We start from the raw sequence: 288,358 nt of genomic DNA on the forward strand, positions 1-288,358 counted from the left end.
GAAATTATATCAGAATAGGTACCTGATATGCTTCAATTTCCTTATTCCATTAGAGCTCTAAATGCTGAATTTATAAACTTTTCATATTCTAAGAGCTAGCTAATATTCTCAGTTGTATAAAGTTAGCTTTGAATTTTCCATGACTTCATTTTTCTAGTTCTAGATCCTTCCTCTTTGCAAAATACCCTACATATTCAGTTGAAACAACTGTTATCTTTTCCCTTGCTATACAGTAATGTGATTATATTGTACACGGTACAATATTTCAGGACATACATAGGTGAAATATAAAATGTACATGAAATAAAAGATTCCAGGCTCAATTTAAAATCTAAATATGAAGACTACATTTAGAAAAGCCATCTGCAGAACAGATTTTAGGAATCACTTTAGGAATATCTAGACCCACATTTAGTCTGAGGATAAACAAAGGATTAGGAAAGGGCTAGCCAGGAAGTTGTTGGGGAAAAGCCCACAAATGGAACAGATTTGTCAAGTGAAGGATCAAGTAGTAAAAACGTAAGCCACAACTATAATGAAATATAGCAGTTGCTTTCACTGGCTTCTTACCAATAGCTTTCTATTATTTCACATAGTTATGGTCTAGCCAAAATAACAAAACCAAGTAAGACCTGGTGCACCCTTTAAGGTTTTTTGTTTGTTTGTTTTTTTAATATTTATTTATTCTTGAGAGACAGGGAGACAGAGCACAAGCAGGGAAGGACCAGAGAGAGAGGGAGACTCAGAATGCAAAGCAAGTTACGGGCTCTGAGCTGTCAGCACAGAGTCCAACGCAGGGATTTAACTCACGGACCGCAAGATCACGACCTGAGCTGAAGCCCGACGCTTAACCGACTGAGCCACCCAGGTGCCCCGTGGTGCACACTTTAAAGGGAATAAGCGAGTACTATACGGTTGAGCCTTGAACAATGCAGGGGTTAGGGGCACCAACTAACTGCACAGCAGAAAATCCACATGTAACTTCTGACTTCCTCAAAACGTAACTACTGATAGCTTAGTCTTGACCAAAAATCTCACTGAACAGTTGAGTAACACATATATGCTTTACGTATTATATATTGTATTCTTACAATGAAGTACGCTAGAGAAAAGAAAATGTTAAGAAAATCATAAGGAAAATACATTTAGAGTAGTGTACTGAAAAAAATACATGTGTAAGTGGACTTGAGTAGTTCAGACCCATTGTGTTTTAAGGTCAATTGTATCTTTCAAGTTGTAAGCCTTCTAATATGACCAAGAAATTTTCTGGCTCAAGAAATTGAAGAAAATGGAAGGGAGAATAAAAATTATGGGAAAATGAAAAAAAGTGTTTCTATAGTTTTTTTCAGATAAGACTCAGTTTTGACAAACTGTTTGGAAAGTAAGTTAGAAGTGATTTAAAATCCATTACCACCCAAGCCCATTAAAAAGTGCTGGAAATATTTGAAGCACATACTTCAAAGAAGAGTCACATTTTTGCCCAGGGTAACTTATTGGGTTGCCTTCATTTCTGCCTCTATGTGAACCAAATAATGACAAAACTATCATAAGCTAATAAAGGTAAGTGTTGAAGCTCCCTTCTGATATATGTGGTTCCCATTATGTGGATATATGAATGAATTAAAGATGAATTAAATTATTAATCAATATAACTGCATTTCATTAAACTATCAGAAACTTATCCTATACATATTAGTCAGGGTTCTTGAGAGAAACACAACCAATAATATGTGATAGAGAGAGAGAGAGAGAGAGAGAGAGAGAGAGAGACAGTAGGGGAGAGACAGAGATTTATTATGAGTCACATGATTGTGGAGGCTGAGAAGTCCTATAATCAGCTATCTGCAAGCTGGAGGCCCAGGAAAGCTCCTGGTGTAATTCCATCTAAATACCAAGAATGAGGGAAGCAGACTGTGTAAATCCTAGTTTGAGGGCAAAGAAAGATGAGATGCGCCAGCTCAAGTAATGAAGGCGGGGGGGGGGGGGGGGGGGGGGGGGTAGGGAGGGAAAGGCCAAGCTCCTCCTTTCTCTGTCTTTTGTTCTATTCAAGCCAAGTGATTGGACGATGCCCACCCACAATGAGGAGGAAAATTTACTAAATCCACCAATTTAACTGCTAATCTCATCTGGAAATACTCTCACAGACACACCCAGAAATGTCTAATCTGGGCACCAAGGCTAGTCAAGTTGACACATAAAATTAACCATCACACTTATATTCACACATTTGATAAAAGATACGTGCACATGAACAGTCATTGCAGCATTCAGCTTTTAATGTTTTCTTTTTAATTTTTTAATGTTTGTTTATTTTTGAGAAAGAGAGACAGATCATGAGTGGGGGAGGGGCAGAGAGCAAGGGAGACAGAATCTGAAGCAGGCTCCAGGCTCTGAGCTGTCAGCACAGAGCCGGATGCGGGACTGGAACCCACGAAACGTGAAATCATGACCTGAGCCGAAGTCAGACGCTTAACCAACTGAGTCACGCAGGCGCCCCCAGCTTTTAATGTTTAAAAGCTTGCAGAGTTCCGTATATTAGTAATTTAAGCTCATGGATCATAAACTTAAAGTATAATTATAAAAGTCATTGTACTACTTGGGTTTCAATAATAATGCCTTATTTTTTTGAAAGATAATACATACAAATGGTAAAAAATTTTAAATCCATCAATTTATGAATAAATAATTGTGATATATCAATACAATGAAATATTCAGCGGCAAAAAGAAATAAAGTACTGACGCATGCAACAAGGCAGATGAAGGTTGAAGGAGCTAGTCACAAACGATCACATATTGCATTATCCCATTTATACATAAAGTCCAGCATAGGCAAATCTACAGAGACTAATCTAAAGTAGACTAATAGTTGCCTAGAGCTGGGGGTGGTGGAAAATGGGAAGCATCTGGGTGAAAGGTAAGGGATACAGGGTTTCCTTTGAAGGTAATGAAATGTTCTAATATTGGTTGTGGTGATTGTTGTACAACCCTGAAAATATACTAAAAGCAACTGATTTGTGCACCTGAGTTATATCTCAATAAAGGTGTTAAAAATAGATAAGGGCATAGAGTGAAAGTTATCCCTCTATTCCTAGTGATCTTCTAGCCAATCACTTCTTTTATTGAATATTCTGGCAAATATATCAGTGCACACATAAGAATTTATTGATCTATCATTTATCTATACACTTGTCTAAGCTTCCTATTTCTTTTCTCTACCTCTGGCTTGTGTGTGGGGGTGGGGGTGGGGGGAGTGGGGGTGGGGGGTGGGTTTGCTTTTGGGGAGGAGGAATGTTGGCAGCAATAGGGGAAGGGCTGTAAATTAGTCTATTAACAGTATACATTAATATCAAACAGTATTTCATCACACAGTTGACTCAATATACCTCATAAGTAACAGGAAATTATGATCTGTCATCTAGAAAAAAGAAAAAAGGACCCATAGAAATACAGCCAAGATGACTTAGATGTGGAAAAAACAAATAAGGATTGTAAAACTTTTCGTATGTTCAAGAATGAAAAAGAAGTTCATGCTAAATACACATATGGGGAATCTCAGCTGAGACATGGCAGATACAAAAAAGAACCAAGCAGAAGAAGAGGTTCAAGATGCCAGCACAGGAAGATCCTGTACTCACTTCCTCTCATGGACAAAAAAAAAAATCTACAGCTACATATGGAACAATTTCCTCTGAAAAGAACCAAGAACTAGCTAAACAGCTTCTCCACAACAAAGGATAGAAGGGCCATATCAAGACAGATAGGAGAGGCAGACACATAATCTCCTGAAAACCCACAGTAGTCGTGGTGACCCACAAGCAAGAGGGACCTTACAAATATAGAATTTCTTCCTGAGGAATGGAGGGGTCTGTGCCCCACAGCAGGCACCCCAACACTTGGGACCTGCACTGGAGGGATCAGCCTCCAAAACGTCTAGTTTTGAGAACCAACAAGCTTGCACCCAAGAGAACCACAAGGGGTAAGGAATAGACATTCTGCTCATAAAGGGCTCATATGTAGAATCACTCATCCTGGCTCCCAGTGCAAAAGCAAGAGTTTGAAAAGTCTAGACCACATGTGAAGGAAATTCATTTGTTAATCTTAAAGCATTTACCAGAAGGGCAAAAGCCTATAGGGACTCTCTCCCAGGACAGAAGGGAGAGCACCCTGTCTCCATGCCCCCCAAGTCACAGGGCACATGCAGCCCACACAGGGGATACCTCCTGAGCACCATGTTTTGGTGGAAGGAAGGAATGCATTTCTGGAACTCAGGGGTCTGAAACAGAGAGACAACCTGAGAGATAACCAAGAACTAAGGCATGGTTAAAGAGTAAGATTTACCTCACACACAGGGTCATTCCTTCAAAACTGGAAAAGATAGTTGTTTTGCTTAACACATAGAATCAAACAGAGAGACAAGCAAAACGAAGAAACAGAGACATATATCTCAAATGAAAGAACAAGACAAAATCTCAGGGGGAAAAAATGAAATGAAGATAAGTAATTTACCTGACAAAGAGCTCAAAGTAATGGTCATAAGGATGTTAATCAAAGTCAGGAAACTGTATGAACACAGCAAGAACTTCAACAAAGAGAACAAAAATATAGGAGTATGAAACATAGATAACAGAACTGATGAATAAAATAATTAAACTGAAAAATACACTAAAGGGGTCCAACAGCTGACTAGATGAAGCAAGAGAAAGAATCAGTGATTTGGAAGACAGAGCAGTGGAATTTACCCAAAGACAGCAGCAAAAGGAAAAAGAATCTTAAAAAATGAATATATTATGAATGAATATTAAGGGACTTAGGGAAAGACACACAGAATAACATTTGTATCAAAGTTTTCCCAGAAATAAAAAGACAGAAAGGGGCAGAAAACATATTTGAAAACATAACGGGATGATAGTTTCCCAAACCTGGGGAAAGAAATGGACATATAGATCCAGGAATTCTAGAAAATTCCAAATAAGTGAACCCAAAGAGACCCACACCAAGACACATAATTAAAATATCAAAAGTTAAAGATAAAAAGAGAATCTTAAAACAGGAAGAGAAAAATAGCTTGTTACATATAAGGGAACTCCCATAAGGCCATCAACAGATTTCAAAGCAGAAACTTTTCAGGCCAGAAGGGAGTGGCATTCAAATACTGAAAGGAAAAAAAAATTCCAACCAAGAATATGCTGCCTGGCAAGATTACCATTACAGAACTGAAAAAAAAAAATTTTTTTTTCAGACAAATACAAACTAAAGGAGTTCACCATCATAAAACCAGCCCTACAAAAAAACATTAATGGGACTGCTTTAAGCTTAAAAGACAGGGTAGTAATGAGCAACAAGAAAATATATGTAAGTATATATATATATATATATATATATATATATATATACACACACACATATATATACACATATATGTATATGTATATATACATATATGTGAAAAAGATATATATATATACATATATATATATAAGACTCACTAGTAAATGTCAACGTATAGTAAAGGAATTACATTAGTCATTTTTAAAGCCAGACAAAAGTAGTAAAAATGACAATAACTACAATAATTAGTTAAGGCATACACCAAATAAAAATATGTAAAATGTGACATCAAAAACATAAAAATGGGAGGGAGGGAGTAAAATGCATTGTTTTAGAATGCATTCAAACTTAACTTGCTGTCAACTTAAAAAAGACGTATGTATGTGTGTACAGAGGCTGGAATATGGGAACCTCATCATAACCACAAAACAAACACCTATAAAAGATACAATAAGGATAGTGAGAAAAAGAGCCTAAGCATAATACCACTGAGTCATCAAACCATAAAGGAAAAAAGCAAGAGAAGAATAAAGAATCAGGGGCACCTGGGTGGCTTGGTTGGTTAAGCATCCAACTTCGGCTCAGGTCATGATCTCATGGTCCGGGAGTTCGAGCCCCGCATCGGGCTCTGTGCTGACAGCTCGGAGCCTGGAGCCTGTTTCAGATTCTGTGTCTCCCTCTCTTTCTGCCCCTCCCCTGTTCATGCTCTGTCTCTCTCTGTCTCAAAAATAAATAAATGTTAAAAAAATTTTTTTTAATAAAAAAAAGAATAAAGAATCAGAAAGAAAGTACAAAACAGCCAGAAAACAATTAAAATAATGTCAGTAAGTATATAGCTCTACAAAAATTAGGTGTGAATACACAAAATTTTACAGTCAAAAGATACAGAGTGGCTAAATGGATAAAAAACAAGACCCATCTACATTTTGTCTAAAAAGAGTCACTTCAGATGTAAGGACACACAGACTGAAAAAGAAGGGAAGGAAAAAGACATTTCATGCAAATGGAAATGAAAAGAAAGCTGGGGTAGATTCACTTAAGAAAAAACAAACTTTAAAACAAAGACTGTAATAAAAGACAAAGATGAGCATTACAGATTCATACAGGAGTCAATCCAATTAAGAAGATGAATGTTTGCTCCAATATTTAAGGTAGGAACAGGATGGCCATCAAGAAATCTTAATGAAGTTATTGCTTAAATGTTTAAAGACATTACCACAAAGCAGATTAATTTTTCATTAGCAGGTAGCTATTCTTTTGGCAATAACCTTCTTCCTAGCATTTAACTTATTAGTCTGTGCCCAAAGAACAATTTGTAGATACCTGGAGTATGGTTTTATTTATAAATTATTTTGTTAATTTTACTCTTTAATTCTACTAAGGCTTATTACCTTGATCAATGTTTATATATATTTAAAGAATTAACATCTTGGAACAAAAAACCATGACTCCACAAGCATACATGTCCAAAATTTGCTAAGAGATAAACAGTGTCCCCTGCACCATTTTAAAGAGAGAGGGAGGCAAATCACAAGAGACTCCCAAATACAGAGAACAAACTGAGGGCCACTGGAGGCGTGTTGAGCAGGGAGATGGGCCAAACGGGTGATGGGCACCAAGGAGAGTACTTGTTGGCAGGAACATCGGGTATTACATGTAAGTGATGAATGACTAAATTCTACTCCTGAAATCATTATTACACTACACGCCTACCAACCTGGTTTTAAATAAAATTTAAAAAAATTTTTAAAAGTGTTACACATTTTCTTCTTTAAAAACTCTATAGAGTTAGTACTATTAGATGTATGTTCTTAAATGAAATGACATCAGTGAGGTTTTAAGAATGTGCCAAAATTCACAGGGCTTTGAATTCTGTGAATTGAATTGATGACGGTGGGACTTGAAACTTCAGCTCTCTGACTTCTATTTTTTTTTTTTTTTGAAAACTAACATTGCCTCCCTAAAATTCTTAAATTAATGAGTGAAATGCAGATATTTTCACTAATTAACCAACACAAATACCCTTTGAATTGTAAATATAAAAAAGGGACATTCATATTTATTTCTTTTTTTCAGAGAGAATCAGAGTATTTTATTTTAGCTCAGTTGTATCTGTCTCTTGGCTTATCGACACTGTTTAATAATGACCAAATCTGTATATTATATCAATGTGATTGATATTATATCAATGTGATTAAGTTGTACAGAAGTTAAACTGTAGTTCCAAAATTTAGAAAGAAAAGCTTTTGCCTGTTACTTAATTCCTTCTCTTCAACTTAGAAAATCGCTCATTGCCAGCATATGTGTATATATTTTATATCAATACTTTTGCTAACATCTGTTCAAAGGAGTGGCTTAATTTAGATGTAAATAACAAATTATGATGTATATATCTGTGTGGGCACAAGCATGTAGTACCCTTACATTTATATTAAATGAGTTTCCTTTTGGAATAATGACATTGACTACAGTAATTGAATTATGTGATATCTCTTAAAATTTGGATAGAACCTTATCTATTAAATTACAGAAAATAACTTAAAGCTAAAAGTAAAATTAATTTTCAGTCATTTCATAGCTTTCAAAATTTAACAGTTTTTAATAATTAGAGATATACATTACTAGACAAATCATTTTTTAAAAGACTCTCAATAACCCCCCCCCCCCCACTTTATTTAATTCAATGATATAGACAAGAGGCTACAGCTAAATTCTTACTGCTTTCTGGGGTGGGGACAATATTTTGTTGCAATCATGGTAATTTGTCTTCTTTAATCTACTATGTGTTGGCAGTTCTTGCAAAATACTACAGTCATTAATGGTGCTTCTCAAAAATTCTGCATGTACACATTTTACATAAGTCATAATTTTCATTGTTTGTTTATTCCAGTATTTTATTTGCACAGATTCATTGTGCCAAATTTCTAGCCTCACCCAAAAGTATCTCTCAAGCTTTAAAAACTCCACTACTGTTAATTTTTTTAACATTTTTTTTTAATTTGAAAAAATACAAATCAGTTTATTAAGTCCCTGGGGTATTTTTTTGTTTGTTTGTTTATAATTTTATGTTTTTAAATTTACATCCAAATTAGTTAGCATATAGTGCAACAATGATTTCAGGAGTAGATTCCTTATTTGCAAATGGCAAGATTTCATTCTTTTTGATTGCCGAGTAATACTCCATTGTATATATATATATATATATATATATATATATATATACCACTTCTGAATCCATTCATCCATCAATGGACATTTGGGCTCTTTCCATACTTTGGCTATTGTTGATACTACTGCTATAAACATTGGGGTGCATATGTCCCTTCGAAACAGTACACCTGTATCCCTTGGATAAGTACCTAGTAGTGCAATTGTTGGGTCGTAGGGTAGTTTTATTTTTAATTTTTTGAGGAACCTCCATACTGTTTTCCAGACTGGCTGCACCAGCTTGCATTCCCATCGGATGGATCATATATTAAGCCACAAAACAAGTCTCGGTAAGTTTAAGAAGACTGCAGTCAATCAAATATCATTTCCAACCACAATGGTATAAATTTACAAATCAATTACAAGCAGAAAACTGAAAAAATTATCAATATGTGGAGATCAAACAAGCTACTGAAAACCAATGGGTCAAAAAAGAAATTAAAAAATATCATGAGACAAATGGAACATACCAAAGTGTATGGGATGCAGCAAACCAGTACAAGGAGCAAAGTGTATAGCAAGAAAAGCCTATCTCAAGAAACAAGAAAAATCTCACACAACCTAAGTTTATGCCTGAAGGAACCAGAGTAAGAATAAAAAACAAAGTCCCAAGTGAGTAGAAGGAAGGAAATAACAAAGATTAGAGCAGAAATAAATGAAATACTTTAGGAAGACAATAGACAAGATCAATGAGACTAAGACTGGTTATTTGAAAAGACAGACAAAATTGGTAAAACTTTAGCCAGACTTATGAAGAAAAAAGGAGAAAGGACCCAAGGAAATAAAATCAGAAATGAAAACTGAGAAGCTAGAACTGATGCCATAGAAATACAAAGAATCATAACAGACAGCTATGAACAATTATATGCCAACTAATTAGACAATCCGGAAGAAATGGTTAAATTCCTAGGAACATCCAACTTACCAACACTGAATCATAAAGAAATAGAAGATCTAAACAAACCAATAAAGAATAAAGAGGTTGAATCAGTAATGAAACCCTTCCAATACAGAAAAGCCTAGGACCAAACAGTTTTCCTGGTAAATTGAACCAAACATTTAAGAAAAACTAATGCCTATCTTTTTCAACTTTTGCAAAAAATTGAAGATAGAGGAACACTCCCAAACTCATTTTCTGAGGTCAGCATTAACTCGATACCCAAACCAATTAAGGGCAGTACAAGAAAAGAAAAAAGAAAGAAAGAAAATTACAGGCTGGTATCCTTGAGGAACACAGATATAGAACTCTTCAAGAAAATACTAGCAAACCAAATTCAATAATACATTTAATGTATTATACATCATGATCAAGTGGGATTTATTCCAGGGATGCTTGGATGGTTCAACATCTGCAAATCAATCAGTGTAACACATTGCATTAACAAAATGAAGGATAAAAATCATATGATCATCTCAATGGATATACAAAAAGCATTGGACGAAATTTGACATCCATTTATGATCTCAAAGTGAGTATGTATGGAACATACCCCAACATAATAAAGGCCATATATGACAAGCCCACAGCTAACATCATACTTCTTGGCAAAAACCTAAAAGCTTTCCCCTTAAGATCAGGAACAAAACGAGGATGCCCACTCTCGTCACTTTTATTTAACAGAGTAGTGGAAGTCCTTGACAGAGCAATTATACAAGAACAAAAATAAATGTCATCCATATTAGAAAGAAGAAGCAAACTATCACTATTTGTGGATGAATGATCATATATACAGGGAACCCTAAAAACTCCACCAAAAAAACCCCCGAGCTAAAAAAACAAATTCAGAAAAATTGCAGGGTATAAAATCAATAAACAAAAATCTATCGCATTTTTTTTAAATTTTTAACATTTATTTATTATTGAGAGACAGAGCATGAGCATGGGAGGGGAAGAGAGAGAGACACACACACAGAATCCGCAGCAGGGTCCAGGCTCCAGCCGTCACCACAGAGAGCCCGACGTGGGGCTCGAATTCGCAAACTGCGAGATCACGACGTGAGCTGAAGTCGGACGCTCAACCAACTGAGCAACGCAGGCACCCCAAAATCTATTGCATTTTTATACACTAACAACAAACTATCAGAAAGAGAAATTAAGGAAACAATCCCATTTATAGTTGCATCAAAAAGAATAGAATATCTTGTTATAAATCTAACCAAGAAGGTGAAAGATCTATAATCTGAAAACTATAAGATATTGATGAAAGAAACTGAAGACTCAAATCAATGAAAACATATACAGTACTCATGGATTGCAAGAATTAATACTGCTAAAATGTCCATACAACTATAAGCAGTATACAGGTTCAGTGCAATCCCTATCAAAATTCCAGTGTCATTTTTCATAGAAATAGAACAAACAATATTTGTTTGGAACCAAAAAAAAAAATTCCAAACAGCCAAAGCAATTTTGAGAAAGAAGACCACAGCTGGAGGCATCACATTTGCTGATGTAAATTATATTACAAAGCTATCTGTATTGACACAGACAAATACACCAGAAGAGAAAGTCCAGAAATCAACCCAAGTATAAATGGTCAATTAATTTAAAACAAAGAGGCAAGAATATACAATGGGAGAAGAGACAGTCTCTTCAAAAAATGATGTACAGAAAGCTGGGCATCCACATGCAAAAGAATGAAACTGGATCACTATCTTACACCATACACAAAAATTAACCTAAAATGGATTAAAGGATATAAAACCAGAAACCATGAAACTCCTGGAAGAAAATATCTCTTGACATCTCTCTTGGTGATTTATATATTTTGGCTCTGACATCAAAGGCAATGACAACAAAAGCAAAATAAACAAATGGGACTACATCAAACTCAAAAGCTTCTGCACAGCAAAGGAAACCATTGACAAATTTAAAAGGCAACTTACTAAACCGGAGAAGATATTTACAAATCATATAACTGTTAAGGTATTAATATCCAAAATATATAAAGAGCTTATACAACTCAGTAATAACAAAAACTCCAGTTAAAAAAAAATGGGCAGAGGATGTAAATAGACATTTTCCCACCAAAGAGGTACATGAAAAGATGCTCATCACTAATCATCATGAAAATAGCAAATCAACACCACAATGTAATATCACCTCACACCTGTCCGAATGGTGGTTATCAAAAAACAAAAAATGACAAATGTTGACAAGGATATAGAGAAAAGGGAACCCTTGCGCACTGCTGGTGGGAATGTAAATTGGTGCAGCCACTATGAAAAATAGTAACGAGGTTCCTCAAAAAATTAAAAATAGAACTACCATACAACCCAGCGATTCCACTTCTGGGCATCAATCTGAAGAAAGTGAAAACACTAATTTGAAAAGATATATGCACCCCATGTTCATTGCAGCATTACTTACAACCTAAGCATCCACTGATAGATGAACGGATAAAGATGTGGTCTATGTACACAATGGATTATTCAGTCACATAAAAAATGAATTTTTGCCATTTGTGACAACACGGATAGACCTTATGGGTATTATGCTAAATGAAATAGGTCAGAGAAAGACAAATACCACATGATTTCACTTATATGTGGAGTCTAAAGGAAGAAAACAAATGAACAAACAAAGCAAAGCAAAACATAGATACAAAAAAAAAAATAGGCTGGTGTTTGCCAGAGGGGAAGGGGTTGAGGGGTAGGCCAAATGGTGGGAAGTGATCAAGAGGTATAAACTTCTAGTTATAAAATAAATGAGTCCTGCAGGTGTAATGTAAAGCATGGCAACTACAGTCAATCAAACTGTATTACAAATTTGGGGGAGAAGATGACCAAATAGAAATACCAGAACTAAAAAATATAACATCTGAAATGGAAAAACCATGGGACAGGCTTAATAGTAGATTGATTTAAAGGTCAATAACTTGAAGACAGAACCATAGAAATTATCCAATTCTAACAAAAGAATAAAAGAATGAAAACATAAGCAAACCTCAGTGATCTGTTGGGCAATACCGAGAGTTCTAGCATACATACAGTTGGATTCCTTAGAAAGAAGGGAAAAAATGGAGAAGAAATTTAAAAGAAAAACGGTTGAAATATAAACAAATCCATGAATCTCAGAGAACCCCAGGCTAGAAAAATACAAAGGAAACCAAATAATATAGACTAACTGCACAAAACCAAACAGAAAAAGATATCTTAAGGCAGTGATATCCTACTGCCATCAGATAAAAATGGAGATAAAACGTATGATGTCTTTAACGTGGTAGGAATTAAAACAAAATATTGCCAATCTACAGTTCTATATTCAGTAAAGATGACCTTTAAAAATGAAGGCAAGGGGCACCTGGGTGGCTCCGTCGGTTAAGCTCTGATTTTTGGCTTTGGCCCAAGGAATTGATCTCATGGCTCCTGGGATTGAGCCCTAGTTCCTGCTCTGTGCTGGCAGCAAGGAGCCTGCTCAGGATTCTCTTTCTGGCCCTTCCCTGCTCATACTCACCCTCTCTCTCAAAATAAATAAATAAACATGTAAAAAAAAAAAGAAAAGAAAAATGAAGGCAAAATAAATATATTTTCAGATTAATAAAAGCTGAATCTATTGCCAGCAGACCTGCACTTTAAGATCTCCAAAAGGAAATTCTTCATCCCAAAGGGAGATGACACTATATAAAACTCAAATGTCCAAGAAAGAATGAAGCACACATGGAATTGTGCACATAGGGGTAAATATATTTTATTATTTTTCTTTATTTTTAATTTTAATTTATATCCAAATTGGTTAGCATATAGTACAACGATTTCAGGAATAGATTCCTTAATGCCCCTTACCCATTTAGCCTATACCCCCTCCCACAACCCTGTTTGTTCTCTATTTTTTTTTTAATTTGAAAAATAATTTTATTTATTTTTGAGAGAGCGTGTGAGCAGGGAAGGAGCAGAGAGAGACACACACAGAATGCGAAGCAGGCTCCAGGCTGTCAGCACAGAATCCTATTGGGGGCTCGAACCCACGAACTATGAGATCATGACCTAAGCCAAAGTAGGATACCCAACCCACTAAGCCACCCAGGTGCCCCTGTTTGTTCTCCATATTTAAGAGTCTCCTATGTTTTGTCCCCCTCCCTGTTTTTATATTATTTTTGTTTCCTTTCACATAGGGGTAAATATAAAAGCTATCCTTTTTTCCCCTTCCCTTAATATCTGTAAAAGACTACTCACTCTGAAAGCCAAATTTTAACAATGTACATGGAGTTTATTATAAATAAAATATGTGAACAGTGACACAAAGGATTGAAGAAATGAAATGCACTGTTGCAAATCTCTATTTTTTTTTACTAAGTGATATTAACTTTAAGTGGATTGTGGCAACATAAAAGCAACCAGTTAAAAATAACAACAAATATGAAAAGATGTACCTAAAAAGCATCAAGTAAAATAAAATAGTTTTTAAAAAGTAATGCAGTTATCACCTGACTTATTCAAGTAGGAACATCATCGTATCATGTCCTTAAGACTTGACGTTGGCTTGCCAAAGCTTTGGTGCTTATTTTTTAGTTTTATACATTAAGATGCCATCTCTACATTTGAGAAATGTCCTGTGCTAACGGCATATACAACAGGATTTTAAAAATTTATTCCCACACGCATACTAACAAATAGCATACATACAAAGGAAAATTCCAGAACTCCACTCCCATATATGCCTTCCCCTTTCCAAACTTCTCCCGTAGTGGAGCACCGCCAAGTACGCCTCAGTGCCTAATCTAATTTACTTCTGTCCAGTTCTGATTTTTTGTATAATGTCAGGGGCCGTTAGACTCCTCTAGCTCCAATCGGTGGATTGTGCTCCTCCCCAACGACCACCACAGACCTGAAACCCAGGAGTTAGAAAAAAGCATTTGTGCTGAACGGTGGTAATTAACCAACGGCATTCCCCAATCCCCCCTCCACCCCAGTGTCAGGAAACACTGGCAACCCTACCTCTTCCTTTTTCACCCACGGAGTCCCTCCCTTCCTGCCTCTCAAATCAAGTTGGCCTCCTCCAACCCTTTGGGGGAAGAAAACAAAATGCCTGGGCCCGCGCCAAGGGTCTGGTGGTGGGAACAGAGGCAAATTAACAGGGCTCGGGCGAAGTGGGTGTTGGTTTTTTTTTGTTTTTTTTTTTCTTTTTCCTTTCCGTGTTCTGTAATGTCGGTCAGCAAAACTCTTCCTCACAGGCTGTGGAACCTGGGTCTCTGATTAGATGCAACCGTCGACTTGCCCTTACCTTTCTCTTCCCCTCACACTAGAGCTGCGACAACCTTTCTCCCCGGGTCCCCCTCCCGCTCCTTTCTCATTCGGAAGCCCACGCCTCACGAGACCACCGACCCGAGGCGCCAGAGCGCGGAGCGCGGGGGGCGGGGTCGAAGGCCCGCGCGGCCGCGCGCCCCGGGGGAGGGTCCGGGCGAGGCGGGGCCACGCCCCCGAGCCCCGCACCGCCCCCTCCCCTCCAGGCTTTAGTTTGTTTTTAATTTGGAAAGCCCTCCTCTTCCTGCCCCCTTCCTCCGCTCCTCCTCTTTCCTCGGCTCCGCTAGGAAAGTTAGACCCCGGCCCGGCGTTGCGGATGCCGAGCGGACGGCGGGCCCGGCGGTGAGTGGGCCTGCAGGGCGGGCGAAGAGCGGGGTCCCGGCGGTGGGCGCCGAGTTGCGTGGCGAGGGAGGCGGGGGCCTGTGGGCGTCCTGGGCTGGCCTTCGGCGGCCAGCTGCGCGCGCGCTGCTCCCGCAGGTGGCGCGGGATTGCGAAGCGCGTCTTCCCCGAGAGGAGGCGGGACCGGCGGGGAGGTGTGCGCCCTGGGAGAACCGGTTGCGCTTCCCAGTGCTTTCGGCCCGGCTTTCTTGCGCCCCCAGTCGGAAGAAGTCGCGTGGCCAGGCTACTCTCGCCACCCCTGCGTCTCTGTCCCCTGGCAGGTTTCCACCTGACCGACTCCTCTTGCATGCCGTAATGAAAACTTAGCTCGATAGTTCTCATTCTTCAGGATGAGGGAACACGTGATAAGAACAAAAATACCTAAAATGTGACTGCATAAAATAAAAAAATGCATGGCAGATTCCAATAATAAAGGCCAATGAGACATTTCAAAAATATTTCAACGTATAGTAAAGTTCTCATAATCTTTCTATAAAGAACTCAAATCGAAAACAAGAAAAACTAAGATAAAAATGGACAAATGGCAGCTTGTAAAAAAGGAGATACAGATGACTTTCAAACAACAAAAATTAGTCAACCTCATTATTGTAAGAAACCGATCCAGCTATTCTGCTCCCAGGTATATGCCCAAAATTTCCATTAAATTATTAAATTTCCATTAAGTAGCCAGTTAATTGCAGTCATTAAGAACAAGGTTTGTATGAATTGAAATGTGATCAATATGAAGACTTTAGTAAGTTTAAAAACAAATAAACACACAAGACTGTCATGTGTATTATAAGGTACTATAAATATTTGTGTCCCTTCAGAATTGGTATATTGAGTCCTAATACCCAGTGTGATAGTGTAGAACCTTTGGGAAATGCTGAGTTTACAAGGATGCCACCCTCATGAATGGCCTCTTATAAAAATATGAGGCAAGGAAAGATCTCTCTCCCTTCCACTTTGTGAGGTTACAGTAAGTCTGCATCTGGGAAGAGGGACTTCACCAAATCAGGCTGGCCCCCTGATCTTGGACTTCCAGCCTCCAGAACTGTGGGAAAAAAAAAACAAAAAACATTTGTGGTTTATAAGCCTCCCAGTTTATGGTATTTTTGTTATAGCAGCACAGATGGACTAAGACGCAAGGTGTACATATTAGTTTGGTTCTTAGAATATCTCCCAAAAGACAAAGTATTTGGTATCTCTAAAGAGTAGCTTTAAAGATAAGAAATGGGGATTGGGGCAGAATGAATTTGTATTTTTCATGATGTAAGTACTCCATGACTGCTTGAATTTTATGTTGTGTTTGTCTACAGATGACACCTATTCCAAAGAGTCTATTTTTAAATATTTATTTAAATTTATTTATTTAAATTCAAGTTAGTTAACATACTGGTTTCAGGAGTAGAGCCCAGTGATTCATCATTTGCATATAACACCCAGTGCTCATGCCAACAAGTGCCCTCCTTCATGCCCATCACCCCCCACCCACCTCCCCTCCAGCAACCCTCAATTTTCTCTCTGTCTTTAAGAGTCTCTTATGGTTTGCCTCCGTTTTTATTTTTCCTTCCCTTCCCCTAAATTCATCTTTTGAGTTTCTCAAATGAGTTTCCACATATGAGTGAAATCATTTCTCTTTCTCAGACTTATTTTTCTTAACATAATACACTCTAGTTCCATCCACATTGTTGCAGATGGCAAGATTTCATTCTTTTGATCGCCAAGTAATATTCCATTGTGTATGTGTGTGTATGTATATAGATAATACACACACATGCACACACACACATATCTTTATCCATTCATTAGTTGATGGACTTTTGGGCTCTTTCTACAATTTGGCCAGAAGGAATCCTTATTTTTCATGATATGAGTACTCCATGACCGCTTGACTTTTTTGTTATTGTTTGTCTGCAGATAACACCTATTCAAAACGAGTCCATTTTTATAAATGTAAGATTTCTTGTCAAAGTGATTCAATCTCATAGGCCGCATGATCTCCTGCTTTGTTATAATTTTCGATACTAGAAGACTAGATGGGTAATAATACAATAAGACATTATCTGTTAATCCAGATATAATTAACATGGTAAGTCTATTATACATCTTATATAAACCTCATGAGAACACTGTTCTTCCAATATTTTTATACTTCGTAATGGCAAAAACTATTCCTTGAAAGCTAAGATTGAGAGAGACCTAATAGTCTCTAAAGCATTTAAACTAATTTAATATACTTAATAAAATTTATCCAGGAACTGTAGTTATAGGCTTGCTTCCATTCAGTCTCATGCTTTTATTTTAAAATAAAGCCACAAGCTGACCTTTACAATCCTTAACATTCACCAAAAAGAAAAGAAGGAAATATTCTATCATATACCGTTTGTTTGGGCAGTCATAGCATGAATAAAATAAGGAATATATTCATGTAGACTACAAAAATGGTAATACAAAATTGATTAGATTTTGCCAAATGTCATTTAGTCATAGTGAAAAAGCATTCACTTCTCAAGTTTTTTTTTAATGATCGATTCCATGATAATACATAATTAAATGAATACATTACATTTACAGTTCTAATAATAAAAGATACTGTGAAATTACGGATATCTGTATATTTATGTTATCTCATAGTAATAGATGTTTATTTATCTTATTAGTGCAAAGCCTGTGTAGTGACTTTTAGGTTAGTTTTTCTATTCCTAGCATATGTGACAGGAAACTAGTAAGGTGCCAACACCAACGTGCTGAATAGGAGTAACTGAATTCTTCATAGTCGTTGGATTTCACTTCTTATTGAGCCCACACAGCTATCTAGATCTTTCTCTTTTTTAATTTTTTTTTTAACATTTATTTATTTTTTGAGAGAGTATGAGCGGTAGGAGGGGCAGAGAGAGAGGGAGTCACAGATTTGGAAGCAAGCTCCAGGCTCTGAGCTGTCAGCACAGAGCCCGATGCAGGGCTCCAACTCAGGAACGTGAGATCATGACCTGAGCCAAAGTTGGATGCTTAACCAAATGAACCACCCAGGCGCCCCCCCCTTTTTTTTAATTTTTGATTTTTAATTTTTGTTTTTTTAACAACAGTTATCTAGATCTTAAGTAACCAAGAAACTGATGAAACTCATCAACACAGTATACTGCAAGAGCCAAGATTAAAAACCTATTAAGAGAATTGAACTTGAAAGAGTGTGCATAAACTATGCCTCTGGTGAACTCAGAAGGTCTTTTTACTTACAGATTCACTACAAGAGACTAGTTTGTCAGTTCTGGGGTTTTCAATAGATTAACTTTTATTTAATTTTTCAAGGTCATCACAACAAATACATGTTACTTTTATATTTTTAATTTAGTGGTATTGGGCGTTCTAAATGTAAATAGGAGTTTTTGCTGCTACTATAGATGACTTCAAATTACAGTGATTCTTGCCTTTTTTTCTTTGCTATAAAATATACATATAAAATTTGTTGTAAAATACATATACATATATAAAATGGACCATTTTAACCATTTTTAAGTGTATGGTGCAGTGGCAGTTCTATTTTTATTATTTTTTCCACTTATTCAGATTATTACAATCTATTATACATTGCTTACATTTTATTTCCTCTAGGTTTTTCAGACTTTTTAAAAACAAAATTATCCACATTATAATTACTCATATTATAAACATTTTATGATTTTTGCAAAAGGAACAGACCTTTTATAGTTGGCAATAAGATTGTATCAGGGGGTTTCACTATAATTTATTTACTTTACCATTATGAAATATGTGCATTATTTTTCTTGAGTTTCAACATGATGAAAAATATGCAGTGTTTACACTGTCCAGAACAAATTCAAGTATAACTGTTTAAAAATATATTTGGGGTGCCTGGGTGGCTCAGTCAGTTAAGCATCCGACTTTGGCTTAGGTCATGATCTCATGGTTTGTGAGTTCAAGCCCTGCGTCAGGCTCTGTGGTGACAGCTCGGAGCCTGGAGCCTGCTTCGGATTCTCTGTCTCCGTCTCTCTCTGCCCCTGCCCCACTTGTGCTGTCTCTCTCTATCAAAAATAAATAAAATAATAAAAAAATATATATTTAGCCATTTTCTTTTTCTGAAGCATTTTGGATAATATTTAAATGCTTGAGAAGGTAGGAAGATGACTAAACGTTTTGGAGATATTTTCATTAAATTGACAAAAAGTTTGGGAGATAAGCCAATTGTTTGTAGGAACAGTATATATCCTATTAATCACCCATTTTTAAAATATTTACTATTTTAGATACTCCAGAATAGTATTTTAACTGGTTTAATAAATGATTAATGTTACAATATAAGAATATATATTTACTTAAAAAAACTTCAGCAACTTGACCTAATACAAAAATAACAACAAAATGCCTCTTTTAAAGTTTGCTATAGAAGGTTTCAATTTGTATTTCAATTTTATTCTCAATTATTTTTGTATTATTTTAATATCAAAGGTTTATATAGTTGCAAGTTTTTCAGAAAGTACCCAAGAGAAAAGAAATAATCTGTAAATTTGATCATGTCTTAGGTTCTTGGGATCATTCCCCTAGGTCATAATTACTTAACCTTTAGTAATTCTATAATTTTGTAATTGAATAAGTACATGCATACAATAAAAAAGACACTAATTCCTTTTTTATTTTTATTTTTTTTTCAACGTTTATTTATTTTTGGGACAGAGAGAGACAGAGCATGAACGGGGGAGGGGCAGAGAGAGAGGGAGACACAGAATCGGAAACAGGCTCCAGGCTCTGAGCCATCAGCCCAGAGCCTGACGCGGGGCTTGAACTCACGGACCGCGAGATCGTGACCTGGCTGAAGTCGGACGCTTAACCGACTGCGCCACCCAGGCGCCCCTTCTAATTCCTTTTTTAAAAAGCAGAAGGTTTTTGTTTTTTTTTGTTTTTTTTTTTTTTATCTTGGATTGGATTTTGGTAGCAGAGACAGACCACTGTCCCAGGAATGAATAGTAATAGGTATGTTTGAACAAATGATGACTTGAGAGATGACAGAAGTGAAATCTGGGGTGCCCGCCATGGTTCATGACACAGTTTGTCATACCTGTGCACAGTCCTTCATTAAGACCCATCTATGTAGCGTTTTTTTGCAGCAAATTTCATCATCTTGAGATTGGATGCCAATACGACCTAATAGATGATCATTGCCCATAGCTAAATTTTATCCCAGCTAGCTATTCAGTCTTGAATTCGATAAATTTACAGCGGTGTAATCACATCTTTAAGAAGAAAAGGAAAGCTTCTGTTTATATTTTAAGGGTTCTCTAAATGTACATGAGAAATGTAAATCAGTCAGGTTGCAGGTAGAGAATAGAGTGTTATCAGTAAATATTTCAGTGGTACCAGGAAGTTATGCTTATTTGTAGACAATCCCAAGTTGTATTTGGGAGTAAACCCAGTATAATATGAGGTCAGTTTCAGGGATACTGCTGCATGATCGCCTTTGAGTTGAGCAGATCCTTGAAAAATAAACAGTCCCAGAGAGTTCACCATAGTTAAGACCTATTATTTTTATTAATTTAAAAACATTTTCTAATTTCCCATGGATTATTGAGAAATATTTCATTTCTAAGTTTTGGAGGTTTTTCTCTTATCCATGAGTTAGTGGTCCCTAGTTTAATTCCATTATGGTCAGAGAACAAACTTTATGTAATATAACATATATATTTAGTAATTAATATTCAAAAATTAAAACCCCATAAACTGATATTTCTGATCATTGGGGTCTTCAATTATCGGTATATAAATGCCGCATCTTTATACATCTAACCACTCCTTATAAACATACTTTAAACTTCTGAAAAAAAAATTTCAATCTTTCTCTTTAAAAAATTCTAATTTCTTTGTTCTTGTCATTGAAGTTAGTTTTAACTTTACATTTAACAAGAGTTATCTGTTCAGGAATTTTGAAATATGGCTATTTAACCTATCTTTTCCAGCCTTGTGGTTTGATATTGTAAATAATTTAACATAATAATCCTAGAAGAAAACAAAGGTAGTAAGCTTTTTGACATTAGTCTTAGTGATACTTTTGCATCTGTCTCATCAAACAAGTACAGCAAAAGCTAAAATAAGCAAGTGGGACTAAATCAAACTGAAAAACTTTTGCATAGTTGCAGAAACCATCATCAAAATGAAAAGGCAAACTACTGAATGAGAGAAGATATTTATAATGATACATCTGATAAGGGATGAATGTCCAAAACATATAAAGAGCTCCTATAACTCAATATGAAAAAAAAAAGTTCGGCTAAAAATGGGCAGAGAATATGAACAGTCATTTTTCTGAAGAAGACATACAGACTTCCAACCGGCCCACGAAAAGATGTACCGCCTCATTAACCATCATGAAAATGCAAATCAAAACCATAATGAGATATCACACTGTCAGAATGGCTGTTACCAAAAGACAAGAAATAACAAGTGTTGGTGAGGATGTGACAAAAAGGGAACCCTTGTGCACTGTTGGAAATATAAATTATTTCAGTCACTATTAAAATAGTATGGAGTTCTCAAAAAATTAAAAAATTACCATACAATCCAGCAGTCCGACTTCTAGGTAGGAGAATGGACTACATAGGTGAAGAGGATTAAGAAATACAGTTTTCCAGTTATAAAAAATAAATAAATATGATGGGGCTATAATGTACAACAAAGGGAACATAGTCAATGTTACAACTTTGTATGGTGACAAATGGGAACTAGACTTAATGTGACCTTTTAGCAATGTATGTAAATATTGAATAATTGTGCTGTACCCCTGAAACCAATACAATATTATATGCCAAATATTCTTCAAGAAAAAAGAAATTAACCAAATACCATCACTTCAAAATAGCTCAAAGACCAGGCCTACCTGATTATGAAATGAACTTCAAATTCAAAGAAACGTATGTTTGAACGGGTCATTTCCACTTTTGATTCTACCAAATCTGTCACCAGAACTGCTAGGTTTTGTAGAGACACTAAAAAGTGGCTCATTAAGATATATTTACTTTTCTAGTCAGTTTTCCCTCCCCGCCCTACCTCCGAGGCAAGTACCAAAGGGATCTGGTGTGGCTGTAAGGCAAGCACCTGCAGCCGTTGAGGCACGTGCGGAGCTGTGGCTTTGAGGGAGCTAGGTTGCCTGTGCTTGGGTCCTGGAGAGATGCCTTTGAGCTTCTCTGTGCTACTGTTTCCCTCTCTGTTATGCTACCTGTTCTCTAGAACTTTTTACAAAATGAAATGGATTGATATTTCTAAACTGTCTTCGAAGGTGCGGGGGAAGTGACAGTTTAAAGATAGAGATGGTCAATAATGATGGGATCAAATTCTGATTCAATAGATTGGCCATAAAAATAATAATCAGTTTTGGATATCTCAGGTATCTTAGCCTTCCCCATACGCTGATGTAAGCATAAGAAGTTTCAGAAATGTTCAGAAAAGAAGGTAAGCAAAAGAATGCTTATTAAGTTTAGGGAATTCACCACAAGAATCTAGTTACACCCTCAATGTGTAAGCTTGGGAAGGAGCAGAGTCCATATTTCTGGGTCTCCCTGCCAAATCTGATTTGAATCATTCCTTATTAACAATTTCACTGTGCCTGTACTGGAAAATATGTGTTAATTTTGGTTTATTCACTTATAGAATGCTAGCAACTCAACTATGTTGATGTTCAATACAGAATCCACAGGCAAGCTAAATGGAGATACGTTGCATTTGTTATTTTATTTTATTATTATTATTATTATTATTATTATTATTATTTTGCATTTGTTATTTTAAACTTCCTGTTGGGGAGGCTGCTTGCCTAAGTACCCATTACATTTGTATTTGTCCTTATCTTGCTTCATTTGAAGAAATTAATAAATTATATAGTTTTGAACTAGCAATAGATGATTTGAAGTGTCTCTTACAAAAGGAGGAATCAGATCCTTTTGAATGTGAGGTTAAAACTGCATAACAATACTGTATCTGCTATTCTGCACTATGTCTTGCATTTTTTAAAAATCTATTAAGCCAGTATAAGTTAAATTTTGTTTTGAGCAGTGCATTACTAGTATTTTCAAGTACTAGAAGGAATTAATTCTATTTAATGGTATTATAAAACAATAGCCATAATTTTCATGTAGTAATTTGACAACGATTAAAGGAAATGAATATTCAGTGCCAAGATGTTCATTCATATGTGATATGGGCTTAAACAGAAGGACCCTTACTAGAAAGAAAATATCTGGGCATAATGTTCCCAAATTCACCTATAGACCCAAAATCTTAACATAAATTATTTTATACCAAGGCAATAGACAATAACCATATATACATAAAAACATTTATGTGAAAGGCTATTTTATAGTATTAATCATAATACCAAGAAAAATTAAAGCAATAACAAAATAGTTTGAGTTAAGGTAAAGCCATTAATAGATTGCTTTGTAGTTACTAAAGTTGTGGTTTGAGAAATATTTGTTACATCCAAAATATATTCATTAATGTATGACTATAATTATAGCCTAATTTTATTGTAAGATGTATTGTAACGCACTCTGCATGCATACACACAGAAATTCACATACACACAAATGGATTATGCCAACATTTTAGGGATGATTACTTTGGGAAGGTGAGAACAATGATGTAGCTCATTTCTTCTTTATGACTTTGTGCGTTTCTTGATTTTCTGTAGATACTTGTTACTTTGATAATAAAAACAATGTTTTATTGTATGTGTATGTTATTGTAATAATTTTCTAAAATTTCCAGCATGCTGGGGTGCCTGGGTAGCTCAGTCCGTTAAGCACCCGACTTTGGCTCAGGTAATGGTCTCACAGTTAGTGAGTTCAAGCCCCGCAACAGGCTCTGTGGTGACAGCTCGGAGCCTGGAGCCTGCTTTGGATTCTGTGTTTCCCTCACTCCCTGCCCCTCCCTCACTCACACTCTGTCTCTCTCAGTCTGTCTCTCTCAAAAATAAAAAAATAAATAAACATTAAAAAAAAATTGAAATTTTCAGCATGCTAATGCTGGAGGAGGTCATCGAGAGGATGTGACCACCAATTGACCTGTGAGCTGGACCTGGGCATTTGTGACTCATCCCCTCTCCTGTCCTTGGAATGTTTACTCTACGTGCTTTTGCCAGCTGCCTCAGGACACAGCGTTGAGATAGTAATGTGGTGTTGAGACCTCGTGGATGGTGTACATGACAACCCAGGTAAGTCCTCCATATGAACTTATAAGATTCTGGTGGTGGGCGTAAAGATCTACTCACAGCCTGCAGCCACCCAAGACCAGCCTTGTGTGTAAGGTCCCTTGTTTATTAAACTTGCTACCTGCCAATCTGGAGTGGTCTGCCTTTTTGTCCCCCCCCCCCCCCAGCTGCCTGTGGAGACTGGTTTCAGATTACATGCCAGAAGCTACCAAGGTTGTGAACTAATCTTTAATCTACCTGTAACAATTAAATTGGAACAGCCGTCTATGGATATAGGAAAATAAATAACGTATTAACCTTTTACTGCAAAGACTACTAAATGATTCATTTTTAAGCACAGCATACTTACTTAGGATTATTGGCACATTAACATATATGAACCTAGCCTATATCCCTACTGTGAAATATGAGTTATGAAATTTGAACACTTTAAAAGTATTGTTCCTATTTACTAAGAGCTTTATCAAGGCTCTCACATAAACAAGCATAATTGTATAAATAGTCTCATTTTATATCGTAAAGCCTACTATAGTAACATAGAGTAAAAATACTCTTTTTCATATTGCAGGGTTGCAAAAAAAGACCTCTATGTTAAAGATTTAATGGATATTATATTTTCCTAATTTTCAGGTGTTTTTAACACTTTGTATCACCTGCTCTTTTAAGTCTATTGCTGTTGCTATCTAAATCCATTCATCTGAATGATACGACATGATGAAGCTATACTCAACTAACAGCAAACCCTGCAGACACTTAAGATGCACTCTCTTTTGTCTTCCAGTTAGCTAGGAATAGAAAAGACCCCTTCCACAATGTCTCCATTTTATTTTAGTCCATTCCAGTATTAATGCTTCGTGTAAAACAATGCTCCTGAAACTTTACCTGCTAGAATTATAAACAGTGGAGGTGAGGAAGAAGCTAGTGGAGACAGCAGGAAGCCCAGCATAAAATCTTATGCATGGGTGCTCAATACTTGTTAAAAGGCTAACAGCTTTTTTATAGGCTATTCTTGAATATAGATATTTATTCTTGGTCTTTTCATTAGTTTATATATATTATCTATTGAAATAATAGTAATAATGAAACTTTATTGAGGGCTTGCCTGTGCCAGGCACCGTTTTAAATGCTTTCTACACAGGGTAGTTTTCATCTTTACAACAAGAGTTCTGTACGTGGATCTAACTATGATCACACCATGTTATATAGGATAACCCCACAACAAGGAGATTGCCTGATTCACCCCCCATTAAGGACATCTCTGGAACTTGAACCCACACTCTGGACCACTGTCCACGCCATCTGAAGTGTGCCAGCAGTGGCTGTTAATCCCATGTATCCGTGTTAATCCCATAGAGGAAGATGGAGTGTAGTAGCTGCAGAAGATTTACAGAAACCATTTTCCCTGCTCCTGGTAAGTAAGAATCAGAAGGAATTGTCCAGACGGTGACCCCCTGGCTTTCTTTTCTCCCCACTCACAGTTGAAGGCACTGGAGACAGGCAGGACCCAGGGTTTCAGATTGCATGTGCAGGTTCCCACGTCTCATGCCTCAAGAATTGCAAGATGACGTATCCAGCAGCTCCTTTGCCTAGTGGATAGGACACATTCCAATATATACACGGCTGCAAAGGGCTGACCATTCTGGTTTTGTGATTGAGGTTTTAGATGTCCATGGTGTGGGCTTGAGAGTTTGTATTTTCATTGAGCTTTGTTAGCCCATCACTGTTGACAAAGTTGGAATTGAAAAGCAAGATACTGAGCAGCTGCAGTGTTGGATGCAGCAAGGGGTCCATGTTGATGCTCTCATAGAAGGGATGCCTTCTGTGCCATCAGAGCTGCCTTGCAAAAGCAGCAAACCATAACTTCACCAACCTCATCTTGTCCCGCCTCATGTTTCCTTCCTTCTTCCCTCCTGCTGTCACCACTAACTTCCTCCTCACCTCTGCTGTTTATAATTCTAGCAGGTAAATTTTCAGGAGCATTGTTTTACACTAAACATAATACTGGAATGGGCTAAAATAAAATGGAGACATTGTAGAAGTGGTCTTTTCTATTACTAACCCAGCTTGTATCCTTATGGTTGTTGCTTTAAATTCTGATTCAGGCATATTACTTATGTCTGTTTCAATTAGATTCCCAGCTGTGACCTCTTCTTGGTTTTTCTTTTGGCATCAATACCTCCTTCTTGGCATTTTCTCTAGCTCTCTTTTTCTATGTAGTAGGAAAGCCTTTTATATTTCCTGCTACTGAGAGTAATGGCTTTATGAAGCAGAGGTCATACACTGTCCAGGGCCTGGTGCCTTCAGGAAGTGTCTCCAGTGTATGCTATGTGCACTCTGCTGCTGTGTTTTGGCTACTCTTTCCCTTAGGTCACTCCTCTCTGGAATTTCCCCTTGCCTGCAGTGGGGAGTGTTTGGACCTTGGCCAGAGTGTGGCAGGTTTTAATTAGGTGTTCTCTGGTCCGCTTGCTCTTTCCACTAAAGCTGAAGCTTTGCAGCACTCTGTGGTCAGTGGACATGGAGCATGCAAGGGCTTGTATTGGTCTTCCGGGGGAGGGACCCATTGCTCTGTTTGTCAGACACATTTGCCCGAGAAAAGCAGCATGAGCAGAGCATAGGGGGCAGGGCTTGGTGTAGGTAGTTCAGACCACCATTGTTGACACTGTGCTGCTTACTGAAGTTAGTTTATGCTAAGGGGCGGCGAGGAAAATGGCTCCAGCCACCTCTCTAGTCCGCACAGAGGGGAGTGCACACCTGCTGCTGCCTGGGAAGCCTTCCCAGAAGAGCTAATAATCTCCCCTGTTTGTGTCCCAGGCGTTTCGTAGATCACTGCCTTCACCATGTCTGTCTGGGCCATCTGCCGGCCTGGTAGCACAGTGCACCTGTGTTCTATCCCAGGCAGGCCGACTGAGTTTTAAAATTCCAAACTAGAGATTTGGCATGGCAGGGACCCTCGCTTGGTTCTTTGGGGGAGGGTCTCATTACTCTGGGACTGATACAGGTTTGTCCCAGAAGGGCAGTCCCACCAAAGCACAGGGGCATGGAGTTTGGAGTAAAGCACAGCAAAGAGCCAGTGTCCCGGCTAGATTGGTTTCTTGGGTATTCAGAATGATTTGATATTTATCTAGCTGTGCTTGAGGTCTGGGGCAAGTCTAGGGTCCTCCTACTACTCTGCCATCTTAGCTCCCCCCCCCCCCCCTTTTCAACCTATGGCACTTTTTGCTCTTGCCGAGAGATGGAGAAGTCTGAAAACAATCTGCTGAATGTTAAGGAACGATTATGTTGACAATATGTATGCTTATGTCAACTGGAAATTATTCTGCCTCATGTAACATGCTAACTAAATAGAGACGTGTTGTTATAATAACAGATAGTATGCAAATTCTGAGATTGTAAAAGAAAGAAATATTGTATAAGGAGGAATTGAGAACACTAGGTGGTGGGGAAAAATCGGCATCTCGAAGGAGAGGGAAGGTTAAACAAACCATGAGCATTTGCAGCATACGAGGCAGTGTGCAGGTATATTTTATTTTGTTTAAATTCATTGATACTATTTGATTTTTAGAACATCTTTATAGATTGGTTTAGTTTTTACTTGAATCGGGTTTAAATTCTAATTTCTGACTGATTTAATTGTTAAAATCTGACTGATTAAATTGTTAATTTATGAGAACTATTAAATTTCTTTATCAATTCTAGGCATGCTTGATTATAAGAACTACATACTGTCTCTTGTTAAAAATACAGATTTTTACCCAAGAGAGTACAGAATTCTGCATTTTTTCTCAATAATACTTATTTTTTTAAAAAATTCAAATCTGTACTTTTATCTAGATTCATTGGTCATTAAAATTATGGTAAGTTACTGGATATATGAATGGATGGATGGATAGATAGAAATAGGCCCCTTAAAATCTATTCTAATAAATTTCATTATGAATCCCTAGAAGTTAGAAATTCCTAAACTTAACCTCGAAGGTAACAACAAACCTTTAGTTAGAAAAACATTACTCTCAACATGTAGCTGTCAAATGGTTCTTGTTTAATGTGAAGTAAAGTCATACATCTGAAAACATGTATTTAAACATATATGTATCTTTTACAGAATAACAACCCATCTTCCCTGTCCTTAAGAATGTGAACAATTCTTTTAATGTACTGTTGGATTCGATTTGCTAATATCTTGCTAAGAATTTTTGCAATCTTATTCATCAGGGATATTGGTCTGTAATTCTCCTTTGTAATAGGGTCTTTGTCTAGTTTGTCTAGTTTTGGAATCAAAGTAATGCTGGCCTCATAGAAGGATTTGTAAGTTTTCCTTCCCTTTCTATTTTTTGGAACAGTTTTAGAAGAATTGGTATTAACTCTTCTATAAATGTCCAGTAGAATTCCCCTGGGAAGCCATCTGGCCCTGGACTGTTACTTGTTTGGAGATTTTTGATTACTGATTCAATTTCTTGGGTGATTATGGGTCTATTCAATTTTCTATTTTTTCCTGGTTCAGTTTTCGTAGTTTATGTGTTTCTAGGAATTTATCCATTTCTTCCATATTGCCCAATTTGGTGGTATATCGTTGCTCATAATATTCTCTTATAATGATTTGTATTTCTGTGGTATTGGTTGTGAACTCTCTTCTTGCATTCTTGATTTTATTTATTTGGGTCCTTTCTCTTTTCTTTTTGGTAAGTCTGGCTAGTGGTTTATCAATTTTGTTACTTCTCTCAAAGATACAGCTCCTAGTTTCATTGATCTGTAATTTTTGGTTTCCGTATCATTTATTTCTGCTCTATATTATTTCCCTTCTGTGGATGGGACTACAGTGTATTATGCTAAGTGAAAAAAGTCAGTCAGAGAAAGACAAATACCATATGATTTCACTCACATGTGGAATTTAAGAAACAAAACAGATGAACATATGGGAAGGGAAGGAAAAATAAACTAAGATAAAAACAGAGAGGGAGGCAAGCCATAGAGGCTCCTTTAACTAGAGAGAACAAACTGAGGATTTCTGGAAGGGAGGGAGGTGGGGGATGTGCTAAATGGGTGATGGGCATTAAGGAGGGCACTTGTTGGGATGAGTACTGGGTGTTATATGTAAGTGATGAATCACTAAATTCTCCTGAAACCAATACTACACTATATGCTATATGTTAACTAACTTTAATTTAAATAAAATCTTGGAAGAAAAAAAAGTTTTTTAAAAACCAGTGTGTCAAAAAAAAAAATAAAAAAGATTTAGTACATTAGCAGGAAACTAGAGTCCCTTTTTCCTCATCACTTCCCTACAGGTAAGCATTGACTGGTTATTGTGTTATGTCACTAGCTTTTCTTTATAAAGTTTTACCTTCATGTATATATCTGGAAAACATATTTAGTTTTCTGCCTTTAAACATAAAAGTAAAATCATACATGCTGTTTAGTGCCTTACTTTTTTTGCTCAATGTTATATTTTTGAGATTCATCCATGATGATAGGTGTGGTTCTAATTTGTTTCCACTGCAGTGTAGTATTTACATGATTAGACTAAAACTTATTTTGTCTCTCATTGATGGACAATAAAAATGTTTTCAGTTTATCTTCATATGCACAGTGGTGTCAAGAACATTCTTATATATATCCTCTGTGTACCACATACAAGAGTTGCTCAAAGGTATGTACCTAGGGATGTCCAGGAATGAAGGTTCTAGAAGGGTATGATTGTTTTTCTAAATCCCAGGGATTCCTATCATTGGAGGGTAGGACCAATGTCCTGAATTCCTTTGGCTGGCCAACAGTTGCACACTTCATCTTTTTGGTGTGCTGCAGAATCCTTTTGTACCTCTTGAGACACCGTATTAGTAACTTAGGCTTAAGGGACAGTGGCGATGGTCCAAGCCTAGTGGGTCTCTTTGTTCCATACTTAGGGGACAACATTGGGACTGAGAATCTGTATACTAGCTTACCTCATGACAACATTCTTGAGTCAACTCAGTGTTCATAATGATCACTCACATGCTCTTCCTTGACCTGTTCTACATCAGTGACTTTCCACTTTGCTTGAACAGCACAAATGACCACATTCTAAATTCTGATCCACAAGATGCCATAGTGGAAAGAACATAGGCTTTGGATTCAGAAGGAATTGACTTTAGTGAGCTTGATCACTTAATAAGCACATCGTTAATTTGTTTCATTGCTCTGAGTCTGTTTTGTCATCTATAAAACTGGGATAATAGTTTGTACCTTACAGATATGTTATAGAGATAATATGCAAATTGCTTGGCCATTTACCTGACCCTTGCTGTGCATTCACTAAACTACAGCCTTGGTTAGTATTGTTCTAGTTATTTGTCATCATCTTCAGAAATCTGGAAATACTATTAATTCATTTTTTTGATGATAACCTCACTTTCTTTCCTTGCCTGATTGAATTAACTAAATCTGCACACTCCCCCTCTTAAAAATTTCATCTCAACTTCTAGTTTCCTACTCTGAGTTATTCTCATAATGTTCACTTATAAATATGTTTTGTGCTTTGGTCTTAATTTTTTTTTGGAGAACAGGATTATATATAGGCATACTTCATTTTATTGTGTTAGCAGATACTGTTTTTTTTCCCCCAACAAATTAAAGGTTTGTGGCAACCCTGTATTGTTGAGCAAGTTTATTTGTGCCATTTTCCCAACAGTATTTGCTCATTTTATGTCTCTGTGTCACATTTTGGTAATTCTCATAATGTTTCATTTTTTAAATTATTGTATTTGAATTATATTCAAATAAATTATTATATTTGAGTTAACATTCAAATAAATTATTGTATTTGAATTACATTATTATATTTGAATTTAAATTATTACTATATTTGAATTAAAATTTTAACACGAGTTACTTCTTATGAATGAGTTTCTTTGCTTTTTTGCTTGAGAAGGAATCTACTGGTGAAGATGCCATGAAACTGCCGAAATGACAAAGGATTTAAAATACTACGTAGGGGTGCCTGGCTGGCTCAGTGGACCATACAGTGTTTGGTTTCGGGGTCGTGAGTTTGAGCCCCATGTTGGATTTTTTAGATTTTTAGATTACTAAAAATAAATGAACTTAAAAAAATATATTACATAAACTTAGTTGGTAAAGCAGTGGCAGGATTTGAGAGGAATGACTAATTTTGAAAGAAGTTCTGCTGTGGGTAAAATGCTATCAAACAGCATCACATGTTGCAGAGAAATCATTCGTGAAAGAAAAAGTCAGTCGATGGGTCACACTTCATGATCTTAAGAAATTGCCACAGCCACCCCAACTTCAGCAGTGACCATCCTGATCAGTCAGCAGCCATCAACAGTGACACAAATGCTCCACCAGCAAAAAGATTATGTTCGTCTTAATTTATAAAGATGACTGACAACATAGGTTAATGCCTTTGAAAGAAAAGTAGTGGTGCAATTTCCTTAGAAATGAGAGGCATGGGACACAATGCAGAGCCACAGAAGGAACACCACTTGTGATCAGGAAGAAGCAGAAGAAGCTAGAAGAGCCAGCCTTTAGATTATGGCCTTTATTGGGGTTTGGCAGGACCATGGTGGAGGGGTGAGGGCAAGGCAATGCAGGGCAAACAACTGAGGAATGGCTGGTTTGAATAATTCTGGCAAACTCTAAGCCAAAGAATAGCTTCTAGTTACCTGGTCCTGGCCCCGGGAAGATTAAAGTGAGGGAATGTTATCTCCTGGGGTGGACGGGCCGGATAAAGGAAGTAGGTAGAGCTCTGGGGCAGTTAGCTTGTATCAAGGCATATTCCTGTCAGAGCCCTTTGCTATTTCTAAGAATTGGCTAGCCCTGAGAGGGTCAGTCTCTCCCCAGCCAGAACATTTCTATTTTTAAGATGTAAAAACACCTTTCATAATAGAAAAATAAGTACACTTGCAAACATACACAACATTTTCTGTTACTTATCTTCTTTTGGCCTTTTCTTAAGCATGTCTTAATTTAAACTTTTGATTCCAACCTCCCCAGTCCCCGCCATTTTCCCTACCATCTTCCTCTATAGTTCAGTTAATGGCATTGTCATCAACTCAGGTACCCTGGCCTGAACACCGACACCCAGTCTTGACTCCTCTTAGTGCATCAGAAACTCCTGCAGGTTCTGCTTCTGACCACGTTTCACCCTCTCCAGTGTTACCTGCCTGTCTAAGCCAGCATCGGGCTCACCTGGATTACTGCTGCCGTCCGTCTTCACTGCGTACTTCCACTCTTGCCCCCTCAAGATAAAGTGTAATCAGATCCCGTCACTCCACTGATGAAAGTCCTCCAAGGATTTCCCAGCTGCAGTTACAGCAAATCGCAGATGTTTTGCCTCAGCCTTCAGGTGTGATCAGGCTTGTCTCCATCTCTTCCCTCCGTTCTCCTCATTCCTTGTGTCCCAGTCATACCTGACCTCTTTGTCACCCTTGAGTATTCCGAACTCAGTGCCACCTCAGGGCCTTTGCACATATTTCCTGTTGTCCTACAACTCTTCCTACATTTTTAGTGTAATACCTCCTTTTGTAGTTCAAATAGTTCAAAGTTACCTCCTGGGAGAGGCTTTCCCTGAACCTCCTGGGACTGCCATCCATGTTTTTCTTAAACTGTTTACTTTGTTTCTTTATAACTATGCTACCTGAACTGAAATATTTGTTACTGTGTTTTTAATCTCATGGCACTAAATTAGAATCTCCAGCATGATGGGCAACTGTTTCTCAGGTTTATTACTGTATTTTCAACATCTATAGTAGTGCCTACACAATAGATGCCCAGTAAATATTTGTTGGATTAATGAAAAAATGTATGAAATGTAACTGGAGACAAAAAAAAAAATCATAAAACTTGTTACATGTATTACGAAATAATAGTATATACATAATATATAAATTTGTATAAATATCTTAGAGCATTAAAGCATTCTATTTTTTTAGTATTCATTAGAATTCTTCAAAAATATCAGCATGTCTTTTGTGAACAAACTTTATTATGCCTTGTTAAAAACTGTTTTTTGAATGCTTATTTATTTTTGAGAGAGACAGAGCAGGAACCAGGGAGGACAGGGAGAGAGGGAGACACAGAATCCAAAGCAGGCTCCAGGCTCTGAGCTGTCAGCACAGAGCCTGACACGGGGCTCAAACCCATGAACTGCGAGATCATGAGCCGCAGTCAGGCACTTGACAAACTGAGCCACCCAGGCACGCGTATTATGCCTTGTTTTAAATGTGAATTATAGGACTGTTTTCCTTAATAGCACTTTCAGTTTGTTTCATTTGGAAATTGCTTTTATTGTTTAACATTTGGATAATGTAAATGTGTCCATTCATTTATAAATATGAACATTCCTATCTTCCTATATTTGGCATAGAAAGGACTAAAGTAGACTTGTATTGGTTGGCGTCTAAAGAAAGATACTTAAAATACTTGAGAAAAATGAGGTAGGAAAATTAAGGGTAGGGAAAAAAGTCTAACACAAGAGGTGATAGTAATAAAAAGGCTTCCATGATGGAAGAGGTCTGAAAAGTGGGCCCTGAGTTTTCTAGCAAATGATGTAAGGTGAGAAATATTACATTTAGGGGACTTATGTTTTCTAGGAGTTAAAAGTCAACCAGTTCTTTCAGAGAAACTGAGCCGTCCCTCACACTGAGGTCAGGGAGCAGTGTCTCCAATCTCAATGAAAGGACAGGGTGTAACATGAAACGTGACCTCAACACCTTCCTTTCAGTAATTACAGTGACATAGGTTGTTTTAGGAAGAATAAGTCAAAATAGGAGTCACTGGGGAAGTGATCTAAATCACCTCTAAGTGAGTTATGAATGGCAAACCGCTTTTAAAACCATTAAGTATTTGTGTTGTTTTGTTTTGGATTTACTCTGACACAGCCACTTTTCAAAGAGGATGTGGGGAAAAAAATCAGATTCACTCCACATATGGCATGCTCTCAATACTACATCATAGGACAACAATTTCTGCTATGTTGGAAGGAATTTGTCTATGTAAATAAAAGTCAGTATCAGGGCAGCCGAACTGCCAGCCTGAGAGTTCATTGGTTTAATCACAAGCACAGTATAATTACTCAGCCATAGTTTTTTACTCTGTGTTCAGCCTAACAATTTACCATATATGTGAATTCACGCCTACTATATCATATGCATGTATCGTGTATGTTGTAAGAAATAGAGTAGTATATTTAACAATGATCACGTACACAGATGTTTTAGCAAACCACTAAGAAAAAAATAGTATTTTCAATAATACATCATTCCATTTCTCAGTTGGGCATGACCTCTTCCTCCAAGGCTGGTCTTCACAAACACTGATGAACCGATGGATGACACTGACAATAAAACAAAGTCCTTGGATCCAGTACCTCATGCTGCTCCTAACCACAGATGCCGTTTGAATTCACCAGTTACAATACCTGATGACCCTCCAGAATAGAATTCTCATTTTATACCTGGTAAGTTAAATCTCCAGAAAGAATCTCTTCACCCCTGTAGAAAATGACACTAAGAGTTAAGTTGCTCATTTAGCTAATTACTTTATTGTTTCAATAAATAAATATTGAGTACCTACTGGATACCAAATACTTTACTAGATGTCAAGTAGAACATTCCTGCCTTTACATCGCTTGGAGTAGGAAGTTGTACAAACATTAATGGTATTCCGCATGCTGTTATGGAAATGTGAAGAGAATGTTGTAGGGACCCAGAAGACAGAGTGACTGACTGTGGGGTTAAAGGGAAGGCCTAACTGAGGAAGTCAAGTTTTATTGGCATGGTAGGGAGTTTCTTAATCAAAAAATAGGTGGGGAAGGGAGAATGTCTGGGAGAAAGAAAAGCCTGTCCAAAAACACCAGGTCATGAAGGCCTAGTGGTGTGGTTGGGGCTTGAGGAAGGCTGGCTGGATCAAAAGGCAGAAGTGCGGAGGTGGGGGTGACCGGTTTCCAGTGCTGATTAAGTAGTTTGGATCTTATCCTGGAGCCTTTGAGAGCCTGTAGATGCTTTTTAACAGGACATCAAGACTTTTTTTTTTTTTTTGGTGGGGGGAGAGGGCACAAGTGAGTGAGGGGCAGAGAGAGAAAGAGAATCCCACAAGGAGCAGAGAGAGAGGGAGAAGCAGAGCTCACCCGAAGTGGGGCTTGTGTTCACCCAAAACGGGGCTCGAGCTCACCCAATGTGGGACTCAAACTCAGGAACTGTGAAATCACAGCCTGAGCTGAAGTAGGTGCTTAACTGAGCCACCGAAGTGGGACATCAAGATTTTAGGGGCGCCTGGGTGGCTCAGTCAGTGAAGTGTTGGACTTCTGCTCAGGTCATGATCTCTCGGTTTGTGGGATCGAGCCCTGCATCAGGCTCTGTGCTGACAGTGCGGATCCTACTTGGGATGTGCTCTCGCGCGCGTGCGCTCTCTCTCCCTCTCTCTCTCTCTCTCTCTCTCTCTGCCCCTTCTGTGCGCACACACTCTCTCAAAATAAATAAATAGACTTTTAAAAAAAATTGTTTTTCAACGTTTATTTATTTTTGGGACAGAGAGAGACAGAGCATGAACGGGGGAGGGTCAGAGAGAGAGGGAGACACAGAATCTGGAAACAGGCTCCAGGCTCTGAGCCATCAGCCCAGAGCCTGACGCGGGGCTCAAACCCACGGACCGGGAGATCGTGACCTGGCTGAGGTCGGATGCTCAACCGACTGCGCCCCATAAATAGACTTTTAAAAGAAGACTTTAAAGCAGATACTTGAGTTTGTTTTTTCATCATTTTCTTCCCAGCTTCTGGCACATGGTCTGGTGCCTAAAGGGCACTCAATAAATGTCCAGTGAGTAAGTGATTGGATGTTTGATAAGATAGCTCTTGGGGCCAGTGTGAAGGAAACACTGGAACAGAGAGAAAGCAAGAAAAGGGAAACTAGTTGAGAAGTTACTACAGTAAACCCAACTGGATGAGGCTTCGTACCAGTAAGTATAAAGAAGAGGCAAAAGTTCACAGTTTGAAAAAAAGAAAAAAACTACGAGATGATTGCAGAGATGTTATTTCATTCTAGAAATAAGATCCTTGTCACTGCTGGGCAGGAGATCAGCCTCCTTACTAGGCCTGCACTGATCCATCCTGGCTGAGGGAGGGGTGTGGTATTATTGCTTCTTTTAAGAGACATTTGATAAAAGCAGCAAAATCTAAAGTCCTACCTTGATGGTACCCTCCTGCCAATTCATGATTTCGAGTGCTTCTCTTCTTAAGTATTGTGACTCTTTAAAGAAATCTGGTTTCCTTGACTGTGACCTTACTTACATTGACCAAGTTAGAATTTAACAGACCCCCCGTTGGGAGGAAATCAGTGTGAGAACCAGATGGTGAGGATATAAAGAAGTGACGGGGTCAGCAGCAATGTAGCATAGTCTTCAGATCACCATTTTGAAGTCAAGATGTGATTTCAAATCGCAGTGTTACCACTTGCTTTATCTATATAAACTTAACAATAGTATGAAGAGTATAAAAATAGAACTTTGTGCAGAGCTCACTTTAAGCCACATCCTGTGCTAACCCTGCAGCAGCCTGATGAGATGGGCCTAGAGAGGCTATCAAATTACCTCCTCTCTTCAACCTTAGTTGTTGCTCTTGTGAAGTGAGCATGACTATCTCATAAAGCTTAAGAGGATTCAATGAGTTAGTAATCTGGAAATCCCCCTACTACGTTTTTGGGATGTGGTATTCCTTTCCCTCCGAAAATAGAAGCTCTGACTCTTTCTAGGAAGCCTCCATGTGACCCATGTAACATCCGTGTAAAAATTTATGCTAAGTTTCAGTATATTGTAGTTACAGTCATGTAATTTTTTCATTTGTTTTTGAACACAGGGCCCCCAGCACCTACTGTGCCTCCTCTCGCATACTACCCAGGAGGCTTGCTAATGGGATACTGGTGTCTACATCAGCGCAGTGCCTTCCCCTTGTACCAGCCAACTGGTGGCATCCATTCTATACAGCACCAGCCTGGCAGATGTCCAGTGTGAAATGAGTCTGCTCCAACAGCATGGGTGCCAGAGCCAGTTCCTGTGCCAAACTGCCCTCCTGGTCTGCAAGACTTAGTAGCTCAGGTACTCCACACAAATCCAAAATATCTTCCTGTGAAATATGACCTTGAGGATCCAACAGAAAAGAGACACAAGGCCGGATAGAGTGGACAAAGGTGGTGGGTCAGTGATGACAGAGGCCCAGTTTGTGAGGCTGTAGGAGCAGTGGTCCTGATTTCAGATTTGTGAAGGGGAAGCGTAAGTATAGGAATATTTTTCGTGGGAAGACTGTGTATGGTTTTCATAAAGGATTAATGTTGAGTGGTAAGATATTTGAGATGTCCTCTTGAAGGAAATTAGAAAAGTGGGAATAGAAAAAGTCGACATAGATCCTAACTGGAGTGTCATTTAATTGGAAGAGTAAACATCAAGAAAGGCAACATGAAGGAACAGAACATTTAGTGGCAAACTCATCAGGTGCCTTGGCCCCTTGCTTTCCCTCACCACCCATAATTTCATCATCTGCTCTAGCCCTCATAAAAATCTATTATTACCAAGTAAACATAAGGTGCCTACCAAGCATACATAGCTTCAAGCCAAGTCCATGAGGCCCTCTACTGTAAAGTGGTGATCCCCTAAACTCTGTTTAAAAATTGTGAACCCACTCTGAAACCCAGGTCCTAAAGTCAAGGGATAAGCAGATTTGGTTATAAACTCAAATAGCATAAACTCAAAAAATGTATCTAGTGAAACTGAGATACAGCTAGTATTAGAAACTCTTCTGTTTTCCTGGCTCTTTTTGTTTTGGAAACTGGAGGTATTGAAGTTCATTATAAGCAAGGAACTCTAATTCAGTGCTTCTCTTCCCACATGATCAATAAAATATTCCTTGAGGTTGACAAGTTCCTCTTTGCAGTTCTATATATTTAATCTTGTGCACTGAAAACTATTGATACAGTGCTATGGAGATGATGTGCGAAATGCAGTAAAATTGGATCGAGAAATTGGAATTTGTAGGAGCCAAGAATTTTATTAAACTATCCCTTTATAAAATAGCTATAAAATACACATGAAGTCATTAAAGTGCTAGAGTAAACCCCTTAACTATGTTAGAAGCTTATTGGATGCCTATAGTTAATAAATTTTAGAAAATCTTTTTTATGCTTGTACAATAACATAAGAATTTGACCTTGTAAGTCTGTGGTCTCCTAGACCATTTCCCCTTCTTTTAAAATTGCACAGCGTTAAAATTGTTTATTAAAGTTAAAAAAAGGTGTTCAGCTTCTTCCATTACCCTCACAAAGGTTAAATGATAGATATGATGGATTCACTTATCCCTTTCAGAAATGCGTGAGTTAAAAAACAAAACCAGAAACAAATAAAAAAGAAAACAAGGTTTAGGGCCAGATAATGTAGTGTTTGATTCTGTAGTTTTATCACCTCCTAGTTCTATAAACTTGAACAAATTTCATAACTAGTTGATGTTTCAGTTTCTTCTACAAAATACTACTAATTCTCCCTATTCTATTGGGTGGTTCTGGGAACTGTTAATGTGTGACAGAGTTCCTGGAACCACTGAATGGATGAGGCAGTAATGATGCTATTTAGTTGAAATACCTCCTTGGGTGTGAATGCAAGGTACATACCCAGTCATTTTGCTCTATTTTCCCTAGACTCTCGAGATCTCATGAAATTACCAGGACTCCTCACAGGAATTCTGTCTAACACAGCAGGATTACATGGTTTCTGAGCCTAGAATTTGCCAGTGACTCCACTCGTCCTAAAAGAATGGATCCTTAATAGCCACAGTGTTTTATTAGTAAACTTCTCCCATGTCAAAGGGCTTCATTTCATTACGCTTTTTTGCCTACCAGTGGACATTTTATTAAAGAGTGAATATTTTTTATCTTTTAGCCCTAGATTTTAAGATCCTGGAGTTTTTTTAAATAGGACTGTAAATCATTTTGGTGGCCACTGTTGAAAAATCATGAGACATGTTTGGATCCCCTCACCTGGCTGTGCTTTCATACAGGAAAAGTCTTGAATGAAAAATAGATTATTTTCTCTACTCTCTTGTAATTAAGTATACTATTAAACATTTATGTCCAGTTAAGTCACTTTCAATTTTGTTCATTTCAAAACCATTCATAACTCATTCAAAAAATATTTAAGGCAATAGGGCATTTCAGTCCATGTCCTGTGCCCAGAAGTTAGGAATGACAGAAAATTGTGTAAGATAGGATCAGTCTGTCCTCAAGGAGATTTCTTCTGCTAGAAGGATTCAAGAATCTTGGGAGTAATCCCTAAGTAAGACTAAGGTGAGAAATCTGTCTAATGATAGTCTGAATTTCCCTTTTCAGGAGAACACATTCCAGAAAGTTTCTTGTCCTGTCCTCTCATCCTGTTTATAAGCCTCTTGCCCTCCTGGACCCTCCTCTTATTACAAGGGAACACGTAGGGAAGAGCTTGGTGTGTAGTAACTCAAGTGAACAGAAAAATCAGAATGTTAATCTGTCAGAGGCACCTTGAAAATTTGGTACTCCTGTGTGAGGTTCACCCTGGCTGATTCCTCTCCCTAAGCCGCTGAGAAAATAGCCTCGTATGTGGCTGGTCTATGTTAAACCATCCTGAACTTCCTGAGCAACTTGTCTGTAGGTGACATGTTAATGAGACCAGTGAATAGGGACTGAGCTAGATACAATCTGCGTAAACACAGCTTTTTCTAGATGCTGTTAGTGTAGCAGGAAGATGATTTTCTGAAATTTTATTAGAAACATTATTAAATATTTTAGTCTTCTAGAGTAGAGCTGGAAGAAAGCGCCTTTCCTATCTAGACAGCTCTCCTTATATGTGGTCAGGTGCAAATAGGCTAATTTCACTTGACAAAATATATTTGTAAGTAATTAACATTGAAGATATGTTAAAAATTGATTGCTACATTGTAATATATCATCAGTTTTTTCTCTAAGCCTAATTGTTTTAATGCTATTGTTTCTAACTTTCCTAATTAATTTTTTTCTATCACATTAGTTGACAACATACCCATTCTTCCGCATTTTGAACACCTGGAAAATATGTATACTTCAGTGGTGATCAGCAATATTTGAATCAGCATTATTGAATATCCAGTTAATTCTTCATATTGGCCATTTCTTAGTGGTTCAAAGAGAAAAGACTGTCCTAGAAACTAAAAGGAATTTTTGTGTATAATTTTATTTATTTATAAATCATTTATTATTAGATCTAGATTGAAAAAGATCTTACATAGTATCTGGTCACCCCCACTACACTTGTTCCCTCTTTCTGCCCCCATCATAGATATTATAGACAAGGGGGGAAAAGAATAGAGAAACTAAGGAACTTAGTGAGGGACAAGTGAATCTAGATTCACTGGAAGGGGGAAGAAATGAGCACAATAAACATGAAATCTGTCCTCTATTCATCAGTAAAGTGTTCCTGATCCTTAAAGCAACAACTTTACACATTCATTTGGCTATGACATAAGGCCTTCTTGGTTCCTTTTTCTATCTGCAGTTTGTGGTGACCTTGATCATCTTACCACATTTCATGTGCTGAATGATTTGTGATGCAATGTATAATTTTATTAAAGTATTTTTAAATTTTATTTATTTAAATTCAAGTTAGTTGACATACAGGGTAGTAATAGTGGTTCATCACTTATTATTATAACAACCACTGCTCATCCCAACAAGTGCCTAATACCCATCAACCCATTTAGCCCATCCCTCCCATCTCCCCTCCAGCAAACCCCAGTATGTTCTGCTATAAAAACATTCAGGTGCATGTGCCTCTTCGAATCAGCACTCCTGTATCCTTTGCATAAATACCTGGCAGTACATTTGCTAGGTCATAGCATAGTTCTGTTTTTAGCTTTTGAGGAACCTCCATACTGTTTTGCAGAGTTTGCAATTGCCACCAACAGTGCAAAAGGGTTCTCCTTTCTCTGCATCTTTGCCAACATCTGTTGTTTCCTGAGGTGTTAATTTTAGCCATTCTGACAGGGGTGAGGTGGTATCTCATTGTGGTTTTGATTTGTATTTCCTGATGATGAATGATAGGGAGCATCTTTTTGTGTGTCTGTTAGCCATCCAGATGTCTTCTTTGGAAAGTGTCTATCATGTCTTTTGTCTATTTCTTTATTAGGTTATTCATTTTTTGGGTGTTGAGTTTGATAAGTTCTTTATAGATTTTGGATACTAACCCATTATAAGATATGTCATTTGCAAATGTCTTCTTCCATTCATTCAGTTGCCTTTTAGTTTTGCTGATTGTTTCCTTTGCTGTGCAGAAGGCGTTTATCTTGAAGAGGTCCTAATAGTTCATTTTTGCTCTTGTTTCCCTTGCCTCCGAGATGTGTCAAGTAAGAAGTTGCTGTGGCCAAGGTCAAAGAGGTTGTTGTCTGTTTTCTCCTCTAGGATTTTGATGGCTTCCTGACTTACATTTAAGTCTTGTATCCATTTTGAATTTATTTTTGTGAATGGTATGGGAAAGTTTTATTCTCCTGCATGTCTCTGTCCAGTTTTCCCAGCACAATTTACTAAAGAGATTGTCTTTATTCCATTGGATACTCTTTCCTGCTTTGTCGAAGATTAGTTGGCTATACATTTGTGAGTCCATTTCTGGGTTCTCTGTTCTGTTCCATTGATCTATGTGTCTGTTTTTGTGCCTGTATCATACTCTCTTGATTACAGCTTTGTACTACAGCTTACCGTCCAGATTTATGAAGCCTCTGTCTTTGCCTCTCTTTTTCTCATTACATTGACTATTAGGGGTCTTTTCTTGTTCTATACAAATTTCAGGATTGTTTGTTCTAGCTCTGTGAAGAATGCTGGTGTTATTTTGATAGGGATGGCTTTGAATGTATAGATTGTTTTGGGTAGTATCGACATTTTAACAATATTTTGTTCTTCCAATGTAGGAGCATGAAATGGTTTTCCATTTCTTTGTGTCTTCTTAGTTTTCAGCACACAGATATTTTACCTCTTTGGTTAGGTTTATTCCTGGGTATCTTATGGGTTTTGGTGCAGTTGTAAATGGGATTGATTCCTTGATTTCTCTTTCTGCTGCTTCATTATTGGTGTGTAGAAATGCAACTGATATCTGTACATTGATTTTATATTCTATAACTTCGCTGAATTCAGGTATCAGCAATAGCAATTTTTTGGTGGAGTCTCTTGGGTTTTCCATGTAGAGTACCATGTCACCTGCAAAGAGTAAAAGTTTGACTTCTTTGTCAATTTGTATGCCTTTTATTTCTTTTTGCTGTCTGATTGCTGAGGGTAGGACTTTTGGTACTATGTTGAACAACAGTGGTGACTGTGGACATCTCTGTCATATTCCTGACCTTACAGAGAAGCTCTCAGTTTTTCCCCATTGAGGATGATATTAGCTGTGGGCCTTTCATTTATGGCTTTTATGATGCTGAGGTATGTTTCTTCTATTCCTACTTTCTTCAGGATTTTTATCAAGGAAGGATGCTCTATTTTGTCAAATGCTTTTCCTGTATCTATTGAGAGGATCCTATGGTTCTTATCCTTTCTTTTATTAATGTAGTGTATCACATTGATTGATTTGCAAATATTGAACCAGGAATAAATCCCACTTGATCACGATGAATAATTCTTTTAATGTGCTTTTGTATTAAATTTGCTAGTATCTTGTTGAGAATTTTTGCATCCAGGTTCATCAGGGATATTGACCTGTAATTCTCCTTTTAATGGAGTCTCTGGCTTTGGAATCAAGGTAATGCTGGCTTAATAGAATGAGTTTGGAAGCTTTCCTTTCATTTCTATTTTTTTGCAACAGTTTGAGAAGAAGAGGTATTAATTCTTCTTTAAATGTCTGGTAGAATTCCCCTGGGAAGCCGTCTGGCCTAGGACTCTTATTTGTTGGAAGATTTTTGATAACTGATTCAATTTCTTTGCTGGTTATGAGTCTGTTCAATTTTTTCTTTTCTTCCTGGTTCAGGTTTGGTAGTAGGTGAGTGTCTAGGAATTTGTCCATTTCTTCCAGATTGCCCAGTTTGTTGCCATATAATTTTTCGTAGTATTATCTTAGAATTGTTTGTATTTCTGTGGTATTGGTTGTGATCTCTTCTCTTTCATTCGTGATTTTATCTATTTGGGTCATGTCTTCTTGTTGATAAGTCTGGCTAGGGGGTTATCAATTTTGTTTATTCCTTCAAAGAACCAGCTTTTAGTTTCATTGATCTGTTCTACTGTTTCTTTGTTTGTTTCTGTATTGTTTATTTCTGCTCTAATCTTTATTATTTCCCTTCTTCTGGCATTGGGCTTTATTTGCTTCTCCTTTTCTAGCTCCTTTAAGTGTAAGGTTAGGTTGAATATTTGGGACCTTTCTTAAAAGCTTCTTGAGATTAGGCCTGAACTGCAGTGTACTTTCCTCTTAGGACTGCCTTTGCTGCATCCCAAAAGGTTTGGACTGTCGTATTTTCATTTTCATTTGTGTCCATGTATTTTTTTATTGATTCTTTAATTTCCTGGTTAACCATTCATTCTTTACTAGGATGTCCAAATATTTTCATGTGGCCGAATTCAAGTTTCATAGCGTTGTGAGCTGAAAATATGCATGGTATGATTTCAGTCATTTTGTACCTATTGAGGGCTGACTTGTGACCCAGTTTGTGATCAGTTTTGGAGAATGTTCCATGTGCACTTGAGAAGAATATTATTCTGCTGCTTTAAGGTGAATGTTCTGAATATATCTGTTAAGTCCATCCAGTCCAGTGAGTCACTAAAAGCTGTTGTTTCCTTTTTTATTTTCTGCTTAGATGATCTGTCCATTGTTGTATGTGGAATATTAAATCTCCTACTATTAATGGTATTATTACCACTGAGTCTCTTTATGTTTGTGATTAATTGCTTTATATATTTGGGTGCTTCCAAGTTGGGGGCATAAATATTTACAATTGTTGGATCTTCTTGATGGATAGATCCCTTAATTATGATAATGCCCTTCCTTATCTCTTGGTATAGTCTTTGTTTTAAAATCTAGTTTATCTGATATAAATATGGCTAGTCTGGCTTTCCTTTGGCCTCTTTTAGCAAGATAGATGGTTCTCCATCTAGATAGATAGATAGATAGATAGATAGATAGAGGTTCTCCATCCCCCTACTTTCTTTTTTTTTTTTTCAACGTTTTTTATTTTTATTTTTTGGGACAGAGAGAGACAGAGCCTGAACGGGGGAGGGGCAGAGAGAGAGGGAGACACAGAATCGGAAACAGGCTCCAGGCTCCGAGCCATCAGCGCAGAGCCTGACGCAGGGCTCGAACTCCCGGACCGCGAGATCGTGACCTGGCTGAAGTCGGACGCTTAACCAACTGCGCCACCCAGGCACCCCTCCATCCCCCTACTTTCAATCTGCAGGTGTTCTTAGGTCTAAAATGAGTCTCTTGTATGCAGCGTATGGATGGATCTTGGTTTTTTAATCCATTCTGCTACCCTGTGTATTTTGATTGGAGCCTTTTGTCTGTTTGCATTCAGATTGATTATTGAAAGATAGGAATTTAGTGTCATTCTGTTATCTGTAGATCTGATGTTTCTGGTGATGTTCTCTGATCCTTTTTAGTCTTTGCTGCTTTGGTCTTTTTTTTTTTTTTTTTCTCCACTCAGAAAGTCCCCCTTAAAATTTCTTGTGGGACTGGTTTAGTGGTCATGAACTCCTTTAGTTTTTGCTTCTGTGGGAAAGTCTTTATCTCTTCTTCTATTCTGAATGACAGCCTTGCTGGATAAAGGATTCTTGGCTTCATATTTTTCCTATTCAGTACATTGAATATTTCCTGCCATTCCCTTCTGGGTTGCCAAGTTTCAGCGGATAGGTCTGCTACTACCCTTATGTGTCTATCCTTGTTAGTTAAGGATCCTTTGTCCCTAGATACTTTGAGAAATCTCCGTTTTTCCTTGTATTTTGTGAGTTTCATTATGATATGCTATGGTATTGACCTGTTTTTGTTGATTTTAAGGGAGTTTTCTGTGCCTCTTGTACTTGGATGTCTGTTTCCTTCCCCAGATTAGGGATGTTCTCAGCTATAATTTGTTCAAATAAACCTTCTGCTACTTTCCCCACTCTTCCTCTTCTGGTACTCCTATGATATGGACATTATTTCATTTCATGCAATTGCTTAGTTCTCTAAGTCTCCCCTCATGATTTGGTAACTTCCTTTCCCTCTTTTTTTCAGCTTCATTATTTTCCATAATTTTATCTTCTGTTTCACCTATTCCCTCCTCTGCTTCTTCATTTCATGCTGTCACTATATCTAGTTTATTTTGTATCTCAGTTACAACATTTTAAATTCATCCTGACATTAAAATATTTTTAAAACTAAAGTTTTCTGAATGCAAGTATTATAGAAAACATGAATATCTTATAAAAAATGATTTCAGTCTTTCCTGTTATGTGAATAAACATTTTAAAATGATCGTGCTCTGAGCTTAAATATTTTAAATCCCAAAGGATTTATTTTTTAATTTGTATTTATTTACGTAATCCTTTATCCAATGTGGGACTTGAACTCATGACCCTGAGATCAAGAGTCACGTGTTCCTCTAACTGAGCCAGCCAGATGCCCCTAAATCCCAAAGGATTTAAATTCTTACAAGGGTTATAAGATATTTTGATGTTCTGATGAATTGCATATGCTTCAATGAAATTTTGAAAAAGCTGTTTTTCTTTATACACTAAGAAATGCTAGACAAATACTTGAAGACCATTTTAACTGCTTCTAAGTTAAAAGTGGCTTTCTTGGGCACCTTGGTGGCTTAGTCGCTTAAGTGTCCGACTTTGGCACAGGTCCTGATCTCGCAGTTTGCAAGTTTGAGTCTCTCTTTGGGTTCTATGCTGACAGCCCAGAGTTTGGAGCCTGCTTGAGATTCTGTGTCTCCCTCTCTATCTGCCTTCCCCCCCCCCCCCCACACACACATACATACATACACACACTTTCTTTCTCTCAAAAAACGAATCAACATTAAAAAAATTTTTAAAAATAAAGTGGCTTTCTCATTTTATTTTTTAGTGATGACATCTTTTAAAACTAATAATAGATACAATATTAAAAACAATCTGGGCCAGATTATTCACATCATAACTGAAAACACAGAAGACTTTACCAAAACTGTGTATCAGACACTAAGGCCCTTTATCCTGCAGGTCATTGACTATATGGGGCGAGAAATCATGACCATGCAGAGGCCTTTCCGATGTACCTGCTGTTATTTCTGTTGTCCCTTCACTAGGCAAGAGGTCAGAGAACACAAGTCTAATTCCTTGTTTCTTTCTGATCTAACTCTTCACAGCATCGTTTTGCTCCTTCCAGAATGACATACAAGGGTGTTTTCACTGGCTCTGCTGGTCAGAATGAAAGAAGAGAGCAGGAAGGGGTGGGGGGGAGATGTCAAATTGTGTCACCTGAAGAAAATCACAGAGGGTTTTTTCTTGTGGCTTTTGTCTTCTGGTGCTAGTTGGAGGGTCAGACTCAGATAAGGGTGGTTTACTTGGTGACCAATTCTGTTGGTTGTGTCTACTGAATTAGAAATGTGTCTGTTACCCAGAACAGAAGTCACACACATTTGTCTAAATGTACCAACATAACCCCAGATAAGGTGTCCCTAGACATAATTGTATACCTTCAGAATTGGAAGAGACTTAAAAACTTCTTTTTTTAATGTTTATTTTTGAGAGAGAGAGAGACTGAGTGTGAGCAGGGGTGGGCTGAGAGAAAGGGAGACACAGAATCCACAGCAGGCTCCAGGCTCTAGGCTCTGAGCTGTCAGCACAGAGCCCGATGAGAGGCTCAAACTCACGAACCATGAGAACATGACCTGAGCTGAAGACTGACGCTTAACCGACTGAACCACCCAGGCGCCCCTAGAACTGGAAGAGACTTTAGATAACTGTACACTGTCCATCCCAATCCACACCTTGCCACAGATAAAGAAAGGGTGGCTCAGAAAATTAAGCACCTGATGAGCGTGTTACACTCCACCAAACACTGGAACTGGAAAGCAGATGTTCTGAGTTACAGCTGGGTTCCTCTTCTACAACCTGTGAGGCTCTAGGAAGGTTGTTTGCTGCAGGGAAAAGAAGCAGCTTTAGACAGAGGTCAACCAGAATTTTGAATTCTAGATACGCTTTCTATTTATGTTGGTATAATTTATTTAACTTCTTTGGGCCTCAGTACTTCCGTACATAACTATGCATAATATCCCATGGGATTACTGGGATATATAAAGACAGATTATGTTCAGTACCGGCACTTCCTGAATGTTAGTTTATTTACAAGCCTTTCTGTGTTTTGATGTCCTATAACATGGAGATAATAATGGTACCATCACGTAGGATTGCTTTGAGGATTAAATAGTAAATGAATGTTAACTGTCGTTACAGTACCTGGCAGGTAGTACAGCGCTCAGAGAATATTAGTTGTTGTTCCCAGGTATCTTCTCTCTCACTACTGTGTTTGTAGTAACAGCGTGAAATTTTTTTTTAACGTTTATTTATTTTTGAGAGAGAGAGAGACAGAGCATGAACGGGGGAGGGGCAGAGAGAGAGGGAGACACAGAATCTGAAACAGGCTCCAGGCTCTGAGCTGTCAGCACAGAGCCCGACACGGGGCTTGAACTCACGGACTGCGAGATCGTGACCTGAGCCGAAGTCGGCCGCTTAACCGACTGAGCCACCCAGGCGCCCTGTAATAACAGCCTTAAATTTGAGATGAATCTTCACCTTTAATCCTCAATCCTTTTGAAGATACAAGGAATTCTTCATATTTATGACTTTTTTCCTCAAATCCTATAATGCAGCCTTCCAAGATTACAGTAAGCCATGATGTGGCAAAGCTCATCAAAATTAGAAAATACTCAGTTTATGGAACATTTATCCAGTGATAGATTTGTTTTTTCTCATTTCTCCAGTTGTACTTGTATTCGTGTGTGTGTGTGTGTGTGTGTGTGTGTGTGTGCGCGCGCGTGTGTGCGCGCGCGCGTTTTTAGTCCTGGGAGGTTTGATCACCTTTGTAGATTCCTTTTTCTACCACCAAGATACAGATACCTGACAGTTCCTTCACCACAAAAATCCTCTTCATAACTACACCCACCATAGAATTAGAGAAGGAACTTTAGTCCTCCTTTGTGTCCTGAAGGAAGGTGTGACCTCATCCCTTAAGGTTGCTCCCTGCAAAGTCAGCCCTGACAAATGGCCAAGGGAAAGAGTGGTCAAGGCCTTGCGTTGTTGGCACGCACAGTGAGAAGGGGAGGAGTACGAGAGGCCCACGGAGGACTATCTTGCCCAGCAGTAATTTCCCTAGTCCTTGAAGGGCTTAGAGCACATCTAGGTGGTGTGCACATGTGTACATGTCTATGTCGTTTCCTCCCCTCTGCCCATTTGCAGCTGGAAATGCAGTGGCCTCTTGGTGTCACCACTGGCTTTGCTCTGGAGCACTGGAACCCGTGCAGGACGCTTTATAGCATGCAAAGCAAGAAGAAAGAAAAAGTGATGGGAGTGCGTGGGCCGCGTTCAACCCATGGCTGGGGTTCAGATTCTGCTTTTGAGGTAACCTAATATTAAAATGTTTTCAGAGTGTTTTCTACATGGACTAACCAACCTCAGAATGATCTTGTTTCAGTACACTTTTCCATGTAAGTGAAATGAGGTTTGCAAAATCACGTAGAAATACAGCAGTATGAAATACTTAAAATACTATGCTAGGTATTTAAGGAGACTCGAAGATATACAGCATAGTACTCTGTCCCAAATGTAAAATAAGCAAATACAGAATTAGAGTGTGAAACTCAAAAAGCATTGATACAAAATAATTGCAGATTCATCATGTTGCACATATGTACCACATCATGAGACAGGTATCTGCTAATCTCATTTTTCAGAGACAAAGCTGAAATTTATCAGGAGTTAATAGGAAGGGGATTGGGTGCTGAGGAATTTCTTCCCTCTGATGTAATTGCAATGCAGGGAGTCAGAAAGAAAGAGACATGAGAGCTCCTGGAAGAGGGAAGCAGAGCAGGTGGAATTAGCTGACACGAGAGCTGTCGAGCTAATGAGTCTCAAAAGTCCCCAACAGAAGCCTGGTGAGGCAGCCTGCTGTCCTATCCATGTTCTCCCAGTTTCCCGAGTAGTCTGGTGGTCAGTGGCCACTGGTGTGTGTGGTGGAGGCAGGAGACAGTGCTGGGTCTGGGATGACCTCGATGCATCCACTCTTGAGGTAAACACTACCTCCAATGTACTCAACCATGTGTATATCTTAGAGGATTTTTCTGTGTAACGTTTTCTGGATTCTAAGGAACCAAAATGCGTGTACGTTAATAGAATACACTTGCAACGCAAATGATTTGCACTGGAAATCTATATACAAGTATAGCTTAAAAAAGAAACAACAGATAAATAGCAAGTTCTAAACACATGTTCTGTAATTAGCTAGCTTCATGGTAGTCCCTTACATTTTCTTGCAGTTCTTAGTTCTGTTGCTTCTCAACAAAGGAGCCAGTCGCGCGAAGGCATATCATTTTGATATGTGTAGTTGCTAGGTTTACCTCAAGATTTAATTCCAGGCCAGAAGGATATGCATCTGGGCAAATTTAGAGAAGAAACATCCTAATCATGGAATAGTTGGAATAATGTAACCAGTGACCTATAGCAGCAGTGATGACTGAGGTGATGCTAATGATGATAAGAGCAACTGTCCTTTCCAGTGATCCTACCTTCTAGGCATGGTTCTGGTCCTAACTACTTTCCACATGTTAACTCATTTAATTCATATAACAAACCTATTAGATAGATACTATGATAATACCCCTTTTAGGAGTGGCTGGGTGGCTCAGTTGGTTAATCGTCCGACTCTTAATTTTGGCTCTGCTCACAGTGCTTGGTGTATTCTTTCTCTCTCTCTCTCTCTCTCTCTCTCTCTCTCTCTCTCTCTCTCTCTTTTTCTTTCTCTTTCTCTTTCTCTCAAAATAAATAAATTAATATTTAAAAAATATAATTCCCCTTTTAGAGATGAGAAAACTGAGGTTAGATATCTCGTGCAAAGTCACTCACAAAACCATTATGTGAAAGTGTCTCCAGAGGCTACACCCTAAACCACTATGCCTTGTGTCGTCTTTCATCTGTGGGGTATTTAGTTTCTTTCTCTGTAAACACAGGAGATCAGAAATGGAGTAAAATGGTGGCAGGTTACTTCACGCACTCTCAAGTTTAGAACCATGAGGCTGAGCCCATGAGGCTCCGAGGACGGCTTGTCTGCGGGTGTGCTCTCTCTGACAGGCTTGCTCTTGCTTCTGCTGGTGTCCCATGATGTAACCAATGGAAGACCATGTTTTATATTATTCTTCCAATTTGGAGATTCCCAAGTCGTGTGTGTGTTTTGAATATAAACCCCTAAATGATGAGTGCACATCTTGATGTATGAGTTCTCAGTGATCAAATTTTCCCTGCCAAAATCTCTAAGTATTGAAATCTCTGTGTAAGCTTTGAAAAGAAATAAAAAATAAATAGCAAGTTCTAAACACGTGTTCTGTAATTAGACAGTGTAATGGTTGTCCATTAAATTTCCTGCGGTTCTTCGATTTGGCCCTGCAGGCCAAAACAGTCGAGGTTTTTTTTAATCCTTGTTGTCTAGTCTACCCTTTATACTGGGTTGTCTCCCTTTGAGGGTTCCCACCTTATTGGAGATCAATGATAGAGTACACAACACCCACTGCTCAGGCCCAAGGCCCCACCACTGCCCTGCCATGATTGGAGAAATCAAATCCCCTGGCTAAAGGAGGATTGGCACCTCTCAGAAGCCAAAGACGTGTCAGCCTCTGTGTAATACGCAGGATTTTCAGATTTTTCCCTTTAGCTCTACAGATTACTAGAACTTTTCTAGGAGCTTGACTTTGCATGTCAATAGGTTTTAATTCTATTTTCATTAGCACTTTTAGGTTTGCACATTATCTACTTTGCAACCTTGCCAGAACTGGAAGTGATAAAATTGTTAAAAAGGTGCACAGATTTTAGTGTCAAGAACATAAGACAGAATGTTCAAACACCAGTGTAACAGTTAAAATAATTTTCTTCATGTGAATTATTAACGGCTGGCAATAGCTAAAAAGACACTTCCTCGTTTTCTATTTGAGATGACATATGTGATGTTTCTGCCCTGTGGAATTCGTATGGAATTCTGATCCTCTGGAGATGTTTGTTTCCGTTAATGTTTGATTAGGTAAAACCTCATTCAATAAATGTTATGGTAACTGTTTTATATTCCGAGGCACAGAAAAATTTATCTTGGAAAAAATGCCGAAACCATGTTTTTCCTGAAAGTTTCAAGAGTGTGTTTGCTAAGTTGTCGTAGCTAACACTCATCGAACGCTGTTTCTGTTTGGTTAAAAATAAAACAGATTTAGAAAATAAACAATGTTAGAGACTCTTATTTGTGCAAGGATAGGGAGATGAGGGATGCCATAGAGAATAATTAAAATGACAAAATACTTACATAGTTTTATAAATTTATTGCTGCTAGCTGCCTTTTGCCCTCCTCACCATAAAACTAAAACAAGCCTTAAAAGGGACAGAACTAGCTTATAGCTTCTTTATTAAAAAATACTTTTATTAAATTATACTCATTTTGATATATATCTGTATCTATATATCTATTCTCATGAATGTTACTGTGACCCTAAACTGCTCTGAAAAATAGTCTATTGAAAACAAAATTCTAGAGGCCTCATAAGGGATATAAATGAGCGAGGAAGAAATACCAGGAACTGCTGCAAACTGGAGACTACAGATGGTATTTAAAGAGGGACCCAGATATTTAGCATAAGCAAATTGACTCACCCAGAGTGAGGTTTACATGGACAGACTGCCTTTCTGGGGAGGCTAGGTTATGCTGTGATGCTGTGATGCTGTGATGTTGTTTTAAGACAAACAACACCGAAGTCTTAGTGACTTATAAGAAAACAAAAAGTTCTCTTCTTTTTTTCAACTTTTTCTTTCAATATTTACTTTAGAGAGAGAGAGAGAGAGAACACGCATGTGTGTGTGAGTGGGGGAGGGGCAGAGAGAGAGGGAGACACAGAATCTGAACAGGCTCCGGGCTCTGAGCTGTCAGCACAGAGCCCGACGCGGGGCTGGAACTCACGGACCAGGAGATCATGACCTGAGCCAAAGTAAGCACTTAACCGACTGAGCCACTCAGGCGTCCCTGTTTGTTCCTTTCTTACCCTGTGTGTCCAAGTGCAAGTTATCAGAACACCTCTGCTCATCACAGTCTCTCAAGGACTTGTGCTAGTACAGATTCTATCTTGACCTAATCTTACGTAAGTGCTAAGAAGACATGGGGAAGTGCACATGGCAACTTGCACACTGGTTCTTAAGTTTTCTGCCCGAAAGTGGAACATCTCACTTGGAGTCACAGTTCATTGGTCAGTGCAAGCCATGTAGAAACAACCAACTTCAAATGAGCAGAAAGATGCAATCTTAGAATATTTTTGGAAGGAAAGAAAAGAGTTTGTAAATAGCACTAATGACGACTTGGCAAATGTCCTGGTTTTTAATTTTTGTTTTATTTTTCTTCAAAACAACCTGCAATACACAATGTTATGTGAAATTGATGTATTAATGTGGGCAACTAGTTACATTTTTAAGACAGCATCTTCAGGGGCGCCTGGGTGGCTTGGTCAGTTGAGAGACTGACCTCGGCTCAGGTCATGATCTCACAGTTGGTGAGTTCGAGCTCCATGTCAGGCTCTGTGTTTACAGCTTGGAGCCTGGAGCCTGCTTCAGATTCTGTGTCTCCCTCTCTCTCTGCCCTTCCGTGCTCACACTCTGTCTCTCTCAAAAATAAATAAACATTAAAAAAATTAAAAAAAGAAACAGCATCTTTACATTAATGATGCTTGCTGGCTTCTAATTTGTCATTTTTATCAACTAACATCTTAAGTAGAAATTAGGGTAAATCTACCAGCTTCATAAAGGCAGTGGAAGGCCATAGGGATAAGGGAAATGGAAGACATACAGTGGAGTTGCTTAGTTGAACATAGGCAGGGGTATCAAAAATATATTTTTACTTACTTCACAATTTGTCCGCCCTGAATGGTTAAAATTAAAAAGACTGAAAAAACCAAGTGTTAGTGATAAGTGTGGAGCAACTGGAACTCTCACAAATTGTTTCAACCACTTTTGAAAGTCATTTGTAAGTATCTAATAAAACCAGACATATAAGTACTCTGTGATTCAGCTGCTTAACTTTTAGATAGATGCTTAAGATGTTTACCAAAGGTTGTATTCAGTGTTTCTAGCAACTGTATTCATAGCCCCAAATGCAGAGATCCCAAAATGTGCATCAATAGGAGAATAGATTTAAAAAAACATTTTTTTTAATGTTTATTCAGTTTTGAGAGACAGAGAGCAAGCAGGGGTGGGGCACAGAGAGAGGGAGACACAGAATCCGAAGCAGGCTCCAGGCTCCGAGCTGTCAGCACAGAGCCCAACTTGGAGCTCGAACTCACAAGCTATGAGATCATGACCTGAGCCGGAGTCAAACGCCTAACTGACTGAGCCACCCAGGCGCCCCTAGGAGAATAGATTTTTTTAAGAAGTGTATTCCCAGAATGAAATGCCATGCAGTGACAAAAAGGAGAAAGTACTGATATACAGTACAACCTGGATGATGGGTGAATCTCAGAAATTATCTTTATTAGGGTTCTCCAGAGAGACAAATACATGGAATTGGCTCACATGCTTATGAAGACAGAGAAGTCCCACAATCTGCAGTTGGCAAACTAGAGACCCAGAGGAGCTGATGGTACAGTCCAATTCAAGTCCAAGTCTGACTGCAGCAGAGGACTGGTGTCCCAGCTCAGAGAAGCGGACAGAGAAAATTTCCCCCTAACCTACCTTTTTTTTTTTTTTTTTTTTTTTTCTATTCAGACATCCAGCAGATTGGATGAAGACCAACCACATTGAGAAGGGCAATACTCTGCTTTCCTCAGTCTATCAATTCGAATATTAATCTCATCCAGAAACACCCTCACAGACACACCCAGAATGTGTATCCAAATATCTGGGCATCCCGTGGCCCTGTCAAGTTGACACATAAAATTAACCATCACAAGTCCACTCCTGTCAACTTGACACCCACACACATCTCCTTAAACCATACTTAATTTCCAAATATAGACAATAACAAGGTCATGTCACCTAACATGATACAACTATACTACCTACCATTGAAAATGCACTAACCCATTCCAGAAGAAAAGGTAAAGTCCTTAAGTGATGTTTACTTTTGCCCTGATATCCTGTAACTTAAATACCATGATATAAAATTAATAATATTTAAATATCATGGTAGTAAGTCAATGCCTGTTACGGTATAAGGGAACAAATATATTTCCTATTCACATACACATAACATATAACAAAGTAAGAAGGAACTCTCATAACAATTACAGTTCTTGTCTCTTCTGTGGTCATAGCTGACATCTGTAATTACCTTCTTCTACTACCTATTCTGTATTACTTTTGCCTTCGGCAAGCACCTCAGTTGGTCGTGGTTCTTTACCTAGTGGAATTACACAAACATTCATTCCTAAAAGGTGTGGGACGTTAGTAGTCATGTCTGGATTGGGTCATTTTAGTTTTCCATTGACTTTAGTATACAGTCACAGTAATATGAAGAGATGCCCTAACGGATCTTCTGTATTACAGAGATACTCTTCCTTCCCTCCGTTGAATATCAGTCCAATTTCCCCTAGGTAGCCAGGATTATTCACTTCAACTGACACACTAATTCTTTTCTTTGCCTGTTGATTTAAAGGCATGAAGAGTCCAAATGCCAGAGTGGCAGTCTTAACTTTTAGTTCAATTGAATCATTACTTTGTTTCCTGGTATAACCATTCCTCATTCTGGTACTAAGGCTTCTAGGCCAGCAGAGCATAAGGTTGCAAAACCGAAGTAGAAATTTTGCTAATGGGTCACTGTGGGTAATAGTGAGTGGTGCCATTCCCATTTCCACCCCTTGATTCCTGGACTCAAGAATCCTGATGGTAGGAAAAACAGAACCATATATTAGATGCTGATTCTAAGTATATACAGCCTCCTGGAGAAGCTTACCCTAGAGTTGCAGGGCATTGCCACTTAGTGCTATAACCAAGTATTCAAAAGGCCACTCCATCATTTGATCAAGCCAGCTGCTTCAGGATGGTGAGGAACATGGCAGTGGTGGTGAATTCCATGAGCACGGGCCCACTGCATATACTACTTCCATTTGATGATAGTGTGCTGCAGGGCACATCCAACTTTATGGCTTGGTAAGTCAGGTGACGTCTAATTCATGATGGGTAGTTTATGTCCCATGGTGACTGGGTGCCTCTACTCAATCTCATAGCAAGCCAAGAGCTGTTTTTCAAAGGGAGAGTATTTCTCTGCAAGGGATGGCAGGATTCTAAGGGCCTGCAGAGAAATTCACTTATAGGTGAATTCTGCCAGTGATTCCAAACAGCATTCCTATCTACCACTGACAGTTCAAGTTCCATTGGATGTGCTGGATCATATGACCCAAGTGGCAGAGTAACTTTTATGGCAGCCTGGACCTGTTGCAGAGCCTTCTCTTGTTCCAGGTCCTCCTCAAAACTAGCAGCCTTTCAGGTCACTCAGTAAATGGACTGGAGTAACACTTCCAAATAAGGAATATGTTGCCTCTAAAATCCCGAGTCCCATTAGGCATTGTGCACATATTTTGTTGTTGTAGGAGGGGCCAGAGGCGACAGGTTATCCTTCACCTTTGAAAGGATATCTCAATATGCCCTATAGCACTGACCCACTAGAAATTTCACTGAGTTAAAAGACCCAATTTTTGTTGGATTTATTTCCTATCCTCTGATAAGCAAATGTCTTACTAGTAAGTCTAGAATAGTTGCTACTTCTTGCTTACTAGGTCCAATCAGCATGATGTCCTCAATGTAATGGACTGGTGTGATGTCTTATGGAAGGAAAGAGCTTAGATAAAGATCCCTGTAAATTCAATTATGACACAGGGCTAGAAAGTTGATATACCCCTGAGGTAGTACAGTGAAGGTGTATTGCTGGCCTTGCCAACTGAAAGCAAACTGCTTTTCTGGTGGACCTTATGGACAGGGATAGAGAAAAAGACATTTGCCATATCAATAGCTGCATCCCAAAAGATGGGTTGATTTCCTCAAGCAATGAAACCATACCTGGTACAGCGGCTGCAATTGGAGTCAGCATCTGGCTAAAGTTATGATAATCCACTGACCTTCTCCAAGATCCATCTGTCTTCTACACAAGCCACATAGGTGAGTCGAATGGAGATGTGGTGGGAATCACCACTCTTACTCTTTTTCAAGTCCTTGATGGTGGCACTAATCTCTGTGATACCTCCAGGAATGGAATAATGCTTTTGGCTTACTATTTTGCTGAGTAGAGGAGGCCATAGTAGCTCCAACTTGGCTTTTTCCACCATAGTAGCCTTCGTTCCACATGTCAGGGAACCAATTTGGAAATTGTGCCAGCTGCTGAATATATCTTCCAACTGTGCGTTCTGGAGCTGGGGAATAACCACAGGATGGGCTCCCATTGAGAGACAGACTGAGTTAAAACTCCATCGACCACCTGACCTTTTAAGCCTCTGCTCTGACTGATGGCCACAGTGGCGTTTTGGGTCTTGTGGAATTAGTTCAGAGACAGTGACAAGTAGTCCCCAAATGGTCGGATTATTTCCTTTTCCTCAATGCACACAGTTAGTTATGCTGGTAAAAGGCCATAGGTCCCTTTGGGGAAGTCTGAAAGAAATATTAACAGTAAGACAAAAAAAACCTCTTTCTTTTTTTTGAGAGAGAGAGAGTGCACATACGAGCAGGAGAGGGGCAGAGAGAGAGGGAGAGAGAGAATCTGAGGCAGTCTCCAAGCTCAGTGTGGAGCCCAGTGCAGAGGCCTGATCTTATGACCTTGACATCATGACCTGAGCTGATACCAAGAGTCAGCCGCTTAATGAACCGAGGCACCCAGCACCCCTAATAGTAAATATTTTTAGTAATATCTCAGGGTCCTTCCTCAACAGGAAGGGGTTTTGAGTATATAAACTGGCTTAAGTCTGGCAGTTGATTGAGGGGCTGTGACCATCCTTATGATTCAGATTTGGCTTTTGTTTACTTGAACCAGAATTTTTTGTGCTGCAAATATAGGACATCAGAGACGGAGGGAGGGAGTGCAGCCCAATCTAATGCCTCAAATACAAATAAATAAGCAAACTACTTTGCTGGCCAAATCCTAACAGTTGGATTGTTCTGATTAGGCCCAAAGTTCTCCATTTTCACTCATCTACAAATAGTATTTTTATACCTATGCACTACTTTTCAGAAACAAAGAAACAAATGGTCTATTAATAAAAATTAAGTACTTAAAATAATTTTTTATAAGCTTATAATAAATTTCCTCATAATTAAGATTAGGGACGACGGAAATATCCAATTAGAATTAGCATCCCAGAGGTGCCTGGGTGGTCCAGTCGGTTAAGGGTCTGCCTTCGACTCAGGTGGTGATCTCACGGTTCGCGAGTTTGAGCCCCATATTGGACTGTCTCCTGTCAGCACAGAGCCTGCTTCAGATCCTCTGTCCCTCTCTCTCTCTGCCCCTTCCCTGTGCCTGCACTCTCTCTCAAAAATAAATAAACATTAAAAAATAGAATTAGGGGCGCCTGGGTGGCTCAGTCGGTTAAGCGTCCGACTTCAGCCAGGTCACGATCTCGCGGTCCGTGAGTTCGAGCCCCGCGTCGGGCTCTGTGCTGATGGCTCAGAGCCTGGAGCCTGTTTCCGATTCTGTGTCTCCCTCTCTCTCTGCCCCTCCCCCGTTCATGCTCTGTCTCTCTCTCTGTCCCAAAAATAAATAAACTTTGGAAAAAAAATAAATAAATAAACATTAAAAAAATAGAATTAGCATCCCAGCTCTGCCACTTGTTACTCTGTGCCTCACTTTTCCTCTTACCAAGTGCATGCTTTGGACAGTCACAGCGAACCTCTCCATGCCTTAGTTTTCCCATCTGTAAAATGAGCAGGATAACAGTACGAAGCTATATGAGTTGTTTTGAGGATTAAATATCTTATAAATAAAGTGCTTAGGACCATGTCTGGCACCCAGACAGCAAACAATGCGAAGGCATTAGCTCTTATTATGTTTCTTTTACTTTTGAAAGGATACTCTATATTATTAGCCTGATATCTGAGATTTCTATCACACCTGCATAGTTCAGTTTTTTAGCTTATTTAATTGCTATCCCATTCTAAAAAATACTTAAAAATATTTTTTTCTATTCAATTTTGGATCAACAGAAGAAATGCTTTCATTACAACTAACCCTTAAGCTAAAGATCTCTTAGAGCAGTGGTTCTCCACCTCAACAGCACCTCAGAATCACCTGGAGGCCTTGATAAATTACAGAGTGCTGGGCCCATCTCCACAGTTTCTCATTCAGTAGGTTTAGAGGAGAGTCTGAGGTTGTGCACATCTCAATATTTTCAATGTAATGCTGATACTGCTGGTCTGGGGACCACACTTGAGAACTGTTGTCTTAGTGAACAAAATCTAATGATTGTTGGAAAAAGAATTTTGAAAATTTAAGTAGTAAATTTATTTTCTTTGTGTGTATATATGCATATGTGAATATAAATATAGTAATTATGTAAAAGATGGATGAAATTGTTAATGTGCCATTTTCTATATAATTAAAAAGGTAAGTCTTACCAAACAAAAATCATGTAAGTACAAGTACTTAGGAAGGTTATGTAACATTTCTTTTGTTTTTTGTTTTAAGTTTATGTAACATTGATAATTAAGTTGACATTATTTGGAATATTTTCTTGAATTCCATAACAATGGCATTTTTCTTGATAAGAATTCATGTTTTTCAAAATAACTAGTTAACTAATCCTTTTATTGTCTAAGAAATTTCTGTAGGATTACTGCTTATTTAAGGCAAAAAGACTTCTTGCATGTTCTTTATGCCACCAACCTCAAGGTAAAGCGCTGCTAAAAAAGAAGCAAACAGATCTTTTCTTGCATCTGATTTGTGTATGTGTGTGTGTATGTATGTATGGGATTACTTTGATGAGATGTAATCATTTTGCAAAAGTATTATGAAGTTATTTAAAAGCTATGTAGTATTGAATTTGTAGTGAGCATTAGTTGCCCAATACTGGGAAATAATTTAAAGATGAGGAAGGCCAATCCAAACAGTAGTGAGCTTATATTTTGTATTTTGAGTTTTTCTAAGTTGTGCATACATGAAATTGCAGGACAGTATACACCAGATTCCTTTGTTCTTTGCTGTGTTATAAAATTGCTACTCATATCCAGGGACTGACTCTCTAGTTTTACCATACGTGGCATTTTTATGAGCAATATTTAACACATGTTTAACAATGTAGGAAGGAACTAGGATTGGCAGAATGAAAAAATATGAGCTTCATGCAATGGAAACACAGATTTGAACTAATAATAATTTATTACATTTTCTTACTGAAAATGTGGTTGAGTAATAGTTAAGCACTTCCTTAAGAGAAAGAATAGACTTTTCATACTCCTCATTAATGTGTATAGTATCCCAGAACTTCTCATTTCGTCAAATTGTGGAAAAAATCGTCTAGAATTCTGCCAAGTGATCAGGCAGATAGTGTTCCAGTACAGGTGAGTGAGACACCTGAATGTTGATAACATGTGAGACCACAGGGTCTCTGGCTTCAAGGAACATAGATCCATGAAACCAACTTATCAATGGGTAGGTCCATTTTTGTTTCTTGGTTTCTAGCATTGTCCTGTTTTATTGTACAGTTCACATACTGCCACATGTGAAGTATGGAACTGATGTGTCTTTTTCAACTGAAGAAAGAAGTGCAAAGTTTATGTTCATGCCCCAATGTGTTATGGGAATCAGTATTTTGAGAATCAACAGCAAAATCTTTCTTCTAGTAGTGGTTTGATTTCATCCATTCTTTGGGAATTAGGAATAAATGTAAATAGTTGAATATAATCATATTATTATATGTAAGAAATATGTAAAATGATACTATTTTTGCTTCGGAAATCCAAATATGACCTGGGTTTGATAATCTGGCCCTGTCCTTTTGGTACAAAACCCTTAATGAAGCCTCCCTAAGCATCGGTGAGTAAGGGTAATAATTCCCTCTCTTTAGGGTTTTCATAATGATTAAATGAATATGTTTTACTGTTATTACTGTTATTTATATTATTAATGTATCTGTGATTCTCAACTCTATTTAGATAAATGAAACTACACTATAAACATTGTTTACAGCTTTCAGATAATGCATAAGTGCTCTAAGTGGGAAATAAATGTCTTAGAAAAATAACGAGAAAGTAAAGTTTTATTACTTCTGGATATTGGGTATATATCTAATCTAGCATTTTCCATACTGAGCAAATAGATGCTGTCCTACAGTACTGGTGAATATTTGTGATGTATTTCTAGTTGTCAATATTTAATTCAAATAATAACTAAAATTCTTTCTGTGGGTACTTACATAAACAAACCGCATATTCTTCAGGTTAATTTTCCAACATTATTTTCCCCAATATTAGTTTTCTTGAGGACTTGTTCTAAGTTGAAAGTCCATAATTCAGTTTTTTCTACATCTCAAATATGTGACAAACTTTCTTCAGAGTACAATAAGGAATATTTGAGAGCTTTTACACAATCAGAGAACTTGACCATTAGGAGAAACTTTTGTATTACTTCATAGATAAAATATTGTTTACAGATAATAATATTTTATTTATTTTGTACATAAGAAAACTGAAGTTCCAGTATTAGGTAATGTTTATTAACATGATGGACAGGTATGACATTCTCTTTTTTATACCCACAGTCTTCCACAGGATTCCCTGGTCATTTCCCTTTGTTCAGGGGGACTTAAAAATATTCAGGAATGTTGTGTTATTCATAGGCCCGTGCGTGAAGTTGGCAGAGGGCTTCCGCATGAGGGCAGCTCATCCATGGAATCCTTACCTCTTGTGTATTCATGGTTTCTCTGTCTCTTTTATATTTTCATATCATTTTCACTCCTGTTTTGAATCACTACAGTCTTTCTTTTTCTTTTACCCAAAGCCTGGCACAAAATAGGATGCTCTGGTTCACGTTCCAGGTAGTTTGAGTCTCTCTCTCTCATATATATGCTTCAGGCTGATACCTCTCAATAACTTGCCCTCACACAAAGAGCAAACAAGTACAGCAGACAAGAGCATACAAGGTTCTTATGGGCCATGATGTGATGTCTAATACATAATCTTGCCATTAACCTAGGTAATTGCATAATTTTACTGAATAATTTCCAGCACATTGCAGTTACATCAGTTTATGACACCACTTATCACAGCTTGGAAGTAGGCAGGGCCCAAGACTTGCTCTAAAACAATAGGATGTTAAAATGAGATGGGGTATCTCCTTCTTCATTAGGTTACAGTATAGAACAAAGGTATGGGATGTCATTCTTACCTTAGCTGAAAAGTCTTAGAGAAAGATTTTTCTCTGTTGTTGACCTGAAGAAGTAAGCTACCACACTGTACGTGAACCTAGGGAGAGGTCCAGGTGGCAAAGAACTGCAGATAGCCTTCAGCTGACAGCAAGCAATCCGACACCTCAGTCACACAGCAGCCAAGAAGTGAATTATGCCAACAAACCGAAAAGGCTTGTGTACACATTCACCCAGCCCAGCCTCCAGAGGATAATGCAGCCTAACACCTTAATTGTAGCCTTGTAAGACCCTAAGCAAGGGCCCCAGCTAGGCTGTGCCCAGACTCCTGACTCACAGAAATTATGAGATAATAACTGTATGTTGTTTTAAGCTGTTATATTTGCAATAATGAATTACATAGTAATGGAAAAGTTATAAAATCAGCCAAGTCAAGTTGCAATCATTTGAGCTGCTTTACCATTTTCTATGTTGTTTGTTCATAAACAGTTGCAATTTGATTTGTGAATTTTGTAATGAATAAAAATATTTCTGGATTGGAGGATGATTGTGGCATTCGTCAGGTTTTTTTAATTTTCAATTTCTAAAATTTGTGATTTCTTTTATAAATCTAAAGCAATACTCACTTTCACACATAATTCTGTAGTATGTTTCTTAATGAGGGCTTGCAAAATTTTATCTGCTTTGGCCCTTCAAATTTTAGATTCACTCCAAAACAGTAGTCACACTTTCTGGTTCTCGAACAGTTTTATACAGTGGACTGTGAGGTCCTTGAGCATCTGATCAAACCCAAAACCTAGCAGCATTGAGTTCAGGGCCATGCACAGAAATGTCAGGACTGTTTGTTAACATGGTCTAGCCCATAGTTTGTAACCATTTCTGCGAGAGGGAATCGCCTATAGTACTTTTCTAGAAACAGCTTTATTAAGATTTTATTTCTATGTAATAAGTTTCACCCATTTAAAGTATACAATTCAGTGGTATTTAGTATCTTTTCAGAGTTGTGCAACTGGTATAGTTTGCTAGGGCTCCCATAACAAAATACCTCAGACTGGGTGACCTTAACAATAAAAATGTAATTCGTCACAATTCTGGGAGCTAGAGGTTCAAGGTCAACTGTTGGCAGGTTTGGTTTCTTCTGAGGCCTTTCCCCTTGGCTTACAGATGGCCGCCACCTTGTCACTGTGTTCACATGGTCATCTGTGCAGGCGTGAATCTGGTGTCTCTATGTCCTAATCTCCTCTTCTTGGTGTTCACAAGAACACCATGTGAATTTTGTTACCGTTTTTCCCATTTCCCTGTTGACTGCCTTCCTTCCCTTATCTCTCATGGATCTTCCTCACATAAGCTTTCCACTGAGCTCTTTGTTATTTTTTTAGGCCTCCAACTTACTTCCTATCTTCTTCCTCTGACTTTTTTTTTTTCTCCTTCACCTCCTTGTCTCATCTTCTTTCCTTTTTCTTTGTCCTTAACCTCAGTTCAGAGTATCTTCCAAAGAAATGATGAAATGTTGGACTACAGAAGTTAGAAGACCTTTAAATTTTCTGTGTAACTCAAATATAACACATGCTTCATAAAAGTCTGGCTCCTCGTTGATAAAAAGCACATTATTTTTGAAGTGCTCTTGGAATTGAAAATATGTTTTCTTTGAATGCAACCCTGTTCAAAGATAGGATACATCAAGACTTCACTTTATGTGTTAATTGCATATCTTTATAATTTAGTACTATGCAGTCATAAAAATGATGCTAGAAAAGTTAAATGTAACTTCTGGTCTGTACAGGATGGCATAGATTTGTCTCCTCATGCTCTTCCCTACTACATACCATTATAAACTCTGGAGGAAACTGAAGAGACAGCAAACGATAACTGAAAGTTGGTAAAGAATGGGGAACTTGTTTGGGACCCCAGCATGGGCGTGGGGGGGAACAATACAGCAGCCGGTATCTTACAGTCCCCACCCAATATAAGAAGATTTCCAGCTCTGGCATTTCTTGATGGCAGCCTAGAACAGAGTGTGGCCCAGGTAGGGAAACTTCTCTTCCTGACTGATCAGGAGTCCCATCCTCAGTGCTGGGGGACACTGATTGAATCACAAGGGACAGATTGGGAAGAGCCCCTGACTTTAAATAGCCAGAGGAAGTGCTCTTCTTCCCTCTCAGGCCTGAGACTGTGCTCTTCCTCCCAGAGACATCAGGTAGTTATAGGACGTCAACCAGGGGGATCCCACCACACGTGTCTGGACCATGAAGTGCTCTTATCTCCCACAGGGCATGAGACTCTTCTCCCGAGCCCGGAAACGTCATTTAGCTGGCAACACTGGCAAAAGGTATCATAATAAGACAAACACCCAACCTGGGAAATGTTCACTGTCCCATGTGCTAGAGCATCTCTTCTCTATAGGCAAGAGGCACTCAGCCTGGGGAAGCTCCTTCAACTTCTTGAAACAGCTACAGCTGGGACCAGTGACGACTGCAGGTCACAAATTAAGACAAGCAGCAGATAGCAAAATAGCACTGTATTGGTTCTGAAAATAATAGGGTTATTGGAACCATGGCCTATAGAGTTAGGCCAAAGATAGACAGGGTACTGCCTCCTAAAAAAAATTAAAAAGAACCCAGGGCCTCCTTATAAAGAAGCCAAAATGTCCAGGATACAATTTTTTAAAAGTCACTCATTACAGGAAAATCACAACTTGAATGAGGATAGAAAATTAATTGATAACTAACACCAAGATGAATCATATATTGGAATGATCTCACAAAGATGTCAAAACAATCATCATAAAAATTATTCCATGAACAATTACAAATTCTCTTCAAGGAGATGGAAAAATAGAAAATCTCAGCACAGAAACAGAAGGACCAAAATGGAAATGGTAGAGCTGAATACAGTAACAGAAATTTAAAAACAAACAAACAAAAAACATGCTACATGGGTTCAGTAGTAGAGTGGAAATGAGAAAGGATAGAATCTATGAACTTTATGTAACTGACCCAATCCAAACAACAAAGAGGAAATTGATGAAAAGAAAATGAACAGAACCTCAAGGACCCATGGGACCATAACAAAGAACCCAAAATATTTGTTATCAGAGAGGACAAAGGGATAGAGATTGAAAGAGTATTAAAAAAAAAAAAAAACAATGACTAAAAACTTCCCAAGTTTTGACGAAATACGTGAATCCACAGTTTCAAGAAGCTGGCATGTGTGTCTGCAAGAAAAATCCCAATATAAGTCTACATACCAATTAAAACTCCTAGGACTAATGAATGAGTTCAGAAAGGTCATGGGATGCAGATCAAGCTATAGAAATCAATAGCATTTGTATGTACTAAAAATGAGCATGTAGGAAACAAAATTAGAAATATGATACCATTTACAATGACTCCAAGGAGGGTAAGACTTAGGTAGTCTTTTCCAGGCCTTGATTTTAGGCAGAATGATAACTCACAGTTTATTCGTAAATTTCATAAACATGCACAAGATCTGTATGCTGAGAGTTACCAAAGATATAAATAAATAGATGGGTATACTGTTACATTGTATTGGAAGAGTCAACATAGTAAAGGCATTCTCCCCATATAGATGTATAATTTTAATGTAATGCCTCTTAAGTTTCCAAAAAACTTGTTTTGTATACAGGCTTATTCTAAAATTTGTATATAAAGGCAGAGGTCCTAGAAGAGCTAAGAAAAGAAAATTATGAAAAAGAACAAAGAGGTAGAACTCCCTCTACCCAGTGTTAAGGCCTAATATGTGGCTATACTAATGAGGACTGTGTGGTATTGGTGGAGGCAGTCACATAGATGAATGGAACAGAATATGCAATCCCAAAATAGATCCACACAAATTTATTCAACTGATATTTTTACAAAGGTTAAAAAAAAAAAGTTCAATTGAGGAAGGATAGCTTTTTTTTTTTTTTTAATATTTATTTTTGAGACAGAGAGTGTGAGCAGGGGAGAGGCAGAAAGAGAGGGAGACACAGAATCTGAAGCAGGCTCCAGGTTCTGAGCTGTCAGCACAGGGCCCAACGTGGGGGCCAGACTCACAGACGGAGATCATGACCTGAGCCAAAGTTAGATGCTTAACCGACTGAGCCACCCAGGCGCCCCTAGCTTTTTCAATAAATGTTGCTGGAGCAGTTGGACATCCACAGACAAAAATATAAATCTCAGCATAAACCTCATACTTTGCACAAAAATACCTCAAAATGCATCAGATATTTTAATGTAAAAATGTAAAACTATAAAATTTTTAGGAAAATGGAGAAAGTTTTAAGATCTAGGACTAGGCAAAGAGTTCTTAGACTTGACAACAATATCACAATACATAAAGAAAGAATTGATAAATTGGACCTCATCAAAACTGAAACATGCTGGTTTGCAAAAGTGTCTGTAAAGGAAGTAAGAAGATAAGCTAAGATTGGGAGAAAAATTTGCTAATTACATATCCCAAAACGGGCAACTATCTAGAACAGAAAAAGAACTCACAAAACTCAGTAGTGAAGGATAAACTGTTGTCTAGTATTCTATGTTGAGTGAAAATATGCTTTAGAAATAAAGATGGCATTAAGATATTTTAAGGTAAAGTGGAAATTGTCACTACTATACCTGGACAAGAAATGCTAAGGAAAGTCTTTCAGGCTGAAGGGAAATTATGCCAGCTGAAAACTTGTATATCGATGAGGAATAAAGATCATTGAAATGACACATGGAAAGACCTTTTTCTCTTAAGTCCTTTAAATTCTTATGAATAATTACACCAAAAATTATAACCCCAGAGGAATTTGTAACATATAGAAGAAATTCTACATATGACAGTTGTCACAAAAATGATTAAATGGACCCACATATTTTTAGTGTTTCTACATTAATATGAAGTACTATAATATTAGCTCTAATAGGCTGTGAAAAGTTAAGGATATGTACTGTTATCCCAGAAAAAAAAACACTAAAAATTAGATATGAATATAACTAAACATTCGATAGATTTATTAAAAGCCAGAAATTTTCAGTATGGATAAAAAAAAAAGAACTGACTATATACTACGTATAGATGTTACACTTTAAAACAAAGATACAAGGGCCTCTTGGGTGGTTCCGTTGGTTAAGCGTCCAACTTCAGCTCAAATCATGATCTCATGGCACCTGGGTTCGATCCCCATGTCAGTCTCTGTGCCGACAGCTTGGAGCCTGGAAGCTGCTTTGGATTCTGTTGTCTCCCCCCCTCTCTGCTCCTCCCCACACACTCTCTGTCTCTTTCTAAAAAATAAATAAATGTTAAAAAAATTTTTTTTAATTCCTTATAAAAAAATAAAGATACAAAAACCACCAAAGACCTTGAATAGCCAAAGCAACCTTGAAAAAGCAAAGCAAAGCTGGAGTCATCACAATTCCAGATTTCAAGTTATATTACAAAGCTGTAGTAATCAAAATATTATGGTACTGTCACATAAATAGACATATAGATCAGTGGAACAGAATAGAAAACCCCAAATGAACCCACAACTATATGGTTCATTGATCTTCAACAAGGCAAGGAAGAACATCCAACGGGAAAAAGAATGTCTCTTCAACAAATGTTGGGTGTTGGGAAAACTGGACACCAACATGCAAAAGAAAGAAACTGGAGCACTTTCTTACACCACAAACAAAAATAAATTTAAAATGGATTGAAGACCTAAATTTAAGACCTGAAACCATAAAAATCCTAGAAGAGAACGTGGGGAATAACTTCTTTGACATCGACCATAGCAACTTCCTTCTGGATATGTCTCCTGAGGCAAGGGAAACAAAAGCAAAAATAAACTGTTGGAACTTCATCAAAATAAAACCTTCTGCACAGTGAAGGAAACAATCAATAAAACTAAAGGGCAACCTATGGAATCGAGAAAAGATTTGCAAATGACATATCTGATAAAGAGTATCCAAAATATATAAAGAACTTATAACAACACCCAAAAAATGAATAACCCAATTAAAACATGAGCAGAAGACATAAACAGACATTTTTTCCAAAGAAGACATCCAGATGGCCAACAGACACATGAAAAGATTCTCAGCATCACTGATCATCAGGATCATGCAAGTCATGCAAGTCAAAACCACAATGATATATCACCTCACACCTGTCAGAATGGCTAACATCAACAACAAAGGAAACAGTAGGTTTTGGCAAGGATGTGAAGAAAGGGGAACCTTCCTGCACTGCTGGTGGGAATGCAAACTGGTACAGCCATGCTGAAAAACAATATGGAGGTTCCTCAAAAAGTTAGAAATACCCTAGGATCCAGCAATTGCAGTACTAGGTATTTACCCAAAGAATACAAAAAGTCAGAGGGATACATGCACCCTGGTGTTTATAGCAGCATTATCTACAATTGCCAAATTATGAAGCCAGCCTAAATGTTTATTAATGGATGAGTGGATAAAGAAGATGTTGTGTAAATATACAATGGAATATTACTCAGCCATAAAAAGAACGAAATCTTGCCATTTGCAGCAACAAGGATGGAGCTAGAGAGTATTATGCTAAGTGAAATAAGTCAAAGAAAGGCAAATACCATGTGATTTCACTCCTGTATGGAATTTAATAAAACAAATGAGCAAAGGGGAAAAACAGAGAGGCAAGCCAAGAAACAGACTCTTACAGTGAACAAACTGATGGTTACCAGAAGAGAGGTTAGTGGGGGGATGGGTCAAATAGTTGTTGAGTATTAAGGAGTGCACTTGTGATCAGTACTGGTTGTTGTATGGAAGTGTTGAATCACTATATTGTGCACCTGAAACTAACATTGCACTATATGTTAACTGTAATTTAAATAAAAATTTAAAGATACAGAAAGACTGAAATTTATGAATGGAAAAATGTACCAAGAAAACAGTAAGCATAAGAAGGCTGGAGAAATGATATCAATATCACAAAAAGTTGTATTTAAGTAAAAGATATTATCAAAGATAAATAAGGTCATGTCATAATAATAAAATATTCTATATCTTGAATAAAGATATAATATAGAAAGATACAGCAATCTTCAGTATACCTGAAAACAGCCTTATGATTCAGGAAAAAATTTGAAAGAATTAAAAGAAGAAATGGACATTTCCACAATCATAGTTGGAGATTAAAAAACCTCTCTCTCAGTAATTGATAGAACAATGAGAACGATAGATAGATAGATAGATAGATAGATAGATAGATAGATAGATAGATAGATAACCAAGATCTGAATAGCACTATTAACTAACTTAGCCTAATTGATATTTCCCAAGAACTACAGAATACATGTTCTTTTCAATTATAAATGATATATTCACTATGATATATCATATGCAGGGCTATAAAACAAGTCTCAGTAAACCTAAAAGAATTGAAATCCTAGAGTATACCCTCTGGCATTATTGGATTAAAGTATAAATTATTAATAAAATATCTTTAAACTGGCAATATTTGAAAATTTAAACACCATATTTCTTTTTTTTTAATTTTTTTTCAACGTTTATTTATTTTTGGGACACAGAGAGACAGAGCATGAACGGGGGAGGGGCAGAGAGAGAGGGAGACACAGAATGGGAAACAGGCTCCAGGCTCTGAGCCATCAGCCCAAAGCCGGACGCGGGGCTCAAACTCACGGACCGCGAGATCGTGACCTGGCTGAAGTCGGACGCTTAACCGACTGCGCCACCCAGGCGCCCCTAAACACCATATTTCTAATCTATGGAAGAAAGAAGAAATCAAAAGAGGAAGGATAATGAGTTATAATAATACAACATATCAAAATTTGTGTGGTACAGCTAAAATAGTACTTTCAGGAAAATTTGTATCTTAAACTATTTATATTAGAAAAATTTCTTTAGAGGGAACCATTTAAGACCCCACCTAAGGAAGTAAAAACTCAAAGTACACATAACGAAGAAAATAAATATATCCGAACTCAATGAAATTTAAATATAAATGGAAAACCTCAACAAAATAAACCTACCTAGACTTACCATGAAGAAAAAGAAATTATGATTATCAGTAATTGAATAAACAAGATAAAGTATATAAATATCTTGAAAATATAACTATGCAACTTCACAAAACTAATGCAGGATATAGTAGAAAATGTATATGGCCTGTGTCTAATACTGGAATTGAATTTCTTATTGAAATCTTTCCACAAGGAAATCTCCAGGTTAAGATGGTTCGCTGATTAATTCTATCAAATACTTAAGAAATAATACCAATATTACAAAACTCTTTGAGAAAATACGGAGAAGAGAAACACTTTACAATTGGTTTTATAAAGCCAGTATAACTTTAGATTTGAAACCTGACAAAAATATTACCAAAAAAGGAACACTCTAAACCAATATCTCTCATAAACTAAGTCACAAAAGATTTTTAACAAGATACTAAGAAATCAAGTCGAGTGATTTAGAGAGCAGAAGAATACATCTTGATCAGAGAAGTTCATTCTAAGAAGGCAGGGCTGGTTTGACATTCATAAGTCAACCAATATAATTCACCATATTAACAATAAAAGACAAAGTCACTATGATCATTTCAATAGATTGAAAAAAGCATTTGACAAAATTCAAAGTTTATTCACGATAACTCTCAGCAAAGTAGGAATAGTAAAACTTTCTCAACCTGACAAGTGGCATCAAAGAAGCTACTTAATGCTGAAATATTTAGTGCTTTTCCACCATGATCTGTAAAAAGCCAGGATGCCCACTCCCACCATTTCTACTGAACCTTATGCTGGAAGTCCTAACTGATTCCTCTAAGGCAATAAAATATTTAAAAGGCCTAAAACTCAAAAACAAATAAACTTGTCTCGATCTGTATATGACATAATTTTTAACATAGAAAAAACTTAGGAAAATACAATTAAGATACCAAAAATAATAAATGAGCTAGCAAGGTCACAGTATACAACTAAAAGTCAATTGCATTTATATATACTAATAACAAAAAAAAAGTTGGAAAATAAAATTAAAGAAATAATTCTATTATGTTGGCATCAAAAATCATAAAATATTTGGAAATAATCTCTCAAAAGATATAAAGGACATTTGCACTGAAAACTGTAATACAATGATGAAAGTTGATAAAGGAGACCTAAATAATTAGAGTCCACATAATGAAGTTTATTGATTTTGAAGACCTAAGGTCATTAAGATATCAGTTCACTCCAAATTGGTCTATAGATTGAGTTCAATTCCAACACAATCCCAGCAGGTGCTTTGGTAGAAATTGATTCTAATGTTTATGCAGGAGCACAAATGGCCTAGAATATCTAAAGTGATCTTTATAAAGAACAAATCTGGAGGGCTTACATTTGCTAACCTCAAGACTTACTGTAAAGCTATGGTAAACAAGACAACATGGAACTAGCATAGGGCTGATACACAGATCAGTCCAACAGAATAGAGAATCAAGAAATACAGTCATGTATTGGTAGTAAATTAAGTTTTGACAAGGTGCCAAACGAATCCAAAGAGGATAGAAAAATCTTTTCAGCAAATGGCTGGAACAACTACATATCCATATGGGAATAATTAACCTCAACGACTAATACCAAACACAAAAATTAACTCAAGCTAAAATATATTAGCTAAATCTATAAAGCCTAAAACCTAAGCATAGTTTAGTATCTTTGTAATTTTGACCTAAGTAAAGATATTGCAGCAATAACTGTAAAAGCAAGAAAGTAAATTAGACTTCATGAAAAACAAAAACTTCTGTCATTAAAAGACATTTTTTAAAATGTATAGGTTACTCAGAGAGAAAAAATATTAACAAACATGTATCTGATAGAAGACTGGTAGTCATGATATATTTTAAAAAGCTCTTAAAACTTAATAATTAAATGACAAAAAATGGATCAAAGTAAGCAAAATATTTCAACAGACATTTGGCCAAGAAGTACAAGTGTCCAATAAGCACATAAAAATGTTCAGTATTGCTTATGGCAGGAAAATGTCAATTAAAATCATGAAAAGATACCCAGACATCTCATCAGAATGGTTAAAACAAAAAAGAATGGGTTAACTAATGACCTAACTGTTGGAGAGAATGTAGAGTAGTTATGCCTCTCATACATTATTGATGGGAATATAATACGATACAACCACACTGGAAAAAGCTCTGGCAATTTTTTTATGAAACTAAACATGTTTATTTTTTGACACAGTAATTCAATTCCTAAGAGAAATGAAAACATATGTCTGCAGAAACACTTGTACAAAAATGTTTAGAGAGTTTTATTCATAACAGCTAAAGCCTGGAAAGAGCTTGAGTTTCCGTGAGAAGACAATGGATAAAGAATTGTACTGTATTCAAACAATGAAACACTTCATAGTAATAAAAAGAATGAACTATTGGTACATACAACAGCATGGACTAATCTCGAAAATACTCTGCTGAATGAAAGAAAAAAAGCTCCATATCTAGAGTCCATAGTGTATGATTCCATGTATAGAATCAATAATTTGATAGGCAACAAATTTCTATGGTAAGAAAAAAATCAAAACAGTTGTTGCCAGTAAAAGGTGGGGCAGGACTCTACTTGGAAGGAGCATGAGGAAGCTTTCAGTGCCGAGGCTAACATTCAGTATCTTGATAACGGTGTAGGTTACGCAAGTGAATATATTTGTAAGAACTCAACATGTGGTACACTTAAGATTTATACATTTTACCATATAGAAATTTTACCTTTCAAGAAACAAAGGAACCCAATACAAATATTGGATAATAGTTAATCACAGGCATGCTGCAGTATCTAGTAGAAGTGTATTGGTGTTTTCAACTTACTGTGATATACATAAAAAAAAAATTAAGCTTTAATTGATGGGTGAAGGAATAGATGGATGATGAAGCAACTATAGTAAAATGATCATTGTAAAATCCAGATCATGGATATATGAGTGTTTGATGTAATGTATTTCAACTTTTCTGTGTATTTGAAAATTTTTACAATTAAATATTGGGAAAAATCAATGCATCTGTTGTTTTATTAATAAAATCCATTTCATTAGTCAAGTGGAACACAATACTCAAAGTAAATTTAGTCAGAGAGAATGCATATAAGATTTTATTTGTTTTGCAATTTCCAAATGTTTGGTGTTTCGCTAATACCTATACACGCAACGTTTGTTGGCATTATTTAGTTTTGTTGTTATACAATGGTGATTGTTATATATGATTATGCATTCAGTGATAATGTATCTTAAATGATGTTGAATGGTAGTGGTTGATGGTTTTGATAGTGTCAATACTCCTACTTAAGCAGATTTTAAGTCACTGAGTGCAGAGTTAGGAAGAGATGCTCACAGTTGGTTCTTGTGAGCCTGTGGAAGCTGACCCCAACCTACCTCTGTTCTGACTTCATCAAACCAGTTAGGGATTGTTATGGACCAAACTGTGCCCCTGCAAAATTCATATGTTGAAGTCCTAACCCCCCATGTGACTGTATTTGAGAAAGGGTCTTTATTTTTTTATTTTTTTAACATTTATTTATCTATTTTGAGAGAGAGCTTGTGTGCACATGGGGGAGAGGCAGAGAGTGAAGGAGAGAGAATACCTAGCAGGCTCTGTGCTAACAGCACATGGGGCTTGTTCTTAGGAACCATGAGGTCATCACCTGAGCCAATATCAAGAGTTGGACACCTAACCTAACAACAGCCACCCAGGTGCCCCAGAGATAGGGCCTTTAGAGAGGTAATTATGGTTAATGAGGTTATAAGGGTGGAGCCCTAATCCAATAGGACTGGTGTGTTATAAAAAGAAAGAGATACATGAGAGTTCTTTCTCTCCACATGTGCACAGAAGAAAACCCAGGTGAGGACACAGAGAGAAGGCAGCCATCTGTAAGCCAGGAAGAAAGTTCTCATCAGAAACCAACTTTGAGGGGGGAGCCTGAGTGGCTCAGTTGGTTAAGTGTCTGACTGCTCAGGTCATGATCTCACCATTCCCAAGTTCAAGCCCTATGTCAGGCCCTATGCTGACAACTCAGAGCCTGGAGCCTGTTTCAGATTCTCTGCCTTCCTCTCTATCTCTGCCCCATCCCCATTCATGCTCTGCCTCCTCAAAAACAAATAAACATTAAAAAATAATAACAAGGGGGGGGGGAAGAAACCAACTCTGAGGACACCTTGATCTTGAAACTTGAGCTTCCAGAGCTATAAGAAAATGAGTTTCTGTTGCTTAAACCATCCAGTCTGTGGCATTTTATTATGGCCGCCCTAGCAGAGCAGTATGCTAATCATGCTTTATTTCCTGAAAGAACACTGTCAGATTAGCATTGCTATTTCCTCTTAAATGTTTTAAAGATTCACAGTATTTTGATTGGCGAGTTTGGACCCTGATCCTATCAATTTTGAAAATTACGTGTTGTGATGCACAAAAATCTTCCTCTTCTACAAGAAAGGTGACCTCAATCACACTTTCAAAGGATACTCTTGTTTAATGTGAGTGCCATATTCCAACTCTAGTTAGAATATGTCCATATCTAGCATTGGCTAGATAACTAGCAGTACTTTTTGTCAAATGCTGTTGAAGAAGGATTTATGCTAATAGTAATTCACTTTGTCTTATGATAAGACATTAACTTAATCAGTGGCCCATTTTTCTCTTCAGCTAAAGCTTTAGGTAAATCATGTTGGGAAAATAAAACCCGGAGGCAGCAGAGGCAGAAACTAATTGGAAACATTGCTTTTAGGTAATGAAGCACTTACACATCAACTTTGGGGATTCATTAAGTTTTTGGAGGGGACAATTTTTCACGTAAACTCATATGAAAAACAAACAATTGGGATTGAAATATGTAATTGCCAAAGTCATGAAATATGGGGAGAAATTTGGCAATTCATTTAATTTCACCAAACACTTCACTAAAATATTGTTAAATATTGGTGCTCCAAAGATTTAAAAAATGAACAAAAATATGTTCTACTTAAAGTAGTCTCCTAGAGGAGAAACACATTTAAACCTGTCCCAGGTGATAAAGGCGATTAACAAGGTATATATCAGGTGCTGTAGGAACACAATGAGATTAATACACTCTTTCTAGGTAGAAGACAGTCCAGAAACAGTGTTATAGTTTCTCTCTCTTCCTATCTCTCAGCTTTTGTATTTTGAAGATAACTGCTGAGAAGGGTCAACATATCCCTTCAGGAAACTAGAGGAAGTTACATTTGTCTCAAGTCCTGTGGTTTGCTCAAGCCAAAAGACCATTCTAGATAACTATAGAAAAAAACGGTGGGGTGCCTTTCTTTGGAGAATTCCAGAAAAGAAAAAGAGAAAACTGATGTCTGAGAGGTGAAGCTGTTTTACCAAAATGAAAAGAAATGAGTCACTCCCAAAGATGTTCAGGAACAATTATGCTAGTTGATACGTCTAGATTTTGTGACACTCATTGCAAACATGAAGACTCTTTAAAAAGCTGTGCAGGACTTCTCCAGAAGCAGGACCAGCTACATAATTCTGGGCCCAGGGCAAACTGAAAGTGCTAGGTCCCTTGATTAAAATTATTAAGAATTTCAAGGAGGCAACAGTAGGCTTTAAATCACATGTGGTGCCCTGGGCAATTGCACTTGCTCTGGGGTCCTGGAAGCCAGTCCTGGCTAGAGGACAGTATCACTCTAAATATTGAAGCAAGCGAAGTATTCCCCATTTCTGTCTGGTGTAGGCAATTACAGGCTTCGGAATGTAATAAATGTAGATCTGAGTCCTGGCTCCATCACTTATCAGCTCCTGGGTTTGGGGCAAGTTATTTTCAGTTTCCTCACTGAAGTGTACTGCAAATTAAGCTTCTATTGCAAGTTCCAGCATCACGTAAATTACACGTGTGAATTTTATTCTGGTGACTCTACAAATGACTACGTGTATTACTAAATAAGAATTATGAAAATTAATGATTTAGAAATGTTGCTGTTAGTTTCAGAACAAGAATTACACTAATTGAAACACTTTTTTTTTCTCTTCTTTATTTTTCCCCTCTTGGCCATCAGTTTCATTCCTCATCTCAGTTGTGACCTGCCAAGCACAAGTTTGATTAACCATAAAAACCGTTTTAAGATCAGAAATACTTCTTGTTTAAACAAAAGTTATGGATTTGGGATTAAAGAACATAATGTCATGGACATTATATATTCCACATATAGTATTCTTCATGGTAATCTTTCACCATTACTTTTTGATATTCATAGATACATTTAACGTACATAGTGCTTAACAGTTGTAAAAATCTATCTACATTTTATCTGTCACTGCTGTACAGAAAAATAGGAGTACTGGTTCCTGCCTGTGGACCTCTCTCTCTCTGGGTAGTATGGCAACTTCCTTCACTGTCTCCAGGTCCTAGAAAGCTGGATTTTCTGGTACATCATTAAAAAACTGGCACCAAGGTTCAAGGTTTCTATTCCCTGAGCAAGATCACTGTTACGTTCTCTCCATTAAAAAGAGACAGCAGCAAAGGGCGAGTACTTCTGCCAGTACCCAGCCCCGCTGTCCAAGCACACTCCTCTAGGAAATTGCAAAAACAGGAGACTCATGCTCCTGCTGACACTCTGAGTTCCCATGTGCATTATGCGATGCTTGCTGCTGTGTGCCCCCAGCCTTTACAAGATAGACCTTAAGTCATTGTTGGATAACAGGGGCATGAATTATTCATCTCGTTTTACCAATGAGAAACACAAAGTCAGATGGCTGAAATGAAATGCCCAAAGTCACAAATCTAATGATGAGAATTGACGTGGCATTTGACCTTCCTATTCCAGGATAATTCATCAGTGATATAGGTTCCTGAATAACAATAGTTGACATACTACTTTGTACTAGATGCTCTCACAGGCAGTTTGTATTTACTGACATTTAATCCTGCAACACACCTCTAGAACAGGTACCAATATTGCCTATTCTTTACAGAGAAAGCAACTGAGGAAAGAGGAAGTTTTGTGATTTCCTCAAGGTCTGTTTGTAAGTTGCAAAGCTGGAGTTCAAAAGTAGCAGATCTGGGTCCAGAGTCCCTGCTTCTACTCTCTAGCTGTACTTAAACTCACTTGCTAGCTCAGGAGGTGCTGGGACAACTGTCTGACCATAGCTCTTCCTGGGCCACATAACCAGTTTATTCTGAGGGAAAGGTAAAGAGGGATCTCCCCATCAGGACTCAGGCTGATGTTCAGGGCATTGCCAGGAGGGGAGGGCAGGGCAGGGTTTGTGACCGAAGTCACTTGTTAGTGCAGGTTGTAAGGCCAAAGGTAGTAGAACTGCAGACAGTTAATGGTTTAAGTCTGTAGTCTTCAACCTATCAGACTGATGAAATACTTGATACACTCGATAATTAAACACATATTGTTTTCATGCCCCCCACTAGGCATTCAAAGTCATTCAGGATACCAACAAACATTCTTTGTGCAGGATTGTCCTATGCATTGCAGGAGGTCTAGCATCTCTGGCCCCTGTCCTTTCAATATCAGCAATGTCCCTGTGAAAGTGACAACTACAAGGGCTCCCTAAAGACCCCCTCTCATCTCCAATATGAACTCTGAGATATGATTCATTCCATGCTAAGAATCAGCAGTATATATCCATGCAAAGCCTTGAGGGGTAATCTAGAATTAGGATCCACAGGCAATTCATCTGTGCCTCACCGGGTTGTACCTCATATCTTTATGTGCCTGGTTTTGAAGCAATTCCCAGTTTCTGAAGGCATGCCCTAAATTTCTCCTAAACAAGATCCCTATTTTCTTTCAGCTCTTGATTCACAAGCCATATGAGAGATTCTGAGCTCATTCATGTTGCTATAGCTTCATCAAGAGCTGAATCCCAAGAAACAAAACTTGGAAGCAAAATGTTTGAATGACCCTCTTCTGGGAAACAGCTAACTGGCTGGAGTGGTTGGGGTGGGTTGTATGCATGGATAGATTTGTAAAGAACAGCTAAAGCAAGAGAAGTCCCAGAAGTAACTGGTGAGAGAGAGCTGGCGAGCAATTCTAAGTCAAAGTCCTTAATGACTGTCAGAAATCAGAGACAAAATACAAATGCCAGGTCTCCAGGGTAGAAGCAAGTGTTAAATGAGAAAAAGGATCAAAGGTCAGGAAACAGATGGAGATGGAATTTAAGAGTTAGCTGTCCAGGAACATAAGAGTAGGGATGGGCTGGGATGACAGCCAGAATGTTGTGTGTTTGGGGCTTATTATCTCTACTCAGTGGTGATGGTTGCACAACTCTCTGAATATACCAAGAACCACCGAACAGCACACTTTGAAAGAGTGGCTTTCACGGTATGAAAAATCTACCGAAATAAGTCTTTTAAAAAGTATATGTTGGGCCAGATAGAAAATCAAAGAGAAAGAACGTGACAGGAATCTGTGTACCTAGTAATCCTAAGATTTTTAGTGGTAACACAAAATTTTTGTGGATATCAGAACTAAAAGTGAAATTGCATCTCTCAGCTATGGCATCCAGCATTATCATCCAGTTATTATTAAGACATCGTAGATCTAAGAGAGCAGCAGAGGGATTACACCGGTTTTCTTGATCTGAAAAGCATGATGATGTTAGCACCCACCTGCTGGTATGAGAAAGTGAAGAGTTTATTTTCCAGTCCGGGGTATTCAGAGTCATCAGGAATATCAAAAGCATATCCCCCCAAATCATATTTTTCTGAATTTAATGATATGATTCATATAAAAATGTTTTCTTTAAATCATTACCTAAACTAATTTTTTGTTCTAAAATTATTTTTAAAGACATATGAAATGTAGTTGTTAATACATCTCCTTTTTTTTTTCTTGACCAGTATGAAGCTCAGGCATGACTCAATTTACTCAAGCCAATCATTTAAGCAGATTATTTAAGACTTGGCTCAGGTCTGGCAGAACACAAATAAGTATTACAATGTAAAATAAACATATAATGGATATTATTAGATCATGTCCAGCCATGGCTAATTTTGTGGTAGATTGTATCATAGTTGCTCCTATGTCCAAGAACGTTCTAAGTTTGTTGAAAACTTCTACATGGTAAAGGAACAGGAATGTGTAAACATGGTTAAATAAAACAATGGTTTTAACCTCCTCTTTGGATGTGTACCAAAGTAATGGAGGAAGCAATTACCACACCAGCTGACACACAAACATTGTTTAACAAATATGTACTCAGTGGATTGTTAGTTTTCAGTGTATTGTTAATTCATTTTCAAAACATTTTCAAATGTTCTTGGATCTTAATCAAAAAGAGGTGAAAATTAGAAAAATGGAACAAACAGTATGTCCTTGGTGACGATAATGCCTGTGATAACTTTCCATTTAGTTGGCACTCACTAAGTGACTATTCAAGAAATCTAGTAAAAGATACCGTACATCTGTCCATCCAAGATATGTATTGAATCCAACCATGTGCCTGCCACTGTGCTAAGAACTGGGATTACACAGGTGCCACCTTGGACACAGTCTACCCGTGAGCCCACAAAGCTAATTGTAACATACGGTGTGAGGATGATAATAGGGAGAGGTGCCGGAGGATCCATAAAAAGAGGGTTTAACCCAATGGGATGAAGGAAGAATAGCAGAGAGGAGTTGGAAAGGTTTGGGGAGTAAGGCCTGAACCAAGATTTGTATAGGAGTTACCCAGGTAAAGGGCAGAAATAGAAGAGGGATGGAAGTAGAAGAAAATTCCAGAATAAGGGGATGATATGAAAAGAGGAACAGTCTGTTCAGTCTGGCTCAGTCTGTTAAACGTCCGACTTTGTTTCAGGTCATCATGATCTCACGGTTCATGGGTTCGAGCCCCGCGTTGGGTTCTGTGCTGACAGCTCAGAGCCTGGAGCCTGATTCAGATTCTGTGTCTCCCTCTGTCTCTGCCCCTCCCCCACTCACGCTCTGTGTGTGTGTCTCTCTCTTTCTAAGAAAGAAAGAAAGAAAGAAAGAAAGAAAGAAAGAAAGAAAGAAAGAAAGAAAAAGAAGAGTCAGAAGCTCAACTGACTGTGTCACCCAGGTGCCCCAAGGCAATGAAGGATTTAAACAGGGGACTAATGTGGTTTGAATTGTATTTTGGTGACATCATTAAGACAATGATTAAGACAATCATTAAGACAGTTTGCATACCTTTGTGGTATTAAAGAAGGAAAAGAGGACAATTATTTGAGAGGCAAGATCTACACACATATAGCAATTGATTAGATGTTAGTTAGTGGAAGGTGAGTTTCAAGGAAAACTCCTGATTTCTAGCTAAGTGCATTATAGTACCACCGATCAAAACAGGAAACATAGAAAAACATGCCTGGGATAAAATCAATTTTATTTTGAATCTGTTGAATTTGGGATGCCATTGCCAGGCCCCGATGGGAATGTCTAGTAAGCAATTGGATATATGAGTCTATAGCTGAGGACGAGCTCTCTGTGGAATCAAGAGGTTTGGGAATTTCAATACAAGGGTAGTCACTGAAAACATTTGAAAAGGTGAGATTACCCAACAAAGATTTGTCAAGTAATGTATCCTAGGGAAATGGACATTTAGAGGTTATGTGGTGGGGCGGGGGGGGGGGGGAAGTTGTGAAAGAGGCAAAGAACTGTAAAAGTATGAGAACCAGGAGGGTGTGATGTCAAGGAGCAGAGAGCCATGAAGGGTCAGTAAATAAAGACTTAATTGTTTCCATTGAATTTGGAAATACAGAGGTCATTCATGAACTATGCCAGAATCATTTCCATGGAGAATTAAGAAAGCAAGCCAGATTGCAAGCAGTTGAGAAATGAATGGAAAATAAGATAGAAATGCTTTTCAGTCGAGAAGAAGAGAAAAGTCTCCATGGTGTATAGGGAGAAATGGAGACAACAGGGTACTTTTTTCAGATCAGGGGCAAAGCCTAAATTTTGCCTAAGCAGAAGAAAGAAAAAAGAAAGAGTTGAAGATATTGGAGGTGGACACTTCAAAAGGCTAGGTGGTTTCTGGTGCATGTTCTCAATCCAGAAAGAAATATCTATATATCTGGAAATAGCTGTCTGTCTGTATCTATCTGTATCTATCTATCTATCTATCTATCTATCTATCTATCTATCTATATGGCCTAAGGTCCAAAGGTTGGCACAGTATATTGGCACGTCGGCTAATTGAGATCGAGTCAACGGGACCAGGCTACCACATCTGAATTTCACATGTCTCCAGACTGGACTTGTTTGTTTTGTATGTGGTGAATATATTCTTGAAATTAAGAATGCTTTGGGCCCTTTCTTCTATCCTGCATTTGTGTGTGTTTGAGTGTGTTTCCATCTGACACATTAGCTCCCTCTCTTCTTTGTTGTTTCAATCTTTATAATATGTCTGGATCATTTTCACAACCAGAAAAATATTGAAAATATTTCCATTACGAACCTAACAAGAATCAATGGCCTGGAGAAGTTGACTGACTTCTGACTAAAATATCTGACTAAATTCAGTGGGTGGGGAACAACGGACAGTTTCTTTCTTGTCATAATAACATGGAAGGCACCAAATCCACAGGTAACATACACTTAAAGAAGAAAAATATAGGGGCTCTTGGGTGACTCAGTCGGTTGAGCATCCAACTCTTGATTTCAGCTCAGGTCATGATCTCACAGTTCATGAGTTTGAGCCCTGTATCAGGCTCTGGGCTGACAGCACCGTGCCCCTGTGTCTCTCAAAATAAATAAATAAACTTAAAAAAAAAAAAACAGGAAAAATATATACAAACATTGAAAGCAAACAACTTATATGTATTCACTGGAAGTAGCCATTTTCAAATGTTCTATTATTTTGCATTATTTATTTTTAGAGCCTATAAACAAACCTGTTTCTGGTAGTCTTATGTCCCCCAAATTTAAAACTCATCACAGTATAATTATGATAGGAAGAAACATATTATGAGAATTGAACAAGAGCAGAGTAGAAAATAGGTTAACAAGGGGCACCCGGGTGGCTCAGTCGGTTGAGCATCCGACTTCAGCTCTGGTCATGATTTCACACTCCATGAGTTTGAGCCCCGCGTCGGGCTCTGTGATGACAGCTCAGAGCCTGGACCCTGCTTCAGATTCTGTGTCTCCCTCTCTCTCTGCCCCTCCCCTGCTCATGCTCTGTCTCTCTCTGTCTCAAAAATAAATAAAAATATTTTTAAAAAAATTTTTTAAAGAAATAGGTTAGCAAACTTAACAACTGTCATATATTTGTGAGTATATATAATTGCTTACAAAGAAATCTGCTATTGAAAGCTAAGAGACATTGTTTTCAAAATCATTTGAATCATTGTAAAAAAATATTCAATAGCTCAATTACTGTGAACTATATATTAAACTACATTTCCAGTGTTTTCTTGGGCTATTCTTGGGCATTTAGTTTTTTTCTTCATGTAATTGAAGATCATTTTAGCAATTTTTTAAAAGTTAAGTGTTTTTTGTATTAAATTAATATATTAACTTTAAATGTATTGATTTTTGAAATCTTGAGTCTTCCCATTGAAAAGCATTGCTTACATTTCCTATATTTTACAACAAGCATTGAAATTTCAGTCTTCTTCATGAAGGTTCTATCCATTTCTTGTTAAACGTATTACTTTTTTTAAGATTTTATTTAAATCCAAGTAGGTTAACATATAGTGTAATAAAGGTTTCAGGAATAGAATTTAGTGATTCCAAAGTTGTCTCTATTGTGCATGGAATTTTTTTAAAAAATTTTAAATGTTTTTTTTAATTTTTTTATATAATGTTTATTTTATTTTTGAGAGAGAGAGAGAGAACATGAGCAGGAGAGGGGCGGAGAGAGGAGACACAGAATCTGAAGCAGGCTCTAGGCTCTGAGCTGTCAGCACAGAGCCCAACACGGGGCTCGAACCCATGAATCGCGAGATCATGAGTGGAGCCAAAGTCAGACACTTAACTGACTGAGCCACCCAGGTGCCCCTATTGTGCATAAAATTTTATTTATGTTTTTTACTCTTTTCTTTTCTAGGACTAATGAAGATAATATGGGAGAAAAGAGGGAGAGGCAGAAAATAAATTTAATAAATGCATTCATAAATATAAGAATTTAAAATAAGTATACTACATAATATTTGAGAAAGACAGAGGGTGTAATGATTGTAAAGTTCCTGGGGTGGGAGTGTGATTCTGGCATTAAGCATCAGAAAGAGGCTAGTGTGACTGGAGCAGAAGCAAGTAAGTGAGAGAGGAATAGGGGAGGAGATCAGAGTTGCTAGGGCATATGGGTCACTATGGGGTCTGTGGCTTCTCCTCTGAGACTGGTAGAATAAAAGCAAGCAAGTCAACCTTTCTTTACTGTAGCGCCTCAAGAAAACCTCTTTTTTTTTTTATGTTTATTTTTGAGAGAGAGAGAGAGAGAGAGAGAGCGAGCGAGCAGAGGAGGGGCAGAGAAAAAGGGAAACACAGAATCTGAAACAGGTTCCAGGCTCTGAACTGTCAGCACAGAGACCGATGTGTGGCTCAAACTCATGAACTGCGAGATCATGATCTGAGCCAAAGTCTGACACTTAACTGACTGAGCCACCCAGGTGCCCCTCAAGAAAACCTCTTGATGACCCATTCTATTCTTATTCTCCTGCACACAAGGCAGGAGGGATCTGCCCATGATTCAGTTTCTTCTTGGCTTTAGTATAGGAACCCTGGCTTCAGAGACTGATGCGGCCCAAGAGTTCATGGTTGTGCATTAGCTTCCACACCAAGGCCACTATGGAACACACTGCCTCAGTGGCCCACAGACTCCCATAAACGTCAGCTTCCATCTGACTCAGGAAGAACAGACACATAGGATTCGGTGGCAGAGGGAAGGGAGCTAATTCCAGTCATCACCCTCCCAGAAGCTCCTGCTTCAGAACCCAAAACTATATTTATCTTGGTCCAGTTGCACAATGTCTCTTTATTCTCACCTTCCCATATTTCAAAGAAATTGATAAAATAAAAAGCCACAAGTTAACACGAAGCAATTTCTATATCCCGATACGTAGCATTTATTGTAAGTATTTATTTGATATTTTACGATGACTTTTGTATAACAGATCATATTGTTCAACAAACCTTACTTTATTGTAAGCAATAGGCAAAAAGGCTTAGCTGTTTACAACAAAACTGTAGTTGGACTCTTCGCAGAACTATCTAAGGTTGTGGAATCACTCTTGCTTGAAACAATGAGTATGAATGTGATTAAAACAATGAATACCTTTTCGGCACTTATTTGTTATATATCATGCTAAATCCTTTATGCGTGTGATTACCTCAGTCCTTCAAACAAGCCAGTGCGGTAAGCATTACTGACATTTTACTATTGCAAGGGAGGACATCTAGGGGCACACACATGTCGAGTGGCAGGACTGATCTTGTCTGCCTCTAACCCAGGGGACCTAACATCCAGTCACTGTTTACAAAACCACCCAACAAAGGCAGAAGCACTCAAAGGCCACAGAACCTTTGCAAAGATATAAAGCTGTATTACAAAATCCTCGGTTCCAGGAGACCTGTTGAGACAGCGGAGCAGAGCAGTTCAAGACTTGTTTCAGTGAGCATCACACAGCTTTGTTTCAATGGAGAGCAGCATACAGGAGCAGCTGTCTGCTCTAATCTCTGCCAGGATACTCCAAGCCAAGAATTACATTTTTAGCTCAAGGGCACTGTCTCTCTTAGAGATGTAGTTCTAAATTGAGGGCATTAACTGAGCCTCTGCTTTTCAGTCTGTCTCCTGAACATCCAAGGGTATTATTTTGAAAAAAAAAAAAAAAAAAAAAGAATGATAAAGAACCAGAGAATCAATGTGCTATACTCAGCTTCTCAAATGACTGGTATGATTTCCTATCTTCATTATCAGCAGCAGCAGCAAGTAGCATTATTATAATCATTATTATAAGTATTTGTAGGCAAACTCTTTCTATGGTCAAAGTGTTAGGTATGATCTCTTGCACTAACAAGTGAACCTCTCTAGTCTTTCCTTCTTGGGTTAAACTGTTGGGAGCTGGCTGGAGGTGGGCAGGTCTGGAATCTTCTGTACAATGTACTGGCCAGGCACCCTTTGAACCCTGTTCGTGAGGTGGTCCTTTGAAACTTCTGGAGAGCTGTAATGATTGGAAAGTGGTATACTGAAGGAACATCATTCGTCCTCCTCTGAAAATTCTATTCCTTGTTTTTAGCACCAACACATTGCAATGCAGTTACTTCTATGTAATTCAAATACTTCAAAACAACTGGCCCATTCTTCCTTCTTCCTAAATCTTTATTTTTCCAGTGTAAATATTTCTGGCTTTAGCTGCTTTTCAAATGAAGCTATATCCAGATGCACTCTCACTGTACTGACTCTTTAAGACACTTTACGTTCTGTAGCTCTATTTGAGATGAGGCCCTGGGAACTAAATGATATTTCAAACACGTTCTTTGCATTGCAGAGGACGGGTGAACTGCCTGGGACCTTCCTTGCTTGGACACTGGACATCTATCTGCTAATGTAGATTAAGTTTGCATCCACCCACGTGAGATGACTGAATCATACTGAGCGTGGAGTGTATGGAATCAGTTGGAATTTTGTTTATTTTGCGTGGATTTTGGCAGTTTACTAATTAGGGTTTTGTTTCTTCGTTTTTCAGTGGATGTCACGTGACATAGTGAAAAGGGGACCGGACTTGAAGTGAGAGTATTTGGATTGAATTCTTACAACAACATTCACGAACTCATTCAACAACATACAACAAGCTCATAAATTTTTTTCATTTTACCTCTCTGTTTTCTCATATTTAAGTTAAGCTTGATAAAAATTGAAGATAAAGTATACAAAAGGAGTTTCTGAAGACCTGTGTAATCATTAAGTATTGTTTTTTGAAAACTTAAAGTGAGAGTCTTTTCATTAACTCCTTTTGATTCCATCATGTGATTGTTGCCCAATATTTCATTGCTAAAAGGCTTTTGCCAAGAGATAGGGTTAGCAATTATATTATTTTAAAAATATACAAAAAATATGGTTGGGCTATTTGAGAAGTAACTGGTGTTTTGTTCATGAAGAAGTAAAATTGCTTTTTTGCAAACTGTAGTGATATCATTTATTTCAATCTCAGTTGGGGAAGTGAACAATTATCCTGGTGTTCCGGGAAAGATGAGTGCCTGACTTTTTAAACAGAAATACTTCAGGGGCGCCTGGGTGGCGCAGTCGGTTAAGCGTCCGACTTCAGCCAGGTCACGATCTCGCGGTCCGTGAGTTCGAGCCCCTCGTCGGGCTATGGGCTGATGGCTCAGAGCCTGGAGCCTGTTTCCGATTCTGTGTCTCCCTCTCTCTCTGCCCCTCCCCCGTTCATGCTCTGTCTCTCTCTGTCCCAAAAATAAATAAACGTTGAAAAAAAAAATTTTAAAAAGATTAGCAGATCTACTTAGAACTTAGAAAAGCTTTGGGTTTGTTTCTACTAGGTAGTCAAAAAAAGAAAAATCTTGTCCCTCTCTCACACTCTCACATTCCTTATTCCCCATCCCTCCACCTTGTCACCAGCCCCCTCGGTGGGGCTAACAAGCAAACTGAGATCCAGGAACATGATGGCGCACAATGAGGGGTGCTATGTCTGCACAGCAGAAGAAATATGTCTCTTCATGAAAACTGCTAAAGAATTACTCCTAAAGGAAACAATTATTTTATTAGTAAAATTTCAGTGTACCTACGAATTTTAATACTTTTTTCAAAAATATTATAAGCAAATATAAGTACAGAAGTTGTGTTGAAACGGCCTATTTCACATGTCAGCATAGGAAGGAGAGTTAGAGATCCAAGATAATTTCTCTATAACTGAACAGTATTATATTACCTGCTTTATTTGGGCTTTTTTTTTTTTTTTTTTTTTTAAAGCCAGCCACCTACCATTCTCTACATCTTTATCTATACATACTAGAAAAGCATCCATACTTTCCTAAGATGACCAGCATTTCTATCACAGATGATCGACTCAGGGACTGTTTTCTGTCATATGAATACAGAAGCAGAGAAAGCCAGACCTTAATAAAATAAATAAATAAAACAAAAAGAACAATAGAAAATACAGAGAGACAAGAGATGGAGAGAGCATTGACTTGTTTCCCCAAAATATTAGAGGTAGACCTAGTCGTTAGTTTCTGGGGTCCACACCATAATAATTCAATCAGAATCTTTGTGGATAGAGAGCCCAAACACTGATATTTTTACAAATCTTGCCAGGTAAGTCTACAGGGAAGCCAGCTTTGAGAACCATGGTTTTAGACAATTGCTGAGGCCCAAATGCATCTACAGTGAGGGCTTGAAAGATACCCCTGTATCTGTTCAATAAATAATTCTTAGTTGATGTACTCCACCAGAATTTTAAAATATATCGTAGGTGCCATATTTCATTAAAATATGTTTTAATGCTGGGGTGCCTGGGTGGCTCAGTCAGTTAAGCAACTGGTTCTTGGTTTTGGCCCTGCCATGATCTCAAGGTTTAGTGAGTTCAAGCCCTGCATTGGGCTCTGCGCTGGCAGCACAGAGCCTGCTCGAGATTCCCTTTCTCCCTCTCTCTCTCTCTGCCCCTCCCCCACACATGCTGTCTCTGTCTCTCTCAAAATAAATAAATAAACTTTATGGAAAATTAAAAAAAATTGTTTTAATGCTATGTTACATTTTGATCAGTTGTCTCGGAGAGAAATTTACAGCACATTTCTGAATTGTCATTCCTTTGACCAGAGGTTTTTGTTTGTTTGTTTTGTTTTGTTTGCCTTTTTTTTTTCAAAGGTAAACACCTTCAGTTTCAGGGTTATAAACAAAATATACGTAATTGTATTAGTTTAGCAGGAGTCTCAGTTTCATGGTTTTCAACACTGAGCATAAGAAACTGCAGAATTTCCCAGGTTCCATTGTCCAGAGATCAATGACTACAGTTACTTCCTAAGTGTTACCAGTTTCTGCAGATGTTCAGGAACATGATGTTTCTACCACCTCTATCTGCCTTTTAAGTAGGGAACATGTAAGTTTATAGAAAGGTGGACACCAAAAATTAATGAAATTTTTATTTTTTTTACATGAAAAGTACAATCTTCCAAGTGTTGATTTTGTCAGATTTTCTTAAAAACTTCTTTTGACTCCTTTTCCCCCCTTTGAAACCTTGAGCCAAATCTTTATTGTTTTTCTCATTCTTTGATGAGCTTTTCACGTATTTCTTCTGGTATTTGCTATAGATTCTTGATATACACTTCATGCAATGCAAGATTCAATCTGGTTTGGACATAATTTCTTTTTAATTTCGTTTCTATAAACCCCTTTCTCTTTAACTTGGTAACTTACTCGCTATATCCAAATTAAGAAGAAGAAATGTTCACATCACTCAGCTTTCTTACCTTAATGTCTTTCTTAATCTATCACTAAAAGAGATAGATATTTATGTTTGCAAAGAGCATCTTCACATAATTTAGATTCTGCCTGTTAACATCCAGCAGTTTGCTTAGTCATAAAGTAAATGTAAGTATTGTAAATCCAAATATTTCCCTTGATTCAAATAATAAAAACAATCATAATGCCTTCATTCTGAGATGATGATGTTCACTTTTCTTACATTCATACCCAGGGGTCGGTTACTGTATTTCCTTCAAGACTCGATGCGAGTGTGTATCTGGCCATCTGCATGGTTGACCAACATTCTCTAGAATTCAGAGTGGTTTCCATCACAATCAATGGATCTCTTCTTGAAGTACTGATTTTGTACACTGTATTAGTTTATTTGATTGGTTAATCATTTTTGTATAGCATATTTCAATTCTCTGGAATCTGTCATAAAACAGAACAATCAAAATTTGTTTACTAAATTTTTAATATATATATTTTTAGAACTCAACAAATGGGGCCATACCAAATTTTACTTCTTTTACCAAAATGGTCGTTTAGCAGCCCTACATTTTGGTTTTGCTATCATTGCTTTTAATGGATTCATTGGAGTCCATTGGAGTGGACTTAATGGAGTAATTGCTAGCACTCCAGAATTAATCTCATTTCCTCTTCCCTCTGTTTTAACGGTGTCTTCCTCTTTCATTGACTGAAATTTCTCTTTTGGTGCCGTTCAATGAGTCAAACATTTATGGATATCTGCAAACCTTTCATTTTTTTGTTTATTTTTTTAGGAGATCAAGAATCCTTTGATTACAAGGTGGGGAATTCTTTTGTTTTCTTATAGGTGGACAGATTCACTGCTTCCAAACAGCCGAGAAGAGGAATGTATCCAAAGTAAGGAATGTTTTAATGTACTCTCACACAGGGAGGAAATATTGTTTTGTAAATTTGACAGACATTTGCAATTCTATCAGCTCAGAAATGATGGCCAGGTAATCTGAAAAAGTATAACACAGAATTAATCAACCAGGAGCTAGAAAGATTCAAAAGAGAAGTTTTCAATGTTGCTGAAAAGTTTCATTTGAATTACTATTCAGTTGTGAAATCTTCAACAGGTACTTATTAATTGGCTAAAGTGCCAGGATTATACTAATTCATGGAGATTCAGATGTGAAGAAACTGGGCTGGGGTGCCTGGCTGACTCAGTAGGCAGAGCATGAGACTTTTGACCTCAGGGTTGTAAGTTCCAGTCCCATGTTGGGAGTAGAGATTACTTAAAAATAATAATTAAAAAAAAAAATCTTATAAATAAATAAATAAATAAATAAATGAAACTATGCTGATGGCAGCTTCAGTCTTAAATCATCAAAAGTTTCTTTGAAAGAGGAGCATTGGCATTAGGTCAATGACAAATAAGAATAAAGATTTAAAGGTTTGTCACAGATCAAACTGGAACTTAAATATCTGTATTCTTTTTTTGCTGTTTTTTTCCAAAACATAAAGATGTAATTTTGTTGTAATTTACAAAAATCTATTGTCAAGACTGTAAATGAAATTTAAAGCAGGGAAGAAAGAATAATTTTTTTGATGTTTATTTATTTCTGAGAGAGAGAGACACACACACAGTGTAAGCAGGGGAGAGGCAGAGAGAGAGGGAGACACAGAATCCGAAGCAGGCTCCAGGCTCTGAGCTGTCAGCACAGAGCCTGATGCGGGGCTTGAACTCACAGACCGCAAAATCATGACCCGAGCTGAAGTTGGATGCCCAACCGACTGAGCCACCCAGGTGCCTCAGGAAAGATAAATTTTCAACTGATACTATTCAGATTCTATTCTCTTTAGCTTAAATAATTTATAGTTTGAATTAATGTAACTTGGTTGCTTATTTCATAAACTTCCCCAAGCAAGTAACAGTCATTTTAACTAGGGTTGCTCCTCTTTACTTCCTTACTTTGATTCATTCTTTTGTTGTGCAAATAATTTAGTGCTAGTTATGTGTCAAGTGCTGTGCTTGGCTTAGCTCAGACTTCTTCCAAATGAATGAAAGAATCAGCACAGATTTTCTGCAGCCCAACTGGATAGTCTCTCCACTGGTCTCTCCACGAAACTTCTGCACTTGTTTTCATCTTCTGGTACATCTGACAGGTACACTCCATACAAATTAAACTGAAAGTCAGGAGGTCTGTTGGATGTACTCTTATGAAGCTACAGTGTTCCTCCTCTTGTGATGTTGTTCAGTACACTTTTCATGCATTCAGAAATCTTAATTCTTTGGTCCAATAGGCATGTATTATCTCCCCTCCACTGTAAAATGATGGACTACTCTTTCCAAAGTCTTTCTCATACAATTCAATGAACACATCAATGTACTAACCTTTTTTCTTTATTTATTTGGAGAGGGAGAAAGAGCACACTTGGATTGGGCATGGTATAGAGGAGAGAGAGAGACAGAGAGAGACAGAGAGAGAGACTCAAGCAGGCTCTGTGCTGTCAGCGCAGAGCCTGACACAGGGCTCGATCTCACAAAGTGTGAGGGCATAACCTCAGCCGAAATCAAGAGTTGGTTGCTCAACTGACTGTGGCCACCCAGGCGCCCCATCAATGTACTAATTTAATGAGACTTGTTTTCTTCAAATTGTCTTGTAGATTTACATTTTTATTGAAATATGAGCCTTAAAGACACTTTACAACTGTCTACTGCTGGACAAACTATTTAGGCTACCTCTCTGTGTCACATAGCCTCTCTGTTCCCTGTCCTTCCTCTGCCCTTCTCTACCAGAAAGTGTAGCAAGACTGAGGTATTTTTGAAAAGTGGAAGATAACAATAATCCCATTTTTTTTTCTTTACAGGTCAAGGATTTCGATTTCTTTTTGCTTTTCTTTGTAGATATGGTATATTCACCTAACCCCTGGAGCTTAGTAGAGGTGGAAAAGTATTAATGTGGAAGAGATGTGAAACTAAGAACTGATAATGAGAGTGAATAGCATCCCATAACACAGAGGTGCAGTGGGAGCAAGTGGAGGCTAGTTGGGAAGCAGGCAGGAATTATTGCATCATTAAGGCCACGAGGGAAATTTCTATCACCTATATGCAACCCAGAGTCTCTTTTACCCATGGCTTCCTACATGTAAGACAGAGAACACATATTTCTGAATCAGGTTTGTTATTTCTGTTTTTTTATACATTAAAAAAATGGTTTTTTTTTCAATTTAAGTTTAGTGCTTTCAAATGGAGGCATTACCCCACTATTTGTCCCTTAGTTTGATTTCCAAGGAACCCAAAGAGATGGCTCAGGATACTTTTAAAATATCTGTTGAATGAAATGATAACAGAATACCAATTTGATGTGTGCTTCAACTCTCTTGTTTTATTAGAACTCCAAAGGTTGAATTTATTAGCTTTCCAAATTATGTAGGAGTATGAGCTTATATTCCTCACTGTGTAAATTCAACTCCAAATCTTCTGTAACTTTTTTAGTTTTCTGGCTCTAGATTCTCTCTTCCTGCAAAACACCTTGTGGACTTGTTTGTTTATAGAGAAATATAAATATTTTTAATATTTATTTTAATGTTTATTTATTTATTTGCAAGTGAGTGAACGGGGGAGGGACAGAGAGAGAGGGAGAGAGGGAGAATCCTAAGTGGGCTCCGTGCTGAACTTGATCAGTGCAGGGCTTGATCTCAGGAATCAGGAGATCATGACTTGAGCTGAAATCAAGAGTTGGAGGCTTAACGAACTGAGCCACCCAGGTTCCTTGAGATATATTTTTTAAAAATCACCCCATGCTTTTTAGTATAATTTTACTTCAATAAGATTGAAATTCTCTTTCTTCTTGATAAATCATTTTTATTTGTGCTTCCTTGAGGTGATATTGAAATCATTTTGATTAGGGTTTCATGTGTTCCCCCAAACACTTCAGTCATTCTTTTCCATTCTTTATTGCTGTATTCTTGAAGATGCAACCCACTTTCCACTTCATGTATCAAAGAAAATTTGAATAGATGGTATAAATGACTTCAAGCTTTTTTAAGATTTTTTTTTAATGTTCATTTTATTTTTGAAAGAGAGACAGAGTGCAAGTGGGGAAGGGGCAGAGAGAGAGGGACACACAGGATCCAAAGCAGGTTCAGGCTCTGAGCTGTCAGCACAGTGCCTGATGCGGGGCTTGAACTCAAAAACCGCAGGATATGACCTGAGCCATGCTCAGGTTGGCGAAGTTGGTGCTCAACCAACTGAGCCATGCAAGCACCTTGAATACAAGCTTTTAAAATCATATAAACTACATCCATGGGCACAAAATAACATGTAAATGTTTCTTTGAAACCACTGTCAATTATATTTTCAACATCATAGAACATGTGAACATTCAGAAAACTAGTGAAAGGCAAACTCTCCCAATTTCCACAGAGAAAAAAAGTGCAATATTGACTTATAGCAATCTTATACACACACACACACACACACACACACACACACACACACACACGTTCTATTTTAATTTTCTCTGGTTGCTTTAACAAATTGCCACAAACCAGATCACATTAAATAACAGAATTCTATTCTGTCACAGTTCTGGAGGCTAGAAATTTGAAGAAAAAGTGTTATCAAGGTTGATTCATTCTTGCAGACTCAGAGGAAGAAACACTTCTATACCTCTCTCCTGGCTTCTGGAGGTTGCTAGCAATCCTTGGTGCTCCTTGGCTTTATAGACACATCACTCCGATCTCTGCCTGCATTGTCACATGGTGCTTTCGTTCGTCTGTCTCTGTGTTCCAATTTCTCTCTTCTTATGAGGCACTAGTCATTGGGTTAGGACCACTCCAATTTAGTATGGTTGCATTTAAATTTTTCTGTCAATGTTTATTTTTGAGAGACAGAGAGGGACAGGCGTGAGCAGGGGAGGGGCAGAGAGAGAGGGAGACACAGAATGTGAAGCAGGTGCCAGGCTCTGAGCTGTTAGCACAGAGCCCAATGCAGGACTTGAAGTCATGAACCGTGAGATCATGACCTGAGCCAAAGTCAGATGTTTAACCGACTTAGCCACCCAGGCGCCCATAGTATGGTCTCACTTTAGTTTGATTACATTCATAAAGGCCCTATGTCCAAGTAAGATCACGGGCACAAGTACCAAAAATTAGGGCATTAAGATCTTTTAGGGGGATACAATTCAATGCACAATACACTACAATATCAATTTCAGGCAAATTTATAGTATTATTTTTTAAATAATAGAATGTGAGCATTTAGCAAAAGGAGTAGTAAACAATATTAACAATTTTGTGTTCTCAAATATCAAACTTATGAAGTGGACACATTTTCCTTTCCTGCTTGTTACTATAGAGAGATCATGGGACCACCATGATGAACATTGTTTTTAACATACATGTAGCACAAATGTTCATTTTAATTGCTTTGGGCAAGAAAGAAAAAAGTGGCTATATAACAGGACAGTCTAAGTGGATTTTTAGCTGGTTGAACAATTATCAAAAGTATTAATTACCGAATTTCTTTCATCCTGAAATTAGCCTCTAGTGGTAACTTAGCAAATTCTTTATTTATCCCAGCAGTTGTATCAGTGACATAAATGTAGACGTTAAAAAAGTAGACATAAAAAAGTCAATGTATATGACAAAAATCTAAGAAAAAAGCTAACACAAAAGGTTAACAAAATACAGATTCAAATTAACCTTAATAGGCTACCTCTAATTTTAGTCATAAAGCTGTGGACCTAAATGGATTTAATGAAGAAAATGAAATTATATAGGCAAAATACAAGTTTCTCTTTCTAAAATAAAAAAGTCAGTTGCCCGTACAGACTCTATATCTATAGCTTTAAAGAGCTGGTTTGATGATACTGTCTATAAATGGCTAACCACATTGTGTTCTTAAATTGCCATTAAATGAGTTTCTGGGTGAGACCCCCCCTAAATTAGCCCTAAGTCAGCAGGTAAGATTCCAAAGAGAGCAAAAAAACTTCCATTATGTGCACTCTGGAGAGAAACAATTTCATTACAAGGATTTCTGTTTTTACTGACTTTTCCTGGTTAATGTGCCAGAGAAGTCAGTTTGAAACACAACATTTGTAACAAGTCCATCCATAAGGAGAAATCTGACAATGAGAAACTTTACCCTGAAGCATATTGTTGCTGGCATCCTGTTCGTATCTAATGCTGCACACGAACAGAAATATTTCCAGTTGTACAAGTACTCTCTTTACACTGATTAGTTGGAAGGAAAGTTCATTTTCATGGTCAATGTTATAATGTATGAACACTGTAGGGGCCATGGAGTACTCTGACTCCAAAATTTTTGAGAGTAGCTAGGAGGATGATCATTGAAATCTGGGCAATTCACCTAATATTATTTGCTGGTAAAAAAAAAAAAAAAAGGAATACTTTAGTTGCTGGGAAAAGCCTTTCTCCACCATGCTCATATCCTTCCACCCCCAAATTCAGCCTACTCTCATTTTTTAAAAAATGTTTATTTGTTATTGAGAGACAGAAAGAGATAGAACGTGAGTGGGGGAGGGGCAGAGAGAGAGGGAGACGCAGAATCCGAAGCAGCCCCAGGTCTGAGATGTCAGCATAGAGCCTGACTTGGGGATAGAACCCACGAACCGTGAGATCATGACCTGAGTCGAAGTCCGACACTTAAGTGACTGAGCCACTCAGGCACCCCAGCCTACTCTCATTTCTTATGATTTTTGTTTACTCTTTTGTTAAAATTCTTTGGGTTCCATTTCCCTTATATCTTATGCATAGACCTTACTGGACTAAAGAACGGAGGTCAGGAAATAAAAGATCATCTACCAAATACTAATAAGTAAAATTTCTGTCGTATACAATGTCGTATACAATGAAAAGACAGACTCCAGGGTCACTAATGTTGGGGTTTAATCACCACAAATATACTAGAAATGGTTACTATGCCCATAAAGCTAACATAATTGGGCCTCAATAATAGGGTCCTATTGATATTTCGTTGTGTTACACAGTATCAGACCAACTATTAAAAAGTAATTAATAATTCTAAGGAAGCTAATCTCAATGTAAGGAATCTGCAATCATGAAAAAATAGAAGTAGCAAAAAGAAAGAGCGTTCAGTCTTCAGAAGAAAATATTTAAGGAACAGTGGATAGCAATTTACAAAAACTTAAAAGGCTATTGAATTAAAGGAAGAAATATCTTTTGGAACAAAAAGTAGAAGCAAGCAAAAACAAAGAATGTCTTGTGGATATAGATTTTAATAAAAAGAACTTTATAACAGTTTGGTTTCTCTAGCAATGAAATACTTGAAAATGTTATGAGTCTGTGAGAGTTAGAATTTCAGCAATGATAAGTTAGCTTGGAGGCACCTGGGTGGCTCAGTCAGTTGAATGTCTGACTTTGGCTCAGGCCATGATCTCGCAGTTCATGAGTTCAAGCCCTACATCGGGCTTGCTGCTGTCAGCACAGAGCCTCCTTAGGATCCTCTGTCCTCCTCTCTCTACCCCTCCCCCACTTGGCGCTCTCTCTCTCTCTCTCTCTCTCTCTCTCTCTCTCTCTCTCTCAAAAAAAAAAAAACAAAAGATAAGTTAGCTTGTACTGGAATAACTATCCCATGGATAATAATGAACCTGAAACAATTACTTGAAGACATTGGAGAGCTGTCAAAAGCAGTCCAAAACTGTAGAGGATTTGACCAGTAAAAGAAGAGAATTATAATAACTGAGTGAGATCCATGTTTATTCAGCCATTTCCCTGTGGACAGTCCCCAGTCCTCAGGTGCAGGGCAGCTACAACTCAAGTAGAATCTTCAGTTTTATTGACTTGTGATGTCAGTGAAGAGATTTCAGGCTGCGCATTGAGGGTAATATCAGAAAGTAAAGTGATACAGAGGGAAAAACATTAACATTTGCCTGTGAAAAACCCTATAATTCTTGACTGACCATTGAACTATACATGTGCTGGGGAGTCCCCAGTGATGACAGCAGAAAGTAACAGCTGAAAGGACTGGACAGAGGTTTCTTTTCCTGTTCCGTGCCAGGAAATAGAGTTTGGAATATGAGGACTGCCAAGGATAGTGGGGCTTGGTAAAACCTTCAGGCATTTGATAGACTGGCCTTAACACAGTATAAACCAAAGGTCCAGGAGTTAAAGATGATCTGCCTTCAGCTACATGTCTGAGAACAATTAATCCTTTTCAGAGAAAGAAGACAAAAATCAGAAATTCTACAATAATTATCCACAATATCCTATACACAATAAAAAATTAATACACATCCTAAGAAACAGAAAATTGTGGCTATGTCAAAAAAAAAGCCACCCAAGCAAATAGATCCCAAGGTGAAACAAATATTGGAAGAGTAGTAAACAGGTATTATAAATATGTTCAATAATTTAAAGAAAATGATGGTCAAAATGAATGAACAGGTGTGCAATCTCAGCAGGTACATAGAAGCTGTGAAAAAGAACCAAATAGGAATATAAGAACTGAAAAATGTAATATCTGTAATGAGCTTAACAACAGATTGAAATAAGGCCGGTAAATTATGAAAAGCAAACCATAGAAATTATTCAATTTAGAGAGAAAAAAATTGGGGGGGGGGTGCCTGAGTAGCTCAGTCGGTTAAGCGTTGGATTCTTGATTTCGGCTCAGATCGTGATCTCATGGTTCGTGAGATAGAGCCCTGCATTGGGCTCCGTGCTGACAGCCCAGAGCCTGCTTGGGATTCTCCCTCTCCTCTCTCTCTGCCCCTCTTCCCATGCTCTCTCTGTGTCTCTCAAAAAAAATAAACATTTAGAAGGAGAGAGAAAAAAAAATTGGAAAAAAGTAAATAAAGTCTTGGTGACCAATGAAGTAACAGTAAGTAGTCTAATATACATTTAATTGAATTCACAGGGGGAAAGGAAAGAACAAGAATCAGTTTGGGAAGTAATTTAAAGGAATCATGGTTGAAAGTTTAACTACTATCAACCTACCTATCTATGACACTCAGAGGAAACTAAGTAGGATAAATACAAAGAAAGCCACACATCATAAACTGCAGAAAACCAAAGCTGACACATTTCATCTCAAAAACCAGTAATACGAATCCCATCAGATAAAATGGAGGTTAAAACTGTAAATTGTAGGGGAAGAAAAAAAAATCTGTTCACCCAAAATTCTATATCCAGTGAAGATACCATTAAAATGTATATAAAATAAAAATATTTTTAACGTTTATTTTTGGGACAGAGAGAAACAGAGCATGAACGGGGGAGGGGCAGAGAAAGAGGGAGACACAGAATCGGAAGCAGGCTCCAGGCTCTGAGCCATCAGCCCAGAGCCTGACACGGGGCTTGAACTCACGGACCATGAGATCGTGACCTCAGCTGAAGTCAGGTGCTTAACCGACTGAGCCACCCAGGCGCCCCAAAATAAAAATATTTTTAGATTAAAAAAGTTGAGCGAATTTGTCTGGAGTTGTCCTATACTACAAGAAATACCAAAAGAAATTCTCCAGCCCAAAGGGAAATGAGGTAAGTCTCTATCTACAAGAAAAAATGAAAAGCAAAAATTATACATATGTGAGTAAATATAAAAGTTACCTTTTTCTTTTCTCAATCTCTGTAAAAGACAACTGACTACTTTATCAAAACATAACATTTTATTCTGAGGTCTATAATCTGTGTGCAGGTTAAGCAGGAGGGCATTGGCACATAGTGTTGAGGAACCAAAGAGCCTGGTTGCAAATTTCTTAATTTCATATGAAGATGTACAATATTACCTCTAAGATGGTGGTGATTTAAGAACAAACGGTACAAACAAAATAATACAAAGAGGTGTAGCAAAGGAGCAGAGCAACTATAATAGGATTAGTACAAAAGAATAATGAATTTGTCATCCCTCGAAGTATTCAAGTAGAGATATCATCAGATTAGGAATTTCAGAAAGACAAGGGTTTGAATCATTTTTATTCCCCTCAAAACTTCTGATTTGGGCACAAGACACACTTTCCATTATTTCTCCCTCCCTCCACCTCAAATCAGTGTGTTTCACAAGACGTGTCTTGCTTTTGAATTGTTTGTCATCTTTCATGTGGCCACTGTGGATATTTGCATTCATAAGCTCAATTTCTTGACCACTCTTGTGAATTTAGAACAGAGCTAATAAATAGTGTTATATTTTGCTGTAGTTTGGGCACTAGTTTCTTTTATGCTTTCCATGTGGCTTTCTTTCTTTATTTATGTAATGCCTTGTGCAATGATTACTGAGAAATACAATATGAACTTTTAAAATCTATTCTTACATGCATAGTAACAAAATAGCATACATACAAAAGAAAATGGAAAATTCCAGAACTCCCCTCCCATAATGCCTTCCCCTTTCCAAACTTCTCCCATAGTGGAGCACTGCCAAGTACTTCTCAGTGCTTAATGTAATTTACTTCTGCCCAGTTCTGAATTTTTTTTTATAACGTTAGGGGCCTTTAGACTCCCCTAGCTCCAGTCAGTGACTTGTTCTCCCCAGGGACCACCACAAACCTGAACCCTGGGAGTTTCAAAAAAAAAAAAAAAAAGCAAAAGCATTGTGCCTAACAATGGTAATTAACAAATGGCATTTTTCTCCAAAGGTCAGAAAACTAGGCAACCCTACTCCCCTCCCCTCATTCCCGGACTCCCTCCCTCCAACATCAAGTTGGCCTCCTCCAAACCTGTGGAAAAGAAAACAAAATGCCTGGGACGGCACAGTGTTTCCAGCTAGCATTGCATTGCCAAGGCCAATTCTCCAAGCCAAGGGTCTGGGGTGGGAGCAGATGCAAATTAACAGGCTCTTGCGAAAGAGCCTTTCCATGCTCTGTAATCTCGGTCAGCAAAACTCTTCCTCACAGGCTGTGGAACCTGCGTCTCTGATTAGATGCAACCGTCGACTTGCCCTTACCTTTCTCTTCCCCTCACACTAGAGCTGCGACAACCTTTCTCCCCGGGTCCCCCTCCCGCTCCTTTCTCGTTCGGAAGCCCACGCCTCCCGGGACCACCGACCCGAGGCGCCAGAGCGCGGAGCGCGGGGGGCGGGGTCGGAGGCCCGCGCGGCCGCGCGCCCCGGGGGAGGGTCCGGGCGAGGCGGGGCCACGCCCCCGAGCCCCGCGCCGCCCCCTCCCCTCCAGGCTTTAGTTTGTTTTTAATTTGGAAAGCCCTCCTCTTCCTGCCCCCTTCCTCCGCTCCTCCTCTTTCCTCGGCTCCGCTAGGAAAGTTAGACCCCGGCCCGGCGTCGCGGGTGCAGAGCGGACGGCGGGCCCGGCGGTAAGTGGACCTGCAGGGCGGGCGAAGAGCGGGGTCCGGGCGGTGGGCGCCGAGCTGCGTGGCGGGGGGAGGCGGGGGCCTGCGGGCGTCCTGGGCTGGCCCTCGGCGGCCCGCTGCGCGGCGCGCTGCTCCCGCAGGTGGCGCGGGATTGCGAAGCGCCTCTGCCGCCGCGAGAGGAGGCGGGACAAGCAGAGACCTCTTTCCAACCCTGAGTTGGGGGTCGGGACCCCTGGACCTTAACGTCTGCCGCATTGGTCCCGGGGTGAAAGCTTTCGAGTGGGGAGACCGTTGTGCCGCAGCAATAACGCGCTCTGGGAGAGCTGGCTGCGCTTCCCGGCCCTCCCTGGCCCCTTTCTAGCTGCCCCTGCGGGAAGAAGGTGCGTTGCCCGGGTCGCTCTCGCCACCCGCGGGTCTCTGTACCTCAGGCCGGGTCCTGCCGGATCAGGCTCCCGTTTTCGCTCTCGCAGGCATTCCCTTGGCGCAGCGCTCACGGAGGCTAGGCTGGTTCGCAGGTGAAGGGTTTTGTAGTAACTTCGCGCGTTTGGCGGGCAGAGTGGCGGGGGTTGCAAAAGAGGACCCTTCTCTCATTCTAAAAATGCGGGCTCGCTGGGGAGATGTAATTTATTTCGGGGTGTACTTGCGTTGTTTCTGTAAAGTGAAACGTTTATGTTTTAGGACAGATTTTTCTTTCATTTATTTTCTGGTGTGTTTATCTTCCTTAGAATCAACAACTTGAGTTTTTAATTTTATATTGCATATTTAAAAATGTAGTTGCCATGGGGCGCCTGGGTGGCTCAGGTCGTGATCTGGCAGTTGCTGAGTGAGTTCCAACCCTGCGTCGGGCTCTGTGCTGACAGCTCGGAGCCTGGAGCCTGCTTAGGATTCTGTGGCTTCCTCTCTCTGTTCCTCCCCTGCTCGTTCTCTGTCTCTCTCTGTCTCTCTTTCTCTCTCAAAAATAAACATTTAAAAAAAGTATAATTTCTCTGAGAGAATATATAAATTAAATAGATTCCTGATTTTTTTTTTTTTTGGTTTCTAAATCAGCTGTTCAGTTCATGTGGAAAAACAGTATGTATACCCTACTGTATGATAAAAGGGATAATCAAAGCTATAGTGCAATGGAATAGGGAATAGACCAGAGAAATCGCTGAAACTACAGAGACAGATTTAAGCGTAAAGGAGTGCTGCCATTTTATAAAACATACATTTCAAATCTGGTGGTGGGGAAGAAATGACATGTAATTAATTGATCATGCTTAAATAATCAGGTATTGGGGAAAACTAATAATAAAACTGGAACATTCTCTCATTCTTTGCACACACATGTCATCTGGATGACTCACTAATTTGAATCTGAATGTGTGAAACCTGAAAGTAAAAGAAGAAAACCTGAAGGAATATTTGTAAGCATAGCATTTGGGGAAAACATTTTTTGAGGTTGATACACAAACCTACAGCCTGTTTAGGAACATGATTCTTTTTACGAACATTTGCACGCAGAAAACATACAAATTGGGGCGTTGTTAACAGAAAAAGAACTAATTATGCTAATATGCCTAGAACTCTCATTAATGACTTTTAAAATCAACAACTCAATTTGACTATACAGAGTCCTTCAAAGCAAGAGAAATGCAAATGAGAAGCTATATGGAGACTCAGCCAGCCTAATTATCAGAAAAAATGCAATTAAAGTAAGACAGTTTTTGCACATTTTACTGATTTTGAAAGTCTGATAATACTCAGTATTGTTGATAATGTGCTGAGAGAAATACACTCTAACAAACTCTTAGTGGAAATATATTGATAAAACTTTTTAATGGTGATAGCTATTAAATTTTTCTCTTTTTTTATTAAAATTGTTTTTAATGTTTGTTTATTTTTGATAGAGACAGACAGAGCATGAGTGTGGGGAGGAGGGTCAGAGAGAAAGGGAGACACAGAATCTAAAGCAGGCTCCGGGCTCCGAGCTGTCAGCCCAGAGCCTGACGTGGAGCTTGAACTCACAGATTGTGAGATCCTTACCTGAGCCGACGTTGGACACTTTACCGACTGAGCCAACCGGGTGCCCCTATTAAATTTTTCAAATATTCATTCACTTCTTGGAATTTATCATGCTGTTCAGTGTACAAATAAATGTCAAAGATGTTCAGAGTAGTGTTTCTAATAACAGAAAACCTGGAAACAATTTCATAACTGTTGATTGGGATTTGGTTACATAATTTATGGTATATCCAAAGGTGGGATAATGTGTAAACTAGAAATATGTCCAAAGTATATTATACTTTGGAACACAAAAAACAATTGGAAACACAGTATGTATGTGTGTGTATATATTTGTGTGTGTGTGTATACACATATATATATAGTATACATATACAGTAACATTTTTCTAAGTAATAATTTATATTTTGCATATTCATGTTTTCTTTTTCTTTTTTTTTTTTTTTTTTTTTTTTGAGAGAGAGAGAGAGAGACCCTGCAGGTGCGTGTGCCCCTGCTTGTGTGGGGTGGGGTGGGGAGAGAAGAAGAGGGAAGAGGGAGGAGCAGAGGGAGAGGGAGAGAGAGTTTTTAAGCAGGCTCCATACCCAGGCTAGATCTCAGGACCATGATTTCAAGACCTGAGCCAAAATCAAGAGGCGGCCACTTAACCGATTGAGCCACCTAGGTGCCCCCTCTTAGTTCTATAATGTATACATGTCTAAAGAAAAATGATACTGTAGTAGGAAAAATCACAAAATAATAAAGATCCTGAAAGTGTAATTAGTAGTTTATATAGAATCATTCCTTTGTGGATATATTGGTTGTCATTCAGTGTAGAAAAAACATATTTTCCTTCACAGAGTTTTCTATATTGTTCTCTTCATTTACTTCATTTTTGAATGCCCCTTTTCAGCTTCTTCCTTTGAAAGTGCCTTCTTTTATCTCCATCCTTAATGTTGAGTGCTATGATGTTTCCTAGAGGCATATAACTAAAAACTTTTGCCCGAGGGATTTCACAGCCTGTTAACTTTTTTATAAACAAAAATGCAGAAATGTTCCTGTTCTGTCTGTGTCAGCATTGTATTAAAATTAAAATTATCCTTTATAGTACTTCAGGATGAGAGAGATGATTAAAAAGAAAAATAAAATTGGAGTATAAAAAGTAAAAACGTATGGCAAAAATACAGAAAAAACAAATGACAAATTTGGGAAGAAAATTCATAAAGTTCTAATACTATTCATATAAATAGCAAAAAGATCTTTAAAAAATAGCAAACAGAAAAATGGACAAATGACCATTGGACAATTCACAGAAATGGAGATGAAAATTACTTTTAAACATAAAAACTTCTCAACTTCCTCATAAGATTTGTAAAATAAAATGTTTTTACCTTTCAGATTGGCAATAACAAAAATATTGTTAAAACATCATACTAGGGGGGTGCCTGGGTGGCTCAGTTTGTTAAGTGACCGACTTTGGCTCAGGTCATAATCTCACAGTTCATGCATTTGAGCCCCGCGTCGGGCTCTGTGCTGACAGCTCAGAGCCTGGAGCCTGTTTTGGATTCTGTGTCTCCCTCTCTCTCTGCCCGTCCCTTGTTCACGCTCTGTCTCAAGAATAAATAAACATTAAAAAAAAATATCCTGGTAGGAATCTAACACATTTTTGTCTCGCATATGAACGGATTCAAATTCTTTGGAGTACTGTTTGACAATGCATGTCAAAATAAAATGCACAAAATTTGAGCCAGCAGCTGTGCTTCCAGGAATTTAATACACAGGTATACAAAGAAGTATATATTAGCATGTTTTTAATCACATATATTTGGAAACAATTTAAATTTTCATCATTAATAGGCCAATTAAAATGGTTACCAGAATGGAAGCGTATGGGGGTGGGGCCTGAAACAGATAATGGGGATTAAGGAGTCTACTTATGATGGGCGCTGGGTGCTGTTTGGAAGTGTTGAATCAGTGTATTGTATATCTGAAACTAACATAACACTGTATGTTAACTAACTGGAATTTTATTTATTTATTTATTTATTTATTTATTTATTTATTTATTTATTTATTTTTTAATGTTTATTTATTTTGTAAAGAGAGACAGAGTGTGAGTGTGGGAGGAGCAGAGAGAGAGGGAGACACAGAATCCGAAGCTGGCTCCAGGTTCCAAGCCATCAGCACAGAGCCCAATGCGGGGCTCGAACTCACGAACCGCGAGATCATGACCTGAGCTGAAGTCGGATGCTTACCGACTGAGCCACCCAGGAGCCCCATGGAATTTAAACAAAAACTTGAAAAAAATGGGCCAATTAAGTAAACTGTTGTTGGGCTCCTGGGTAGCTCAGTCGGTTAAGCATCTGACTTCAGCTCAGATCATGATGTCATCGTTCATGACTTGGAGCCCCGCATTGGGCTCTGTGCTGACAGCTCAGAGCCTGGATGGAGCCTCCTTCAGATTCTGGGTCTCTCTCTCTCTCTCTCTCTCTCAAAAATAAATAAACTGTTGTCTAGCTATTGAAAAGAATAAGGTTATATGAACTGTAGTCAACATGAAGACACTTTAACAAATGAAGAAACAAAATACAGAAAGGTATATAGAAGGCTCATTTGTATTAAAAGGCATATTATTAGTTTGTGTATACTTAGATAATCTATTGGAAGACAAACTTGTTGCCTTTTGAAACGGAAAATGGGGATCTAGGTAGGAGGGATTTTTACTTTTTTGTGGTATAAATACATGTACCCCTTGGTGCTTGATTAATTCCAATTCCAGTGTTTGCAGATAATACCTATTTTCAAATATGTTTTTATAAATGTAAGGTTTCTTATCGAAATGATTTCATTGTAGGTCACATGCTATCCTGTTTTGTTAGTTTTTAATACTAGAAGACTAGCCAGAAAATGAGGCAATAAGGCATTCTCTGGTAATCTTTCAGGTATCGTAACTGGCATGGTAATGTTTTCTTAAATGCGTTGTATAAATAGTATGCTAATATTACTCTTCTGATATTTTTTGTACTCTAAGTAAAAAAACATTTTACCCTTGAAAGCCAAAATGGAGAGGCCTAATTTTTAAATGATTTAAACTAATTTAATATGTTTAATTAAAGATATTTATGAACTGTGGCTATCACTTTGCTTCCATTTAATCTCATTCTTTTATTTTAAAATAAAGCCAAATAACCAGCCTCCAAGATTCTTATCTGCTAAAAAGAAGGAAATATCCCGCCATAAACCCTTTGTTTAGGAGGAACCATGTGGCTGAAATAAGAAATATGTTTATATAAGTTCTCAAAACATAATATAAATAGATTAGATTTTGCCACCATTTGTATTTGTTCCCAGTGGAAATTAATCACATTTTCTCCATAGGGCTGATGTAATTAAATAAATAGATGTTCTACAAATAGTCTTAATGAGGGACTCTGTGCACCTTTGGGACATTTCTACTGGGGACAAATACAAAAATTTCTACTGCATATTTTATTCCCAAATAACAGACCTCGGTTTATCTTGTTAGTGCAAGCCTCTGTAATTGCTTTGCGAGTAGGATAGTTTTCTTCATTCTAGCTATGTGACAGCAGCTTATTAAGTTGCCAAGGTGTGGAACAGGAAATGACTGAAATCTTCATAATCATTGGACTTTAATCCATTCATATTGAACCCACTCATCTGTCCAGTTCCCTAGTAACCAAGAAACCCATAAAGCGAATCAACATAATTATACATACTTACAAGAGCCAAAATTTTGGCTGAAAGTCTACAAAGAGAATTGTAACTTGGAAGGGTGAGTAAAACATTTCATCTTTGGTGAACCTGAGATCTCCATAGTTATAGATACACTACAAGAGAGTATTTTCTATTTCAGTTCTATTTCTTTTTATTTTCTTTTCAATTTGGAGTATAAAATCTATTAGATTATATTCCTTCTATGAGAGTGAAATGTATCACTTAAAAATTTTACAGCAAGGGACACCTGGGTCTGTCAGTTAAGCATCTGACTTTGGCTCAGGTCATGGGCTCGTGGTTCATGAGTTTGAGCCCCACACCGGGCTTCACATTGACACTGCAGAGCCTGCTGGGATCCTCCCTCCCTCTCTTTCTGCCCCCCCTTCACAAAATAAATAAACCTAAAAACATTTTATAGCGTATTTTGGATTTCTTTTGAACTTTAGAAGAAATTTACTTGGGTGTACAAATGAGGTTTGAGGAAAAATTTAGATAGGTATTACATTAGTGAATTGAAGATTTAATTGAGTATTAAGATAATGATTCCCTTTGAAGGTGAATTTTTACTGACGAAAGAGATGCCGTAGATCTGTAACTTTGGGTGGGTGGGTGTGTGGTGAGGGGTATATCAAATCACTTGGGAAATGGTTTCAAACCTCATACACTGGAAGAAGTCCCCTCGATTGGTGGTTCTCAAAGTGTGATCCTGAATCAGCAGCATCAGCATCACCTGGTCTGATATGCTCTATGGCATATTTGGAATAGTTTCGGATTTCTTTTATACACCCACTCCCTCTTCCTTGAGAATTATTGTACCTGATTGCTGAGGTACAGAATTTTTGTGTGGGGAGGAACTTTGGAAATCAATTTGTTCAAACGTTCATACTTGTCTGTGTGTGTTCTGTGTGTGACTGAAGTTCTCTTTATGAAATTTTTGCATTTTTTTTTCCATTTCATTGTGATGAAAACTGCCTAATTTTAACAGTCACAAGAACAAACTGGACCATATTAGTTAATAACGTGTTTAGCCAATTTGACTTTCTTAAATAACCTTAACAGTATTGGTTTAAGAAGGCAGATAAATGTCTACATTTACTTTGGAAATGTTAACATCTGGTGAGTTAATATTTTGAAAATTCTTGTAGGAAAGTTGCATATTCTATTAATAAATCTTTTAAAAGTTTCTATGTCAAGTGCTTTGAATACCATGTTAATACAAGTTTTTTAAAACCTACTTGATTTAATGTTGTAATCGAAGAATATTTACTTTAAAAATATCCTTAGTAACTGGATCCAGCTAAATAATCTACACAAAACACCTCTATTACATTTGGTTGGAGAAAGTGTTAATTTTTATTTCAATTTCATTTTCTCAGTTGTATTTGTATTATAATTTTGGAGGCTTATGTACTTATAAAAGTTTTGAAAAGTTTTCCCAAAGTAAAAAAGAATAAAGGACCCGCAAATTTGATTGTGTCCCAGATTTTTGGTATCACTTTCTTCGTTGTTTATAATATGTACATACACATGTTTCTGTATTTGAATAATTAAATATTCACAGTAGAAAAGTATTTCATTGTTTTACTTTTTTTTTTTTCTTTCCTTTCCCAAATGGTAAGTGTTAGGTCCTTATCCAAGGAAGGATAGTTAGGTATATTTAAACAGGTGATAACTTTATTGAGGCATGATGAGGTGGATTTTCCTGGGTTCATGGTGCTATTTGCTTTGTGATACATGTGAAAAGTCCTTAACCTAAACTAGGTATGCAGTGTTTTTGCAGAATATTTTATTGTGAGAATTGACCCCACACAGTTGGACTCTAATATATAATCATTGCAATAGCTAAATCTCAGAAAGCGATTGACCTTGATAAACTTGCCATGGTGCAATCACATTTTTAAGGGGAGAAGGAAATTGTCTATTAATGTTTTAAAGTGGTTCTCCAAATTTAAATGGACAGCATAAATCAATTAGTTTACAAGTAGAGAATAAAAAATAGTAGTATACTGGAGCTATACTAGGAAGTTACATTAACTGTAGTTGGAATCCACATGAGGTCAGTCTTGGGGGAACTTGCTATATGAATAACTTTAAGTTTATAAAATCCTTAAAAAATACACATACTTCTCAAGAGTTCACATTCATGAACTATTGTTTTCATTCAGTTCAAAATATTATTTCCCTTGAGATCCTTTTTGACTCTGGATTATTTAGAAGCGAGTTGTTTTTATTTCTACGTGGTTAGAGATTTTCCTGTTACTCTTCAGTGATTTCCAGCTACATTACAGTATGATCAGAAAACACACTTTGCTTGATTTTAATCCTTGGTAATTAAGAAAAAAATTCTTTGTGATTTTTAAAGGTTTGTTTTATGACCCAGAGAGAATGGTCTGTGTGGATGAAGGTCCCATGTGTTGAAAAGAGTGGGCATTCTGATGTTGAGTGGAGTTCCCTACAAATGTCAGTGTAGGTTGAGGATGATTCTCTAGTTCTTTAGTATCATTATTGACTTTCTCCCCACTTGGTGCTGTAGATTACCTGAGCAGGAAGTGTTCAAGTCTGCCAACTACAGTTGGGACTTTGTTTCTCCTTTCAGTGCTGTCAGTTTTAGCTTCATGGATTTTGAAGTCCTCTTTTTAGGCGCAGTCACATTTAGGATTGCTGTGTGTTGTTGGTATATTGACTTCCACTTGTGAGTGATGGTCCTCTATCTCTGATAATTTTTTTTTGCTATGAAATCTAGTGGAATATTAATATCCAGCTTTCTTTTAATAACTTTATTGAGATATAATTCACGTCATAGAATTCGTGCATCTGAAGTTTATTGATTTTTATTGTATTCACAGATTTTTGCAGCCATGAATTTATCCATTTATCAGTTGGTAGACATTTGAGATTTTTCTGTTCTTTGGCTATTTTTAATAATACTGCTATGATGATGTTTTTGTGAAAGTGTTTTTTTTTTATTTTAGTATGTACCTAGGAATAAAATTGCTGGGTCATATGTTTACTGTATTAACTGTATTCATCTCTGTGTTTAATTTTTCAAGGAACTGCCGGACTTTTTTCTAGAGTGGCTGCACCATTTTACATTTCCACCAGCAGTGAATAAGGGTTTCCAGTATCTTCATATAATTGCTAACACTTGTTTGTCGTCTCTTTTTGATTATAGCTATCTTAGTAGATGTGAAAAGTAATTGTAATTTTGATCTGCATGCCTCTGATGACTAATGATGTTGAAAATCTTTTTACATCCTTATTAGCATTCATATATCTTCCTTGGAGAAGTGTCCAAATCCTTTTGGCTGTTTTTCAGTTGGGGTATTTGTCTTTATTATTGAGTTATGAGAGTTCTTTCTGTATTCTGGATAAAAGTCCCTCACCACATATATGATATATAAATATTTTATCTCATTGTGTGGATTATTTTTTTATTTTCTTGATGGTATTTTTTGAACTACAAACTTTTACAATTTTGATAAAGTCCAATTTCTTTCTTTCTCTTTTGTGGTCACTTATTCTGTTGGTGTCATATCTATGAAACCATTGCCTAACCCAAGGTGATGACAATTTACTCCCATTTTTGTCTTTTTAAAAAAAAATTTTTTTAACATTTATTTATTTTTGAGAGACACAAAGAGACAGAGCATGAGTGGGGGAGGAGCAGAGAGAGAAGGAGACACAGAATTTGAAGCAGGCTCAAGGCTCCCAGTGGTCAGCATAGAGCCCGACCCAGGACTTGAACTGTGAGATCATGACCTGAGCCAAAGTTGGATGCTAAACCAACTGAGCCACCCAAGTGCCCCCTAAAATTTCTTAGTTTTACCTTTTACATTTACATTTATGGTCCATTTTGAATTATTTTGTATCAGATGTCGTAAGGGTCTATATTCATTCTTTTGTATATAGATGTACAGTTTTTACAACACTATTTGTTGAACAGACTATTCCTTCCTCATTGTATGGTCTTGGCACCCAGTTTTGTTTGTTTGGTCTTTGCCTGTCATTGGCCAGTACCACACTACTTGAATTACCGTGGTCTTGTAGTAAGGGTTAAAATCGGGAAGTATGAGGTCTCCATCTTAGTTCTTCGTTTTCAAGATTATTTTGGCTGTTACGGTTTTCTTTTGTTTCCATATGAACTTTATGTATAGCATGTCAGTTCCTAAAAAAAGGCAACTTGAATTTTGAATGAGATTATGTTAAATCTATAGATCAATTTGGGGAGTATTGCCACCTTAACTGTATCATGTTGACTGATCCATGAGCTTGGGATATCTGCATTTTTATTTAAATCTTATTTGATTTATTTCAACATTATTTTTTAGTTTTCAATGCACAAGTCTTGCACTTTTTTTGTCAGATTTATTCTATGTATTTTATTCGTTTTGATGCTATTGTAAATGGAATTGGTTTCTTTATATTGTTCATTGCCAGTGTATAGAACACATTGGACTTTTGTGTATTGATTTTATGTTCTGCCACATTGTTGAACTTATTTATTAGTTCTAATAGTTTTTAGCGGATTTCCTAGGAGCATCTTAATGCAAGACTTGTCACATTTCTTCATTCCCAGTCTGGATGGATACCTTCCATTATTATATTTTTTCTAGCCTAATTGCCCTGTATACAAGTTGTAGTACAATCGAATAAAAGTGGTGAAAGTGGATGTTCTAGTCTTGTTATTTGGTCTTGGGAAAGCATTCAGTCTTTCTCCGTTGAGCGTAATGTTAGCAGTGGGGCACTGTATAGATGCTTTTTATCAGATTAAAGAAGTTTCATATCATTTCTAGGTTGTTGACTGGACTTTTTTAAAAATCAGATAAGGTTTTGAATTCTGTCAGATACATTTCTTCATATATTGAGCTGACTGTGGTGCTTTTGACTTTTCTTATATTAAATCATTCCTCGATTTTTGTGTGTTAGACCAGTATCTTTTTTTAATATAATTTATTGTCAAATCGGCTTCCATACAACACCCAGTGCTCATCCCAACAAATGCCCTCCTCAATTCCCATCACCCACTTTCCTCTCTTCCCCACCCCTCATCAACTTTTAGTTTGTTCTCTGTATCCAAGAGTCTCTTGTGGCTTGTCTCCCTCCCTCTCTGTAACTTTTTCCCCCCTTCCCTTCCCCCATGGTCTTCTGTTAAGTTTCTCAGGATCCACCTATGAGTGAAAACATATGGTATCTGTCTTTCTCTGCCTTATTTCACTTATCATAATACTTATTTCACTTATCATATTATTTCACTTATCATAATACCTTCACTTATCATAATACCTTCCAGCTCCATCCACGTTGCTGCAAATGGCCAGATTTCATTCTTTCTCATTGCCAAGTAGTATTCTATTGTATATATAAACCACATCTTCTTTATCCATTTGTTAGTTGATAGACATTTAGGCTCTTTCCATAATTTGGCTCTTGTTGAAAGTGCTGCTGTAAACACTGGGGTACATGCGCCCCTATGCATCAGCACTCCTGTATTCCTTAGGTAAATTCCTAGCAGTGCTATTGCTGGGTCATAGGATAGTTCTATTTTTAATTTTTTTGAGAAACCTGCACACTGTTTTCCAGAGCGGCTGCACCAGTTTGCATTCCCACCAACAGGGCAAGAGGGCTCCCGCTTTTCTACATCCTCACCAGCATCTGTATTTTCCTGATATGGTCATTTTAGCCACTCTGACCGGTGTGAGGTGGTATCTCAGTGTGGCTTTGATTTGTATTTCCCTGATGATGAGTGACGTTGAGCATGGTTTCATGTGTCTTTTTACCATCTAGATTAGACCAGTATCTTATCACTGGTATAAATCCTACTTGGTCATGGTGTATAAACCTTTTTATGTGTTGCTGGATTCAGTTTCTTAGTGTTGAGGATTTTTGTGTCTATATTCATAAGGGGTATTAGTGTAGCTTTCTTTTTTGTGATGTCTTTTGTTTTTATATCATGGTCACAGTGACTCTTAGAATTAGCTGGGGTATGTTCACTTTTATTTTTTAGAAGAGTTTATGAAGGATTAGTATTTATTATTAAGCATTTGGTAGAATTCACCAAAGAAGTCATCTGTGCCTGGGCTCTCTGTGGGAAGTTTTTTGATTACTAATTCAATTTTTTGTTATGATTCTATTCAGATTTTTTTCTTGTTCTTCAGTTTTGGTAGAGTATATCTTTCTAGTAATTTGGCCATTTTATCTAGTGTATCTAATTTGTTGATATATAGTAGCTCATATTCATAATTTTTTTTGTTTTTCATTGTAAGGTCAATAGCAGTATGCCTCCTTTTGTTAATGCTTTTAGTAATTTGAGTCTTCTCTCTTTATTCATTAGTTCAGCTAAAAGTTTGTCACTTTTGTTGATCTTCTCAAAGCAAAAACTTTTGGTTTTGTTAATTTTTTTTCTGTTTTGTATTTTATTTCTTTCTACTTTAATCTTTACTGTTTCTTTCCTTCTGCTTGCTTTGGTTTTAATCTGCTCTTAAGGTGGAAGCTTGGGTTATTGATTTGAGAGCCATCTTTTTAAAAACATGTGCATTGACTAGTATAAATTTGCTTCTAAGCATGGTGCTAGCTGCATTTCATGTTTTTTGGCATTTTGTCTTTTTATTTTCATTCATTTCAAAGCATTTTCTAATTTTCCTTGTGAATTTTTTGCTAATTTGTTGCTTATGTAGAAGCGTATTGTTTAATTTCCACATATTATAAATTTCCAAAATTCTGTTCTGTTTTTGATTTCTAAATTTAATTCTGTAATTTTCAGAGCACTTTTTATTTATATGATTTCAGTCTTTTAAGGCTTTTTGAGGTTTGTTTCATGGACTGATGAGTGATCTATCTTGGAGTATGTTCCATATATACATTGAGAAAAATCTAGTCTGTTATAGTTGGGTGCAGTGTTGTGTAAATGAGTAGTAGGTTTAGTTGGTTCATAGAAGTGTTCAAATCCTTTATTTTCTCATTGATCTTCTGCCTGGTTGGTCTATTTATTATTGAAAATAGAGTATTGCAGTCTCAAACTGTTGCTGTTGAATTGCCTGTTTCTTCTCTCAATTCTGTCTAGTTTTGCTTGTATGTATTTTGTGACTTTCTTGTTATGTGTATGATTGTTTTATTTTCCTGGTGGATTGACCCTTTTATTATTGTAAGATATCCTTCCTTATCTCCAAAAATAGTTTTTGTCTTAAAGTATATAGCCACTGCCCTTTTTGGTTAGCACTTGCTTGCATGGTATGTACTTTTGATTTTTTTTTTACTTTCAACCTATTTGTTTTTAAATCTAAATGATGTCTCTTGCATGCAGTGTGTAGTTGGATCATGTTTTTTTTTTCTTTGATACCTATTTTGCTAAATCTCTGCCTTTGATTGGATTGTTTAATACATGCCCATTAAGGTAGGATTTATGTCCAATATTTTCTTTAAATTTTTTACTTTGAGTATGGGTGACACACAATGTTACATTAGTTTCAGGTGTACGACATAGTGATTCAGCATCTCTATACGTTTTGCTATGCTCACCACAAGTGTACCTACCATCTATCACCATATACTGCTATTACGGTATCATTGACTGTATATTTCCTATGCTGTGCCTTTTATTTCTGTGACTTACGTATTCCATAACTGAAAACCTCTATCTTCCACTCCCCTTCACCCATTTTGCCCATCTCCTGCCCCCGCCCTCCCCTCTGACAGCTACCAGTTCTCTGTACTTATGGGTCTGTTTCTGCCTTTTGTTAGTTCATTTGTTTTTTTAGATTCCACATATGAGTGAAATCATATGGTATTTGTCTTTAAGTCTCATTTCACTTAGCATAATATCTTCTAGGTCTATCCATGTTGCAAATAGCAAGATCTCATCTTTTTTTATGGCTGCATAATATTCCAACATGCACGTGCACACATACGGTTTATATATATATCATGTCTTTATCCATTCATCTGTTGATGACACTCAGCTGCTACTTGTTTTTGATTTGTTTTATGTTCCATCTTTCTTGCACATGTTTGCTTGGTATATCTTTCCTATCTTCTTTCCTTTAGTCTACTTTATCATTACATGTGAAGTGAATTCTTTCAGAAAGCATGTAATTGGATCATTATAAGAACATATCCATTTATCTATTTTGATAATCTATGTCTTTTCATTGATAGGCTTAGTACATTATATTTAATGTAACTATTGACATATTTATAATTTATACCTGCTTGTTTTCTTTTTCATTCCTCTGTGTCTCATTTCCTGTCTTTTTCAGCATTATTTCCATCTTTTTGTAGTATTTAATCTGTTACTGCGTTCTGGACTATATCTTGTGAATAGTGTTTTTAGTGGTGGCTCTCAACCCACATGAGTTTAGACTTTTCTGGTTCTATGTACACATGTACTCTATCCTGGATACTGTGTTTTGAATATTATGTTTAAAAAAGTTCTGAGTCTGATTTAGATGCTGTGGAGGAAATCGATTTTCTTCTTGTTCTGGCAGGCTGTTGACCCGTTTAGGTTCAGGCCACAGGTTCTACCAACCTTCTGTGCGTTGCGATGTGAGTGTCGGTTTTGATCTTCAGAGTCTTGGCCCTGCTATTTAGATTTCTTCTGCAGTGCAGTGGCCAGCCTGAGACCTGGGCTGTGGTCTCCCTTCAGTTCTCAAAGTTTTTGTTAGGATCAGATCCATGTGTGCATCACTCAGGGATGAATGCAGAAGTTTATAAATAACTTTACTGGGACACTTTCTGAAGCTTCTCCTCTACCATCTCCTTACCAGTTTTCTCGGCCTCCTTTTCAGTTATTGAACCCGAAAAATGAAATTTTATTTACCTTTCTCTGCTGTGTACTTCCCACAAATTAACTTGTGTACAAGGCCAAGTTAAAGGGCACAGAGAGAAAAGAAACCAAGGGGGAAGTTTCACCGCATCCTCTTGGGACCCCAGGTCCTTATATCCAGGGGAAGATTTCCCTCTCTTAGTATTCCAGGCACCTGTGAGCCTCCTTGGATGCAATCACACCTTTCTCCACAGTAGGATTGTCAAGATCTGGGGGCATGAGCAAGTGGAGAAAAAGAAAAAGTATTGGGAAACTCTCCAACTCTTTCTGAGCTTTAGGAGTTCCCCTTCCTGCTGCTCAAGCCAGGAGCAGAGGGCTTGTCCTGGAGCTGTCTCTGCGCCTGGTGCCTCCTGCCGTGCTTTGGGCTGCCTTGAAATATATCAGGTTAGGGATACCAGAGACAGATCAGGAGCCTGATTCCAGTTTATGGTCTTTCCAATTCTGGCCTTCTTCTCCCATGCTCTTGCTACTATTTGGTTTCCCGAGTCTTCAAATCGCTGCCAAATCATTCTGTCTAGGTTAGTTAATTGTATTCAGTGGGAGAGAGAGGGTGATGTAGGTTTACTAGATCTTACCCAGAACTGGAACATGTAACCTATCATTTTTTCAAAATATATTTTAAATATATTCAAAATACATTTCAAATATTTTTCAAAATATATTTCAACAACCTTACAAAATGGAAGTCGACAGGGAGCTCAGTAGAAGGGCCTAATTTTCATATTATAGGGGATAGTAGGAGAGCTGGATAATTTGAAAGCAATGTGAGGGGGGTGGCATAGGAGAGAGAGGGCAACAAGGAGACAGAAGGCAATTTTCAGTGGTGTTTAGAATAGTAGTCTGGCCTCTGATGAGGGTGTTTTAAACCGTAGTTTCCCCAGTTTGTAAAACTGACCTTCTCTTTCCTTATCTGTGTAATGAAAACCATAATACCCACCTCACTCAAAATACACAGAGTTCCTGGCACCTCCTAGATAATTAGTAACTGATATCTAAAATTGAAACCCGGTGAAACTGAGTGTTTTAAACATATTATGCCATTTTATTAGGGGTCTTAATCAGTACATAACCTCACAATTCTCTATAGCTAACTGCTAATTTAAAGAGTACTTTAAATTTTCTCTAAAAAGTGTTAAAATTTTTTACTTGAAAAGAATCATGTTTTCTGTTTGGCCTCATTCCAGTTAGTTTTAAATAGGAATGTAATGATGATTTCTGTTTGAGAATTTAAAAACATGACTGGTTTGCTTACTCTTTTCAGCACTGTGGCTTAGTATTCTGGTGTATTTCAATATGTAACATATAAATAGTATATAAATATAGGTAAGTGTGCAATATATAAAATATAGGTAAGTAGTATGTTGTGTATAAATAGATTAACATTTTCAGTAGCTTCTACATAGCAGGGTTGTAGAAGTCATATGTGGTCAAGAGAATTTCATTTTATAATTTATATTGTGAGCAGAACAATGTAATAATATAGACTAGTGCAAAAGTGACAAAAATGAGCAAATTAGGGAAAATATCTCCATGTGAGTCAACTAACATTCAAAAAAGCCTTCACATAAAGAAATTTAATTTGGGGCACCTGGGTGGCTCAGTCGGTTAAGCGTCTGACTTTGGCTCAGGTCATGATCTCACAGCTCGAATTTGAGCCCCACATTGGGCTCTGTGCTGACAGTTCAGAGCCTGCCTTGGATTCTGTGTTTCCCTCTCTCTGTCCCTCCCCTGCTTGTGCTTTGTCTGTCTGTCTCTCTCTCTCTCTCTCTCTCTCTCTCTCTCTCTCAAGTAAATATTTAAAAAAATTTAAAAAAAAGGAAATTTAATTTAATTCTAAATTTATTTAGAATATACAGCACTTTTTTTTTTAATGCAGGGAAACTGATGCCTGTAAAATGCATAAATCCTGTGCTCTGTCATGATCCAGAATGTGTAAGGAGTTATATAAGTAAAAATCTCTTCCTTTAGGAGACTTACGTTCTAGTAGGGCTTCCACCAAAATTTAATCCCCTTTAAGGCCCCTACTTTTTCAAAACTGTTTCTGCTTGTAGCTGCTGCTAATTTTCTTTCCCCCATTCCCTTTAGGATTCCTTACCAGGAGGCCACTCTTCAGTCCTCTACACTCTCTCCACCACATGATACCATCTCCAAGACAGAAAAGTGTTTTCATTTTGGTCCAGCAGATCTGTTGGGCAATAGCAGAGTAGGTGAGACCCTAGTACTCCCTTTTATAAACATGATCTCCTCTTGGACCATTTTCCCAGGGAGGAAGGGTGAGGAGGCCCTTGAAAAGCACTTTCTTCCTGAGCTCTGTTTATATCATGAGAAATCTTACTGTAGAATTTTTTTGTGAAATGAATTCTTCAGGGGCGATTGGGTGCCTCGGTTGGTTGAGCATCTGACTCTTGATTTCAGCTCAGGTCATGATCCCAGGATTGTGGGATCAAGCCCCACGTCAGGCTCCATGCTCATCATGGAGCCTGCTTAAGATGGATTCCCTCCCTCTCTCTCTCTCTTCCTCCCTCCCTCCCCCTGTGCCCCTCTCCCCCACTTGTGCTCTCTCTCTACAATTTAAAAAAAAAGTATTTAAAAGTAGTATTTAAAGGAATGAGTTCTTCACATACTCATTGTATTCAGTAAAATAAATAAACTGACTGAATTTAACATTTACAGCTAACATTATCCATGGTAATATCACATATGAATTAGTGTATTTGTAATCCACAAAACTTGTCCTGAGCCAAAATAGATGGATTAATATAAATGTATCCCCATTACCGTAGGAATGATTCAAAGACCAGACCTACTTGGTTATGAAATGAATTTCATATTCAAAAAGAAGCATACTTGAACTAGTTGTGTCTGCCTTTTGATTCTACCAAGGCTATCACCAGAAACAAGGAAAAGTGGCTTGTTAAATTGTATTTGTTTTTTTCTTATTTTTCCACTCCACCCTACCTCAGAGGTAAATACAGAAGAGTTCTGGTGTGGCTGCGGTAGATAAGAGGAAGGCACAGGTGGATAGCAACGCATTGTAGTCTGGCAGTGGGGGGACTGGATTGTTGGTCACATGCTGGCAGTACTTCAGTGGCTGTACAACCTTGGGGAAAAGCCTTTAAATAACTTCTCTGGGCCTCTGTTTCCACCTCTGTCATAGTACCCAAAGCTTTTTATGAAATTAGTATCTGTGTACTGCCTATTGAATACAATTTAAAGATAAAAAAGGATCATTATTAATAGATCAGATTCTGATTTGAAACATTGGCTGTAAAAATAATGATCAGTTCTGAAAGACCTCAATGTGAGACAGGGAGCCATCATAATCCTCGAGGAGAAAGCAGGCAAAAACCTCTTTGATCTTGGCCGCAGCAACTTCTTGCTCAACACGTCTGTGGAGGCAAGGGAAACAAAAGCAAAAATGAACTACTGGGACCTCATCAAAATAAAAAGCTTCTGCACAGCGAAGGAAACAATCAGCAAAACTAAAAGGCAACCGGCAGAATGGGAGAAGATATTTGCAAACGATTTATCAGATAAAGGGTTAGTATCCAAAACATACAAAGAACCGGTCAAACTCAACACCCAAAAAACAAATAATCCAGTGAAGAAATGGGCAAAAGACAGGAATAGACACTTCTCCAAAGAAGACATCCAGATGGCCCACTGACACATGAAAAAATGCTCAACTTAACTCATCATCAGGGAAATACAAATCAAAACCACAATGAGATACCACCTTACACCTGTCAGAGTGGCTAACATTAACAACTCAGGCAACAACAGACATTGGTGAGGATGTGGAGAAAGAGGATCTCTTTTGCATTGTTGGTGGGAATGCAAGCTGGTGCAGCCACTCTGGAAAATAGTATGGAGGTTCCTCAAAAAATTAAAACTAGAACTACCCTATAACCCAGCAGTTGCACTACTAGGTATTTCTCCAAGGGACACAGATATGCTGTTTCAAAGGGACATATGCCCCCCAATGTTTATAACAGCGCTGTCAACAATAGCCAAAGTATGGTAAGAGCCCAAATGTCCATCGATGGATGAAAGGATAGAGAAGAGGTGGTATATATATATATATATATATATATATATATATATATATATATATATATATATATATATACAACGGAGCTTTACTTGTCAATCAAAAAGAATGAAATCTTGCCATTTGCAACAACGTGGATGGAACTGGAGGGTATTATGCTAAGCGAAATTAGAGGAAGACAAAAATCACATGGCTTCACTCATATGAGGACTTTAAGAGACAAAACAGATGAAAATAAGGGAAGAGAAGCAAAAATAATATAAAAACAGGGAGGGGGACAAAACCTAAGAGACTCTTAAATATGGAGAACAAACAGAGGGTTACTGGAGGGGTTGTGGGAGGGAGGATGGGCTAAATGGGTAAGGGGCATTAAGGAATCTGCTGAAATCATTGTTGCACTATAAGCTAACTAATTTGGATGTAAATTTAAAAAAAATAAAATTAAAAAAACATGATCAGTTCTTGGGTAGCCCAACCTTTTTCATCTCTTAATGTAAGATAAAAAAAAATGTAAAAAAAAAAAAAAAAAGAGGCGGGGGGCAAAAGAACAGATAACAAGTCTAGTGAATTTACTGCAGAAAACCTAGTTAAACCCTAAATGTATAAGATTTAAGGAGGCTGAGAGGCCATATTTTTGGGTATTCCTGTCAAATCTGATTGGAAGTAATTTCTTCTTTAGCAGTGATTTCACAGAGGGTACCTTTAACATGTGTTAATTTGGATTTTCTCTCTTTCAGAAAGGTAATCGCATTAGTTATATTAATATTCAATCTAGAATCCATGGGCAAGCTAAATAGAAACAATGCATCTGTTGCTTTTAAACCTCCAATTTTGGGAGCTCTTTCTGTAGGCGTGCATTAAATGTCCATTTGTCTTTGTCTTCTTCAAAGAAGTGAATACAAACTTTATATGTTTAATTAGCAATAGGTATTTAAAGGGTCACTTAAAAAGGAAGAATGAACTGTCCTTTTGAATGTGTAAATAAAAGTTCCTTCCATATGGTACTTGGGTACCTGCTATTTTGTAATATTTTTGCATTAGTGATTATTTAAAATCTATAAGACACCATACCAGTTAAAATTTCTCTTTCAAAGGGTGCCTGTGTGGCTCAGTGGGTTAAGTATCGACTCTTGAATTTGTCTCAGGTCATGATCTCAAGGTTGTGAGATCGAGCCACGTGTCAGGCTCCACCTGAGGGCAGAGCTGTCTTAAGATTCTCTCTCTCCCTCCCTCTCTCTCTCTCTGTCTCTCAAGAAATTCAGGAAACAAATTATTTTTAAAATTTATTGAATTAAGAATTATGTTTAATGGCAGGTAATACAAAATAAATTTTTCACTTAGCAAATTGGTAAAATTTAAAGGAAAATGATATTTATTAACACTGAGATATGGTCACTCACATGATTTGGGTTTAAACTGAAGGAGCCTTGCTAAAAAGAAGATAACTTGGCAAAATGTTTCCTAAGTTGTAAAAACATTGACCTGTAGAATACATATCCTTCTTAAATTATTTAATTATAAGGGAATAGTCAGAAGTTTGTGCCAATATTTATGCAAATGGATATCATGTAACATTACTCATAATACCAGAAAAGTGTGAACAATAAAAATTGAATAGTTTGAATAAGTTAAGGTAGTTTATTGGTACCTTCTACTTAAACACATATTTGTTCACAGTATTTCTAATAATATTTATTATAAAACCCCTCCCATGCATACACACAGAAACAAAGACATACATGCATGCATACACACACAAGACGTTCACCCACGTTTTAAGAATAGTTATTTTTGGAAGGCTGCCTTAAGAGTTCTGTTCATCTCTTTATACTTTCTGATGTTTTACAAATGATGATGTTTTATTTTTGTAATCAGAAATATATATATATATATATATGTGTATGTGTGTGTGTGTGTGTGTGTGCTTCTATTTGTAATAGTTTAGCAACTTTTCAAAACCTCTTTTAAGTATAGGTCAGTTCTGAAACTAACCACCCAGAGTTAACACAGACTGCCTGAATATAAAGGTACAATACCCAATAAAATTGCCACCCCATAAGATACCCATTAGTTCAGAGATCCCCAGGTCACCCACACTTCTGAACAACTGGCTACAAATTTAGGGGTTCTCAGCACCGCAGGTTTGATCATTCACTGTAATGACTCACAGAATTCTAAGTGTTACATTTACAATGTGGGTTTTATTATGAAGCATAAAAATCAAGACCAAATGAAGAGACACATAAGGTGAGGTCTTTTAGGGTTTCAAATTGAAATTTTCATGCCTCTTTCTTGTGGAGTCAGAATGCGTCCCCTCCCAACATAACAGTTGTGTTTACCAACCAGAAGCTTGCTCAAGCCTCGATGGCTAGAGTTTTTATTGGGGTTTCATTACATAGCCATGGTTACTTGAATCATTGGCAAGTGATTGAACTAAATCTAGAGCCCCGTCCATCTCCCCAGAGGTCATGAGATCAATAGAATACCACCCTCTTAATCACATGGTGATCTTTCTGGTATGATCAGTCCCCATTCAGTGACATCTCCTTAGCATAATCCTGAGTGTGATCCAAGGGCCTACCATGATTAATAAAGATATTTCCTAGGGTGCCTGGATGGCTCAGCCTGTTAGGCGTCAGACTTTGGCTCAGGTCATGATCTCAGTTCCGTGAGTTTGAGCCCCTCATCGGGCTCTGTGCTGGCAGTTAAGACCCCAGATCCTGCTTCGGATTCTGTGTCTCCCTTTCTCTGCCCCTCCCCTGCTGGCACTCTGTCTCTCTATCGCAAAAGTAAATAAACATTAAAAAAAAAAAAAAAAAAAAAAAAACAAAACTCCTATCACGCAGGAGATCCCAAGGGTTTGGAAGTTTCTCCCAGATCCGGTCAAAAGCCAGACAAAATCTTTCATATATATCACTAAGTTATATGTAACAACCGAAAGTGAGTAGTCATCACTTCCTGTGGAAATGGAAAAAAATGGTTAATGCATGAGAGATTAATCAAAGCCTAATAGATATTTCTTTTTAAAGCAAACCATATATACATTCCTAGGATTATTAGCATATTATTTTATATCTACCCAGCATGGATTATTGTGAAATAAGAGGTTTACAAAGTATGAATGTTTGAAAAAAAAACCAAAAACCAACATTTACATTTGTTAAGTTTTATCAAGACTTTCAAATCAAATGTAATATTACTTCTAACCACGTACACATATATTATCTCAAATATATACCATGAAGTATTACACTAATATAGACATAAAATACTCAGTTTTTCATAATGCAGGATAATTAAAAATAACTTCAATACTTATATCTTGGAGCTGTAATGAATATTGTAATTTTTAGAAGATGTCTTTAACATAACTTTGTCTTCTATTTTTAAAGTCAATTACTGGACAAATCCATTCATCTGAATAATATAATTAATGTCACTACCTTACTAAAAAGTAAAAGCAAATCCTGTGGAACATGTAAGATGTACTCTAACTCATTTGTCTTTCATTTAGCTACAAATAGAAAAAGCCCTCTAGCAATGCCTCCATTTTCTCCTAGTCCTTTCCAGTTTGAAACTCATTACAGTGCTCGTAAAATCATGTCTGCTAGAACCATACTCACTGGTGGCAGAAGATGGGGAGTTATTGGTGTCAGCTTGAAACCCAGTATAAAGTCTTCACCAGGGATGCTTAGTAATGCATATTAAATGGCTGAATGGCAGACAGCTCTTTTTTTGTACTACATTTGAATGCTGAAACTTATTCTTGGTCTCTTCACCAGCTGGTTTATTTTACTTAGTGAAATTATAGTAATAATGCATGTTTGTTGAGGATTTGCTATGTACCAGGCACTGTTTTAAGTGCTGAGTGTACCATTTCATTCTTGGAGGTGGATCCAACTGCCATGCTGCCCATGACACAACAGATAACCCACCAGCAGAGTAGTCATTCAAAGTCACGTAGCCGGTAGGGATACCTGGGATCTGTCTCTATCTGAACCACTGTTCATACTATCTGAAGTGTGCTGGTGTGCACCAGTCTCTCCTTCAAGTATTCTTACCTTGAATACGAAGGATGTCATCTAGAAGTTCCATGTTAAACCCAAATGGACAATTGTGGTAGATGGACTACGACTTTGCAGGAACCAGCTGTTTTTCCTGCCCTTCCAGGAAGAAACAGAGGAATTGCACAGACAGTGACCTCCTGCTTTGCTCTTCTCTCCTCTCATGGTTGAAGGCACTGGAAACGGGCAGAGCCCGAGGTCTTAGTCTGCATTAGCAAATTTCCAAGACTTCTGCCTAGAAAATTGCAAGATTATCACATGTCCAGAGGCTCCCTTGCCAAGACGCCAGGACAGATTCCAGTAAACATTCAAACATTCAACTGTAAAAAGCTGACCATTATTCTCATTATTCTCAGTTTTATGATTGAAGTTTCAAATAACCATGTTATGGCTCTGGAGCTTGTGGTTTCATTGAGCTTTCCTAGTATGTCACTGTTCACAAAGGTGGAACTGACGAGCAAGATACAGCACAGCTGCAATGTTCTACACAGCAAGAGGAACCCATGTAAATGCTCTCTTGCTGTAGGATTCCATTTACGCTATCAGGGCTGCCTTGCAAAACAGCATACCACCTTGTCCTATCCAGCCCACGTCTCCTTTCCCTCTTTATTACGTGCCAGTTGGCTTAGATTCCCCCGTATGCAGCCCAAGCCCTGAAAATGCAAAAGACCTTTGGAATTCATAACTCTTGGGACCACGTCACGCTGACTTGTTATGGAGACACAGATCAGTTTTTTAATCTGAATTCCATCTGATGTAAAGCCAAAACTCAGCCTCCTGTCAACCTATGGCACTTTTTGTCCTTGCTCGGTGATTGGGAAATCTGAAAACAATCCATTGAATGTTAAGGGAGGATTAAGTTACAACATTCATGCTCGTACCAACTGGAAATTATCCTGCCTTATGTAACATTCTGGATAAAGCCATATAGTAAAATTTTATAACAGCGGGAAGAGTATTTGGGGTGAAAAAGGAAAAGAAATGAGCATCTCAAAGGAGAGGAGAGGTAAACGAATTCTGTGAACACCTGCAGCTTGTGAGGTAGTATGTACATACATTTGATTTTGATGTTTGTTGCTTTGTAAAGGATTTTAATAAATTTTTTAAAATTTAAAGATTTTTTTTTTTCAAGTTGCTACTCAATCACTTAAATCAGATTTGAATTCTAAGTTCTGCCTGGCATGGTTGAGAGCTATTATTTTTCTTTGCACAAGATCAGCCTCAAACAAGCCTGAACACAAGGATCCCTTGGGGCTGTATTAAAAGTACAGATTTCCTGACCTGGACCCCAGAGGTACTGCTTCATATTTGGGGTCCAGAATTCTGTTTCTTCTTTCAAGTTTTTATCTTGAACATAAAAAATATTCAAATCTCTATCTTGACTTAAATTCAGCAGTTGTTAAAATTTTCTACTTTTGCATTCTACCGTTTGCCACTATAGATAGTTTGGATGGATGGATGGATGGATGGATGGATAATTTACTCCTTTTCATTAAGGCACTTAATAATCTGTTCTAATTTGTCTCCATCACTGTTTCTTCATGGTGTACAGTTCCCAGGATTAAGGTAGAAAGGAAAAGCATATGTTTAGTTAGAAGGTTATTCCCACATATAACTGTCAAATAGTTCTTTTTTATTGTGAAATCATGTCAGACACATGCCTATTTAAACAAATATGTACCTTCTAAAGACTAGTATGAACCCATCACTCCTGTTTCCACCACCCTGTTAGAACTAGATTAGGAGGAATATCAAGCCCCTGTAGGCCACTACTGAGCACTTGCCCCACACTGGATCTCCATATGAAACCATTTTCCTGAATTTTGTGCATTCCTTAACATTTCCTTAAAGTTTTCCCCATATATGTATCAGAGAAAAAATATTGTGTTTCATTTTTCCACTGTTGAACATTCTTAAATGATATATATGTGTTCTCCAGTGGCCTTTTTTTTTTTTTTTTTTTGGTTAGTGTCGTAGTAGTGTTGAGATTCATCTCTCTTGATGTGTATGGCTATAGTTTGTTTTCACTACAGTAGGCTCTTGTATCATATGAATGTAGCAGAATTTATTCAATGTATCATGGATGGACATTAGGGATGTTTTGAATTTATTTTAATATGAACAGTGTTGTCAACATTTTTGTATATACCTTCTCTGTAAATGTATAAGAGTCACTTGAGGGTATATTCCTAGGAGTGCCCAGAATTTAAGATTCTAGAAAGTGTGGTCATTTTCTAAATACCAGAAGTTACCATCACTGAAGGTATAGGATCCATTCCGTGTCCTCCTTGGTTGGTCTGCAATTGGGTCTGGCTTTTTGATGTGCCCCAGAATACTTTTTTAGCCTTTAAGACACATAGGACTTTGTACAACTAGCTGAAGTTCCAGATGTGAGTGGAAATGGTACAAGGTTGATGGTATTTGACCCATGCTTGGCAAGACAGTCACGTGACCTGGAAATCTACACACTGGCTTATGCCATGGTGGTATTTAGTGAGTTGACTCAGTATCCATATTGACTACTGTCTTATATGGTGATCTGATGTTTCTTCGACATACCTACTCTGCATTGATGACTTGGCTACTCAGTTCGAACTACACAAATGACCACATTTTGTGATCTAATGAATAGGTCGAAACGTTGGAAAGAAAATCCGAAAGAAACTTTGAATTAAGAAGTACTTGATTTTAGCAAGGTTGACCATTTATGAGCGAGATAATATGATTAAAAATAATATATGGAAAGTGCTCACCCTGTTGTCTGACATTAGATAAGCATTCAGTAAATAATAGCCTTTGTTGATGTTCTCCTTGTTAATTGTTACCATCCGGAACTCAAATATCTTAAAATTCCTTTCCCTGATAATACTATTTTTTTTTATTATCTTGAATGAATTCCTGAAATCTCTCCCCACCCCTTGTTTCAAATCCCATCTCAACTTCTGGTTTATTTCTCTTGAGTTATTCTCATAATGTTTACATATATCTACTGTTTATTTAAATGAAATAAGCTTATTTTGGTCTCTTAAAACATGCCTAGTTTGAACTTAAAAAAATTATTTTTTAATGTTTGTTTATTTTTGAGACAGAGCATGAGCGGAGGAGGGGTAGAGAGAGGGAGACACAGAATCTGAAGCAGGCTCTAGGCTCCGAGCTGTCAGCACAGAGCCCAACACGGGGCTGGAACTCACGAGCATGAGGTCATGACCTGAGCCGAAGTCGGACACTCAACCGACTGAGCCACCCAGGCGCCCCTGAACTTTTGATTCCAACCTCCCCAGTCCCCACCATTTTCCCTACCATCTTCCTCTATAGTTCAGTTAATGGCATTGTCATCAACTCAGGTACCCTGGCCTGAACACCGACACCCAGTCTTGACTCCTCTTAGTGCATCAGAAACTCCTGCAGGTTCTGCTTCTGACCACGTTTCACCCTCTCCAGTGTTACCTGCCTGTCTAAGCCAGCATCGGGCTCACCTGGATTACTGCTGCCGTCCGTCTTCACTGCGTACTTCCACTCTTGCCCCCTCAAGATAAAGTGTAATCAGATCCCGTCACTCCACTGATGAAAGTCCTCCAAGGATTTCCCAGCTGCAGTTACAGCAAATCGCAGATGTTTTGCCTCAGCCTTCAGGTGTGATCAGGCTTGTCTCCATCTCTTCCCTCCGTTCTCCTCATTCCTTGTGTCCCAGTCATACCTGACCTCTTTGTCACCCTTGAGTATTCCGAACTCAGTGCCACCTCAGGGCCTTTGCACATATTTCCTGTTGTCCTACAACTCTTCCTACATTTTTAGTGTAATACCTCCTTTTGTAGTTCAAATAGTTCAAAGTTACCTCCTGGGAGAGGCTTTCCCTGAACCTCCTGGGACTGCCATCCATGTTTTTCCTGAACTGTTTACTTTGTTTCTTTATAACTGTACTACCTCAGTTTAATCTGAAATATTTGTTAATGTGTTTTTAATCTCATGGCACTAAATTAGGATCTCCGGCATGATGGGCAACTGTTTCTCTGGTTTATTACTGTATTTTCAACAGCTATAGTAGTGCCTACACAATAGGTGCCCAGTAAATATTTGTTGAATTAATTCAAAACTTAGTGAAATGTAATTCACTTTACAAATGTAATTACAAATGTAATTGAATTTGTAATTGAAAAATACAAATGAATTACAAATGTAATTCAAATTACAAAATGTAATTTTTGTAGACAAAAATCACAAAATGGAGCATCCGGGTGGCTTAGTTGGTTAAGTATCTGATGATCTCACGGTTGTGAGACTGAGACCCGCATCAAGCTCCACATTGAGCATGAAGTCTGCTTGGGACTCTCTCTGCCCCTCCCTCGCTTGCTGACATGTGTGTGCTCTCTCAAATTAAATAAATAAACTTAAAAAACCCACAAAACCTGTTACTTGTATTACTAAGTAATAATGTATATATAAGTTGGTGTAAATATATTAGAGCTTTAAAACATTTTATTTTTAGTACTCATTAGAACTCTTCAAAAATGTCAGCCAGGTATATAGGTCTTTTGTGAACACATTATTATGATTTATCTCAAATGTAAATTATGTGACTATCTAAAACTAAATTTAAATTTACTATCTGTATCTAAATTTAAACTTATGTATTTGACATGTTTTTAGGTCTCACTCCACTAGAATATAAGCTTCAGGAGTGCCCATCTGGTTTGCCGCTATACTTTCTTTATTTTCCTCTATTTTAATTCCAATATGGTTCACATACAGTGTTATATTAGTTTCATACTGCTATATTTTCAACATCCATAATAGTGCCTGATACATAATAGGTGCTCAGTAAGTATTTGTTGAATTGATGAAGGAATGAATGAAAGGTAACTGACAGCTAAAAAAATTACAGATCTTTACATGTATCACTAAGTCGTAATAGTAACCATACATATATCTTAAAGTATTAAAATGTTTTATTTTGGGGTTGCCTGGGTTGGCTCAGTCGGTTAAACGTCCAACTTTGGCTCAGGTCTTGATCTCACAGTTCGTGAATTTGAGCCCCACTTCGGGCTCTCTGCTGTCAGCACCGAGCCTGCTTCAGAGCCTGCTTCAGATCCTCTGTCCCCTTCTCTCTGCCTCTCCCCTGCTCATCCTCTCTCTCTCTCTCTCTCTCTCTCTCTCTCAAAATAAATAAACTTAAAAAAATGTTTTATTTTTCAGGACTAATTGGAATTCTTCAAAATGTCAGGTAAATTTTTATGAGTAAATTTTAATATGCTTTATTTTCAAATGTGAATTGTGTGATTTTTTTCCTAAAAAATTGGAGTTTATTTCCTTTTGAGGTTTATTTATTTATTTATTTATTGTTAGCATTTGGAGAAAACATGTATATGTTCATTTATACATGTGAACATTTCTATCTACCTTTGGCAGAAAAGGATTAAAAGGGAGTTATGTGGGCACATATGTACTGAAAGATCTCTCAAATATGTGGGGAAAATAAAGTAAAAGAAACAAAAGTAAGGAAGTAAGTCTGCAAAGAGGAGTATAATCCTAATTAACCTGTGATGACAGTCTGCCCGCATAGAGGAGGGCTCAAAAGCAGGCCTGCATTTCCCAGCAATGCAGGAGATGACAGAAGGCAAGAAACACCACATTTATGGGACTTGGGCTTTTCTTGCAATAAAAGTCAGTTGGTGAAGAGATTCAGAATTTTTCCTTGTAGGGAATACAAGGAGACATTTCTCTGATTGCAACAAGAGGACAAGATAGCGTCATGGAAAGTGAGTTCAGTTCCTCCCTTGCAGTATTTACAGCAAGCAAGGTTGCTTTTACTGGAGAGGTAGATTAAACCACCTCTAAATGAGTTATGTGTGGTACCACTGCATTGTAAGCCATTACGTATTTATCATGTTTTGAATTTATTTAAACACAGTCATTTTCCAAAAGAGGTTAGGGAAAAAATAAGATTCACTCTATATATGTCTGTGTTCTCCATAACATACAGTGGGGAAAACAGTTTTTGCAAATGTGCAAGGAGTTCAAGTAGGTGGGAATCAGCATGAAGTCAGCTAGACCACTAACGTAAAAGTGTGTTGCTTTGATCATAGCACAATGTGAATAATCGCTTAGTTTTTTTTTTTAATCTATAGTCAGCCTGAAAATTCATCAATACATATTAAGAGGTTAAAAGCTAATATACATAAAGAAACATGTGTCTTTAAAATATAGTAGTGTGTTTCATAGTTAGATTCATGGATAAGAAAAAATGAATATATTCTGTTATTACATTATCACTTCCATTGTAAATCATGTCCCCTCTCCCTTTCCCAAGGTGTGATCCCCACAGCCCCTGAGCAACCTGCAGATGAGAAGGACAATCAGATAAAGTCTCCTGATCAAAGGCCTGATGCACCTCCTGACTATAATTCCCATTTTGTACCAGGTGAGTTAAATATTCAGAAAGGTTCTTTTCACCTCTCCAGAAAACGGTAATAGTTAAGATTGCTTTTAAGAGTAATTAATTGAGTGATTCAGTAAATAAGTATTGGAAGCTTCCAGGGTGCCTAGTTTACCAGATGTCAATTAGAATATATTTGTAGGCTACTGAGGAAGGAGGTTGTACAAATCCTGATGGCATTCTCTTTGCTCCGTAATGAAAACATGAAGAAGATGTTGTAGGGCCAAGATGACAGTAACTGGCTCTAACAAGGATTTGAGGGAAGACCTAACTGAGGAAGTCAATTTTTCTGGCTTGCTGAGGAGTTTCTCACTCAAAAGGAGGAAGGAACCATGCCTGGCAGAAAGAATTATCTGTACATGGCTAACAGGCACATGAAAAAATGCTCCACATCACTCATCATCAGGGAAATACAAATCAAAACCACAAGGAGATACCACCTCACACCTATCAGAATGGCTAACACGAACAACTCAGGCAATTATAGATGTTGGCGAGGATGTGGAGAAAGGGGATCTCTTTTGCACTGCTGGTGGGAATGGAGACTGGTGCAGCCACTCTGGAAAATAGTATGGAGGTTCCTCAAAAAGGTAAAAATAGAACTATCCTACGACCCAGCAATTGCACTACTAGGTATATATCCCAGGGATACAGGTGTGCTGTTTTGAAGGGACACATGCACCCCTGTGTTTATAGCAGCACTATCAACAGTAGCCAAAGTATGGAAAGAGCCCAAATGTCCATTGACGGATGAATGGATAAAGAAGATGTGGTGTATATATACAATGGAGTATTACTCGGCAATCAAAAAGAATTAAATCTTGCCATTGGCAACTACGTGGATGGAACTGGAGGGTATTATGCTAAGTGAAATAAGTCAGAGGAAAACAAATATATGACTTCACTCATACGGGGACTTTAAGATACAAAACAGATGAACATAAGGGAAGGGAAGCAAAAATAATATAAAAACAGGGTGGGGGACAAAAACATAAGAGACTCTTAAATACAGAGAACAAACAGGGTTGCTGGAGGGGCTATGGGGGGGGTGGGCTAAATGGGCAAGGGACGTTAAGGAAGACACTTGTTGGGATGAGCATTGGGTGTTATACATAGGGGATGAATCACTGGAATCTACTCCTGAAAACATTATTGTATTATATGCTAACTAAGCTAACTAACTTGGATGTAAATTAAAAAAAAAAAAAAAAAAAAAAAAAAGAACTATTTGTACAAAAGCATGAGGTTATGAAGGTCCGGTATGAGACATGCATGGGACAAATGCAAGAGAAATGGAGGTAAATGGCCTTGGGTGCTAAGGAGTTATACTAATATCTTTAGAAGTCTGAATTTACTTGTTGGTGACTCAATGAAATGGATGCTCATAATGTTAGTAGAAATTTGAGTTATTATAGTCTTTTTAGAAAATGGGGCACCTGGGTGGCTCATTTGGTTAAGCATCAAACTGACTGGTTTCAGGTCAGGTCTTGATCTCGTGGTTTGTGAGTTCGAGCTGTGCACCAGGCTCTGTGCTAACAGCATGGGGCCTGCTTGGGATTCTCTGTCTCTGCCCCTCCCCTGCTTGTACTCGGGCTCTGTGCTAACAGCATGGGGCCTGCTTGGGATTCTCTGTCTCTGCCCCTCCCCTGCTTGTACTCTATCAGTCTGTCTCAAAAATAAATAAACTTTAAAAAAGAAAGTAATTGGGCAATGTGTAAAATTTTTAAAATTAGAAATACACTTACTTTTGAAGTAAGGAAGGAAATAGGATTCTACATAAATACATTTTAATGACTTAGAAAATGATGAAGTGTAGCAATATTTCTTTTTAAAAATTTTTTAAAATCTTTAGTTTTGAGAAAGAGAGAGAAGGGGAGAGGCAGAGAGAGAGGGAGACACAGAATCTGAAGCAGGCCCTAGGCTCTGAGCTGTCAGCAGGGAACCTGATGTGGGGCTCGAACTCACAGACTGTGAGATCATGACCTGAGACAAAGTAGGACACTTAACCGACAGAGCCACCCAGGCACCCTGCAATATTTCTCTAAATATATATTTAAGTGTATATTTAGAGGTGGAAACCATTGAGTTAGTCTGTGAGAGAGGAGAAGAAACTTCACTACCCACAGGATCATGATAAAAATGTTGTTTTGGCTCTAGACACAAGATCCATGGAGCTCAGTTAACCTGTGCCCTTGAGGTGTTTTCTGAAAACAGCAGGGTTTCCTTTTCCCCTTTCCCTCATAAATATGCATGATGTGTAGATCTGCTCCAATATAACCCCTCATCACTAGCTCAACTCCTAAGTCCACAATGTTGACAGTCCTAAATTATAATCATGCTATATCTGACCATTTCTCTAAATTTACTTCAGTGACTGTCAACATGATCTACATAATCTATCTTTGAGAGAGCTTGAGCAGGGGAGAGGCAGAGAGAGAGAGGGAGAGAGAAAATCCCAAGTAGGCTCTGCATTGTCAGCTCAGAGCCTGATGTGGGGCTGGAATCCACAAACTGTGAGACCATGACTTGAGCTGAAACCAAAAGTCGGACGCTTAACTGACTGAGCCACCCAGGCATCCCTCTACCATTTTTAAGTAACATTGATTGTAACCATGTTCTGCTCATCTGGGAAAGTGTCTTTTCCTCTGTATCAAAAAAAAATTATCAAGAGAGTATGATATGTCATTTAAATCAAATGACTAGATAAATTGAAAAACATCTAGTAGAGCATACAACTGAATTTTCAGTTATGAAATATAGTAACAAAAATTCATTGTGATCGCCACCTAGTGGCTGAATTATGTACTTAATCTATGATGACAGATGCAAATTAGATCCCTGTAATTAACATGAAGGAACTTGAACTACTATAAAGTATTTGTCTTTAATGCCCTTAATTCCTTTGACTTTAAGCCTCCCTTAGCCCCCACCCATATCAGTCTCCTGTGGTCTGAACTTGCATTTCCACCTGCCTGTAGACCACTTCCCCTGGAAGGACCCCAGATCTCAAGCTAAGTGATCTGCAATAAAGCTTGGGCGTCTTGCTCCGGAACACATTCCCTGTATTCTTTCTCTCTTCTGGAGGCCACAGGGACCCATGTCAGAATGTGAGAATCTTTCCTCATATCCAGTCTGTTACTGAGATGGGACTGTCCATTCAGTGTTGCTTGTTAGACTTCCTACATTGCCTTCTTTCGGCCCTCCCGCAGCAGGCACCTCCTGCCTAACCTAACCTCATCCACAAAGGGTCCAAGTGTAAGTCTGATCACTTCACTTTCTCTTTTATTGGCGTACGGTTTAGGTTCTTTGAACAGCGTATAGATCCTTCATAATCATCACTCCCTCCTTCCTTTCTAACCTTGTCTGCTCAGTCTCCATACATAACCTTGCTCCCCTGCAATTATGGGTTTCCCCTGTGCAGCTGTTCATTTTGCACCTACTCCCTGCATAAAACCTTTCCCCATTGTGGAGGTGCTGGTTGGGTCTAACCTGTCAGCACTAGCCCCACAGGGTACCTCCTCTGCCTAGGCTAGGCACTGCTCCTCTATAATCTCTTCACACACCGTGAATCCACGTCTGATCGCACAAGTTACTTGCTTCATGATAACCATTCACTTTTTATTTTTTAATCTGTGTATTTAACACAGAACTGAACGTCCTTGAAGACAGATGTGTCTTTCTACCTCTTTCTGTTTCTAGCAGCAGGCACAGCAGCACATCCTTGAAATGGGCTTGTGGCATGTTTCCCAAATAAAGGAATGCTTGATTTATTTCATAGCCTTGTTCTCAGTGAGTATTGGAAGAAATAGTTCTACAATTCATGATGCTCATGAGTGGGGTTTTTGTGAGTAACTAAAATGTCCCAGACTTCATGAGCTTCAGAAGCCGCTCTCCCCTTTAATGCCCAGCTCACCAGAATCTGACCCTCTGTCCAATTTGCCTTGCTCAGAAAGTGTCATCTTTCTTTATTTCTCATCCCAAACAACTTCTGGAAGTTTGGGGGAGTGTCCCTTCCCGGTAGTGGTTGGTCTCATCAGCATTGGCAGACCCCAGACCACTGCTTTGCCTCTATGCTGGTCGCCTCTTACTCTTTCTGAAGCCAGCTTTCTGCTAGCTAAGCTGTTTTTTCCTGTACCATGACATCCCACAGGAGGGGTGTATGTGTGTGTGTGTGTGTGTGTGTGTGTGTGTGTGTGTACAGAACTTAAGGCCTAAAAAAAACAGCCGCCAGCTAGAGTTGCTCTTCCAGTCTATAGTGCCAAGGCCATCCATAGAGTCCTGTTTTGGATGTTCCCAGCCTCTACCTAGCCTTTGATCTAAAGGGAGTATTTTAATTAAGGAGGCATCTGCAGTCAGAATGCTTGAGTTTTAATTCTGACTCTGTCACATATTGACACCATTGATTCTTTAGGAAGTTACTTAACCTCCTTATGCCTCAATTTCTTCCTCTGTAAATTCAGGATCATAATAGTTCCTACCATAGAAGGGTGATGTCAAGTAGTTAGAACAGTGCCTGGAACATAATAAAGCTCAGTAAGTATTAACTATTCTCCCTCTTATAAAAATAGTAAACATAGTTTCCTCTAACAGGAGTTGCTTCCTAGGGTGCATGGTGTTCAGTACCTGGTTCTCTGGGCTCTCTGAGAGAGAGTACTCTCCACCTTAACCTGATCTTTCAAATCTTTTAATTCTGTAAGAGTGACCTTTTCAAAGAACAGCTACTAAGGGACTGTTTCCATTTTTCAGGAAATATCAGTCCCTGCCCTACACAGCTGTGTGGCATTGCTTTTTGTTAACAAAAAGATACCGATTCCCCAGTCTGTAGACCCACCGTGCCCAACGCCTGGGTTACTTTGGGAAATAGGACACCATCAGTGGGGCTTCAACATCACAGCCCAAGCTTAACTATCTTCATCTTGTTCCCTTTAGCATACTTACTTAGACATGAGGTGAATCCTGCCTTCTAACACTGCTTGCTGTCTTTTGTACCAACATCTAGTAATTTTTGAGCACATGTATAAGAAAACACAGGTACATGCATGTATGCACATTATAAGCAGTAATTTAATAAATAACAATTTTCAGAGAGACAGTTTAACCTATGTGTAGATAAGATTTGTTTTTTGCCTTTGAGGAGAGTATCCACAAAACTATTTCTAACCATGGTGAAAACAAACTTCTATGCATCATAGTTTTGTAACGTCTCCATCTTTTCCATTCTAGAATAGAATCTTTTCTTTCTTTACATTAGTTAAACAAAAGGGTCTTTGAATCACTGGCTTTCGAACATTCTTTTTTTTTCATTTCTTTTCTTTCTTTTTAAAGTAATGTCTACACCCAATGTGGGGCTCAAACTCACAACCCCAAAATCAAGAGTCCTATGCTGTACTGACCGAACCATCCAAGTGCTCCCTCAAGCATTCTGGATGACAACCTACTATGACCCACAGTAAATATATATAAATATATATGCAAATATATAAATATATAAATATATATATAAATAAATATACACACACATATATGTATATACGTATATATGTAACAATATTTATATAATATTTATTATATATATGGTATATATAACATTTCACCAAGCAGCACTCAGTTCAGTGAGTATACAGCATACAGGCAATACAGTTTGATTTTTTTCTTTTTTACTTTATTCTAATGTAGTAAATCTTATTTTAAAAATTGCAATTGTGAATCATTAAATTGATTTTACAGCCCAGTAATGTACGTACAGATTGTAAAATGCTGTATTAAAACAATGTTTCTCAGTTGTTAAGAATTAATGAAATAGCTATGCCTACATAAGAGAAAATCTACCTTAAGGCAATAATTGTTAATAGAGTTTAAGAACATTTTATAACGGAAGTGTCAGTCCATCAAGAAGACGTAACGATTGTATACATCTAAAAACAGAGCTCCAGAATATATGAAGCAAAAATTGACATAATTAAATGGCAAAATAGACAATTCAATAAATACCAGTTGGAGACTGCAGTACCCCACTTACAGTCATGGATAGAACAACTAAGCAGCAGATGAAAGAAGAACTGGACGCTGTAAACAATATTATAAAGCGAACTAAACATAGACATATATAGAACTGTCTACCCAACAGCAATAGAATATACATTCTTCTCAAGTGCACATAGGACATTCTCTAGGATAGAGCTACTGAGTAAGCCATAAGACAAATCCCAATAAATTTAAAACAACTGAAATCATACAGATTTCACAATGGACTGAAGTTAGTAATCAATAAAAATAGAAGGAAATTTGGGAAATCTGAGGAAATTGACACACCCTTAAATAACCAAGAGCAAAAAAAAAAAAAAAATCACAGGAGAAATTGGAAGATACTTTGAGATAAATGAAACCACAATATACCAAAGCTTATGGGATATAACTAAAACAGCTTAGAAATTTGTAGCTATCAACATCTACATTAAAAAGGAGGAGGGGCACCTAGGTGGCTCACTTGGTTAAGCTTTCGACTTTGGCTCAGGTCATGATCTCACAGTTCATGAGTTCCAGCCCTGCATCCGGCTCTGTGCTGACAGCTCAGAGCCTGGATCCTGCTTCAGATTCTGTGTATCCCTCTCTCTCTGCCCCTCACCCACTCATACTTTATCTCTTTCTCTTTCAAAAATAAATAAACATTAGAAAACTTTTTTTAAAAAAAAGATCTCAAATCACCAACCCAACTTTCCACCTTAGAAAGAAGCCAAACCTTAAGTAGGAGGCAATAATAGAATTTAAAGTAGAGGCAAATAAAATAGTGAAAAAGAAAAGCAGTGGGCCACATGGACAAAACCAAAAGTTGGATCTTTGAAAATATCAACAAATAGAAATCTTAAGCCAGACTGACCAAGAAAAAACATAGATTCAAAATACTAAAACCAAGAATGAAAATGGAGACATTACTAAAAAGCTTACAAAAATGTAAATGTATTGTAAAAGAATACTATGAACAATTGTATACCAACAAACTAGAAAACCTGAAGAAATAGATTCCTAGAAATATACGAACAACTGAAAGTGGCTCCAAGAAGAAATAGAAAACCTGAATGGAGCTATATAGCAAGTAAAGAGATTGAATTAGTCATTTAAAAATTTCTGATAGGGGCGCCTGGGTGGCTCTGTCACTTAAGCAACAGACTCTTGATCACAGCTCAGGTCATGATCTTACTGTTCATGAGTTCAAGCCCCACATAGGGCTCTCTGCTGACAGTGTGGAGCCTGCTTGGGACACTCACTCACTCTCTCTCTCTCTCTCTCTCCTGCTCTCTGTGCCCTTCCTCCCCCTTGCACATGTGCACGCATGTATACTCTCTTTCTCTCTCTCTCTCAAAATAAATATTAAAAAAAAAAAATTCGGACAAAGCCTAGGCCTGGACAGCTTCGTTAGTGAATTCTACCAAATGCTTAATGAAGATTTTAATACCAGTCCTTTACAAGACACAAAACGGTGAACACTTCCCAATTCATTCTGTGAGGCCAGTATTGCCCTATTAGCAAAATCAGAAGAAGACTATAGAAAACCATAGACTAATATTCCTTATAAATATAGATGTAAAAATGCTCCACAAAATACTAACAATATAGTAACCAAATCTAACAATATGTAGTAGGGATTATTACCATGACCAAGTGCAGTTTATCCCAAATATGAGATAAAGTTGGTTTGTCATATGAAAATCAGCCCATGTATGTACCATATTAATGGAATGTTACTACAAGAATCATATGATCATATCGGTAGATAGAGAAAAAGCATTTGACAAAATGAAACATCCCGCATGATAAAAAGCACTCAACAAACTAGGGATAGGAGGGAACTTCCTCAACCTAATAAAAGTCATCTATGAAAAACCCACAGCTTAACATCATGCTTAATAGCAAAAGCTGAAAGTGTTTCTCCTAAGGTCAAGAGCAAGACGATATCTCTTCATGCCACTTCTATTCAACATTGTATGGAGGTTTTAGCCAGGACAGTTTGGCAAGGAAAAGTAATAAAAGTCATGCACATTGGAAAGGAAGAAGCAAACCTATTTCTGTTTGCAGATGACATGATCTTATATATAGAAAATCATAAGGAATACACACACACACGTACACACGCACACACAATTAGCACTAATAAATGAGTTCAGCAGTAGGAGTATTAACCAGTGAATTTCCACTTTGGAAAACAGGGTGGCCGTTTCTTCTAAAAGTTAAGGCTAGTTTCTTGCTCCTAGGTATATACTCAAGAATTGAAAACTTAGGTTCACACCAAAACTTGTACACTAATTTCACAGCAGCGTTATTTACAAAAGCCAAAAAGTAGAAATGACCCAAATGTCCATTGGCTAATTAATGGATACATAAAATGTGCTATGTCCATGCAATGGAATATTACTCGGTGATAAAAGGAATCAAGTACTAGTACATGCTACAACATGGTCACTTGAACCTTGAAAACATTATGCGAAGTGAAGGAGACCTGACACACAGGCTATATGTTACATTATTTCATTTATATGACATGTCCAGATTAGGCAAATCTGTAGTGACAGTGGTTTCCGCAGGCTGGGACACAAGATAGGGAATGACTGCTAATGGGTATAGATTTTCTTTGTGGGGTGATGAAACTTCTGGAATGATAGAGCCATCATTAAAAGCACCCCTTTGAGTTACTATGTCAGTGACCTTAATAACATCAGTGTACCGTGCCAGTAATGTGCTAGGTCTTGGGCTAAGCCCACTATAACCTAATGAAGTAGGTATATTATTGATGTCTCCAAAGGAGGAACGTAATACAGAGAGAGGCCAACACGTTACTTGGTGTTTCAGATCTTTTTTCTGTACCTTTGTGTAGCATAATTGTCTTCTAAGGTTTAAGAGGATTAAATGAGGTAATATGTGAAGCCCCTGAGTACATTGTTGGTACATGGTACACATTCAGAAAATGGATCATGTTTTATTCTTAAGTGGATCTTGTGGGATACCTATCTTTGTTATGGAAAAGTCATTCTAACTTCTGCTGTGTTACAGTGTTAATAGTGTGTAACACTTCCATTTGTTTTTGGATACAGGACCCCCTGGACCGGCTGTCCCTGCACCTGCAGGCTACGCAGGAGGCTTGCCTATGGGATACAACAGTCCGCAGCAGCCCGGTACCTTCTTCTCATACCAGCCAGCTGGTGGTGCCCATCCTATCCAGTACCAGCCTGGCAAATACCATATGTCAAATCAGCCTGTTTCAGTAACATGGATGCCAGGGCCTCCTCCTATACCAAACTGTCCTCCTGGTCTGGAATACTTAACCCAGGTAGTCCTCACAAATCCAAATGATCTTCTTATGAAGTATGATCGGGGATCCGACAAGAAGAGATACAAAGCTAAATAGAGTAGATGAAAGTGACAGGTCAGTGATGACAGAGGTCCAGTTTGTGAGACCATGGGAGTTGTGGTACTCATTTTAGAAATATGAAGGGGAAATGAGGAATACAGGAATGTATTTGGTGGGATCGGCACGGTTTTCTGAAGGATGTATGTTGAATTTTAAGATTTGCAAGGTGTCCTGTTGAAGGCGGTTTCAAAAACAGGACTAGAGGAAAAACTATCAAAGATGCCAATTCTCATTTGCATAGAAGTGAAGAGCTAACACCAGGAAAAACAACATCAGAGAGAACAGAACAGACCGTGAGTGAATCACTGGGGGTCTCTGCCCATCCTTTTTTCTCATTACCCCTGATTGTCATTGGCCACTCCCTGCCACCCTCCAAACATAGAATGTAAATCAAAAGAAGAGATCTACCAAGGGTTTTGCTTCAGGCCAAGTTCCAGAGAATCTCTTCCCACAACACAGTGAATTCTTCTTTTCCACCTCTATGCACATTCTGGAGGCACCGGGGTATCCAGATCAGAAACTGGGGCAGTACGTCAAATCAGTGTTCCAAATGGTGTTTTTAAAACCACATGTCAGAAACTCAAAAATATTGCTTAATGAAAATAAGATAAAGCTAGTATTGGAAATAACTTAGAACCTATTGAATCATGTTTGATTTTAGAAAAAGGAAGGGCGCCTGGCCGCTCAGTCTGTTAAGCATCTGACTCTTGATCTCAGCTCAGGTCATGTTCTCCTGGTACATGGGTTCGAGCCCCACATCAGGTTCTGCACTGACAATGCGGAACCTGCTTAGGATTCTCTCTTTCTCTGTCTCTCTCTGCCCTTCCCTCACTTGTGCACTCTCTCTCTGTCTCTCTCTCAAAAATAAATAAATAAACTTAAAAAAAAAGACATATAACTTCACTCATATGTGGAATTTAAGATACAAAAAAGATGAGCATAAGGGAAGGGAAGCAAAAATAATACAAAAACAGGGAGGGGAACAAAACAGAAGAGGCTCTTAAACACAGAGAACAAACAGTGTTGCTGGAGGGGCTGTGGGTGGGAAGATGCGCTAAATGGGGAGGGGGCATTAAGGAAGACACTTGTTGGGATGAGAACTGGGTGTTATATGTAGGGGATGAATCCCTGTAATCTACTCCTGAAATCATTAATACACTATGTGCTAACTTGGATGCAAATTAAAAATAAATAAGTAAATAAAGACATTATGAAATACTTTATAAGCAAGGGACTTGCCAGTTCAACACATGTCTCCCCACATAACCAGCCAAATACTCCTTGGAGTTGATGTGTTTCTCTTTTCCATTTTATATATTGACAGGGACCTTCTGAATCCTGTGCATTGAGAACCATAGGTACAGTGTTATAGTGTTGATATTTCAAAGTCAAAACAGTTGGATCACAAAAACAGATTTCACATGAGCCAAAAATTTTATTCAGTTTTTGTTTTGGCAAAATATTGACAAACTGCAGCACCAGTCATTCAAGTACAGTGGTAGAGTAAACCCCTACATTATTTCAAAAGCTTAAAAAATGCTTTATAGTTAATCACGTTTTAAAAGTTCCTTTTTTATACTAGATGATAAGTATAGAAATTGTCCTTAGAAATCCAAGATCTGCAGTAATTTCTCTTTTCTAAATGTATAACTTTAATTTTGTTCATCTAAATATTAAAAAACAGTTTCTTAATTTCTTCTATTCTGACAGAAGTTAACACATTTTATGAATTCTGTTTCTTTGTTCAGCTTTGTTTTGAATAAAAAAAAATAAGTGAGAAAGGAAACAAAACAGGTTTAGAGACAGACCAACCTGGTTTTAAATTCTAGCTGTCGTCCCTCCTCACTCTACAGCCTTCAATAACTTCTGTAACCTGTTGGTGCTTGAATTTCATCATCAATAAAATAGTACTAGCAATACATACCTTACTGGGTTGTTAGGAGAATTTTTAAGAAGGAAAGCTTTATACTGTGCTTATTATTTTTGGCACACAGGGTCCATCCAACAGGTGGTAGCTGTGTGGATGTTATTAGTGGAAACACTTTGTATGCAAACAGCCCTTCATTGTTTTATCATTTTCCTTATCCTATCCTTTTTGCAGTCTCCTGTGCAGATTCCATGAATCATTATCGGGACTCTCAATACTCTGGAGCATCCAAAGTAGCAGGATTATATTCTTTCTAGAGGGTTGGCCTGGCCGAGACTGCACCAATTTGTTAGAGAACTGCTCCTTAACAGCCATAGTGTCTTCTGGACAAACTTCTTTTATATTAACAGGCATTATTTCTTTAGAATATTGTACTCAGCAGTGGATGCTTTTTATCAACAGTATTTTGACTTTTAATTCTGGATTTTTAAAGGAACTATAAACCATCTTAGTGACCACTTTTGGTATTTTATAAGATGTGTTTACACCCCCTCACCGGATTGTGTTTTTATATCAGAAAAATTTTTTAATGAAGGAAGGGTTGTATCCTCTCCGTACCCTCTGTAATCAGTTAAACACCACAAAACATTTATGTCTGGTTATTTTTAACTTTCTTTATTACCACATTCACGTATTCTTTTATTAGCCATTGTATTCAATGAATATTTGGTGAAATATGACATTTCAGGCGATATTCTGGTCTCAGGGATTAGGAATGATCTATATATCTAAAATTATATAGAGGGGGGTCTGGGTGGCTCAGTCAAAGTCCCAACTTTGGCTCAGGTCATGATCTCACAGTGAGTTCAAGCCCTGCATTGGGCTCTGCATTGAAAATGCTTCGGATCCTCTGTCTCCCTCTCTCTTCCCCTCCCCAGCTCACGTGCGCGCGCACACACACACACACACACACACACACACACACAAGCTCTCTCTCTTGCTCTCTCTCAAAAATAAATAAACATTAAAAAATTAAAAATAAAATTATATAGATGTGATTACTCTGTCCTCAAAGAAGCTTCTTCTTTTCTGCTAGAATATTCTCAACTCTATTAGGTAATGAGCCCAACAAACTGTCTGACTTTAGGGTGATTCCTAAGTGATATTAAGGTAGAAGTTTATCTAGTTGTTTTCCCAGCTCCCTTTTCAAGAGATCCCATCCCAGAACGTTTCCTCCCCTTTGCCCTAATCCTAATCACATGCTTCCAGCCCTTGTGGACCCTCTCCTTTAATTAAAGCCTGCACCTAGTGAAGACCCTGGCATTAGTAGGTCAAATGATTGGAAGTCAGTGTGTGAACATCTTCCAGAGGTACCTGTGAAAATAAGATAAAACTAGATACTCCTGTGTGAGGTCCCTGGCTGAGTTGCTCTCTGTAAGCCGCTGAGAAAATAGCCTACTGTGTGGTTGGTCTACATTAAACTGTCTTGAACTTCCCCAGCAACTCCAGTCTGTGAGTGACGTGTCGATAAGACCAGTGAGTTGGGACTGAGCTAGAAACAATCTACATCCACACAGCTTTTTCTGGATGCTGTGACTGCAGCAGGAAAATGATTTTCTGATATACCAGGCAACTGTTTGTCTTTTAATAGAACTGGAGAACACTGGTTTTCCTGTGTTCCTCTGCGGAACAGGTGCAGACAGGCTACTTTCACTAATTTTTTTTTTTATTCCATTCAATGCTGAAAAGATATTTTGGTATCAATTGATAACCTTTTCATACCCATCTCATCAGTTCCTTTTCTAACATTGATTTAATTTTGTGATTATTTTTTCCTAATTGCTTTGTTCTATCCCAACAGCTGGACACCATTCACGTCCTTCAGCATTTTGAGCCTCTGGAAAGTATGTATAATTTTGTTAGTGTTCAGCAGGTGGAAATTTGAATCAGGTGGAAATTTTCATTACCCAATATCTTGTTCTTTATTTATATTGGTCATTTCTTAGTGGTTCGAAGTGAAAAGACTGTCTTCTTTTACCCTTTCAAAAAAGTAAGAAAGGGAATTATTTTGTATAATTTTATCTATTTATACATGATACATACATTCGTAGACTTGAAAAAGACTTACACTTTATCTGGTCAACCCCCATACCATATTCTACGTATTCATCTTTAATGGAAGAGGAAAAGAAGGAGCCAGGACACTAAATGAGTTCTCCAGAGGCACCACAGTCAGCTAATGAGTGGTAGCGCTGGACATAGAATCTAAATCTGCGAAGTTCTAGTCCAGTGCCCTTGCTTTGGAAGAAAAATGAATCACAGTCAACATAATGCCTGGTCTCAGTTCATCCTCACTTGATTATTAACCTTCACTTTATCCCCAGTTCCACACATTCATTTGACCACCACATACAGTCTCTGACTTTCTTTATTGCAATTGGTAATGACCCTGGTCATCTCAGTATATTTCATGAGCAGATTCATTTATGGTAAAAAGTATACTTTTATTTAAATGCCTTTTTAATGAAAGCTTTCTGTATTCAGATATACCAGGAGTATAGTTTCAGTCTTTGCTTTTATGTGGAAAAATTTTTTAAATCGTTTTATACAGACCTTCATTTAAAATTTTCAAAATTACTGAGTACTTTTTGGGCAAGTGAATTATTTGGTGTCCTAATCAATTGAATATAGTTCACTTCAAAATTTTAAAAAGCTATTTTGCTTTAAGCACCTAAGGAATACTACAAAAGGACTTCTTGAGGCCCATTTTAACTGCTTCTAATTTAAAGTGGCTTTCTCATTCTATTTTTTAGTGATCACATCTTTTGAAACTAATAATGGATATGATATTAAAAACAACCTGGACCAGATGGTTTACATCGTAAATGAAGACACAGACGACTTTACCAGAAATGCTTATCGGACACTAAGGCCCTTCGTCCTCCGGGTCACTGACTGTATGGGCCGAGAAATCATGACCATGCAGAGGCCTTTCAGATGCACCTGCTGTTGCTTCTGTTGTCCCTCCACCAGGCAAGAGGTCAGAGAACACAAGTCTAATTCCTTGTCTCTTCCTGATCCAACTCTTGACAGCATCGCTGTGCTCCTTCCAGAATGACACATGAGGGGGTTTTCACTGGCTCTGCTGGTCAGACTGAAAGACGAGAGCTGAGGGGGTGAAGGGGGATGGGGAGGAGGGCCGCCAAATTGTCTCACCTGAGGAAAATCACAGAGGGTTTTTTTCTTGTGGGTTCTTGTCTTCTGGTGCTAGTTGGGGCTCAGGCTCAAATCAGGATTATTCGGTGACCACAGTTCTGTCGGTTGTGTCTACTGAGTTAGAAATGTATCTGTTACCTAGAACAGAAGTCACACACATTTGTCTAAATGCACCTACCTATCCCCAGATAAGTTGTCCCTAGACATAATTGTATACCTTCAGAATTGGAAGAGACTTAAAAACTTCTTTTTTTTAATGTTTATTTTTGAAAGAGAGAGAGACTGAGTGTGAGCATTGGTGGGCTGAGAGAAAGGGAGACACAGAATCCACAGCAGGCTCCAGGCTCTGAGCTGTCAGTACAGAGCCCGATGAGAGGCTCAAACTCACGAACCATGAGAACATGACCTGAGGTGAAGACTGACGCTTAACCGACTGAACCACCCAGGCGCCCCTAGAATTGGAAGAGACTTTAGATAACTGTACACTGTCCATCCCAATCCACATCTTGCCACAGATAAAGAAAGGGTGGCTCAGGAAATTAAGCACCTGTTGAGCGTGTTACACTCCACCAAGCACTGGAACTGGAAAGCAGATGTTCTGAGTTAACAGCTGGGTTCCTCTTCTACAACCTGTGAGGCTCTAGGAAGGTTGTTTGCTGCAGGGAAAAGAAGCAGCTTTAGACAGAGGTCAACCAGAATTTTGAATTCTAGATACGCTTTCTATTTATGTTGGTATAATTTATTTAACTTCTTTGGGCCTCAGTACTTCCATACATAACTATGCATAATATCCCATGGGATTACTAGGATATATAAAGACAGATTATGTTCAGTACCAGCACTTCCTGAATGTTAGTTTTTTTACAAGCCTTTCTGTGTTTTGATGTCCTATAACATGGAGATAATAATGGTACCATCACGTAGGATTGCTTTGAGGATGAAATAGTAAATGAATGTTAACTGTCGTTACAGTACCTGGCAGGTAGTACAGCGCTCAGAGAATGTTAGTTGTTGTTCCCAGGTATCTTCTCTCTCACTACTGTGTTTGTAATAACAGCCTTAAATTTTTTTTTTAACGTTTATTTATTTTTGAGAGAGAGAGAGAGAGTATGAACAGGGAAGGGTCAGAGAGAGGGAGACACAGAATCTGAAACAGGGTCCAGGCTCTGAGCTGTCAGCACAGAGCCCAATGCAGGGCTCGAATTCATGGACCGCGAGATCTTGACCTGAGCCAAAGTCGGCCGCTTAACCGACTGAGCCACCCAGGCACCCTATAATAACAGCCTTAAATTTGAGATGAATCTTCACCTTTAATCCTCAGTCCTTTTGATGATACAAGGAATTCTTTGTATTCATGAGTTGGTTTTTTTCTTCTCAAATGATTTTTTTTTAAGTAATTTACCTATTTACAGTTTTTTTCCCCCTTAGTCTTAAACTTATATGAGATCTTAATCCTAGGAAGTTATCAAATTTATATGCTTATGTATATGTTTGAATGTATATATGTTAACAATAATTTTTTTTTTAAATAATGCCTTGATTTGGCAGTGTGTGAAGCTATGTACTCCTGCCCTTGAGACCCAGTGGACTCAAAACTGTTAGAAAAGTATAAATGACACCAGAAGAGCCATCAACTCTGAGCTTTTACTAAATAATTTAATTTTATGGCTCATGTTATTATTAAATATGAAGATCTTAGTTCTTCACAAAGGAATATTATAAAGATGATTAGTTAAAACAGGGTACAATTTTAAATTTTAAAACTTGGAAAAACGGCTTTATATATTCATACACACATCCTTTGTTTCCACAGTATACAGTTTACAGAATGCCTCTTTTCTCTTTCTCTTTTCTATTACAATTGTCATGTCTGGGATTTAAGTCTAGGAAGTTACCTTGTTACTTTGTCATGGACCGTGCCAGAAGACATGAGGCACCTAGAGCAGAGACAGAGAACCTTATTACAGCACAGGAAGCAGTACCAGCGTCAGGAGCCGGATGTTGGTATAGACCCCTTGCCCCCAAGTTCTCTGGGGTTAACTCAGAGGAGCGGGCGGGTGTGCATACAGCTGAGAAACACTGAGCTTGGAGAAACGATCATTGTATAACAAGCAGTAAGTCTGTCCCAAAGGGAAATGTGTCCTCACCTCTCAAGGCCTCTCACTGACATAACACCCCTAAGAAATAGCCTGGGGTACAATGGAGGAGTCTGTACCATTAACATTTTTTCCAGTCCTTGCATGAGGGAAGAACGTACGGTGTATGTGCTTACGGGTATATATGTAGCCTCCTTCCCTCTGTCACTGCTTCTTTGCAGCTGGAGGTGCAGTGTCCTCCTGGTGTCACCATTGGCTTTGTTGCAGAACACTGGAACCTGTGCAGGGCAGTTTACAGCATCCAGAATGAGAAGAAAGAAAATGTGATGCGAGTACGTGGGCCATGTTCAACCTATGGCTGTGGTTCAGATTCTGTTTTTGAGGTAAATGTAAAAATAACATTTTTAGTATTTTTTCAACATTTACAGACAGACCTTAGAATTGTTTGGTTTTAGATTATTTTTTCACATGAATGAATAAAGTAGAAGGAAGAAAGAGTTATCGGTTGACATCAGATCATTTGCAAATTATTGTTGGTGGATTGCTTAATGTTTCCCAAAATGTGAGCTACTTCGTTTATGATTTCAGTGTTTGATGAAGATGAGAAGGACCCATGTAAAACACTAAACCTGAAAGAAAATAGCCCAATAGATTCCGTTTATTTTGTTCTTGGTTGTATTTAATTAACCATTTTTACCAAAGATTTGCAGGATTGGGATACAGGTCCTGAGCAATGAAAGTGCCCAACAGATCACAGAACATATGGATCACCCCGAGATTGTGCAAATCGTCTATCTGCATGGTGGAAGTCTGTCTGTGTCCTCAAGAGACAGGATAACACTGATAACATAGATAAAACTCATAATAGATTATAACATTTTCTCAGAAAAATGAAAAATCCTCCTGTTTTGCCTTTATTTCACTGACTACAAAATGATTCTTATTATCCTATGAATTTGACAAAGGAGATTCTTAGAAATATTTCCTGAGCTTCTTAGAAGATGTCTTGCAATTCAGCAAGGCTCTTTATCTAAAGTTGCTCATTCAGGTATTTTCTATGACACCCAATAAACCTTTTTAGTTCTTCAGGCATTGCTTATTTGTTAAAAGACCACTGTAGAGAAATAGAAAATGTAGCCACATTTCAGGGGCAGAGTATATAGGATCATTCTGATCGCCAAAAGTTAGCAAGTGCCCGAGTCTCCCTTTGAGAAGCCAAAGCTCTTCGGAATTCTGACATACAACAGGGTGGATTTGACCCACAAAAACTTGACTGATTATATGAAGTTTGTGAAATATGTAGAATTATGCTTCCTTACTTTTGTTCATGTGTTTCTCTGGACTGTAGAGACTCCCTCCCAATCCCCAATTCCCACCCTTTACTGTATGAAGAAGAATTTCAAAATCAATTCAAATCATACCTCATTTGCTCTTGAAAACAAGAGCATTGGCCTGAGAACTGTCAGATATGCCCCAGTTCTGTTTTTTGGGTTTTTTGTTTGTTTGTTTTAATTCAAGTCAGTTAACATACAGTGTAGGCTTGGTTTCAGGAGTAGAACCCAGTGAGTTCTCTCTTACATATGATGTTCAGTGCTCATCCTAAAAAGTACGCTTCTTAATGCCTATCACCCATTTAATCCATCCCTGACCCACCTCCCCTCCAGCAACCCTCAGTTCTCTGTCTTTAAAAGTTTCTTATGGTTTGCCTCCCTCTCTGTTTTTATCTTATTTTTCCTTCCCTTCCCCTATATTCATCTGTTGAGTTTCTCAAATTCTACACGAGTGAAATCATATATCTGTCTTTCTCTAACTGACTTGTTTCACTTAGCCTAATACCATCTAGTTCCATCCATGTTGTTGCAAATGGCAAGATTTCATCCTTTTTCAATGCTGAGTAGTATTCCATTGTGTGTGTGTGTGTGTGTGTGTGTGTGTGTGTGTGTGTGTGTACGTACCACATCTTTATCCTTTCATCAGTTGATGGACAGGTGGGCTCCCTGGCTAACCTGGCTATTGTTGATCCCAGCTCAGTTATTAACCAGTTGCAAGGCACCTAACCCATCTTGGCCATAATTCCCTATTTGAAATTATGTTATTACTGTTATTAATTTCCTGTACTGTATTTATGCTTATCTCAGTGTAAAGTGCTTCTAAGTAGAAGAATGAAATGTATAGTACTTTTTAATCATCATTAAGTCACATGCTTCTCTTTCTAGGTCAAATCCCTTGATGGTGTATCCAACATCGGCAGTATTATTAGGAAGTGGAACGGTCTGTTATCAGCAATGGGCGATGCTGACCAGTTTGAAATTCACTTCCCATTAGATATGGATGTGAAGATGAAAGCCATGATTTTTGGAGCCTGCTTCCTCATTGTAAGCCTTTTACTTTTGACTTGTCTTGAGTGAGTTATTCTTTCCAATGAGATGCAGTGTAGTATAATAGAAAGGCAATAACGTTTGCAACTAGGCCAGTGTCTGTCTCTACCATTTACTAGTGACATGTTTTGCAAAGTGTCGAACACTTCCCGGCCTCATTCTTTTTATCTGTAAAATGGAGATAAAAATACTGAGATTTTTTCAGGGTGATGCACATTAGCTATCATCTGAGTACAGGGGCCAGAAGAGTGCTTGGAGAATATTAGACATCCAGTGGGTGTGATTGTCATCACAGCATGTTATTTGTCTTTCTCATTACTTAAAGATGCCTGTCCTTTGACTTCTTGAGAAAATAAAATAACTCTAGAGCTGATTTCCTTTCCCTCCACCTTATTGCCTCTCTGTCATTGTACTCCTTGGTGTTGTATCTTCCTTAGATTTAGTAGGCACAGTTCCCTTGCTGTATTACTGGCTGATTAATGGCTAATATTCATAAGTAAAGCATAGAAATGAAATGGAAAATATTTACCTTAAAAATGTAGTTAACGTACTGCAATTGGTATATTTAACATTTAATTTTGATTGTCAAGTTTTTCGTCTTTTTAACAATGAAAATTTAGTTAACTGGTACCCCCAAATGGAAAGGTTGTTGGCTACCAATAGTTCCAAGTTTTTAATGGCTGCTCTTCATATTAGGTCCTCTTCATAAAGATTTTATTAGATTTATTTATTCTTAACTAGAAAGAGGATCGCCTGATAAATTATAAAGGATAATATTTTATGCATTGCATCTAATTATGTATCCATCTGTATACATACAGTTGTCTCTTTTTTTCTAATATATATATGTATATATTACATGTATATATATATATATATGTATATTTTTTTTCTAATTTCAGGACTTCATGTATTTTGAAAGATCACCACGACGTTCATCAAGATAGATGGACACAGCAAATCAACAATTATGGTTAATTAAAAAAAATTAGAGAAGTTGGATTGGGTTTATAATCCCCTGAATTATTTGCAAATATATGTATCTGCTTTTGCAGATTATTTTTACTGGGTATTAGCTCTGACAGGTAGGCTGAGTGTAAGGGCAAGAACACGTGTTTTAATTGATTGAACCATGTGTTTTAATTGATTGTCTCTCTGTCTACATGGTAGACTAGGAGTTCACCTTGAAAAAGCTATAACTCATTAACCAAGTAGACATAATACAATGAGCTTGAAAACACTTTACTTACCCTGAGATAAGGGAAAATGAATCCCAGGGCTCTCACATTAATGGGTCATGAAATGGCAAGCTTTTTAGAGCAGTCTTTGAGATAGAATAAAACAGCTTTTATCCCCAACCCTCTCCAACCTGTCCTCTCCATCAACTTGTCCTGTTACTGAAGATAAATTTGATTCTAAGTGAAAAGAATAATACTCTTGACCTTTAAAACAAAAAGGAAGGTAGGCAGAAATACTGTGTGTTATTGTACAAGGAAAAATTTACTTGTGCATATGTATCAAACCTTGTTCTGAAAGTTTATAAGTTTCAATGGAAAATTTGATTTTATTACCAAACAAAACATTTTTTAAAAAATCATAAGGTTCTATTTTCCATACCTATTCCCTCATTCACTAGCGTGGTCTATCAGGACCTGCCTGGACATGGAGTCAGGGTCATCCTATCAGGAAAAGAGGTGACAAGGGCCACAGCTTGTCTAGATCTCTGAGCAACTCAGAGACATCAGTGTCCTTATGAGGAGCTTGCGTTTAATCTATTTAATCTCTCTTGGCCACAGATGCCTTACATATGAAATATTTTGGCCAAATCTCAAAGATTGCCTGTTGAACTTCCGTATCTCATGGGGTGTGACACAGAGGAGATAGTTTTTATTTTTCTTTCTTTCAAGATCACTGATAATCACCATGTTTTTCTAACTGCAGGAATTGAAATTGGGTTTCTAAATTTTGAAATGTGGCATTCTGTGTAGCACTTTGTAAAAGCAAAACTACGAATTTTGACGTTTTTAAATATTTCTTAGCTGCTTTTTATTTAGATGATAGATAAATCTGCCTGTGCAAAGAAGATAATAAAACTTCTCTGTGAACTATAGCTTTACAGTAAAATTCTGTAGGATCGACATAGTTACAGTATAAGCATACTTGTTATTAGCTAGTTAAGAGCACAGTGTATTGGTGAATAGTTGCTGATGAATCAGCCTGTGTCTTTTGTACTCTACCTTCCTATCTGGACATGGACTGTGTTTTTTCAACACAGCCAGTATGTAGAATGAAATGTATTCTTCTCCTTGTTAAATAAAGCAACTAAGTGTTCTCTGATGGGATTACTCGGAGATGACAGCCTTTGCCCACAATTCCTGTTGAAGTCAAAGAAAGGTGCTTCATTTTACAATTATATTTATCTTTTCATGGTAAAGTTGTTTCATTCAGTTTCTTGTAATTTCTATATTTAGGTGCTACTGCTAGCTTTTTTTTTAAGTGTTAAACTGCTGCTTTTCTAAAAAGTACAACTACCTTATATTTGAAAATACGATTGCAGTCTTAGACATATATATTATTTCTTATAATAATATCTGACATTTTATGTAGGAAATGAGACAATAATATTGAGAAAGTTTATCTGTACAAACTTCATTTTTACTTGCCCGCATCCCTACATCCCAAGACCTGCTGCATAATGCTAAGAAAAGATTATTTAACATATGACATTTTAAGTTTCTGTTCAAAGTTTTCATGGCATTAAGTTGTCTCTTACAGTTATTATCCCTCTGTCTTTAAAAGTAATACCATGTGTCTTATTTTTTTATACTATGGTTCATATTATAGTTTCTATATTTCTTAATGGTATTTCATTGTGTAAAATTGATCAGAGTCACTAAAAAAAAGCTACTCTCTTTGTATTTTAATGCTTCATCATACTGTTTTTGGCTTTTAAATAAATATAATATGGTTTATAGTGAAATACTGTTTTATTTTTTGACTTGTGATTGAGTCTTTGCTATAGACTGAATGCTTGTATTTCCCCCCAGATTTATGAATTACCCCAATGTGATGGTGTTTGGAGATGGAGACTTTAGGAGGTGATAGGACATGCTGGTGGAGCCCTCATGAATGGGATTAGTGTCCTTGTAATCTGTCAGTACCTTGATCTTGGGTTTCCCAGCTTCCAGAATGTGAAAGATAAATATTTGTTTTGTAAGCCACCTGGTCTCCAGTACTATACAGTTGCCCAAATGGATTATGACGGAAATTGGTACTGAGAAGTGAGCGTGCTGCTATAACACACAAATGTGGAAGCAGCATTGGAACTGGGTAATAGGCAGAAGCTGGATTTTGAGATGCATTCTAGAAAAAGCCTAGATATTTTAACAGAACTTTAAAGGCGATGCTGATGGGAGCTTGGAAAGAAAAGATAGATATAGAGAAAGCCTCAGTATTCTTAGAGAGTAGCTAACTAATCCTGAACAGAATGTTGGTAGAAACATGAATTGGTAAAGAGCATTCTGATGAGGTCTCAGATGGAAATGAGGAACATGTTGTTGGAAACTTGAGGAGAGGCCCTGTTTATTACAAAGGGGCAAAGAACTTGGCAGAATTGTGTTCATGTTCTAGTGTTTTGTGGAACATAGAACTTGCAAGTGATAAAACTAGAGGTTTAACTGAAGAGAGTTCTAAGCAGAGTGTTGAAGGTGCAGTTAGGGTTCCCCTGACTTCTTACAGTCAAATGCAAGCAGAGAGAAGTAACCTAAAAGCAGAATTGTTAAACAAAAGGAAGCAGAACTTAAAGACTTAGAAGATTTGCAGCCTATCCATATAGCAAAAAATGAGAACATTGAGGATGTGGCCAAGGTACTGATAAAGAAATTAATATGGTTGAGCCTTCTGAACAGAAGCTAGCAAACTATTCTCCAAGACAATGTAAGAAGGACCCTGAAGGCGATTCAGTGATCCACAGAGCTGCTGCTGTCATTACAGACCCCGATGACAAGGGCCGAGGAGGCTGAGTGATCCAAAGGAGGGGCCTTCAGCACCTGTGGGACCTTTCTGCACACTACCTGACAGTACCTTACATGGGGGGCTCTGCTCTCTGCACTCTCTCACCATGCTTCTCCGCCACCCCAGATGTGGCTCTGCTGGGCCCTGGTATGGCATGAGATTCAGTGGCCATGTGTCCAGAGGGTGTAGGCAGAAGGTGTGGGCGCATATGGCCCCATTTCTGTTTATGCTCATAGTGTACAAGCCAAGGGAGCATGGCTACCTTCAGCTAGATTTCTAGGGACAGGGCCATCTGGGAGAGCCTTGGGCTTGGTACCCCAGCCCTGGAGATCCACAGGGCCCAGGCAGTGAGTCTTTGCAGGGAAGGCCATTCTGCCGATCCCTGTGGGTACCACGGCCACCCCAAAGGGCCCAGAAGACAAAGCACTCTGTCAAAGATTCTTCTTGAGCCTTAAGGTTTAATGTTGTTTGTGCTGTTTGGTCTCAGACTTACCTGGGGCCTGTCACTCCTTTCTTCTTTCCTATTTCTCTCTTTGGGAATGAGAATGTCTATCCTATGCCTGTCCCACCATTGTATCTTGGAAGCACTTAATTGTTTGTTTTTGCAGGTTCACAGAAGAAGAGGACTTTGCCTCAGGATAAGTCATACTTGAGTCTCATCCATATCTTATTTAGATGCGACTTTGGACTTTCAGACTTTTGAGTTGATGCTGGAGCAAGTTAAGACTTTTTGGCTGTTTAGATGAAATGAATGTATTTTGCATGTGAGAAGGAAATGAAATTTTGTCCTGACCTGGATGGAATCCTATAGACTGAATGTTTGTGTCCCCCAAAATTCATATGTTGAAATTTAATCCCCTAATGAGATGTATTTGGAGGTGAGACTTTGGGGGATGATTAGAACGTGAGGGTGGAGGGTGGAACCCTTATGAATGGACTAGTACCTTTATATACTTTTTTAAAAGTTTATTTGAGAGAGTGTGTGTGAGCAGGGGAAGGGGCAAAAGGAGAGAGAGAGAGAATCTCAAAAGCAGGCTCCACATTCAACATGGAGCCTAACAGGGGGCTTGATTCCACGACCCTGGGATCATGACCTAAGCTGAAATCAAGAGCCGAAAGCCTAACCAACAGGTCCACCCAGGTGCCCCATGGATTAGTACCTTTATAAAAGAAAGGCAAGGAGCTCCTTTGCCCCTCTACCACGTGGGGGCACAGTGAAAAGACCACCATCATGAACTGGGAAGTGGACTCTTACCAGATACAGCATCTGGTAAGCATTTATAAATGCTGGATAAGCATTTATAAATGCTTATTTCTTATACCTTACTCAAGGCATATTTAAATTTTAAGTATGATATCAATAGGAGTATATCATGCGGGAAAGCTGCTAGAATTTATCACTGTCAGTGAAGGATGCATTTTAAAACAGTTTTTTTTTTTAATTTTTTTTTCAACGTTTTTTTATTTATTTTTGGGACAGAGACAGAGCGTGAACGGGGGAGGGGCAGAGAGAGAGGGAGACAAAGAATCGGAAACAGGCTCCAGGCTCCGAGCCATCAGCCCAGAGCCTGATGTGGGGCTCGAACTCACGGACCGCGAGATCGTGACCTGGCTGAAGTTGGATGCTTAACCGACTGCGCCACCCAGGCGCCCCTTAAAACAGTTTTAACGATCAGATTTACCAGAAATTACACAAGAACTGGTTACCAGACTAATTTACTAGCTGAGTTTTTCAACCAACTAGATATTAAATTAAGTTCAAGTCTAGAGTAAACAGTGATTTCAGAGAATGGCATCCTGGTGCTGGAACAACTGGCTACTTTTCAGTACCTGCCATATAAGTTTAACTTATATTGAAAGATGCAAACTCGGAAAACCCATAGGTCTGGATTTAATAAACTAATACCAAATTCAACTCTTCGGCTAGTGATAACTAATATTGAACATGGATCTTTTCCCATAATTTGGTTGACCTTCAGAGTCTGTTTCCCATTTACTTGCCTCTAGGCATCTTAAATTGTAAATCCCAGAATAGAGAAAAACAAAATGATACATTTCAAGTGTAGTCAAATGAGGCAGCATAGAATGCTACGTGATAACATTTAGCATGGTTAATAATAGCACGTGATAGGCATTCACTCAGGATCTGCCTAATGAATAACAACACAATCAGTGGATTTATTTTTGGAATATTTACTATAGTAGCCAGTAAAAAGGTTGACCATTCAAAATGTATACCCTCCTCTCCAGTATTTCATTGCACTAATACTTAACCTTAGTGAGCATCTACTAAATCCAGGCACTGGGTTATTCCTGAAGGCAGAGGGAAATGCAAAGATAAAAAATAGATAATTACCACCCTCAGGGTTCACAGGCTAACTGAGGAGACAGACTTTTCAAAACTACATACACATCTTTGAGGACCATGGACCTGTGTTCAATGGGATGTTGGCACATTCAGTAGAGGCCATGTCACTAGTAACATCTCAGGTGCCATTTAATTCTTTCTGTCCCATTTAATCAGATAGTTTAGATGGGTGGGTTGTGTCATTTGCCAAAGTACCCTTCCTGGCCCTGCTGGAGGTAAGATTTTACATTTTACGGTCTTGTCTGCCAGCTGAGTACACAGTAAATACAATCGAAAAGGTCAGTTTAGCACATTTTCATCACACAAAACCAGGGTTGATTTTTTTTATTACAGTAAACACAGAGCCCAAGAGAGTGGTACATCTGTGATGCTCAACAAATATTTGTTGAGTGAGTGAAAATAGTTCTAATGTGTGTATGGCACTGTTAGGCGTTCAAGGAGACAGAAATGCAAAGGTAGTCCTCTATCCCTCAGCAAGGATAAAGCAAGGAAGTATGCAATTGCAGCACACGTTTAAAGAATTATTGCATAAAATAATTTTTTTCTGAAAATGTATATTCCTTGATTCTCACAACCGCATCATGAGATAAACATCCAATACCCCTTTTTCAGAGGAAGAAACAAACTTCGTCAAGAGGTAATAGAAAGAGATTGGACGCCAATGAATCTCCATGCTCTCCAGTTGTAATTGTAATGAAGGAAAATTGAATGTATAAAAGGTGAGAAACATAACAGCCCCTGGAAGGGGGAGAGCACAGCAGGTGGTATTCAATGCAAGGGCTTGTAGAGCTGCCCAGTCTTGAGGTCCAACTAGAAATTTGGTCAGGCAGCCTTCTCTCCTCATCCTCCTTCCCAGTTGTCCAGAATGGGTGGGTGGTGAGTGTTCACTGGGGGGGTTGGGGTGGTGGTGGTGACAGAGGTGGGGTGGGTGCTAAGGTTGGGGTGGTGGTGGTGCCTCTTCACGTAATAACTAAAAAAGGAGGGGCACCTGGGTGGCTCAGTCAGTTAAGCATCAGACTTCAGCTCAGGTCATGATATCATGGTTCGTGGGTTCAAGCCCCACATCAGGCTGTGTGCTGGCAGCTTGGAGCCTGGGGCCTGCTTTGGATCCTGTGTCTCCCTCTGTCTTGCCCCTCTTCTGCTCCCGTTCTCTCTCTTTCTCAAAAATAAACATTTAAAAAACATTAAACAAAGTAAATAGTGTATTCTATAAACATTCTGAATCAGCTAGCTTCATGATGACCCATTAAATTTTCTTGCAATTCTTAGTTCTGCTGCTTCTCAATAAGAGAGCCAGTCATATGAACTCATATACTGTTGAGATGTGTAGTTGCTGGGTTCACCTCAAGATATAATCACAGGGTAGATGAATATGCATCTGGGCACACATAGAGGAAAACCAGCCCAATCACGAGACGGGTGGTGTAATGTAACCAACTAATGACTGATGGTGATGATAATAGCATCTCTTTCTAGTTCTTCCATATTCCAGACAGCACTCTGGTTGTACGGGCTTTCTATATACTAACTCATTCAATTCAAACCCTCTAAAATAGGGTACTATAATAATCCCCATTTTACAGATCAGAAAATGGAGATTTGGGTATCTTGCATAAGGTGACCCAGCTAGCTTATGTGCGTAGAATGATTATTTGCAGGTGACTCCAGAGGCTACATGCAATATACTGTCCCCGATGCTTCTTTCCTCTGTGTGCGATGTGTGGTTTCTTTATATGTTAACTCAGAAATACAGGGAAACAGAAATAGAGGAAAATGGTTCTCTCAAGTTTAGGATGATGGAGGGAAAGCCCATGAGGCTCTGAGGGGTTTTGTCTGGTTCTCTCCTAGAGATGTGCTTTTGATTCTGCTGGTATGCCGGTGGTGTGTCCAACCAAAGACCACTTTTATGTTATTCTGTTAGTTTAGTGCTTCCCAACTCATGTATTTATTTTACATATGAAAACCAAAACAGTGAGCATAAATCTTGGTTACAAATTCTTAGGGAACAATTTTTTCTATACCTATGGTGTACAAGCCAAAACAGCCAAGCTTTCCCTGATCTCTGTTTGCCAGTAGGTGAATTTTTTTCTAGTTCCTTTACAATGTAATGTGTCTCTTTGAAAGTTCCCATTTTAGTGGTAGTCTCTGTTTTCTGCCACACCTTCGCTTTAAGCCCATGGCTCGTCTCCTGTCTCGTCTTGAGAGATGAAATCTAAGCCCCTGGCCAATAAACACTGGTAACTGTTTTCTCTGGGCTACAGAGAAAGTATCAGTCTGCGTTTAATAGTCAGACATTTCAGATTGTTCATGATTTTGACCTCTACTAAATCCTCTTACTCTCTTAGGAGTTACACTTTGCATTGACATAGCTTTGGGTTATACTTTAGGCTTTCTAGGCATTCTATGGCAAAAGGGTTTTAAGATGATCTTTGCAACATTGGCAGCAATGGAACTGATCTATTTTTCTTTTTTCTTTTTTGCCTTTTTTCTGAAGCTTATTTATTTTTGAGAGAGAGTGGAGTGTGCGTGTGTATATGCACAAGCAAGGGAGGGGCAGAGAAGGGGAGAGAGAATCTGTGCTGTCAGTGCAGAGCCCTACTTGGGGCTCCATCTAACCAACCCCGAGATCGTAGCCTGAGCCGCAATTGAGAGGTGGTCGCATAACCAGCTGAGCCACTCAGGCACCCCAGTGATCTATTTTTCTTTTTTAACAACACACAATTTTATTATAAAGTACTCATGGGATAATGCTTTAACACAAAGACAAAACTTAAAATAATTTTGAACTTCTATATTACTACTATGTGTTAGGCTTAATTTACAACTAATTTTTTTATTTTCTATTTGAAGTGTATTATCTATCATCATAGGATTGCATTCCAGATTCTCTTCACATTCTCTTCACATTCAACATTATGTTGAATGTCTCTAATAATGTTAGATCAAAAAGGTTCGTCTAAAATGGAACCAGCTCTTCTGTAATCCAGGCTTAGATATATGAATTTTGGAAAATTATGGAAAGAGTCCGTTCCTTGAGTAGTTTTAACGACATGTTTACTCAAATTATCTTAGCTAATAGCTATTAAACATACCTTATGTGGGTTTTAATTATTTTCATTATAACTGATAAAAACAAATTCATTTTTAAAACTCTTGATTATGCAAGAATACGCCCATGGAGAGTGACTGAGAGAGCAATTGGAATGATGAAATGCTGATCTAGCTAGCAGCCCCCCCCCCCCCCTTGTCAGTCCACTGCAGGGGGCAGCACTGACCCATGGGCTTCTCAGTAAACTAGGCTCATTTTTTTTTTTTTTTCTTCTTCAGCCAAGAGGATATTGGTACTAATCTAGAAGTTTTAATGAAAGAATCCAAGGCTGCTAGAGTTAGAAGGGGCACTAAGGACTATGTGCTCTACATCCTACTATAGAAATGAGGGAACAGAGAGAGGCTCATGTACTCCCCACAGTTACATCAGGAATTAGGAGTAGAACCAGAAGTAAAAGCACACATCTCCATTTGTTATTCCAGTGTCCTTCCACCCCCCCCCCCCCAAATTTAACAGCGAGTTAAAACATTGTGATGCAACATCTTTCATAACATTGGAATTGTAAGCAACAAAAAACAGAACAAAAAAACACGCTGCTGTTCTAAATCTAGTCTTTTTTTTTAAGTAAAAGACTATTTTATTAATAAATTTTCTCTTCTCTCCACACTTTCTCCCCAAAATAAAGAAATACCCGCTCGTTTGAGGGTCGGGGAGCAGTGTCTTGGGGCCAGCCCCCTAGTGTTAGGAACAGGTTCGTAACCTCCCAGGCTGAGTACATCTGGCGGGTGGGACCTGGTGTTGTGTTTGTCCCTTAGGTCAGCCTGGTCCCCGGGGCCACGGGGGAGGAGGGGGGGAGTTAGAGTGGGCGGCCTGTGTAAATGCCGAGGTTCCTTAGTGTCACCTGTCTGGTGTGAGCCCGCACGGGTGTCCTTTTCTATCCCGGCGCCAGAGTCGGGGTGATCAGACACCTTGTGAGGCTCCTCTGATGCCGAGGCCCAGGCCTGGAGAGGTGCTTCGTTCCTCCCTTCTCCGTCCATACCTCTGTGTTTGGTAGCATCTGGCTCTGGCTGTCTGTGGGTCTATCTGTGGGGGTGGTGAGTTCGGGGGAGAGGGGCTGGCTCCAGATGAATGGATTAATGAATGAATGAATGAATGAATGAATGATGAGTGGGTGGGGCCTCCTGCTGGCAGGTGAGTGGGCTGTCCCTAGATCAGCGTCATTTAAGGACAGTACTTCCCTCCAGACCCCTCCACGGGAGTCGTCAACTTCTCTACCCTGCAGCACGGGCTCCAGTCCAGGAACCCAGAAAGCAGTCCCGGCACAAGGGCTCGGCTCAGGCGCCCCTTAGGATGGGCCGCAGCAAGGGGCGGGAGGCTGGGGGATCTGGGGAGCAGCCCACACAGAAGCCACTGTGAAGTCGCTGGGGGCACAACGTGCAGTCCCTGCACTTGTCGAGGTCCACATCGCGGGAGCGTCCCCGAGGCTGGTGCCTCGCACCTGCTCCCGACGCCCAGCAGACGCGCCCCAGGCCCAGCGCCAGGAGCCCTCGCAGCAGGGGGAGCGGCGGACTCGGAGTCGTGGTCCGCGTCTGGCGGCGCCGCCTTCTGTGTTCCAATGTTTTAAATCATTTTAAGCGCATACTTACAGAGTCTACCTCAGGAAAGCAGAGTAATTTCTCAGAGGTCTCCTAACTAGAAAGAAGAAACTGGATTAGTATGTTACAACAGCAAAAACATTTCAAATGTTTATCTCATGAGTCCCATAAAAGTTTTTATAGTCATCCATTCATCCACTGATACAAAATCTTCTGTAGTCACCAATTACATCTGAGTTCAGTTTCTTTATATTTATATACACTATACTTACATATATATAGTGTGTATATATATAGTGTGTATGTATATATACATATATATAGTGTGTATATATATATATATATATAGTTTATATATACTTATATATACTATATACTTATATATATAGTATATATAAGTATGCTTATTATATATTTTTATACATTATATATAAATATATGCTGATTTGCTGTTTGTTACAAACCAACAATGTAATTGTTGGTTTAAAAGGAGTTATCAGTCGAGTAAAGACAATCAGGCCATTACCTTAAGTCGGGAAAGGTAATAAAGCTAATAAGCAACTGAGCACACTCTTGCCTAGATGTGACCTAGTCTGCCCGTTGGCCTGGCAGGTGACATACAGATGACATAGCTGGATGGGGAATATTTTATTCAAGAATCAGGCTTATGGGATGACAGTCAGCCATATTCCTGGTAGTGCTCAGTGTCTATTTTATCCCCTTCAATTGCTTCGCTATTATTTTCTCTACCAGTAAAAAAAAAAAAAAAAAAAAAAAAAAAAAAAAAAAAAAAAAAATTCTATTTTCCTCCGTGTTTCGTGTCTTTGTGTATCTCTCCCCATTCTATATGGCTTTGTGATTTTCTGTTTATGACATATTCATGCACTTGTTTGAGATTTGCTCACAGGACCTGCCTTGACATGGAAATCAGGGAAAACTTACGCTATTTTGTTCACTGATAGCTCTAGAACTTTCAAAGGGAAACTATATTTATATTACTGGTGTTTTGAGAGATTACTTTGTGAATGAATTCATTTGTGAGGTGGACACAGGAAGGAAACAAATTACTTTTATTCTGATAAGGCTGTTTTAAGGACACGTGGTGTTCTCTGGCAACAATAGGTTTACAGAATGGTGTAGAATCACAATTGCCCTCTCTGTCTCAGGTAGAGTGGAAAACCAGAAGGCTCCCTGGTGGAGGCTTGCCCCTGTAAACTTACCCACAGAGGAGCGAGGAATGTGTGCCTTCTGCAGACAAGCTGCCCCCCCCCCCCCCACGGGGACACAAAAAGGATGGATTGAGCCACTTATGCCCAGTTCCTTTTCCAAACTTGCTAGCTGGGTAACTCATCCCTGCTCCCCAAGGCAAGTACGTGAGGGGGCAGAGGACGGCCAGGAATGCTCCCAAATATCAGGAGTGGAAAATGATTGTGGTAGAGGTTGTTTTGTCTCCTCAAGACTCCCCTCCCTCTCCCCTTCTATAGCTCCTGATTTCACTGGTTCACAGTGAAGCCTGGAATAAACACACTATTTCCTTGAAGTGGTGACACGACAAAGTTCTGGTACATTAAAAGTGAAGTGTGGCAACTTTGGGGGGCTCCCGGGTGGCTCAGTCGGCTGAGCATCCAATTTTGGCTCAGGGCACGGTCTTGGGGTTCATGAGTTCAAGCCCCGCATCAGGCTCTGTGCTGACTGCTGGGAGCCTAGAGCCTGCTTCAGATTCTGTGTCTCCCTCTCTCTCTGCCCCTCCCCTGCTCACACTCTTTCTCTCTCTCAAAAATAAACATTTAAAAAGTTAAAAAAAATGAAGTGTGGCAACATCTGCAAAAGATAACTAACACATATCATGTGCCTCTCATTGATTCTCTCCTCCTCCCTATATGCCTGGCGTAAGAAAAACAGATCAAGATTTTGAGGGTGGAGACCTCTGGAAAGTAGAATTGGGAGACTCATCTTTATTTTAGATACTTTTTTTATGGCTTGAATTGATTACAATAAATATTTCATAGTTTAGATTTATTTATTTTTGATAGAGACACAGCACATGTGGGGGAAGGGCAGAGATAGAAACACAGAACAGAAACAGGCTCCAGGCTCTGAGCTGTCAGCACAGAGCCCGACGCAGGGCTCAGACTCACAAACCACAAGATCATGACCTAAGCTGAAGTCGGACACTTAGCCAACTGAGCCACCCAGGTGCCCCTAGGTACTTTTCTATGGCTTGAATTGATTATAATAAATATTAATTTCTTAGTTTAAAATATTAATGATAAACGTTTTTTATTTTATTTTTAAAAATTTTTTTAAATGTTTATTTTTGAGAGAGAGAGAGAGAGGCAAAGTGTGAGTGGGGGAGGGGCAGAGAGAGAGAGAGAGATGGAGGGAGACACACAATCTGAAACAGTCTCTAGGCTCTGAGCTGTCAGCGCGGAGCCTCAAGCGGGGCTTGAACCTGGGAACGGTGAGATCATGATCTAGGCCAAAGATGGACACTTAGCTGACTGAACCAGCCAGGTGCCCTGAAAGATAAACTTTTAAAAGTTTCCTATAGATAGCCCTCCTTAGGATGCCATAGTTTAAGCTATAATTTAGGGCTTCCAGCTTTTAAAGGAACATCAGCATTTACTGGGAGCTTTTCCTAAATTGCAATGTAAGGGGCCTGCTCCTCCCCCTCTCCCATACACACACTGATTTATTTGCTCTGGGGTGGGATCTGGCTATGCGTACTTTTAAAAAAATCCTTAGGTCTGTTTTGTGTTGTGCAGGATGAGAACCATGGACATCAGTCACCAGCTCCTCACTGTGGCACATTAGTGTCCCCTGGAATGCTTGGAAAAATTCCATGTCCTGGCTGAATCTCAGAGCAACACCACCAGAATCTGAAGTTCCTCAGATGGTTCCAACAGACAGCCAAGTTTGGGAACAGCTGTTACTTCCCGAAAACCTCTGGAAAACTTTCCTCCAATTTGCAAGTAATCCGAGAAAATAAACTTTTTGTTTTATCTATGTCTTAGCCAGATGGATATGGTTGCTAGATGAAATACAGGATGCCTGGTTAAATTCAAATTGAGGACATCCATTTTTAGTAAAAGATTGTCCCAGCCAATATCTGACACTTACACACAGAAAAAAAAAATTTCACTGCTTGTATGAAAAGCACATTTAACTGGGCTTCCTGTATTTTCATTTGTGAAACAAAATACTCCAAAATGGTACTCCAGAACTCACTGAGCAATATAGATCTTCTCTGTATGTAAAGGAGTTTTAAAAAGGTTGAATACTTGAGGAAGAAGTGAAGAGAGATCACCTTGCTAATGCTCAGGAAATTGATCTAAAAGTTTACAGTGCTTATCTCTCTTCCCCAATAGTCCTAAATTTTATAACAACTGGCTCGATTCCTTTGCTGATTTCCCCTACTCAACTCAATAAATAAGCAAATAACTCGTCCACCCCTCTCCACCCTTAATCCTTCCTCCTTTCAGCCAACTAAACCAACCTACTTTAAGATTTGCTTATCTTTTTTTTTTTTTTCTGAACTACACAGAAAAGATTCTAAACAAAGAAAATGTGCAGTTGTATTGGCTTGTGTGTGTGTGTGTGTGTGTGTGTGTGTGCACTTTTAAGACTTTTTGTTAAGGTATCATCCTGCTCTTTTTTTAGTATTTCAAGTTTTTATTTAAATTTTAGTGTAGTTAACATATAGTGTAATATTAGTTTCAGGAGTTATTATTTAGTGATTTATCATATGCATATAACATCCAGTGCTCATCACAACAAGTGCCCTCCTGACTACCCATCACCATTTGGCCCAAGCTCCCACCAACATACCCTGCAGCATGTTCGCTATAGTTAAGAGTCTCTTATGGTTGGCCTCCCTCTCTTTTTTTTTCCTTTACCTATGTTCATGTTTTGTTTCTTAAATTGCACGTATGAGTGAAATCCTATGGTATTTGTCTTTCTCTGAGTGACTTATTTTGCTCAGTATAATACACTCTAGCTCCATCCACATTCTCACGAATGGCAAGATTTCATTCTTTTAATGGCCTAGTGATGTTCCATTGTATATATACACCAGATCTTCTTTATCCATTCATCCATAGATGGACATTTAGGCTCTTTCCATAATTTAGCTGTTGTTAATAGAGCTGCTATAAATATTGGGGTGCATGTGCCCTCTTGAATCAGCATTTTTGTATCCTTTGGATAAATACCTAGTAGTGCAATTGCTCAGTACTATTTTTAACTTTCTGAGGAACCTCCATACTCTTTTCCGGAGTCGCTACACCACTTCGCATTTTCACCACAGTGTAAGAGGGTCCCCCTTTCTCCGCATCCTTGCCAACATCTATTGTTTCTTGTGTTGTTAATTTTAGCTGTTTGGATAGGTGTGAGGTCACATTTCATCATGGTTTTGATATGTATTTCCCTGATGATGAATGATATTGATAATCTTTTCACATGTCTGTTAGCCATCTGGATGTCTTTTTTTGGAAAAATGTCTATTCATGTCTTTTGCCCATTTCTTTACTGGATTATTTGTTTTTTGGGTGTGGAGTTTGATGAGTTCTTTATAGATTTTGGATACTAACCTTTACCAGATATTTCACTTACAAATATCTTCTCCCATTCCATAGGTTGCCTTTTAGATTTGTTGATTGTTTCCTTCACTGTGCAGAAGGTTTTAATCTTGATGAGGTTCCCACAGTTCAGTTTTTGCTTTTATTTCCCTTGGCCCTGGCGGTGTATCTGGTAAGAAGTGGCTCCAGTTGAGGTCAGAGAGGTTTCTGCCTGTGTTTTTCTCTAGGATTTTGATTGTTTCCTGTATCACATTTAGGTCTTTTATCCATTTTGAATTTATTTTTGGGTATGGTGCAAGAGAACGGTCCAGTTTCATTCTTCTACATGTTGCTGTCCGGTTTTCCCAACACCATTTGTTGAAGACACTGTCTTTTTTCCATAGGATATTCTTCCTGCTTTGTTGAAGATTGGTTGGCCATCTAGTTGTGGGTTCATTTCTGGGTTTTCTATGCTGTTGCATTGATCTATGTGTCTGTTTTTGTGCCAGTACCATACTGTCTTCATGATTACAGGTTTGTAGTATAGCTTGAAGTCTGCGATTGTGATGCCTCCTGCTTTGGTTTTCTTTTTCAAGATTGCTTTGGCTATCTGGGGTCTTTTCTGGTTCCATACAAATTTTAGAATTGTTTGTCCTAGTTCTGTGAAAAATTCTGGTGGTATTTTGATAGGGGTTGCATTAAATGTGCAGATTGTTTTAGATAGCATAGGCATTTTAACAATATTTGTTCTTCTAATCCATGAGCATGGAATGTTTTTCCATTTCTTTGTGTCTTCTTCAATTTCTTTCATAGGTATTCTATACTTTTCAGAGTATAGATCTTTTATCTTTTTGGTTAGATTTATTCCCAGGTATCTTATGGGTTTTGATGAAATTGTAAATGGGATCAATTCCTTGATTTCTCTTTCTGCTGCTTCATTATTGATGTGTATAAATGCAACAGATTTCTGTACATTGATTTTGTATCCTGTGACTTCGCTGAATTTGTGTATCAGTTCGAGCAGTTTTTTTGGTGGAGTCCTCCAGGTTTTCTACATAAAGCATCATGTCATCTCCAAATAGTGAAAGTTTGACTTCTCTGCTGATTTGGTTGGCTTTTATTTCTTTTTGTTGTCTGATTGCTAAGGTTAGAACTTACTGCGCTGAACAACAGTGGTGAGAGTGGACATCTCTGTTGTGTTCCTGACCTTAGGAGGAAAGCTCCCAGTTTTTCCCCATTGAGGATGATATTAGCTATGGGTCCCTTTATGATGTTGTGCTATGTTCCTCCTATACCTACTTTGATTTTTATCCAGAACGAATGCTGTGTTTTGTCAAATGCTTTTTCTACATCTATTGACAGGATCATATGGTTCTTACACTTTCTTTTATTAATGTAGTCAATCTCGATTGAGTTGCAAAATTGAATCACCCGTGCAGCCCAAGAATAAATCCCACTTGATTAAGGTGAATAAGTCTTTTGATGTACTATTGGATCAGATCTGCTAGTAATTTGTTGAGAACTTTTGCATCCATTTTTGTCAGGGATATTGGCCTGTGATTCTCCTTTTTGGTGGGGTGTTAGTCTTATTTTGGAATCAAGGTAATGCTGGCCTCATAGAAGGAGTTTGGAAGTTTTCCATCCATATCTATTTTTGGAATTGTTTAAAAAGAATAAGTATTAACTCTTCTTTGAATATCTGGTAGAATTCCCCTTGGAAGCCATCTGGCCATGGACTCTGATTCAATTTCTTGGCTGGTTATGGGTCTGTTAAAATTTTTCATTTCTACCTGTTTCAATTTTGGTAGTTTATATGTTTCTAGGAATTTATCCCTTTCTTCCAGATTGCTCAGTTAGTTGGAATATAACTTTTCATAATATTCTCTTATAATTGTTTGTGTTTCTGTGGTGTTGGTTGTGATCTCTCCTCTTTCATTCGTGATTTTATTTATTTGGGTCCTTTCTCTTTTCTCTCTGATAAGTCTGGCTAGAGGTTTATCAATTTTATTAATTTTTTGAAAACTCAGCTCCTGGTTTCATTGATCTGTTCTGCTGTTTTTTTTTGTTTGTTTGTTTTGTTTTGTTTCTATATCATTTATTTCTCCTCTAATCTTTATTATTTCCCTTCTGCTGCTGGCTTTAGGTTTTATTTGCTGTTCCTTTTCTAGGTCCCTTAGGTGTAAGGTTAGGTTGTGTATTTGAGACTTTTTTTGCTTCTTGAGGTAGGCCTGTAATTGTATATGCTTCCTTTTTATGACTGCTTTTGCTGCATCCCAAAAGTCTTGGACTGTTGTGTTTTCCTTTTCATTTGTTTCCATGTATTTCTTCATTTATCCATTACTTTCCTGGTTAATCCATTCATTACTTAGTAGGATGTTCTTTAACCTCCATGTATTTGTGGTCTTTTCAATTTTTTTCTTGTGGTTGACTTCAAATTTCATAGCATCATAATCTGAAAATATGCATGATATGATCTCAGTCTTTTTGTACCTGTTGACGGCTGATTTGTGACCCAGTATGTGATCTATTCCAGAGAATGTTCTGTGTGCACTCAAAAAGAATGTGTATTTTGCTGCTTTAGGATGAAATGTTTTGAATATATTTGTTAAGTCCATCTGATCCAGTGTGTCATTCAAAGTCATTACTTCTTTGTTGATTTTCTGTTTAGATTATCTGTTCATTTATGTAAGTGCGGTGTTAAAGTCCCCTACATTTTATTGTATTATTATCAATGAGTTTCTTTATGTTTGTTATCTATTGATTTATATATTTGGGTATTTCAAGTTGGGGCCATAAATATTTGCAATTGTTAGATCTTGTTTGATAGACTCCTTTATATTGATATAGTGCCCTTCTTCGTCTCTTTTTACAAACTTTGGTTTAAAATCTAGTTTGTCTGGTATAAGTATGGCTACTCCAGCTTTCATTTGACATCCATTATTAGCATGATAAAGTTTCCCCATCCTTTCACTTTCATTCTGTAGGTGCCTTTAGGTTTAAAGTCTCTTGCAGGCAGCGTATAGATGGGTCTTGTTTTTTACCCATCTTGATACTCTATTTATTTTGATTGGAGCATTTAGTCCATTGACATTCAGAGTGATTATTGAAAGATATGAATTTAATGCCATTGTATTACCTGTAAAGTTGTTTCTGAAGGTTTTCTCTGTTCCTTTCTCCTCTTTATTGCTTTTGGCCTTACTTTCCCACTCAAAGAGTCCCCTTTAGTATTTCTTGCAGGGCTGGTTTAGTAATCAGAACTCCTTTCATTTTTGTTTATCTGGGAAACTCTTTATCTCTTTCTATTCTGAATGACAGCCTTACTAGATAAAGTATTCTTGGTTGCATATGTTTCCCTTCATCAAGTTGAATATATCATACCACTCCCTTCTGGCCTGCCAAGTTTCTGTTGATAAGTCTGCTGCTCACCTGATTTGTCTTCTCTTGTAAGTTAGGAATTTCTTTTACCTTGCTGCTCTCAGGATGTTTTCCTTATCTCTGTATTTGGCAAATGTTACTACAATATGACTCAGTTGGACTCCTTTTGTTGATTAGTGCAGTTCTGTGTGCCTCCTGGATTTGGATATCTGTTTCCTTTCCCAGATTGGGGATGCTTTCAGCTATAATTTGCTCAAATAAATCTTCTGCCTCCTTTTCCCTCTCTTCTTTTTGTGAGACTCCTATGATATGAATGTTATTATACTTTATGGAGTTGCTCAGTTCCTAAGTCTACCCTTGTGATCCAATATTTTTCTTTCCCATTCTTTTCAGCTTCATTATTTTCTATATTTTATCTCCTATAGCACTTATTCTTCTGCTTCTTCCATCCCTGTGGTCATTACATCTAAGTGGTTTTACATCTCAGTTATAGCATATTTTTATGGCCTGGCTACTTTTAGGTTTTTTATCTCTACATTAAGGGACTCCCTGGTGTCATCTATGCTTCTCTGAAGCCCAGCTAGTATCCTTATGTTTGCTGTTTTAAATTGTGGTACAGGCCTATTACTTGTATCTATTTTGAATAGATCCCTGGCCATGACCTTTTCTTGTTCTTTCTTTTGGGATGAATTCCTCCATTTTGGCATTTTGCCTAGGTCTCTCTCTTCTTTGTGTTAGGAGCCTATTATGTTTCCTGCTTTTGAGAGTAATGGCTATATTAAGAAGAGGTCATATACTGACCAGGGCCTGACACTTTAGTAAGTGTCTCTGGTTTATGTTGTGTGCACTCTGCTGTTGTGTTGGACTGCTTTTTCCCTCAGGTCAGTCCTCTTCAGAGTTTCTCCTTGACTGCAGTGGGGAGTATTTTGACCTTGTCCAGTGTGTGACAAGTTGTAACTTGCTGTGTTTTGTCTGCTTGTTAAAAGAGGCTAGACCCAATTTACACTAGAGTTGAACTTTTGCAGCACTCTATGGTCAGTGGACTTGGTGTGTGCGGGGGTGGGGGGTTTGTACTGGTCTCTGGGGGAGTGACCCACTGCTGCTCTGGCTCTCAGGCAACTTGCTTTGGTGCAGAAGCACCTGCAGAATACAGTGGTGTGGGGCTTCGTGTAAGCAGCTCAGACTTCCACTCTGGGCTCTGCGATGCCCACTGAAGCCCCTCCATGTTGATGGATGGGAGGAAAAATGGTGTCAGACCACTCTTGTCCCTAGAGAGGGAAGTTTGCACCTGCCATTGTTCAGGAAGCCCTCACAGAAAAGCGACCAATCTCCGCTTGTGTATTCCAGGGATCCCTCGGTTCCCCGCCCTCACCCTGTCTATCTGAACCATCTGTCCACCCAGCTGCACAGTGCTCCTGTGTTTTAATTTCAGGAGTACCATCTGGTATCAAAACTCCAAATTTTAGGGACCCGGCACGGAGAAGATCTATGGTGATCCTTTGGGGGAGGGTCTTGTTGCACTGTGGCTGGTGCTGCTTTGTCCCAGAAGGGCAGTTGCATGAATGTACAAGGGCTCGGAGTTTGGAGTAAAATGCAGCAAAAAGCCAGTGTCCTGGCTAAGTGCCCTCAGCACATGCCTCTGCCCCTGTGCGAATGAACCAGGCAGCTTAGTGGCACCCACAAGCTTTTTTGTCCCAAGAACCAGTGCTATATCTCCCAAATGCACTCCAGGAAAGGGAACTGTCTCTCCCAGTGTGACCCAGAGGATCCTCAGAGCATCCTGTACACTCCTGTCCTCGGTCTTCACAGGAGCACTGCTGTGCCTGCCAAGCTCCACCCCAGTGATGGCGAAGACTTCTAAAACTTCAGACTATGCGCACTGCTGCTTATAAAAACTTGTGATAATCAGCCCCCTGGTTTTGTAGTCAATGGTTTGGGGAGGGGTTTTCGTGTGCAATCCTCTGCACAATGCTCTGTCTCCCTCTCTCTCTTCTCTCCGTGACCGAGTTTCCCCTCCCCTCCCGCACGCTTGTGATTCCTTTCTCCCCAAATCACATTTCCTCACCTCCTACCTTCCATGATGTGCCCTCTTTTCTCGCTATCGTTGTGCAGTTTGTCCTCTCAATCCTCAGATCAATTTATTGGGTGTTCAGAATGATGTGATATTCATCTAGCTGTGGGTTTGAGGGATGAGGCAAGCATTGGGTCCCTCTACTACTCTGCCATCTTTTGGTAACATCCTGCTTTTATTCATGTGGATATGTAACTTTCAGGGAATAGCATGCCACTATTAAACTAGGAATTTAGATAAATTTATCTCCTAACTGCTGCTTTCTGTGTTGGTTTCAAACATAAACCACAGAGTCTCCTTCAGTAAATGGTCTATCAAAAAGACAGAAGTACCAGCATCTGTGCGAACTTGAAAACTATTGCCTAGAATTCTTTATTAACCACACAAATCACCACTACAGATAACAAATGTATGGTAAGAGAACAATGAATGCTTATACTATAAGTGTCTACTATTCAGTTGAAGGTGGGGAAGCACGTATTTGGTAAGTATTGGATGTTTTCTGGAGAGACAAGTGATGTATCAGAAAGACTGAACAAGACTTTTTTGGGGCCCAGACTTTGCTTTGAGTCCAGCTGCTGCCCTTGCTCATTAGGCGGCCTTAGATGAGAAATGAAGCTCTTGTGTTTCTCCACTTTTGCATCTGTAAACCTAAAACCATAATGCCTGACTTGTCTTGATAAGTGTTATTGGGGGAATTCCAGTGAGATAATTATGTGGATAGGGCTGGACTCTTCCAAACATTAGCATTTTTACGAAGTGAAAGGAAGAAGGAAGAGTAGGAACAAGGTTTGTTTTGCTCTGTACAAAGAAATTTAGCTGGGCTCTTGTATAGTCTTTTATGCACTATCAAAGCATACTGACCCAGAAATACCCTCAAGGGATAAAAGAAATGCCAGTTAGCAGGCCAACTGTAAGCACTGATTTTTCTAAGGAAAAAGAAAAGATGGAGAGTGCCAAGCCACAAGATTAGCCCCCTTAGAGGCTCCTGGCATCCTGAGTGGGGATCGTGGATTTCTTAAATAATCATGTTCCCTTCCCTCGGTTAGATGGAAGTATTAAGTCATCTGACCCAAGGGTGAGTCATAGACAAACTTACGGGAAGGTTCCAAGAGTCTGAGTGGTAAAGTAAATTAAATGGAAACAACGTGTATGGATGCCATGTTTCCATATGTCTACATAGATTAGCTAGTTTAAGTTCCCCTTATAAAACATTACACATTTCTGTTTTTAGGGTTCAGGGAAACTGCATTGTGTTGGGCGCCTCTAAGTTTGAATGTGTGTTCATTCAGACAAGCTCTAAATTCAAGTGTTCTATCACACTATTCATGAAAAATTAAAGATCAGACAGCATATTTAACCCCCCTTAAAAAGAAAAGCAACATAAGAAACCATAGTATCTACCTGTATATAATTCATATGTTTAATTATTAGACACATTCAATTCGTTACAAACTTAATTTCCCTCATATAAGTCCATTGTTAATAAGATATTTACTCTTCATTAAGACTTAGGGCAAGGCCACTGTGGAGAATCTTCTAAGGTCTCTGCTGCTAAAACAGTTTGGGAAATCATCTTTTAAAAATGACTCTCCAAACTACAAAAGTTAGTCTGTACCATAAATTCTATGACTCAGTTGAATCGCTCACCGCATTCACCCACTTATCTCAAATCCATTCTCAAAGATTAACCAAATTAAGTTACACCCTTCTGAAAATCCTCCAGTAACTTTCCATTTACCCATATGTTATAAACTAAACTTGGTTTCCTCTCAGGGCTTTAGATCATTCTTCCCAGATCTTAAGGTAGCTTATTTCTTTTCTTCACAGTTTACCTGCTCAGAAAGGCAGGCCCTGAGCCCTCTAAAGTATTTCCAGTCTCTCAAATCACTCTCTCCTTGTCGGCACTTAACACGATCAGAAATATTGTTTGTTTGTTTATTTTTTTATAATAGTTTCCGAGAAGGCAGGGATTTTGTGTTTCATATTTACCACTATGTACTCACTGCCTACAACAGCGACTAGCAAGAAGCAGAGGCTAAATAGATATTGACTGAATGCCATTGAAGACAGATAGGCAAGATAACATGGCCTCTCTGAAGAAAATTTCAAAAGAGGCATTTAAAAAAGGTATGGTAAGAATAGCATCATTAAAATAGTTCTGTCCCTGGCCATGATGGCTACTCTGAAGGAAGCACTACTTACTTAGAAATATCCATTGACCATAAGAAAAAAAAAAAAGAAAATTTTAAGAATACAACACATTGTATATATTCAGCTTGACTCCCTGCTCTTATGGTCTTTAAAGCCTTTTGGCAAGAGATATTTAACTTCTGGCTATTGGTTTTTCCTGGAATACAAATCCAGGAATAATTTTCTCCTCATCAGTTTGTTTTGCAGAGAGCCTTTCTGGCTAGGCCCTATGTGGTGGGGAAGGTTAGGAACCCAACAGATGTCTCAGAGGTAGACGGAAGCCTGGGAGATGTTAGCCGGACTCTTTACTATCCCAGAAAGACCGGTTGCTAGGAGGTGAAGCTACCAGTTGAGGAGACGGGAGTTTACTGCCTTGTTTTGGACACTTGTTACAAGGAGAAAACAAGCACACCCCAAGTGGTCAAACGGTGAACCTGGGGCCATGTCTATAGTTTCTGGAAGGGAGGAGTGATGGTTACTGGTAGCAACTTTTTCTTATCTTCTTTGTTGTTGTACCGGGAATGGCACATTCATGAAAGATGGCAGGGTCTTGTTTAAAGGGCAGAAGCTTTCTTGTATTTGAGCCTTGGCCTTTACCCTTACAGACAGGATTAATTAGTGACTTTACTCATTTCTAGGATGGGAAGACTTCTTCAAATTAGTAAATACTTACAAAAACAACAATAACAACAAAAACTCAGTGCCAGGCTATTGGCACCGGGCACAGAAAACTGGGCATAAGGGAACTCTGTCAAGACTAATTTAGCTGACTTAGCAGAAGTGAATAAAGTTGAAAAAGAAATCTGTTCAGAGCAGGATGCCAATGAGAAGCAAACCTTGGGTTGAAAGCCTGTATTCAAGAGGAAAGGACAGAGACCTCACCCAATCAAAAAAAAAAGTGTCAAAGAATTTTGTGGTCATGTTTTAAACTGCCTAAGTTCCAGACAAGGAAACTATTCTCTGGAGCTTAAGGTAAAGAACAGTCCAACCCCATGAGCTTAGACCCAGTGATAAGAAGGAATAGGAGAAACAACAAAGGCTTTAGAGCCAGTGAGTCAGAAGTAGACTTGGACAGTTTGGAGCTTGGCTGGATTGAGCTTGAGAAAGATCAAAGTTTCTTTGGTAGCGGAGCTGGGCATGAAAAGATTGAATGAGAAAGCTTGGGAAAGAAAATGGGAAAATAAAGTAGAAGTATAGAAAATAAAGTCACTCATAATCCAACCACCCAGAAGTAACCAATGTTTACAGTTTGATGTGTTTTGTTTCAGTGTTGTGTCTGTAGGTATGGGAGTGAGAATTGCATAATTTAAATGACTGTGCGTGTGTGTGTGTGTGTGTGTGTGTACATGTGCATATCCGTGTGTGTGAGCATGCATGTGAAACAATATTTTGGTCATGCCATGTGTATCTTAAGACAGACTGTTTCAACCAATTCAGTATGGTGGGAATGATACTCTGTGACTTATAAAGTTGGGTCGTGAAAGGCAATGCAGATTCTAACTTGTTTTCTGCCATACTCAGCCTGGGAGCCCTACATCGGCATGTGCCTACCTTAATGCTGTCATGTAATGAGTTAGCCTCAGCCCCATGGATAGATAGCCCACGTGTAGGTGGTGAGGCCAACAGTGAGAGGGAATGAGCCATTAGATGATTCCAGTTTTGTAGGGTTTCCCCTAGCTTTCACATCTTCCCAGCTGAGGCCTCAGACGTGGAGAAGCAGGGTCATGCTGTTCATACTGTGCCCTGTCTGAATTACTGATGGCAGAATCCGTGAACTTAATAAAACGGTTATTTTAAATGACATTGACATTTGGGGTAATTTGTTACACAGCAATAGCAACCAAAACAGAAAACTTGAACCCAACCTGAGTCAGAATTCTGACAAAGGGCTGAGGTCAGCTATTTTTTCCATGACCCAGGAGCCAAATGCTACCATTCTTGTTAGGTTGACATAATGCATTTCCCAAATGTTTCATCAGCTCAACCAGCAGGAGGGAGAGGCTCTGCTTCCTAGTACAGAGATGTCCCAGGAGGCCCTCGGAATAGTTAGAGACTCATCTTAATAAACCATAGCTTTTCCTTAATAAGGAAACATCCTTTTGGATCCTTAGGATTTAAGGACTCATTTTCTTTGCCTCTTAAATTCTAGAAATCTCTCCTCCTAAAAAGCATGCGTTCACCTGTCTCCTTGCCTTCCAATTTGGATTTAGCTGAAGATTGTGATCTCTGAAATTTTTGTTCAGGTTTGAGCTGGGTCACGTATACCTTGAATATCAGAGATTAGAAGAGGAAACAAAGTCAAAGTAGAGAACACAGATATAAACTAGAGGCACAGGATCAAATTAGGAAGTGAAAGAAATGAAAAAAAGAGAAGTCATTTCTGGTTATTGACTGTGCACCAGTCGTAACATATGTTATGTCATTTCAACATAAAACAGCAGTCCTAATGATGAAAGTACTTTTATTAGTCCTAAAACAAATGGGTATGCAGATTTTTCCCAATAGGGCTGACAATCATACCCAGGACTGTGACACCAGATTCTGTTCTCTTAGCCACTAGACGGTACTGTTTAGAAATAGTCTAAATGATTTTCATAATAATATTAGAGGTTATTTGACTTCTTTTCACTCTTATTATATCATGTGTGTGTCTTTGGAAGATTTGCATGACTCAATGAGCCAATATATTTCAAATTTTTAATTCACAATGTTACAACATAATACATCAGTAAAAGATCCATTCAAAGTGCAAAATAGACCAATGAATTTTAATGTAACAGAATACCAAACGTTCATTGACATGATTCACTAATATTTATTTCTCTCAGCTTTGAAGGCTGGGAAGTCCAAGATCAAGATTCAGCAATGGGGATAGGGAGGGAGGGTAGTTCAAACCATTTACACTGATGGCTTCTACAAACCATTACAAGAATAGGAGAGAAAGCTTTGCAGGAGCATTTAGTCTCATGCTGGCAAATGATCACAGATGAGTTGTTGAATTCCTGAAACTTTCCGTGGAAGAACTTAACAAAATTTTTGTTGTTATTGGATATTGTTCATTCATATTGTGCTTAGCTCATCTGAAGAATGAAAAATGAAGAAAGGTTTGTCTTATAAAAGAGACAATAATAACAACTTGGAGTTAGATATGTTAGGTAACTGTTACGAAACTGAACAGCAAGTTAAATGAAAGGTTTTCACTTCTCTCTTTTAGAAAAGCCACTCTGCATATTTGTTTTGCACGTCCACTATAGATTAAAAGCAATGTGACTATTTCAGATTTAGTTTGTGGCTTTAAAGGGTAGAGCAAGAGTTATACCGTTTGTGAGGTTGGAAATGCACACGAGATAAAAAAAAAAAAATTCTTCCTGAAACCACCATCCAAAGTTCCCTAACACAGAATTGCATTGATACAATGTTTAAAATATGTGGTGGGCTGTATACCTCGTTTCTTTCACAACCAGGGATGACATGTCTACCTCTCAAGCAAAATGATGAAAGTATTAAGAAATGCTACCTCAACTTAATTCATATTTCCGAATAATGAAATATGTTTTCATGGGGGAAGGCTGTTGTTCAGGCTTCAAGGCAAGTGGAAAGCCTTGGTGTAACTCTGGGCCTGGCATATGTCAGGGCCTGGGGGGTGAGAGAAGGCAACTGTGGTGAGAGCTCACTCCAGAAGCAAAAGATCTTAAGGTATAAAAGGCACATCATTATGAAGCATTATCCTCCTTTTTATAATCCCTCTGAGAAGCAAATGTTTTATTGCTTCACTGCACAAAGAGCTTAGTGACACCATCAATGATGTGAAATTGCATTAACAGAACCTTGAGATGGCTCAGGGAAATGTGAAACCTACGTCTCAAATTCAGTGACAATCTCTTCATGCTGTCACGTGACCAAAACCAAACTTTCCTCAAACGATGCAGTAAAAACACACACAGATTCCCTTTGTAGATGGACATGTGAAGGCCTCAGCCACAATTGACAAGAAGGAGACAGTATCAGTTTGGATGGTCTAGACAGGGACCAAAGACCAAAGGCCAAATCTTCACCTCAGCCTTCAATGTTCGGCCTTTCTTGTCCCACCACCAGCATGACACAGCAATGCCAGCCTCAGGCTTTGGAGACATGCACATGGGAAACAGTTATTTACAAAGTACAAGAAATATTGTGAATTTAACAATTATTTCTCCAAACGTGTTTTATTCTTTAAAATTTCATCCAACAGACTGTACTGTACGGATTATTTGGAATTTCTAGCCCTATGATTACAATTAATTGGATTATCATATATGTAAAGGTTGGTAGAGACCCACTTGTCTCCACAACAGGAGACCAAGCACATGTTTAAATAAATTTCCATGGCCTCAATTAAACTCAGATTAGTCCCTCATAGCGCTTATTATAAGTCCTTTAAAAATTCCATAATTAAACACCTTGGAGAAATGACAAATACCTTATAGTAAACAGCTGAAACAGAAATGAATGTTTTCTGAAGAAATCAATATGACATCATGTTATTAGTGATGTGCAGTCAAGACTGACTGACTTTACAAAATATTGGTATATCTATATTTTATTAACATCAGAAAAGGTTTTATCAACCAGTCACAGTTTTCTTATGTTGACTGTAAGTTGCCTCATTTTCCTTTCCTTTTGACTTCTATTATCAGATGGGAGAGGTACTCCTCTAGAAAACATTTTGTTCTCGTCACATACTATTATTTCAAACTGACAATACATCACACTTGTTTTAAAATCATGTTTAAATGCCAGTTTCAGGTAAATGCTAATGAGATTTACAGTAAGCCACAATTATGACAGCAAACTAACATTGTTTTTCATTTATAATGAAACTTTAGAATTTTGCAGGGAAAAAAATATGGCTCAGCTGAACATCCCTCAGTAGACTGAAAAGGTACGATGTTCAATAGTCACCCTTCCCAAACTGATAGCACGTGATGGTAAGCTTAACATCAGCTTCCTAACATCTGAATCAAAAAAAAAAAAAAAAAAAAAAAAGTAGAGAGGTGGAGATTCTGGCATAATGATGCAAAAGAGTGAAGCAATTAAAAACAGGGAAGTATAATTATAATAGCTTGTAGAGCAGGTGCAGGTGGGTATAAAATTACATAAGAGGAGTCAATAGCCTGTTTTATTGATCTCGGTATAGTAAGTAAAATAGGTATATATCAATTACTAAAATACTGGTTAGAAAAAGAAACCAATGAATGGGGGTCTTTATCTATGATAGAGAGGGGGGGAAAGTAAATGCACTTATTCATTCATCAGATATTTATGGCACGCCTGCAATTTTCAAGGCTTTGGGGAATAGAAACATGAATCAGGTATAGCTTTGCCGCAAGGGGAAATACAATCCAGGTGTGAGGAAGGAAGTACACTCTGAGATGGCAAGTGTGACAAAGGGATACAGATGAAATGCCAGGTAGGGCAGAGAAGGAGGGGACGCTGGCAGCTGTAGGGATCACGAAAACCCTATAGTGATAAAATGATAAACGGCTTCTTTTTTTTACAGTATGTTCAGGCACCATTAAACTTATTTTTTAATGACTAGGTCCATCCTGATGATACAGTATGTTTGTTTGTTTATTTAATGTTTATTTTTGAGAGAGAGAGAAAGCAGGGGAGGGGCAGAGGGAGAGGGAGACAGAGGATCCAAAGCGGGCTCATCACTGATAGCAGAGAGCTGGAAATGGGCCAAACCCACCAACCGTGACATCATGACCTCAGCCAAAACCAAGAGTCAGATGCTTAACTGACTGAGCCACCCAGGCGACAGTTTTTGAACAATATGCCTTTCATATGTTGATCATTGGACTTTATGTAGAATGTAGTGATGATGGTTTCTATCAGGGAACACTATGGATGTCCTCAGTTTTTGATAAATCAAAGTTTGTCAGAAATGTTAGAAATATTTATAAATCCATTTTTAAGTCTCACTCTGCCCCTTCTACCTTAAATTGTCTTATTAAAACCAATAGTTTCTCCATAGGAAATGATTATAAAAATATAATTATTTATAGCCACAGCAAAGAGATAATTATTTGCTGGCATGAGGGAGAGGCAGGTCATCGATATTTACCGATGACAACAAGGGTCTCAGAGTTTCCATTTTGATGATTTCAGCCCGGTAGGCCCACATGTCTTCATCTGTGAAATGCATCTTCTCATTTCAAAGATGTTTCTTTATTTAATTAGTCGGCTCTTATAATGCAAGTATGAAAAATTCAATTCAATTTAATTAGAAAAATCTGCATTAATCAATAATAGGCAGCACAGGGAACGTTTCTATTCTTTTGGGATTTTTAATATAAAATAGAATTAAACAATTTTTTAAAATTCTAACATATTTTATGTATGTGTATTATTTGCTGCATACAAATGTTTTATGTATATTTGTTTTATAACCATAATAATATGGTTAATATACATAACATATAATATATATTATTATATATTATTTTTTATGTGTATTTGTTTTATGTATATGTTTTATAACCATAATAATATGGTTAGTATATATAATATATTATTATATTACATTATTATATAATATATATTATTATATATAATATATATTATATATAAAATATAACCATATTATAAATATAAATATAACCCATATAAATATTAGGTTGCTGCTTACTATGTGTTAGGCAATGTACTAACAATTTTAATACTTTGCTCCTTTAATTCATCAACCATACCATGAGATAGGTACTGTTCACATTCTCATTTTTTGATGGAAAAATTAAGGCTTAATGTAGTTAAAAACAGATACCTAGCTAAATATAGCAGATTAAACACATATTTTGCATTTCTGTCTTTCTCCAAAAATCCAGCTAAAATATAAGTAAAGGAATAAAAACTAATTGGGTTAACCCAAAAGGTAACATGAATAGGATGAAAATAAATGATTTATGAGACTCAATTATGGGAAAATGTAAAACAGATCCGTAGCAACTCTTTTTTTTTTTTAATTTTTTTTTCAACGTTTATTTATTTTTGGGACAGAGAGAGACAGAGCATGAACGGGTGAGGGGCAGAGAGAGAGGGAGACACAGAATTGGAAACAGGCTCCAGGCTCTGAGCCATCAGCCCAGAGCCCGACGCGGGGCTCGAACTCACGGACCGCGAGATCATGACCTGGCTGAAGTCGGACACTTAACCGACTGCGCCACCCAGGCGCCCCCCGTAGCAACTCTTTTAGCAGAGTGGAGAAAGCTGAAAACTGAGGGCCAGCAGACAAGAAACAAAAGAGTTCTTACTGGACAAAATGGTCATAATTTGGGCTGTCGAATACCCTTGGAATGTGAGTTTGATTGGTACAAACAAAAGGATTGGTTAAAGGTCTGTTATAGAAAGTCTGTATGCCTCAGATCCCCTGTTGCACCTGTACGGCCAGAGAACTACTCTTTCCTTGATATCCTCCTTCCTTTCCCCACATGGAGATTTATTCTTTGCAAAACATGGAACAGAGGGCATGGATTCAGGGACTCCCATTAGATGAATATAGGACCCACACTGAAAACAAGGCACTCACGGTTTTAAAAATGTGATTATTAACTAGAGGAAAAACAGAAAACATACAAGAAAGGAAATGAAACCATAGAAAATTATCTACCTTAACAGTGAATATTCTTTACACAATCATAATCATGCAAACCTTAGATGGTAATCCAGCTAAAATCATGACATATTTTGGAAGGTTTGGAGAGGGTGTGTGTGTGTGTGTGTGTGTGAGAGAGAGAGAGAGAGAGAGAGAGAGAGAGATAAGTACTGAATCCTCAACTTACTTGGTAGCCAGTCAATAAATAGATAATGGGCTATGTTGGCTGTCAACCATTTATTCATTCTTCCTAACAGAACCTTAATTTTGTTTAAGGTTTCAAAACAACAACAACAACAACAACAACAAAAACCCAAAAGAACAAGCAAAAAAAAAAATCCTCTCTTCCATGTGACTCGGAGAAAGATGACCCTATTCACAACTCTAGGGAAAGATCCTCACCAGCTAAATGTGAATGGCAATCCCTTTCTCCCACCATGATTGGCTTCATAATGACAACGTAATCTAAGTCTGACTGAGGACACCAGAGGAAGTTTTTTGACATGTTTGTGGGGGCTGTTGCTGTGCAAAGACATGAAAAATGGCAGTTCCTTTTCTTTTTCAGGCTACCTGCCTGTTGATGTAATACCTAGAATTCCTGCACACATGTTCTTATGGGTCCAAGAGCAAGAGTAGGGCAGGCCAAGAGCACTAGAAGGAATCGGAACCTAAGACCCAACCTACTATGCCTGGGGACCTCCTTACTTCTGGACACGGTCGGTTGTACAATAGTAGATTTTCTTTACTTTCAGCCAGTTCAAGAGGTTAAGAAACCAAGTTAAGATTTCACAGGTGCTAAGTGGTAGAATTAGGATCAGAACCCAGGTTGACCTGAGTCATAGATTTGAGATAAACATAATGCCATGTTGCCATTGCTGAAATACTTTATTTTATACTTTAAAAAGGGAAACTGGCTTGGGGTGCCTGGGTGGCTCGTTGGTTGAGCGTCTGACTTCAGCTCAGGTCATGATCTTACGGCTCGTGAGTTCGAGCCCCGCATAGGGCTCTGTGCTGACAGCTCAGAGCCTGGAGCCTGCTTCGGATTCTATGTCTCCTTCTCCCTCTCTGTCCCTCCCCCCAGTCACGCTCTGTCTCTCTCTGTCTCTCAAACATATATAAACATTAGAAACAATTAAAAAAAAATAAAAATGGAAACTGGTTTCGTGACAGAGAAAACAATGAGCATATAAAGTTAGGTGACATGCCATATTGGTCATAAGTATAGACTACCTTAAAACTTCAGTAACTTGCCTTTCACTGCTTTATTTTTGCAATAAAAATGACATTTTTGGGAACTGTTATTTTTTATGTACCTGAAGTATTAAAACTAATTATTTCTTCGGTCTGTACTACACTTTCCAAAAACAAAAAACAAAAAACAAAAAACCTGATACTGAGAATTGACATGGACAAGAACAAAAAGATATGGAAGTACATAGCATTACTCACTTCTGATATGTAACTACATGCCAAAATCAGTAAGCCTTATAAACAGCATATGCTATTCTTCTTAAAATTTTTTTTATTTTTTTTTACATTTATTTATTTTTGAGAGACAGAGTACAAGTGGGAGAGGGGAAGAGAGAGAGAGGGAGACACAGAATCCAAAGCAGGCTCCAGGCTTGGAGCTGTCAGCACAGAGCCCGGCGCGGGGCTCGAACTCACAGACCAGGAGATCATGACCTGAGCCGAAGTCGGACGCTTAATGGACTGAGCCACCCAGGTGCCCCACAACATATGCTATTCTTATCCTTACAACCAAGAAATGACAAAAAATATTATCTTGAGAGGATAATTCGAATTATTATTAAATCTGTGACATTAAGGTATTTCCCCAATATTCTGTCACCCAAAATTCAAAATACTTTTTCTTTAATAAATTTTTATTTAGGTATATTGTAGACTAAAGAAATACATAATATGATTGAATTTACTATTTAGCACCCTGATTTAAACATGCATGAAGATATTCAAAGTGAGAGAAGGGTCTAATTCATTTTGAAATCCTGAGGAAGTAGTGTCTGAAATACGGTGCCAGCACAGTAACTATTTGTTGACTGATTAATCAATAATTGTGAACCTACTTTAAGGAAAATGTGGGTGGAACAAAGAGAAAAGGGGGTTTTCCACTTTTGTGGTTGATTTGGGGCAATTTTGCTATGTGGATACGAGTTGTAACATTTATTTGTTTTGATTTAGGTAATAAATAATAATTATTGAAAAACTGAAAAATTCAAAGGGTGCCATTAATGTAACTGACCTGTTAATATTTTTCATTTTGAAAGATTTTTAAATTTTTAAGAAAAAATATTCTTGTTTAAAAATTTGTTCTTTAAATGATTATTTGCCTTGTATAGTCTATACCTGACACATTTAAAAAAAAAATACTGATAATCCTTCGCATCTCAGTAGTGTTTCCTTCCACTTTAGGTAAAAATTGTGGTTTTTAAGCATCGTATTCGGGCGCCTGGGTGGCTCAGTCCGTTGAGCGTCCGACTTTGGCTCAGGTCATGATCTCGCGGTCTGTGAGTTCGAGCCCCACGTGGGGCTCTGGGCTGACAGCTCAGAGCCTGGAGTCTGCTTTGGATTCTGTGTCTCCCTCTCTCTCTGCCCCTCCCCCACTCATGCTCTGTCTCTCTCTCTCTCTCTCTCTGTCAAAAATAAATAAACATTTAAAAAAAAAGAATCATATTAATAGCTGGAAAAAAATCAGGGCCACACATTAACAAAGTAACATGAGAGTGGTTATTGAGAAAAACTCTGTGGTTGAAGTGAAAGATAAAGTAGAGGGCAGGCACCAAATGGCTACCTTCAGATACCAGAATCGTGTCAGAGATAATGTCAGGGTACTCTGCAAAATATGATGCCTGCGGGGGGTTCACCCAACATTTCACATATAATGCAAAGGGCTCACAAGCAGTCTGCAAGGGGGCTGCATTTCCTTACGTCTTCAAAAAGCATGCAGGTACTTTGTGAAGTGTGATCTGAGCCTATAATACAGAAAATTATATCTGATGCCAACCATCTCTTTTGGAAACCTGTAATGGAAAATGCTCTGAAGAAGGCAACACTTATAATTCAGGGTGTTGCACTCAGAATGGGCATGGCATGCTGACCAACGCTGTGCTTTTCTCTCCTAATACGCCTTTTAAGCAAATCTTTCTTTCAGTTCTACTGTGAAAACGTTTCCTTTAATGTATGTCTCAAAATTAATTTTCCAGATCTTAGGAATGATGAATTAAAAATAGTACTAGCACTTTCATGGCATATTTCTAAACGATATCCATTTCTCTGGGGCCAAAGCTTTATAGTATTCAATAATTTTATTCTCTCTGTTCTTTTTATAGCATCTGATATTAGAGTTATTTATATCTGTTTTATTGCATTATGGATCTGTGTATGTCTTAGGCTCTGTTTCATTTGCAATGAACATCATTGGAGATCTCACTAAGTGAAATTATATCGTAATTATTTTACTCATAGTATTCTGGCTGAATCAAACACTCATAATCGATGTATGCTAAGTTCAGTTCTGCCTTACTCAGTTCTGCCAGAACAGGGATGGCCAGAATCAGACCAACCAGTCATGGGGCAGAGCACATAAGGAACCAACCAATGGCACGTAGTTAAGATAGTGCCCGCAGGAGGCCTTGGGGAGGTTTGAGGTTGGCTAAGCTAAAAACTCTTCTCCAGAGATTTATGAGGAGACCAGGAAAGATCTCAGTCTGAGATGAAGTAGGCTATCAGACAGGGATCCAAGATAATAACTAAATACTTGAGCTAATGCATACGAAGAAGAACTTAGTCACAGAGGAAAAAAGCAACAATATCAGTTTTGGAAACAGTATACGATCAGAGTTGACTTAGGAAGGTCCAACTCCAAGCTGATCAGGAAATGTTGATTATAGACTCCTGATAGTCTCAATACTTATGGAAGGGATTGGGTCTAGATTTAGGGGTAGGTCAAGGAGTAAATCAAGGTTTAATGGGGCCCAAAGTTTGTATCATTTTAGGCATTTTAAAGAAGAAAGACACTATAGACTTACAAATATAAAATAAGTTAAAGGAGTGAATACTTATTTAGGTTAAGAAAAGTAAACCTAACAATTTATGAAACGCTTAGAGGTCAGATCTCTACTTTTTTTCCTAAGATCTCGTTAGGTAGTTGCTGAGAAATGCTTTTTTAGTAATCATTCCTGATTACAACCTTCTTCCTTTTCAACACAGGACATTATACAACTCCCAGACACTCCCAATACACAGAGACTCTCGAAAGGGAGGGCACTGAGGCTTACACACTCGATTAGCTTCAGGACGAAAGGAGTTAAATGGTCCTGAGAAGAAGCGGGTCCAGGGGCATGAGGGACCAGAAGAGCTACCATAAGGAGTCTCATTAGAAACTATTGTTGAACAAGACGTTTTTGAACTATATTGTAGTGTATCATCATTAATGTCATTCTGATGTCACTTATGTCAGCAAATAATGTCATAGCTTTGGTATGGAACTTTGGTAAAATTGTTTGGAAGACAGAATGCAGAAGCCACAGATTGCTGCTGCTGACCTTATAGGGTGACTCACGGCCCAGATAGCTCTGTCTCAATCGGTGCAAAAAGTCACAAAACATCTGCTAGGATCATCTTTGGAGTATTTGTGTGCTCTCTGGCTCTCTTTACTCTCCTGGCCTGCTCCTCTTACTTTAATCTGGCTGAGTTTAGCTTTATGTCTGACATCATTTTGCTAGGTATGAGGGTTTCACAATTCATATGGGGGAGATTCTATACAGTCATGCTCAGATGCCTAAATCATATAATGAAAGTTAAAAAAGTGGCTGGAAGTGCTGAATGAGAACTAGAATTTATAAAGGGCTCCTATCTTTTCCTGAGGATAAAAAAGAAACCAGAGAAGTAAAAAACTTCAGAAAATAATCCACGCACATTTCCCCTGTGATAGATCAATATTTTTGCTCAGCGAAGAAAAGATTTTGCTTACCATATGTCAGGCATATGTTTGTTTTTCTCATACGGGTTTTTCTTGGATCTCCAACTCTTGAAAAGTCATCTTGGAAATCATTCCCCTCAAATTGCAGCTTAAAGAATTTAAAAAGACAATGGCTGGGGTCCACAGAGTATGCTACGAGCCTCTCATTTGTAGAAGGTACTTTAGCTTGGTGGCAACTTGCTCCCCCTAAATTTAGAAAGGTCACCCCCTGACATCTGCAGAAGAGGCTGATTTAGACTAAAGACTTACAGCATGAAAGTCCTGCTTCACTGTGTCCTTCGTTCCCTCATCTCTGGTTTATATCTTGCAATCATTGTGGTTTCTGCTCCCATCTAAGGTTTTGATCTTAAACTCATGGCCACAGTGCTAAAAGCACTCACTTTCCCCAGGCTTTCTTCTATTCCCCAGGTCTCTCTTCTGTATAATTTGTGCTATTTTTCTGACTTTATCAATCAACTTTGCTGACTCCCTCACTTCCTCTCAAAGTGTATGTCTTCTCCAAGTTTCAGCTCTTGGCTATCTGGTTGTTTTTCCTTCTCATCGATTTCATTTAATCTGTCCCTCCCCCCCCCACCCCAAAGGCTATTTCTTGTGTTCCCAAGGTTAAACTTCTCATTCATTTAATGAATACTCGTTGAATAAATATCCTTGTCTCCTTTTTTTTCCTCTTACATGTACATTGAAACCATCAAATTTTGTTGGCTCTACGTTCAAAGTCTATTTAGAAACTGACTTGCTTTTATTGCTACCAACCAGGCTGAAAGCACCATTATCTTCTGGACCACTGCATTAACTTCCAAACTGGTCTCCAGGCTTTGCAATTCATTTTCCCCACTCATGCCACTTGGTCTAACCACGCATCTAGATTCTGTGATCCTTCTCAAACCCTTCACCAGACCATGTCACTGCTATGTGTACAACAATCCAAATGATGCGATCTCTCTCTTTTTTCCCTTGTGGTGAGAACACTTAACCTGAGATCGACCCTCTTAACAGACTTTTAAACGTAGAGGAGATTATTGTTATCTCTGGATGCAATGTTGTACAGCAGATCTCTAGAACTTATCGATCCTATACAACTAACATGTTACGGCCATTGATTAGCAGCTCCCCCTTTCCCCTCCCCCAGCCCCTGGCAACCACCGTTCTATTCTTTGCTTCCATGAGTTTGACTGTTTCAGATGTAAGTGGCTTATCTCACTTGGCTTAGGACCAAAGATGTTACCAGGCTCTATGACTTCACGCCGCCCCCATATCTGCTTACCTTTGCCCTCGTTGTTTCCTCTCAGGCTACATCTCCTACTAGTCTCATCCACAGTCACTGAACTCCTGCTCATTGCTATCTTGCCTTCTTTTACCCCTCTGGATATGTTCTAGCCTCAGAATCTTTAAGCTGCCTGTCTCTTCTTCCCAGGACACAGTTTCCCCATGCAGCACAATCACCTCTTTTCCTCATCACTTTTGGATCTTTGCTCAAGCATCATGTTCTCCGTGAGGACTTCCTAGGACCTCCTATACAAAAATTCAGCATACCCTCCCCTCCTTGGTCCTTCCTAGTTACCTTTCCTCTACCTCTATTTTCTCTCTACCACTTATCACCATTATATATGTATTATCTCTTTCTTTTTTTAAACGTTTATTTATTTTTGAGAGACAGAGAGAAAGAGAGAGAGAGACAGTGTGAGTGGGGGAGGGGCAGAGAGAGAGACAGAGGGAGAGACAGAACCTGAAACAGACTCCGGTCTCTGAGCTGTCCGCACAGAGTCCAAAGCAGGGCTCGAACTCTGAATGGCAAGATCATGACCTGAGCTGAAGTTGGACACTTTACTGACTGAAACACCCAGGCGCCCTTATTATCTCTTTCTTTATGTAAGAGTAAATGGATACGGATGTTTGTTTTTTCATGGGTATATGTGTTTTACCAGCATCTAGAACAGTGTCTACACATAGTAAGTATACAGTCAATGTTTTTTGAATGACTAAACGAATGAATGAATACATACTACTATGAGCCAGTTACTTAATATGCAATGATGAAGAATTGGATCCTGCCCTCAATAAACAAACTGTCAGATAAAAACAAAACAAAACAAAACAAAAAAAAACTGTCCAAAACGAGAGAGGTTTGTTTAAGGAGTTAGAAAGCCTGCAACAGGGGTACCTAACCCAGCCTGAGGTAGGATGAGGCACGAAAGTTGGGCTTCCTATAGGAGGTAGCCCCTGAGCCTGACAAAAGTTAGCCTAATGAAAGGAGGAGGGAAGGTTTGGAGAGGAGCTTATTAGACGGAGGGACGACATGAACGGAGACATGGTGGCTGAGTAGATGCTGTTAGTGCTCCTCTCATTTTTCCTCAGAGCTTTTTACCATTTCTGAATATGCCAACCTGACTTACGGCCAAGAGCTGCATCGTTACTGGGAGCCTGCTATGCCTACAGCATAGCCAGGCTGGGAATGCCTCAGAATTAACAAGTTTCCCTCAGTCCTTAATGACTAATGAGTGTTAGGGTATATATACCCCAGTTCTCTCCCCCTTGGCCAGGTTATTTTGGAAGGGTAAGTACATCAATTCTGTTGGATTGAACTCCAGTCACTTGTTGTAGATTTAATAATGCACCCATTATGGACTAAACTCCCTTTCCTCTGCCAGTTCATCCTCAGCTACCCCTTTCCTTTGAAACTCCCAACAAACTGTTGATCCTTGAATCGTGGCTCAGGGTTGGCCTCTGGAAAAAGCCAGATGAATACAGTGATTTTTACCCAAACTCTAGCGAATAAAAATGACAAAGTCTTTGGTATGCTTTGGGAGATAATAAAGCAAACCATATTGGTTGTGTATAGGGTATGGGGGGGGGGGGGAGGTGATTAGGTTTGATAGTAACGGAATGTGAATTCTATGTTAAGGGATTTGGATTGTTTCCAAATTCCTTATGAAATCTCTGAGTTTGGGGATAAAGTAATCAAAAGGATATCTGAGTATGATGAAACTACCTGTGATAGATACAGTGGTATTGTACCGGGGCGGGGGGGGGGGGGGTGTACAGGATGGGTGACCAGTTAGGAAACCATTCAGGCAGCACAGTTAGGATATATTCAGGAGTGCGTTGGTGAGGTGGCAGTGAGAATGGAAAGGAATAGACGGAGTGAAAATGTCCAAGGGAAAAAATGACAGGCTTTGGAATCTAGTTCTGTGTGTTATGGGGGTGGAAGGAGAGAAGTAGAAAATGTCTGAGGCTATGTGAGTTAGAGAGGAAAAGTATCATTAACAGAGATGAGGAAGCCGTGAGTGGGATCTGGATTTGATGAGTTAAAGACATTTGGGGTTTGTGCCAGTGGAATGTCCAAGCAGAAACGTTCAGCAGACAGCTGGAAATATAAGAAGGCAGGAAGGATTTGGTTTCAGAACTGGGGCTCTTTCAGACAGCGATAAATGTGCCTGGCTATCTGAAAATCCCCAAGAAACACTGGCTTTACATAAGCCTTCTAGCCCTGACCTTGTGACTCTCAATAGAGGAGAAACGTCGTCGTAACCTGCAGTCATCGGTGGACCTTGCAATTGAAATACACACACACTTGCGAGGTGGAGACGCTGTTTAAGCGTGCACGGGGGCGAAAGCGAGGCTTTTGTGGCAGGGCAAAAAGCTAGGCTCTAAGCAGGTGAATTCTTGAAGATATGGAACAACCAGGGAAGCAAGGAGTCCAGTTCACAAAGTTTGGCAGAGTTCAGGTGCAGTAGCCAGGTTTTGGAATTCTGGAGACTGAGATTTGGCCCAAAGACTGGCCATTCCCTTGAGTCCTCAGATTCAGAGGACTGATGTTGTTTGTTTTCTGCCTGGTTTTATGGAGTGGCGCTGGCCACACACTGAGGGATGTTATTAAGGAATCCATCCCTGAGCTTTTTCTTCTTCGGGCTGAATAAACCTTATTTCATTCTTCTCACAGGTCATACTTTCCATCTCTTTAATTATTTGTTACCCTTCTCTGAACTTTCTCCAATTTTCCTCTTAAAATACTGAGACCAAACCTTCAAAACACAGTAACAACTGGCTTAGTTCTGGGCATAGGAAATGGTTTTCTAAAACGTCACCCCCAGGCAACAGTTCTTTGCAGGTTTTTCCACCTGTTTTTAACGCGACCATTAAACTGATATGCCACTGTATCTATATAGAGGTGACTCATCCATATATCTTGAAAATTTGATAATGGGATATCTTTTTCAATCATTTTGTTTTAAGTTTATTTATTTATTTTGAGAGAGACAGAGGCAGTATGAGTGGGGGAGGGATAGAGAGAGATGGAAAAAGAATCCCAGGCAGGCTCCCTGCTGCCAGCACAGAGCCCAAGGAGGGGCTTGGACCACGAACCCTGAGATCACGACCAGGGCAGAAACCAAGAGTCCACTGCTTAACCCTCTGAGCCACCCAGGCGCCCCAATCATTTTGTTTTAACTTCAAAGGCTCAGAGTTGGGAGAAGGTGTTGGCTCCAATCTTTTTTTTTTTTTTTCATTTTAGGAAAAGAGCGGTAAAAGATTACAGAATACTGCCGTATTACCAGTCTGATTCTTTTTCTCCCATAGGATAGCTCACTCATATCATGAAATATATGGAGCACAACTGTCACGCCCGTGCTTTCGCCCCTGCTCATCCCAACAGCTTGAACACCGGGCTAGCTAAAATGTAACGAGACGGAGTACACAGAAAGTGAATTTGCTTAGACGTGAGTCAAAACGGGAAGCAGGGGAGGACGCGCCAGGGACCTGAGAGATGGCTCGGACGACTCTGGGAGTAATTTTCCATGTGCACTGAAGGAAGATCTTGTAAGGCACAGCCTCAGGTTACACACGCTGGACTGCCATTCCGCAGGATTTACAAGCCATTACTGGAGAGCTCTCCTGGCCCAGGCGGGAGGAGGAAGAAATGTTCGCCGGCCCATAAAAAAAACCTTTAGGTTACAGAGTAAAAGAAAAACAGGGCCCTCCTTCCGCAGAGGGAAGAAGCTCGCCCCCCTGGGGGTAGGGGTGCAGGGTGGGGGCGCTCCGTTTCCAGGACTTAGAGTCTGGCGAGGTTGCCGAGGGTTCGCAGCCGCTTCTGATTAGAGGGTGTCTGACACCCACTTGGGAGAACTCGGGCAAATTCGCACCCTCGGAGGCTCCCGGGAAGCTTCTGGTGCTGAGGCAGCAGAGAAGAGAGCGCCGCCCGCGCGCCGGCCTCCCCGCGGCTCCTCCCCACTCTCCCAGGCCCCCACTCCCAAACTTAAGCACACGCTCCCTGTTCCAGCCAGAGCCCTGCGTGAGTCTCTACACGTAGCCGCAGACAGCTCCTTAAATAGGTCGGAGTTGAGCAAACAATCCCAGACGTGGGGCCCGGGAAGGCGAGCGGAGGCGACCGCACCGGCGCGGCGGGTCAGCCGGCGGCCAATAGCCGGGGTGCGGCCCGCCCTGTCGCCTCCCCCTCGGGGAGCCTATAAGTTGCCCGCGACGCCGGGGGGCGCCCGCTCCTCCGCGCCGGCCTGGTCTCGGCCGCCCTCCCGCCGCTCCGCCGCGCGCACTTGGCCCGCCGCCTCCCGCCCGCAATCGTCGGCCCCGGGCGGACCGGGGTCCCCGCGCTCTCGCGAGAAGTGCGCCGCTGCAGGGCAGTGGGGGCGCCGGGGCCGGCGCCGGCCCTCGAGAGGCCGAAGATGGGGTGCTGCGCCGGGAAGTCGCAGCTGCTGCTGCTGCTGCTGGCGCTCGTCTTGCAGCTCTGGAGCCCCTGCGTGGGTGCAGACCCGGAGAGGCCTTCCAGCATCCCCACAGGTGAGCCCTCCCGCGGTTTGCCCGTGTCCCGGGAGGCTCGGCCGGCGGGGGTGGGGGCAGTTCATTCATCCACTGGCCCTTCGTGCGGGGCTGGCCAGGTGAGTAGGTGGGGAGGGGGGCGTCCCTCCCCAGGACTGCTGAGGTGAGTAGGTGGGAGCCTGCCCTTCGCCAGGACCACCGAGGTGAGTGATCGTCCCTCCGCCTCGGGACGGCTGAGGTCTTCCCCAGAAGTGCGCTAGGGCGGCGCTGGTCCCCGGGGAAGCACCCGCCCTCGCGGGTTCTCGGAGTTCTCCGTAACCTGGGAGCGCACGAAGTTTTCCTTCAGCACCAGTTGGGGTTTCCTTTTCGTCTTGCAGGTCACGGGGCACCAACACCTTTCGGGCAACTCTCCTTTCTCCTCCTGTCCTGGAATGGGCATGGTTTATTCGTGTTTGAAGAGGCAGTACTCCCTCTGTGACCTAAACACGGGGCTCAGTGTACTTTCTGATTGATGGTGACACATTCCTTCCAGCGCCCCAGGAAGCAGCCGGTAACACCTACCTCTTGCCAAAAACAACGCTCAAAACCTTGGCTGTTTTCTCTAAGGCGGACTGGCTACCCAATACCTCCAGGCGGCAGCTTTCCTCCTTGGGGATTTGGAGGGGAAGCTGTGGACACACATCTCCCCTTAGCCACCCTTTTCCTAAGCCTGGTGCCATTTCTTGTTTTCAGAAGCTGGAACTGCGGCGAAGAGTGCAGTCAAGTTCGTGTAAAACAAAACTTTTTACATTTAGCAGCATAAAGAGCCTCACCACATGTTTGTCCAAACACACTCTGGTGCCATTTGCTGCGCAGGAGATATCCTTGGAGTATTCCACTTTTGTGCTCTGGCTCTATGGTCAGCTCTCTGAAATTAGATCTTGCCTTTAAATGTCCTTGTGCTGTACTGTTTCTTTTTTTAAATTAGGATCATTTTGTCTTTTTTTTTTTTTTTTTGTAAGCAAATAGGGCGTTTTTCTGCTTGAACTTTAAGCGGAAGGACAGAAATTTCTATTTCAGGTTTACAGTCAGAAAATGACATTTGATGTAGAACCCAGGTAGTCCATGTAAGCCATAGTTTTGTCTTTATCTTTACGTGTTTCAGAAGGCTTCAGTGGGCTGCATTGCCTATCTTTCTACATTCCTGCCAAACAGTACTTGCTTTGTGAGCTTGAGAAACTTCAGCATTTAGATGGATTTTTGTCAGTTACATGATGCTTTTCTTTCTCCTAGATGAATGTGTTTGGTTCACAATGCATTTCTGAAACCTGTGTGGTTCTTTTAAATTTGAACTAAGTTTTTTTCATAACTTTAACATTTCCTTCTAGTAAAACACCTAGAAAATAGACAAGTAAATGCCTCCAGCAAACTTGGAAATAGGGACATTAAAAAAAAATCCCTAGAAAAAATGACTTTCTTTGTTGAAACACCCAAGGAAACCTTACCGGGAAATAAAATAACCTCGAAGGGCTTTTCTTCCTTTAGAGGGACCTCTTCAGGCTTTGTATATTTTAGTTCACTGCATTACGAACACCGTCTCCCCCCAGCCCCCCTTTTTAATAGAAGGTATCTCTGTACCTTCCTTTAGGCTTACAGTCAAAGTCATCTTGCTTTCCCACTCAGGCTTTTAAGTTTCATGGACCTGGACAGTAAAAATTTAACGGATTGTAGCATAAGAGGGAATTGTAGATACGAATGTTTTCCTCAGAAAGTGACCACATAAAACCCACTGCTGAAATCTGAGTTCTGGTCGATCTTGGTGGGTAGGCATGGGGAATTCAGTTAGCGCCTACATGCAGGAAGATATTAATTCGTAATACGTGGAGACAGCAGAAGCCAGTCTGAACTTTTGTGTAGGTAAATGTGATTAGCTGATAAACATAGAGGGTACACTGCTTGATAATACGGCCAGAGTCATGGAATATGTTTCATTTTCTCCCTTAAAATACTACAACTGAGAATAGCTAAATTGGAAACTTCCTTATCTAAGCATCAAGTGAACTTTAGAACTCGAACTTGTCTAGCTTACTAGGAGGTCTTTAAGAAAAGTGCTTATCATTTCTCTCCAACTGTATTTGTCACCATGTCCCAGTTAGCCATGAAGAAATGGATTATACCAGGCTTTCTTGGCCCAGTTGAAATTTTGAGCCAGATCATTATTTATTGAAAAGGGCTGTCCTGCACATTGTTCTATGTTTAGCAACCTCCTTGGCCCCAACCCACTAGATACCAAAAGCACCCTCCTCCAAGTGTGAGAATGGAAAATGTCTCAAAATGTAAAAGGATTAAATGTCTCCTGAGGGGAAAAATTGCCCGAGGTTAAAAACACCTGGATTAGAAAAATCTATGCATATCGGAGGCAGTGTGGCGTTATGGTGTTACTGGAATGATAATAGCAACTCCTTTTTGAAAGCAAATGTTTATAGTGATTTTCCGTTTTTCCACTGTAGTAAGGAATGTGCTATTTGAATCACATTAATCAAGTTTTGGAATCTCGTTTTTCCTAGCTCTGTTTGATGCTGTGTGTTGACCAGAGTTGAGAACATTGTTTTTAGTTATACCTACTGAGAGTTCGCTTGTGTGCTGTGTTCGTTCCTTTTTGGTTACCACTTTGCTTTTAGCATGGAAAGAATCTAAGTAAGATTTTGGTTAATAACACTTATTTTCTCCTAGAATTATTTATAGGGATTTTACCATAAAAGTTTATCCCTGTGGGAGCTTTTGAGGCAAGACTCTCCTAATGAGTTTCCACAAATCAGATTAAAACCCTCATTTATCTTTCCTATAGTTTTCCGCCTTCCAGATGAGAGAAGGAGACGTGTGGATGTATTTCCACCAAGTATTTACAACCAGGTCTCCAGGCCAGGATCAAACTTTTTGTGTGTTTTCTGAGGTACCTTGACTATTCCCTGATCTAAGTTGGGCAGAAACCAAGTTTTGGGCAAAAATGAAGGAAATGGTTTCAGATGTTTCTGTCAAGACCAGTAGTTTTCAACCATGTTCATTTATAAACTCTTTAATTTACTCTGGCACATTCAGGGAGGAAAGCAAAGGTTTGTCCGATCTGCTGATGCAAACTGGCAATTTGGGGGGTGGAGAAGGGAAGACCAAGGTCCTGGAGAAACCTCTGGAAGGGGGTGTGGAGAGAGAGAGAGAGAGAGAGAGAGAGAGAGAGAGAGAGAGAGAAACCTCTGGAAGGGAGAGACAGAGAGAGAGAGACAGAGAGAGAGAGAGAGGCTTGTCCTTCTGCACATTTTCTGTGTCCTGGGCTCCAGCCGCATGGAACAACTCATCATGCGTAAAAAGACTGTGCCTTTTATTTCGTAATATAAAAAGGGATATAGAAAACACCTCTGGAGAATGTGAGGATAGTAAATGAAAGTTAAATTAAAATACCCCTTTCTTCCCATCACACCAACTTAGACATTTTAAGAATAAACTCTGATCATTGAGGATCGGAACCTGCAAACTACTGGTTGAAGTGCATCATCCTTGGAGGACAGTTGAGTAATGTCTAGTGGAATTGATAATTCACATACCCGGCAGGTCTGCATGTACAATACTCTCAAATTTCTGTGTCTGTCTGTTCTCTTTGAAATTCTATTCATTGGTAAGTCTAGCTCCTCGGAGATCCTTTCCTTTACTGTCTTTTGTTTGGCTCACTTTCTCACTTTTTAATGCAGTTGGTTTATATAAATAATACCTACTTTTGTGATTGCCTTTTTTTTAATGTTTATTTTTGAGACAGAGAGAAACAGAGCATGAGTGGGGAAGGGCAGAGAGAGAAGGAGACAGAGAATCCGAAGCAGGCTCCAGGCTCTGAGCTGTCAGCACAGAGCCCGACATGGGAGTCAAACCCACGAACTGTGAGATCATGACCTGAGCTGAAGTCGGACGCTTAACTGACTGAGCCACCCAGGCGCCCCTGTATGATTGATTTTTATGTTTAACAAACTGTAAATTCTTTGAAGTGAGGGACTAAGTTATTCATTTTTGTGCTCGTCACAGTATCTTCCCTGTTCTGTCACCAAGGTTCTCAATGTATATTTGTTGAGTTTCTGGCCCACTTGTAGAATTTTGAAAAGTAGAATGCAGTCAGTGAGATTGCTAGCTGCTCATTTCCCTGGGATTTTGACTGAATTCACCAACCTCCCTTTCTCTACCTGGGGACCCATACCCTAACATGATGTAGCAATTTAGCAATGAAATATCTGACAAGGCCTTGTTTCTGAAATGTGGTTGGCAACTCGTCTCCATGGGCTATATCTTTCTGCTCTACTTACCTTACTTAGGATAAAGTCACACCTTCAGGAATACTTTCAGGTGATTGGATATCATGATTTTTCAAAAAAAACTTATGGATGGTGAAGTGGAGACTTGAAAGGGTTATATAACTTGCAGAAGATCACATAGCTGGAAAGCTACACAGGAGGAACTCGTGTCCTTTCTCCAGGCCGTGCTCCGTGTCTTTCCTGACCCCCTTACTGTTCTGTTGGACTTTCGGGACCTGGGGGAAAGAAATCGAGACCAGGCGTCAGAGACCTAAAGAAAAAAAAGGAATGTTTTGCTAAAAGGGAAACACATATTTGTAGGTTTATGTAAATGGTGGGGGAAAGGAATTGGCATGGGCTGCGGGAAAACTGGGCCCTAGGCCAGGGTGGCAAACTATGGTTCTTGGTCCAAATCTGGTGGCACCATAGCTGCCTGTTTTTGTATGGCTGGTGAGTTAACAATCGTGTTTACCTTTTTAAATGATTGAAGAATATCAAGTGAAAAATAGGACATTGTGACATGTGAAAGTTATTTGAAATTCCGTAGTCAGGGTCCATAAAGTTTTATTGGCAGACAGCCACACTTATTTATTTATAAATGGTCTGGTGCCATAAGGCAGAGTTGAGTAGTTGCCACAGAGACTGTATGGCTTGCAAAGCATAGATTCTTTACTATCTGGCTCTTGTATAGAAAAACTTTGCGGATCCTTGTCTTAGGAGATGACATTCCCGTTTAAGCTGTGGCTCAAACAGATCTGCTCTCTTGGAATGAGCCAGATTCTGGACAGTAGCAGCTGATTCTGGGCGTTTGAAAGGCCTGTTTTTCATTTTAGACTTTCCAGTGATTTCTGTGGTGTCTTTAATATAGTTTTAGGGCATCTCTGTTATTTCTTTTTAAACATGGCATTGATGCTAACTAGACATGTACTTTGTTATAAATAGTGTACTTATGATCAGAAAGGAATAAAACACTAATGGCTGATTGGAAAGGAGATGCATCTTCTTCAGAGCTAATGGGTGTTCTAGTATTTTGGTCTAGAAACTTGGTTATGAATTTCTGGCTCAGTTCCTGGGAGGAAATGATTCGCACATTTATCAATGAGTACTTTCATTTTTCTTCAACAATTGCTATGAATTAGACTGAACTGAGAAATTGGTGGCCTTTAAAGTGACAAATATTTTTCTTTGACACTTTACTAGCTGGCATTTGCAGTGGTGTGCTTGCCTCACTAAATTAAACTTAAAAACCATCGAGAGTGTATTAGCCAAGATATACTTATCCTGAGTAGTAGAATTATAGACTGTGTTGTAATTTGTTATCATTGTACTATTTACTACCTTAAGGCCTACAGTGTTACAGCCTGTGTTTGGAAATGATGTTACTGAGGATGGCCTAGCAGTACAGAATTTATTACTTTTCTATTAACCATGTCACAAGAATGCCCCTTCAAACACTATTGTTTATAATCAAAAAATAACTTTCAATATCTCCCACTCAGGATAACTTTATTTTAAAACACAATTCAAAGAGTGGACATGTGTTATTTTTATACACAGAGGAATGGTTTGCATTACATGTTTTCTTTTGCACGTTACAGGAGGGAAATTGACTTCTGTTAATGATTTTACTTAATTTTAAGTATAAATGTCTTTATTAAAAAACCTAATTCAGGCTAGTGTATTTATTTGCTTGGTTACTGAATTGACTCAAGTATTTTTCAGAGCTTAAATTGTATTAGTAGCATACTGTAGCAGTTTTGGGAAAATAGCAATCTTTTTTTATTGCTATTGAAATTTGTTTATATCTTCTCTCTTAAATTTATATCTTAAAAGAGCTGTGACTGAGGAAGAAGCTTAATTTGTTAGTGTGGAAATATACTTCATTTACTATTTCTATTCTATAAGGAACTTGTTTTAAACCGTAGTTTGTATAGGTTTAGAATTAAATTTTGTCTAACATGGGAAAAACTTTAAACCAAGAATGAGTAGTAGACAGACAGTGTTTGCTTTCCTTTTTAAGATCAACAGTGATATCTTTTCTTTTACTGTTCTTTCCAATCTTATTCTTCCTACAAGGGAGTATCAGTTTCTATGCAACTTTCTGGATGATGGGAGCACTCCGTTATTAAGATGGAATGGCAGGGTCCGCTGCATCTGAGTATCTTCTCCTTTTAGGCTGAAGGTTCATATTTCTGGAGAATGACTGTGTTTCTAATCAAAATCTTCACTAGAAAGGTAAAAAAAAAAAAAAACACATGTTAATTTTAATACAATTGAAAGAACATGCAAAATTATATTCTCTACATTTACTCTATAGTAAGTATACAAATATACTATGTAAAACTTTTAATACAAGTAAGAGTTTTGGTGAACATGCAATTAAAATGAGACTAAATGGGGGGATGGTCAGGAAAAGTGTTTCTAACAAATATGGTTAAGTTAGTAAAATAGGTCAGAGTTAGAATTAAATCTCATTTGTTATATTGATCATTATGTTGATTTTAATAATTGCTTTCATTGTTTGTGGGTGCATAAGACATCCCAGTGTGTATTACATTTACCGGTCCTCTGTTCATTTTCTTTAGGATTACAGTCTCAAGCTTTTAGAAGGAATTCTCTTATTTATTTCTAGTTATTGCTAATGTTTTTTATTTTTTTATTTTTATTTTTTTTTAATTTTTTTTTTAACGTTTATTTATTTTTGAGACAGAGAGAGACAGAGAATGAACAGGGGAGGGTCAGAGAGAGGGAGACACAGAATCGGAAACAGGCTCCAGGCTCTGAGCTGTCAGCACAGAGCCCGACGCGGGGCTCGAACTCATGGACCGCAAGATCGTGACCTGAGCCGAAGTCGGACGCTTAACCGACTGAGCCACCCAGGCGCCCCTGCTAATGTTTTTTAAAGTTCCTTCCAAAGAGAAAGAGAGAGGGTTTTCCTCTGATTTAAATGCTAATGTGGTTCTGCTCCTCTGTGCTGTGGACATTACAAGGTAAACATTCTTATGGCATGAAGGAACTTTCAAGCACATGCAATTTATTTTTTATTAAAAAAATGTTTTTTAATGTTTATTTTTGAGAGGAGAGAGAGAGAGCCTGAGCCTGAGCAGGGGAGGGGGAGAGAGAGGGAGGGACAGAATCTAAAGCAGACTCCAGGCTCTGAGCTGTCAGCACAGAGCCCGACGTGGGGCTCAATCTCACAAACCATCAGATCATGACCTGAGCTGAAGTCAGACGCTTAACCGACTAAGCCACACAGGTGCCCCAAGCACATGCAATTTTTATCTCTCTCCCTACCATCCCCAGTCAGTCCCAGACACTCAAGTACACTAAGTTGATTATACATCATGCCACACAGCTTCACCCTCCTGCAGGCACAGCAGGAAGTGGAAGAGGTATGTGGAATCCTAGCAGTCTTAGGTTCTTCATTCTGGGCATTGTTCAGGAAAAACTCCAGAAGCTCTACTCCTTAATTCCCGTGGCCACAAAGTCTCAGGACAGAGCCACTGTCCTATTAGCAAGGCTCTGACATTGACTCTTCTGTTTCACTGGTTTGAAGCCTTATGGGGCTTAGGGTGCTGATTACTTACAGTTACTACATACACATAGGGCTAAGAAGGGAGCCAGTTACTTTTAGGTATTTTAATTCTCCAACTAGTTCTTTAAACATTTACTCCTTTTCTTCCTGGTTCTATCAGTATGATAAACACCAGCAGCCACTTCAACATCTCAAAAACAAAAAATCAGCAAATACAGAATTTAAATCATTTCTTAAAAACACACACACACACACACACACACACACAAAACCTGGCAAACAGTTTGCAGGCAGACTAAAATGACCTCCCTAATTCAATCACCTAGGGAAGTCTCACAGAGCTGTTATGCAGGAAGCAAACTGGTCCTTTGATGGGATTTTCCAGTCATGCCCAAGCCAGCAATGAGGCCCCTTGTCTTCAGAGGCGCGCCCCCCTTCTCCTGCTCTAGCCATGTTAGGTCTTTCCTGGCCTCCAGCTGGCACCACAACTGTGACCAGAGTGCTCTGCTTGTCCAGACCATCTAAAATTCTTGTCAGCCACATCTAGAGAAGGACAATTCTCCTTTTCTTCTTAGTTTAGTTTAAACAAGGTTGGAATTTTTTAAACAGTGACTTTACTAGGTAACCAAAGGCAAAACAAAACAAAACTCCCAACTGGAAAACCACCAAAGCAAAGAAATGAACGGACTTACAAAGTAGAGACTCAGAGTTCTTACTATACTCTGACTTAAGTATAGTTAGAGACCTGCATACCTGGCATTTTTTGGGCAGTTTCTAGGGTCTGGGTCCTTGCTCAGCTTTTCTTTCTCCATTCTTCAATCCCATTTCTACTTTTTCTCACCATGCTCTTTTATACATACAGCTCTTTCTTCTCCAGGGTTGGAGTCCATAAAGTCCACAGACTTTATATTTCCAAAAGTGCTGCTAGGTTGTGAAATAATAAGAAATATATATTTTGGTCTCTGCCCCTGGTTCCTGCTAATATTTGGTCTTTGATCCTGGTTCCTGACACAGAGCTTCTAAAACCCTTGTAATTTTTGAGTGATAGAAGTATCTGTCATAGAACTACTAAATCCCTTAGAATTCCCTAGGTGGTAAGAATGTCTTTTGTTCTAATGAGGTGACTCTTGATGGGCTTTTGAATGGGAGGTCTTCACCAGAAAAATCAAGCCATGATTAGAAGCTTGAAGCTTTCAGCCCTGACCTTTGTCTTCTGAAGAGGGACAGGGTTTAGAAAATAAGTTACAAATTGGTTATACCTACATGGTGAAGCATCTATAACAATCCCTAAGGTATGGAGTTTGGAGAGCTTCTGGGTTGGTGATTACATCTATATGCGAGGAAGGTGGTGCAACCCAACTCTATGGGGACACATGGGATCCTTTCAGACCTCACCCTATGTATCTCTTCATATGACTCTTCACTTGCATCTTCTAAAATATCCTTTGTAATAAATTTGCAATAGTAAGTAAGTTGTTTTCCTGAGTTCTGTGGGCTGTTCTAGCAAATGATCAAACCTGAGGAGGAGCTCTTAGTAACTTCTTATTTGTAGTCAAGTCAGACAGAAGCTGTGGATTACCTGGGGACCTGCTACTTGTGATTGGCATCTGAAGTGGGAACAGTCTTATGGGAATGAGCCCTTAACTTTTAGGATCTGTGCTAATTCTGGTTGAATTGAATTGAACAACAGGATACTCATTTGGTCTGGGAAAATTGGCCAGTGTGGGGAAGAAGTCCACACATCTGGTGTCAGAAGTACTGTGTGTAGTACTAGAAGAGAAACATTCCTGCATTTCCCTAGACATAAGTACACTAGGTATTTTTATAGTTTCATGGGTCATAGCAGCATAACCCTAGCCTTTGGCCAATCTATTTTCTTTTGTAAGGAAAAGTTTTAATGCATTTTTGCCTATAACTCTTTTGGCATTGCTTTAATTCTTGTTTTTGAGCACCAGTTTACATTAGCTTTTATGAGTCTACATACTTTAATAAATCTATTTTATTTAATTAATTTAACTTTAAAAATTCTCCCAGAATACATTTTTTTTCTAGAGGTAACTAACCTATTGTAACTTCTTAGATACAAACGTATGCTAGAAATAATTCCCATTGTGTAATATTACAAAGCATGACTATTAATATTTGAAAATTTAATTCGAGTATTTATTCATTGGCTAGTCTGTGTTCTGTGTTGCCTTATGGGAAGGAGAAATAGAAAAACAAAACAAGACAAACAAAAAAACACACCAGACTCAGTCCCTGTTCCATATTGAGATTCTGAGATTCTTACAGGAGAAATGATGCATATGTAAAACTGAACAAATCAAAGAAGCACTTACGGTGAAGCAGCCTGGCCTGTGGGGAATAGCACTGACATCTGGGTATCAGGAAACCTTGATCTAAGTTCTAACCCCTCCATTCACCAACCTTGAGCCAATTATCTTGCTTCTCCAGACTTCCTTTGTAATGTATGTTCTTTATAGCTCCGTTATTTGATGTCTCTTGAATTGTGTCAGGAAGTGGAGTGGAGACAAAGGCTGCAGGAACCAGAAAACAGATCTGAAGAAACTTACTATCAATACATCCCTTATGCCAAAGGAAGCATAGACACAAAGTTGCTTTGTATGTTAATATTCTAGTTCTCTCAGGAGCTGGAGTTGGACAGGCCTTGATATTGCTTTTTTCCCTAATTAACTTTTGATTTAGAGGTAAGAAAATAAGCCCAAGAATAACTAGAATTAAATTTACATTTAAAAATATTCCAAGCATTTTTATGTGAGAGGAGAAACTAGTCTAGTGTTTGATATGAAGGTGTTTTCTGTCTTCTGAGAGAAATCATGTACTCTTCAGTACATTTAAATACTGGAAGCTGTTTTGAAAAATGGCTTTATATTCCTCTGCTTCAGTCTTGACTGTTTAAGTCCTACTGGTTATTAAAAATGATGCTGGTAATTCTCTAAAATTAAAAAGAAGCTATTGTAAAAAATTGGAGGCCCTCTTCCAAATTGTTCCCGAAACAGTCATCAAATCACCTATCTAATTTTTAGATTCACTAAATACCTTTAAAATATGATTGCATTCAGTAAACTGGAAACATGGTAAATAAAAAGAAAATCAGTTTATAGGGTAAAAGTATTTGTGTGTGTGTGTATGTCTCTGTGTCTGCATGTGTCTCTAGCCATGGAGATTAGTTAAGCCTTAAGAATGGATTATAAAGTTGGAATGGCTTTTGATCTGGACTTTTCTTTTGTATATTGCTCAATCACTGTCACAGTACCATTTATTCTACGTGTGTTTGCGCCTCTGGAATGGAGTATACCTTGTGAGTGGTCGTGTCTTAGACCCAATCTTTTCAGGAGATGGTGCCGTATGCTTTTTCTCTTTTCTTGGCTTTTACTGTTACTGTTTGCAGAGATTTTATGTAAATTGAAGGAAGCAGTTCAAATAAAACAATTGGAGGGGGAAAAGGGTGGCTTAATTTTGAAAATATTTACAGTTGTTACTTTTTCATGTGCAACATTACCAAAAATCACAGAACCATTTAGCCTGGATGTTGTTTTTGGAGGTTAACTGTGGTTTATTGAATAAGAAAGTAAGCATTAGCAGATGTTTTTTCCTATACAGTAGGTAAGGTTAAAGAAAGATCTCTTTTAAAAACTGATAAACTAACCTTTGTATTATTATTTAACACAAAGCGATTGGTATTTTCACGTCCCATAAGCATAAGGTTTTCTCGTAGGGTATAAAATCCTAAGCAGCCAAGCCCCCCTTCTCCATAGCAAGTCACTGCCTCGATGGCAGTGGTACGAGCAGCACCACTGTGGGCTACTATTTATGGATGAGTGGATAGGGAAAATTTTTCAGGTTGAGGGTAAAAGATAAACTAAGAAGCTTACTTTATACCGAACATGCATACCTAAGAGATGACTACAATTCATAGTTAACATCTTTTCTGTAACTGGATGCAAGATGTGAATTTTTCTTAACACGTGTCAGAATAGCCCACCCTTGAATTAGTTTCAAGCGTATTTGAATTGTAGAAAACTCTTTTGAAAATGAGTCCTATTCAGTGTGAAGAGGTGGTGGGAGGTAGAAGGTAAGTGGAGAAGGTGAAACTGCTTTCAAGCATATTAGAAAATGATAACATACGTGATTCGAATGTGTTCTGACAATTAATTCAAAAAACTGAACTAGAAGCCACTGCCCCAATGCTGGCAAAAGGGAACTTTGTTTATGTAAAATTGGATGTGCGCTGAACAAATTTGGTTTGAGTATTTTCCTACTTAGGGATTTGTTTATTTGGATTATGCTAATTGATGGCATAGCATTCCTATTATTCACAATAAATTGTATATCCCAGCCATTCTTGCCATGCATGACTCCCAGCCTGCAGTCCTGTGTACCCGGACGTGCACACCGAGACAGTGTGCAGTACTGGGCTTGTTTTTCACTTGGTTGCCTTGGGGACCAGTAGAGGTTCAGAAACATAGACACTGTGACTCTGAAGACCACATGGCAGAAGAGGGTGCTTCACGTCTCTTAGTATTTCTCATCAACTATGGTAGAAGCCTGTTGTGCCTTGAATTATCTGGAAAGCTATATTGGTCCCACTTTCATCTTGGTTATTTTACTAAGAATTTGAGGACGATATTCCTTTGCATTTCAAACGTTAAGCAATACAGAAGAGAATGTTTGCTTTCTACATATAGCCAAAGAGGGTTCACCATACAGCAAGGAGGTTGGATACCTCTAACTATGAATTAACTTAAGTATGTATGAGCTCACCTGGCTTACTGGGATACAGTCAGATGCTAATAAGCTGCTTACATGCTAATTAGGAAAAGATGCCCTGTGGCCTGAGACAGTGTAGGGTAATGGTTAAGGGGAGAGGGTTTTGGAATCAGACAGCCTGAATTTAAATCTCCTCTCTTTTCTCTTTTTTGCTGGTTATCCTTGGAATAAGTTACTTAACCTCTCTGAATCATCTTTTCTTTATAAAGGTGATTGTCTCCTAAAGTTGATTTGAGGATTAAATGTTATAATGCCAGTAAAAGGCTTGGCACAGGGTCTGCAAACAGAAAATGCTCAGGAAGTGCTACTAACTAATGTTATTATTTTACACAGTATAATTCTGATTAACATTATCCTAAAGTAGAACCTAGAATGTATAGAGTTAATTCTTGTATTCTGATTGGCAATGGAAAAAAATTATAGGCTCTCAATAAATTCTAGAGAATAAGTTTTAACAAGTTAAGATATAAAGACAACTTTTTTTTCCCCCAGGGGAACCCCAAGGAAATAAATAATAAATTTAGTGGCACAGTCTCTTTGGTGATGTTCCTTATTTACTCAAATTCAAATCTTTGAAGTCACTTTTTCTCATTCCTCTGATTTATTCTTGATATTGAAATGTGTTGAGTTTCACTCATTATTTTCTCTCTTTCTGGTTTTTTTTTTTTTGTTTCATTTATAATGGAAAGCGTATCTGTGTATAATATGTCATTATCTCAAGAAGATAAAACTTTTTTGAGATAATCATAATACTGTTATCACACTCAATAGTAATTCCTTCGCGTCGTCTAATGCTTATTCAAGTTCAATTTTGCACCTTTCTCAAAATTGTCTTAAAAAAAATCTTGGGGCACCTGGGTGGCTCAGTTGGTTAAGCATCTGACTTTGGCTCAGGTCATGATCTCATGGTTCGTGAGCTTGAGCCCTCTGTTGGGCTCTGTGCCAACAGCTCAGAGCCTGGAGCTGCTTCAGATTCTGTGTCTCCCTCTCTCTCTGCCCCTCCTCTGCTCACATTCTGTCTCTCTCTCACTCAAAAATAAACATTACAAAAAAAAAATCTGTGCTTTTACAGTTGGTTTGATCAGGGTCCATTAATTTCTCCTCCCAAACACTCCCCAAGCTATCACCAACTTAGTCCAGGCTGCAGATCTTGGGCAGCTTGAGGGTTAAATCCACCCTGCTTGCTGTCTCCCAGAAAACTTGAACTAAGTGCTATATTTTTAAAATCAGGAAATTTTACCTGAAGTCCAGGATTTATTTCTCTTGAAGGGAGGTGGGGAAGGAAGACCTGGAAGGCTGGATTTGCCTTCCCACGGGGCAACAACAGCTGGCTGATGCTGAGGGTTCTCTGCCTGTGGCTGGTGCTTGTGCCCCTGTGTTCACCACAGCTGGCACCTGGCCTCTTCACTAATATGTGTTTGCAACTCCTACTCTGGGCACACATCGCAGGATGAAATAGTTATAATTGCTTCTTAAGTTATCACGCCTGTCTCATCTTTCCATAGTCCTCTTTCTCGAGTCCGGTGGCTCGTAACCAGGAGTGATTTTGCCCCCGGCCCAGGGGATACTTGGTAATGTGTGGAGACATGTTTTGACTGTCATGAGTGGTGGGTGCTCCTGGCATCCTGTGGGTGGAGGCCAGGGATGCTGCTGAAACATCCTGCGATACACAGCACATTCCCCCACAAGAAGGGATTACCTGGCTCCAAATGTTTCCAATTTCAAATTTCACTGCCCCGTTCAGAAGCTTCCTGTGCCTTCCCTATTTTCACAAGTGTGAAATACTTCCCAGTTTTCACTCTGTATTCATACTGGACTCCTCAGTGTCCAGCCAAAATATTATACTTTTGCCTTTCTTAAGTCCTATCTCTTTTTTCAGTTCCTTTTCTCTGTCAGAATCCCTCTTGTCCTTTTTAAGACCTCCATCTTTCCCATTCCTGAAGCTGTCTTTGATGACACCTTATCACAGTATTCTCCAAAAATCATTTTATTAGAACTGGAGACTTTTTTTTTTTTCTGGAGACTTTTTAAAAGATGACCTATTTTAACATTTTCCCTTACTACCGTTCCTGCTTCTCTAATCCAAGAAACTGAATCTAGAGATATTAAGTGATATATCCAAGGCGTCTCCTGGTTCTTTGCCTCCCCCCCCCCATGCTAATACATGTTACTTAATTAGGTATTTAATATGTTATTCTAAATCTTTTCATATGAATTAACTTCAAATTCTCGGCTGGATTTACCTGCAGGAGGACATTAACAGTATCTCTTATTTTGGGTACCATGTCTATGAATTGCTATGCCTGTCAACTGCAAGCCTCTGGAAATTTCTTTGCCCAGGAGCCCTACGGAAGGGTAGTCTGGTAACCCATGGCTCACCTCAGTCACAACTAATGAGAGAAGTGGGTAACTATGTCTGTCAGAGTTCCATTCAGGAAAGAGAAGCCATTTTAGATATCTGGAGCAGAAGGGGATTTAACAAAAGTAAGTATGGACTTACACAATTACAGGAAAGGCTGGAAGAGCAGGCTTTAGGCTGACCCTTTAGCCTTGACTCCTAGAATAGCAGAGCAGCTGACCAAAGTAGGACGTTACCTACCTCAATTACAAATGGGTGGTAGATGGGAATATGCTGCCGTACATATAATTCAGAGATCAGGAAGTTGTCTCCATTGACTCCTTATTCACACAAAACTGGTAACTAGACTCTGGAAAGCAGAATTCAACTACTGCCTCTGCAGTATGTCTGTCTGTGTGTCTGTCTTCCTCCCTCTCTCCTGTTCTCCCTTTCTCTCTAGCTGTATAAAATGGAAGACTGGAACACTGGTGTAGAGCAACTCCACATCTTTTTGACCATGCTTACCAGCGGAAACAGACAGAAATCGTGGGGAGAAGACCACTTGTCTTCCATATCTCATAGAACTGAATGTGGATGATGGGGCATAATTTTCATCTAGAAGCTTAGCTCCAAAGGAGTTGGAGACATATGGCTTTAACATTTATTTTTTTTATGACTTTTTTTCAGTAATCGTTCTTGAAGCTTGACAAATCATTCAGTATTTTCAGAATTTTATGGCTTTTTGGCAGTAGGGATGCAAGTATGGGGTCAGCATTACATGAAACATATGGTCTACTTACACGAAAGTCTGTCATAAAGTTCTAAGATTTTTGAATGCTTTTTCAAGTTTTAAGAACCAACTGCTGAGGAAAGTCATGGGAAAAAGGAAATAAAACTATAAAATAGAGGCAGCTAAGTAGTAGGAATTTATCTCTTCTTATCTTTTTTTTTTTAGACCTTTTTTGTAGTGGATCGTAACCTACATGGAGAACAGTATAGGGCAACTTATCTCTAATTACAGTTTTATAGTGTTTGTTTGACTTTCGGCTGTTTGTTCATTTTCTTCTTTTCTAGTACTTTCATCTTACACAACACCCTATTAGATTTCAGTGAATACTTAGCTGACTAAAGTCACTTTTCTGAGATGAAACAACTGGGGCTTAGTTAAGGCTTCTGGAATTTGAGAGGGTCAAGAGATAACGGAAAAAATTCTGGCTCATTTAGGAAGGAAGGATTTAATTTGACTCCACTTCTTAAGTATTCATGAAAGCAAAAGTACAAGAGAAAACTTTGTGGATTACCATAACTGTACTTCACAATTATAGACTTATTTTTAATGATTTTTATTTGAAAGTTTGGTTTTCCTGTAATTTTTTTCTTTACTTTTATAGTTTCTTTGCTCATAGCAGAAACTATAAATAAGCCTGTGGCTGAAACTTCTGCTGAGCAAATCTACATGAGTATCTTGCATTATAATTAGAATGTTGGGCTTTCTCAAAATTATCTGGAGTTGAGACATACAAATATTTCATATTACTTGACTTCTCTAGGCTCTAAGCTCTTCCCTAACTACACATGGCACTTATTTATTATTCAACTACATCTGTTTTGCTTATTTTTGACAACTCCAGATGTTAAGTACATACATTTCAATGTTAAAATGAACAAACTAACAAAGCTAGGTTGGATATGGATGGATTAGATTAATAAATAAATGCCAATATAGGTTGAATATGCTACCATGGAAATTTTAGCGTTTGGGATTTATGTGTGTATGTTTAAAATGATAAGTCTCAACATTTACAGATCTTTTTCATCTGTAAATCATTCTGAAGACTCATAAGAAGTGACAAATCTTTTGAAGACATGGTGAAGCAGCAGGAATCAGTAAGAATTACAACACAACAGACTTCATGAAGATGGTATAACCTCACTGAAAAATTGTATTTTAGTTACGATGAAAATATCTGAATATAAATGAAAATGAAGGCATTTAAAAAGAATAAATTAAATTTGTCCATAATCCCACTATCATTAGTAAACAATGTAAAACATTTTGATAGTTTTTTCCCTTTTTTGGTTCACATTTCTTCATACATTTTCTTTATTTTATTTTTTTTATTTTTTTTTTTAACGTTTATTTTTGAGACAGAGAGAGACAGAGCATGAACGGGGGAGGGACAGAGAAAGAGGGAGACACAGAATCGGAAGCAGGCTCCAGGCTCTGAGCCATCAGCCCACAGCCCGATGCGAGGCTCGAACTCACGGACCACGAGATCGTGACCTGAGCTGAAGTCGGACACTTAACCGACTGAGCCACCCAGGCGCCCCATACATTTTCTTTATAAAATCAGGATACATATATTGACAAGCATAAAGAGATAGTTTTATATTCTACCATATTCATGAAACACTACACTGTAAGTGTTTTCTCATGGCTTTAAATACTGTTGAAGTTATGATTTTTAAGTAACATTTTGATATGTGAGATAATGCTATAATTTCTTTAAAAAATTTTTAAGTTTTATTTATCTATTTTGAGAGAGACAGAGATAGCATGAGTGGGGAAGGGACAGAGAGAGAGGGAGAGAGAGAATCCCAAGCAGGCTCCACGCTGCCTGCACAGAGCCCGATGTGGGGCCCAAACCCACGAAACTGCAAGATCATGACCTGAGCTGAAATCAAGAGTCAGATGCTTAACCAACTGAGCCACCCAGGTGCCCCAATAATGCTATAATTTCTATAACCATTTTATTATTGGATATATGGTTTCTTTTTCTACTTTTTATTAATGGAAATAATATTATAGGGATATTCTTGAAAATGAGTTTTGGTTTCCTATTTTTAGAAGATAGGTCCAAGAAACAAAGTACTGAAATCAAAGGAAATGAACTCTTTGAACTCCTGTTGCATATTATCGAGTTGCTTCTTAGAGGTTGTATGGTTTGTCATCTTCACCGGCAGGGTACCAAATGGTTTGTTGCATGGAATTCTCAGCTGCGCGACTTTTAAAAGAATTTCTTCTAGTTTTTATGGGAAATCGAGTTTGATTCTCCAATTTATAGTGATTTATTTCTTAACTTGCCCAAATGAAAGCATTTGTTTGCCCCTGCGATTTCTTCTGTGAGTTGCATGTTCATATCAACGAAGTATGCATTCTAGTGGAGTAAGAAAGGAACAATAAATAGACCTATCAGGGAGATACAAGTACTACAAAGAAAAATAAAATGGGATTAGGGGCAAGACTGTTGAAGTGGGCAGTGCTGTTTCAGGTAGTGTTTTCAGGGAGGACTTTTCATATTGGTTACATTTGCACAGACACAAAGGGAGGAATTGTCACTGGAAGAAGAACATTATAGGCAGCCAGAGTCACAAGTGCCAATACCTTAGAATGTGCTTGATGTGTCTGTCCCCGGAACAGCAAGTTTTCCCATGTGCCTGCAGGAGGGGCAGGGAGGGCTAGTGGTGTTAGTGGTGGAAGAGGAGATCAGAGTGACAGGACAAGATCCCTTAGGGACTTGTAGACTATGACAAGGAATTTGGATTTTATTGAGAACAAGCCCCTTTGCTGTATGGCTATGTGGAGTACACTGATCCCTCAGCTGGTAGAGTTGTAGACTTGTTATTCAGGGGTGGTGTCAGGAATAGGTTGAAGTGGGCAGGGATAAATGCAGGGAGATCCTTCTGGAGGCCATTTCAGTAGTCCAGGGAAGAGATGATGGTGCCCAGATTTAGGCCAGTCACAGATGGTGGTGTTGGTAAGGCTGAATTCTGCAGTGCTGATAGAATTCGCAGATAGATTGGGTGGGGAATGTGAGCAGAACAGAGGGGCTGAAGGTTTTCATGTTAAAAGTTTAAATTTGTCCCCAGGTTCAGGCATCTACTGGGAGTCTTGGAACTTATCCCCCACCATTAAGGGGCAACTACTGGATATGTAAATCAAACTGTCATGCTGTATACCTTAAACATACACAGTGATGTAGGTCAGTCATTTCTTAATAAAACTAGAAAAAAAGGTTAAATTTGCCTGAATTTATGTTAGTAATATAGTCTAGGTGCCTTGTATTTCTCACTTTTGTTTGCATGGATTGGAACTTCTTTAAGGAACTTTGGTAACTATTTTATATAGTTATTTGAATAATCACCGTGATTAAAATTTATAGTCTTTTTTTTTGTGTCTCTAAGTTTGCTCTCCAAACGTTTATTCAGTAAGGTGCTGGTACCGAAAAGCAGGCCTGCTACTACAGAAATTTTGCAAGGGAAGTCAGAGTGTTAAACTCTAGGAAGAAGTCCAAAACAGCTGCTGTGATTCACTGAACTGTTTTCACTAAGTTTGGGAGGGAGCATTCCGCAAAAATGATCGTTAAAGTGCTGAAAAATTGCAGGGCAGCTTGAAGCAGATTTTTAAGTTTATAGAAATTGCCATATAACTAAAGCAAGGAAGATGGGAACAAATTTGGGGGCGGGGAGGGGGGGTCTCTGGCTTCATGACTGTAAGATCAGTCAGTGCTCCTGCAGAGTCAGCTGTGGTTTGCACCAAGGCATCAGTGTATTTGGTTTGACAAGAGATCGGAATGTGCTGATGGTTCCTTTCTCTTAGGGTTTGATGCAATATATTAATTAAAAAGCTTTATTTGAATTCATCTTTCAAGTGTTTGTTATTTATCATGCTTCATATGTTTAAAAGCAAGCACCGGGAGATTTGTGTACTTGGGAAATACTTCCCTTTCCATTTAGTTCAATGGGAAAATTAATTGTGTAATATGAGAGGTTTGAATTTTGTAGCATTTTCACTGACCATCCTTTGCATAAAACATGCAGCTACCCTGTAGTTGGAAAAAGGCCCCCAGTGCTTCTGATATGTGTCACCATTAGTTTTCAGAAGGAAATGGAGGGAGAAAAACTGGAAAACAGACACCAAAAATGAATAAGCAACGAGAGGAGAAAAAAAACAATGGAGACAAATATCTGGAGGGAATAGTTTGATACAGCTGGACAGTGAAGTTGGCACTAAACTTTTCTGCTAATTGAATCAAACAAGGAAACTTGTTGGATTACATAATTTTCCATTTACTGAAAAAAAGAAAATACAAAACACACATTGGTTTAGGTGACAAAAATGTGTTTAGAAAAAAATTACTTTCTTTTAATGAAGGAAATTTAATAGTAGTAGATAGTTCAGTTGTGGTTTATTTACAGTTACTTTCAAAGGGCTGTTTTCTTATTGTGTTAAATTGTAACTTGGTAATTGCTTTTCTGAGAGGAACATTTAGTAAACCATGCAGTAGGAGGACATTGTTACAAATCCTCTGTCTAGGGACAGAAATGAAGAAATCTAGAATAGCTGGCAAAGAGCGGGTCCCTGGGATTATATTCAATCTGACTCCCTATACACACAGCACATTTTTTCACCTGATTTCATCTTTTCTCCATGGCTCAGTTTTAGAGTGAATTCCTCTGAGTTCTTCCCTAACCCCCCAATTTAAAATCTCTCATCTCCTTCTTGCTTTGAATTCATTCTTAGCATTTACAGCAATATCCACTTGTACTTAGTTATTGAATTATTTGCTTACTGTCTCTCACCCCGCTCCCATCCCCACTCCTTATGATAGTGTAAAATCCATGAAGGCACTGATTGATTCTTCCAAGAATATTTACTGAGTGACTACTGTGTGTCAACTAGAAGTTAGGGATACAGCTTCTAAAGTTTACATTGTCCTAAAGTCTGGTGTTTGCTTAGATCTCTAACATTTAGCACATAGTGCCTAGTTCATAGAGAACCATCAATAACTGTTGGGAGAATGAAAACCATTGAGGATTATTTGCAGGGCTCAAAGGTGGAATGGAGTCAGTGAGGAATATAAACTTCTGCTGAGGCTGGGACTCTTTTCCCCTATCACAGGCTGAGATTTCCAAGTGCCTCTGACTGTGTAGTACTCTTTTGGTACACAAGGGTTTCTCTCTGACCGCAGTGATCTACTTCTCTGAAAAGGCACATAAGAATAATCCAGAGATTCTGAATGATTAATTGGTCTGAGGTGGGTCTGGGGCATAAGGTTTTGTTTTTGTTTTTGTTTTTGTTTTTAAAGCTCTTTAGGTTTTTGTATTATGCATGCAGGGTCCAAAATTACTATCCCCAAGGAAGAAGAGTATGGAGTTGAGAGGATTTTCCTCTTTTCAAATACCGCTTGTTTTATTTTGGCAGCAGAGTTTTTAGGTAGGGTGTGTGCATGTATGATTGTGTGTTTTTTTTTTTTTCTCCAGAAGGAGTTTTGAATTTGTTTCCATGCCATTCTAATAATTATCAGAACATCACAAATTTTCACCAAATACCATGGAAGCCTGAGATATTTTTCACTGCCTCAGCCTGAGTATGTTTTAGGTCAGGATAACTTTTTTTCCCATTACAAACTAGAACCTCCCTAATGTTAGATATTATTTTGTAAAACTGCATTTGATGAGTTTATACAGTTTAAGTAAGATGCAAAATAATATCTATTTTAATGTAGTTAACTTTGTACTTTTCTTTTTGGACATAGTTTATCTCAACACCCAGCTCTCTCTCTATGTTATTTATAGTTGGAGATAGGAAAACCATTTACTGACTTTATTCAGTACACGGTATGAACAAATGAGTTTTCTACCTCTCAGCACATAATACATTATAAAAATTATAAGAGGGCAATAACTGTAGAAACATACTGTGTTGTTGATAGAAGCAGGCATATTGACATTCAGACATCAAAATGGAGATCAAGAAGTTAAAGGTAAAAAACAGCATGTGAAGAACTTATTAAGGGGATAAAGAGCTGTATAGGATTAGATGTGTTTTGGGGAATTCCTGTGTCACTGGAAGGTATAGTAAGGAATGATCGTGACACATCAGGAAGAGATTACACTTGGTGCCCTCTGCTTAATTATAGTGTTTTATAAATGATTTTTGTTAAGGGTTTAGGGGAAGATCCCAGGCTCCATGGTGTAACTGACTGGAATGCTCAACGATTAAAAATGCTAACGGTAATTTGTGAATTTGAGAAATATTTTCTCGTCTTATTTTAAGCCATGTTATATATTTCTGAAAAATGACACCTCAATAGTGTAGTGAGTTTTCTTTGAGAAATTCTGGAATTAAGAGTGATTGAGTGGGAATGCAAGCTGGTGCCGCCACTCTGGAAAACAGTATGGAGATTCCTCAAAAATAGAACTACCCTACGACCCAGCAATTGCACTACTAGGCATTTGTCCAAGGGATACAGGTGTGCTGTTTCGAAGGGACACATGCACCCCCATGTTTATACCAGCACTATCAACAATAGCCAAAGTATGGAAAGAGCTCAAATGTCCATTGACGGATGAATGGATAAAGAAGATGTGGTGTATATATACAATGGAGTATTACTCGGCAGTCAAAAAGAATGAAATCTTGCCATTTGGAACTGCATGGATGGAACTGGAGGGTATTATGCTAAGTGAAATTAGTCAGAGAAAGACAAATATCATATGACTTAACTCATATGAGGACTTTAAGAGACAAAACAGACGAACATAAGGGAAGGGAAACAAAAATAATACAAAAACAGGGAGAGGGAGAAAACATAAGAGACTCTTAAATATGGAGAACAAACAGAGGGTTACAGGAGGGGTTGTGGGGGTAGGGTGGGCTAAATGGGTAAGGGGCACTAAGGATCTACTCCTGAAATCATTGTTGCACTATATGCTGACTAATTGGGATGTCAATTAAAAAAAATAAAAAAGTTAAAAAAAAAAAGTGAGTGAAGAGTGCTGGAGAAATCATCCATCCTACGAACTACTGAATGCTTACCCCTGCTTGTAGGTCACAGTGAAATCAGACTTCACTAGGGAGCTGTGCCTTGATGAGTAATGCCAGGAACCCTTTTAGCAGTGGGAATGTCTCTTTGTTTGACTCTGGAGTGTAAAGGCATCTTGAGAGCTTGGAATTCTGGGGATTCCTCACATCAGTGGTTCCCATGGACGCTGGCCAAGCTTTACAACCAGGGTGTCTTTATTCCTATTACACAAGTTCTCTGACTGAAATGCTGACTCCTTCAGATACAACCTGACCCAGTATACAGGAGCATCCTGGCCCTGTAGGGACTGATACTGATAAGATTAGACTGCATTCAAAGGAGAGCTGTTTTATAAACATCTGCTTTAAATATGCATCTTGCTTATGACTGCTTAATGCCTTGCTATGTTTTTGTTCTTTTTGAAGAACCAGTTGGTGAACCGTTCATTTCTGATGTGTTGCAGCTAGGTATTAATAGAATATGACTGTACAAGAGGCAGGGAGAGAGAGAGGGAGGGAGAGATCAACTTTTTCACAGCGACCATCCTCTTAACAATGCTCTTTGCCAACAGTTGATGTTTCTTTTCCCAAGTTACTTTTCAATGTACATGTTCTAATCCTTGTAACACATTTCTTACCAATGACTCAAAGTGATGACATTTATGTAGAAATGTGCAATTATGCCTTACTTATTCTACAAATAAGTTTTTTTTTTTTCAAAAAGAAAACCTCTACATACTTATTTCTGCCTGAAACCAATACAAATGTAAACAAAATATTACGGAGTACAGAAAAGCTTAACATTTTAGGATGAACTCGGTCACTATCCTGTTCTGTGCATTATCATAGAACACTTAATCTGCATTTAGGTTGCCTGATAGTTGGTATCTATAAGTCCTTTACAAGCAAACAAGTACCAGAGAAGTTACAGGGACTGTATCCCCTTCAGGATAGGGTATGTGGCATTTTTATCATCTAGAAGGTTGTAGTAAATACTTTTAATTTAAACATTTTCTTAACCGCTTTACCCGTACAGCAGGCTAATCTTTTAAAGTTAGTCTTCTTAAATAATCTGGAGTTCCTCTTCCCTCCTTCTCTTAAATTTCACGTTTAATCTGTCAGTCAGTCTTGTTTAATCTGTCTTCAGAACATATCCAGACTGAATACTTTTTGCCTTCTTTACTGCTATTCATTGGTGCATATCACCATGGCCTCTACCCTAGATTATTGTTGTAAACACTCTGCCACTCAGGCTTCCTGATTTTATCCTTGACTTCTTTCAGTCATAGCAACCAGAGTAATCCTGTTAAAACGTCAGTCCAATTACAGGACACAGTGTTGTATAGCAGTCATAAGCACAGACTTGAGAGCCAGATTGCCTGAGTTAAAATCCAGGTCCTGCCATTTATAGTCTGTTTGATATTGGGCAACATATTTAATTGAAACATTGAAATAACTCTGTTTTTTGGTGTTTCTGGACCCAATTCCAATGGGGTGGTTACCCCTGCCCCCACCATAACACACAGCAATTCTCAAACACCAGCTGACACCGTGTATTCTCAAGATAGCGTCAGATTCCACAGGTTAAGGGCTCAGTCACCCTTAACCTCACTTCAGACACCAGTTGCAAACCCCAGGCTGTTGCATGTACTTCTGACCAAATGGCTACAGACTGGGGGTTCCAATGAACTCCTCCTTAGGTTCTTTTAATTTGCCAGAGTGGCTCACTGAATTCAGGGAAACACTTATTGCTTATACGAGTTTCTTAGAAGACATAGTAAAGGATATGTATCAACAATCAGATGAGGAGATGCTAAGGCAAGGTATAGGGAGAGGGCACAGAGCTTCCATGCCCTCTTCAGGTCTGTCATTCTCCCTAATCTCCATGTGTTTACAACCTGTTGGCTCTTTGAACCCAGTCCTCTTGGATTTTTATGGAAGCTTCATTGCATTCTCATGATTGACTAAGTTATTGGCCATTGTGTGACTTAACCTCCAGCCCCTCTTCCCTCCCCAGAGTTCAACTGACAGTTCAAACCCTCTAATCACATGGTTTGTCTCCCTGGTAACCAATCCCTACCCTGGGTGAGGTCCAAAAAGTCACCTTCATTAATAGTGAGAATCCCATTTCACTTTTATGGCTCGGAGACATTTTTAGGATGTGTAGATGAAGACTAAATATATCTGAGAAATATGTTTTAGTTGTTTGAATGACCAAATATGTATTTCTGATAGATCATTATATCACACTGTAGTACTTGGATTATACTAGTTAATAGTATCTACATAGTAGACTCTGTTATTAACAGAAGTGATTAGTAGTACTAATAATAGGAATAGTAGTAATAGTAGTGGTACCATTTAGCAACTGTTACGTCATCCTTTCACTCAAAATCCTCTAATAGCTTCGCATTGCATTTGGAGCAAAAGGCAAATCTTTACAATGACCCACTAAGCCCTACACAATCTCTTCACTCTGACTTCTGAACTCATCTCATTTTCTCTCTTGCTTAGGCTTTTTTGCCCTTTCTGGTGATTTTGGTGTCCTCTCCTCCTCCCCTGAGGACATATGAGGACTGGACCCAGCTCAGTCAGGTTCTTTGTATTTATTGTTTCCTTTTGCTGGAAAGCTTTTCCTGAGGTGTCTGCATGGCTAACTCACTTCCTATGCTTCATGTTACCCTCTCAGTGAAACTTGGTTCTGCTATCCCAAACTGTAGCATATTCAAGACTCCCTATTCTCCCCCGCCCGTCTCTTTAGCCATGTAAGTTAGATGAAAATATTTTGTTTGGTTTTCATCCACCACATGTGTGTAAACTCCATGATAACAGTCTTATCTCATCTTTGAGGCCCACCTAAATTTTTTTCTTATGTGGGAATACTCCCAACTACTCTTGATCTCTTCCTTCATTGTTTAACCTCCTCATTGGGCTATAATCTATAAATAGACCTAAGTATGTATACTTATTGGCATACTTCTTCAGCATGATTACCATCCCCTGGTGCTCAGAAATTATTCCTGAGCCTTTCCCAAGGTGTACCAAATCAAAAATTCTAGGGGTGGGTTTGGAAATTTTTGTTTTAATAAGACTTTGGGTATTTCTGATGCATGCTAATGTTTGAAAACCACGGGACAAGGACATTGGCATGATGGATCTAATTGAGAGTGTCTGGATTAAGGATCCAGTCGGATCTTCAGGGCTCAGTGATCCCCAGGGGTGGAGGGAAACTAAACTGGTTATAGGAGGACCAGAGGTAGAATGTTCCAAGAATGAGAAAACAAAAACATTTCTCTGAAATGTATCAGAAACCAGGAAATGTGTCTTAAGATAAAGAATACTAAAGGGAATATAAATATGTCAAAGACTTTCTTGTTGAGTAGATTTTGGAAAATAGATGGTTAGCAGAGAACTTGGAAGTTGAATGTTAGCATTAGGCAGATCTTGAGAATGGTAAGCCATGCAAAGATTAAGGTCGTACATATGGCCTTTTCTGGGTGGTGAGAATTTGGGGTACCAGCTCTCAGACTGGAATATTTTGACAGGAACTAAAACTAAACAAAAGGGTACAAAATCAAATTCTGATCATCTGTTGAAATGATATGTCATAATAGGGATCTGACCACTGATGGAAAAAGGACAAGAAACCCAGTTATTAAGAAAGGAATACATCTCTACAAAAGAGCTTGGAATTGGAAGAACTGAGGACTGAGAATAGGTTAGTGTGAGCTCCTGGAACAAGGTTAAATGGCCTCAGGGGTGGTGTTTAGAGGGGTTGGTTATCACACAAATCATTAAGGTCAGCAGAAGGTGTCTACTCTGTGTTGTGTATCCAATTAAATATTTTACTTGAAGACAGGTTAATTTACACATTATACATCTTTTTGACTCTTCATTGTCTGAATGATAATGGATTGAAATCAAAGACTTTAATATCTTGCTGTTTATGAGGGCTTATTTTAATCATATATATGTGTTTACAATGTGATTTCAATCTCTTGGACTTTCCCCCAACTTTGAACTTGCATAAAACTGTGCTTCAATCACTGGGAATATAAGCACATACTCAGAAACACTTTTGGCTCCCTGCTAAAACTGACTTATCATACATATTATCATGGGCACAAAACTTAAAAAAAGTGAGTATGTTTGGGATTTTATATTGTTGTACATGAAATAAGGTAAACATTCAATTGGGTAGGCTTTCTTTGCAGTGGTCCTTCAAGCCTTCTAAGCCCCATTTTGAGGTGCATACTTACCCACACCACACCATCCCCCCTCCCCCCTTGGAATTTGCTTAGATCTGGGAATGTAGTACAGAGGTTCTGATGCACCATGACTGGTGTGACTGAGGCCTTACCTGGAGTATGGCTTTCTCAAAGTTGTGAGATTAATCAGACACAGGCCAGACTTACCCAACAATGACTTGTCTGAATCATCCATGTGTGTCCTTTAACATATGGCTTGGTTCAAAATTCAAGGAAGTCACTATTCAAAATTGAGAGAAGAAATAAGAAGGAAGGAAAATCAGGCACTTAGGCAATAGGGAGCTGATTGGGACAGAGATAATTACACCTTAGGTGAATTTTTGTCAGTGTGGCAGATGAGAGCACATAGAGAACATTCTCTATGGAGCTTTATATCCAATGAAAATAGTGTCAGAAAGCCAACTTTACTTAGAAAAAGCCTTTATGGAATAGTATTATCTTCCTGTTATTGTTAGTGTTTTGGGATTTGTATATTTGGAGACGTAGAAACTCCTCTTTGGTTTAAGTCTTCAGAGCAATCACATGTCACTTTCCTGTCATAGTTGAGATAGGTAATATTTTTCCTAAAGCATAATTGTCTTAATTCATCATAAGTTTTAATAATTCAGAATGGAACCTAAGGACTTTCTTGTTTGGAATGATATGAGAGAAAATCTCAGCAGGTTCAGCATTTCATTTGTTCAACATGAGCCATATGATAAAAGAAAAAAATGTGAAAAGAATGAAACTATGAAAGTACTAAAAGAAAATAAGAAAGATTTGTTGTATAACTGTAGCAGGTAGAAGGCCTTTCTAAAACCTAGAGGACATAAGAGTTAATGGCTGATAAAAATACTGCTATATAAAAGGAAATTCTGCCTGGTAAGACTAATGCAATCAAAACAAAGTCAAAGGGTAAATGGCAAATGGGAGGAAAATGACCCAGAAGTTCGACTTCGGATTTATTCTAAAGATACAATCTTATATGTAAGAAATATTTATATATATCATTATCCATTACAGATTATTTTTTAGTACACCATTGGATTGGAAACAGTGTAAATGCCTGTCAGTAGCATGGTGTTTAGTTAAATTGTGGTTTATCTATATGATGGAATACAGTGTAGCTGGATTACATCTGAAAATATCTTACAGATATGTAGATTTTAGAAAGAGGTGCAAAAATTTTTTGAACTACAACATAGCCAGAATGTATGTTAGCAAAATGGCAATAAACACATACCTACCAATAATTACTTTAAATATCAATGAACAAAATTTTCCAATCAGAAGACATGGAGTGGGCTGAATAAGTAAAAAACAAGACCCATTTGTGTGCTGCCTATGAGAGACTCACTTTAGATGTAAGGATACACACAGACTGCAAGTGGAGCGATAGAAAAAGATACTCCTTGCAAATGAAACCCAAAGGAAAGCTGGAGTAGCTATACTTCTATCAGACAAAATGGACTTTAAAACAAAGACTGTAATAAGAGACAAAGAAGGACATTACATAGTGTTAAAGGGCTCTCCAAGAAGAGGAAATAACATTTGTAAATATGTACCCAGCATATGTAAATAAATATATAAAGCAAATACTAATGGGTCTAAAGGGAGAAATAGACAGCAATAAATAATAGTGGGTGATGTTAATATCCCACTTACATCAATGGAGAGATCATCCAAACAGAAAATTAATAAGAAAACATTAACCTTAAATGACGCATTAGACCAGATAGACTTAACAGATATTAGACTAGATATACTTAACAGAACATTCCATCTAAAAGGAACAGAATATGCCTTCCTGTCAACAGCACCTGGAACCTTTTCTGAGATAGATCACATGTTAGGCCACAGAACAAATCTTAATAAATTTAAGAGGATTGAAACATATCAAGCACCTTTTTTGACGGCAGTGGTATGAATCTAGAAATCAATTACATGAAGAAAACTGGAAGATTCACAAGTCTGTGGAGATTGAACAACCAAATGGACCAAAGAAGAAATCAAGAGAGAAATAAAAAAATACCTCTAGACAAATGAAAATGGAAATGTAACATACCAAAATTTATAAGATGCAGCCAAAGCAGTTGTAAGAGAAGTTCATGGCAATAAATGCCTACCTCAAGAAACAATAAAAGCCTCAAACAACTGATTTTATACCTCAAGGAACTAGAAAAAAGAAGAACAAATGAAATCTAAAGTTAGTAGAAGGAAAGAAGTAACAAAGATTAGAGCAGAAATAAATGAAAGAGAGACTAAAAAGATAATAGGAAAGATCAGTCAAACTAAGAGCTGGTTCTTTGAAAAGATAAAATCGACAAACCTAGAGTCATAAAAAATAAAAGAAAAAGGTAAAAATGAGGGTTCTAATCAAATCAGAAATCAAAGTGACAACTGACCTCAGAGAAATACAAAGGATCATAAACTCTATTATGATCAATTATTTCTTAACAAATTGGACAAATGGAAAAATGAATAAATTCTTTGAAACATACAGCCTACTACCACTGGATTATGAAGAAATAGAAAATCTGAACAGACTGATTACTAGTAAGGAGACTGAATCAGGAATCAAAAACCCGGTCCAGGACCAGGCTTCACTGGTCAGTTGTACCAAACATTCAAAGAAGAATTAATATCAGTCCTCACACTTTCCCAAAGAATAGACAAGGAGAGAACCCCTCCAAACTTATTGTACGAGGCCCATCATTACCCTTATAGCAAAACCAGAGAAGGATACTACAAGAAAAGAAAATTACAGGCTAATATCCCTAGCGAACATAGATGCAAATGTGAGCAGATATTAGCAAATCAAATCCAGCAATACATTAAAAGCATCATACACCACAATCAAGTGGGACTTATTCCAGGGATGAAAGAATGTTCAACATACACAAATCAATCAATGTTATATACCACATGTATAAAATGAAGTGTAATAGTCATATATCATCGCAATAGATGCTGAAAAAGCATTTGACAAAATTCAATATACATTTTATCCATATGATAAAAGCACACCACGAAGTGGGTATAGAGGGAACATGCCTCAACATAATAAAGGCTATATATGGTGAGCCTACAGCTAACATCATAGTCAGTGTAAAAAGCTGAAAGCTATTGCTCTAAGATCTGGAGTAAGACGAGGATGCCCACTCTTGCCGATTTTGTTCAATATAGTATTGGTAGTCCTAGCAAGAGAAATGAAAACACTAATTCAAAAAGGTATATATGCACCCCAATGTCCATTGTAGCATTCAAATTGGAAAGGAAGAAGTAAAACTGTTACTGTTTGCCGGTGACATGGTGTATATAGAAAACCAAGATACCATGAAAAAACCTGTTAGAACTAACAGTTCCATACTGATTCTATTGTGTTTCTATATACTAGTGAACTATGAGAAAGAGAAATTAAGAAAGCAATCCCATTTACAGTTGCATCAAAGATAATAAAATACCTAGGAATAAATTTAATTAAGGAGTAAAAGATCTGTATATTGAAAACTGTAAGACATTAATGAAGATTAAAGAAGACACAGATAAATGGAAAGATATTCTGTGCTCATGCATTGGAAGAATTAATATTGTTAAAATGTTCATACTACCCAAAGCAATCTACAAATTCAGTGCAGTCCTATCAAAATTCCAGTGGCATTTTTCACAGAAATAGAACAAACAATCCTAGAATTTGTATGGAACCATAAAAGACCCTGAATAGCCAAAGCAAACTTGAGATAGAAGAAGGCTGGAGGTATCATGTTTCATAATTTCAAATTATATTATAAAGATGTAGTAATTAAAATAGTATGATCTTGGCATAAACACAGATGCATAGATCAGTGGAAGAGAATAGAGACCCCAGAAATAAACCTGTATACCTATGGTCAATTAATTTATCATAAAGGAGCCGAGAATATACAGTGAGGAAAGGACAGTCTCTTCAATCAATTGTTGTGGGAAAACTGGACATCCACATGCAAAAGAACGAAACTGGACCACCATCTTACACCATGGGTTACCAGAGTTGACTCAAAATGGATTAAAGTCTTGAAAGCAAGGCTTGAACTATAGAACTCCTAGAGGAAAACATAGGTGGTAAGCTCCTGACATAGTTCTTGGCAATTATATTTTGAATCTGACACCAAAAGTAAAAGCATCAAAAGCAAAAATAAAATAAACAAAAGCAAAAAGAAAAGCATCAAAAACAACATGTTTTACTACATCAAATTTAAAAGCTTCTTTATAGCAAAGGAAACTACCAACAAAATGAAAAGGCAACATACTAAATATATATAAACCAAATTCATAGGTGTAGACAAATTGGTGGTTGCCAGAGGTCAGAGATGGAGGGGTAGGAGAAATGGGTGAAGTTTTCTTTGCTTTTAAAAAAATTTTTAAATAAATTGAATAATAAAAAATTTAAACTATGCAAAATTAAAGTGTAGAATATAAAGTATTTGCTAACATATACATTGACATTTAAAATTTTTTTTTTAATGTTTATTCATTTTTTGAGAGACAGAGATTGAGCAGGGGAGGGGCAGAGAGAGAGGGAGGAGACACAGAATCTGAAGCAGGCTCCAGGCTCTGAGCTGTCAGCACAGAGCCTGATGCAGGGCTCAAACTCATGAACTGTGAGATCATGACCTGAGCCAAAGTTGGATGCCCTACTGACTGAGCCACCCAGGCACCCCTACATTAACATCTTTTGAAGCATCCATAAGAACAACATTATTGATATCTCCTGAGGGAAAGTTACGTAGAGGTCTGGGAGAAAGGTCTGGGAAGACATATCACTTCCTACTTTATCACCTAGTCCAAAAAATTAAATTACTAATTTGAGTGGCTGGGGAGGGAAAAATCAGTCACGTGTATATGTTTTAAAACTCTAACTTGACACAGTGAATTCTAGAATGTTTTTTATGTTTTCTCGGGCATGGTTTCCAAAAAATAGGACATTTCTCTTATGTAAAGATGAAAGTTTATGACAGTTTACAACACAAATTAAACAATGAGGCTCTTTTTTTTTGAGTCTTCTTCCATAGAAGAAAATATCCATAGTTGTAGAAATCAATTCATCTACACTTAATTTTATGTTCCCCAAGGTCTAAATATACTGATTCAACTTTTTAGTAACCTCTTACATGGCAAGTTCAATTTGTTGAACGATGTGGAGAAGTAGTGTGTTGTTGGGGGAGGAATACATGCTGTAAAACTTTCCAGACAGTGTGAGAATGGGCTGCTGCTCGGATTAATTGTACTCATTTTGTGCAAGAAGGATACGATGGAAAATACCCTCTTTTAAAAAATGTATTTATAATGTGTTCATGGCAGTGTAGAGTAGAAGAAGCAAATGTTTATACTTGAAGATGATGAATAAAGTTAAGACTTTCCATTTCAGGCACTCCACACTTTATCAGGCTTGCTTTTAATTTTGCATGTCAGTTATTTTTATTCCTTTAGGTTAGGCAGACTTCAGCAAGATTCTTTTTCCATTTTGGAGGAGAAAAGATATTTTGATTCAGGCACTTCCTCCTTACAACTTTCTCTTAGCACAGGGCTTGCTTAGCTGCAAGTCCATCTCAAGTTGGTCTCTGCCCTAGGGTACCTCTTCTTTTCATTTGTAGGTGAATTAGCAGAAATATATCCTCTCAGCCTCTGCTGTTTTGTACTGGTTGTTAACTTTACTATTGATTTCTTTGCTTATAAGTCTGGAAATATTTTTAGTGCCTATGTAAGATATGGAATAAACAGCAATAAATCAAATTTGTTTGAACAAACTACATAACCTTGGGACCAGATTTCTGGCAGGCAATTTATGGTCTCTGTTAAAGCATTTGGCCAACAGATGGGTTATCCCATCTACTCAAAGGAGGTTTTAATTATTGGTTTTGGAGGTTGCTGTAACCTTTGAACCCTTGGGATTCTACAGATTAAAATCTGTTCTGTCTGTAAAGGGGGCAGTACCTTTTCCCTTTGACATTAAACTTGTATCCAGGGTGTAAATTTCATATTTCGAATGGATCAAGTGTGTCCTCCGAGTCATAAATCCTGGCAAGTGGACTTACACTCCTTGTATTAATGTTTGTAAAGATAAGAAACACTGCTTTTCCAGGACAGTCCATTCATTCTGGATGCTCTTAATCATACTTCATATTTGCTATGGTCTGAATGTTTGTGTCCCATCCCCTCCCCCATATTCATATGTGGAAGACTTAGCTCCCAAAGGCGATGGTATTAGAAGGTGGGGCCTTTGGGAAGTGGTTAAGTCACGAGGGTAGAGACCTCATGAATATGGTTAATGCTCTAATAAGAGAGGCTCCAAAAAGACCCCCGCTCCTTTCACCAAGAGAGGACACAGGAGAAGGTGCTGGCTGTGAACCAAGAGGAGAGCCCTCACCACAGTATGGCCATGCTCGTGGGGTAATCTTGGATTTTAGCCTCCAGAACTGTGAGAAATAAATTTCTGTTGTTTATAGGATACTGGGTCCATCGTATTTTGTTATAGCAGCCTGAATGGGCTAAAACAATATTGATATAAAATCTGCCTTCTCTCCATTAATTCTTCCCCATCCAGTTATCTTCTTTAAGATAGAACAAATCTTTTTTTTTTTCTCCTCAAATGTGATAAGATAATGGAGGTGTTGAATCTTTTTTTCAGGTAGAAAAATTCTCAATCCCTCAACTATTCAAGTATGAAATAATTGCCAGACCTCTAACCATGCTGGTCAGACTCCATGTTTGTCAAAATTTTCCTCAATGTACCATGCCAAACATCTTGTAATTTTCTATGCATGGGCTTGTCCTTTTAGGTGCCTGAGGCCTCTGGAGGTCTTAATATGGTCCTGCTTTACTTGATGTCTTGTGTTGATTGACCTTCTGGTTCTAGAAGAGTTTATCCTTAACTTACTGCCTTCCTACTGTTTGGCTCCTTGTGGCATCTCGTCTTTTTATACATAACTGGCAATATTCACCTTCTCTAATCCCACTGCACATACTGTTAGGGTGACCACATTGTCCTGGTTGGCTCAGGACTTTCCAGGTTATACAACTGAAATCCCTGTGTTCTGGGAACCACCTTAGTCCTGGGCAGACTGGAGTGGTTGGTCACCCTACGTGCTGCCCTTTCTCCCACTACCTCATGGTGTATCTCCTGATTTTCTGTATATCTGTGCGTGGTCCAGAGTGGTCTGTGGAAGCTCAGGCATTCATCTGAATGCTGATGTGTAAAGCTGTTCCCTATGCAGCATTAGTGGTTGGAGGTTTTTGTTTGTTTGTTTGTTTTTTCTTTTCTTTTCTTTTCTTTCTTTTTTTTAGTATTCTCATTTCTCCTCCATTTCCTATGAAAACCCAATGGAATCCTTTGATATCTCTTTGACACATCCTATTTATTTAGCTTTTTTCTTTGTTGAAATTTTGGCATTAATTGTTCTTGAAGATCTTTGTTTTGTTTTGTTTTGTTTTTTTCAACAGTTCCACAAAATAAAATTCTTTTCCTTGCTACCTACATACCTTGGCTTTGGTTTAATTGTCATAGTGTTTGGGTGACCCCGTACTTAAGAAAGCAACAAAATTGTTCAGTAAGACCTAGGAAGACCATGTTTTTAGTAATTGGGAATCTTGAGTTCCTGTCCTAGATTGGTTACCACCTAGCTGAACTGCAGGACCCTGGGCAAGCCTTGTTTTCTCTTGAGGTCTTGGTTCCCTCCTCTGTAAAGGAATTGGACTTTGCTAGCTTGCTCATGAGATCACAATTTACATCACAATAAAATAACTGTCGGTGGAGGAGCAGACTGTGATTGCTTTATGTACCAAATACTTCTCTGGAGTGTGTTTGGGGTCTTTTCTATATCTCTCTAGCCTAGCCTCTGAAGCCTGAATCTGATATCTATCCCTTTATCAGACACATAACCAATTAGGCTCATAATGTCTTTTTCAGATGAAGAGTTGTTGCCTATAGCTAGAAGCATATTGGGTCTGGCATCCTCAAGGCCATCTGTCCCCAGAATCAACCATTCATTAGGAGGACTCCTAGAATTCAGAATATAAGTCAAACTCGTGGCTGTGATTTATTACAGTAAAAGAATATTGAGCAAAATCAGCAGAGGAAAAGACACATGGGTCAATCCAGGAAAACCAGATACAGCTTCCAACAGTCCTTTCCCAGTGGAGTCACACAAAATTTGCTTAATTCCTGCAGCAACTAGCTGTGACAACACACGTGAAATGTTATTTATTAAGAAAGCTCATTAGGGACTCACTGCCCAAGGTTTTTAATGGAGACTGTTCATACGGGCAAGTGCTATATCAAAATTCCAAACTTCTAGAAAGAAAGCAGGTGTTCAGCATAAGTACATTGTTAGTGCAATTTAGGCACAGTGAACCATTCTTACTGGGAATGGTAGGAACTTCCCCAAATTCAGTTTTCCAGATGGCAGCCAAGGACCAACCTGCAAGCAGGTCTAAGGATAGAAGTTTCAGGCTTGCCAAGTTATCTCGTTTCTACACATGTAATAAAACTCAAAGTTTGCTTCTAGCCTCTTGACTTCTCTCTAGCAAGTAAGTCCACATGAAACGTTGGAAAGAAATGGACTTTGAGGAATAACGAAAGTTCTACTGGCTTTACTAGTAACTTGTTGGGTGACTTCACTGAAGTTGTTTAACTTTATTTATTTTTTAAAGTTTATTTATTTTTGAGAGTGAGAGAGAGAGAGCAAGCAAGTTGGGGAGGGGCAGAGAGAGAGGGGGAACAGAGGATCCCAAGCAGGCTCTGTGCTGGTAGCACAGAGCCTGATACAGGGCTTGAACTCAATGAACTGTGTGATCATGGCCTGAACCAAAGTCAGATGCTTAACTGACTGAGCCACCCAGGCACCCCAAATTGTTTAACTTACTTAAAACTTACTTTCTTTACTTTTGAATTGGAGATAATAAAGCTAACAATCTAGGGATTTTGTTGAAAACAGGTTGCTTTATACACACATCTACATGAAGCGTAGTATTACTTATCCCTGAATCTATTCATCCAACGAATGTGTATTAAGAACCTACTAGGTGCTGAACACTAATAGACCCTGGAGTGTAGTGTTCAGAAAAAGACATCTTGTTAGACATTTAGAGTCAAACAGGAGGGAGAGACTTTAATCTCAAATAATAATCATGAGTGTTAATGTACAATTTGTGCTAAGTTCTCTGAAAGAGAGGTAGACAGTGCAGTGGTCAGGGATGGTCTCCCTAAGGAAATAGCCTATGTGTAAGAACCTCAGATTTCAATAGGCAGTGACTCCATCAAGAGGTCAAGAGGGGAATTAGATAATGACGTAGCATACACTCTTCTCTTTGGGTGAGAAGGAGTGAGCATTGTTGGAGAATCAAAAAAGTCCTGGGCAGTTGGAGCAGAGAACAAAGGAGGGAGAGGTAATGAATGATATTGGAGAGGGCCACAGTCAAGGACTACATTGAAGTGATAGAGCTTGGACACCATCCTAAGAGCAATGGAAAGCCACTTAAGAGTGTTTAACAGTGGAATGACATGATTGGATATCTAGGTGTTTTGAAAGGTTCACTCTGGCTGCTTTGTGGAGATATGACTAGAGTGGGTTAAGTGGGTTTAGGAGGCTGTTGTAGAAGCCTGGGCTAGTGATGACCATAATTTGAGTTAGTATTATAGCTTGCTTAGAGATGGAGAGACATGTGAACATTTGAGAGGGCATATCTGCATTTTCTTGTTAAAATATTTGAATGAATACTTTTAAGCAGACTGTTTTTATATAGGGTGGGTATGTGTTCTTTAGTCATTACTAGCATCATAAAATCTAGAGTTGGAAGAGATATCAGATTCTTGAGTGTATAACTCTAGTAGAGAAAGAGATGGAGTTATAATCTGCTGAGATTTCACTAATATAGCCCACCTTATCTATGCATCTATTGAGTAGGAATAAGAAGATACTATATATGTAGATATATGTAGACCTTACAGTGTGTCAGCCAGTTTGCATATATTAACTAATTTAATTATCACAGCAAACCTGTCAGGCAGGAGCTATTCTTACACACATATTATAGATGAGATACAGATGAGACACACATAGGTGGCCAACTTCTAACAAATAAATGGTAGAGTTGGGATTTGAACCCAGGTAGTTGTCTTCAGATTCATATGGCCAACTACGGTGGCAAACTATGACTCTTAGGCCAAATTTGGCCCATTGTTTTTGTAAAGGCAGCCAGAAAACAAATACATACATATATGTATGTTATATGTGTTATATATATATGTATATTTATATATAAATGTAACATTTAAAAAGTATTTTAAAAAAAGAAAAAATCATGACAGAGATTATATGTGGTCCACAAAGCCTAAAATATTTACAATTTGGCCTTTTACAGTGAAAAAGTTTGCTGGCCCCTGCATTATGCTAACCATTACTAAGAAGATACCTTCCTTTAGTAGATCAGTGAGAGTCACTGATCTTTATAGACGAAGGACATATCTGGTCATAAAATGAGTTAGTTGCAGAGTGAAAACAGTATACTCATAGGTCCTGTTGTAGAATTATTTTTCTTGATATTTTCCAATTTAAAATTAAGGACTGGTATGACTGTGTAGTTTCTTGGAAAGATAGGAGAGTTATCCTTCAGTATTGGGATCAAAAGCAGCTGGGCTGGTGCTGAGTTACTTAATGTGATGTCTGTCATTAAGATAATGAATTTCGGATGAATTTTATGTGCTGCTTTATAATTTGGAAACAGGATATATTAACAAAACACTTTCTATTTTAAACTCATGCTTTGTCTTTGAAAACAAAAATTGCACTAAATATTGATATATTCTGCTCTTTATAAATAACTATTTGGAGAAAAAAATAGCCCTTTTTTTTAAAAACTTTTTTTTAATGTTTATTTTTGAGAGAGACAGAGACAGAATGTGAGTGGGTTGGGGCAGAGAGACAGGGAGGCACAGAATCTGAAGCAGGCTCCAGGCTCTGAGCTGTCAGCACAGAGCCCGACGCGGGGCCCGAACTCATGAGCCGTGAGATCATGACCTGAGCCGAAGTCGGACGCTCAACCAACTGAGCCACCCAGGTGCCCCAAAAGATGGCTCTTTAACAGTGCATTCCCACAGCCCCCAGAAGTGTATTAATAAGAGAGAATATAGCATGTTTTGGCATTTTTAAATAAGTTGACAACTTGATTTTTGGAGAATTTCTGATATTCACCTGAATTTTTATAGAGTGCTATATATTTAAACACTTCAGTATTTATTAAATCTTACTATAATGATAGGCATTTGGGGGATTGTAGAGATGAGGACAGAAGTTTTTGTTGTTTGCCATGATGTGATTTTCACTGATAAATGGTTGTTCTAATCTACCACACTCTATAGGTGTGTTACATGTTTCTTGCCCATGCAAACTGTATTAATCTATTTTGTAATAGGATCAGACAGTGGCAACAGAGGTTCCATTTGGTCACAGTTGAGGTTCCATTTGTCTTTTCTTTGACACCATTGTAGATTGATTTTGGTAATTGTTGATGGATGCCTTTTATTCAAGCTCATTTCCTTGCTCAATCATCTCATATTATCGTTTTGGTTGTGGTGGGTGGATTGAGTAATGTACTCACGATAGTTGCTTAAATTACAATATGGTTTAGTTAGAATTTCTGCTATTTCATCCTTCCTCTTACTTAGATGATTTAGACCGTTAAAAGTTTTCTATTGCCTATTTTTCTATAATTTTTTTGATTGGAAAATGAGGGATTGTAGATGAAGTTGAACTCTCTTTTAATTGTAGGAGTTTCCAAACATACACAAAAAGAATCCATTTTTAATAGTCATTACATATGGCCAGTCTTGTTTAACCTTTATCCTCCTCCTCCATTGCCTCCCATCAACCTCAGATAATTTTATTTTATTTTATTTACTTATTTTTTTCAACGTTTATTTATTTTTGGGACAGAGAGAGACAGAGCATGAACGGGGGAGGGGCAGAGAGAGAGGGAGACACAGAATCGGAAACAGGCTCCAGGCTCTGAGCCATCAGCCCAGAGCCCGACGCCGGGCTCGAACTCACGGACCGTGAGATCGTGACCTGGCTGAAGTCTGACGCTTAACCGACTGCGCCACCCAGGCGCCCCAACCTCAGATAATTTTAAAACAAATTGTAAATACTGTATATTATTTCATTGGGTAAATACTTAAGTATGTGTCTCTAAATTATAAGGACTCTAAAAAAGTCAATGCCATTAACATGATAAAAAATTAACTAATTTCTAATGTCAACAAATTCATGTTCAGATTTTCCTAATTTTCTCAGAAATACTTTTCTGCAGTTAGTTTTTTAAATCAGGACCCAAATAAAGTTCATGGTTTACGTGTGGTTGAATTGTCTCTTAATTCTGTTAATATACTGTATCCGTTCCCCTTCCATTTTTTTTCCCTTTTGTCACTGATTCTATAGGTTAATTGTGAAATCTAAGTATATATCAAATTTAGGTTAAAGTTTTTGACAAGAAAATTTCATAAATGGTGAAAAAGTTAGACTTTTGAACTGATAAGAAATAAATCTTATTTATAATAAATATATTTATTATATATTATATTTTATATATTATATTAATATATTATAGAGTATATTTACAATATTAATATTTATTATATTATATACTATATTTTATAATATAAAATTATATATTAATATATTAATATATAATAAATATACTAATATATTTATTATATATTTATTATAAATAAGACTTGTTTCTTATCACAGTAATGATACTGAATAGCAGATAAAAGGAAACAGAAATTTTTATGTAATGCTATTAATCATACATTTTTTTTAAAACAAAGTTACTAATTCACTATTTGTTTTTTTTTGTAATTAGCAACAATAATGAAACAATAGGAGTCCTTATTTGGCATAAGATTGCCAGACATAGACTACCCATTTTTAACTTTGCCTTCTGAGTCATTGGATTAGTGTAACGTTTCTGTCTACCCAGTGGTCTGGCCAACATTACTTTTCCTATTAAGGATGATGCAATCCTTGCTGCTAATTTTATACTGAAAATGGTAAGCATAAAAATCCATGTAACCAAAATGTAAACTCGTAGATAATTCTTATGACTTATGTATAGAAGGTTAAGATAAGAAAGTTATCTTTAAATACAGTAATTTTATTACAGAGAAAAGAGACTTTAAAGTATGCTCTTTTACTCTTATAAAATCTGGTAGTCTCCATTTTAAAATTTATTGTGAATGGTAACATGTCATATTTTCTTAATCAGTTAAGCCCTGCTTGAAACTTTAAAATTAAATTTTGTTTCTTAAAAAATAACAGCTAATTTGGTATAAATTTTGTTTCTTAAAAAATAGCAGTTAATTGGGTACCCAGATGGTTCAGTCGGTTAGGTGTCTGTCTCTTGATTCGGCTCAGGTCATGATTTCATGGTTTGTGAGTTCGAACTCTACGTCAGGCTCACTGCTGTTAGCATGGAGCCCACTTCAGATTCTCCATCTTCCTCTCTCTGTGCTCTTCGCCTGCTCGTGTGCGTGCAAGTGTGTGTGTTTGTGTGTGTGTGTGCGCTTGCATGCGTGCACTCTCTCTAAAAAAAAAAAAAAAAAAAAGACAACTTGGTCCTTAAAAAAAAATAATTACAAAAGTGCTCTTAAAATATATTTACTTGCTGCCGTCAACTTTATGAAAATAACTTATTTTTCCTTGAATATTTATTTCTCATAGTGGTGAAAATTATGTGAGAAATACCTTTTTCCAGAAAAAAATCTAAGGACATTGATATTTATCTTTATGGAAACGTTTTCCTTTCTTTAGTTGACTAGTGAATGTTTGAATTTATTATTTCTTCATGTGTATTGCACCTATTTATATTTTATTATTTTAATTATTTTTAAAATTTGATGCAAAATTACTTTGATTTATATGAAATTATTTCTAATTGAATTCTGTAATGCATTAGTGCTATTTCCAATAATTGCCTATTGCCTAGCAGACATTTAATACCTTGTGAGTTTTGTGTTATTGGTAACAACATGCAGGTGACAAACGGTACAGCTCAATGCATTGAATGTTATAAAGATGTTGACTTGCTTTTTTAGTCCGTGAGTCCTCCTGTGTCCTCAGGTTAAAAGAAATGTTCCAGCACTTTTGATATTTGCTAATATACTTTGTTATTTTATACATTTTTCTGCATGCCTTTTCCTGATAAGCATTCTCCTTAATAGCTTTTATGGATGTTTTGAATGATTGCTTAAGTCTGCCTCCTCCTACTGACAAATGGTTTTATGTTGGACTAAAAATAATTGTCCATTATAGAATGGTGACTAAAAGCTGTGTATTTACTAGGGCAGCCCTGATTTTGGTTCCTTTATTTGCTAAATAAACAACAAAGCAGTGAAGATGATGTATATGTTGTTGTGGCTACTAAGACTTTTCATTACGAAAATGAATAGGAGGTAGGCGGGTAGGTTTAATGACTCTAATCACTGTAGTGGGTTGTAAAGTGGGAGCATTTAACCTCTTGCAAAACCATCTTATGTTAGTCCCTTCTGTCTTTACAGATAAATTATTAGTCATAACTGTAGCAACAAAAGAAAGTGATGGATTCCATCGATTTATGCAGTCAGCCAAATACTTCAATTATACTGTGAAGGTACAGTATATCTTTTAATTCGCAGACATGTTAGAATATGTAACTAAAGTACATTTTTCATAAAAATACCAACTATCCTATTGCCACAATCTGCAGTCTACACAAGGAAGTTGAAATTTGGTTACATAATTACTAAGTTTGTGTATATAATTGATTGTTTTAAGGATACATTTTGGCCTTATTAATACTCTGCCACTTAGACAATGATTTCTTCATATTTGCTAATGCTTTATATAAACATGTTCTATGAAACAACAGAAAAATATGTTTATATGTATTTATGTTTCTTTTGAGGGGCCATGTACAAGCACAGCATAGCAGATTTGACAGTTTTTTTCATTACTAAGAAGAATTTTTTTTCTATAATGGGTATGTCTATCATAGTATGTTTCTTTGTTTACAGAGAAAGGGAAACATGGCTGTGAAGGGGATACCTTTTCTGTTTCATTATTGAGTTGCTTTTCTTGTTGTTTGTTTTAGAGGAATTTGAGAACATTAAAAGTATAAAAGGTTTTTTTTAGAAGACTGAGCTCCAGGGGAATATCTCATTGATAAATGATCAGAGGAAACCTGGGGAATTTAGTGGAACTAGTAAACTGAGCTGTGAAAGGCCTGCCTTTTTTATTTACTTATTTATTTTTTTATAGAAATGAGGATCTGTCAGCCAGGTCTTTTCCACAAATAAGAGGCGGATGGGGAGGTATCCCAGGTAGGAAAACAAACCAACCAACAAACTGAAGACATTTACAAAAAACCAAAAACTAAAAAGCAAAACACACACAAAGAAACAAAAAGCCAACCAAAGAAACAAAAAACAACTTTAACAAAAAAGAAGAAGGAAAGATTGTTTCGCCTAGGGAAAATTGAGCTATTCTAGTATGTAATGTAGAAGGAAGGTAGTATTCACTTACATAACCCCTAGGAGACTAGGTATGGATGATAATATAAAACAGCTAGTAAAGAGGCTAAACTCTGCTGGAAAAGAGATCTAGTGTTAACAACCAGATATTTATTACAGAAATAATGAGAAGTCTGTTAGACGTTTGTTAGGATAGAGGAGAAATATAGTAGTATGTACTGATGGGAGGCATTATGGAAGTAACAGAGAAATCAGGGTAAAATTATGCCGAATAATACTGAAATACAATGAGGAGGGATCATTAGAGTTCGTACTGGGGAGGGTGTGGGATGTTCCTTATGTGTGAGGCACTGTTTGGAACTTTATATGTGGTATGCTGTTGAAACCATGTATGTTAGATATTACTTGGTTTATGGGTGAGGAAAACTTGCCCCAGGGTATATGGCTATGAAATGTTAAATCTTGGACCCCAGCCCATTTGAGTGATTCTTGCTGTTTTCCCGTTATGAAATGCAGTAGTTCTCAAAGCGTGGACCCCAGACTACCAACATCAGCATCGTCTAGGAAACTGTTAGAAAGGAGATACTCAGGCCTGACTTCAGATCTACTGAATCACAAACTCTGCAGTCTGTGTTTTAACAGACCCTCTACATGATTCTGATGCACACTGAAGTTTGACATACTGATAGAGTGGAAAGAAAATAGAAAATAGAGCTTAGCATAGTGCACTGCACAGAGTAGGCTCTTGGATATGGCTGGGCCTGGTATTAGTGCAGTATTGGAGAAGCCCAGAGGGTTTTGGAATGGAAGTGTAGCAAATCATGGGCCATAGGAGGCCAGCTTTTAGGGTAAAAACTAATAGTTCTACCAGACCAGTAATTCTCCTAGACTAGCCCCAGTATGAATCCAGATACATGTCAGTTTTGAGTTTTCTTGTTAGCACTTATCCCCAACCTGCAGTAGAGTAGTGAGTGCAGTGATGAAGTGATAACTAGAAATCTGAGGCTGGGAGCCCCATGGACTTTGCCAGCAGAGTTTATATTTGGTTCAATGTTTAGCAAAGTTGGAGCTAATGTTTATTTTCTAACAAGCAACAAAACTAAAAGGCAGCCTACTGAACGGGAGAATATATTTGCAAATGATATATCTGATAAAGGGTTAGTGTCTCAAATATATAAAGAACTGATACAGCTCAACACCCAAAAAACAAATAATGCAATTAAAAAATTGGCAGAAGTCACGAACAGACATTTCTCCAAATGAGACATACCGATGACCAACAGACATATGAAAAGATGTTCAACATCACTAATCATCAAAGAAATGCAGCTCAAAACCACAATGAAATACCACCTCACACCTGTCAGAATGGCTAAAATCAAAAACATTAAGTGTTGGGGATGATGTGGAGAAAAAGGAATCCTCCTGCATGGTAAACTGTAATGTAAACTTGGAATGCAAACTGGTATAGCCACTGTGAGAAATGCTGTGAAGGTTCCTCAAAAAATTAAAAATAGAACTACCTTATGACCCAGTAAATACACTACTACTGGGCGCTTACCCCCAAAATACAAAAACACTAATTCAAAGAGATACGTGTACTTCTGTGTTTATAGAAGCATTATTTACAGTAGCCAAACTGTAACAGTAGCCAAACAGCCCAGTATCCATTGATAGATAAATGGATAAAGAAGGTGTGGTAATTATATATAATGGAATATTATTCATCCATAAAAAAGAATTAAATCTTGCCATTTGCAGCAACATAGAGCTAGAGAATATAATGCTAAGAGGAATAAGTTAGTCAGAGAAAGACAAATACCATATGATCTCACTCGTATGTAGAATTTAAAAAACAAAACAAATAAACAAAGGAAAAATAAAAATGAGAGAAAGACAAACCAAGAAATAGACTCTTAAGTATAGAGAACAAACTGATGGTTACCAGAGGGGAGGTGAGTGAGGGGTGGGGGAAATAGGGGATAGAGATTAAAGTGTACCCTTATATGGGGAAAATAAATAAAATAGTACATAAATAAATTAAGAAATAAAGTCCATTTTGTCTATTACCTATCTTGATATAAAAAATTATTTTCTAAATTTATTTTACCCTTTCTCTTGTGTTTAATTTCATTCTCCCTTAATTTCACAAATCTCCTAGTAAGATCATTATCTTGAGAACATCAGAATTTGTGATGGAATTAAAATTCAGGGTGTGTGTGTGGCGGAGGGGAACCTATACTTGCTGCTCCCTCACAGCCAGGTGTGGTTCCATGTACTTCCAATATGGGAGACAGCTGCTGAGGCTGAGGCAGACGGTGAGGAGAACAGCTACAAGTTTAGCTCTGATTAATGGTGCTTAGGCAATTCCTTGCATTAATGAATTGTTATTAAGTTTTTGAGGGCAATGTAAATTTAAACTTTATAAAGAAGGTGACATCTGACCTGATGCCCTCTGTGTTTCCTTGAACAGCTGATTTGCTTCAGTAGGAAAATCACTTAAGAGTCCTGTCCAAAACTCTTCTGGACTTGGCTTTGGTGTTCATCGTATAGATTTCCTGTCAGATTGAAAAGCATTATGGGAAGTTTCTGTATTTTCTTTTTCACTTTAGTCTGAACAAGTAGAAATAAGATATGAGAAATATTTTCTGTGCTCCTTACCCCCTTGACCTCCTTGGATTAGATTCTACTTTTGAAATGGTAAAATCAGGAATGACATTTTATGGGATGGATAACATTGAAGAATCAAGACCTGAACTAGGCATCAAGTGTTTTTTCTCTGTAGCATCATGATTTAGTGATTTAGTGAAATGTTTGAAGAGTGGATACTGTGTAATATTGTACAAGTTGCTGATGACTTCTGTGATACTGCTATAACTTGAGTTTTGCTCAGTGACAAAATGTTGATTTCATTTATAGGTCCTTGGTCAAGGAGAAGAGTGGAGAGGTGGTGCTGGAATTAATAGTATTGGAGGGGGCCAAAAAGTGAGATTAATGAAAGAAGTCATGGAACATTATGCTAATCAAGAGGATTTGGTTGTTTTGTTTACTGAATGGTAAGAGAAATAACTTATGAATTTTTAAGTCTACATTAAATTATTATTAAAAAGTTGAAATTCATATTTGCAGATTATTTTTATTTTATTCACAAGGAATCATTAACTTAAAAAGTAGATTTTACTCATAATTAGAAAACCATCATCTAACATAGTTGTGTAATGCATCAAATCTAATGACTTACCATAAGCAACAATGAGAAAATACAGCATGAGCTAGCATTTTTGTGAAATCCATGTTTTAATCCTGACTTGAGATGGAAGAAAGACCATGTTGAGGTTTTCTGTTGAGGAAAATAACCCAGTGGGTCCTGGCTGACCAGGAGGAAACGGATCATGAAAAGTTATAAGTGAGAAATAATAAAGTCTATTTTTAAGGAAGAAAAGTCTTTTCAGTGTGTGAGTATCTTTTTGTATACTGTTTTATTTTCCTTCTCCTTGATTTGGAATGCCCACTGTCCTCTTTTACCTTCTTTCTGCATGTTTTTATAATGTCAAATTGTCATGAGTCATTAGTGTTTGCTACTTTATTTCTTCCATTTTCTTCACCTTTTTATTTTTTTTTTTTAATTTTTTTTTCAACGTTTATTTATTTTTGGGACAGAGAGAGACAGAGCATGAACGGGGGAGGGGCAGAGAGAGAGAGACACACAGAATCGGAAACAGGCTCCAGGCTCTGAGCCATCAGCCCAGAGCCTGACGTGGGGCTTGAACTCACGGACCGCGAGATCGTGACCTGGCTGAAGTCAGACGCTTAACCGACTGCGCCACCCAGGCGCCCCTTCACCTTTTTATTTTTATGTTTTGGTCATTAATTGCTTATTTCAAATCCCCATGCATTTTCTCCTCTAACTTAGGAAAGCTTATTTGAATCTCTTCCTCAGTTTGAAAATCCCAAACCATTACTACTGCAGATAAAAGTAAGAGTAATGTATTTCATACAAATATGTATATAAGAAAGGCATAAATTTTGAAATGAAAATAGACATAATAAAGTCCTGCTGCCATCAACCATTAAAAGTTTTGAGAAGGTCTACATTACTTGCATCTTTAGAATTTCCTTAATATCCTTTTTTTTTAAAGTTTCTTTATTTCTGAGAGAGAGAGAGTGAGAGAGAACGAGCTAGTATGAGCGGGGGAGGAATAGAGAGAGGGAGACACAGAATCCAAAGCAGGCTCCAGGCTCCGAGCTGTCAACACAGACCCAGATGTGGGGCTCGAACTCATGAACCGAGAGATCATGATCTGAGCCAAAGTCAGACGCTTAATTGACTGAGCCACCCAGGTGCCCCATAGAATTTCCTTAATATCTTGGAGGAAAAAAAATAAAGTTCTGCTTATAGCTAACCTCTTCTTACAACATGAGATGTAGGATAGCTGGTGTCAGCTTAAGTACTGGGAATTTTTTTTTTTTATATATGAAATTTATTGACAAATTGGTTTCCATACAACACCCAGTGCTCATCCCAAAAGGTGCCCTCCTCAATACCCATCACCCACCCTCTCCCTCCCACCCCCCAAGTACTGGGAATTTTTATACAGAATCTATTATTATATATATATTTACCTTTGGAAAAGAGTAGAAAGTTCACAATAACTGTTTAGATTAAATATTGAGTATGTTTTGGTTTAAAAATATGGCGGAGGAGCGCCTGGGTGGCTCAGTCGGTTAAGCGTACAACTTCGGCTCCGGTCCTTATCTCTCGGTTTGCTAGTTTGAGCCCCGCATTGGGCTCTGTGCTGACAGCTCAGAGCCTGGAGCCTGCCTCAGATTCTGTTTGTCTCCTTCTCTCTCTGCCCCTCCCCCACTCATGCTCTCTTTCCATCTCTCAAAAATGAATAAACATTTAAAAATTAAAAAAAAAAACTTAAAATACGGTGGACTTCAAATAGCCAATTTGGTCAGCTTGAACTTGCCACATGTACGTTTTGATTTTCATTTCGAGGCAAATTCTCCTTGTACAAGTTATGAGCCAGTAATGGTTTTAGGTTCTTAAGCCTCCTTTTGTGTTTTCGGAAGAACCTCTTTCCTTCTACCTTTACCCTCCTGTCCCACTCCACCTCCCCCATCCCCCAATCCAGGACTTAGCCTTGGGAAAAATTGGTTTAATAAGGTGCCAGTTTGTTTTTCTTAAGGAAAGGGATACTTCTAGATATCTGAAAGCTGCCTGCAGTTGCATTTATTTATTTAGATGATATTTTAAGACCCAGCATGACAAAAAGACAACAGTAACATTTTAAATGGAAGACTTGTGTGTCAGGCACTGTTAGTGTTTGGGATATATCAGTGAACCAAACAGACAAAATTTCTGACACTTTGCTCTGTGAAAACAGCCAGGTAACTGAAAATATGCAGACCCAACTCAGCCAAGCCACTGTCTGAGAAGGATCGGTAACATGTTCTCTATCTTGACCCAGCATGTCTGTTCTGCTGGAAGAGCCTAGGGATCATGAGAAAGTAACTGAGGTAAAGAGGGATGGGCAGGTGCTGCCACGTTAGAGCTTTTTTCTCCTCTTATTTATTTGTTTAAACAGCACCCTTTAAAAAAAGTGTCATGTACAGAGTGATGAATATAGTTGAAAATTATGCATAATCTAAGGTCTGAGAGAAATGGATAAGGCTATTTTTAAATTACTTGAACTAGGATACCCGTTCTGTAACAAAACTGCTAATCTCCTAATTAAGTTTACCTTTGGTCAAAGGTAGAATTCAGAAAGGTAGAATTATTAATTTTTTTATAAATCAAATTCCTGTTTCCTGTGTGGTTTTCTTTTAAATATTTTTTTATTAGAGAGCAATAGCGGGGGGAGGGGCTGAGAGAGAGGGAGAGAATCTTAAGCAGGCTTCACGCTCTGCACCTAGCCTGATGCAAGGCTCCATCCCATAATCCTGGGATCCTGACCTGAGCCGAAATCGAGTCAGACACTTAACCACGTGAGCCATTCAGGTGCCCCTTAGGTGGTTTCCTTAGGACAACTCCACTGTAATAATTCGTTTTATGGAAGCATAGGTCACCAGTGTATGAAAACATACAAACATTTACGCACTTAATGATTTGTATAGTTTGGATAGGCTTTGTCAAAAAAACCTCTCTCGAGGTATAAATTGTATACCATTACATACACTCATTTTAAGTGTAAAACTCAATGATTTTTAGTCATCTTAGAGTTGTGCAGTTATCATCACTTCTCAATTTTAGAGCATCTCTAACACCTCCAAATAATCCCTTGTGTTTGTTTAGACACGCTCTTGTGAATTAATTTGGGAACAATTATATAACACTGCCTCCATGGGAATATGTATTCTAAACTGACTTTTGGATGAAAATTTAAAATTAGAGACAAGATATTTATAAATGTACTATATAGAATAAGATTTATCATATTTAATTTAGAGAAAAACAAGTATTTGGCAAGGGTTTGGGTTCTTAAAATGAAAATTGAAGCTATCCATATGAGAAAGTACCATAAACTTTTTTTCAAGTTATTTGATGCTGGAGTGTGTGTGTGTGTGTGTGTGTGTGTGTGTGTGTGTGTGTGTATTAATATAAATTAGATGGTTTGTAAAGCTGACCATCTCTCCTTGATTAGACGAATTTATTTAATATAATTGTAATGGATAATTCCAATCATAATGAATTTGATGACTTTTAATGCATGGAGTGCAATGAGTTCTTTTGGACTAGGCTCATGAAGATTTTGAGGACAAATATTGTAACTTGATAGCTGCACATTCCCGTATGGAGAAAAATTATTCCACAAAGATTTTATAATTCACCTTAATCAAAGTAACTGAGCACTTTGAGTTTTAATACAAGGCACATTGCATTACTTTTAGAATTACCTTGTAAATTATGTATTTCTTTTACTTCAGTCACATTGAAGACAGATGGTCAGGCCTAATTATTATTATATAGTAGGTAGTATTTTTTTAAAATAATATGTAGGCCAGTAAGTAACAAAAAGTGTTTTATTGTGAGTGATACAAATTGAATATCCCCACAAGTTTGCTCTGTACTAGATGTAATAAAATATAAACCAGCCAGAGTCCAGACCCCAGAATACGCATGTGGTGGAATTCTATTTTGGGTGTCAGTATCTAATAAAACTTTCGTTATTTGTTTTATTTTTTTCTTATACATTTGAGAAAATTTCTTTAGAAGAAAAGTTGTTAGAAATAAAGGTGATGTGGGGCGCCTGGGTGGCGCAGTCGGTTAAGCGTCCGACTTCAGCCAGGTCACGATCTCGCGGTCCCTGAGTTTGAGCCCCGCGTCGGGCTCTGGGCTGATGGCTCAGAGCCTGGAGCCTGTTTCCAATTCTGTGTCTCCCTCTCTCTCTGCCCCTCCCCCGTTCATGCTCTGTCTCTCTCTGTCCCAAAAATAAAATAAACGTTGAAAAAAAAAATTAAAAAAAAAAAAAAAAGAAATAAAGGTGATGTAATTATTTTGTTTTGAATTTGGACTGAGCATAAATTTCTGTTTTTTGGTGATGAATATAATGCCATTAATCAGAATGCTGATGGGCTACATTTTGAAAGAGTCCTAATATATGAAATATTTAAAAGACATATTCAGGGGTGGTTATTGGCCTCACCAAAAGGAATATTTCCTCTATTAAAATAACTACCCAAGGATTTGGGTATATAGAAACTGCTTGGTTCATTAACGTATTTGTTTAATTAACTAAATGATTTTGAGGTAAGATAAAGGAATTGACTTTGCAGTTTATAAGCTCTTACTAAAGATTGCAGTAAGGAAGATTGAATTTTAAAAACTAGAATGGTGGTTACTGTTATAACGCAAAAGTTGATATAGAATTAAAATGAATATAAAGTAAAGCCTCTGGCCTGGGAAATTGATCCAGGATAAAGGGCACTGGCTGAAAATCCAGGAATAATCTTAGTCACAAATTCTTTTCTGTTAACATATATGCCTTACCCCTTGTATGTTGCTAGCTTCCATGTACCTTGCATGTTGAATTGTAATTGTCCTTATTTCCAGACAGCGAGGCTGAGGGCTGTACCTGATTTAAATATTGTCTGGGTAAACAGCAAGTTATGGATAAATATTCGGTAACAGAAACTGGCATTAAAAGAGCAAGAAACAGATCTTAGAAGAAATATGGTAGATACTTTGAAACTGCTTTTAAAGATAGATTTTCTTCATTCGTTTGGAGATACTAAAACGATTGGCGAAGGCCAAGAAGTGTCCAAATTTTCTAGATCTCAAAAGTTGCAATTATTTAAAAAAAAATGAATTTTGATTGTCAGAAGCCATGAAAATAATGATGTTGTTGTTGCTGATCTTTCCCATGTAAGCTAATGTTTGTTTCTTTGGCTCCTAATTAAATATTATTTTGCTGAAAAAGTAAGATAAGTGGACAGATTTTTTTACTTTGTATTTAGTACACGTGTCTTGAGTACAAACTATGATCTAGGCATTAAAGTTAACACTGCAAAAAAAAAAGAGAGAAACACAGATCCCATGCTCAAAGAATTCTCATATTATGCTAATTCTGCAAACAAAACTGAACAAATCTAATTTGGAAGATATAATATGATTTCAGAAAAACTTGCATGTTGAAATAATCTTTTTAGAATCATTTACTTTTAGAAAATTGTCAAGGATTATGTTTTATTATATCATTCTGCTAATTGTTTATAAAATTATTTTATATAAGTCATAAGTATCATTATGTGTATTAATTCTACAGATGACCAGATCCTATCTTATTTTATTCTATGAAATAAATATTTTATACTTTTCATAGCTCGTTACATACCCAGTATGTATAAAATGCCTGCATTTTATATTGTCTTACATAGTTTATTCAGAAGATAGAAAAAAAATTTTCTGAAAGCAAAGCTTTTCAAGTATGATGGCTATAATTTTAACCAACTACGGCAGATTTATTTGATGGACTCCTCCTTCCTGTCAGCGATGACATTTTAATTGTGCAGACACAAAGAACCTAGTTATTAGCAATGGACAACATTTCATTATATTAGTATGAAGGAAAGCCAAAATACATCAGAGTTCTTAGTTTGAGTATTGCTTTTTTTTTTTTTTTCCTTTTTTGAAGGAAAGATTAAAATCATTAGCTGTCATGTAAATATATTGCACGGTCTTCTGGCTTACCCAGAACAGCCTGAAATATGTTTAGGAATTATGTAGGAAATGAGTGACTTTTGTTTTTTCAGATTGTTCACATGTTCTTGTTAATTTGTACTGAGTATATTAATTGGTGTGTTGGAATGAGGAAGAAATAAATTGTACACAAAAGAAGCATTGGATGTTTATATATATGTATATATCATCTGTCTCTCGATTGATATGTATAATCTTGTATGCACTAACTTGCCTGACTATATGTGTTTGTATATATAATATATAATGCATATGTATAATTTTTCCCCGAACCAGATTGCCCACTCCTTGAAGTTTGTTCTTTTGAGTAAACATGTATCTGTTATGTGCAAAATACAGTGCTGGTCGTGTGGTTGGAACTGGAGTTGGGCGGGGGGGCGGCAAGTGCTGAGTGGGACAGAGATCTTGTTCCCTGGATATATTTTTCTATCCATACATAGCTCTGTATATGTTGTATCTGGCATGCTGGAGCTTCATAATAAATGTTGGCGATTTTTAAGTCTTTGTCCCCCTCATTGATTTAGTGAATACTTGCTGTGTACTAAGTATGTGTCAGATTTGAAAGTTCTAACGTTACAGAGATAAACTTAAGCATTATTTAAAAGTAGAAGGAAAATTGTCATTTACTTAATCATCTTTTAACTACTGATTTTAGCAATAAGCAGACTGACCCAGAAAAGCGAGTGACGGTGCCTTGAGCTATGGCAGCTTGAGCTACTTTGACGTCTTGCCACCATTCCTACCTTGGCTGCCTTCTCTGTTCGGTGTTACTCCTAGCCGTTCTCAGGAAACAGTCTGGAGAAAATGACTCTCTAGCTAAGCAGTGTCCTGACTGACTCCTGCGTCTACCCAGCCTCAGTAGGAATACTGTACAGGAAATGAAAGTAGATACCATTTGAAGGAAAATGCTCCCAGAATTATTTGTTTTTTAAAGAGTACCTGCTTTTTAAGAAGAGCTAATTCCTACCCTTTCTTTCAAAATTCCTATAGTAAAATGTATCTATCATTTTATACTATGATTTTATTGTAATTTATTTTGCAAGTTCAACAGGGTTGACATTGTTAAAAATATTTATTTATTTATTTATTCATTCATTCATTCTTTTTAAATAGTCTCCATACCCAATGTGGGATTCGAACTCATGAATGAACCTGAGATCAAGAGTCATAAGCTGTACCAACTGAGCCAGCCAGACATCTCCTGGTTGACATTTTAACTTTTTTTTGTGAGGGGAGAGAGAGAGAAGGAGTGATCTCGTAGCATCAGTTTGCAGTATTATCTATGAAAATACAGATAGGTATTTAAGATGAGGACATGGTTAAAGACAGAAGTACCAGGTGCGTTGCTCCTTGTGTGCTTTGGTTTCATTAGACTAGCTGGTAAGAGATTGAATGCTTATAACTTTTGGCTTAAGCGTATGTCCATGATGATGAAGGAAGTGTTGTATTCGGGAGGAACAAATAAAATTAGGGAACACTTCTATTGCTTTCTTTTCTGGCTACCCAGTAGCTTTTGCTTCTTACTAAGACTTGGGATGACTCATTCATTCATGTGTTTATTCATTTGTTCAACAAATACTTATTGACTGTCTCCCAGATACAAAGCTAGAGGAATACACAGGTGAATAACGATGTGGATCTGGCATATGAAGAAAGAATAGGCAGTCTAGTATAAGATAGGCAGTCCCAGTGTGAAGGGGAAGAAAGAAATACAATGTTTCATGAAATGAGAAGGGAAAAGATCTGTGGGAACTAAAAGGAAGAAAAGGGTCTCTTCTATTTAGGTGAATCAAATAGAAGTTTTTAAAGGAGGTGAGATTTGAAATGGGAATGGTTTGGACCCGATTGGGAGAAGATGTGCCAAGCAGATGGAAACATCTTGAGAAAATACGAGAATGACAGATCAAATGGTTCAGTTTGGTTTCGGAACAGGTTACTTAATGGAAAGTTATTGTGACGCTGATTCTTTTAGACTTTACTCTGTAGGCCAGGTGCTGGTAAGCCAGGGGCCAGACCACTGCTTGTTTTTATAAACAGTTTTATTGGAACACAGCTATGGTCATTGTTTCTGGCTGCTTTTGCACTACAACAGCAGAATTGAGTCCTTGCAATGGAGACCATATTGCCCTCAAAGCCAAAATTATTTTCTGTAAAAGGCTAGATAAGTAAATATTTGCAGAGTCCTGCTTTAGACCTAGTTGTGAACTACTGATCCAGCCTGGGGACTAGCACAGAATGATTTTCAGGAGAGTTTGTCTGTGAGTCCTTATCAGAAGTGAGGAGATAGGTAACGCAGAGGCTTGTAGGGTTTTGGAATTAATCTAGTCCAGTGTCTTCTAGAAAGGGTGGAGAAGATTTGAATGCTAAATAGATTAAGTAGATGGAGTCAATAGGATTTGGTGAAATATTTGATTCGAGAGGGCATAGAAAGGGAGGAGGTAAGGCTGGATGAAAGATTTTCAGCTTGGGCGACTGTGTGGTTGATGGTGCCACAGAAACAGGGAACACAGAAGGGCAAACGCTTGTAAAAGTTTGAATGACCTGTTAGAGATAGAATGCTGACATGTCTGTTAGAGAACTCAGTATGACCACATAAGGTGGGACCTTATGGTTTTTGCAGGACCCAGGAATATTTACCACAGTTAACTATGGAAAATTTTATTTTATTTTTCGTATTTAAATGGACCAAATTCCTGTGAGAATTATTTTTATGACCGTTGTGCATTTTAAAAAATTTGATTATTTGGGTTGTTGTGGCCAACGTAATTTTAAGTAGAAAAACTTTCTTGCCATTTGAAAAGTTTTAAATCAATTCAGAGAACTGTTCTAAAATCCTTAAACATGGAAATAACAATGCCACTAAAATAAAATGGGAAAGTTTTAGCTACCTTAAATTTTTATTCAGAGTTAAATTCTCACTTCGATTGTGTGAACATAATCTTTGCCTTTCCATTTTGCTTTAAAATAATTATTTTTGGGGGGTGCCCGGGTGGCTCAGTCAGTTGTGTCCAACTCTTTTTGGTTTTAGCTCAGGTCACGATCTCATGGTTCGTGAGTTTGAGCCTTGCATCGGTCTCTGTGCTGCCATTGTGGAACTTGCTTGGGATTCTCTCTCCCTCTCTCTGCCTCTCCCCGACTCAGGCTGTGTCTGTCTCTCTCAAAATAAATAAATAAGCTGAAAATAATTATTTTGTGTTATAAAGGTAATGCTTGCTTATCAACTACTAAATCATAAAAGTAGAAGTTGCTACAACTCCCTTTCAAGCTACTCGATTCTGCTAATAGTTTCAGATAGATGGTATAGATACTATAGTCTTCACCAGGTTTATAAAGACAGAAAATATTCACTTTCCAAATGTGCATTTCTACCTCTGAAGATGTGATGCTACCTACAAAATTTCTAAATCCGTTGGCCCAAGTCTCCCAATCATGTGATTCTCTGACATAATAATCCCTTTTTTCCATCTCTAGGCAATGTGTTGGGAGTCTTCTGCATCTTGAAGGGCAGTCTGTGTCTCAGAAGGTTTGATTTATTTGTCTTGCCTCTCGTGGCTGAATTACCCATGACACTGGTCTTCTTTCCTACTTCAGGAAAGTAAGATAGGATTCGTGGTCAAATCTAAAGTGGTCATGCTGAGGAACTAAGTTGTACTTATTTATAAGAAAAAGAGGAAATAGATATATTTTTATAAATATTATTTTGTACAGTTAGATTAATTCAGCTTTTTCAATCAACAGGTAGGGAGAAGATAGTTTGAGGTTTTAGTCAGAACACATGTATTCTGATTTAAAATTTATCTTAACATATGTGTATATAAAAATAAAATTATTATAAACTAGAGGTTGGTATAAACTTAAAAGTGAGTTTTCCTCCTGCCTCTCCTGTTATTATAGTCCCTTTCATCTAGTAACAATAATGTTAATTTATTAACTTGGCTAAAAAACTTCACTGAAAAACTTACTAAGTGTAGTTGCCCATTAGTAACATTTTACTCTCGTGTGTTTTGTTTAGTTTTGTTTAAGACTCAGAAGTGTACTATCTGGTGAGGGTTTGTGTATGTCGAGTACTTTTTACTTGTAAAGTGTAGTTCACCGTGAAGGGTAAAGAGAGGAAAGGAACAGAGGGAAGGCAACTTCCTTTTTAAAGTACAGGTTCTGGAGATTACAGAAGCACACCAGTTCCACTCAAATTCCGCTGGACAGACTTAGACATGTGCCCACATCTAGCCTCAGAGTAGTCTTTAATAAGGTGACCATATGCCCAGTTAACACAGGGGGATTCCTTTATTGAAATAAAGGCTGGGGAATGTATATGAGGGTCAGTTAGCACCTCTGCCACAAGTATAAACTTACACTATTCTTGCTAAAGTAAATTTTTGTAACGTTTATTTATTTATTTTGAGAGAGACAGGTAGAGCACAAGCGGGGGAGGGGCAGAGAGAGAGGGAGAGAAAGAAAATCCCAAGCAGGCTCTGCAGTGTCAGCTCAGAGCTCAGCCCGGAGCTCAAATCCACAAACTTTGAGATTATGACCTGAGCCAAAACCAAGAGTCGGCCGCTTAATCGAGCCACCCAGGTGCCCCTCTAAAATAATTTTTAAAACTTCATGGGGTTTTTATTTTTATAGAGATGAGGAATCGTGTGGGTTGTTTTACAAAATAACTCCTATATAAAAAGTTATTTAATGTTGCCTGATGCATTACTACAACCTTGGCATATTACCAGGCTTTTTGAGAGCAAGTCTGGCTGGGAAAAGCATGTGGAATAGTCTCCTTACTCCTCCATTCAGATATCACAGCAGTGTATCTGCACTATTGGCTGTTGGGAACACTTGGTGCTGAATTCAGGAGCATTAGTTTGTTCTTACTGTTTACTACCTGGGATATTAGGTCATTAAATTATCATCTTTGGAAACTTTTGGTCTTGAAGTTCTCTGATGTGAAAAAAAAAACGATGCAAAAGAATTTATGGTTGTAACAAGGATAAAGAATTTATTGCAGAGTGGAAGCATATCTGGTTGTGGCTTTTACCCTTCATGTTTTGTTAAGTCATTGTTACTCTGTGAATGAACAATGAGCAATAATGTCCTCAGAAAACTCAATGAAACCATTGACATTATTATGTCAATTAAAAAAAACTTTTTAAATGTTTATTTTGAGAGAGAGCGAGAGCGAGAGCAAGCACGTGAGTGGGGGAGGGGCAGAGAGAGACAGGGAGACACAGAAGCAGGCTCCAGGCTCCGAGCTGTCAGCACAGAGCCAGATGCGGGGCTTGAACCCATGAACCGTGAGATCATGAACTGAGCCAAAGTCAGATGCTTAACCAACTGAGCCACCCAGGTGCCCTATAGTGTCAATTTTTAGATAATTTTTTTCAATTTTATTGAGCTTTAAAAGATGCACAGACAAGTGCCATCTTTTTAAAGCTATGCAGAGGCAGACACTCTGTCTCTCAAAAATAAACATTAAACAAATTTTTATTTTTTTAAAACTTTTTATTTTCAACGTTTATTTATTTTTGGGATAGAGAGAGACAGAGCATGAACGGGGGAGGGGCAGAGAGAGAGAGGGAGACACAGAATTGGAAACAGGCTCCAGGCTCTGAGCCATCAGCCCAGAGCCTGTCGCGGGGCTCGAACTCACGGACCGCGAGATCTTGACCTGGCTGAAGTCGGACGCTTAACCGACTGCGCCACCCAGGCGCCCCTTATTTTAGGATTTTAGGCTAAATAGTGATTTAAATATAAATTTATAATGGTGATTTTTAGTAGTTGAACACATTTTATCAAAGATAATGTAATCTTCAGAAATGATAATGGTTGGATACAAATTAAATCGAAACATTAGACAGTTATAATGACAGCTTCTGTCAATGACTATGTCTATATTATTGTTATAGTTATTGACTTTTTAGAAAATATTTATTTTTTTATTTTGAGAGAGAGATCAAGCAGGGAAGGGGCAGAGAGAGAAGGAGACAGAGAATCCCAAGCAGGCTCTGTGCATCAGCCCTGAATTCCCAGGGCTCGAATTCATGAACCATGATGAGATCATGACCTGAGCTGAAATCAAGAGTTGGATGCTTAACCAAATGAGCCATCCAGGCACCCCAAGTTATTGATTTTTTTAACCTTTCAATACTGATTGAGCATTTTGATTTTGGGAATATGTGATTATTGAAAAAATGTATCAAGACTGGTGCTAAAAAACATTGTCTTTATTTGGACTTATCTGCCGATGTGATGTAAACATTAATAATTTAGTATACCCATATAATTTAAATTGAAGGAAAATTGGAATATTCTGTAAATAGTTGGTATTAATCTTATGTTGGATTCTAAATTCTGATTTTTATTAGTGACTATTTCTTGGTTTACATGCCTAAATTCTGACAAGTGTATTTTAAAACTTCTTCCCCCCCCCCTTATTAAACAGCTTTGATGTCATATTTGCTGGTGGTCCAGAAGAAGTTCTAAAAAAGTTCCAAAAGTCAAACCATAAAGTGGTCTTTGCAGCCGATGGAATTCTGTGGCCAGACAAAAGACTAGCAGACAAGTATCCCATTGTGCACTTCGGGAAACGCTACCTGAATTCGGGAGGTGGGTAAGATACTGGCAGAGAAGTTAAATGCTAGTCATAGAAAATTATAAATATTGATGAAACAACCTTTTTTTTGTATAGGTAACTATAGACATGAAACATTATCTTCTTATTACTATGAAAAATTGTATCAGCTTAGAATCCATGGTGTGTTTTAGTTAACAAAATATTTTCCATGTATTATATCATATGATGCTCCTAACAGAACTAAGCTGTGTAAATGTTATTATTTCCAGAATATAGGTGGGAAAACCTATGTTCCCCAAATTTAAGTGACTTCTCCTAGAGACATTCCATTGTTCAAGGAAAAACAGCATGGATTCCAGTCTGATTATAGTTTCATTGACAATTTTCTGGCTATTAGATAATGGGTTTATCTAATAAGTTCTAAGTAAGTTCCCTTACTTAGGAAAAAGTGTAAGCTACAATCATGTAGCTATAAAATACAGGCATTACTTAATTCTATCTATGTTTTAAATATATCAGAGTAAATGACTGATTTTGTCTTGAAATCACTCATCAAAAAGGTTCAACACTGTGTGTAAAGTGCTGCATTAGCTGCTCCACCGTGGATTAAAGGAGCAAATTATCACATTTTCCCTTTCCTGTCAAAAAAAATTAATAAACTTGACTTTGGACATTATGATGACTCCAAAATGTTTTCCTTAGACTGAGATTAATATAAACATATGACCTGAAGACATAACCAAATAGGATGGGAGACATGTTAGAGAAATAAGTTCGGTGAAAGTTCCAAGCCACATTGGGAAAACAAATTTTTTTTGGATGATTCACATGTACATAACTGATACTATTTAGTTTAGTTCAGGTTAAGTCCTACTTGATGTAGCAGCAGCAGCACTTTTGGATTCTAGGCTCTGATCAAGGCATTTATGGCAATGAAACCTTTAGCAAGTAATTTACTTTCTCTGGGATGCCTCAATTCCAGCTCTATTCACCTGCAATGTATTTTATGCAATATATTCCCATAGTTATGCCTTGGAATTTTGTCAGCCCATATAAATATTGCACTTCTGACACCTTAAATTCCAGTTTGCACTGCCTAGTTTCAGCTCACTTTTTCTCTCCATCTCAGTCCAACTGCAGTTCATAGTTACGGGGATTTCTTGACCATTTTATTTTTCTCCTAATCTATCTACCACCTTTGGATTTTACTTCCATAATCAAGTTACAACCTAGGTTTTCTCATGTTAGTCACTTGACCTCATTACCTTAGTAGTCTTTCCTTCTTAGATTTATAGTTTATGCACTGACAAAGCCTCTCCCTAAGATTGTTTCCCAATTTTTACTTCTTTGTCTTAACCCCTTAATTATGGATTGGTGCCACTTGCACCCCCAAACTGTCAGCCTGTCAGTTGCATATGGCTGGCTTTTAACTTATCTAAAGTCCTATATAGTCTAAAAACCACTTAGCTGAGGGACTCTGGGAGAAGTTTTATTTTATATTTATTAATTTTTCTAAACATATATATATTCAAACATCTAGATGTAATTTATATACAAATTATGTAATGATTCACTGAGATGGCGAAATTCATCTAGATGGAGTATATGTGTTTAAGAATCTAAATTTCAGACAGATGCACAGTGCTGTGGAAACAGCAAAAACCCAGCAAGTGAGTGCCTTTGTGAGAAGGTTTAATTAAGGAAAAGGTGTTTTTAAGTGGGAAAGAGATCAAAACATGATTCCTATGCTTTCTGTAGTCATAATTATTAAAGAGATGCTAGAAAATCTAAATATATTCAATAAAAGATTATATAATTTCATGAATGGACTATTGAGAGTTATTTAAGGGACATGAGTTTCGTTTATGATTATATCACTTAGTTTTAAAAAATTATGGAAAGAAACCATGTTTCCTTATCAGGAAGATTTCAGAATATTATGAACTTTATTGGTTTGAAAGAATATGGAAATTTAATAGAAAAATATAAATCATATAAAATATATATCACATACTATGAAAATAGATGAAATTTCTCTTCATTTTTGAATGGGATTTATAAAAAGGATAAGGAAACATAAATTTTGAAAAAGAGTAATATAAACTATTGGAAAATGTCATATGCCATTACTTGGACATATTTTTCATTATAGTATATTGGTAATAGGAATTAAAAAATCGACTATATTTCACTGTTTTAAGATTTTTTTAATTTGATAAAAATAACAAATGAGGAGCAACCAGTGATTGGTTTAAGCATGTTTTCATTTTCTCTTGATTTCTCTAGATAACAGTAATTTTTCTGGACCTATTTCTTTTCATTCTTTTATTCCTATGAGGAAATTTTAATTTTGAGGGTAAAAAATTAGGTTTTCTTTCAGTTCACAAGAGTAACTTTCGTCCCTTTTTAAAAGTATTGCAGGTCAATGAAACATAACAGCTTGGCTACATTTCTGAAATTCAGAGGAAGATTCAAACAGGAGAAAAATGATACTGTTGTCTGTGTCTTTTATAGACAACTGTTATTGGCAAATTTAATGCTTATGCTCGAAGGCCAAGGGGAACAATCCAATTTTAGACTTCCTTTCTCCAGACTGTGGCATAAAAAAATCTAGCCAGAAAATGGTTTAGCAGGTACAATTATGACCAGTTCAAGTAAAGGAAAAATTCCCAAAATGTCCTAGATATAAAATTTCTTTGACATGTTTGCAGTCAGTGACATTTCCAACATTCCTTTGATTTTGTTAGCATCCTGCACTGACATTAAATCACCATAGTAGAGATTTTTTTTTTCCAGAAACAGTGAATCCTCTCCAAAGGATCCAAGAAAGATCATTTTAGAAGGTCAGGAAGAAAATTCTGTCTTCTTCTGTTCTTTTCCTAGTAACTTTTTCCCTTAGGAGCCTTGGAAAACATTATTCCCTCTCTTGTGTCGATTAATTTTGGGAATGTGTTTATTCAAAAAAAGTCTTTGATTTGCAGTTGGTAAAAACTCACTCTCGTAGTTTATATATAAAACAAAGGATGCTCAATAACTCATTTCTTCCATGGTAATCTGTAAAATTCTAACCTAAGTATTAGGCCTGACGGATTTACACCTCTGTGCAACTGATGAATGGAATTAATAGAAACCAGTTTTGGTCTTTGATTACTAAATTCTCTAATCTCTCTCTGTTATATTGCAGGATTTATTGGCTATGCTCCATATATCAACCGTATAGTCCAGCAGTGGAATCTCCAGGATAATGATGATGATCAGCTCTTTTACACTAAAATTTACATTGACCCACTGAAGAGGGTATGTAATAGCTTGCATTTTTAATATAACCTCCTTATTTAAGATGTCTACTGGAGCTCCAGCCATTGTATCCATGTTCTACGCAGTTAACAGACAGAATGGTAAATAAGGGGCCATCTGAGTTACATTACCTCTTTTTAAATAATCTTTCTAGAAAAAACTTTCTGTTACTTTTCTTTGACCAGAGCATATTTATGTGGCTACGCATAATATGCAAAGAAAATGTTGTCCTTTGTTTCAAGTGTAAGTGTCCTATTAAAAAATCGGATTTCTATTATTAAGGAGGAGGAATGCAGGGAACAATAGCTGCATTGGACCCATAACAATAGCTGGTATGGACCCTAAAGAGAATATTCCTGAGATTGATTTAAATGAAACTTTGGAGAAAAGTAAAACCAAAGGTCTCTAATTTTAGAAAATTGTTAGTATATTTACATAATGTAAGTTAATGTTTCATAAATTCACCGTAGGTAACATAATCGTTCTAAAATGTGCTGAATTTATATAATTTGTGGGTGCTGTTACTGGAAACAAGTTTTTTTTAAATTTTTTAAATGTTTATTTGTTTTTGAGAGAGAGAGAGACAGAGCATGAGCAGAGGAGGGGCAGACAGGGAGACACAGAATCTGAAGCAGGCTTCAGGTCCTGAGCTGTCAGCATGGAGCCCAATGTGGGGCTTGAACTCACAGACTGTGAGATCATGACCTGAGCTGAAGTTGGACGCCTAGCCGACTGAGCCACCCAGGCACCCCAGAAACAAGTTTTTTTTAAGTATATTTTACAGCGAGTTTGCAACTGTAGCTGTTTCTGTTTCTTAGATAAACATTTCAGTTTTCTAAATGTTTTCATTAGACACTTAATACTTAGGAAACTTTATGCTTAAAATGTTTATTTTTATTCGTCTCCCTTTTTTGCTTTCCCTCTTATGTGTCTGACATAGCAAGCCTGAGGACTTCTTCTTTCATCCGGGAGGAGAAGCCTGCTCTTGGCATGAGTGCTAGCCTGTGCAGCATGATGTCTGTCTGCCTTTGTGTAATTCAACCGTGAAAGTACTTTGAGTCTTACTTAGTTGTCTGTGCTTCAGGATGCTTTCCCTGAAATCTCACTACTGAGTCTGTAATGTTTTTAGTTGTGTAAATCCTGTTTAAGTTTCTCTCTTAGCGTAAGATTTTATCTGGTTAGCACATGTCCTTGTTTGCTTGGTTTGTCATAACAAAATACTCTAGACTGGGTGGCTTAAACAACAGAAATGTATTTTCTCAGAGTTCTGGAGGAACTCAGAATTAGTCATATGGTGGAGAAGTGGAAATATTAGGAGAAAAGCATGAATGCTTTGACATACCCTGTACCCTAGATCAGGGCAACAACATGGTCGGTTTCTAGCAAAGTCTCTCTTTCCGGGTTGTAGACAGCAGCCATCTCCTTGCTGTGTCCTCACGTAGCAAAGAGAGAGAGACACAGAGGCACACACACATACACAGAGAGCATGCACAAACACGCTGGTGTCTCTTCTTACATGGGCACTAATTCTATTGTGAGGTCCCTGCTCTCATGACCTCAGTTTAACCCTAATTATTTATCAAGGCCCTGTCTCCAAATACCATCACATTGTGGGTTAGGGCTTCATATGAATTTTGATGAGACACAAACATTCAATCTATAGGAATACAGAAAGATAATTTTAGGAATGTTATTATGACAGAGAAATGTAGCTGAAAAACTGGTACATTGAGAATCATAAAGGGGAGAATGTAAAGGGGATTAATCTTTGTAATCATGTTGACTGATTACGTGCCTATTGTAGCTGACAGGTAGGGGAGTATGCCACAATAATTACCCAACCTCAAGAGCTTAACCCAACAGAGGTCTATGTCTCCTGCTACATGTCAGTGATAGGTCAGCAGAGGGTTTCTGCTTATTGCAGTCACTTGGGGACCCCGGCTGATGGAGCAGCCATCAGAGACCTTACTAGTTTGTGTGCCACTTGGGGTCTCAAACTGGAAGTTCCATGCTCCAGGTTAGAAGTGATTCATTTTACTTCTGCTAAAAATCCACTTGTCAGAATTAGTCATAATGCCGTGAAGTGGAAATACTAGGAGAATAGCATGAATTTTTAACATACCCTTTATCCTTTAATTCAGTCAACTCTCTATAGTCTTTCTGTCTTTCTGAAGAATATTGCTGGTATAATTTACAAATAGGATCTTAAATCCCCCCCCAAAGAATAAACTATATTACCACGATAGTGTTGTTTGCTATTTTTGTTCTCATTTTCAATAGTATCTTTATTCTCATTTTTAGGAGGCTATTAACATCACATTGGATCACAAATGCAAAATTTTCCAGACTTTAAATGGAGCTGTAGGTATGCTTCCTAAATACAGAATTGTTCATGAATACAAACGAACACCTGTGTTTTCAACTGTCCTGTATTATATCCATTTTGGGGCTGCGGTTAAGGTTTGCTGTGTAGATATTACAACTTTTAAAAACCAATGGACTTGAGCTTAGTTTGACATCGTGAAATACATTTACTGAAAATCATTTCTTAAGACTAGTGTAAAAAAGATAAGCTTCTAGCTTTAGGTAATTTAGAATTTAGTGTCTCACCATCTGGAGATATATTTTTAATTTAATGATACCTTATTACACAGTTTTCCGTGTACGTTCTCTGTGTTGTGAATTAATGAGGAATATTAGAGTATTGGAGTACTTTACCTAGCTTAAATGGTAATTGGTAACCAGGCACACATACTGTGGTGTGTGTGTGTGTGTGTGTGTGTGTGTGTGTGTGTGTGTTTGTGTGGGTATGTCTGTGTGTGTTTTCCTAGATAGACATACTTCTTGGTAAAAATACATTAATCCATTAAATTAACCAATATACTGAAAATAAAAATGCACTAATTCACTAATGCATTAATACTTTAAAGATTAAAAATACATTGTAATTCAGTACAACTCTTCAAGGCAGTTCATGCACTAAAAAGTTTCTCAGAATGGAAAGCATTTAGTTTGAAGTGCTTAGGAAATGTGAGGAAAGGAACTGGAAACAGCAACAAAAAACAGCTGTTCCTGCTCCCATCTGACTTGTGTATTCCTGGTATTTGCATTAGGCCTGATTTTCAAGAACTGGAAATACTATCAATGATGGCCAACTGCAGAAATCTTGCTTATGTCTGGCAGTGTTCTATTTGCCATATTTGTATTGTTATCATCTTCATAATAACTTTGAGAGGCAGGCAAAGATCCCATTTTTACAGTTGAGTAAATTGAGATAATAATTTAGCTCATCTGGGATCACATTACTATCAAGAGCCCTTGGAGGTAGGACGGCAAAGAAGCTTTTCTCCAGCCAGACACCCCGGTCAGTGTCTTAGCGCCTCAGTTTGCGGGTGCCAGGTTGGAGTGATTGAGGTGCTCTGCGGACCTAAAGTAGGCAAAATTTCTAAAAGTGTTGTAGCACATGGAATAGCATTCATGAGAAATTTTATAACAACAAGAACATGTAGATAGATGTAGACATGTATATGTGCATATGAATACACATACATTTTAAATGACTAAAATCTGTTTTTTTTCCCTTTTTAACCCAGATGAAGTTGTTTTAAAATTTGAAAATGGCAAAGCCAGAGCTAAGAATGTATTTTATGAAACATTACCAGTGGCACTTAATGGAAATGGACCCACCAAGGTGAGTCACAGTGACTTTTCCCTGTTTCCTTACTACAGAGCAGTATGTAGGGTGTCATCTTCTTCTCCCCCCTCCTTTACCTTCTCCTCCTTCTACTTCTCTTTTTTAGTATCTTTAAGAGTCTCTATTTTTAGTGCTAGCAATCTACTGGCTTCATCTTTACACTGTGTATTACGTGGTTTCCTTCAGATTAATCAAATGATGATTTTTCTTGAGCAAAGTGATACTTTTTCATTCTATTTTTGACACATTACTGTTTAAGAATAACAGCGAACTTGAGAATGAGCCATATTTTCCTCATACAGGATATCCTATCTGAATAGGAGATGCTGAGGTCCTTAACTCACCATTTTCTGAGTTAACAACTCTGTTAAAGATTGAGGTGTCGCTGTGTGGCTGGAAACTTCTTCTTGCACTCATTTTAATACCGAGGTTGATGGGTTATAGTTGAGAAAGACATATTGCGACTAATGAAATTTTAGATGCTTTTCAGATAGACATCATTGAGCTTGCTGAGAATGTTATTGACTGCAAAATGTTTAGATAAGTTTGAGATACAGATGTGTGCTTGAAACAGTGTTCTGAGAAACCGAGATGCCTAGTTTGTAAGTACCTAGAAAAGAGATGAACAGATGTGCACTGTGGGAAGAGGGGATGGGGAGATGTCCTCTGCTGTTTCAGAGGATTGAGTAGTGTGAATTCCAGTAAAAGCTATATGCCTGGGAAGCAGGGCAAGGGAAAGCTCACACCGGCAGCTTGTTCACCCTCAAAATGGAAGAAGAAGATTCCTCTTCCCCTCTAGTTAATCTTTACAACTTTGCGTATTGTCCCATTCCAGCCCTCCTGCAGTCTGGCTGGGGGCACTCCTTTCTTGTATCACTTTCCCAGATCTATCCTCTCCTACTCATTGGCAATGTAAAGACCCTCAAGTCTTTCCCATCTTAAAACAAAGCCAAGGCAGCACAAACTAAACCATCCTCCTCAATCCTTTTGCCTTCGAGCCTGCCTGCCTTTTTCCTCCCCTTCACAGCCACACACTTTAAAGTAGAGACAACTTACTGCCACCTCTGTTCCTCTTCCCACCACACCAAGAGATGCTCCTGCCAAGGTCTGTTGTGACGTCCTCTTTAGCCCTCATTTTACTTGACTCAGAGATAACATTTGACCATGTTGATCCCGTTTGGTCCTACTTGAAATAAACACTCTTTCCCTTTGCACCATTCTCTGCTGGTTTGTCTACTGATTTTCTGGCCTCTTAAATCTCTCTCTTTTTCTTTTTTTTAAATACACGTTAAAAAAAAAAAACTAAGACATCGTATGGGTGGGGTAGCTCAAGGGTGGTGGGAGTGATCTTTTTCCTTTCTTGTTTTAATTAAGTGTTCCATAGGTATCTCTCTGAGACACCTTTCGTTTCTACACAAATTCTTGGTTAATTTGCTTCCTTCCTATGTCAGCCAATCCTCTTGTGATGCTGATGATTTTCAAATCCTTGCTCTAGCTCCTGTATCTTTCTCAGGCTCCAGGTCTGAATACCCAGTTGGTAGCTTTGTGTATCATATGAAGACCTGAACTCAAGACCTTCAGCTCTGCCTCCTCTTTTGTCCAGCTGGTTCATGGGAACGTGGGTCTTGTTTTGGCTCTAGGTGCTTCCCACTCCCAACCCAAGAGCTGTTTTTTTCCGATTCCTGTATGTGGTGGTTTGTCTAATTTTCTCAGTGCCAGTGACAGCTTCCTTAGTTCAGGCCACCTGCACCCTGCCACCCCTAGCAAACCACCCACCAGAAGCCTGGAACCTAGGGCATTGTGCTGAAGCAGAAAGTCAGTCACATCAGTCACCTGTATAACGCCCTCTGTAGACTTAGGTGTAAAGAGCCAAATTTTCACCTTGCCTTGTAAAACTCCTTTTAAAATTTCACTCCTGGTTTAGTGATCACCAGTCCATTCTTCCATCTACTTCCCCGCTCCTGACACTACAGATATCTACACGAACGTTTCTCATACTCATTCTCTCCCTCTTTCTCTCCCCCCACTCCTACGTACTGAATTCCTTTGAACTTTGAACCCTGGAATCCTTTGCCCCTAATCCCACTTGCTCTACCCACCTACTAAATCTTCTTCATCTTGTAGACATCAGCTTAGTCTTTACTTCTCAGATCTCCTGCATGCTTTCTATAGTATTTGGAACTTTGTCTATCACAATACCTAATACCACATGCTAGACAGGTATGGATTTACTTTTTTTTTTTTTTTTTTTTTTGGTGTCTCTTACTTACTGGGCCTTTAGCCTAGGAATTATAGAAACCATACCTATCCTGTTTACTTTTTGTTTCCGCAGGCTCCAGCACGTATCTAGCATATATTAACCTTTCAGTAAATGTCGGAATTTGTAAACAATCTAATGACCTAGCTTATTCTTGGGAGTGGTAAGGCAGATTATTTTTTGGCAGGGCAAAAAAAGTCATAAAACTGACATGGATCCCTGTAACTTTTCCTTAAGCAGATAAATGGACATCTTTTGTCTATGAAGCGTCCTTTGCAATACATGTGTGTGTGTGCGTACGTGTTTGTACGTGTGCATGCACACAGTGTCTATTTTAGCCCTCTGTCTGATATCCTTGGTGCCATTTAGACAAGGGCTAGTTCAACCAGACATCTCCTATAACCACATAGGGTGCTGTTTCTTCTTGGTAATTTTATAAATCAAATGTAAATGTCTTTAAAGAGGGGGCATGGCCCTGAGCGTTAAGCTTTTGTGGGCAAGCCCTGATGTTCAGTGGTTGTGACGTCATCACCAGTTTCTCCTGAATTCTCGGGATGATACTGCCTGAAGTTTTACAGAGTGATTAATTTAGGACCTCTCATGAGAAAAGGAGCCCTAATCCTTAGTCCGTTTAGAAAGACCTGTTTTAGGTCTTCTAAGAAACATTCTCAGTTTGGGCTGTCACAGTTTCTGGAATTTCAAGCAGTGTGATGATCCTATTATATTTTCTCTGACATGATCCTATCTGGTCTACCTTCCTGTGATTCTATTTGACAACAAAGAATGAAGCAAGTTTTTTATTATAAAAATTAAACTTGTGATAACATAAACATTTGAGAAAAGATTATGTAAATAAGCATTTACTTAGCGCTAATATCTAATTTAATAATATTATGTTAAAGTTAAAGGCACATGAATGTATTACATTTTCCCCTGTGTCCAGGCTAATGGGAAAGAAAGCAGATTATTCTCTAGATAGAAACTTTGTTTTTAAACCATCGTTAAAGGCAAAAGGATATTTTCTATGAATTTTTATAAGTTTATTTTACTTACTATTTTATTTAGTTAAGGGGTGATTATAATGCCAGTGGCTTTGAACCATAACAATGACCTAACTGATAATATTTAAGCCATTTTTTTCATTTAAAAATATATGCATAATCTAGAAATGATAAATTATTTTTAATGTGTTTACAGACCAAAGTTATTAAAGTTAATTTCTCTAAATCTCATGCTGTTAGTAAGAGTAATTTTTAAATTATAAGTAGTTTAGGGGCGCCTGGGTGGCTCAGTCGGTTAAGCATCTGACTTCAGCTCAGGTCGTGATCTCATGGTTCGTGAGTTCGAGCCCCATGTTGGGCTCTGTGCTGACAGCTCAGAGCCTGGAGCCTGCTTCAGATTCTGTGTCTCCCTCTCTCTTTGCCCCTCCCCAGCTTGGACTCTTCTCTCTTTCTCTCTCAAAAATAAATAAACACTAAAAAAAAATTATAAGTAGTTTAAAAAATCAATTATAATCTCACTAGCCCTTGCTACTGTTTTATTCATGATTGCTTTCAGGTTTTTTTGTCTTTTTAGTCTATATCTGTGAGCATTTGTACTTTTCATTTATTTTCATAATGGTATGTAAATAATTTTGTGTTTCTTAAGTAACATTTTATTTACAATATATTTCTGTATTCTACATAATTATTTTCTCACTTGGCTAGATACACACAATCTAATATTAATAAATTTTTAGACACAAACTATGATTTCTGGCTTGAAGCTTTACTTTTTATTCTAGAAGCTCATTTATTGTTCGTAACACATTAAAAGATGCTTACTTTAAAACCTAACCTTTTCTTTTACATATCAGATAATATACCTGTTAAGGTAATCATGACATTGGTGGTAGTTTTATACAAGCTAAAATTGAACAGAAGATCAGATCACTTAATTTGCACGTGAAAACAAACATTTCTGAAACTAATTTGATTTACAATAAAAATAGGGATGTTAATTCTGTACATAAAAACACAAATTAAATGCTTGGGTCACTATGACCTTGAATAATTGGATCATTTGGGAAAATGAAAGAAAGAAAGAAAAGATTTGGTTGGAAAAGTTTCTCTGCCAATGAAATGACATCATCTCTGGAAACATTTTGATATTGTGAAAGAAGGATCAGGAAAGTACTACCACCTAGTAGCTGGGGACTGCCTGGAACAGCCTAACTACATAAACAGTTTTCTGCACTTTCCAAAGCTGCCAGCATAAATGTCTGCAGATTTTAATGAAGAAAACAGATGTCAATGGAAGGTGGGGGTAGGTGATGGATAACTTCTGCCTGTGTAGTGAGCGATCCAAAAGAGAAAGGTTTCCAGTCAAAAGTAACGTTTTTAAAATATCTTAATTATCTATGAAAATTAAATTGAGGTAAGGAGTAGAATGTGGAAAGGTTACAAAATAAAGTTTTAATTCTGAAAACTAAAAGTAATACCTTTTATGCTCTAACCTTTGAAAAGATATTGATCATTTTCATATTCACATAAGGGTTCTAATAGACTGATCAATAATTCATGAAATAAATATTTAATTTTTATGAGATTTCTGAGATGAGGAAAGTGCCAGTCTTTACACAGAGATGGGGCTTTTAGATATGGCCAACTATGGGGGATTTTTTTTCTCCCTTTAAAGAAAAACTCTTTTCCAGGACATTTTAAAAAAGTTATATTTTCCTCTAGCGTTAAATTTCTTAAAATTTCTTTTAGAAATAATATTTAGGACAGGATCCATTTTCACATGAATCTGTTTTCTTCCTTCAAAACCATATTATTGTATGGAATATGAATGTTTAATGTTTGCATTTGTAATTTGACAACAGTAATTTTTTTTTTGCGCTAGAGGCACCTTAAAAATGACCACATTGACTCTTGAAATGTCATTAATGAATTTCATAAGTACATGTTTCCTGCCTTGTAATTTGTTTCCTGAATTATCATGTAGTTCAAAAGAGATGTGAATGAATTACTTCCGATGTGTTATGACTGTAATCTACAAATTGAATGTAACTATATCTACAATATCTGCATAGTACAAAGATTTTTCCCATTGCAATTAATACTGTATCATTTCAACAACATTTGTTTTAGTACAATAGAGATATTTAGATGGCATCCCATATATTTGAGAGGAATCTGGTAAAATGGTACTAATTACCTCATCTATTCTGCACCATAAGATCTTTCAGGGACTTAGGAAGCTAGAAAAATCCAGTAGGCACTTCTGTACATTTTTGGCCATCATACTTAATGTATTGACACATTTCCCTTTTGGGTTCATCTTACCTATAAGTAAATCCACACAAGTTTCCTGAAAATGTTTACATTCTGGGGATACTCAAGATTTGTTTGAGGGCTCAGAGCATATTTTAGTGTATTTATGTCTCTCCTCCATCTACCTTCCCTCACTTTCTTCTTCAGCCAAAACACACAAAGGGACTTAGATTTTACAGGTGAAATGATCTCCAATGATGCCTAAGGGCAGAGGGAGAAAAGTTAAAAAGGAGATGCCCTGAGTGACCTAAAAGGGGTAGCAGAGGGCGGGGGCGGGGGGTGGGGGGAGAAAAGCAGTAGTGTACTTCAGTTTACTGTTAATAATTGTGGGTGGCAGTAATTAGGGCCTTGTTGTAGATCTGTTTTAAACTGCAGACTTTCTTTTCCTGAAGTCAGTGCCCCCCGAACCACTGCCCAGAAGCCTAGTTTATGGTAGGTAGCATGGTTTCCTGGAAGAGGTTAGTGCTTTTTGGTGATAAAGTATATATATATAAAACTTGTTTTGAGTGGCGATCGTCCGGCACTGCCCCATTCACCATAGGTGTCTGCCCTGGGCCTTTAAACATATATTATCTTTTTTTTTTTTTTAATGTTTTATTTATTTTTGAGACAGAGAGAGACAGAGCATGAACGGGGGAGGGGCAGAGAGAGAGGGAGACACAGAATCGGAAACAGGCTCCAGGCTCCGAGCCATCAGCCCAGAGCCCGACGCGGGGCTCAAACTCACGAACGTGAGATCGTGACCTGAGCTGAAGTCGGACACTTAACTGACTGAGCCACCCAGGCACCCCTAAACATATATGTCTTATTACTAAATTACTATTCATGTAACTGTTCTCATTAGTGTTGTTTTTGGTAAGTCTCATTAGCTCAATTAAATCTCTGTGTTTCATTATTTACATATTTCTTTAATTGTGTCTCATCTGGTATTGTTTCTTACATAATGAAATACAATGACCTTTATGATTTATAATGCAGTTTTTGGCATTTCTAGACAAAGTTTGCCCTGGTTTTATGACTCATTGTCTGGAACGAATTTAGTTCAGTATAAACCTCTAGGTCTTACATATTAGTAGAACTATTAAAGAATATACCTAATGCAGAAAACCTGCTTTGAAGTTAGATGTTTATAGAATGAAAGCACATTGATGGGAGAGGCTTACTTTCTTTAATACAGTTTTCCTTCATTTACTAGATTCTCCTGAATTATTTTGGAAACTATGTACCTAATGCATGGACACAGGACAATGGCTGCACTCTTTGTGACTTGGATACAATTGACTTGTCTACAGTAGATGTGAGTGGAAATGTGTGAAATGTCAGGAAGTGCAGTGATTTGTTGAAAGAACATTAGCTTATAGTTTTGATATATGGTAGATAATGCATTTATAAGGCTAAAACAGGATGACACAGAAAATTGCTAGAGTTTTGTATTTCTGAACTGTTTTTGAGAGTAAAACTGGCTAGTAATTGATCCCAATAAAAGGAGCTTGGTTGTTAATATTTAATATTAATCTTATTATGATTGGCTGCCCTTGTTTTTAGTCTGCCAACTTAGTCAAAGCATCGAGGAAAAAATGCTTCAGCATTTGTATTGACTAATATTATCTGTGCTTGATTTTTAAATTTGATGAGTTAAAAAATAATATATGATTATATAACTAAGAATTGTTTTAAGTATTTTGCATAAAATACTCCAACTAAACTTCACAAAATCTCTTAAGTAGGTAGTGCTGTTGACACAGTTTTACAAATGAAAAACTGAGGGACACACAGATTAAGTAACTTGCTTAAGGGCACACAGTTTTTTTAGGCGTTGAAGGTGGGATTTGAATTTAGGCAGCCCGGCCCTAGACCCTGTATTTTTGACCACTGCAATTTTGCCTAGATGTCATATACACATTATATGCCAGACACAGTGCTACTTATAGGCATATTTCATAGAGAATTATAACTAGTTTGAGGGTAAAGGAGCAATTAGAAATAATATTTATCTGTAGAACATTTGCATGCATTCTTCTGTCATCCACCAGAGCAGTTTCAGTGTATTCTATAGTAACGTATTTCTTCCAAAAAATTGCTCTTGTAACTTAGAAAACTGTTATTACATATATGAGCAGTTGGATTCTAGGGATGATTTTGTCATTAAGGCTGATTCTTTCCTTCATTCATCATAGGTTTATGGAGTCTCTACAGCATGCCAGATAAGTAGAACCAATATAAGCAAAAATAAAATTCCCAGTAATGTAGTTCTGGCAACTCCTGGATCCATGCAAATATAAAATACTCTCACTGTATAGAACCAAAGCTCCTGAATTTAAATACTTTCTATGCTTATCACTGTCTGAAAGGAGGACAAAGAGTAACTTGTGCATATGTAGGAGCTTCTGAATAGAGTCTTACTTTCCTTGAAAATAAGACTTTTTGGCCGGTCTCTCAAATAACAAACTGAATGTTTCCTATCCGGAAAGAATGCCAGAATATTTTTGAATGAAGCTGCATCATGATGTTTAAAAATTCAACCTGATCTTTTCTGCAGAAAGTAGTGTTGTCCTTTGGAGGGAGGGTTAATGCTTTTTATCTGTTCGGTCTCCTTTTACATAAACTTTCTGGTGCAAAGATAGAAAAATATTTACTTTAAAATTTTTTATCTTATCAGTATTAGTTTTTGCATATAGGAGTAAATCACTTGTTTCTTAAACTCTTTTGTCTGACAGACTGATAAAATATGTTAGAAAGGAAAGCTATTATATTTTGCTAGACAGATTTTTTATATGTTTTACATATTAGTTACTATGCAATAAGGATATAAAAATTAAAATTATATGGGTAGTTAAGATCTCAGGCCTACCATATTCTTGGATGTGGGCCATAGGTAAGTTTCTTTCTATATAAAGAAAGGGAGGGTTAAATGAAACTTTATACATATATAAATGATATTTATATTTATAAATTGTATATACATATGCAGTGCTAAGCCTTCAATCAGTGTTAACTGTTGTATTATCATTAGTATATAAAGCCAACTTGGATAATGAAATTGTAGCATGTTGAAACCCAGGTCTTTACCTGTTAATTATGTGTTCTGAGTTGCTCAACTTCTCTAAATCCCATTTTCCTCATGTGTAAATTTGGAATAATAAATAACTTCTAAGGTTATTATGAAATGTAGATGAAATGTATTATATCATTTGATAAGGGACAGTTGTGATCTACTTTTCACTTATTTCCTCTATTAAATTGAGAACCCCCAGAGGGTAGATATTTTGTCTTTAGTTGTTTGGATTTTTTTATTCAATAATAAATATTTGGGTGAGTGAATGAATTTATAAAGAAGTAGAACAGTGTATAAGGTATACTTCAGTGCAAACAAATATTAACTTATACTCCAGATAACAGAAATATATGAGGCATCATGTGTGAAAAGATGGGAAATGAGGTACCTCATTCAGCACTTAACATATATGATATTTCTAAAAAACTTTAATCCTTAAATTCAGGTTTTAAGACATGTTTATTTTTAATTTTCTTAATTTTTTCAAATGTTTATTAATATATTGAGAGAGAGAGAGAGAGACAGAGCACAAGCAGGGGAGGGGCAGAGAGAGAGGGAGACAGAATCCAAAGCAAGCTCCAGGCTCCAAGCGTGCAGCAGAGAGCCTGATGTGGGGATTGAACTCACAAGCTGTGAGATCACGACCTGAGCAGAAGTCGGACGCCCAACTGACTGAGCCATCCAGCTGCCTCAAGACATGTTTAAAAAAGGCATTATAAAGAAATCTTTCATATAGTTTTGGTAATAACACTATTACATGGTCATTTACTTATGTTTCTGTCTTCCCCAACCATTTGTAAATTTTTCAAGACAGGAACTTTCAGTCTTTGTCCTAAATGTTGCTTATCACAAGGACTGACAAATATAAAGAGTATTTCAAAAGTTTTCATGCAATGAATGAAAGATAAACTATCCTATAATACATACCCAAACAGGTTTTTGAAAATCTATAAAAATAGAACAAGGTAAACTATAGTTTTCTCGTGTATAATAATGAAGCAAAATAAAGTACTGTCCATAAAATGAGATTAAAGGAAATATTCAAGGATAGAAATAAAGGCTCAAGAACTCCATGGTTGCTTTATTTGAGCTACAAATTAAATGCGGGACTTCCAAGCCATGGAAACCAAAAGAGAAACACAATTAGCATTATGGCTTCTTAGATGAAGATGTCAAAATAGATCCAGAACTGAAGGACATTTCTTTAAAGACTATCATAAAGGAAGCACTGAATAATAGAGTAAGCAATATCCTTTATTACATCTATGTAGTAAATAGGATAGTGAGTTTCCTCTTCAAACCTAAGTCATAATGCCCATACGTGATTGAGTAAAATCACTTTGATGGAGGCCGTAAGATTGTATTTTACATGTTAGCGAATTGCCATGAGTCAATTCAGATTTAGCAGATTATATTGAAATGATATTGCCAGTATATTTTATGTTGTATTGATTAAGAATTAAAATTAATATTGATTAAGATTAAGAATTAAGAATAAATAAAATTAAGAATAAATCCAAAATAATAATAATTTGTTTTCATGTTTGCCGTAAAACAAAGGTCCATCCAAATGTAACAATAGGCGTTTTTATTGAACAACCAACCCCTTTCCTACCTCGATTTCTGGACATATTGTTGACACTGGATTACCCAAAAGAAGCACTTAAACTCTTTATTCATAATAAAGTAAGTATTTGAGCAATGAATATTTTATGTGAAAATTATTTTTTATCTTCTTTGGAAATACGTGTTATTATTTACTTATATAAATTTAGTGGAGAATTTTTGGAGTAATTACTGTCCTGCTTATGTCGAACCTAAGGATTTTAGAATCTGGAAACTATCATAATATTGGAATGAGCCACGTGAAACTCAGTTTTGTAGACCAAAAATGGTTGAATATCGGCTCATTTCATATGGCTCAACTTAATATATATGTGAAGAAATGTCAAAGGTCCTTGTATTCCTTGCCTTTGGATTTTATGGAATTTTCTTTTATGGAACTGGTCATTAAATTGTTTGCAGCTTAAGCTAATACCATAGCATCAGAACTTGAAATCGCTTCCAGATATAGTATTGTTTTGATTAATCACACAATGGCATGCTCTCCCCCAAAGGATTTTGATACTGTCATTTCCTCCAAAAATATACAGAACCTCCCCAACCCTCCCACATGTAATCTAAACTTAAAGACCCTTTTCTCAGAATTTTCCCATATATTTGTCTCTTTCCTGTTAAAACAATTGACACTTAACATATTCTAGAAAAATGCAATAGGTGTGAAGTGTACTGTTTTCTCCCTTTTGTCCTAATGCTTTTGGTTTAATATTGTTCTTTCTTCCTACCGTTCATGTCAGTTTATCATTTGCCTTTTCCAGGGAATATTTTAAATTCATAGAAAAAGTTTCATAGCTAAAAAAAGTTTAGAAGGGTGAATCGTTGAGCATTTGCTCTGTAAAATGCATTGTAATGTATTTATATACATTAAAGTGTTTTGTTTTTATGTATTGTGTCTTTTATTTAGGTCTTCTTCCTTTTGTAGGACCTTCTTAATGGCAGAGGACTTTGCCTCCCCGCCCCCCCTTTTTTATATATAAAATGAACTCTGTGTAGCTTTTATGCTTTATAAGTAGTTTTAACAAGCTGTGGAAAGCTTTCAAAAATACTTAGACTTGATACATAAAAAGCTCTGAAATGCTCTAATGTTGGATTATCTATGTTAGATAATCTTATCTAAATTTTAGCATAGTTGAATCACACTAATTTGATGACTTATATGTTGATAATTTTCCCATTATATTTTCTTATTGATAAAATTTTGTTAAACTTTACCTTCTTTTTGTAAAAACACAATTTCATATGTGACCACTAATTTTTCTCTCTGGCTTTAAAGAGTATTAAAATATTTATTTTATAAAATATGATTGTATTTATAACTTAGATTAATACCTACTACGTTTAGTAGGCATTTTTATGGATATTTTAAAGCACATGTCTAAGATTCTCAGGCCACAAACCATTTTCCTTCAAGTTAGAGCATTTTATAGCAGCCAGGATTTAAATATTGATTCGAGGACCTGTCTAGGAGTGGACGTCAGAAGAATTTTGAAGTATCTTCTATTGAAAAAAATATTGCTGTGTATCTACTTTAGATTTTTCATGTGATATTGAAATTGAATGTGTTTAATATAGGTTATCATTTCATCTGTAATTGAGGAAATAATGTGAATTGTGGAATTGACAACTTTGAATGGGATGCCATCCATATGTATGAACACTTCAGTCATCCTATTGTCATTTTGGCACTAATTTTTGACTTTTAAAATATGTTACAGGAAGTTTATCATGAAAAGGACATCAAGGTATTTTTTGATAAAGCTAAACATGAAATCAGTACTATAAAAATAGTAGGACCAGAAGAAAATCTAAGTCAAGCCGAAGCCAGAAACATGGGAATGTATGTTTTTTTGTTTCCTGTTTTCCTAATAAATCCCTATGCCTACTCCTTTTATAGGCTGGTCAATAATCACCTGTTTCTCTGTCTCTACTACCAAACTTGATAGCAAGGACCAGACTATGACTTTCTTGTTCTTTGCTGTATTTCCAGTGGCTAGCATAATGCTTGGTATATAACAGATGGTTATAATGTATGCTTGTCAAATGAATGAATAAATGATGAATAATGAATGAATGGAAATAAATGAGAAATAGTCTCTGCCCTCAAGGAGCCCACAGTTTAGTGGACATTAACAATACAGGTGCAATTATCTTTAACAAAAGTGAATGGAAGAAGTAGTAATTCAGGATGCAAAGTACTAAGAAAAGGAAAAGGAGAAATTACTTTCAACAGGCAAAATTGGTGAAGATACTTTAAAGAAAACAGCATTGCAGTGAGCCCTTAATAAAATATTAACTATCATATTAGATGATGATGATAGTATTCAGATGATAGTAACTACTATATATGAGTAATTAATTCATATGATAGTAACTACTATATATGAGTGCTTATACTGTGTGAGGCATTGTGGTAAATACCTTGCATGTAGTATCTTATTTATTCCTTTCAATAACCTATGAATTGGTTCTTTTTATTTTTAGTCTCTAGACAAGGAAACAGAGAGGTTAAATATGTTAAGCAAGTCTGCCCAGCCAGCTAGTGGAGGAGCTAGAAATCTTCATGGGCAGGAACTGTGTCCCATTTTTCTTTAAGTCTCAGTGCCTAGCACAGGGCCTGGCACAAAGTAGTAATTCATCAGCACTAATCAAATTAAACTACCAAGAGCTAATGTACAGCATGATGATTATAGCTCATAATTCTGTATCACATAGTTGAATGCTGCTGAGAAAGTACATCTAAAATGACCTCACAACAAAAGAGAAATGGTCACTGTGTGACGGGATGTAGGTCATAGCTAAGGCTATGGTCGTAATCATTTTGCAATATACAAAAGTATCAGATCAACACATTGTCTGCCTTATGCTTATACAATGATAAGTGTCCATTATATCTCAATAAACCTAGAAAAAAATGAAACAGAACAGAAAGTTTTCAAATGAAACAATGGGAAGACAGAATTTCAAAAAGCTGAAAAGCAATCCTTGACTGTGATAGGGTCAGAAACAGGCCATGTTCTTTTTTATTTATTTTTTAATTTTTAAATTTTTAAAATTTTTTATATTTTAATTATTTAATTTTATTTAATTTTATTTTATTAAATTTATTGTCAAATTAGTTTCCATACAATACCCAGTGCTCATCCCAAAAGATGCCCTCTTCAATGCCCATCACCTACTCTCCCCACCCTCCCACCCCCCATCAACCCTCAGTTTGTTCTCAGTTTTTAAGAGTCTCTTATGCTTTGGCTCTCTCTCCCACTCTAACCTCTTTTTTTTCTTTCTTTTCCTTCCCCTCCCCCATGGGTTTCTGTTAAGTTTCTCAGGATCCACATAAGAGTGAAAACATATGGTATCTGTCTTTCTCTGTATGGCTTATTTTACTTAGCATCACACTCTCCAGTTCCATCCACGTTGCTACAAAGAGCCTATTGCATTCTTTCTCATTGCCACGTAGTACTCCATTGTGTATATAAACCACAATTTCTTTATCCATTCATCAGTTGATGGACATTTAGGCTCTTTCCATATTTTGGCTATTGTTGAGAGTGCTGCTGTAAACATTGGGGTACAAGTGCCCCTATGCATCAGCACTCCTGTATCCCTTGGGTAAATTCCTAGCAGTGCTACTGTTGGGTCATAGGGTAGGTCTATTTTTATTTTTTTTGAGGAACCTCCACACTGTTTTCCAGAGTGACTGCACCAATTTGCATTCCCACCAACTGTGCAAGAGGGTTCCCGTTTCTCCACATCCACTCCAGCATCTATAGTCTCCTGATTTGTTCATTTTGGCCACTCTGACTGGCATGAGGTGATATCTGAGTGTGGTTTTGGTTTGTATTTCCCTGATGAGGAGCGACGTTGAGCATCTTTTCATGTGCCTGTTGGCCATCTGGATGTCTTCTTTAGGGAAGTGTCTATTCATGTTTTCTGCCCATTTCTTCACTGGATTATTTGTTTTTTGAGTGTGGAGTTTGGTGAGCTCTTTATAGATTTTGGATACTAGCTCTTTGTCTGATATGTCATTTGCAAATATCCTTTCCCATTCCATTGGTTGCCTTTTAGTTTTGTTGGTTGTTTCCTTTGCTGTGCAGAAGTTTTTATCTTCATGAGGTCCCAGTAGTTCATTTTTGCTTTTAATTCCCTTGCCTTTGGGGATGTGTCAAGTAAGAAATGTATGTTTTAATCAATTTAAGTTAAACAATTTCTACTAAAGAAGCTTAAAGGAAAACAACTTTTCTTCAAAATTAGTATCCTAAACTTGGGTGTCTCGACTGTCTTGTGTGCATGTCTGTTTGTGTATGTTCATGAGCACACCTCGAATGTTAGACTCTATCTGTGTTTGTGTGTATTTATGTGTAAAAGCCAATGGATATTATATATAGAGAGAGATGGAAAGATATATTATGGGTAAGGGTCAACATATTTAATCAGACTGTTATCTGGACTTTAGATCAAGATTTTTAAAATTACTCAGACAGGTCTTCCTGGCTGGATCAGTCAGAAGAGTATGTGACCCCTGACCTCTGGGTTGTGAGTTACAGCCCCACATTGGGGGTAGAGATTAATTAAAATAAGAAATAAAAAAGTGATTCAGACAAATGAATAGTATGACTGATATAACAGTGATTTAGATGTTGACTATCTGAAGGTTTGCGTGGTAAAAATGTGTGTTTCAGACTGAAAAAGGTATTCCTCCTTTCTAGTCACCGAATGATCTAGATAATACTATAACCCTCAGAAGAAATTTTTTAGGTCCTTTGTTTAGCCCCTTTAATACTGCAGATTGCAATTTTACTAGTAAAATTCTGATAATAATAAAAACAATGATTTCTCCATAAATGTTGATTAGATATGCCAGCAGTGGGTTAAGTCCTGCTGAGAAAAAGGTGAATGAGTCATGGTGACCTCTCATCTTGTGCTGTGGAAGCTCAGAGCTCAGAGTGCTGGATAGTGCCTGATGTGGGAGTAAAGGGATAGGCAGGAAAGCAAGCCTCAGAAAGACCAAACTTCATAGTTTGTTCACTGGAGAATACCTTGGATCCAAATTCAGAACTTATTTTTATTTATTTATTTTTTTAAATATACTCTGTTGTGTCTGGCTTCTTTGGCTCAGCACAGTGTTCTCTCATTCACTCATGTCATTGTAGTTATTAGCAGTTCATTCCTTTTCATCGCTAACTAATATTCTATCATATGAATATACCACAAGTGCATTTTCCACTTGCTTGTTGCTAGACATTAGGTCATGTCCAGTTTAGAGCCATTTGAATAAGATTGTTAATGAAGATTCCTTATAAGAGGTGTATATGTGTATGTGGACCTATTTGGCTTTAGTATGTTTTGGGAAAATATGAAGGAGTAGACTAGGACATAGGGTTAGAGTAGATGTATGTTTAATTTTATAAGAAACGACTGAATAGTCCTCCAAGATAGTTGTACCATCGTATGCACCTGGCAGCAATGTAACAGACCTCTGTCTGCTCCACATTTGTCAACAGTTGATATTGCCCATCTTTTTTATTTTAGCCACTTTATTGTGTATCTTATTGCAATTGTAATTTAATTCCCTGAAGACTAATTCGTATGTCTTCATTTGTGGAGTATCTATTTACATCTTTTTGTGCATTTTCATTTATATTGGGTTGTCTTTTTTGTTATTAATTTGTAGGAGTTCATTATATAATCTGTCTAGAAGAGGGTTGTATGGGTGTGTGTCTATGTGTACAATGTTTTGTGAGTATGCGTTTCATTCTGTGGCTTGGTCTTTTAATTTCTTAGTGCTGTCTTTTGATGAGAAGAAATGTGAATTTCAATAAAATTCCATTTCTCTCTTTTTTTCTTTTATGCTTTGTGCTTATTGAATTTATTTTCTATTTAAGAAGTCTTTCTTATTCCAATGTCATGAAACTATTCTTTGGAATTTTTCTTTTATAAGCTTTATTGTTTTAGCATTTATGTTTAAGATGTTTCAATCTACAGTTCATTCTGAATATATTTTTGTGTTTGGAGTGAAGTAGAGGTCAAATTTTATTCTTTACAAATGAAATTCCAGTTGTTTCAACACCCTTTTTTTATTTTAAGGTTTTTCTATTCCTATTTAGTTGACTTGGCTTTGTCAAAAATCAATTAGCTGAATATTTATGAGTGACTGTGAACTCTTTTTTCTGTTTCATTGATCTTAGACCAATGCCACACTTTATTACCAGGGATTTATATTAATCTTGAAATCAAGTAGTAAACTTCCTTCAATTTTTTTTCTAAAATAATTTTGGTTGTTTTGTTTTTATTTTATTTATTTCATTTATTTAATTGAGATATAATTCACTTATAACATACTAGCTTTAGATGTACTACATAATGATTCAATATTTGTATACACTGTGAAATGATGACCACCATAAGTCTGTAGTTACCATCCGTCACCATACATAGTTACAAAATTTAAAGAAAATTTTCTCTAATTTTTTGCACAACTTTAGCAAAGTTTCATGTCTGCTGTCCTATATGACAGTTGCTTAGAAACAAATGTGGTATAAGGATACATACTGACAGTAGCAGAAAGTGAGGACTAGGATTAACAGTGAAGGAGAGGAGCTTGGAAGCAGAGAGCCCCAAATATAAAAACCATAATACTTGAAAGCATTTCACGTGTATAACAAGTAGTTCCTTCTTTGTTGTTCCTGATAATAATGCTACAGACACTACCAAGAACGTATATCATAGTCCATGACCCCTGATAATAAGCAGGGGAGTAGATATCTTAGAATTGCATGCAAATCAAGATTAAAAATTATTGATACCTAAAGAGTTATACATTTGTATCTCCAAATATACTTACAATTAAGTTGTTGGATAAGCAAGATTTTGCACTGTGTGTGTGTGTGTGTGTGTGCGCGCGCATGCGTGTGCAAAAAGCATTTTGATTTGTGGAAAAAATTGTTGATAAATACATGGAGATAAATTGTGTTTCCTTTTCAGAAAGGACTAAATACTAAATTCTAAATTGTCATTCTGACTGGATATTTTATGTCTTAAATCTTTTAGTGGCTTGAAAATGTATTTCACTTAACCTAAAATTTTTGGTGTTGATTTACATATGAATATGTATGTTGACAAACTATTTTGCAATTTAAGACAATATTTATCCCTTTGGATATTGTCTAACTATTTTAATTAGAAAAAAATATGTGAAAGAAACCTTATTTTATATATAAGCTTTATGTTGACATTTTCTAACCAGCAAATATATATTTTATCTAATTGTTATTTCCTTTTCAATGTTAGGGATTTTTGCCGTCAGGATGAAATCTGTGATTATTATTTCAGTATCGATGCAGATGTTGTTTTAACAAATCCAAGGACCTTAAAAATTTTGATTGAACAAAACAGGTACTACATAAAATTCATGTCGATTTATTTAAAATGACAATCATTTTCTGTGTCTATGTGGGCACACTATACTTATCTGTGTTTAGTGAATTGAGGGGAATCACATGAAGTTATTTTCTATACCTTATAACTTTCAATTCTGATTAGTTTTCTTTTAAAGGAGTCAAAAAGAAAACAACTTGATGAAAATTAGAAGTATTTAATATTAGTTACAATCACAAATGCAATGTTTATCAATTATAGTTGGACTATTTTTCTGTTTAAAGCTAGATGGAATTATGATCTATTTGGAAAATTTGGAAGTTTTTTTCTCTGTAGGTATTTTTAAATTAGAATTCATAAAACCTATGATCTTTTGAAAAGTTATTGCAGAGATCTAAGTTCTTAGAATTTGAAAAAAAATTTCAGAGATCTGTGATTTTATTTAGTATTGAACTAATAATTATTACTCAGCAGTACCTATTTTTATTTAACTGAAGTGTGAAAAAGACACCATCTATACCAGCTTATAATGATATTAATCATTATTTATTATATTACTCCTATTCCTATTAATACTTATTAATCCTCTTATCAATAGCATAGCATACCTTTAATATGTGCTCATTAAATGACCTGTATTGTTTTTACGTGTGTTTATATATATTAACACAGTATGTGCTTATTAAATGACCAGTATTGTTTTTAAGTATGTTTATATATATGAACACAATTAGCAAATAGAATGGCTAACAGTGAAATGTTAGAATTACTGTTTTTATTCTGCTTAGTAAAATATATAAGAAATCTGTTATGCTATTCTAACCTACTCTATATGTAATATAATTTGCCAATTTGAGAATTTAGTTATTACTTCAAAATCCAAGATCTCTTAGTATTAATCTCTATATACAGCCCCACTGTATATCTAGCAATAGATGCTTATCTATCTAAGATAACTATCTATAAGTTACAAGTAATTTTCAAAACGTATGAATAAGGATTTTGAAATAAGGCAAGGAAAAGCATTTAGGTTATCCTAGAGACAAGGGAAGGGCTATAGTTGTAATTTGTAACTCTTAAAACCTAGTGGAATTCAGTAATATTATCTTGAATTTGTAGTGTTAATTGCCTCTTAACTTTGATTTAAATTCAATATTGTGGAATGCACATTTTAAAAATAATCTTTGTATGTTTTTACTATATATGACACTTTTGTAGGTACTTACTATTCTTTTAGTGAACTATTTAATGAATTTATACTATGGATTAAGCGTATATCCCCTTTAATATTAACCTAATGTTTTAAACCTTGTAACAAATAAAATTACCTCATAAGTAACTCAGCTGCCATCTGGGGCCATTGTTCTTGAAGTGCCAGTAAAACTCAGGATATTTCTCCAATTCCATAAATTTCTGTTACTGATCAAAGGTTTTGGTTCGTATGACATTTGTGGTTCTTGCTCCTGTATCCAAACATGTAATTTTCAGAAAAAAATTTACATCTACCAAAAATGTTGTGAGATTTAGTAGACTGAAGGTTAGAGGGACGGGGATGGGTCACATCTTAGGGCATGTGGCTTTCTAGCATCTCATCAGCTCTTTTCCCTTTCCTCTTCCTATCTCTGCCATTTACTGCCTTGCTCCAGATTTTACTCCTTCAGTAATATCGTGTAATTCAGCATCCCCTAGCTGCTATCCTGATACAGGAGTCCCCATTATCCCTAGAGGATATGTTCCAAGACCCCAGTGGATTCCTGAAACCACAGATAGTACCAATCGCTATGCATACTATGTTTTTTCCTATATATACATACCTACGCAAAAATTTAATTTCTAAATCAGTCACAGTAAGAGATTAATGACCATAATAAAATAGAACAATTATAACAAAATGCTGTAATAAAAATAACATATGAGAATGAGGTCTCTCTCTCAAAATATCTTCCTGTTCTGTACTCACCCTTCTTGTGATGATGTGAGATGATAAAATACCAGTGCATGAGATGAAGTGAGGTGAATGATGCAGGCAGTGTGATGTAGTGTTAGGCTTCTATTGATCTGATGATTCACTGTAAGGAGTATCATCTGCTTCTGGACCATGGTTGACCCCGGGATAATTGAAACCATGGAAAGTGAAACCATGGGTAAGGGGGCCTACTGTATTTCAATACTCAAAAATATTGAGGCACACTGCAGACAGAGTTTGATTTCCATTTCTTTGCCCGGCCTTCTTTGGGAGGCAGCTGGGATTATAAATTACAAGATTTTTTAAATATATATTTGATCTTGTCAGTTATTACCTTTGAATTCTTTTTTTTTACTATTGAATTATTTCTTAAATCAACATATGTTCTTAAATCAACACAATATATCTAATATTGTAGATATTCTAAACAAAACAGAATATAGGTGTTTTTGGTTAACATTTCATTTTAAAAGCAACCAGGAAAAATAAACCAAAATAACCATTTTGTATGATATGTCTTTATAGACTGTGTTTCACTTTTCTGTGGGTAAGAGAAAGGGCACACCTGGTCTTCTCAAGGCTGGAGTGTTACGAAATAGTTTTTTTGTTGAGAATACCTGGTTCATAAACTTCCTCATGGAGGCGTTGTGTGAGGTTTTCTTTTTTTTCTTTTTTCCTTTTTTTAAATTTAATTGTTAACGTAAAGTGCAATATTGGTTTCAGGAGTAGAATTTAGTGATTCATCACTTATGTACAACACCAACGGCTCATCCCAACAAGTGCCCTCCTTAGTACCCATCACCCATCTAGCCCATTTCCCACCCACCTCCCTCCATCAACCCATTGGTGTTTCTCCATCATTAAGAGTCTCTTGTGGTTTGCTTTTGTCTTCTCTTACCCCTACCCTTCCCATACGTTCATCTGTTTTGTTTCTTAAATTCTACATATGAATGAAATCATGTATTATTTATCTTTCTCTGACTTATTTCACTTAGCACAATACACTCTAGCTCCATCCCCATCGTTGCAAATGCCAAGATTTCATTTTCTGATGGCTGAGTAATATTCCATTCTTTTTTTAAATTTTAAATACATTTTTAAGTTTATTTATTTTGACAGAGAGAGAAAGCACAAGCAGGGGAGGGGCAGAGAGAGAGGGAGAAAATTTCAAGCAGGTTCCTTGCTGTCAACTCAGAGCCTGATGCAGGGCTCGATCTCATGAAGTGTAAGATCATGACCTGAGCTGAAATCAAGAGTCAGGTGCTTAACCAACTGAAACACACAGGTATCCCAGTAATATTCCATTCTCACACTATACACAAAAGTAAGTGCAAAATAGTTTATGAAAGACCTCAGCGTGAGACAGGAAACAATCAAATCCTAGAGGAGAACACAGCCACCAACTTCTTTGACCTTGGCCCCAGCAACTTCTTACTAGACATGTTGCCAAAGACAAGGGAAACAAAAGCAAATATGACCTATTGGGACCTTATCAACATAAAAAGCTTCTGCACAGTGAAGGAAACAATCCACAAAACTAGAAGGTAGCCTGTGGAATGGGAAAAGATATTTGCAAATGACATATCTGATAAAGGGATAGTGTCCAAAATCTGTAAAGAACTTACCAAACTAAACACCTGAATAACAAACAACTCAGTTAAGAAATGGGCATAACACATGAATAGACACTTTTCCAAAGAAGACATCTAGATGGCTAACAGACATAGGAAAAGATGCTCAGTATCACTCATTTTCAGGGAACTACAAATAAACCACAATGATATATGACCTCTCACCTGTCAGAATGGCTAAAATCAATAACACAAGAAACAATAGGTGTTGGCAAGGATGGGGACAAAGGGAAACCCTCTTAACACTGTTGGTGGGAATGCAACCTGGTGCAGCCACTCTCAAGAACAGTATGGAGGCTTCTAAATAAACTAAAAATAAAACTACTCTATGACCCAGCAATTGCACTCTTAGTTATTCACCCAAAGGACACAAAAGTACAGATTCTAAGGGTGCATGCAGCACAATGTTTATAGCAGCATTGTCAACAATAGCCAAACTATGGAGAGAGTCCAAATATCCATCAACTGTTGAATGGATAAAGACGTGTGAGATTTTCATAAAAACTGACACCACCAGGGGTGCTTGGGTGGCTTCGTCAGTTAAGCTTCCACCTGACTCTTGGTTTTGGCTCAGGTCATGATCTCACATTTCTTGAGATACAGCCTCACATCAGGGTAGCGCAGAGCCTGCTTGGGATTTTCTCTCTACCTCTCTCTCTCTGTCCTTCCCCTTTGTGCACCCTCTCTCTGTCTCTCAAAATAAACTTAAAAAAATGGCCACTACTATAGTTCATTTCATTTTAAAAGTAATTCTAGAGCAGCTTCGGATTTTGTTACCTCATTTGGAAAGTGTTAACACATTATAAATTAGATTTTCCTAAGAAAAATGTGACTTATTTTGAATTTGTAACATGTGCTTTTCTCAAAGGGACTACTTTCCTGGTAGGTAGTCAGATCGAGTGCTATGGCAATTACCACCTATTTTGTTTTTTACAGTAGTTGAAGGACCAGAAGAATGTTCAGTGTTGCCAGGCTAGCACAACCCATTTTATAAGCTATAAAAAAAATTTAAAAAGAAACATACTTTAAAGTGATTCAGGACTTAACTTTAGGAAAACTGGCATATTTATAAAAATCTAAGCTCATCTTTATTCATTTTTTCACTCAACAAATATTTATTGAATAATTGAATACACCAGGGACTATTATGTCTTCTCAATGACGGTGAAAATATTTGATTTCATTTAGCATAATTTATGAACTACTTAACATAATTAAATAATGGAAGTAGTTTGACTTATTTTAAAAGTCGTTTTTAGACTTTCATTAGCATTTTCAATTTTTCTTTTTTGTTACTTGGTTTAAAAAAATTAGTGTGCTTAAGAAAAAGTGGAAAGAAATTCTCATTTTTCTTTTATTTTTTCCTTCATTTATTTATTTTTATTTAATTTTTAGTTAGTTAACTTACAGTGCAATATTGGTTTCAGGAGTAGAATTCAGTGTTTTGGACTTACCATGTGTGTATTAAGTGAACTTTAGTGTTTTGGTGTCATGCTAAGCCCAAAACACACAATTCAGCGGTAACTTAAGTATAAATAATTTCTTGGATTTGCTTTTCTCTCACGCTGTCTTTAGAAAGATCATTGCCCCTCTTGTAACTCGTCATGGAAAACTGTGGTCCAACTTCTGGGGAGCTTTGAGTCCTGATGGATACTATGCTCGATCGGAAGATTATGTAGATATTGTTCAAGGGAATAGAGTGTAAGTTACTTGATCTACTCTTTTACTGTAAAAGTGCCATAATCTCAAAATGTGGTCTTGTTAACATTACCTGAATTTTTATTCCTCTTTTCTTTGTGATTAATGGAAATTTGAAAACCTGGAATCCTGAAATACTAGTGTAAAACTAATATTAAAAGAATCTGTTTTTGAAATTCTAAATCTTCACAGGAACAAACTTACTGCTGTGGGAAATGTAGGAGACACTACATGGTTAATAGGGGCAGCCAGAGATAGCTGTCGGAGGAGTAGTAGTATTTAGTTCGAAGTTTAGAAAAGGAATTTTGTTTAGCTGATTTTTCTAGCGCCCAGGATGAAAATTGTTTTGATAGCTTTTAAAATTTACAAGTAAACCAACAAAAACAATACCAAAGACCATAACTTTCCAACATTTCCTACTGCAAGAGTTTTGTGTGAAGTAGGTAGTATTCTACTTTAAAGATCACTTTCTTCACTAATATCTGGTTTCCACTTCTAGAGTTTGAAAAGAATATGCTTGCTACAAAGTGTGTGCATGATTGATACCTGTTTCAGAGACAACAGTTGGTATTTTTTAGACTAAAAAATATCACAAATGTAATAGTGTGGTTTTGCTAAGGTAAGATAGAGAGGCATGTTATCTTTTATTTTTTCTACAGATGATGGACCAGAGGCCATCTTAACTGAGTGTTAAGGGCTTTGCCTAATTTCTCAGATGCCTCCACCCACTTAAAAGCGAAAACATTCTTTCATGAGTAAATATATGTGCCCCTAAATTTAGAGTAAAAAACCCCACACATTTATTGTTGAACAGTTGAGTATGAAAAAGATGTTTCGCTTGTGAAAATAGTAATAAATTTGAATAATACAAATATGATAAAAGCTTTTGTTAGCTGCGGTTAAGGAGCATGATAGCTGAGAAAACACTATTCAGATCATATACTATTGTTTCAAAGTACTTTTATTGTCTCTCTGAGGATTTGTATAGACCAAATGCCTGATACTGTCTGTGGGTATAGCAGAAATAAGGGCTCACAGAAGTGGAATAGAGAATTTATGTTTCATTTAAGTTGCTTTAGGCACTGGTGATATTTTGTGCAGCTTCCTGTCACTGTTGTTTAAAGTGTAAGAAAAAGAATATGGGAGAGGCTTTTGATCTAGTTAATACAAGAATGCACTTCATGGCCAAAAGCTACATGAAGGAATGACATCTTATGACACGTACACATGTAAGGGTGTGTGTGTGTGTGTGTGTGTGTGTGTGTGTGTGTGTGTGTGTTTCTTCAAAACTGAGACACTGCCTACTCCGCCAGTGATAAATTTCTGAAATCAGATGACACATTGTATATTTTTATGGCTGTTTCCTTTGAGGCTCATCTAGCAAGACTAAGTGAAATCATATTCCTTTTAATATCTAAGTACATTTCCTTGGTCAAGATCTTTCCTTTTTGTTCTCTAAAAGCAACAGGCATATGCCTTCAGGCGAAACCTTACTTGCTGTTCTTAGGAAATGAGTCATGTTCAGAATGAGAAGACAAATGTGGGGAAGAATAAAGGACAAAATAGTGTCTCTCAACACCATGTACTTCTAGCTATATTTTTTCTTATCTTTCTACAGAAATTTGAGTTGGCTTAGTGAATTTCCAGAGAATATATTTTAGGAAAATTTTAGGTTGTATTCAGTGGCGTGCTGGTGAATGTGTAACAACTGGGTCTTGGGGTTGAGGGATGCCCTGATTTGTAGTGTTTGGCAGTTTCTGTGATGTAAATGCTCCTGCCATGGCTGATTTCAAGCTTCCAACATGAAGTCACTGAGTCTAGACTTGGGAAGTGAAGCTAAGTGTTCTGGGAGCCAGTGTGAGCTGGTTGCAGTACACCATAGGGTGTGTGTGTGTGTGTGTGTGTGTGTGTGTGTGTGTGTGTGTGATTATTTTTGCTATCACTCTGCTTGATCCTAAGTGGAAATACTTTCTGTGTTATACTCTAACAATGACATGAAGGATTATAGTCAAAATGCTAAACAGATAACAGTCTTAAAGTGAAGTTTATATAAGGAGTTAGTATTTATCAAATAAACATGTAGTGTGTAACAAGTAATGTCATAGATGTGTGTGCGTATATTTTAAATATCATAAAATGTGTTTGCATTTGCATGTAATTTGATTCAATAATTTATATATACAAAATTTAAAAACATACAGGGTGCTTATTTTAAAAACATAAAAATAAACCTTTAAATATATATATATATATATATATTTTAATTTCTGGTATTTTGGAATGTCTTGTCTTTACTTTCAGAGGGATATGGAATGTCCCATACATGGCTAACGTGTACTTAATTAAGGGAAAGACGCTCCGATCAGAGATGAATGAAAGGAACTATTTTGTTCGTGATAAATTGGATCCTGATATGGCTCTGTGCCGAAATGCTAGAGAAATGGTAGGGTATACAATGATGGCTTGCTTGAATGTTATTATAAAGTGGCCTGCTTTACCAGTTGATGTGTCATTGTTTTGATGCTCCTTTTCTTTCTAATTTGTAAGTACTAGCCAATTTTTTTGGTTCTGTATGGAAAAAACTGGGAGCAGTTATAGAGCATAATTTGTGACCATTTGTCTGTAGAAACAGTTTGAAAAATGTTAGCTTTGGTGCTTAGGCTAACTCATAAACAACAAAAAGATTTCAGTCACAAACATGGATTTGTTGCAAATCAGCTTTGCATTTCTAAGAAATCATGTTTACTTTCATTCAAAATTTTATAGTGGAAACCTGACCTAGTTAAATTAATTAGATAAGTCTGGGTGAAACAATCCTTTACACATTTAAGAAGAACACACTTTTGTTCTGAAATCAATGTCTCCATTATTTCTGTTGTTACAAACTGCACACTGCTCAAAAGGCGCTCCTCACCACTATACTAGGAGAAGGACTGAGTTACGGAGTGTATTTGATCTGTGTGAAAAGTAACGATACATTGTTTTTCTACAAATATACTTTCATTGTAGAATTTTAATGATCGTGGAAAATAGTTTGTTTTTCAAAATGTGTAAATGTTGTAAAGGCTGTTTGTATAGTTTTCTGTTTTAGAAATGATTGGGTTATTTTATTCAAATTTATATATACAAATGTGATTTTGGAAAAAATCAGAAAAGTTGGCAAGTATTTTTTTCTAGTTTAATAAGGCATGTATTGTTGGAGTGTATGTGTTTTTCCTACAAGCCTGTGTGCATTGTTATATCGAGTATCTTCAGTACTTGTGATTATAACTTGTGCTCATCTTTTGCTAATTTGACTCAACAGCGCGTCCTGGAATGGCCTGTCTTACACATTTTCCCCTTTGTCTTAATTTTGTGTCTAATGAAAACTCTACTAAGGAATGAGCTTGGATTTATGTTTGACCAAAAAAAAAAAATTGGGCTGGAGTTGTTTCTTTGTGTGCACTATAAGCTTTGCTTTTTATGCATGTTGTCTATGAAGGACATTTCAGAATGTCAGCTTTTGATCAAGGGCTGCTAATTTTATTTACCTAAGAATACCTGAGAGAGTATGGGTGTGCAGGTCAACTTACCCAATGCTTCTCTTCATTTTAGACTTTACAAAGGGAAAAAGACTCCCCTACTCCGGAAACATTCCAAATGCTCAGCCCCCCAAAGGTGTTATTTTTATTTATTTTTATTGATTTTTGTTTGTTTAATTAATACTAGATATGGTATATTGCCTAGCAGTAAAGTTTCTTTAACAGTCTTCTTTCCATTTAGCATGGTAAAATGTTGGTATTCATTGGTTCTTAATTAGTGTATGTGTATGTGTATTTTGTGTGCTGGGGATGGGCATCGTGTGATATTAAATTCTTAGTTCTTCAGGCTGATGTACATTTTATGGTTGACAGATGAGAAAGTTAAACCCAAATCTCTTTCACTGGTTTTTCTAGTTTTGTTTTTTAAAGGGAGAGAAGAAATAGGAGTAAGTATAAAGTATATCTTGATTAAAATGAGATCTGGGTACCCTTCATCATTATTTTTTTTTATTAATAACTAACTCTTTTACCATTAAAACAGGTACAAAAAGAAACAACCTTACCATGGTGGTTTTTGCCAAGTTTATTTCGTTTAAGGCAAGGATACGAGACTGATTTTCTTTAGCTGCCTTTAATGAGCAAATAATTTCTGTGTTCAGTTTTTAAACATCAGGACAATAAGAGAATGAAATAGTCTGATGTAAAAATACTGACATTTGAAATCTTGTTTAAAAATGTGACATCTTCTTTGAAAGGGAAAGAAGCCAAAAGAGGTACAATTCATTGCACTTGGTGTCTCAAAAATATTTCTGCTTTCAAACAGGAATTGTTTTTCCCCTGATGTCTACATCTAGGATCAATGAGAAAGGGACAAAAACAGTCATTCTTCCTCTTCTTTTTTTCAGTTGAGTGTCAGTGCTATCAATTAGTTTTGTGTGGTGCCTGAATTTATAATTAATAAAAGTTTTATCTCTTTTATTTTAAATCATGCATGTTTTTATATGAGAAATAAAATGCATGTTCAGGAATGAGATATAAAAGTTGAAATTAATATCTCCTATATATTTTTCCTATGGTTAAGTTTATTTTCTTGTACTTTCCTCTAAGATTGTTAATACTGTTATTCTTTGGCACATAGGGTGTGTTTATGTACATTTCTAATAGACATGAATTTGGAAGACTTTTATCAACTGCTAATTACAATACTTCACATTATAACAATGACCTCTGGCAGATTTTTGAAAATCCTGTGGTATGTACTTCATACTCAACTTCATTTATTTCTTATTTTCAGATGTAAATCAGTTGGGTTAATAACATGAAAATGTGATAAGAAGCTTTAAAAAGTTAAAGTTTAAAAAACAGTTTAAAAATGTAATCAATTGTAGCTTTCAAAAATAATATAATTTAGTATAATAATATTAATTATAATTAATACTCTGTTAATTATAATAATTTAATATAATAATAAAAAAATTTTTAAAGGTTTTTTATTTATTTTTGAGACAGAGAGAGACAGAGCATGAACGGGGGAGGGGCAGAGAGAGAGGGAGACACAGAATGGGAAACAGGCTCCAGGCTCTGAGCCATCAGCCCAGAGCCCGATGCGGGGCTCGAACTCACGGACCGCGAGATCGTGACCTGAGCCGAAGCCGGACGCTTAACCGACTGAGCCACCCAGGCGCCCCAATAATAAATATTTTTAAAAGCTACAATTGATTATATTTCTTGACCAAGAATTTTTAAAATATAGACGTATATTACGCATGGGGAAAGGAATGATCAGTTTCTCTTAATATTTCTATTTTATATATTCAAAAGCATCATCAGATTTTTAATTGTAATTTCAGAAAAACTGTTTACAAGTAGCTCAAGAAGAGAATTCAAGGAGTTAGTTTGAGAAAATACATTTTATTTTATCTTATTTATTTTTTATAACAATTTTTTGAATGTACACCAAAGACAGCCAGAGAAAATTGCAGAGTAAGTGGATTCAGCATGTATAGAAAGTCTTAAATTGAGGAACCTATTTCCTTCTAAACTCTAAAATTATTTCTTATCTTAAAGATCTGAATCCTCAAGGAATTCGTTCCTTTTTTGTCTTGCTGGAGCCTATTCTCTTCAGTCAAATTGGAACGTTTATTCCAGGGAAAATACTCTCTTTAGTATTCATCTGTGGAATGCTACTGTTTACAGCTTTCCCCTTGCCAATAGTAAAAGTTTTAAATTACAAAGACTCAATCCACCTGATCAGAATTGTCTTTTATTTCGCAGGAGTAGTTGACAGCCAGGAATAGTAAATTCAAAGTCTATGAAGACTCTGTTGAATAGAAAAATAACATTTTTTGACATTTTTGTATTTTAAAAGTATTTTTGTTTCGTTTAAGCTACATATCTTCATCTTTCACAAGAGTGTAATTAAAAAGAGGCTTTTTAAGTGGTGAGGGTGGAATTACATATTTTACTTTGGCGCTGAGCCTCTTGGTTATTTTGAGGAATAGAATTATTATATTTGTTGGGTAATATTAGCTCCTGAAAAAATGTCCCAAATTATATCCTGAATTGTAGACATTTGTGTCAGGATTCATAACTTTGGAGAATATGAAAGGAAAACATCAGAAGTAAGTAGGAACTGCTTTTCTTTCCATGGCTTTGTTTTGTTTTTGGTAGATTACCCTGATCAATACGCCTCATGAGGGATGTCCCATAGCAAAATATTCAACCATTGTCCTATTATCAGAACTTCTAAAAAATTAGTAAAGTAAGAGTTTGTTAAATGATATTTGAAAGGTGGCCTAAAATGAGACGTTAATGCCTTAATGTGAGATCTTAGGAATTTTTTTTTTAATTTCAAAAAATCGATAATGATGCATAAAAAATAGTTAAAGATTCTGAAATGTTATAAATGATTTTTTTCTAATTTCCTCCATATTCTGAAATCAGAGAACTAATCAGTATTAAAGGAATTAATGAGATAATGGAGTAATTTGATTCTTACAATTATATACGAAGTATAAATGAAATTTATTTAAAGAATTTGAAGATAACTTTGGTTCTTTCATATGATCTACATATAAGCAGAGATGTGCAAAATCTAAGAATGGCATACACATTATCAGGGTTTCTCTGAAATATGGCTTAAAAGATGTATTTCAGACAAACATTTTTTGAAACATATTTTGATTGGAATTATTTTGAGTCTATACCTCAAGTCTTCCCTTCTGGTTCCCCATGTTTATACTTTGTAAAGAGAAAATTAAGAATTTTGTTAAACATGTCTAAATACAAGAGATTTTTTTTGATACGAAATGTCTCCACATTTTCATTTATACCCTCTAAATATGTGATTTTTAAATTAAACACTTGACTCAGGAAGAGAATTCCTTAGCTGATATTGACACAACTTGAGATACCTTAGTATGTGGTTTATGTATCAGAGCTTAGTCAAAGAAGATTCAGATTCCTGAGTTAGCATGAAGACAAGTTTTCTCTTAATGTATGGTTCTATACCTTAATTTCAGTAACTAAAAGAAATGAAAATATTAGTAATCCATGATCATTCTTTGATACATAATAAAAACAGAAGTGAAGAGAGAAAATTTAAATACATTTAAAATATCATAACTATTTTAGAGTAATTCACTCTCAAAGTCCTGTATATATGAGTAAGACCCTAGTTGATTAATTTGCTTATTTTTACTAATATTTGTTAGGATTTTGTTCTTTACCATTAACTTTTAAGCCCATATTTACCTATCCCTGTGCTTATGCATAGAATACAGCATACAAATTTTAAAATCCTGAGGTCTAAAAATTCATAAATAAAAATTTCATGTTTCATAGAATGATGTGAACATATAAAGTCAGACAAAGTTTAACAAGTATAAACTGGTTTCTGAAAATTCCTTTTTGGTCCAATAACACTAGTCATTTATAAATTGAGCAATTTCTAAAATGCATACACTTTATATTTTCTATTATTTATTAAAAGGTATTTGCTTTATTCTGTGCAATTGATTTTTTTTTTTGATAGGACTGGAAAGAAAAATATATAAACCGGGATTATTCAAAGATTTTCACTGAAAATATAGTTGAACAGGTTTGTATTAATAATTTCAATGATGTGTAGAGTACTTTTGCTATGTTTTCCAGAAGGGAACAATATTAATGCAATATTGCTTTATCAGAGGTGTTGTGAAAGTGGAGAAGCCATCTTGTAGATAAAAATCATGTGGCTTAATTAACCTTAAGGATCATATAGTTGTAAAAATATAGAACATGAAGATCAACCATAATTTTAAGATCATTGCCTGTTTTGGCCATACTTTCAAATGTTATAGCTGTCCCAAACCACTAAAAGTAAGGAACCTTTGGCAAATCTCTGAGGTAGCCTTCATTTAATAAAAGTGTATCTTTGCAAGAAATTGATCTTTAAGAGTCTCTTCTCAAAGATGTCTTTTAAAAAATGAACTCTGTTTTAGGTTAGTGTTCCAAACTGTTGCTAATACCTTATTTCAGAGAACGTAAGGCATCTTTGATTCTGAGATGCTCTGTTATTTTGTGTACTGTAAGAAATGACCAGAATACTGCCAATTAAACTATGACATAACGTTTTCTAGTCATTTAGAATTTTTAATTTTATACATATTGGAAGAGCTATTTTAGGCTTATCAAGGTATAGATGTTATCATATGTTGTAGGGCACTGTATGCATAATAATTTCCATTTCAATGGCAAATCATAGTGTACATTATTTAAAAAAAATTTTAAAGGGCAAGTCAACTCAAGTGCAACACCAGGTAAATGCACACATGTACATCCACACACACTGATATACACATACACACAAGGTGAAACTATGAAAATTTATCAAGTATACATACACTGTAGCATTACAGCTACATCATAGTGGTTGCCTGGTCAAATGTGAGTCCAAGATATGTTTTGATTTTACAGATGTGAAAATGCAAAAAGAAAAAAGTCTTAGCATTAAAAAAAAAACTAACATTTGTAACAGTTATGTCAATAATATTGGGCAAACCTCTTAAAAAGGCATCTAAGTGAGATGAGTATGGAGTATTCCATCCAATTACTTTTGCAATCTATTTATTAGTTAAAAGACACAAAATATTATTCTCTTAATGATGATCCCTTGTTTTATAGCCTTGTCCCGATGTCTTTTGGTTTCCCATCTTTTCTGAAAAAGCCTGTGATGAATTGGTGGAAGAAATGGAGCATTATGGCCAGTGGTCTGGGGGGAAACATCATGTGAGTTGTACTTTCACACAAAGAACTATAATGTGTATGATGGATAGGAGGCGGGGGGTGGATATTTTGAGAATTTAGAGGAGATTTGTCTGTTTTGTCAGATATCTCTGACTTATGTACCTCAACACAGGGGCTAGCCAAGGCTGTCAAGAGAACTCTGGTTGCATTTAATCTATCTGGCCTCAGTTTCTCATTTATGTATACAATTACACTGGATAGTTTCTAAAGGTCAGTGTCTCCAGGCTGGAATGGTAAGGAAATATATGCCTATTGTGTGCTATTAAGTCTTCTCCAAGGCCACTTTTTATTCTCTGCGTTTTCACAGTGAGCTGTAGTGAAAATACCAAGACAAAGTTTATCTGGTTCACTGCCAAAGCTTTTTCTTGTGTGTAAACGTTGGAAGAAGAAATCTGTTTGAACGCCATTGGTGTAATTCAGTACTGAATTTACATTCAGTGTCAAAGACTTGGCAGGAAGTATTACTGTTGGTGGTTCAATGTGTTTCTTTTCCTCTGAGAATTTGCACATGCCTGCTCCTTAACAATACCAAGGAATTCTAGAATTCTCTAATATTACTGCCTCTGCTCAACTTCATACCCCAGCTAGTTAGCCGAAGTTCAAAGTATGAGAAGGAACCTGAAGCCAGCAGGTTGTAGGATAATAAAAAGCAATCGTGGAAGGACTTGAGGTGTCATAAAATTGAAGTGGGGAACATAGCAGGGAAGGCCTGTTTTCAGTGATAGGGGATCCAAAGAGCAGACTGGCAGAATCTTTATCCATCAAGTATCTAAGACTGCCTGAAGGGTTACTGTAAAAAACTAATTTTTTTAGAGGGCATAGGAAGGCTTTGGAAATAAGTTTTATTTACTTGATAGTCAGACCTCAAATGTATATTAGTAAGTAAGAAAGGAGTCCATTGACTCTGCAATACTTTGCTTCATCATTGATACATTTGCAAAGCCATGTTATCTAAGTTATTTTGATAGTTTTGCAATTAAAGCAGATGGTACACCATAATTGAACAACTGTTATTTTTATTGTCTATTATGATCTTGTGGTTGAAAAAAATTCCAAGGTAATATAAATGTGAATTGCATGTGGACCACGCTTTATGACATCATTAATGCTGTTTCTAGGATAGCCGTATATCTGGTGGTTATGAAAATGTCCCAACTGATGATATCCACATGAAGCAAATTGATCTGGAGAATGTATGGCTTCATTTTATCCGGGAGTTTATTGCACCCGTTACACTGAAGGTCTTTGCAGGTTATTATACGAAGGTAGTTATGCTCCCATTCCTCCCGTCTACCTCCTACTAGTTTTTACACAAACGTGCTATTTTATATTTTTATTAATAAGCAAATCCATTGGTTTACTTTGCTTTTTTTTAGGGGTTTGCACTATTGAATTTTGTAGTGAAATACTCCCCTGAAAGGCAACGCTCTCTTCGCCCTCATCATGACGCTTCTACATTTACCATCAACATTGCACTCAATAACGTGGGAGAAGATTTTCAAGTAATTATGGCTTTTATTTTTTTACATTTCTTAAAAGAAATACGTCATTACGATAAGGTTTTTGCCTTATTTTTTAAAAATTCTGCTCAGAGGGCATAATTTGAATTTTGCCACCGATTAGAAATTAAACAATAAGCTGATACATTTATTTGTTCCATCTCTTCTAGGGAGGCGGATGCAAATTTCTGAGGTACAACTGCTCTATTGAATCACCCAGAAAAGGCTGGAGCTTCATGCATCCAGGGAGACTCACACATTTGCATGAAGGACTTCCTGTTAAAAATGGAACGAGATACATTGCAGTGTCATTTATAGACCCCTAAGTTATTTACTTTTCATAGAAATGAATTTTTCTTTTGGAATGGATGAACATGTCTTTGGAGTTGTGCTTGAGAAGATGAAAGGAATATTTAAATAACTTCAACAGAACAACTTCACTTTGGGCCAAACGTTTGAAAAACTTTTTGTAAAAAATTGTTTGATATTTCATAATGTCTGCTCTGAGCCTTAAAACACAGATTGAAGAAGAAAAGAAAAAAAGTAAAAGCAAATATTTATTTCTATGCCTTTTGTCTCTGAGAATAATGGCAACTTTCTGATTTCGTGTTTCATTTGATCAGATACTCAGCTACAAATGTACAAGTGACAAGTGAGACTAATAATATT

General features: G+C 37.6%; 2 protein-coding genes and 1 pseudogene across 12 annotated transcripts in view; all 3 read left to right on the plus strand.

Annotated features, from left to right (window-relative positions):
- The first annotated feature begins 15,010 nt into the window (after positions 1 to 15,010).
- Positions 15,011 to 150,502, plus strand: PLSCR4 (phospholipid scramblase 4). 10 transcript variants are annotated; one of them, XM_045037471.1, is made up of 11 exons: positions 15,034 to 15,122; positions 116,100 to 116,221; positions 125,571 to 125,762; positions 127,323 to 127,350; positions 128,437 to 128,547; positions 133,888 to 134,011; positions 137,649 to 137,884; positions 142,646 to 142,872; positions 145,366 to 145,527; positions 147,361 to 147,519; positions 148,425 to 150,502. In XM_045037471.1, the coding sequence occupies exons 4-11, from the start codon at positions 127,344 to 127,346 to the stop codon at positions 148,467 to 148,469; spliced, it is 1,071 nt and encodes a 356-aa protein (XP_044893406.1). In that variant the 5' UTR covers positions 15,034 to 15,122; positions 116,100 to 116,221; positions 125,571 to 125,762; positions 127,323 to 127,343; the 3' UTR covers positions 148,470 to 150,502. The 10 variants fall into 10 exon arrangements, with proteins under 10 accessions (XP_044893408.1, XP_044893406.1, XP_044893405.1 ...); XM_045037472.1 differs by lacking the exon at positions 15,034 to 15,122 and adding an exon at positions 99,355 to 99,481; XM_045037470.1 differs by lacking the exons at positions 15,034 to 15,122; positions 116,100 to 116,221 and adding an exon at positions 99,335 to 99,481.
- On the plus strand, positions 34,690 to 91,779 carry LOC101086498 (annotated as a pseudogene).
- Positions 150,503 to 188,871: 38,369 nt separating the features above from the next.
- The window catches only part of PLOD2 (procollagen-lysine,2-oxoglutarate 5-dioxygenase 2), a 100,102-nt gene continuing 615 nt past the window's right edge, over positions 188,872 to 288,358 (plus strand). The window contains exons 1-20 of one of the 2 annotated variants that reach the window (XM_045037478.1): positions 188,873 to 189,165; positions 230,763 to 230,854; positions 234,633 to 234,769; positions 247,349 to 247,512; positions 250,665 to 250,777; positions 253,079 to 253,142; positions 254,371 to 254,468; positions 261,238 to 261,339; positions 264,658 to 264,783; positions 266,433 to 266,554; positions 272,002 to 272,106; positions 277,261 to 277,386; positions 279,685 to 279,826; positions 280,978 to 281,040; positions 282,043 to 282,156; positions 284,938 to 285,003; positions 286,068 to 286,172; positions 287,309 to 287,455; positions 287,567 to 287,692; positions 287,860 to 288,358. The exon at positions 287,860 to 288,358 is cut by the window's right edge and continues 615 nt beyond it. In XM_045037478.1, coding sequence (XP_044893413.1) covers positions 189,051 to 189,165; positions 230,763 to 230,854; positions 234,633 to 234,769; positions 247,349 to 247,512; positions 250,665 to 250,777; positions 253,079 to 253,142; positions 254,371 to 254,468; positions 261,238 to 261,339; positions 264,658 to 264,783; positions 266,433 to 266,554; positions 272,002 to 272,106; positions 277,261 to 277,386; positions 279,685 to 279,826; positions 280,978 to 281,040; positions 282,043 to 282,156; positions 284,938 to 285,003; positions 286,068 to 286,172; positions 287,309 to 287,455; positions 287,567 to 287,692; positions 287,860 to 288,015 — 2,283 coding nt within the window. In that variant the 5' untranslated portion in view covers positions 188,873 to 189,050 and the 3' untranslated portion in view covers positions 288,016 to 288,358. Of the gene's footprint in view, positions 189,166 to 230,762; positions 230,855 to 234,632; positions 234,770 to 247,348; positions 247,513 to 250,664; positions 250,778 to 253,078; positions 253,143 to 254,370; positions 254,469 to 261,237; positions 261,340 to 264,657; positions 264,784 to 266,432; positions 266,555 to 272,001; positions 272,107 to 277,260; positions 277,387 to 279,684; positions 279,827 to 280,977; positions 281,041 to 282,042; positions 282,157 to 284,937; positions 285,004 to 286,067; positions 286,173 to 287,308; positions 287,456 to 287,566; positions 287,693 to 287,859 lie in introns of both variants that reach the window. The other variant, XM_023260484.2, reaches the window with a different exon arrangement.

The sequence above is a fragment of the Felis catus genome, chromosome C2 (assembly GCF_018350175.1).
Source record: "Felis catus isolate Fca126 chromosome C2, F.catus_Fca126_mat1.0, whole genome shotgun sequence".
NCBI classification, from domain to species: Eukaryota; Metazoa; Chordata; class Mammalia; order Carnivora; family Felidae; genus Felis; species Felis catus.

What these genes read in the sequence shown, in the direction of transcription:
- PLSCR4 (XM_045037473.1), top strand. An exon ending in TAATTCCCATTTTGTACCAG is followed by an intron (nt 128,548 to 133,887) that starts GTGAGTTAAATA and finishes TTCTTTTTAAAG; the next exon opens with TAATGTCTACACCCAATGTG. An exon ending in GTCCCTCCACCAGGCAAGAG is followed by an intron (nt 142,873 to 145,365) that starts GTCAGAGAACAC and finishes GCTTCTTTGCAG; the next exon opens with CTGGAGGTGCAGTGTCCTCC.